The sequence below is a fragment of the Leucoraja erinacea genome, chromosome 4, assembly GCF_028641065.1.
Source record: "Leucoraja erinacea ecotype New England chromosome 4, Leri_hhj_1, whole genome shotgun sequence".
NCBI classification, from domain to species: Eukaryota; Metazoa; Chordata; class Chondrichthyes; order Rajiformes; family Rajidae; genus Leucoraja; species Leucoraja erinaceus.
The window spans coordinates 85781406-86056407 of NC_073380.1; the positions used below are offsets into that span (position 1 = coordinate 85781406).

A 275002-nucleotide genomic window follows, 5' to 3' on the forward strand; every position below is an offset into this window, starting at 1 on the left:
TGTCCTCCACATGGATTGAGCTGGTCCGTGCGTCACGGCCTTTGACCTGAGTACCTTACGTGCAACCCCCCTATTTTGTAAGTAAGATTCAATTGTAGAGTTGGAGGGAACAAAGAAACTACACTGTGTTTAAGAAGGAACTGCAGATGCTGGAAAATCGAAGGTACACAAAAATGCTGGAGAAACTCAGCGGGTGCAGCAGCATCTATGGAGCGAAGGAGATTGGCAACGTTTCGGGCCAAAACGTCTGAAGAAAGGGTTTCGGCCCGAAACGTTAACTATTTCCTTCGCTCCATAGATGCTGCTGCACCCGCTGAGTTCCTCCACCATTTCCACCACCTCCAACGTGACCCCACTACTCGCCACATCTTTCCATCTCCCCCCATGTCTGCCTTCTGCAAAGACCGCTCCCTCCGCAACTCCCTTGTCAATTCTTCTCTTCCCTCCCGTACCACCCCCTCCCCGGGCACTTTCCCTTGCAACCCCAAGAAATGCAACACCTGTCCCTTCACCCCACCCCTCGACTCCATTCAAGGACCCAAGCAGTCGTTCCAGGTGCGACAAAGGTTCACCTGTATCTCCTCCAACCTCATCTACTGCATCCGCTGCTCTAGATGTCAGCTGATTTACATCGGTGAGACTAAGCGGAGGTTGGGCGATCGTTTCGCCGAACACCTCCGCTCAGTCCGCAATAACCTACCTGAACTCCCGGTGGCTCAGCACTTCAACTCCCCCTCCCATTCCCAATCCGACCTCTCTGTCCTGGGTCTCCTCCATTGCCAGAGTGAGCAACACCGGAAATTGGAGGAACAGCACCTCATATTCCGCCTGGGTTGCTTGCGTCCGGATGGCATGAACATTGAATTCTCCCAATTTTGCTAGCCCTTGCTGTCTCCTCCCCTTCCTTAACCCTCGAGCTGTCTCCTCCCATCCCCCCGCCATCGGGCTTTTCCTTCCTTCTCCCCCCCATCAGTCTGAAGAAGGGTTTCGGCCCGAAACGTTGCCTATTTCCTTCGCTCCATAGATGCTGCTGCACCCGCTGAGTTTCTCCAGCATTTTTGTCCACCTAAGGAAACTACACTCCCCAGCAAGCTTTGCGTCGCCGCGCATGCGCACCCCTGGGAAGCGGCGTCGCCAGGGGCTGAAGTTTGTCCTGTTTCCAGGACGCTGCTGTTTCCGCGTTGCTTCCATTAAAACGGCGGAGGCGGGAAGCAGCGGGGTTTGAATTTGGCGGCCGGTAGGATGCAGCGGGCCACGGAGCTTGGACAGAAAGAACGCGGCAAGATCTGGCACCGCAAGCCCGGTTCCTCGGCTGGCGACGGGTAAAGCTGGGCTCTGGGCCCTCGCCTGGGGAGACACTGGTGGGGTGGGGGCACTCAGCCCGCAGGGACCATCCTACCCACCCCTCCAGCTCAAGAATCGCAGGGTCGTGCAGCATGGAAACAGGCCCTTCCACCCACCGTCACCATGCTGTATGCCGGCTCCTTGAAGTGTGTTTATTATAGGCGAGGATCTGACACTATCTACCATAGAATGACAATTAAATGTATCTTGTATCTTGTAGAAACAGGCCATTCCGACTAACCCCACTCACCTGCATTTGGTCCGTAGCCTTCCTTGCCTTGGCGATTCAAATGCATGATTAGGTTTTCCTGAATGTTGTCAGAGTCTCTGCCTCTACCACCCTCCCAGGCAGTGTGTAACCAGGCTCCCACCACTCTCTGTGGGGAAAGAATCACTAATTGGACACCCAATATAGCCTTCCACCTCTCACCTTAAACCTTTATCAGCTTGCCTTCAGCACCCTACCAGGGGAAAAAAGATTCTTACTATCTGTCGTCAATACTTTGGTACACCTCTACAAAGTTAATCTGTCCCTTTTACTTTACAGAAAACAGACCCAGTCTATTCAATTTCTAATGACAAGTGAATTCTAGCCAACAACCAGGCGAATCTCCTCGGCAGGACAATCATTTCCTATACTGTTGGAATCAGAACGGACACAGTACTCCATCCAGTGTTGCCTACCTGATGTTTTCTAAAGCCTGAGATGTTCAGCTTTTCGTCATGTCACTAAAGACATATGCTTTCTTTTCCACCTTTCTTGCCACATTCAGGATCTATTTGCTTGTCCATCTGTTTGTCAAAGTTCCATAGGACTCTATCATTTACTCTGTTTCTTTAAGGATCTATAAGGATCATACCCTCTCCTCCCCAAAATGTCTAGCGATCATTTCTCTCTTCTCCCCATAGTATTTAGGGAATTATCTTTTCTTTGTATCCCCTCTGCAAACTGAAGTTTTCTGAGATTATTTATAATTTCCTCATCTTGGTATTCCATGGGTCATTTAGTCTCCCTTACCATGTCCTCTTCAGAGATCATCCCATGATCGTTTGAGGTAATATACCTCTGAAGAGCACCACATGGTGTAATTTGGTTTGGGATGCCCTGTGTTTGTGAAAAATGTTATAGAAATGCAAGTCATATTGTTCTTGGCCTGGCCAATCCAGCAATTGGAAGTACACAAGACTGCAGATGCTGGACTGCAGCAAAAGAAGGAGATAAACTGGATCCGGCAGCATCTACAAAGGGAAATGGATAGTCGATTTTCTGAGTCGAGACCCTGTGATGTCAGTGTTCAAGGACTGGAATTATTTTAGACTGTTATTTTAGACTGCCAAGAGTGTTTTATTGTCATATGTCCCAGATAGAAAAATGAAATTCTTATGGGCCTGTCCTACTTAGGTGATTTTTCAGGCGACTGTCAAGTCATAGCAGGTCACTGAAAAACCAGTGACTGGAATGGCGACTGTTGGAGTGGAACACACACACATACACACATCGCTTCCTTCACCAGCCAATTATGCAGGCAGGGGACAGGGCAAGTGGGGGAACGCTGTCTGAGTGAAATTCACATGGTGCAAAGCCAATGTGATACAGACACACCATGATGAACAGGAAGGTTTGCGCTGCAATTAAAACGATGAAAGCACAGTGTACGGGAAGGGTCACATAAGTCCTTTAAAAGAGGGGGGGGGAGGAAAGGGGAGATGGGGTGAGGAAAAGGAGTGGAGCCAACTTTGAAGAAGCCATATATACACAGCTGTGAAGCTGGGCAGACATTAACATTACCATTCAACATTAAAGCACAAGGCATTGGGGGTTCAGTATGGATGTGGATAGAGAACTGGCTGGCAAACAGGAAGCAAAGAGTAGGAGTAAACGGGGTCCTTTTCACAATGGCAGGCAGTGACTAGTGGGGTACCCCAAGGTCAGTACTGGGACCCCAGCTATTTACAATATATATTAATGATCTGGATGAGGGAATTGAAGGCAATATCTCCAAGTTTGCGGATGACACTAAGCTGGGGGGCAGTGTTAGCTGTGAGGAGGATGCTAGGAGACTGCAGGGTGACTTGGATAGGCTGGGTGAGTGGGGGGAAATGTTTGGCAGATGCAGTATAACGTGGATAAATGTGAGGTTATCCATTTTGGTGGCAAAAAACAGGAAAGCAGACTATTATCTAAATGGTGGCCGATTGGGAAAGGGGGCGATGCAGCAAGACCTGGGTGTCATGGTACACCAGTCATTGAAAGTAGGCATGCAGGTGCAGCAGGCAGTGAAGAAAGCGAATGGTATGTTAGCTTTCATAGCAAAGGAATTTGAGTATAGGAGCAGAGAGGTTCTACTGCAGTTGTACAGGGTCTTGGTGAGACCACACCTGGAGTATTGCGTACAGTTTTTTTCTCCAAATCTGAGGAAAGAGAGTATTGCAATAGAGGGTTTGCAGAGACGGTTGACCAGACGTATTCCTGGGATGTAAGGACTGTCTTATGAAGAAAGACGGGATAGACTTGGTTTATACTCTCTTGAATTTACAAGATTGAGAGGGGATCTTATAGAAACTTACAAAATTCTTAAGGGGTTGGACAGGCTAGATGCAGGAAGATTGTTCCCGATGTTGGGGAAGTCCAGGACCAGGGGTCACAGCTTAAGGATAAAGGGGAAATCCTTTAAAACCGAGATGAGAAGAACTTTTATCACACAGAGAGTGGTGAATCTCTGGAACTCTCTGCCACAGAGGGTAGTTGAGGCCAGTTCATTGGCTATATTTAAGAGGGAGTTAGATGTGGTCCTTGTGGCTAAGGGGATCAGGGGGTATGGAGAGAAGGCAGGTACGGGATACTGAGTTGGATGATCAGCCATGATCATATTGAATGGCGGTGCAGGCTCGAAGGGCCGAATGGCCTACTCCTGCACCTAATTTCTATGTTTCTATGTTTCTACCAGTCGATTATCCTTGGTTCTGAGATCTACTGTTCATGTTTTTTTTCCCAATGAGCCAATGAAATTCACCGTCGACAACCTACGACTTCCTGGCGACCTACTACCACTGCACCCACTGCACGAGAATTCTCGCTACTCTCCATGACATTCTGGTCGTCACTAATTTTTCAACATGTTAAAAAATTAGCGGGGACCAGAATTAAGCCGCGACTAGTTCCGAGAATGTGGGAACTACTCACGACCATGAAGACGACCCCGGCAACCACTCGCGACCATGTGTCTCCTGTAGTCGCCTAACTGGGACAGGTCCATCACTTGCAGCGGCACAACAGAATATGTATACATAGTATACTGTAAACAATATAATAAATGAGAGAGGGGAAAAAACTGTGTGTATGTATATATATATATGCACATACTCATAAATACATACGTATGTGTATATATATACACGCACACATACGTACACACACAAAAAATAATAATAGAGCTATAATAACAATAATAGTCTATGTAGTTCAGAGCTTATTTGAGGTTGTAGTGTTTAATAGCCAAATGGCTGTAGGGAAGAAGCTATTCCTGAACCTGGACGTTACAGTTTTCAGGCTCCTATACCTTCTTCCAGATGGCAGGGGTGAAATGAATGTGTTGCCAGGGTGGTGTGGGTCTCTAATTATGCTGGCTGCTTTTTTCTGATGCAACGATTCCGGTTAATCCCTATAATGCTGCGCTGACAGTGCTATGAAAACGTGACAACAGTGACTCATGAGTAATGCTAGCATTTTCCAAGAGAGGAATACTTATACCTTACCTAATCAACTTGAATGCATGAGTGATGCATGTCACCAATCTCTGAGCAAGGAATGCAGACGAAATTAGTGTATTTTGTTGCACATTTATTTGATCAAGAATCAATTTTTCAAGGGCAAAGCACTACGGTGTTATTGAATAGAATGATTGTAGAATAAATGAAGATTATTCATCCTTCTTGCCACTGATGGCTCTTTAGATGGAATACATATTCTGCATCTGTAGCTGTTTTATCCATGTTCAAATTATATCTGGGTTTTATTTTTGTATTTCTGTTAAATTACACAGTTCCCATGCATGATTATTCTTCTGGAACTGTTCTAACTTGATCCTTTGTTTCTTTAATGATGAACTTTCATAAATTAGATCGGCAGCCAGTGGAAAAAATATTCTGCCCTCAAAACCGTTAGTAACACAACAAGGCACTGCAGCCAATAATAATACAATGACCAAAAGATTTGTATTTTGGATAACTATTTGCGTAATAATACTCCTAATGTTACATAGTTGTGAGTGTTTCTGTAGCTCAGAGACAGATATCTAAGCTCTTTTTGGATTTCCACAGTATGATCTAAATTTACAATGGTAATAAAGCATCTTTAATGAAATGTCTTTTAAACAGTAAATACTAATTAAATCTAGGTTTGACCAGATGATTACCAGTAGGTGCTTATTATGCCTATGATTACCAGCATTGGAATGTCATAGAATTTTATGACTTAACTTTATTAAATGTTCTTAATCCATGCCTTTTTGTTTTTCAACAGTATCATAGTAAATGTTGTTCATAACGTGGTGGGTTATCCCACGAAGATCATTCGATTCCTTCATGTTGCATTTGATACTGCAGGCGAAGCTTTTATTGCTGGTGACCACCAGGGCAATATCTACGTCTTTGACCTGAGTAGGAATAGGTACATTACTTTAAAGTATTTTCTTTATTTGAAGAAAAGCAATGTTCATTGATAGTAGTATATTCTGTCTTTTTCATGCAACCCTAAATGGAACTGTCCCTTCACAGACAGCTTTGCCTTCAGCTGTCTATCTCTTCTTCCTCTTTGTTTAAAATGATCTTTAAAACTTCTTTAACTAGTATCTCCATGTCATTGTCATTAGAAATTCTTGTTTCAATATATTCATGTCAACGAGCTTATTAGGAGATTATTTACAATGTTGGTTCTCTTTTATTATCGTTCCTCTAGCTTTAAACTGGTGCAACGAACTGGACAGGCATGTACAGCATTGGCTTTCAACCTCCGAAGGAAGACAGAATACTTGGTCGCTCTGGCAGATTATTCTGTGAAATGTTTCGACACAGGTACCATAATGTCTACAACCAGCAAATAACAGTTATTAAATAAAAGTAGTAAAGATGCAAATATTGGATGAGCTGAATGGTCGGGTAATTTGATAAATATATAAATAAAACATATAATTCAAAGTTTTAAAAGCCTTTTTGCATTGTATTGCGCATTGTATAATGAGCGACAGAGGCCAAACGGATTCTGGTCTGATCTTAGTTAGTTAAATCTCAGACGGCGATGGTGAAAACATTAATGATTTACCATGAGGGGGAAGTGCATGTGAGCAAGGCTCAGCTGGGATTCTTCCTGCATGGGTTTCATCATTCACTTTTGAGGCTTGCACATAAATAATGGATAAGTGGTTTAGGTTACAGAATACACTTCCCAAGCCTGAAATTGTATCCGCGTGAATGAAAACTTCTAACAATGAAAGATAATAATCTAAGGGATGGAGAGGGGCAGGGGACGCATGGACAAAAACATAGTTTACTTTTGTTGCATTTCCGTTGTTCCTCTTTCTCAGTAGAATTATATAGGGGACCAAAAATGATGGGAAATATGGAAATTAAATGCTGTTTGATAAAATTGTGGCACAATAATTTACAATCATGCACACTACAATTTGTTTTCTTGTTCACTAGCATTTCCCAGTAGTAGCATGAGTACCTCTTGTTTCCTCTTACCAACTGATAATTAGTGCTCTGTAAACTGTTGCTGCATTGAGCTATCATCTGTGCATGCTTCCATTTACAATTTGATATCTCCCATGAAAATAGCAAGTTGACCAGATGGGTCAGTGAATGTTCCAAGTTATATAAATAAATGATAACTATTAACTCCAGTAGTTTTACTCTAAATGTATAATGGTGCAGGACTTTTGAATAGTGTACAAGGAACACCTCACACAACACATTTTTGTTTTGCTTCCGGCAGAAACGAAAGAGCTGGTGAGCTGGATGAAGGGACACGAATCAACCGTTTCATCCATTTCAGTTGATGTATCTGGAAGACATGCTATCACTACTTCAGTGGATACAGCTCAACTCTGGGACCTGGACACATTCCAGCGAAAGAGGAAACTAAATGTAAACTTGTCCGTTGGCATTCAAAGGGTTAGTACAGGAGTTTAGTATGAAGTATAGTAGATTAATATCATTAGAATATTTTAGGGAGTGGCGTTCATCCAAACAAGTTTAATGACATTTATATTTCTCACCTGCATACACTAATTCATTATGTATGGAATTCAAGAACTTTCCTAGGAACTGTGAACAATCTTAAGTAAATTATTGCAGTGCATTCCGTGGTTAGTACACAGAACAGAGGTGGATAGCGTGCATGATTGTGTTGGAGTGCAATTGGATACCTATGTACCACTTTCCATTCAAACTAACTTAAAATTCAGTATAGTGCAAAATCTATTTTTTCACCATTCCATCTTAAGTGGGGTGAATTTACTTCAGATGCATCCATCACAAGAATGCGTTTATTGATTTCATTACGCAACACATGTCCGAATTATTCTTGCATCTTTCAATTGAGTCAATGGCAAGGTAATTCGTTATCAGCATCTACATTTTTGTTGTTCAATTTTCCAGAGAAGGAAACAATCTTGCATGATTTTGCTTGTTTCTCCATTTACTCCTCTGGGTTTGCTTGTGATTCCACAGAGTAGAAAAGGAAAACTGTCACGTACAGTGCATTCAGAAAGTATTCAGACCCCTTCACTTTTTCCACATTTTGTTACGTTACAGCCTTATTCTAAAATTGATCTTTTTTTTTAATCATCAATCTACACACAATACCCCATAATAAAAAAGCGAAAACAGGTGTTTAGAAATTTTTGCAAAATAATTATAAATAAATAACTGAAATATCATATTTACATAAGTATTCAGACCCATTACTCAGTTCTTTGTTGAGGCACCTTTGGCAGCGCTTACAGCCTCAAGTCTTCTTGGGTGTGACGCTACAAGCTTGACACACCTGTATTTTGGTAATTTCTGCCATTTTCTGCAGATCCTCTCAAGCTCTGTCAGGTTGGATGGGGAGTGTTGATGTACAGCTATTTTTAAGTCCCTCCAGCGATGTTCGATTGGGTTCAAGTACGGGCTCTGGCTGGACCACTCAAAGACATTCACAGACTTATCAAGAAGCCACTCCTGCGTTGTCTTGGCTGTGTGCTTATGGTCGTTGTCCTGTTGGAAGGTGAACTTCCTCCCCAGTCTGAGGTCCAGAACGCTGTGGAGCAGGCTTTCATCCAGGATCTCTTTGTACTTTGCTCCTTTCGTCGTTCCCTCGACCTTGACTAGTCTCCCAGTTCCTGCTGCTAAAAAACATCCCCACAGCATGATACTACCACCACCATGCTTCACCATAGGTAAAGTATTGGCAACATACCATATGAGTGGTGCCTGGTTTCCTCCAGATGTGTCGCTTGGCATTCAGGCCAAAGAGTTCAATCTTGGTTTCATCAGACCAGAGAATCTTGTTTCTCATGCCTTTTGGCAAACTCCAAGCGGGCTGTCATGGGCCTTTTACTGAGGAGGGTGGCTTCCGTCTGGCCACTCTACCATAAAGACCTGATTGGTAGAGTGTTGTAGATATAGTTGTCCTTCTGAAAGGTTCTCCTATCTCTACAGAGGAACTCTGGAGCTCTGTCAGAGTGACCATCGGGTTCTTGGTCACCTCCCTGACCAAGGCCTTTCTCCCCCGATTGCTCAGTTTGGCCTGCTGTACAGCTCTATGAAGAGTCCTGGTGGTTCCAAAGTTCTTCCATTTAAGAATGACAGAGGCCACTGTGCTCTTTGGGACCTGCAATGCGGCAGAAATTGTTTTATACCCTTCCCCAGATCTGTATCTTGACACAGTGCTGTCTCAATTTGAGTGTCACAGCAAAAGGTCTGAATACTTAGGTAAATGTGATATTTCATTTATCTATACAAAACAAAACTCTGTTCTTTTTATCTTCTGATTTGCGTGGCCTTTCTATTTGCGCCAAAACGGTACGCGACATCACTCCCCGGGACGTCCGTCCCTTCCTGCGCCATCGTGTCTTTATTGGAGTTGAGGATGGCCGGCGGAGGTCTCCAACCGGACACAATTTTTGGAGGAACCTGAAGCGACCCGAAGCAGCCCAGCCCAGTGTCGGAGACCCAGCCCAGCCCAGTGTCGGAGACCCAGCCCAGCCCAGTGTCGGAGACCCAGCCCAGCCCGAACCAGCCCAGCCCAGTGTCGGAGACCAGCCCAGCCCAGCGTCGGAGACCCAGCCCAGCCCAGCGTCAGAGACCCAGCCCAGCCCGAACCAGCCCAGCCCAGTGTCGGAGACCCAGCCCAGCCCAGTGCCCAGCCTAAACCAGCCCAGCCCAGCCCGAACCAGCCCAGCCTAAACCAGCCCAGCCTAAACCAGACCCAGCCCAGCCCGAACCAGCCCAGCCCAGCCCAGCGTCGGAGACCCAGCCCAGCCCAGCCCAGCCCAGAGACCCAGCCCAGCCCAAACCAGCCCAGCCCAAACAGCGGAGACCCAGCCAGCCCAGCCCAAACCAGCCCAGCCCAGCCCAAACCAGTCGGAGACCTAAACCCAGCCCAGCCCCCAGCGTCGGAGACCCAGCCCAGCCCCAGAACCAGCCCAGCCCAGCGTCGGAGACCCAGCCCAGCCCGAACCGCCCAGACCCAGCCCAGCCGGAGACCCAGCCCAGCCCAAACCAGACCCAGCCCAGCGTCGGAACCCCAGCCCAGCCCAGCGTCGGAGACCCAGCCCAGCCCGAACCAGCCCAGCCAAAACCCGCCCAGCCCAATGTCGGAGACCCAGCCCAGCATCAGAGATCCGACCCAGCCCAGCGTCGGAGACCCAGCCCAGCCCAGCGTCGGAGATGTCGCCCGAACCAGCCCAGCCCAGCCCAGCGTCGGAGACTCCAGATCCAGCCCAGCCCAGCGTCGCTGAGAGACCCAGCAGCCCAGCGTCGGAGACCCCTCCCCCAGCCCCCCGCGTCGGAGACCCTGCCCCCCACCCGCGGAGACCCAGCCCAGCCCAGCGTCGGAGGAGAGCCCAGCCCCCTCGTTCGGCTTGACCCAGCCCCCAGCGTCGGAGGCCAGCCCCAGCCCCAGCGTCGGAGACCCAGCCCAGCCCAGACCCAGCCCAGCCCAGCGTCGGAGACCCAGCCCAGCCCAGCGTCGGAGACCCAGCCCAGCCCAGCGTCGGAGACCCACCCAGCCCAGAACCCCCCAGCCACAGCCCAGCTCCCCCACAAGACCCCTGCCCAGCCCAGCCCCGCCCACATCGGAGCATTGGGGAAGCCCAGCGTCGGAGACCCAGCCCAGCCCAGCGTCGGAGACCCAGCCCAGCCCAGCGTCGGAGACCCAGCCCAGCCCAGTGTCGGAAACCCCTGCCCAGCCCGAACCAGCCCAGCCTAAACCATGATTAAAAAAGTGTCGGAGACCCAGCCCAGCCCGAACCAGCCCAGCCTAAAAAAGCCCAGGGGCGTCGGATGTACCCAGAATGCAGCCCAGCGTCGGAGACCCAGCCCAGCCCAGCGTCGGAGACCCAGCCCAGCCCAGTGTCGGAGACCCAGCCCAGCCCGATTACAGCCCAGCCTAAACCAGCCCAGCCCAGTGTCGGAGACCATTAGCCCAGCCCTAACCAGCCCCAGCCTAAACCAAGCCCAGCCCAGCCCAGCGTCGGAGACCCAGCCCAGCCCAGCGTCAGTTACAGTGACCCATGCCCAGCGTCGGATACCCAGCCCATTGCCCATGTGTCGCAGACCCAGCCCAGCCCGAACCATGCCCAGCCTAAACCAGTGTCTCCCAGTGTGCGGAGACCCAGCCCAGCCCGAACCAGCCCAGCCTAACAACCACAGCCTTCTAGCCCAGCGTCGGAGACCCAGCCCAGCCCTAAGAACACAATCCTCAGTGTCGGATGACCCAGCCCAGCCCGAACCAGTGATCAGCCTAAACCAAGTACCAATTACCAGTGTCGGAGACCCAGCCCAGCCCAGCATCGGAGACCCAGGTAGGAGTGTCGGAGACCCAGCCCATTTTAAGAACCAGCCCAGCCTAAACCAGGCAGGTAACAGGATTTATACTTGATTAGATAGATCTATTTTGTTCTTGTCGGAGACCCAGCCCAGCCCAGCATCGGAGACCCAGCCCAGCCCAGTGTCGGAGACCCAGCCCAGCCCGAACCAGCCCCAGCACTAAAGGTGCCCAGCCCAGTGTCGGAGACCCAGCCCAGACCAGTGTCGTAGACCCAGCCCAGCCCAGCTTCGGAGATGGCCCAGATTTTACCGCCCAGATTTAAACCAGCCCAGCCCAGTGTCGGAGACCCAGCCCAGCGTCGGAGACCCAGCCCAGCCCAGCGTCGGAGACCCAGCCCAGCTCAGTCGGAGATGTCGCCGATGTCGCCAAAAACGGAAAGCGGAGACTCTGATCCAGTCGGAGGAGAACGACCAGTGCCCGCTGTGAGTCTCCATTGCACTGCCAGCTCCAGCCCCTTCCCCTCTGGTCCCCCTCGCTGGCTACTGCCCCCCATTCCCCCCGTGATACTCCCCCCTCCCCCATGGCTCTCCGCTCCCCGTGGGCTTTTCTCCGAGCTCACTCCCCCCCTCCACCCCCCCGCCCACACACCCCCCTCCCCCCCACAAACCGCCCCCCTGGAGTTGGAGCCCCCTCCCCCCAGAAAACACCCACCCCGCCAACACATCCCCCTTGCCCACACAACTCTCTCCCCTACAACCCCCCCCGCGCACACACCTCTCCCCCACAAGCCCCTCCTGCTACCACACCCCACCCGCCCACATTTTTGCATTGGGGAATGGGTTGCGTTGGGGGACCAGGCCTCCCGTGTGACTGGGACCCAACGGGTCCCACTTAGTCTAGTTTATTTTTAACTACTTTGCAAGAATTTCGAAACACCTGTTTTCGCCTCTTGTTTCTGGGGTATTGTGTGTAAATTGATGATTAAAAAAAATGTAATCCATTTTAAAATAAGTTTGTAATGTAACAAAATGTGGAAAAAGTAAAGGGGCCTGAATACTTTCTGAATGCAATGTATATCCGCAGACACCTATAAACTAACAATACTGTACTGAAACACGTTGCAGATGACTGCTAGGTGTATCATAGTTCTTTTGATTACATCCAAGAATAGAATAACTTGAACTCTGTTGTGATTTACCATTAAATTACCGCGCTATGAAGTATAATTCCAGATGAAGGATTAAGATCTGATGATTCCTTTTATGTACTGACCTCTGCCTATGAAGTTCCGTTACAGTGACTTCATGCCTCGCTGTTTAATACTGTACATTACTGCATTGCTCATGATGTGCATACAACAGGATGAATTTTTAAACAATGAATTAAGTATAAGTGTGTCTCTGTGTGCTGTGGTCTTGCCATTGTGGTTCAGTTTCACAACCACAGACCTTCTAAATGGTTTGTAATTTGTTTTCTTTTGGAATCCAGGTTTATTTCCTTCCACTAAGTAACACAATCCTTAGTTGCTTTAAAGATGATTCTATCTTTGCCTGGGAAAGTGATACACTCCATTGCAAGTACCAATTACCAGTGCCAGATGAATCCCTGATACATTATAAATCTTTTGCTGTTACCAGGTAGGATTTATACTTGATTTTGATTAGATCTATTTTAAGTTGAGAAATTAATTCTAATTAGATTAATTAGATTAATTAATACCATTCCCCTGTTCTTTTTCCATTGCTCATATTTTTTCTTCTGTCTAATTATTTATCCAATTCTCTTCTGAAACTTCCCATTGAAATATGCTTCCCACTACTCTTTTAGGCACTGCATTCCAGATCTCAAATCACTGCATATGTTCTCTTTCATTCTGATTATTTTGCAAATATTTTAAACCCATGCCCTTCAGTTACTCACCTTGTTTAAGTGCTGTAGCCGTAGCGATTTCTCTTTCCTGGAGGAAGCTGCATTCAGTTTGCCTCTTGGCTATTGTAATTTAAGACAAATCATATTAAACTAAGTACATTTTATTATAGTTCTCTTACTAAATCGAAAAATGCTGTACTATATCAAACACTATTATTCACCAATGGCCGAAAGCTCAACTAGTTAACCTCTTTTGAAATAGATTTGTTTTAAAAAAAATGAATGGGAATAGTGAGTCAGGAATATAGAGAAGGAGAAATGGACTTGGCATTTTCAAGTTAATAAAATATTTTAATAAGCTTTAGTTTATTTTTTAAAAACATTTGACTCCTTGTTGGCGAATAGTTCGACATGATGTCCTTGAATACTTCATCTGAGTAATCACCATTGCAGAACAGCATGCTGGTAATACTGGCATTTATAATCCCTTCCTAATACCTCTTTAATGATTTTCTTTATCATATAAAAGCAAACCATATTAGTGATGGCGATTCACATTTAGACCAGGTAAAGATGGCAAATTTTCTCCGTGAAGAACTAGGTGGATTTTACAACAGTCTGGTAGTTTCACTGTCACTGTAATATAAGCTTTTTATTTCAGAGATATTTAATTTTGTAGTAGGATCCAAACATTGAAATAGATCAGGGCCCTGGATAGTGGAACGTTGATGATTCACCGTACCTGTCCATGATCTAAATCTATTTTCAATTCATATTCACCATCTTCACATATGCATTTCCAAGACATACTGGTTAGTTATTTAAATCACTACCCTCAGTCTAAAAGCTGAGGCAGAACAGAGAGCCATTGCATGCAACCTGATGTTGATCAATTAATTATGTAAAACTGGGATCAAACCTGAGACCACCTTATTCTGCAATTCTATCCTATGAGCTGCGAGAGAAAACTTGCACTTCCCATGCAGTAAATATGATTGCTGTACCATCTTCTCCTGCCTTCACACTGGTGCAGTCTGAGCCCTGTGATCAATTCACAAAGCATACATTTATATCAAAATGTTACTGCTTGCAGGGATGGTCGAGCTTTAATAGCAGGAGGGAAATCAAATTTTCTTCACCTCTGGTGCCTAAACGCCAGGCAGCTGCAGCGGATAATCCAGATGCCACCAAAGGTGCGAACAATTCGCCATCTTGAATTTCTCCCTGACAGTTTTGATGGCGGATCGAGCCAGGTAAACTACCAGTTGATGGAAGATTTGATGTGGGGAGGGGTGGGAGTGTGTAAATCCATGTCCAATTCTGTTCTGTTGAGGATACCACATTAAGATTTTCCTGCTAGTGCATTGTGCCTTGCCTGAATTAGAAAAGGAATGTAAAATCCAAGGAGTGTTGCAGAGAAAGACCTAATGGAGTTGTTTGCTATTGTGCGAGAACTAAGCAATGAATGAATGGGCTGTTCCTTTACAAAAAGTGGCAATTGAGAGCATCACCTAAAGGTGATCAGGATCTAAATGCTTTGTTCAATAACTATAGGTGGTCTCTGAGCAAAATATATAGGAAAACATTTGGAAAAAATAGAAACTGAGCAATAATACCAATCTGGGCTACTGGTGAAAGAGGTTTCAAAGAGAATAATTAAGATTAAAAATGATAATGTTATAAAAAAGCTGTTTGACTGAGGGGTGGAATTCTAGATTTTGAACATAATTATCAGAAAAATCTAAAATCTCTGGATTGGAGACATTTCGGGTTGCGACCCTTCTTAAGACATTATCGGGAGAGGTGGGGGGAGAAAGTTAGAAGAGATGAGGGCAGGGTAAAGCATGGCAAATAGTAGGTGAGCATAGGCAAGGGGGGGATTTTGATAGACAGTTGGTTAGACAAAGGTCAGAGGTAGAAATAAAAGGCACAAGATATAAGGTTTGAAAATGTGCGAATTGTGACGCCAGGGGAAGAAATGTACATGAAGGGGGAAAGGGGAAATAGGTCGAGTTGGAGTGGGGCACAGGGAAGTAGAGGGGGGGGCAGAGGGGGTGTGGGGAGACAGGGAAGGGGGGGGGAGTTTTAGAGCTTATCTAAAATTCGAGAATTCAGTGTTCATACCATTGGATTGTAAGCTACTCAAGCGGGATAATACATATATATATATATTTTTAAACTAACTATAGTCAACATTAATGTCCTTAATTAGAACAAATCCAGTAGTGAGTAGTAATTGACCACAAAATGGGATTATTTCATTATTGGTGTGTTCTGTATTTTTTGATGCATTATCACTGTTTGATTTTTTTTTTTTACTGCAAATAATTTGTTTGACCAATGTTGCAGGTTGTTGGAGCCCTGAGCCAAGATGGCATCATGAGATTTATCAACATCCAGACTTGCAAGCTCCTTTTTGACATTGGAAGCCTTGATAATGGAATCAGCACGGCAGCAGTCAGTCCAAATGGACATTACATTGCAGCTATCCTGGAGGATGGCAGTTTTACTATTTACAATGTCAGAGCTTTGTCACGGGAATTAAATAAGGTATCCAGAAGCACCTTAAGTTTTAAAAAGGCGGTAATTCTGTTTCCTTTATTATTGTTATTACCAAACTTTGGAAAGAGACCAATGCAAGCTAAATTTCATGTTAATTGCCTTTATTTTCTCAAGCCGCCTCCGCCACTGGTTAAAATTGTTGCAGACAGGGAGAAGACTGAGGATTTTAAAAATGTGAGCGTTCCATCTGGCCTGAAAATGCGAGTGACATCTGGAAAAGTCGAAAGATCTTGGAGGGGAAGGACAGCTGGGAAAGAAACCAAGGCTAGGATCCTCAAACCACCGGGCACAGTCTTGGAGGACAAAGAGGTAAGCGATCAGAGCGACTAATTGGGTTGGGCAAGAATGGTGCAGAACAGTGGTTTAATGTAATTGATTTTTTCTTCAACAAATCTTTGGGGAAAAGCTTAGTTTAGTTTAGAGATACAGCGCGGAAACAGGCCCTTCGGCCCTCCGGGTCCGCGCTGACCAGCGATCCCTCAAGAGAGTTCCAATAACTACTAAACTCTCTGGGAGTTTAGGGATATGGAGAGAAGGCAGGAACGGGGTACTGATTGTGGATGATCAGCCATGATCACACTGAATGGCGGTGCTGGCTCGAAGGGCTGAATGGCCTACTCTTACGCCTATTGTCTATTGCCTAATATTGATTGAAAAGAAACCTTTTATTTGTGTGAGTTAAATGTATAATCTTGAACCATAATTTTCTTCATAGTGAATAGTTAACAAATATTACCATTTTTCATTTTTGACAGATAATTAATAATTTTTCTCTCCACAATATTTTAGAACGAACTTCCAGCCGGTCTTAATAAAAAGCGGCTCCGGGCTCAGTTGAAGGAATTTGGAGAATATCCAGAAAAGTACAGGTGTGCTATTGAACTGATAGAAAATATCTACACCATAATTTAATATTTGCAGCTAGGTTTTCTGAAAATAGCCATGTGGTTATAATGATTGTACGTGGAAGGTAGACTGAAGGAATGTTAATGTTCTCTTTCGCTAGTTTTACATTTCCACTTTCACAGCATTCCCTACTGCCCCTTTTGTCAAGTGCAGTTTGTTCAGGATGTATAATCATAGTGAATGGTTAACAATATTACCATGGGGGATGGCTCAGTTTGCTATTGAACTGTAAGAAATTCCCAATTTTTTCCCTCTCATCTCAATATTGCAAAATAGCCATGTGGTTATAATGATTGTACGTGGAAGGTAGACTGAAGGAATGTTAATGTTCTCTTTCGCTAGTTTTACATTTCCACTTTCACAGCATTTCCCTGCCCCTTTCCCAAGTGCAGTTTGTTCAGGACACAATTAGGGGGAAGATGTAATCCTGCCCAAAATGGCAATATTTGCATGTTCATGGAAGTGTTGCCACCATCTCTACTCAATTCCTGTGCGTTTGTTGTACATAAGCGCAATTTCCACTAGAAATTGGAGATATAATGAGAGCACGTTGATTTTTTTCTTCTTTTGCCTGAGTAGTGATTCAGTGCTATTTGTAGTCTTTCTACTATAACCCCCATACTAGAGCTGGCAGCATGGGAATCAAGCCTGTCTCTTTGTTCTGTATGATTAGGTTTTAGCTTTTAAAAAAAAATAACATTTTCCTTGACCAATTAACCCATGACTGGGTAATATGGTACAATGTAATTTAAACTTATGAAATTTCATAAACACTTTATATTTACAGTGTGCATAAGAAATAACAACTAAGTATAATCAGAGACTGGTGAGATGGGGACACTGTGTAACAACGAGTCATTGAAGCACATAGAATAAATGTAGTTAAGCAGGAGCTGGATAAGCACATGAGAGGGTAATGTGTAGATGGTTTTGAAAAGAAAAACTGCAGATTCTGGAAATCTAAAATAAAAACAGAAAATGCTGATAATGCCTGCAGGTCCTGAAACGTTAACTCAGTGTTTTATTATTTTTTAGCTGTGTATATGTGGGGGGTGGAGGGGAGGGGGGGGGGGGGGGGGGGATGGGGAGGGGGGGGGAAACTGTTAGTCTCTTCCCTGTACGGGGACCCCGACTTTTTCCCTGTCGGGTCTCCGGTGTCGTTGGGCCTAACATCGCGGAGCCGGCGGCGGCCTCCAACCGGAACCAACCTGAGGGTTCCAGTCACGGAGCCTGCGGACCTGACATCACAGAGCTGGCCGTCTTCGGAGCGGGGAGAGCTGTGGTGGCGCTCGGCTGCGACCCGACTTTGGAGCTTCAGAAGCTCCGGCTGCAGGCCCGGTGGACGGGAGCTCCAGGTCCCTGGTGGGAGACCGCTTTTCGGAGCTCCCGCAACGGAAGCTTCTCCCAAAGGTATTGCGGGGTTGAAAGGACACGGAGCGTGGCCTAACATTGCCCGGTGCGGGTTAGTGGCCACGGGGACTTACCGTCGTCACCGTGGGCTCTATCATAGGAGCCTCAATTCGCCTAGACGCTGCAGTTGGACTGCTGGACCTCTGGTTGGTCTGCTTTAACCGCGGGGTTTAAAGGACATGGATCCGGGGCGTAACATTGCCCAGCGTGGCTAAATGTCCACAGGACTTACCATCGTCCGCCGGGGGCTTTAACATCGGAGCCCCAGTTTGCCTCGACGCTGCAGTTGGACCGCGGGTGAAGAATAAAGGAAAGAGATAAGACTTTGCCTTCCATCACAGTGAGGAGGTGTTGGAGACTCACTGTGATGTCTATGTAAACTGTGTTAAGTGTGGGTCTTGGGTTTTTATTGTAATGTAAAAAACTGTAGTAAATGTAATTTCGTTCAAACCTAGGTTTGAATGACAATAAATAGCATTCCATTCCATTCCCACAGATGCCATCTGACCTGCTGAACATTTTCTGTTTTTATATTGAAGATGGTTTTGTTAGTGGATGAAATAAAAAGCAGTGGCAGAGGTCTTGTGTTATAAGTTGTCGGGTTGTGCCGCGAGCGGCTGTATCGTCCGCAGTGTGTCAGTCATTTCGAGTTTAATGTTTTTTTAGTATGTCTAAATATAGGTGTTAATGTTTCTCGGTATGTTTTTATGTGGGGGGTTGTGGGGGGGGGAAACCGTTACCAGTCACTTACCTCGGCGGAGATGCGACTTTTCTCCAGTCGCATTTCGCCCTCCCTCGCAGCCTAACAACTTGGATTGGTGCGGCCTTTCAAGGAGATGGCTCGGAGCTTCAGCAGGCACGGAGCGGACTTCCATCGCGGAGCCAGAAGAAAGGCTCCAACCGCCGGCCTGCTGACTTTAATATCGTGAAACCGCGGTCTGCTGAGCTTCTAGCAGCAAGCATGGAGCGGACTTTACCATCCCGGGGCCAGGTATCCCTTGCCGGGGATCACCAGAGAAGAGATCCGACCGCTGGCCTGCCTGCGGCCTATAACATCGAGAAGCTTCAGTCTCTGGTAAGAAATGGCCGATTCGGGCACTCCAAGCACGTAGTGTGTTCCATTCGTCCCGACGTCGGACCTTCGGTCATCCCGACGAGAGGACCTGTACATCGGGCCATTCGTAGCGACGACTACGGAGGGTCAAGGCCCCAAACACGGGTGAACAAAAGGAGTTAGACTGACTGAACGTTATTGCCTTCCATCACTGTGGTGGATGTTTATTTTAAGTTCTTTCATTTTAATTGTGTTGTGTTCTTTTAATTATCTGGCTGCATGGTAACTCAAATATCACTGTACCTTAATTGGTACATGTGACAATAAATGTGAATTTGAATTTGAGTTGTTTTATATCTTTGACTTTACATTACAGGATGTTTATTTGGCGTTCTCTACTACAGCTGCCTGAGAACCATGCATCTTTCAGTAGCCTCACTGACAAGGGGACACATCCTGCCTATCTAGGCATACACGAAAAATATCCCATCAAAAGTCGAAAGCTTCTAAGAATTCTTCAAAGGTGTGTTTCAAAATTGCTTTTTTTTGTTTTAAGTATCTTGCTACAAATATACTAAAAAACATCACGCTTACTAACATTCAATGCCTCACAGCAATGTGCTTTTTGCACGCACTGCATGATTTTTTAAATAGTTACTTGATTTAAAGATTTATACTACAGGTAATCCCAAAAATAGTAGCTTTGTCAGTTCTAGGGAGAAATACATAGATACATAGAAAATAGGTGCAGGAGTAGGCCATTCGGCCCTTCGAGCCACACCGCCATTCAATATGATCATGGCTGATCATCCACAATCAGTACCCCGTTCCTGCCTTTTCCCCATATCCCTTGATTCCCTAGCCCTAAGAGCTCTATCTAGCTCCCATTTGAATGCATCCAGTGATTTGGCCTCCACTGCCTTCTGAAATCCACAAATTCACAACTCCCTGGGTGAAAAAGTTTCGCCTCATCTCAGTTCTAAATGACATACCCCTTATTCTTAAACTGTAGCCCCTGGTTCTGGACTCCCCCAACATCGGGAACATGTTTCCTGCATCTAGTGATCCCTGAATCATTTTACATGTTTCTATAAGATCCCCTCTCATCCTAAATTCCAGTGAATACAAGCCCAGTTGTTCCATTCTTTCATCATATGGCAGTCCTGCCACCCCGGGAATGAACCTCGTGAACACGCTGCACTCCCTCAATAGCAAGAATGTCCTTCCTCAAATTAGGAGACCAAAACTGCACACAGTACTCCAGGTGTGGTCTCACCAGGGCCTGTACAACTGCAGAAGGACCTCTTTGCTCATATACTCAAATTCTCTCGTTATGAAGGCCAACATGCCATTTGCTTTTTTCACTGCCTGCTGTTATCTGCATGCTTAATAGCATCAAATAGGATCAATAACATTTGAGTATTCACAAGGCATCCAGAAAGAAATTGCAATAAACACCATTTGCTCTAAGGGAGTCAAAGGCTCTTCATAGACTTCATTATGTGATCACCGTTGATTGAGTTATCTTAATCCTAAAGGCTACAACTGTCAGCTTGGCCTCTGAGGAAGTAATATGATACCTAGTTTTACAATAACAAAAAAATAATTACAGTGTTGAAGGTTCACCATAAAACATAACTGAGGCCATCCCCATGATGTTTGATTTAGAACATTAGTAAATGTTGGGTACCGGTTTGTATGTGTGCTGGTCTATATACAGAAGTAAAGAAAACTCAGGTGGAATGCATCAAAATATTGAGCAAATGAAGGAAGATATGTGGGATACTTTACACTTTACCAACGGTTGAGGAAGAAATTATTATCGTGTGTAGGTTCAGTTCAGATTCAGATTGAACTGATCGAATGGATATTTTGAAGGCCATACGTTTGGGTGAAAAATAGAACAGATGAATTTAAGAATCCAAATTTCCCTCCCATGGATTATAAATTGAGATGGGATGCAGTTCCCGAGGCAACCCACTATCAAGTTATGGATGGCAAAATTGCATATCAAGTGATAGATTCAAGGCCATTCACTGAAGTTGGGTATAACTGATTAATAATACTCAATCCTTTATCATGAGCCACTGGAGATACATTTCTATCTGCGCTCTATCTACCTTAACTTACCCATAAATTGAAAATAAACTTTACTTGTGCTGCAAGCAAATTTTATTTTTACTTTTACAATTAAAAAAATATCCTTTTCATGAAAAGTTTGAACTGTATTATATTAGTTGAATTGATTTCATCATTGTAATTGAGATAGGAGGAGCTTGGGCTAGGTGGAGGAGCTATTCCAAGGTGATGTAGATATGATTATGTTTCAGAGAACCACTTACATTGCAAAGCAAATCAATGTAAAGGAAAGAAAATATTTTTGTAACTTATTGAAACATTTTTGACTATCAGGGTGCTGTCAGCCATGGCTCATTGGTCAACCATCTTTAGTGAGGTGTCGTACCTTCCACTACTAGCGTTCCCATTTGTGAAACTCTTTCAGAACAACCAGTTGATTGGGTTTGAAGTTGTTGCTACAGTAGTAAGTAAGTAAAAGAGGAAGAACTTAATTAGTTACGTAAACTCTTATTTTATAGAAAAGTTTTGATATAAGTGTGTATAAACTGTTCTTTTTTTTAAAGTAAACTGGTGCCAGCATTGGTTTGAATATTTTCCAAACCCTCCAATAAATCTTCTGGGCATGATTGAGAACATTCTGGCTCACCATGACAAGGAACTGCTCCAGCATTTGGTCAACTACAACATTACTTCACAGGTAGCTAAGCAGCTAAATAATCTTGATTAAAAGTTACCTTTATATTGTGTTGTCTTTGTGATTTATTTCTAGTTCAGAAGCTGGGGTATAGGGCAATACCATGTCAGACATAGTAGCACAGAAATAAACCCCATTACCCTATAGGAATTTACCTAGATTCAAAGCCCAGATTAAATTGATATTTTTCAGAGTTACACATAACAACAGCTCTTCCCATGGTCGCAAGAGCAGAGCAGGGCAGAAATTTAGTGTTAAAACTGAGCACTTTCCCTTTTATTTTATGTGATTTGGTCTAAATCTTTTATGATATGCCCAGATTTATTTCTCTGAATGTTTACAGATGAAAGGTAGAAACTCTTCTTAGAATTTTCTTTTCCAATATACAAGTACAACTACCAATTTCAATGATACTCCATGATCCAGTACTAAGCAGAATGATCCAATTTTTAGTTCATTTTATACATTTACCCCAGAATGTACCCTTTTGTTTCAATACCAAATCAGTGTAAGTGCTTTAATTTTTAATGTATTGCGTTCATGTTGTTCAGGACTAAAGAGTTATGAAATATGAAATCTTAATGTAATAAAAACCTTTTCAGTTGTTGTGCATTTGAACAATGTTTTAAGATTGCTGATCTTGCTTTTGTTGACAGTCGTATGCCTGGCCACTTCTTGAGACATTGTTTTCGGAGGTGCTAACAAGAAGCGAATGGCTGATGTTATTTGATAATATTTTTTCCAATCACCCGTCCTTCCTGTTGATGGCAGTAGCAGCCTATTTAATTTGTTCTCGATCTCCACTGCTCCATTGCAATATAAAGGAAGACCTTGAGGTGAGTGAAAAAGGCATTTTAAACTCTTGATAGTTAAATAGAGAGCAATAAATATGCTTTGCTGTTAATGGTAAATATATTTTTAACTGGCTTTTGTTAAGAAGCATGACCCTTCAACAGATGCACGCACCCTCCCCTGTGCTCTTGTCATGGTGGCACAGCAGTAGAGTTGTTGCCTTACAGCGAATGTAGCGCCGGCAACCCGGGTTCGATCCCGACTACGGGTGCTCTCTGTACGGAGTTTGTACGTTCTCCCCGTGACCTGCGTGGGTTTTTTCTGAAATCTTTGGTTTCCTCCTACTCTCCAAAGACGTACAGGTTCGTAGATTAATTGGCTTGGTAAATGTAAAAATTGCCCCTAGTGGGTGTAGGATGGTGTTAATGTGCGGGGATCAGTAGTCAGCACGGACCCGGTGGGCCGAAGGGCCTGTTTCCGCGCTGTATCTCTAAACTAAATCTAACCATGACCTGCTATCTCCCCGCATCCTTATTCCCTTTTATGCCCATCAGCACTAGTTTTCAGAATAGTTATTTATAATCCTGTTCATTGAGCCAAGCAGGGAACAGTGGGTAACATTGAGTCTGAAAGTTGTGGGTTCAAGCCTTAATTCTAACATTGGACCACAGAAATCCAGACTGATACTCCAGTCTAGTATTGATGGAATAGGACATTGCCTGGGTGTCATCCTTGACGAATAAATTAAACTGACCCAACTGGCCTCTTGAATGGACATATGCGGTTACAACTGGTGCTTTAGCTAATATTTATCACTGATGTAACATTCCAAAAATGTATTCTCCCATATCACCCTTCTGTTTATTGGAAATGGTTGTTCCCTAATTAGCCACCACATTTGATAAAAATGAAAAGACTTCAAAAGTAATTTAAGATGTGTAGAAAGGATGTGAATGGTACTGCTAGAATGTAAGCATTTTTTAATATGATTACATATGCAAGGGCTTGAGAGTGAGAAAGAGATGTGGCGAATGTTTTAACTTGAACCAGAAAATTCAAACAATCTTCTATCCCATTTAGAATTTCTTCCATCACCGCAATAACTTGGACCTTGAGGCAGTGATCAAGGAAGCGTACCATCTTATGGATTCCACACCTGAGGATGTCCATCCCAAGCGAATGCTGGATGATTTTTTACCATTAACTAAGGGCCAGTATCCAATATTTAACAAATATCCAACATTTATCGTTAACTATCAGACTCAAGAAAGAGAAAGGATCTGGCAAGAAGAGTTGAACTATTTAAAAGAAAGGTAAACATGACAATAACATTTAAAAGAAGAAAGTTATCCATTTTTTTGTGCAGTTTAATTGCTGGTGCACAAGTTGGTTTATAATAGTCATCTGTTCGACATTAAATATTAGTGTAAAGATAATTTGACCTGGTTGTTAAATATGCATCGTTTGAATGTTACTGTCAAAGTAATGCCCCTGTCCCACTTAGGAAACTTGAACGGAAACCTCTGGAGACTTTGCGCCCCACCCAAGGTTTCCGTGCGGTTCCTGGAGGTTTTTGTCAGTCTCCCTACCTGCTTCCACTACCTGCAACGTCTGGCAACCACCTGCAACCTCCGGGAACCGCACGGAAACCTTGGGTGGGGCGCAAAGTCTCCAGAGGTTTCCGTTCAGGTTTCCTAAGTGGGACAGGGGCATTATACTAGTATGATTCCCCATCTTCAGATAACTGTAATTTAGTTTGTTTAGTTTAGTTTAGAGATACAGCGAGGATACAGGCCCTTCTGTAGCACCCATACCCTAGTTCTATCTTACACACTAGGGACAATTTATGGAAGCCAAACGAACGAGAAACCTGCATGTCTTTGGAATGTGGGAGGAGGAAGGAGACTGCAGCACCCAGAGAAAGCCCATACTATCAGGATCCATGGTCAGGATCAAACCCCAGTTTCTGGTGCTGTAAGGCTGCTACTCTACCGTTGCGCCACTGTGCTGCCCTGTGGTTTGGACCCTTTCCCTGTTTTGTAATATATCGCTACTGAATCTATACCATTAAAACAAACTGAAACTTTTGTTTGTGGCTGCAGTTGTAGTGAAGGCGCACCCACAAAATCATTCAGGTTAAATGTATTACTTTTTTTATTAAAGAAATAGTCAAAATTGAAGAGTATTTGCATATGAGAGGACTGTGATTAAGGCATGGTTTGTTTTGCCCTAATTTGGAACTAAGTTTAAAGTTACCAGTTCCTTCATGATCATGATCAGCCATGATCATATTGAATAGTGGTGCAGGCTCGAAGGGCCGAATGGCCTACACCTGCACCTATTTTCTATGTTTCTCTTGCTATCAAAAACTTGATTTTTGGTTCAAAAAGGTGTGATTATCAATTGCCAAAGCTGTAATTTATGACTTTGCTGGTAAATCAGTTGCTTCATTCATCGATATCTCGTTACGTTTATTAAAGAAAGATTCTTCCCATTTGTAATAAATATGTAGTTGCTCCAGTTGTGTGGTGTACACCTGGGATGACCATAGCATCTGTAATGAACAGCACTGGGGAGATCTGCCTTCTCATTGTTCTCATTGATTGCATTTTGGAGCATAATGTCGATGTATGGATTTCATTTAGCTTTGAGAGTGTCCGTAGAACATCAATAGTAAGCATTTTAGCTCAAGCTTTTATTTGCCATTCAGTTAAGTGACATCATCTATGATCTGTACTGTTATTCCATCTGCTCACCTTGCTTTCATAATCTTTAATACCCTTGCTTAATGAAAAACAATGGGAATGTTTTGAAGCATGATGCTGATTGCTGCTGTAAATCTAATGGCTGTTCGTGGGAGAGTTCCAGATTTTCATCCAAGTGTGATGAAGTGCTTCATGACATCCACATTTATTTCCATTTATCCTTCTGCCCTCGAAGGCCATTCAGCCCATTGCCAGTTCACAGGGTACTGTTATTTCCCATTTTTTCCTTCATGTAACCAATACTTAATAACTTCCTCAACATTCTACACTCACCTACACAGGGGCCAATTTGTACCATCCTATAACCATATAACAATTACAGCACGGAAACAGGCCATCTCGACCCTTCTAGTCCGTGCCGAACACATATTCTCCCCTAGTCCCATATACCTGCACTCAGACCATAACCCTCCATTCCCTTCCCGTCCATATAACTATCCAATTTATTTTTAAATGATAAAAACAAACCTGCCTCCACCACCTTCACTGGAAGCTCATTCCACACAGCCACCACTCTCTGAGTAAAGAAGTTCCCCCTCATGTTACCCCTAAACTTCAGTCCCTTAATTCTCAAGTCATGTCCCTTTGTTTGACTAGGCTTAGATTCCTTTGAGTTTTAAATTTTAATTTAATTAGGTTTACTCAGTCGGGAAAGTAAGTACATTTTAAAATGGAACTGATATCTTTGTGGTGGGTGAGTGTATTGTGGATTAGCGATACAGGTGAACAAAGAAAGGTAAGGTACACATCATCTATGATCCAGTCCAGTGGTGGTGCAGCTCAAGGGGTTTCGCTCCCCTATCCACAGATGAGAAGTTATTTTTGTACGTTCTTTTGATAATGGGCCTTTGTGGCAACCTCATGGACCTGTCCCACTTAGGCGACTTTTTAGGCAACTGCAGGAGACTATGCAGTCGCCACGTGGTTGCCGGGGAGTCGCCTTCATGGTCGTGAGGAGTTCCCACATTCTGGGAACTGGTCGCGGCCTCATTATGGTCACCGCAAATTTTCCAACATGTTGAAAAATTAGCGGCGACTAGGATGAAGCCGCCGTGGAGTGTAGCAAAAATTCCCGTGCGGTAGGTAGGTCGCCAGGAGGTCGAAGATTCTTGTAGGTTGTAGCTATTGCTGACCGGTGAATTTCATTGGCTCATTGGGGAAAAAAAGCGTAAGCAGTAATTTTCAGAACCGAGGATAACCGACCAGTAATGTTAATGTCCGCCGAGCTTCACGGCCGTGTATCTCTGGCTATTTACAAGTTGTCTCTACTCCTTCTCCCTCGTTCTACCCCCCTCTCTCCCCCCCCTCCCTCCTCTCCTCTTTTAAAGGACTTACCGTACACTGTGCTTTAGCCATCTTAATTACAGCACCAACCTTCCTGTTCATCGCGGTGTGTGCCTGTATCACCTTGGCTTTGCACCATGTGAATTTCACTCAGAGCTCCCCCTGCTTGCCCTGTCCCCCGCCTGCATAACGGGCTGGTGAAGGAAGCGATATGTGTGTGTGTTCCACTCTGACGGTCGCAGTTCCAGTTGCCGACAACTTGACAGTCGCCTGAAAAGTTGCCGAAGTGGGACAGGCCCATCACTCTATTGTGTTCATTTTTGCTGTCATGGTCTTCTAGGCAATTGGCACATGAACTTGAGGCGCAGAGTGTCAGGAGGCAGGCTGAGAACGCTGCCTGGTATCGGCAGCAGGAATTACTGCAGGAAGCTGAGGAGCAGAGGAGAAAGATCCTTCTTGAAGAGGAACAGAAGCTTGTGGATCAGAGAATGAGGTAATTTGCACTGGCATTTTCAGTTTGGAATAATCTCAAATGATCAAAACTTCAGCCAAGATATGTGCTAATTGCTTTAAGGGAAACTCTTCTAGATGTATATATTTAATGGTTGTTCCATTGCTATCCACCAAAATTTAAATGTGATCCCATTGATGCATTTACCCTAATTTTATCTCTACCACATAGCATTATGTTAAGTTTATTTCCTACCTTCTGTCCATTATATTCCACTGTGCTCACCACTGTTATACGCATGCTGTCACAGACTCAAATGACTGGCTGGAATTTTTTTGCAGTCAGAAGGTCAAGCTTTAGCATCCAGATAAATGACTTTCTGTAGAATGTTTCCTTTAACAGTGCTGAATTGAAGTTAGAACAGTACAGCACAGGAACAGTTCCTTTGACCCCCCAATGTCTGTGCCAAACATGATGCCAAGAGAAACTTATCTGCCTGCACATAATCCATATCCCCCCCCACCCCAATCCTTGTATCTCCATGTGCGTATCCAAAAGCCTCTTAACTGCCACTATTGTATCTGCCTCCACCACCGCATTGGAATATACATGAGGCAGCATTAAAAAAAGATGGCCTATAAAGCGTAACTTAGATGTGGTGGATTTATTTCCCATAATTTTCCTCCTTCCACGATCTGATCGATGCTGGCATGTGGCTTTGCTCTCGACACCTCACCTGAATGGACATTCTTTGCATGTAAGCCTTCAATGTGGATGGCAACGTTTTGAGCATGGAGTATTGCACAGACCACAACCCTATTCTCAAAACCATTATCGTTCACAGTCAGCAATTGCGCCGATTTCTATTCTACAATAATGTTTGTGATCCTTCTCGCAAATTACTTTTTTTCCCCAAATTTCTTGCTTGTCTCTTTATTTATTTCTTTACCAAAATTATTGTGTGGTTCTCATATCATATTTCCTCATCACATATGAGACTACATTTGTCACATTGAGTGAGTTATGGAACTTTCCCATTCCTCTGCATAATATCCTGCAACTCATTCTCTCGCTCTGATTTGCCTACCACGCACACACAGAGGGGTCACCTGCAGTAGGCAATTAACTAAACTACTTGCATGTCTTTGGGATGTGGGGGAAAACTGGACTGTGCAGGGGAAACTTATCTGACAAACTTTACACAGTCAAAACTAGAGGTCAATAGTGAACCCAGATCACTGGAGCACTACTGCTGCCCCACTGTGTCAACCTTTTGTGGTGTGTCGATCCTTTCCGCTCTGAATGCCAACTTTGGTTCAGAGCCTCCTGGTACAGGCACCTGTGTTTGTGTCCCATTCTGGACAGCAGAACCCATAAACTAGCCCAGCATTACAGTGACGCAGGTGGTGAGGAAGTTGTGGAGGTGAATGCTTTTGAATCCTATGCTGATGAAATCTTGATCTCCAAGGAGCTGGTATGCTTTAAACAATAGGTTTGACATAATGAATGTAACTAAGTTGTTCTTATTTCATTTATTTTGGAGAATCAGCTATAAAAGCAAACCAGTGAAAAGAACTTGTAGTTGTCCAACTTCAGCCTTTCTCATTCTGTGTGGGTTCCAATGTACTTCACAATTGAAAACACCTTTGACGTGAAATGGAAGAGATGTGACAGTGGATTTATGCACTGTAAAATCCGATAAACAGCAACAAACAACTAGATTATGTTTTGGAATAAAATGTTGGTCAGTTCTCCCTGTGACCTGCGTGGGTTTTCTCCGAGATCTTCGGTTTCCGCCCACACTCCCAAGACGTACAGGTTTGTAGGTTAATTGGCTTGGTGGTGTGTTGAATGGGACAGTGGAGGATGGAGTTAAAGGGAAAGGGTTTCTTAAATGTGTGAGCGTAGAGACCGAAGGGTGTAAAATGAGGGTAGAAGAAATAGGTAGCAAGGTGAAAAGTAAAAGTGGCAGGCAGACAAAACCAGGGCAAAAATCAAAAAGGGCCACTTTTCAACATAATTGTGTAAGGGGTAAGAGTGTTGTAAAAACAAGCCTGAAGGCTTTGTGTCTCAATGCAAGGAGCATTCGTAATAAGGTGGATGAGTTGAATGTGCAGATAGCTATTAATGACTATGATATAGTTGGGATCACGGAGACATGGCTCCAGGGTGACCAAGGCTGGGAGCTGAACATCCAGGGATATTCAATATTCAGGAGGGATAGACAGAAAGGAAAAGGAGGTGGGGTAGCGTTACTGATTAGAGAGGGGATTAATGCAATGGAAAGGAAGGACATTAGTTTGGAGGATGTGGAATCGGTATGGGTAGAGCTGCACAACACTAAGGGGCAGAAAACGCTGGTGGGTGTTGTGTACAGGCCACCTAACAGTAGTAGTGAAGTTGGAGATGGTATCAAACAGGAAATTAGAAATGCGTGCGACAAAGGCAAAACGGTTATAATGGGTGACTTCAATCTACATATAGATTGGGTGAATCAAATTGGCAGGGGTGCTGAGGAAGAGGATTTCTTGGAATGTATGCGGGATAGTTATCTAAATCAACATGTAGAGGAACCAACGAGAGAGCAGGTTATTTTAGACTGGGTATTGAGTAATGAGGAAGGGTTAGTTAGCAATCTTGTTGTACGTGCCCCCTTGGGCAAGAGTGACCATAATATGGTTGAGTTCTTCATTAGGATGGAGAGTGACATTGTTAATTCAGAAACAATGGTTCTGAACTTAAAGAAAGGTAACTTTGAAGGTATGAGACGTGAATTGGCCAAGATTGACTGGCAATTAATTCTAAAAGGGTTGACGGTGGATATGCAATGGAAGACATTTAAAGACTGCATGGATGAACTACAAAAATTGTTCATCCCAGTTTGGCAAAAGAATAAATCAGGGAAGGTAGTACATCCATGGATAACAAGGGAAATCAGGGATAGTATCAAAGCGAAGGATGATGCATACAAATTAGCCAGAAAAAGCAGCATACCGGAGGACTGGGAGAAATTCAAAGACCAGCAGAGGAGGACAAAGGGCTTAATTAGGAAAGGAAAAATAGATTATGAAAGAAAACTGGCAGGAACATAAAAACTGACTGCAAAAGTTTTTATAGATATGTGAAAAGAAAGAGATTAGTTAAAACAAATGTAGGTCCCTTGCAGTCAGAAACAGGGGAGTTGATCATGGGGAACAAGGATATGGCGGACCAATTGAATAACTACTTTGGTTCCGTCTTCACTAAGGAAGACATAAATAATTTGCCGGAAATAGCAGGGGACCGCGGGTCAAAGGAGTTGGAGGAATTGAGTGAAATCCAGGTTAGCCGGGAAGTGGTGTTGGGTAAATTGAATGGATTAAAGGCCGATAAATCCCCAGGGCCAGATAGGCTGCATCCCAGAGTACTTAAGGAAGTAGCTCCAGAAATAGTGGATGCATTAGTAATAATCTTTCAAAACTCTTTAGATTCTGGAGTAGTTCCTGAAGATTGGCGGGTAGCAAACGTAACCCCACTTTTTAAGAAGGGAGGGAGAGAGAAAATGGGGAATTACAGACCAGTTAGTCTAACATCGGTAGTGGGGAAACTGCTAGAGTCAGTTATTAAAGATGGGATAGCAGCACATTTGGAAAGTGGTGAAATTATTGGACAAAGTCAGCATGGATTTACGAAAGGTAAATCATGTCTGACGAATCTTATAGAATTTTTCGAGGATGTAACTAGTAGCGTGGATAGGGGAGAACCAGTGGATGTGGTGTATCTGGACTTCCAGAAGGCTTTCGACAAGGTCCCACATAAGAGATTAGTATACAAACTTAAAGCACAAGGCATTGGGGGTTCAGTATTGATGTGGATAGAGAACTGGCTGGCAAACAGGAAGCAAAGAGTAGGAGTAAACGGGTCCTTTTCACAATGGCAGGCAGTGACTAGTGGGGTACCCCAAGGCTCAGTACTGGGACCCCAGCTATTTACAATATATATTAATGATCTGGATGAGGGAATTGAAGGCAATATCTCCACGTTTGCGGATGACACTAAGCTGGGGGGCAGTGTTAGCTGTGAGGAGGATGCTAGGAGACTGCAGGGTGACTTGGATAGGCTGGGTGAGCGGGCAAATGTTTGGCAGATGCAGTATAATGTGGATAAATGTGAGGTTATCCATTTTGGTGGCAAAAACAGAAAAAGCAGACTATTATCTAAATGGTGGCCGATTGGGAAAGGGGGAGATGCAGCGAGACCTGGGTGTCATGGTACACCAGTCATTGAAGGTAGGCATGCAGGTGCAGCAGGCAGTAAAGAAAGCGAATGGTATGTTAGCTTTCATTGCAAAAGGATTTGAGTATAGGAGCAGAGAGGTTCTACTGCAGTTGTACAGGGTCTTGGTGAGACCACACCTGGAGTATTGCGTACAGTTTTGGTCTCCAAATCTGAGGAAGGACATTATTGCCATAGAGGGAGTGCAGAGACGGTTCACCAGACTGATTCCTGGGATGTCAGGACTGTCTTATGAAGAAAGACTGGATAGACTTGGTTTATACTCTCTAGAATTTAGAAGATTGAGAGGGGATCTTATAGAAACTTACAAAATTCTTAAGGGGTTGGACAGGCTAGATGCAGGAAGATTGTTCCCGATGTTAGGGAAGTCCAGGACTAGGGGTCACAGTTTAAGGATAAGGGGGAAATCCTTTAAAACCGAGATGAGAAGAACTTTTTTCACGCAGAGAGTGGTGAATCTCTGGAACTCTCTGCCACAGAGGGTAGTTGAGGCCAGTCCATTGGCTATATTTAAGAGGGAGTTAGATGTGGCCCTTGTGGCTAAGGGGATCAGGGGGTATGGAGAGAAGGCAGGTACGGGATACTGAGTTGGATGATCAGCCATGATCATATTGAATGGCGGTGCAGGCTCGAAGGGCCGAATGGCCTACTCCTGCACCTAATTTCTATGTTTCTATGTTTCTATGTATAAGTGTCAAGTGTCAAGAAGACCAAGGCGCTCATTGTGGACTACAGAAGGTCTAGGGGTGGCACGCACACCCCCATCCACATTAACGGGACGGAGGTGGAACGTGTTTCCAGCTTCAGGTTTCTGGGTGTCAACATCTCTGATGAACTCTCTTGGACCCACAATACCTCAACACTGGTCAAGAAGGCTCACCAGCGTCTCTTCTTCCTGAGGAGACTAAAGAAGGCCCATCTGTCTCCTCAGATTCTGGTGAACTTCTACCGCTGCACCATCGAGAGCATCCTTACCAACTGTATCACAGTATGGTATGGCAACTGCTCTGTCTCCGACCGGAAAGCATTGCAGAGGGTGGTGAAAATTGCCAAACGCATCACCGGTTCCTCACTCCCCTCCATTGAGTCTGTCCAGAGCAAGCGTTGTCTGCGAAGGGCGCTCAGCATCGTCAAGGACTGCTCTCACCCCAACCATGGACTGTTTACCCTCCTCCCATCCGGGAGGCGCTACAGGTCTCTCCGTTGCCGGACCAGCAGGTTCAGGAATAGCTTCTTCCCTGCGGCTGTTACCCTACTCAACTCTGCACCTTGGTGATTGCCAGTCACCCCGCCGCCCCGGACACTCCTTCCTCCAGTGACTGATCTCCCCTCCCCGAAATTTGCACTACTGCTACCGTATACACATATATATATTTTACTGTTCCATTATTCTGTGTTTGCACTTCTGGGTGAGATGCGAATTGCATTTCGTTGTCTCTGTACTTGTACACTGTACAATGACAATAACAATAACGTTTGAATCTGAATCTGAATCTGAATTGACCCTAGTGTGTGTAGGATAGTGTTAATATGTGGGGATCGCTGGTCGGTGCGGACTCGGTGGGCTGAAGGGCCTGTTTCCACACTGTTTCTCTAAACTAAAGGTCACTAAAGGAATCTCCCCACTCTCCCTCACACAGTCTCGTTCACACTGTCCTGTGGGGTGTTTTGCATGCAGTGAGAAAGTGGATGAAGCCTCAGGTCAATATCTCGCCCAAAAGCAATAGCTCTGAAAACGCAGCACACTTCAGCACTGCACCAAGAGTGAAGGTGTATGCTTGTGTTCAAATAGTCCCTGACTATCTTCTAAATGAGAGGTGAGAATTCCAAACACAGTGCAAAGTAGATTGTTTAGTTTTTAGATATGGCAAGTTCTGACTACTTGATGTTAATGAATGGATATACCTCTGTGAAAGACAAGTAACCAATCAAAGTGTATGTTCTACCTGGCTGCGAAGCTAGTGTTTCTCTTTATTTAATATGATATTTTTCCTTTTGAAGACTCGCTGCTGTGAACCGTGAAATGAAGATAAAAGAACTTCAAGTGTTGGATACAGCACAAAAGCGCTTCCTGAAATATCAACAAGAACAACAAAAAACTGAATTGCGACGGCTTGATGATGAGATTGACAGAAAGGTCTGTGTGATTCTCTGCTCTTTATTTGTGTGAAACCAATGAGTTAACAATGATTTGTACGGGGCCCTTGATCTGCAGCATCTGTTGGTGATCTCATTGTAAAGCCTTGCAAGACAACTGCAACCTTATGCATCCCAATTTGTGATGCCTGTATACAGACACTGCCTGGCAGTTTGCCATATTGTATTTGCTGCTCCATAACCAGCCATCAAGAGCTGTAAGAGCAATTTCCCACTCTTTTTATTTAGAGACTCAATGGATAGTTCTCGAGTATGCGTAAGCTGACTTTGCCGTTCCAAATCTGTGGCCAGCGGAGAAGCGGGAGTTTTAACCACAGAATCACATGGGGGCACAGTGGCACAGCTGTAGAGTAGTTGCCTCACAGCGCTAGAGACCTAGGTTCGATCCTGACCAGGGGTGCTGTCTGTACGTTTGCACATTCCAAAGATGTGCAGGTTTGTAGGTTCATTGGCATCTGTAAATTGTCCCTAGTGTGTAGGGTAGAACTAGTGTAAAGGGTAATTATTGGCCAGTGTAGACTCGCTGGGCCGAACAGCCTGCTTACATACTATATCTCCAAATCTAAACTAAAAACTAAAATCAAATGTGGGTTTATTTCTCTGCTGCCTTTGAGGGTACAATATTCAATAATGATGTGATATGGCACTTGAATGAACCTTTTTATTCCCCCAAGTATTATTGGTATTGTAGACTTCAAATAAATTTATGCCATGGTATTCACCAATGAAGAACATTGTAAATCAGTTGCAGGAGTAGGCCATTCGGCCCCTCAATCCCACTGTGCATGTAAATAAGCAGAAACCTAGACTCAGTCCCCATCCCACCCCACCAAGGGTTCTCATCAAACTTCTCTGTATCTTGCATGTTTGTGTACTTGTTCACTTTATGTTTATACATAAACCTGTCTATCATTTTGGTTTAAGATTTCTCTCCGGGACAAGGAAACTGCCGCATTAATTCAGGACATCAAAGTGAGAAATATGGAACTGGAAATGCAAAAACAAATATTTGAGCAAGTATGAATTGCCCTTTTTACTGCTATCATTCTATGGTGTGAGGGAAATGTCAGTGTGACAATTAAGCTTATGTGTAATATGTGTATTCATAATACCAATTGGATATAAAGCGATTGATGAACTAGTGAACCACTTTAAAGTTACTTTGGAAATTGACAAGCAGAAAAAGAGCTGTCTTGGATTTAAACAGTATGGGGAGAAAACAATTTCCATGTAATGTCTCCACAGTAATCGGACACAATTGTCTCCTAAGACACAGCTCCTATTTTAACTGGGTGGCCATTGAAATTGAGAAGCAATTGCTTCTATTGACACTTGTGCAACAATACTCTCTTAAACAATGTAACATGTAGCCTTTAGTATTTTTAGCTAGCAGTAAAAACAGCTTTATTTTTTAAAATCATGCAGAGAAAAAAACTTTGTTATTGTGAGTCCTAAACTCTCAGCCCCTAACCCCTTTCCCCTGTAAACACTATGGTCTTTATAATGCGATTCTATGACATGAGTTTTCTAAGGAACTCAACTATTGTTTTATAATGAACTGCCTGTGTTATTTCTCCATCTCTTTCTAATTTTTAAGTGTGGAAATAAAATTAGCATTGACTCTTCTCTGATTATCTCCATTGGAATAAATGTGCTTTTGCAATTCTTGTTAAATTAAAATTAGATCATATTTTTTGAGTGCATATAGTGTTTAAACATAAAATACAAAGTGCAGGAAGAACACCCTTTAAATGTTACTCTTCCTTTCTTATCTGACACTCTTTCACCTCCAACCTTTGTCGCATACAGCACACATCTGCCAATCATTGCCCCCTCTCCCCCCATCATTTGTATCCACCTATCTCTTGCCAGAATTAGACCCTTCGTGCCCATCCTTTTCAGCTCTCTCCCCCACTGCTCCAATCAGACTGAAAAAGGGGACCTGACCCGAAGTCAATTCCCTCCATAGATGCTGCCTGACCCCATAGATTTCCTCCCGAACTTTGTTTTTTGGTCAACGTTTCGGCATCTGCACTTTTTTTTGTGTCTCTCATGTTTAAGCATAGCTCAATTTAAGAAGAAAAACAAAACAGGAAATACAAACATTATAGACAATAGGTGCAGGAGTAGGCCATTTGGCCCTTCGAGCCAGCACCGCCATTCAATGTGATCATGGCTGATCATCCCTAATCAGTACCCCGTTCCTGCCTTCTCTCCATATCCCCTGACTCTGCTATTTTTAAGAGCCCTATCTAGCTCTTTCTTGAAAGCATCCAGAGAACCTGCCTCCACCGCCCTCTGAGGCAGTGAATTCCACAGACTCACCACTCTCTGTGAGAAAAAGTGTTTCTTCATCTCCGTTCTAAATGGCTTCCTCCTTATTGCTAAACTGTGGCCCCTGGTTCTGGAATTCTTGCTATCTCAGCATTTGGAAGGTATCCTGAATATTTAATAGCGTCATGTTCTATTTGACATGTTTGTATATACATTCAGTTGGGTCATGTTTAAATAATCAAGTTGAAATATAATGGATCATACGGATTTATGGATAATTAAAATACACTTGTATTTGAATAACGTTTAACTCCATGTTATACCACATTGCAGCAACTTGCCAAGAAGCAAGAAGCTGTGACACAGAAGGTGAAAGGACAGCTGGGCATTAACTGGATCAAAGCTGATATTGAAGATCAAGAGTTCAAGAACCAGTTGGAATTGGACCAATGTCCAGATGTTGAGGAATATAAGGTGAAGAACAGACATTGGGTGATGAGACTGTGGGATGTGGTTGTGTTCAGTTCCTTCCAAAGACTGATAGCTACAGTTCAGGATCTCCCTCTAGTTTTATTATTCATATTCAGGGCAAATGCCCTCTTCACAAAGAGGTGTATGATCGTCTCTAAGGTACACAAAAAAGCTGGAGAAACTCAGCGGGTGCAGCAGCATCTATGGAGCAAAGGAAATAGGCAACGTTTCGGGCCGAAACCCTTCTTCAGATCGCCTGTATGATCGTCTCTGTGCACTCAGCAGTATAAACATCTTTCACGAAAAGGGTGCTGCCACAATATGCAACTTCTTTCTTCAAAATCATTGCAATACTTTGCATCTTAAACCAGTGTAGATACAAAATAATATTTATTGTTATATGCATTTTATTGTGCCAATGGAATTGATAGTATAACAGGCAACTCAAATACAGGGTAGTTACATTTCAAACTATATTTTCTTTCCAAGACAAGCAATCAAGTAGGTTGTTGAAACTTTGAAAACCGCCCTCATTGTACAGGCATGACCTGTGCTCTGAATTCCAACACAGTTAGCCACATTCACTGGGGAAATGTTCATGCTGGGACCAGTCAGGCGACTAAATGTGTAGGAAGGGACTGCAGACGCTGGTTTACACCGAAGATAGACTCAAAATCCAATTAAATGATCTGGTGAACTCTTCTCTAATTTATCATTACAAAGATACAAAGAAATAAGTCAATATGAATTTTCTGTATATCAGAAATTGATTATTTTTTCATCTGGGCTACCATTATCAGATTTGTTGTTTGGGGGGGGGGGGGCAAGCTGTTCTTAATATTGTGCCTTATCCAGGTATCAATGTTTGGACTCTTTGTACTGTTATTGGGCTATTTGTTTTAATTCGGATAAATAGTGGATTAGGGACTATCAAACATGGTATTTCTGCAGTATCCATCAGAATTAGTGCTTTCCCTACAGTGTTTTAATCCACAGAAACTTTGTAAATATTTTGAAGTTCTGCACTGGTTTGTGAAACTCATAGAAAATGTGAACATTGATTGAACGTGTTACTTTCTTGATCAGAACATTGTAGAAGAGATGGCTGGAACTGATCAGCTCTCCAACAACAAGGATTGGCAGGCACAGATGCTGAGCAAGCAAAGGGACTATAGTTTGAAACAGCAGAAATCCCAAGCAGAATTGGAATGCCTTGCTAGAAAGAATAAGGAAAAAGAAGCCATGCTGTTTGATATGATGAAGGAATTTGAAAACCAGCAGGTAATCTCAACTGCAAAAGTGGAAGAAATTTGTAAAATGGTCTCCTATTCACCGATACTTTAAGTATATCCATTATTTATTTTTACCTCTACTCTACACTAAGAATGAGAAAAACTTTCTACTCAAAGGCAACGTGAGTATGTTGCTCAATTTCAAATGATTAAATATTTCTAGATTGAGTTGACAGAAGGCAGCCTGGATTTTCCAACTGCATTTGTAATGAGTAAAGATTTCTTCTTTTGCTTTATTCTTTAATACTTGGTATTTCCAAGCTATATCAGTATATATTCTAGAAAAAAAAAGCACACACTCCCCGACTTTCACAATACGCAATTACATATATAATTCTGTACTCTGTCCCTAGTTCAATTAAAGTAGTTTGTAATTTCTACAATATTGTATGATCACTCAAGTTTACATCAGAAACAAGCCAGCAATGGCAGCAGTGCTTACCCCGCAGTCAGTGCCCACAAAAAGTGCCTCAGACGCTGTTGAGACAGTTAATACCCACACTGGCTTATTTTGGGCAGGAGATTGGGATGGTAATTACAACTTGCGTAAAATCTGACATAAGTAAGAGTTCATGGAACGTAACCTTTGCATAGGTCGGGGAATGCCTGTACACAAATTCTTCAACTTAGGGGAGAAATTGTGTTATTTCTGCGTAGTGAGTTCTGAAACTATTCAGGGAGACAGTTGCTTTGATTTGAGGGGTGAATTGTCATAGCAGGGTGTTCAGTTTAATTTCACTCTCATAGAAACATAGAAATTAGGTGCAGGAGTAGGCCATTCGGCCCTTCGAGCCTGCACCGCCATTCAATATGATCATGGCTGATCATCCAACTCAGTATCCCGTACCTGCCTTCTCTCCATACCCCCTGATCCCCTTAGCCACGAGGGCCACATATAACTCCCTCTTAAATATAGCCAATGAACTGGCCTCAACTACCCTCTGTGGCAGAGAGTTCCAGAGATTCACCATTCTCTGTGTGAAAAATGTTCTTTTCATCTCGGTTTTAAAGGATTTCCCCCTTATCCTTAAGCTGTGACCCCTTGTCCTGGACTTCCCTAACATCGGGAACAATCTTCCTGCATCTAGCCTGTCCAACCCCTTAAGAATTTTGTACGTTTCTATAAGATCCCCTCTCAATCTCCTAAATTCTAGAGAGTACAAACCAAGTCTATCCAGTCTTTCTTCATAAGACAATCCTGACATCCCAGGAATCAGTCTGGTGAACCGTCTCTGCACTCCCTCTATGGCAATAATGTCCTTCCTCAGATTTGGAGACTCGCTCTGAAAGCCCATTCAAATGTTGTTTCTTTACACAGTGGACCAAGGTTGCTGCAAAGCCTGCTGAGTCAGAAGCATGGCAGCAAGGTGAAGGTGATGCTGCTTCCTGGAGGCGGCAGCTGTTGCCAGATGGAGCGAATGAAGACACGGAATCCGATGATCGCGCGTGCAGAAATCCCCACGATCCATCTGGTAAACGGCCAAACCATTTCACAATGTTGCTGATTTATGGCACCCTATAGTTAGAGTAAAGATACCGCACAGAACCAGACCCTGCCTAGTCCGCACCAACCAGCGTTCCCTGTATACTAATACTATCCTACACACTAGGAACAATTTATAATTTTCACTGAAGCCAATCAGCATACAAACCTGGACATCTTTGGAGTGTGGGAGGCAACTGGAGAAAACCAACGCAGTCACGGGGAGAACGTACAAACTCCGTACAGATGGCACCCATAGTCAGGATCAAACTTGGGTCTCTGGCGCTGTAAGGCAGCAACTCTACCACTGTGCCGCCCGATTCCTGGTTAATTACCGAGTTAATTACTGAATAATGCTCATGCTTCAATTATGATATTAACTTACTTTTAGAACATTTGTACATTGAAATCATTTACAATGATTTGCCATTCTTTTTCTCTTTTTCAGTGAGGCATTATGACTCAAGAACCATATGTCCAATGAAGCAAGAAAGGGATCTTTTACTGGGCAGTGGGGACCAAAATCCTACCAGTCTTTGTTTGAATGACATGACATTTGACTCATCGGTTCAATGTAAGCATGTAGTGGAAGTTGGTGTCAACCTGCTCACAAATATATATAATTTTTCCAAATCACTGTACTGCCGTGTATTTCGTTCAATTGGATTTTAGCCTCTATTCCTTTCCAAAATGATGCATTTGTGTGTGAACTGGAAGTTTGTTACAAGTGTGTTTCTACCTTGAAGCATCTTTGTGCTTCCAGTGACTCTCATCTCTTCTACAATGTTGATTTCTGCTGGTTTATTAATTAGGCGAAACCATTTATACAATACAAGTTTAATCAAATAGATATTGATGTCTTAAGTCAATACACACAAGGAGAGCTTTCTAGTTAGTCCTTCTGGGCAGAGAGGTAAACACTCCTACTGAAGTCCCACAGCCATGTGAAAACAGTGGCCACTAACGAATGCATTGCACATACACAAGCAAGTGAATTTGTGCCCTGACAAAAGCAAAAGTGTAAACATTGTATGGATTGGTACTAATGTGAAAATTCACTGTTTAGTTCCAAATATTCTGTCTCATGTAAAATATAATGAAGTGTGAGGAAAGAATTAATAAGCATATGATCAAATATCCCTATATTACAAACTTGTAGAATGTACAAATTCCATGAGCTAGCTTTGCTATGTTCATTGTCATCAAATTGAAAGCCACTTGATTGGAAAACAGACTCCATCCCTTGTACAACATACTCACCCAACATGAGACAGATGATAGACTATTTCAGTCTGTTTTACCAGTTCTTCGGCGTCATTTAGTTGCCTTTTTTGTGTCTGTTGCGGTCTCACTACAAATGTGTCTTCCTAAATTACATTTTAATATATTATATTTTGCAATTTTCTGGTATGAGTGATGCTAATTTTAATATATTATAACATCCATGTTAATGTACATTAAAGCATAGACAGGAAAAGCTGCTTTTCACATTATGATGTTCAAAAATACCTTGTAGTATTTTTGAAACGCAACTGGTGTAATGTAGGATCAAGGATATTTCTGTTCTTCCCTTTATCTAACTGGAACAAATATGCTTTTAAATTGCAAAACTTAAAAATAGTCAGCAAACTTCATTGTTTTATGAATGACCAAGGGACTTGCTATATGGCTTTCTTCATATGATCTCAGCCTTATGGATTACTCTCTATCCTATTCTGCCGCAAAAATATTCCTAAAATACGGTTAAATGGATGTAACCATCTGTTACTAGTACTATGAAGGCCCTTTGTTAATTGCTGACCAATGAACACGATATAGCCCTTTCTGATTGCAGTGTTTATTTTTCATTTACTGCAGTGTCTTTAGACAGAGGAAGAATGGATCATGAAAGAAAGGAGCGTGAACTAATGACTGGCGTACGAGAGCTAAGGCAAAAGCTGGCAACGCGGGCTCGTCTCAGATATTCAACCAACTCCCTCACAGACAGTGCAACATAGAGCAGTTCCATTGCTTATTAATAAAAGATCCAAAATCGTGGAAGATGGAGCAGGTCAGGCAGAATGTGTTCGAGAGAAACAAAGAGAAACATTTCATGTTGAAAACCCTCTGTCAGATTTACAGCATCTGCTGGGTTTTTTTTAAATTTTCATGTTATTTAATAATTTGAGGTACAATATAGTCTATTTATTGACATTTTCATTCCTGTATAGACTGTTCTTTCATCTCGATCTGATTAATACAAAATTAAGGTTTGATTTTGTAGTTACTGAATTGTTGAAATGTGCACATAATGTAATTCGTAGACAAAATCAGGGAATTTTTAATACTTGTTTATTTTGAAAATAGTTGTACTTTTATGCTTATAAATAAAGTCTTAATTCTTTTATCCCATTTGTCCCAAGAGAATGAATTTCAGGTCAGAGATCACAGTTCAGAGCTTGACTGGCTGATGTGGGCAGTGAAGATGTCGGACACCTAAGGATCCATTAGTTTCTGTCAGGCCTGGGGTGGAATCAGTATCATTAAGTTAATTGTTAAGACAATTTTAAATAAAGCAAATGACAATGGGGTTTCATTTCAGAAAACTGTGCCTATACTGAGCATCCCAGGGCCATTCCTTAAACGTGGGCCTCTGTAGTGGACGAAAGTATGTATCCTACCCACCTTCAGAGTATAACACAATGCCTACCTGATTCTTTCTGTCTCCTTTACTCCTCACTGAGGCCACCTCCATTCCTTTTCAATGCCACACCCAGAAACTATGTAGTTAACTTGTCAACTGTTTTTAGTTCTCTCTCCACTGCACAGAATAACTCTGAGAGCCAGCGGCAGATTAGAAACTGAATCTGGATATGCTAGTTTGCTAGTCCTCTTCGTCATCCATTTGGTTTTGAGGTCCTCTTATCTTGAAGGGATGCGATGGGAGAAGATGTTCCTGTAGCTTTTGGTCAACTTGAATTTTTGGAATTCCACTCTAAGAATAAACCATTTGTGAGCTGATAAAAATGTTCAATATTGTGTGATAGTTGATAAAGAGATAAACACCAAATTCTGCTCAATAAGCGTCTAACATCTTAAAAATCCAGCATTATCTTAAGGCATGGTCCTGAATTCCAGGCACCCACCTGTGGCACTTTACTTTACTGGAGGTAGGATATAAAAATACAGGTCATCATTGTTGGATCAACTAGGGAACAACTAACTGGGTGAGGAGCTTGGAAACGTGAAAGTAGGTTGAATAATTCAAATTGTGTTTGTGCAGGAGAGCCAAGTTGAAGGAGTGCACAAATCTCAGAGTCTTGTAGGGCTGGAAGAATTACAGAGCTGGTTTGGAATTAAGATTTGGAAAGAATTGAAAGCAAGGAAGATAATTTTAAGAGACACAAACTGCAGATGCTGGTTTACAAACATTATCACAGATTTAACATACAGCTAAAGATCTTGAGGGCAAACGAGGAGAAGTGCAACAGGTGAATGTGTGACTGACGAGTTGGTGCAGGGGTTGGGATTCATATTTTTGGACCATTGGCAGGGGTGAGCTGTCCAAGAGGGACGGGTTGCACTTGAACTGAAGGGGGACCAATATCCTGCCAGGCAGATTCACAAGTGCTACTCGGGAGGGTTTAAACTGGATTGGCAGGGTGACGGCTGGAGGTTTGTATAGACATCAGTGGCAACAACTTCAATGGGCAGGAACACAGCAGGGAGTAAGGAAAGTCAATTGGATTAAATTGCATTGATTTTGATGCTAGATGCCTGACAAGAAAGGCGGAATGAAGTCCAGGCGTGGATGGGATTTCCTGGCAGCTTAACGTTCCACGGTACAGGTGCTACCAGAGGGATATAGGTGAGGGTAAAGGGAGGCTTTACTGATTCTGGAGAATATCACAGCAGTAGTCCGTGATGATACTGAAGGATCTGCAGAAGGATAATCAAGTATTAGTATTTCTGTTTACTTAGACCATTTTGGACATTTTCATGTGACTGTAAAGCTGGTGCAAGTAAGGCTGTCATTGTTCCATTCCCATTGCACATGGCAATTACAATGCCCTCCATAATGTTTGGGACAAAGACCCATCATTTATTTATTTGCCTCTGAAATTTGTAATAGAAAAAAATCACATGTGGTTAAAGTGCACATTGTCATATTTTAATAAATGCCATTTTTATACATTTTGGTTTCACCATGTAGAAATTACAGCAGTGTTTATACATAATCCCCCCATTTCAGGGCACCATAATGTTTGGGACACAGCAGTGTCATGTAAATGAAAGTAGTCATGTTTAGTATATTGTTGCATATCCTTTGCATGCAATGACTGCTTGAAGTCTGCGATTCATGGACATCACCAGTTGCTGGGTGTCTTCTCTGGTGATGCTCTGCCAGGCCTGTATTGCAGCCACCTTTAGCTTATGCTTGTTTTGGGAGCTAGTCCCCTTCAGTTTTCTCTTCAGCATATAAAAGGCATGTCAATTGGGTTCAGATTGGGTGATTGACTTGGCCACTCAAGAATTGACCATTTTATAGCTTTGAAAAACTCCTTTGTTGCTTTAGCAGTATGTTTGGGATCATTGTCTTGCTGTAGAATGAACCGCTGGCCAATGAGTTTTGAGGCATTTGTTTGAACCTGAGCAGATAGGATGTGTCTGAAATACACTTCAGAATTAATTATGCTACTACCATCAGCAGTTGTATCATCAAAGAAGACAAGTGAGCCAGTACCTTCAGCAACCATACATGCCCAGGCCATAACACCCCCACCACTGTTAAACTGAGTTCTTTCAATCTAAAGTCAACTTGACTCAAACACTTGTTGCTGTTAAAATCAATTCTTTATTCAGCTGAGACTAGTCTCTTGAACCTTCCAACACAGAGCTGATGCTCTGGGGCGGGTCCAGAGAGGAGTAACTTTGATACAAACTCATGGCATTTATATAGGTATTACACATTTCAGATACAGAGGGTATGACAAGCTAGTAACCAATCATCTGAGTCCTTCTGGTGATTTACAACATCAGTCACATGATCCGCCTTCCCTGGCCTCATTACAGCCTTCGTTTGCCTGTGCTTTATAATTGTTTTAGAATTATTTTATTTCAACACAGCAAAACCCCAGTAGGCTCTTATGAAAGACCATTCCTCAAAATACAAGATACGTATATAACACAATGATCACACAAGTCATACACACTTTCTATACCAAGAGAAAATATATTTCTATAAATCTAAACAATTTCTATAAGTCTAAAGTGTACCTTTCTATTAAGCCAATACATTTCATAATTGGTGTTATTATAATTTTACACATTTTGAAATACCATTACCTATGTCTTTAAAACATTAATTATATAAGTTTGCTGAATTACAGTTTCTAAGTTCAAAACGCACATTTCCATCTCCCATCCAAAGATACATGGGTCGTAAATCTGTCAATTTACTTAATATGAGTTTGGTGCCTTTCCTGTTATCGGGAAGTAGGATTTCCAATCTCATGTACCAGGCAGAACACAAGAGACTACATCTCAGACCATTACGTCAGAATTCCATCTGCTTCAACCTTCTATAAACTACTCCCTCAATCTAATTATTTCTCAAAGCAACTATTCTTTCACTTACATCTTATTCCTTATCACACATTATAATTGTACACAGCCAAAGCTAACTGCAGTCTATCATCTCTCAGCCTTGAATTCTCTCAAACCTAGCAAAACAAGCCATAACTCTTCACCTTTATGTCACATTCAGAGCTCAAAAATGTACCATAGAGACAGAGCAGATGGCCTAAGAAGAGGCCCCTTATTCAGCTTCACAATCTTCAACACAAAGCCATATCAATTACAATTTCCTCCAGTGCTATAATTGCCCCAAACAATAACCTAAGCTAAGCAGGTTCTGGTTCAGGCCTCCATGTTTTGATTCATCTTTGCCTGTGTGTATGTGTCTGTTTGCACTTTATTTCGGTTCAGGAAAACTTTAAGCTTTTCTTTTGCAAATTACCTAGCTTATATAAAAGTCACTATCCAAGCGGTTCTATTTGTATAATATTTCCTCACCACCGTGTTTCACAGATGAGGTGGTATGCTTTGGATCTTGGGCAGTTCCTTCACTCTTCCATACTTTGCTCTTGCCATCACTCTGATATAAGTTAATCTTCATCTCGTCTGTCCACAAGACCTTTTTCCAGAACTGTGGTTGCTCTTTTAAGTACTTCTTGGCAAACTGTAACCTGGCCATCCTACTTTTGCGGCTAACCAGCGGTTTGCATCTTGCAGTGTAGCCTCTGTATTTCTGTTCATGAAGTTTTTTTGCGGACAGTGGTCATTGACAAATCCACACCCGACTCCTGAAGAGTGTTCCTCATCTGTCGGACAGGTGTTTGGGGATTTTTCTTTATTCTAGACAGAATTCTTCTGTCATCAGCTGTAGACATCTTCCTTGGCCTGCCAGTCCCTTTGCGATTAGTAAGCTCACCTGTGCTCTCTTTCTTCTTCATGATGTTCCAAACAGTTGATTTTGGTTAGCCTAAGGTTTGGCTGATGTCTCTAACAGTTTTATTCTTGTTTCTCAGTCTCATAATGGCTTCTTTGACTTTCACAACTTTGGTCCTCATGTTGATAAACAGTGGTAAAAGTTTCCAGAGGTGATGGAAAGACTGGAGGATAGACAAGGAGCTGAGAGCTCTCTTATGCCTGCATTAAGGAGGCAATTAAACACACCTGAGCAATTACAAACACCTGTGAAGCCATGTGTTCCAAACATTAGGGGGCGGGGGAAACTTTTAAAATCTATCCCCTGCACGGAGAACCCGACCTTTTCTCTGTCGGGTCTCCGTTGTCGTTGGGGCCTAGCACCGTGGAGCGGCCTGCAGCAGGAACGACCTGGGGCTCCAGTCGCGGAGCTGCGGACCTACTCACCATCATGGAGCTGGCCGAGTTTGGAGCGGGAGGAGCGGTGGTGGCGCGCTGCTGCGACCCGACCCCAGAGATTCGGAGGCTTACGGCAGGTCTGGTGGACAGTGACACCGGGAGCCCGCTGGTCCCTGCTGGGAGACCGCTTTTCGGGGCTTCCGCAACGGCGACTTCACCCGCCCGAGTTGCGGGGTTGAAGAGTACCTGGAGCGGGGCCTTACATCATCGCCCGGCGCGGCTTGGAATGGCTGCGGGACTTTGCTAGCGCCCGCCGGGGGCTCCAACACCAAGACCCGGAGCGTGGCCTTGCATCACCCGGCGCGGCGTTAATGGCCGCGGGACAATTATCATTGCCCGCCGGGGGCTTTGACTTTGACTCTGACATCGGGAGGGGAATGGGGAGTGCAGGGGAGAGATAAGTCTTTGCCTTCCATCACAGCGAGGAGGAGATGCGCTGTGATGGATGTTTGTGTAAATTGTGTTGTGTCTTGGTTCTTTCTTGTGTGTATGACTGCAGAAACAACATTTCGTTTGAATCTCAATGGGGTTCAAATGACAAATAAATTGTATTGCATTGTATTGTATTGTATTATGGTGCCCTGAAATGGGGGGACTATGTATAAACACTGCTGTAATTTATACATGGTGAAACTAAAATGTATAAAAATACCTTTTAATAAAATCTGACAATGTGCATTTTAACCACATGTGATTTTTTTCTATTTAAAATCTCAAATTGTGGAGTACAGAGGCAAATAAATAAATTATGGGTCTTTGTCCCAAACATTATGAAGGGCACTGTGAACACTCTGACTCGTTTACTAGAGGTAATTAACAGTTGGATGGTAGTTTTAGAAAGGAAAACATTGAGCTGATCTTAATTTGTTTGCATCAAGTTACATATATAGTCTTAAATGCACAAATAGATGCTGACAGGTTGCTGTTTGAACCAGCTTTGTGCCATCCATACAGCCTCAAATAACAAACCACTATATTTACTTTATGGCCTTAAGCAAGCTCAAATTGCTATGTAAATACTTCAGTCCTGTAAGTTCACACATCTGTCAGTTATGCAACTAATTGATTAGCAAAGGAGTGGCTGCAATGAATCAAAACCTGTGCAGACTTTGCACACTAGACATTGAGCACGAAAATTGTTGTATGCAAACTGACATCCAGCAAAACACGTGTAGCTGATTTATGGTATATCCACACCAAGCAGAATGTGGGCAGGGAAATGTGACCCATTAGTTTCATATGGAAGATGATTTAAACAGAAACCGCTTTCACCAAAGGACAAAAAGTGCTGGAGTAACTCAGCAGAAAGGCAGCATCTCTGGTGAACAAGGATAGGTGACGTTTCGGGACAGGACTTATTCGGACTGATTGAGGGGAAGGGGGAATGGAGAAGAAAGTTGGGAGAGAGGAGAGGCAGGCAAAGCGTGGCAGGTGGACATGGGCAGGGGGAGGGGGGGTTAATGGGCAGGTGGTTGGATCTAAAGCAAGAGATTAAAGCAGAAGCTGTGAGGATTGAACTGTAAATTGTGAAGCAGAGGAAAGAATGTTGGAGGAGGGGGAGGGGAGAAATAAGTGGGGGTCGAGGTGGGGCATACGGGAGGGGAGGGTGAAAAGGGGATGTGTGGCGAGAAGGGGGGGGGGGCACCCTGCTTGAAATGGAATTTCAAGGAATAGCCATGAGTCAACTGCTCACCCACCAGCCGTGAGTGAGCTGCCAGCACATCAGGCTTGAGTGACTGAGCTGTCTCCCCAATAATCCATTTGGCCCACAATGTCCATACTAGCCCTCTGGATGCCAGTCCCTTCAGCCCACAATACCCATACTAGCACTCCAGAAAGCCCCCCCACTGGCCACCAATATTGGAATTGGTGGAGAGGTGGAATATTGCATTGGGGGACCAGCCCTCCTGTGTGAACATGGGACCCAACGGGTCCCACTTAGTCTAGTATCAATCCAAACGTAGACGAGGATTGTGAAATTCTCAGCCTCAGAGGGCGGTGGAGGCAGGTTCTATGGACGCGTTCAAGAGAGAGCTAGATAGGGCTCTTAAAAAGCTGAGTCTGGGGATATGGGGAGGAGGCAGGAATAGGGTACTAATTGGGGGATGATCAGCCATGATCACATTGAATGGCAGTGCTGCCTCGAATGGTCGAATGGCCTACTCCTGCACCTGTTGTCTATTGTCTATTGTCTTTAAACTAATCCAATCTACCTGAACAAGATCTGTATATCTGTTTCCTATTGGTTTGCATGTCGGGGGGTTGAAGAGGTTACCTAAAATTGGAGTATTAATTTTTCACACCGTTGGGTGATAAGTTACCCAAGCAGAATATGAGGTGCTGTTCCTGAAGTTTGCATATGTTCTCACTCTGCCAATGGAGGAGGCCCAGAACAGCAAGGTCAGTATGGGAATGGGAAGGGGTGTTAAAGTGGTTAGGAACCGGGAGATCCGGTAGTCCCTGGCGGACCAAACACAAGTCAAAGGTTTAACCAGACTAGTGGTTACTTCAAACAATCACACAATTCCCATTGGAATCCACCACAGCTTTGTCTCAACCAGCTCTTCCTTTGCGATGTCATCTGAAGAACAGTAACAACATCTAGCTCTTCCTTGCCACCATTTCTCTTGTCACCTATGTTGCTTAAAATCAGAGAGTCGTAGAAACGATGGGAATGGGTGGCACAGTGACGCGGTGGTAGAGTTGCTGCCTTACTGCGCTAGAGACCCGGGTTCGTTCTTGACTATGTGTGCTGTCTGCAAGGAGTTTGCACATTCTCCCTGTGACCGTGTGGGTTTTCTCCGGGTGCTTCGATTTCCTCCCACACTCCAAAGACGTATAGGTTTGTAGGTTAATTGAGTTTTGATCAAATTATAAATTGTCCCTAGTGTGTAGGATAGTCCTGGTGTATGCGGTGATTGCTGTTCGGTGTGGACTTGGTGGGCCGAAGGACTTGTTTCCACACTGTATCTCTAAAATATAAAAGTCCAAATATTACAGCATGAAAGAAGGCCATTTGGCCCATTGAGTTTATGCTAGCTCATTGTAAAGCAATCCAATCAGTTCCATTCTCTCACTTTCCACAGGTAACCCTGCAAATTAGAGTATCCCATTCTCTTTCTAAGGCCCTGATAGGTCACTCTTATCATCAGTAACGTTGTGATCATCAGTGCTCACTCTGTAAACATAGGTTTTTTTCCCCTCATCCCCCCCCTCAGACATGCCCAAAATGTTGAACCTGCCACGTTGAACCATCCAATAATGGCAACTGCTTCCCTTTGTTTACCCTGCTAAACCTGCCATGATTGCCCATTGCTACTCTCCTCTCAGCTTACTTTGCTCCAGAAGACAGTGGAGGCCAATTCACTGGATGGTTTCAAGAGAGAGTTAGATATAGCTCTTATGGCTAACGGAATCAAGGGATATGGGGAGAAAGCAGGAATGGGGTACTGATTTTGGATTATCAGCCATGATCATATTGAATGGCGGTGATGGCTCCTGCACCTATTTTCTATAGTTTCTAAGATCAACCTCAGCTTCTCCAGTCTAGCCTTGCAGCTGAAGTCCCTCATACCTGGAACACTCCCAAGTTCTGAATGTGGTTATCTCCAGTTAAACAGTATGAAGATGGTAGCCTCTGATAAATTCCAATCGATATTGCCCTCATCAAGCGCTTGGCACAGCGGCCTAAAATGTGCATGCCTCTTCTCATGTCAGCTTGTCTCTGACGACTGTGCTTTGCAACATGGACATTGGAGAGCAGCTGGCGATCAGGTACAGCCACTCCACCAGTAGTACACTGTCCAGGGGCAGTGTTCAGACAGCCTGCAGCTTTGTGCACCCCTTGGCTGGCTGGCTGGTCCCATCCACTTTAGTACGTTCACCAACCTTATCTGGAAAGGGTAGGTGGTTATTTATTTATTCTTTATTTTACTTTGTTCTCGGATTATTTCTATGCTGGGATGTTTTTAAGTATGCTCACATAGTCAAAAAATCGTGGAAACAGGCCCTTCGGCCCAACTTGCCACACCGACCAAGATGTCCCATCTACACTAGTCTCACTGGCCTGTGTTTGGCCCTTCTCCCTCAACCTGTCCTATCCATGCACCTGTCTCTATGTTTCTTAAACATCACGATAATACCTGCAGTGTAAAAATTGTGTTTATTGTTTAAATTTTTGCAGTATTTGAAATGACTGCCATTGCCCTTTGACAGTAGGCAGCTATCAAAAGGCCATTCAACTAATCGAGTCCCACTGGTCGTATCCTTATATCCCTCTAGTTATCACATCTTCCTCAACCAACAATGGGCCATTATGGGCTCCACCCTTCCTGAGGTCATCTCTTTCAGCCCTGATTTTTTCTGGTCTTTTCTCACCTCCAGTTTATCTCCCCACCCCCCCCCCCCCCTTACTCCAGTATTTTGTGTCTATCTAAACCAGCATCTGCCATTACTTCCTACAGATCCAGAAGCAAGCCAGGCTTTCTCCTGGCCCATGGAAGGAACATCCATGGCAACCAAACCTTCAGCTCAGTTGGTTCTATGGAGACACTGGAGTGTGTAAGGGAAAGATGGTTGGCGAGCCCAGTCTAACCCACTTGTTGAAGGGTGACCCATACTGTAACTTTGGATTATTTTTGACTCCAGGATAAGCTTCATAATTGTTGAAACTTACGAAAGGGAGTGGTAGATTTACACACATCAAGCTTTCTGAAATTTGATAATAGGTTCTGAGCCGATATTCCAAGCCAGTGTGGTTGAATATGGTGTGCTATATTTAAGAGGGAGTTAGATGCGGCCCTTGTGGCTAAAGGGATCAGGGGGTATGGAGAGAAGGCAGGTACAGGATACTCATTAGGTTGATCAGCCATGATCATATTGAATGGCGGTGCAGGCTCGAAGGGCCGAATGGCCTACTCTTGCACCTATTTTCTATGTTTCTATGAATGACTGGGAGGATAAAGAACTAATAAAGACATGATGGTCCCACTACTCTTCTTCAAATCAGTGCCATTTGAGTCTGCCTGGGGGATCAAGATGTATTAGCATCAGATCAGGAAGATGGTGTCACCTCCTCAACAATGGTGCTTTCTGAGCCTTCAAACCAGACAGACACTCTGAAGGTTCAACAACAAACGAACATTGGTGATTGTCACTGCTGACATTTGGAGAAGTGTGAGTCCATTGCACAGGGTAACAACAGCATTCATTCAACGTGAGTGACAATGAGAGATGTTAAATTAGTGGCTCCTGTAGATGTATGCGATGTGACAGTCCCGTGGAAGGGTTTATAACACGTGATGGTTCTGATTCAGCACTTGCCTGGAGGAAGGGCAGCTCAGGTCTCTTAATAACAAGTCATTGCGTGACTTACCTCGCGTACCAATGCAGATGTAAGCACTCAGGAGGGTGTGTGTTGGTCTTGCAGATGAGTTGTTCACAGCCGTTAATGATGAACGTACAAAGTTATCTGAAAAGCACCTGGAATGGACTAAATGGTGGCAAAATGAAGAGGCGGGTGGAAGCGGCTAAAAGCCCCTGGACTCCACCGCTCACCTTCGACCTCAGTTACAACGAAAGCGTCAGGTTGGCCACGGACGCGCTGCTCGACTCCGGACCCGGGGCTTATGAGAACATCTTGAACTGGGAGCAGGAACTGAGCTTCTTATCTCCTTCAGAAATGCAGTACATTGTCACCAACGCCGAGGGTCCCCAGCTCCAGGAACCAGGTGTAGATGGAGAAGGGATGGATGCTGTCTCCCACGCTTCGGACACCTACTTCCCCCTGGAATCAGACAGCGGGGGCCCGGTGCTGGAGCAAGGCTGGCCCATGTTAAACAAACGCTACTACCTGAAGGGCCCATCCAATGTCAGCGTTTACTTCCAGACCCAGGGCTCCCGCAGCATCAAGGACGTTTTACGCTTCCAAATCAACCAGGCTGTTGAGGTAACGCTTTCAATTACAGAGCAATGTCATCTCAACCCGCTGGGAATCAAAACCCAGTCAAATCTCCTCTAGTATCTTTGCTCCGCACATAGTTCCGGGACAAATATCCAACACCCTGCGGTGGGGAGAGTGGAGTGGTGTCCAGAAACGCCAGCACTGGGATTGAAAGCTACAGTAACTTCCTCACTTCCTCGCCCTCTCCGACTCAGAAAGGAAACAATTACAACGGCAACGTTCTCATCCTACAGACAGTGGATTGTTTAGGAACATTTTTAAATTTTTTAATTAGTTAAATGAATACAGTGATGTGTTTCAGGCACCGCTACTCGTCTGAGGAATCCTAATCTGAGGAAAGACGTTGTTGCCATAGAGGGAGTACAGAGAAGGTTCACCAGACTGATTCCTGGGATGTCAGGACTTTCATGTGAAGAAAGACTGGATAGACTCGGCTTGTACTCGCTAGAATTTAGAAGATTGAGAGGGGATCTTATAGAAACTTACAAAATTCTTAAGGGGTTGGACAGGCTAGATGCAGGAAGATTGTTCCCGATGTTAGGGAAGTCCAGGACAAGGGGTCACAGCTTAAGGATAAAGGGGAAATCCTTTAAAACCGAGATGAGAAGAACTTTTTTCACACAGAGAGTGGTGAATCTCTGGAACTCTCTGCCACAGAGGGTAGTTGAGGCCAGTTCATTGGCTATATTTAAGATGGAGTTAGATGTGGCCCTTGTGGCTAAGGGGATCAGGGGGTATGGAGAGAAGGCAGGTACGGGATACTGAGTTGGATGATCAGCCATGATCATATTGAATGGCGGTGCAGGCTCGAAGGGCCGAATGGCCTACTCCTGCACCTAATTTCTATGTTTCTATGTCAGGACTTTCATATGAAGAAAGACTGGATAGACTCGGCTTGTATGCGCTAGAAATTAGAAGATTGAGGGGTGATCTTATAGAAACTTACAAAATTCTTAAAGGGTTGGACAGGCTAGATGCAGGAAGATTGTTCCTGATGTTGGGGAAGTCCAGAACAAGGGGTCACAGTTTAAGGATAAGGGGGAAGTCTTTTAGGACCGAGATGAGAAAATCATTTTTCACATAGAGAGTGGTGAATCTGTGGAATTCTCTGCCACAGAAGGTAGTTGAGGTCAGTTCATTGGCTATATTTAAGAGGGAGTTAGATGTGGCCCTTGTGGCTAACGGGATCAGGGGGTATGGAGAGAAGGCAGGTACAGGATACTGAGTTGGATGATCAGCCATGATCATATTGAATGGCGGTGCAGGCTCGAAGGGCCCTACTCCTGCACCTATTTTCTATGTTTCTATGTTACTCGTTGTTGAAAATAAACTTCCCCCTCTCACCTTAAACCTATGACCTCTAGTATTTGACATCTTCACCCTGGGAAAAAATCTTTGGAATGTATTTATGCCTCATAATTGTATATACCTCTCAGTTTGACCCTCAGCCTCCAGCTAGAAACTCAGGGGCTGAAGAAAGGTATCATCCCAAAATGTCATCTATCCATGCCCTCCAGAGTCTGCTTGACCCGCTGAGTTAATCCAGAATTTTGTGTCTCTCTTTCCTCCGCATAGCTTATTCTCTTTAATTCTCCACCTCTCCAAAGTCTCCACATCCCTCCTGCAATGCGGAGACCAGATCCTCCAGACGAAGTGGACCCAACATGCTGGAGTAACTCAGCGGGACAGGCAGCATCTCTGGAGAGCAGGAAAGCCTAAACAAAGTTTTATACAACTTCCCGTATTTAACACTAACAACCCGACCAATGAAGGCAGCGAGTGGTCACGAACTTGGGAGATATAGAATAGAGTTATAGATGAGACATGACAGCAGGCCCTTCAGCCCATCATGTCTTCTTTACCAGTAAATCTACTTGTGTTGTCACTTCCAGGCAGCTATGGATTTGCATCCCAATGTCCCCTCAATACGACAAACAATTTATTGTGTAAAACACTCTCCCCTCTCGCTCTTTTGCCGATCCCCTTCTCTGCTCGCTGACCTTCTTTACCACTGAAAGCTGCTTCTTATAACCATATAACCATATAACCATATAACAATTACAGCACGGAAACAGGCCATCTCGGCCCTACAAGTCCGTGCCGAACAAATTTTTTTCCCCCTTAGTCCCACCTGCCTGCACTCATACCATAACCCTCCATTCCCTTCTCATCCATATGCCTATCCAATTTATTTTTAAATGATACCAATGAACCTGCCTTCACCACTTCCACTGGAAGCTCATTCCACACCGCTACCACTATCTGAGTAAAGAAGTTCCCCCTCATATTACCCCTAAACTTTTGTCCCTTAATTCTGAAGTAATGTCCTCTTGTTTGAATCCTCCCTATTCTCAAAGGGAAAAGCTTGTCCACATCAACTCTGTCTATCCCTTTCATCATTTTAAAGATCTCTATCAAGTCCCCCCTCAACCTTCTGTGCCCCAGAGAATAAAGACCTAACTTATTCAACCTATCTCTGTAACTTAGTTGCTTGAAACCCAGGCAACATTCTAGTAAATCTCCTCTGTACTCTCTCTATTTTGTTGACATCCTTCCTATAATTGGGCGACCAAAATTGTACACCATACTCCAGATTTGGTCTCACCAATGCCTTGTACAATTTTAACATTACATCCCAGCTTCTATACTCTTATTTTGTCTGAACCGCTCATAAATTAGAATATGTCTGTTACCGAACCGTCTCTGCTCCAAGGTGAACAATGCCAGCTCCCCCAGATTTCCCACATGTCCGAAATCAAAGCAGAAAAGTTCAAACTTCTGACCATGCTGATTCCAGCCTTCTCACCCACAGTTGATCGCCGTTGTGATGGATGTATTCACTGACATCGACATATTTTGTGATGTGCTTGAAGCTGCCAACAAGCGCAGCGTCGCGGTTTATGTGTTGCTGAACCAGGGCTCGTTACAATACTTCACTGAAATGTGTGAAAAACTCCAGTTAACAAGCAGTCACTTAAAGGTGCGTGTGAGTTCAAATACTATTAAAGAATGACAAATATTAGTGCACAAACAAGGAACTGCAGATGCTGGAAAACCAAGGAAAGACATAACATGCTGGAGTAACTCAGGCAGGTCAGGCTGCATCCCTGGGGAACATGGATTGGTAATGTCTCGGGTTAGGACAGGAAACCTGGTTCCAGTGGGCTGGAACCCTCTGAGGAAGGTGCCCTGACCCGAAATAGTCTGAAGAAACGACCCAATCGGGTCTGAAGAAGAATTCCGACCCGAAACATCACCTATCCATGTTCCCCAAAGATGCTGTCTGACCCGCTGAATTACTCCAACATGTCTTTCTTATATATGAGCACAGCCACAGTTAGGAGATAGAAGAGAGACCAACCAATGTGAAACTCAGCCCGAAAAGTAGTGTTTATTCAGTTTGCAGGATCTGGGGGCCACTGAAGATATTAGCATTTATTTTCTTATCCTTACTTGCCCTGAAACTGAGTGGCTTGTTTTGGGTTAGTGCAGATTTGACAACCATAGTGGTTGTGGAGTCAAACATTAGCAAGAGCAAGGACGGTAGATCTCCTTCCTGAAGGAGGCTGGTGAACCTGATGGCTTTTGATTTTGATTTTGCACCTGATTTTGAATGATCAGCCATGATCATATTGAATAGTGGTGTTGGCTCGAAGGGAAGAATGGCCTTCTCCTGTACCTATTTTATATGTTTCTATGTTTATAATTCCAGTATTGTGAAGGCAACTAAATTTCCAAATTATAGAGCTAATTTTAAACTCGCTGGCTATTGTGAAATCTAGTATTTTGATGAAATGTGAACTCGTGACTCTAGATTACCAGAGACAAGACAGGCATTAAGTAGACAAGGCAGAGATGGGTTACAGTCCTACTGTGGGCAAATTGGTTTATTCATGTCAATTGTATTGCGATACAGCAAGGAAAAACTGCTTTATGTACTATCCAGGCAAATCCTACCATCATGAGTATTGGTTGTTGGGGAATTGGTTGTTGGGGACGACAGATGGCGCAATGGGCTAAGTGTTCGGCTGGCGACCGGAAGGTAGCCAGTTCGAATCCCGCTTGGAGTGCATACTGTCGTTGTGTCCTTGGGGCAAGACACTTCACCCACCTTTGCCTGTGTGTAAATGTAATGTAATTATGTCAACAAAATAGAGAGAGTACAGAGGAGATTTACTAGAATGTTGCCTGGGTTTCAACAACTAAGTTACAGAGATAGGTTGAATAAGTTTGGTCTTTATTCTCTGGAGTGCAGAAGGTTAAGGGGGGACTTGATAGAGGTAAAATGATGAGAGGGATAGACAGAGTTGATGTGGACAAACTTTTCCCTTTGAGAATAGGGAAGATTCAAACAAGAGGACATGATTTCAGAATTAAGGGACAGAAGTTTAGGGGTAATATGAGGGGGAACTTCTTTACTCAGAGAGTGGTGGCTGTGTGGAATGAGCTTCCAGTGGAAGTGGTGGAGGCAGGTTCATTGGTATCATTTAAAAATAAATTGGATAGGCATATGGATGAGAAGGGAATGGAGGGTTATGGTATGAGTGCAGGCAGGTGGGACTAAGGGGAAAAAAAGCTGTTCGGCATGGACTTGTAGGGCCGAGATGGCCTGTTTCGGTGCTGTAATTGTGATATGGTTATATGGTTATATGAGTACACTAGATAGTGCTAAATAGAAAAATAAACAGTCACAACTACAGAGAGAGTAATTAAAAAAGTACAATGGTTGCAATGAGGCCGATTGGAATATCAAGAATACATCCTTAGCATATGAGAGGTCCGTTCAGTAGTCTGATAATAATAGGGAAGCTGGTGAATATGTTATTTCAAGCTTTAGTATCTTCTGCCTGACAGGTGAGGGGAAAGAATGACCGGTTTTTAGCCGTCCCTGAAAATGGGATTAGTGGAGATGACAAAAAGGTCGGCATGGGCCGAAGGGCCTGTTTCTTATGTTGTAATTCAGCTGCTGTGAAAGATGAGATGTAGGTGCTGGCCCCACTGCTATTGTTACATGGAAACTCCCCAGAGGAAATTTCCTTTGGCAGTTCTGTCCTGGTTTCGATTAGTAGTTTAGATTAATCTACCCATGACTTGTGTTGTAATTCAGACTGTGTTCATAGTTTAGATTAAATCCTTAATTAACCTCCCCTGACCAGCTCTGCTTCTAGGCTCAAGGATAGCAACCCCATCCTCCCATTACTGATGTCTAAAAATACACCTAAATGTTATAGACAATAGACAATAGGTGCAGGAGTAGGCCATTCGGCCCTTCGAGCCAGCACCGCCATTCAATGTGCTCATGGCTGATTATCGCTAATCATGGCTGATCATGTTGGACTGCAACTGAATATTCCACTGATGATTCCTTGTTTTCTGACCCCTCTACTGCGCGGTAACGGCCTGCTGGCCCGCAGCCGCATTGAGACCTTACGCACCGCCTCGACACCGTATGCAGCGTCTTGACGCCGTACGTCACGCGTGAACTTCCCGTGGACTTCGCTCGAACTTCACGTCAACTCGTACGGGATCACTCGACCTCCGCGCGGTCCCCGCTTCCAGCTGGGTCGCGCTCGCCGCATGCAGGTCGCATGCTGGTGGGACCGGCCCTGTACGGGGATCACTCGACCTCCGCGCGGCCCCCGCTTCAGGTTTGGTCGCGCTTGCCGCATGCAGTCGCATGCTGGTGGGACCGGCCCTGTACGGGGATCACTCGACCTCCGCGCGGCCACTGCTTCCGGCTTGGTCGCGCTTGCCGCATGCAGTGTTGTGGAGGCAGATCCATTTGCAATGTTCAAAGTAGAGCTAGAAAAGGGAGTTGCAGGGATGTAGGGAATGGGCAGGAGAGAGCAGTTACTTGGATTGTTTTTGCGTAAAGCTAGTATCGACTCAATGAACAAAATGATTTTCTTCTGTAAAGATGTTGTGATTCTATGTTTTTAAAATAATGGTGAAGAGCTTATCAAGAATTTCTAATTTCTATGTTTCTATGTTTGCTATATTTAAGAGGGAGTTAGATGTGGCCCTTGTGGCTAAGGGGATCAGGGGGTATGGAGAGAAGGCAGGTACAGGATACTGAGTTGGATGATCAGCCATGATCATATTGAATGGCGGTGCAGGCTCGAAGGGCCAAATGGCCTACTCCTGCACCTAATTTCTATGTTTCTATGTTTCTAAGAACTTTAAAAGGGAGATAGGTGAATGGTGGGATAGATGTATGGAGAATTACATAGAATATTCAGCAAAGAAACAAGCCATCCAGCCTGTGCAGTTGGAGCCGTTCATCTTCTCACACCCCTCCCCACCCCTTTATTTTATTCCCTTGAATTTGTCGAACTTCCATTTAAATCCCTCTACCTTTTACTGTACCGTCACAGTCCCCCACTGGAAGTGAGTTTCTCCTGCATATGCTGGTAATTACCTTGTAATGGGGGAATGTCAGAGGACATTCCCTGCCATGGTGATGTGATGGAAACGGAAATGTGTAAGATGCCAGTCTTGGAAAGCAGATGTAGGGGTGCCAGTGATAACAAAATGAAAAAATATCCCAGCACGTAACTGATCTGGGAACATGTGATCGCAGTTAACAATTTCACATTGTTGAGACATTTCTCCCTTGTGTGACGATACAGAATATAAGTGTGCGGACGGTTTCTGGCGATCTCTACTGTGCAAAGTCAGGAATGAAATTCTCAGGACAAGTTCAAGAAAACTTCATCATCATAGACTGCCTGCATGTCTTAGCAGGATCTTACAGGTGAGTGAACTCCGCTCCTCCAATACTGTTCGCAAATCAATTTGGTTAAAGTCAATGTGAGCAGTGAGGAAGGAAACACTTTATATAATTTAAAAAAATTAATTTCAGAAATTCCGAAAGCAATTGACAGCTATTGGAATAATTTTGAAATGTAATTATTGTTGTAAAATAGTCAAATGCACAAGTATGGTGAGGTACAGATACAATGAAAAATCGTGCTTGCAGCAGCAACACAGATGGTCTCAAACAATTTTAAAAATACATATTCACATATATATGGTTGTATTTTATTTATACACTAGACCCAGTGCAGACCATTCCACCACTCACCCGTTCCCCCAATGCAAGCCGTTCCCACAACGTAATATTGCACCACTCATGCATAGCCCCCAACTGCGCAGACGCGGCTAATTTATCCTCATCCCCCAGTACTCCTTCCTCTTCCTCTTCACCCTCCCTCTACAATCCCTAGCGAGGGAGGGGTGGTAGATAGGAAGGGGGAGGGGGCACAGAGAGGGAGCGGGGGGGGGGGGGGGGTAAGAGGGAGGGGCGGGGCATAGAGAGGGGGAGGCTAGAGGGATGGGGGGCAGAGAGGGAGGGGGTAGAGGGAGAGGGGAGGGGGTTGAGGGAGAGAGGGGAGTAGAGTGGGGGGAGGAAGGGTGGAGGACGAGGGAGACGGAGGGGGATAGAGAGGGTTGATAGGGAGGGGGCATCTCCCCCCTCCACCCCTCGCCATCTCCCTCTATCACCGTACTCCCCACCCCATCTCCCTCCTACTCACTCATCCCCCTCACTCCCGTCCCCTGCCCCAGGACCTACCCAGGTCGTAGAGCAGCGCCAGGGCCTGGAACTCGGCCTGGTTCTCGTACTCGGCCCGGCCCTGGCCGTAGACTCCAGCCGTCAGCTCGGCCACTGCCTGGGCTGCAGTGCAGGCATCATCTCCGGGCTCGTCCCTGACCACGGACCCAGACTCGTCCTTGGTTCCAGCGGCGGCTTCTTTCTCGGCCCCGGTCACGGCCCCATCCCAAGCCCCTGGCTCGGCCCTCACTCCAGCTCCAGCACCACCTTCCCCACCAGGTGTCAGGCATTGGCAGCCGTAGTGCCCGTCCCTCCTGGAATGTCTCGGCCTGCCTTGTGACGTCACTCGGGTTTTTTTCCGAAATGGGTGCGTTTTCGGGCTGTTTTTAAATCTTTAAACGAGTAACAACTTCGGAAATATAGTTGGGAATGCGACGGGAAGATGTTTATCGCCTCGACGGGAAAAATGTTAGTAGAATGTATGAAAATGGGAAAGCTGTGGCCTAGCGTTTGGAAGAATATAGGAATTAACCAGATATTGACACACACACACAGCCACAAATAAGACAGAGATTTAGTATTATAAAGATATATATATATATTTTTTTATACATATACATATATACGATACAACATTACTTTATTGTCAGAACAAAGTTATATATATATATATATATATAAATATAAATATATATATATATATGAACACACACACACACACACACACACACACACACACACACTAATGCCCCCATTCAGAGCTAATTTGGAGGTTGTCGTTTCAAGCTCCTTTGCCTTCTTTGTGATGGCAGGAGTGAAATGAGTGTGGTCAGGGTGTTGTGGGTCTCTGAGGATGATGGCTGTTTTTTTTTTTGAGGCAGTGAACCCTGTTGATCCTTACAATGATTGGGAAGTCAGTACCCGTGATGGACCGGGCAGTGTTCACCACTTTTTGCAATCTTTTCCATTCTTGGGCATTTGAGTTGCTGAACCAGGCAGGATGCAACTGGTCAATAAGCTCTCTACCGTGCACCTGTAGAAGTTCAAGAGACTCTTTGTTGACAAACCAAATCTCCTTATTCTTCTAATGAAGTAGAGGTGTTCATGGACTCTCTTTATTCCATGTGGAATCAGTGGCATCAACCTCGAAGAATATACAGAATCCGTCATCGCATACATCAATAAATGTATTGAGGATGTAATGGTGGTAAAAACCATCAGGAGGCGTGCCAATCAGAAACCTTGGCTAACTGGGGAAGTGTGTTCCCTACTGAGAATCCGGAATGCGGCATTCAAATCTGGGGACAACGAAGCATACAAACTGGCAAGGGGTAACCTATCCCGGGGGATCAGGGAAGCGAAGAGGCTGTACGGACAAAAACTCAATAGCCACTTCGCAAATGACAAAGACACACGTCGCTTGTGGCAGGGATTTCAGACCATCACTGACTACAAGCCCCCCCGCTGCGGATAGGCCAAAACGACCCCTCTCTACCAGATGAACGGAACGAGTTCTACGCACGGTTTGAGGTTAAAAACAGCACCCAGACACGTGCACCACTGCCATCTCCCAGTGACCAGTCGCTCAGGCTGTCCGCAGCCAGAGTTAAAAAGGCCTTTGCCAGCGTCAATCCACGCAAAGCTGCAGGGCCGGACAACATTCCTGGATGCATTCTAAGAGACTGTGCCGAGCAACTGAAGGATGTCTTCACAGACATTTTTAACATCTCACTCAGCCAGGCAGTAGTGCCGGACTGTCTTAAGAGTGCCACCATCGTCCCTGTCCCGAAGAAACCAAACCCAGCCTGCCATAATGACTTTCGACCAGTGGCCCTAACACCCATTGTAATGAAGTGTTTTGAGCGACTAGTTATGCAGCACATCAAAAATAGTCTACCTGCCGACCTAGACCCACTACAGTTCGCCTACAGAGCCAACCGATCCACAGAGGACGCAGTCTCAACAACACTGAACCTCGTATTGTCACATCTCGATCGGAAAAATACCTATGCCAGGATCCTCTTCATAGACTTCAGCTCTGCTTTCAATACAATCATCCCGCAGCAGCTGGTGGAGAAGTTGGAGCTGTTGGGGGTTGATGCTGGCACATGTAGCTGGGTCCTGAACTTTCTGTCGCAACGGCAGCAGACAGTCAGGGTGGGCAGTAGGACATCAAAAACCATAGCCGTGAGCACTGGCTCACCCCAAGGCTGTGTCCTAAGCCCCCTTCTGTTTAGTCTGCTGACACACGACTGTACTGCCAGACTCAATAACAACTTCATCAACAAGTTCGCTGATGACACAACAGTAGTGGGTCTCATCAGTGACAATGATGAATCGGCGTACAGGATGGAGGTGGAGCTGCTCACAGGTTGGTGCAAATCCCACAACCTCATTCTTAACGTGGGAAAAACTAAGGAGATGGTGGTTGACTTCAGGAGGGCGGGGAAACAACACCATACACCTCTGCACATCGATGGAGCTGATGTGGAAAGGGTCAGCAGCATAAAGTTCTTAGGACTACATCTGTCTGATGACCTGACGTCCACGGCCAACACCACAGCTCTGGTCAAGAGAGCCCAGCAGCGACTTCACCCTCTCCGAAGACTATGTAAAGCAGGCCTCCCCACCACACACCTACGGACTTTTTATAGGGGGACTGTCGAGAGCACACTGACATACGGCATCACTTCCTGGTTCGGGAGCTGCAAGGCGTACGAACGGCACCAACTGGACAGGATTGTGAAGACCGCAAGCAGGATTATTGGGTGCTCCACTCCCCTTCCTGCTGGACATATACAAGAAGAGATGTATCAACAGAGCCATCTCCATCATCAAAGACCCCTTACCACCCATCGCATGACATTTTCTCCATCCTCCCATCTGGGAAGAGGTACAGGAGCATTAGCTGCAAAAACCAGCAGGATGCTCCTCAGCTTCTTCCCACAGGCTATAAGACTGTTAAATGGACTTTGCCCCCTGCCAAGTATCGCGCACAAACCCCCACACTGCAGCAGAGCCACTGTTGTGCCGCTGCCGGTTGGAACGGCTGTTGAATGTTTAGTAGAGTGTTAAATTTGTTCATGACATGTATTTTTTAATTTTAATTCCTATTTATTTTCTAATGCAAACTGAATGGACACTGGTTGAGCAACGTTTTTTTGTTTCCTCTGGGTATGCGAATACTCAGGAAATGACAATAAAGATTTACAATTACAATTACAATTACAATTATAGGTGTAAGAAAGTAGCTCTTCTTGAATAGGGACCACTGTCATCGATGTGTGCACGGCAAACCGCCTTCAAACAACAATGTTAGGGCCAGATAGTCTGCTTTAGTGATGTTAATGAAGGATAAATATTGGCCACTGCCCTGCTCTTCAAAATAACGTGTTTACCAGAGAGAACAGATTAGTTTCATTTACCACCTTCTCTAACACTGTTGCATTCCCTGAGTGGTGCATGGGGAGTGTCAGGCAGGAATCTGTGGAATGGTACTTGGTTCTAACCAGAAGGTTTAGATTCAAGGCACATGCCCACTGGACCACGGGTTATAAACAGACCATGCAAATAAATGATTTATTTTCTTCAGTTGGTGTGGTTATAGATTCTACTGATCATCCAGACTGGCTTTTCTCTCTGCAGTTTCACTTGGTTGTCGGCACAAGTCCACAAGAACTTCATCAGCTTCTATTCCGGGCACGTTGTGGAATGTTTTGATGAGGAGTTCCGCCGGCTCTACTCCCAGTCCAAGCAGGTGAAGGGGTTCAGCTCAGAAGAAGCTGAGCCGTGCTCCGCTGTGAACAGCCAGCCACGACCCGTCCTCACACCGACGGCAGTGTGGCCTGAAAGTCGCAACACTCACTCGGGCACCCTCAGCAGCCTGTCCAACCTCAGTGACCCACATGACCGTCTACAACTTCAGTCTCCGCCTGTAGTGAGCAAAGACCGGCGGCACAGTAGCGCTGTCCCTCAGTACAGAGTAGTGTACACTCCTCTAGTCCAGCACAGGAAGCAACCATTCCCACTGCCCCTTGCCCACAGACTATGCCCTGCTCCAGCGACCTGCCTCCTCAAGGAGATTCCGAAACCTGGGACTTGCTCCAAGGACATTAACGTTCTCAGGGCAGGGAAAGAGGAGTTGCAGAGTTCATTCCAACTGTTGTCCATTGGGCAACTTTACCCCCCACCAGATACCAAACAATGCTTCAGCCCAGAGCAAAACCGCAGAGGGAAACACACCACAGACGTTCTGTTCAGACCTAATAATCTGATGGGCCCCAAGCATTTCAACCACAGATATTAAAATATGAACGGAAATATGGGCGCAGTATTGTGGGGGGTCGGAATGTGGAATGTGTGTGGAAACTATGGGCATTCGAGAGCAGATATCCTCTCCTCATTTCATGATCTAGAGTCATCGCAACATGGAAACAGTCCCTTCAGCCCACCAAGTCTACGCCAATATGCCCAGTTACCTGAAGTTCACACAAACTCCGTTTTAAGCGGTTGTTAGGTTCTTAATTAATAATGGCATCAAAGGTTACGTGGAGTAAGGTTAAGGCAAGAGATTGGGGTTGAAAGGAAAAAAATAGATCAACTATGATCAAATGGTGGTGCAGACTCGATGACCCAAATGGCATTATTCTGCTCCTGTCTTATGATCGTGATCATTTTGTCGCACAACCCACCAGGGTTTCACCACTTTGTGTGTGAAAATATGGAATATTTATATTTGTCCCTCTGCTTCTATGACCTGCTCTGCCTTTCCGTGCACTGCTGTAAGTGATTGCCTTTCTCTGCCCGTACTTATTGAATAGAATCTCTTGCATTGTTTACTTATGATCCAAAATTATGATCTCCCCACTGATTCTTTTTGACTCTCTGCCCCAAATTTTGTTTATTCTCAAAATCTGCAAAGTCTTGGCCTTCATGGTTTGTTACGGTTATTCACTCTTTGATCAAGGGCAGTGCACAGTTTGTGAGAAAAAGGAAATAGTATCAGAAATAAAATACCATTGCCACAGAAGGCTGTGAAGGCCAAGTCAATGGATATTTTGAAAGCTGAGATAGATTCTTGATTAGTACGGATGTCAGGGGTTATGGAGAGAGGACAGGAGAATGGGGTTAGGAGGGAGAGATGAGGGATTGAATGGTGGAGTAGACTTGATGGTCCGAAGTCAATAATTGAGTGTTTAAATTCTACAGCTGAACGACTTGAGTTATTGGAAGAACCAATTTCACATATACTTCCCCTATGCTCTAATATATTGATGATGATTTATGTATAACACCTAGCAATCAAAAGCCAACCCTAATTATTATGGACACATGATCCTGGAACATTACTTGATGAGCCTGAGGCTCAATTCTTTAGCCTAAAGCAAGGATGTTGGTTTTAATCACATTTAAGCGTTACTTTCACTCAAAGGTCTCATAGTCAGTGGCGGACTGGCCAGGTTGTCAGCTTGCCCGATGGCAAGTGGGCCCCTGAGATGAAGTGGGCCCCCTTTGTCTCCTGGCAACTAATATTTTTAGACCCAGTCCGCTCCTGCTCATAGCAACTTCATTTTGAGCATGCAAGGATATATATGGACTTTTTCAAACTGTAATGACAAACTTTTCAAAAAGGTTTTAAAAAGTTAGGTTTCAAACCACACCAACTAGATTCTTAGACCACTGGGATCTGTTTTGGAGTAAGGGGGAACTGTACAAAAGGGACGGATTGCACCTTAACAGGTGGGGGTCTTCTGGAAGGCAGGTTTGCCACTGCTACACATGTGGTTTTAAACTAAATAAGGGGGGGGGGGGGGGGGGGGGGGGTAGTCAAATGGGATAGCCAAGGACAGAGTTAAAGGGAAAGGGATAGTTAATGACCCACAAATTAATGGGAAAGAAAGCTCACAAAGGGATAGGAGAGCATGGCCAAGTGTAATAGGGATCGATGTGAAAGGTGAATAAAATTGTATATGAATGCGCGAAGTATAAAAAGTAAAGTAGATGAGCTTGAGGCTTAATTAGAGGTTGGTAGATATGACATTGTGGGGATTACTGAGAGGTGGCTGCAGGAGAACTTAATATTCAGGGTTATACATCCTATAGAAAGGACAGGCAGGTGGGCAGAGGTAGCTCCGCTGGTGAGGGATGGAATTCAGTCCCTTGCGAGGGAAGACATAGGGACTGACGAGGTAGAGTCACTGTGGATGGAGTTGAGGAATTGTAAAGGCAAGGAGACACTAATTTGTGTTATCTACAGACCCCCAAATAGTAGCCCGGATGTAGGGTGTAAGTTGCAGCAGGATTTAAAGCTGGCATGTAACAAAGGTAATGCCACAGTGGTGATGGGGGATTTCAATATGCAGGTAGACTGGGAAAATCAGGTTGGTTCAGGACCCCAAGAAAGAGAGTTTGTAGAATGCCTCTGAGATGGATCCTTAGAGCAGCTTGTAATGGAGCCGACCAGAGAAAAGGCAATTCTACATTAAATGTTGTCCAATGAACCAGATTTGATAAGAGAACTAGAGGTAAAGGAACCGCTTGGAGGTAGTGATCATATTATGATTAGTTTTAATCTGCAATTTGAGAAAGAGAAGGTTAAATCGGAAGTGTCAGTGATGCAGTTGAACAGCGGGTGCTGACTATGAAGGCATGAGAGAGAAGCTGCCCAAGGTAGACTGGAAAGGGAAACTGGCAGGAATGATGGTGGAACAGCAGTGGCAGGAATTTCTGGGCATAATCCGGAAGACGCAGGATCATTTAATTCCAAAAAGGAAGAAAGATTCTAAGGGGAGTAGGAGGCAACCGTGGCTGACAAGAGAAGTTAGGGATAGAATAAAACTCAAAGAAAAGATGTATAACACAGCAAAGAGTAGCCGGAAGCCAGAGGATTGGGAAACTTTCATAGGACAACAGAAGGAAACAAAACGGGCAATACAGGCTGAAAAGATGAAGTACGATGGGAAGCTGGTCAGGAATATAAAGAAGGACAGTAAAAGCTTCTTTAGATATGTTAAGGGAAAAAGAGTAGCAAAGTCAAATGTGGGTCCCTTGAAGACAGACACGGGTGAAATTATAATGGGGAACAAGGAAATGGTAGAAGAGTTGAACAGGTACTTCAGATCTGTCTTCACTAAGGAAGACACAAACAATCTCCCACATGTACTGGAGGACAGAGGATCTAAGGGGGTCGAGGAACTGAAAGAAATTTTAATTAGGCGAGAAATAGTATTGTGTAGGCTAATGGGACTGAAGGATGATAAATCCCCTGGGCCTGATGGTCTGCATCCCAGGGTCCTCAGGGAGGTGGCTCTAGAAATAGTGGATGCATTGGTGATCATTTTCCAATGTTCAATAGATTCAGGATCAGTTCCCGTGGATTGGAGGATAGCTAATGTTATCCCACTTTTCAAGAAAGGAGTGAGAGGGAAAATGGGGAATTACAGACCAGTTAGCCTGACTTCGGTGGTGGGAAAGATGCTGGAGTCAATTATTAAAGAAGTAATAATGGGGCATTTGGATAACAGTAAAAGGATTAGTCCAAGTCAGCATGGATTTATGAAAGGAAAATCATGCTTGACTAATCTTCTGGAATTTTTTGAGGATGTGACAAGTAAAATGGATGAAGGGGAGCCAGTGGATGTAGTGTATCTAGACTTTCAGAAAGCCTTTGATAAGGTCCCGCACGGGAGACTGGTGACTAAAATTAGAGCACATGGTATTGGGGGTAGGGTGTTGACATGGATAGAAAATTGGTTGGCAGACAGGAAGCAAAGAGTAGGAGTGAACGGGTCCTTTTCAGAATGGCAGGCAGTGGTGAGTGGAGTGCCGCAAGGCTCGGTGTTGGGGGCCGCAACTGTTTACCATATATATTCATGATTTGGAAGAGGGAATTAGGAGCAACACTAACATATAACATATAACATATAACAATTACAGCACGGAAACAGGCCATCTCGGCCCTACAAGTCTGTGCCAAACAAATTTTTTTTCCCCCTTAGTCCCACCTGCCTGCACTCATACCATAACCCTCCATTCCCTTCTCATCCATATGCCTATCCAATTTATTTTTAAATTATACCAACGAACCTGCTTCCACCACTTCCACTGGAAGCTCATTCCACACCGCTACCACTCTCTGAGTAAAGAAGTTCCCCCTCATATTACCCCTAAACTTCTGTCCCTTAATTCTGAAGTCATGTCCTCTTGTTTGAATCTTCCCTATTCTCAAAGGGAAAAGCTTGTCCACATCAACTCTGTCTATCATTTTAAAGACCTCTATCAGGTCCCCCCTTAACTTTCTGCGCTCCAGAGATTAAAGACCTAACTTATTCAACCTATCTCTGTAACTTAGTTAAAGCAAGTTGTAACTAGCAAGTTTGCGGATGTCACAAAGCTGGGTGGCAGTGTGAACTGTGAAGTGGATGTTAGGAGGTTGCAGGGTGACCTGGACAAGTTGAGTGAGTGGGCAGATGAGTGGCAGATGCAGTATAATATAGACAAATGTGAGGTTATCCACTTTGGCGGCAAATACAAGGGGGCAGATTATTATCTCAATGGGGTTAGGTAAGGGGGAGGTACAGCGAGACCTGGGTGTCCTTGTACACCGGTCACTGAAGGTTGGCGTGCAGGTACAACAGGCAGTGAAGAAAGCTAATGGAATGTTGGCCTTCATAACAAGAGGATTTCAGTAAAGGAGTAGAGGTTCTTCTGCAGTTGTATAGGGCTCTGGTGAGACCACATCTGGAGTATTGTGTACAGTTTTGGTCTCCTAATTTGAGGAAGGACATCCTTGTGATTGAGGCAGTGCAGCGTAGGTTCATGAGAGTGATCCCTGGGATGGCGGGACTGTCATAGGAGGAAAGATTGAGAAGACTAGGCTTGTATTCACTGGAGTTTAGAAGGATGAGGGGGATCTTATAGAAATATATAAAATTATAAGAGAACTGGACAAGCTAGATGCAGGGATAATGTTCCCGATGTTGGGCGAGTCCAGAACCAGGGCCACAGTCTTAGAATAAAGTGGAGGTCATTTAAGACTGAGGTGAGAAAAAGCATTTTCACCCAGAGAGTTGTGAATTAGTGGAATTCCCTGCCACAGAGGGCAGTGGAGGCTAAATCACTGGATGGATTTAAGAGAGAGTTAGATAGAGCTCTAGTGGCTAGTGGAATCAAGGGGTATGTGGCGAAGGCAGGCACGGGCTACTGATTGGGGACGATCAGCCATGATCACAATGAATGGTGGTGCTGGCTCGAAGAGCCAAATGGCTCCTCCTGCACCTATTTTCTATGTTTCTATGACGGAGTTGTATATTACTGTTCCTTCATAGTTGAGTTCTTAGCAAAAGGATTTGAGTATAGGAGCAGGGAGGTTCTACTGCAGTTGTACAGGGTCTTGGTGAGACCACACCTGGAGTATTGCGTACAGTTTTGGTCTCCTAATCTGAGGAAAGACATTCTTGCCATAGAGGGAGTACAGAGAAGGTTCACCAGACTGATTCCTGGGATGTCAGGACTTTCATATGAAGAAAGACTGGATAGACTCGGCTTGTACTCGCTAGAATTTAGAAGATTGAGGGGGGGGGGGGGATCTTATAGAAACTTACAAAATTCTTAAGGGGTTGGACAGGCTAGATGCAGGAAGATTGTTCCCGATGTTGGGGAAGTCCAGAACAAGGGGTCATAGTTTAAGGATAAGGGGGAAATCTTTTAGGACCGAGATGAGGAAAACTTTTTTCACACAGAGAGTGGTGAATCTCTGGAATTCTCTGCCGCAGAAGGTAGTTGAGGCCAGTTCATTGGCTATATTTAAGAGGGAGTTAGATGTGGCCCTTGTGGCTAAAGGGATCAGGGGGTATGGAGAGAAGGCAGGAACAGGATACTGAGTTGGATGATCAGCCATGATCATATTGACTGGCGGTGCAGGCCCGAAGGGCCGAATGGCCTACTCCTGCACCTATTTTCTGTTTCTAAATCCTGGAACTCCCTCCCCAAGAGCCCTCTGGGTGATCTTCAACACACAGAACGTAGTTGCACAATTCAGCTACAAAAATATTTCTCAGTATATTGAATAATCACTCCTTTTTTTTTAACATTATTAACAATTTTCTCTCTGCATAGAAGAATTCTGTACATTTACGACTTGCTTTCCCAATTGCAAAGGACTGATAATGCAGGAGAAACATAACACGTTAGTCTAGTTGCCAAAGCTGGATTCATTTAACGGTCTTTGTGGGGTAACCGAGGATGAGGAATAACTGCTGACTTTGTCAACAACTGTAGCCAGAGATTTTTTTTGTTCTAAAAAACAGTATTATGTTTGTAAATCCTTTCATGAATTTTCAGTTCCTTGCTCCAATAAAAGCTCATAAATTCTGCTTTATGAAGTGACAAACCTGGAATTGGAGGACTTGTCTTTTTATTTAATTTGGTAGTGACTCTGTTCCCCACTTGAAAGGATTTGAAAGACAAAATAAATCCCCTTAGCATCTGGGTTGCAGTCAATATTCAGCAGAAACATAGTTTTGCCTTGTCACATTGACATGTTCTTTTCTTTGGAGAAAACATGAGGCTGCCAGATCTTGGCATCAATATTCCAAGCCTTCCCAATAAATCTCCCACACAGATGCCCAGGAGAGGCAGAGAGGTTTTGGGAGGGAGTTAGAGTTTGGGACTCGGGCAGCTGAAAGCATGGTTGCCAGGGGTACCGCAATTAAAATCAGAATTGGAGAATGCAGAAATAAATAGAACACAGAGCTATACCGCACACAAGCAGGCCCTTCAGCCACGATATCTGTGCCAATCATGATGCTAATTTAAACCAAATCCATCTGCCTGAACATGATGGATAATTCTCCATTCCATGCTTATTCATGTGCCTGTCTAAATGTCTCTTGAATGTTGCCTTTGTATCTGTTTCCACAACCTCTCCAGTAAGTTCCAAGTGGCTACCACCCTGTGCAAAAAAAGACTTGCCTCGTAAATCTCTTTTAAACATTCCGCTGCTCGCTTTAAAGCTATGCCTTCTAGTTTTTGACATGAGTACCTTGAGGGAAGGACTTTATTTTCCCTTTCACAATTTTAGATACTTCTATCAGATCACCCCCCAGCCACCAATACTCCAGAGAAAACAATCCAAGTTTGTCCAATTTTGGTACGCAAGGAGGCATGTTATTCATGACGTGTGAATTAGGAGCAGAAATGTCAACTCGTCCTTCATAAGGACAGACTGTGGCCCCTTACATTTTCATAAACCTTTCAACCTCGTGCTTAACAAGAATCTATCTACCTGTATCCTTCGAAATATTCAAAGACTCTGCGTCCACCAAGAAAGTTCCAAAAACTCACAACCCTCAGAGAAAGTATTGCCTGAAACGGGGAACGTTTAAAAAAAAAAGTGACTTCTTATTCGACATTTTCCCACAAAATATAGTATCTTAGAATGTAGAACATGGAGCACAGGAACAGGAACAGGCCCATTTGGCACACAACATCTGTGTTGAAACTAATCCCATCTATCTGCCCATGGTCTATATCCCTCTATTCCCAATCTGTTCAGGTGCCTATATAAATGCCTCTCAAACATATTTTCTACATCTACCCCGTTAAGACCCCGTCGAGATCTTATATATTCCAAGCACCTCTAACAGTGTGGCACTCCTTCTGTATCCACTGGAATTATCAGTCCCAAATGATGTGCTCATTCACTGGAGCAGTTTGTATTCACAACCTATGCCTATTGATAAAACACAATCTGCTGGAGGAACTCAGCAGATCAGGTAGCATCTGTGGAAGACAGACAATGTCTATCATTTTACTCAGGATTTTAATGGAAAATGTAAAAGGAATCTTTAATTATTCCTTCCTGCCTTTTCCACCACGGAAAGAAAAAAATGGGTATAACCACATTTAAAAAAAATTGGGCAGAAAATCAAGATTTCAGAGCATCTTAAATATAAAAGTTGAAATCACAGGACAAGAACATTGCTATTCACACTGTTGGCCACTGAGTTATATTAGTGATTACAGAATGTGGCAGCGGTATCACTGATGAGACACAAGTGAGCATAGTGTGTATATCAGTGTGCTCTGCTGAGGTAAAGTACAAATCAGTTTTTATCTTTCGCCTCGTCTACACGAGGCCGTTCTTCAGCAAGATTGTGAAGCACATGATCAATCCACCACAGGTGTGTGTTTCTGTTTTGTATTTTACTTTTCTGACTCTGCTGTTCACTCAACGTACTCTCGGCAACATAGTTCTTTAAATGTCCATGATAAACAGAGATTATTTTCCACTCTCTTTAGCAATGATGGGAGCCCATTTGCAATATCCAAAGATCTTTCTCCTCTCCGCCCTATGATGCCTGTGATATCGATCTGCAGTCGGGCTTCTTAAACCATTTCTTCTCAAAGTCCGAGCCTGACTCAATGGTAAAGTTGGCCAGAGCTGATGAATTGGGAAAAACTGCACACTTTTCAGTTTCAGCACCATTTTTGATTCTGTCTGACAAAAGGTCCTTCCCCATTGCCTAAAAGGGATAGAAAAAAATGAATGCTCACTGAAACAAAACATTTACAATATTATTATACAATCAAATAGTACATAAAGGGGTCAGTTATACTCCATTGAGTATTGTCGACACTTCTGAAGGAATGATCCAACTTTTCGATTCTTTCCCTGTAGCACGAAAAGTTTTCTCTTTGCAAGTAAATATACAATCCTTTCATGAAAGTCAGTACTAAATCCACTCCCACCACCCTTTCAGACAGTGTATTGTATTCAATATATTGTCATTATCTCATAAGAGACAACAAAATGGATTTTCCTTAGTCAGGTACCATAAAATAAATAATAAATAAATAAAACATATTTTTAAAAAACTCAAACAGAGAAGTCCACGACACAACATAACCCCACAGTGGCACCAAAGTTGAGGAAGGTACCATAGTCCAGCCAGCCTCCCCGCCGACTCTTTTGAAAACATCCAGTGAATTGGCCTCCACTGCTTTCTATGGTAGAGAATTCCACAGATTCACAACTCTCTGGGTGAAGACATTTTTCCTCTTCTCAGTCCTAAATGGCGTACCCCTTATTCTTAAACTGTGACCCCTGGTTCTGGACTCCCCCAACATCAGAAACATTTTACCTGCATGTAGCCTGTCCAATCCTTTAAGAATTGTATATGTTTCTATAAGATCTCCTCTCATCCTTCTAAATTCCAGTGAGTACAAGCCCAGTCACCCCATTCTTTCATCATATGTCAGTCCCACCATCCCGGGAATTAACCTGGTGCACTTACGCTGCACTCCCTCCATAGCAATAATGTCCTTCCTTAAATTAGGAGACCAAAATTGCACACAATGCTCACCATAGTGCGGTCTCACCAAGGCCCCGCACAACTGCATTTGGACCTCTTTGTTCCTAAACTCAAATCCTCTCGCAATGAAGGCCAACATGCCATTAGCTATTTTCACTGCCTGCTGTACCTGCATGCTTACTTTCAGTGACTAATGTACAAGCACACCCAGGTCTCATTGCATCTCCCCTTTTCCTAATCTGACATAATTCAGATAATAATCTGCCTTCCTATTCTTGCCACCAAAGTGGATAACCTCACATCTATCCACATTATACTGCCATCTGCCCACTCAACCTACCTTTCCAAGTCACCCTGCAGCCTCATAGCATCCTCATCGCAGCTCACACTGCCACCCAGCTTTGTGTCATCCGCAAACTTGGAGATGTCACATTTAATTCCCTCATCTAAATCGTTTATATTGTAAATAACTGGGGTCCCAGCACCAAGACTTGCGGCACCCCACTAGTCAGTGCCTGCCATTCTGAAAAGAACCTGTGAATTCATACTCTTTGCTTCCTGTCTGCCAACCAGTTCTCTATCCATGTCAATACCCCCAATACCATGTGCTCTAATTTTGAACACAAATGGCTTGTGTGGGACCTTGTCAAAGGCTTTTTGAAAGTCCAGATACTCCACATGCACTGGCTTTCCCTTATCCATTCTACTTGTTACATCCTCAACAAATTCCAGAAGATTAGTCAAGCATGATGTCCATGCTTCATAAATCCATGCTGACTTCGACCGATCCTGTCAGTTACTCAAAGATTCAAGGCAATTGTGAGGAAAGTTGTTGCTGAAGATTATTCTAGAGGAGCCACATAGATTTACCAGAGCAACCTCAGCACCTCAGGGGTGAAAGGGCAGAGGACAATTCAATTTCTCACATTCCGAACAATTACTTTTAATGCATTTCTAAACTCCGGATAATATGGACATATTCTTCTATAAAGCCTTTCTGCCAAGGAAACAATCCAGTAAACCTTCAATACACCTTCCCTGAGAACAAATATAAATAAGGTAAAGAGGTTGCAGTATTCCAAGTGTAGTTGCACCAAAGTCCTCACTACTCTGCTCTATGCTCCCTGCAATAAAGGCCAAGGCTCTGCATGTCTTTCTGATCAATCAGTACACCCACATTAACTGCCTCTTGACACAGTTCACATTGGGACACAGCTAAAAATTTGCTTGACATGTGGCAAAACTCCATTAGTGCCTGTCATTCTCCTCTTAAATATAGCCTCTTGTTGAAAAGTTTCTCCATGATGCATCAATGAGCAATGCTTGGAAGTCTCATTTACTAGAGCAGACTCCCCAGAGAATCCCATGTTGTCTCTTGATGTACACCTGGAAATAACTTGATGCAAACTGCCAAGCTAGCTGTCAGCGACAAGCATGAAATGATTCCAAAGACCCCTTCAAAATTAAGCTGATCATAGAAACATAGAAAATAGGAAAATAGGTGCAGGAGGAGGCCATTCGGCCCTTCGAGCCAGCACCACCATTCATTGTGATCATGGCTGATCATCCCCTATCAATAACCTGTGCCTGCCTTCTCCCCATATCCCTAGACTCCAGTAGCCCCTAGAGCTCTATCTAACTCTCTCTTAAATCCATCCAGTGACTTGGCCTCCACTGCCCTCTGTGGCAGGGAATTCCATAAATTCACAACTCTGAAAAAGTTTTTTCTCACCTCAGTCTTAAATTACCTCCCCTTTATTCTAAGACTATGGCCCCTGGTTCTGGACTCACCCAACATTGGGAGCATTTTTCCTGCATCTAGCTTGTCCAGTCCTTTTATAATTTTATGTTTCTATAAGATCCCCCTCATCCTTCTAAACTCCAGTGAATACAAGCCTAGTCTTTTCAATTGTTCCTCATATGACAGCCTCTAGGAGCACTGCACTGGCAGCAGCCTCTACCTACGGCCTGTCTGTTGTTTCAATCTTTTTTTAAAATTTTAGTTAGTCTAAAGTTTTGTGTTGGGGGAAACTTTAAGTTTTCTATGTGGGGGAGGGGGCAGGTTAAGGGGGAAACCGTTTCCCAGTCTCTTCCTGGCGGGGACGTGACTATTTCTCCGAGTCGCGTCCTCGCCCCCCACCTCGCGGCCTACCAGCTGGATCGGAGCGGCCTTTCCTGCCCGGGACCGGGAACCGGACCTGGGCTGCTACAGCGGCGGGCGATACCTACCTGGGTCGCCATTCGAAGATCCGGAGCGTTGGGCCGTTGCTCCAACATCGTGGAGCTCTGGTGCGGAGAGCTTACAACGCGGGCGGCGCTGACCGTCATCGTGGAGTCCTGGGGCGCCTTGCAGAGGGCCGCCAGCAGCGGTCTCCACCCGGCGCGGCCTGCGGACATTGGGAGCCGCCGACTCCGGTAGGAGGGGGCCGACTCTGTGTCCACGCCGCTGAGGACGTCCCGCAGCCCCGACGTCGGACTTGTATCACCTCGGTGAGCGGTCCTGGACATCGGGCCGCCCGTAGCTGCAACTGTAGAGGGCTTGGGGAGACCCTGACCACGGGGAACAGTGGAGGAAGAGACTGACTTTGGTGCCTTCCCACACAGTGGGAAACTATGATTCTGCTGTGTGGGGATGTTTTATGTCAAATGCTATAGTGTGTGTTCTTAATTTTTTTTATTGTATGGCTGTATGGGAATTTCATTTCCCTGTGCCATCTGGCACAGGCGACAATTAAATGTATCTTGTATCTTGAATCTCTTGAATCTTGAGTCCCGCCATCCCAGGGATCAATCTCGTGATCCTACACTGCACTGCCTCAATCACAAGGATGTCCTTCCTTAAATTAGGAGACCAAACCTGTACACAATACTCTAGATGTGGTCTCACCAGAGCCCTATACATTCACATTTAATACTATCACATTTAATGCAAGCTCGCAATTTATTTTATATCATCAAATATGTTAGAAAACGTCTTGCAAAGGGATCTTATGGCGTTGATGGTATCCGCCAGACAGGAAAATTGGAAGCATTCAATGCGCCTGATGAAATATCAAACAAAAGCTGCTGAGTGGCTTATGGAGAGGTGTGGTTCCTCACTCGTAGTGATGTCATTCATGTATGAAGCAGTAAAACGCCTTTCTGGAGACGTTTTGCATTACAACAAATTTCACATTTAAAACAAAACCTTTTGGGAAAGTTAAATATAATCCTCCCAGACCAAATGGGTGGCTCCATAGATAACGAAGGGATCAAATCAACTGGCATAGATGATACAATGAACTATTTTATATAGGAAATGATTTCCTGTTGCATGCCAATCGCAAGCAATCTCAGTTAAACAACCTTCACTGTTTGTTAACACACTAGGCTCACTTCCAGATGCTTTGGCTAATAACCGACCAAATTACATGCATGTGTTGCAGGCCCAACAATTCTGACATGGTCTAAACTAAACAGTACATTTTGTTCTGCCATCCGAGCTTTAAACTATCCAACCACAAACAAACTATTGCCAGATGGAATGGCAGACTTTTGAACATTATTCATATAGAATTATTAAAATGGATTCCAAAGGAAATCAAATTTAAAAAAAATTAAAACGGCTCCCAGAAAAATCGATTGTGATAGTTTACACAAAATCAAAAACGGATCTGCACTAACTGATCACTTCACAGACATTTAAAAATGTTATATGCACCAAGAATTACTTGCTGTTGCAGAAGGCTGTGGAGGCCAAGGCAATGTATTATGGGCAATGGCTGCCTCGCCAACAGTCTGTCTCGCACTTTTCCTTCTTTGTTGTTTTTTACTATGTGTTAAATGTATGTTTTAGTGTTCTTTAGTTTGTTTTATGTGGGGGGGGGGGGAAACTTATTTACTCTCTTACCTCAACGGAGATGCAATTTTTTTCCGTATTGCATCTCCGTCCGCAATGCGGCCTAACATCGTGGAGCTGGCGGCCTCTGCTGGGGACCGACCTTGGGAGCTCCAACCCGGGGAGCCTGCGGACTTTAACATCGTGGAGCTTGCGGCCCCTGGTTAGGGTCCGACTTCAGGAGTTCCAAGCTGCTGGAGCTTCGACCGCCCCGATCATCGGAGCTTCGATCGACCCGACGTGGGAGCTCATATCGCCAGCTGAGGGAGCTTCAATCGCCCAGACTGCGAATAGTTCGACTGCCCCAGCCGCGGGAGAATAAGGAGGGAAGAAGATTAGACTTCATTGCCTTCCATCGCAGTGAGGAATGTGGTGGATGTTTATGTTACCTTTTATGTAGTTGTGTGTCTTGTTGCTTTTTTTAGTATGGCTGTCTGGTAATTGAATTTCACTGTCCCTTAATTGGTACAAGTGACAATAAAAGACCTTTGAACCTTTGAAGGCAGGAGAATGGGGTTAAGAAGGAAAGATAAATCAGGCATGATTGAATAACATAGTAGACTTGATGGGCCGAATGACCTAATTCTCCTCCTTTTTCATCACTTATGGACTTGCTATCCATGCAGTACACTGCAAGGCTGCGCAAAAAGCAAAACTGATTGTTTGAAAGAGAAATGTTGACCGAGAGAATTCTCTGATCTTGTTTGAAATGACAGAATGGGTGTACATGTAGTGTTTAATATTCCATCAAATGAAGGCACTGTTGACAATGTAGCACTCTCTTCAGTAAAATACTTTCTGCTTTATCTTTGAATCAAACCCATAAACTTCCAACTCAGCGATGTGTATAATGAACTGTCAAGATGAAGTCTCAAAGCTGTGTAGAAATCTTTGACATAGCAGTCTTTCCAAAGGGCAGATAAATCACAGGTCACTAATTGTTTGGATGTTTCTAAAGAACCATCAATGAAGACTAAAGTTCCTGTACATGGCTACAGAGATCTGCACCAAATTTCACTTATTGGTCATTTGTGTGGCAAGCATTTCCAGTTGTAAGTACAAGTATAATATGGTGCAACACAACTCTGGAATTAAACCGATTCACGAACAGGGTGATGGGTGTGGTGAGAAATGAAGCAGGTATTTCAACACATAAGGATCTTTTTTTTCCTTTATTATTTTTGTTTTTTGTCTTCTTACTCTTCTAGAAGCTTTTACTTGTTCATTCCTGGACTGCACTATCTGCTAGTCTAGGGGTTTACACATCACTATTTCTTTCACTCTCTCTTTCTTGCTCTTTCTCTCTTGTTCTAATTTTCTCTTGTTAAATTTAAAATAGAAGATGTACATTAAATGTATTTTGTCATATGCCGCAGTCTAAACTACTGTACATTGCTTCTAATTTTTAAAAAAAGCATTTCCAGTTGCAGAGTCTTACAATCCCGTGTCATTTCAGAAAACAGGACAGAATCTATCATGTCCGAGACCGGACCATTATATTGACCAAAGTCAATGGTATCAATTTGTGAAAGCAGAATAAAATATACAGCCATGACCATATTGCACTTTTAAGATTGGTGATGGAGGACAATTATCTGCAACCTGGAATTTAAAAGAATAAAATATGTACGTGTTCTGGATATTAAAACACTGTGGCGGCATCTGGTGGTTCGGCCATTTGCTACACGAACCATCGGCAGTCGGGGGGAGAGTCACGTGACTGGGCAATGGCGGGAAGGAGTTGTCATGGGGTATAGGGGTGTGCCTTAGTATATAACGAACCCCTGGTCAACCTTCCCTCTCTGCCTTCCTCTTCCTCTCTCTTCGCATGAGTGTCCTGCCACCTCAGCAGGAGCTCAGCTCGAGCCCATGAGGCAACAGCCTCGCAACAGCAACAATGACTTTTGTGTTAGAGGACTAAACGTGCATGTATATCTAACCTATACTGCCTGAATTAAAAAAAACATTTATTCACAACGTTTGGTGCCTCTACAAAACATCAGTTTCTGATACACCCAAACGATGCTTCAAATGAGGACAATTTTTCAGATGAAATCAATCTGAAGAAGGGTCCCAACCCAAAATGTCATGTGTCCATTTTCTTCCACTGATGAAACATAGAAAATAGGTGCAGGAGGGGGCCATTCGGACCTTTGAGCCAGCACCACCATTCCTTGTGATCATGGCTGAGCGTTCCCTATCAATAACCCGTGCCTGCCTTCTCCCCATATCCCTTAACTCCACTAGCCCCTAGAGCACTATCTAACTCTCTCTTAAATCCATCCAGTGATTTGGCCTCCGCTGCCTTCTGTGGCAGGGAATTCCATAAATTCACAACTCTCTGGGTGAAAAAGTTTTTTCTTAAATGACCTCCCCTTTATTCTAAGACTGTGGCCCCTGGTTCTGGACTCGCCCAACATTGGGAACATTTTTCCTGCATCTAGCTTGTCCAGTCCTTTTATAATTTTATATGTTTCTATAAGATGCCCCCTCATCCTTCTAAACTCCAGTGAATGCTACTTGGTTCGCTGAGTTCCTCCAGCACTTTGCATTTTGCTGAAGTTTCTGGTGTTTGCAGTCTCTTATGTATCCATATAAAAATATACATTCAAGCAATCAAAGCTCACAGTACCTTGTTTAGAGCATCAAGCACCTCTTCATTTATATTTAGGCAGCTGAGTTGCTGACTGATCTCTTCTTGCATAGCCTGGTTCCTCTCCAGAGCAAATGACGACTGCTGAGACTTCATCACCTGCAATAGAAGCCTGAGCCCAGATGGTTTCACAAGTTAATCTCTAAAAATGCAAAGAAAGCTGCTTCAGATAGTAAAAGGCAAAGTCCACTCATTCCCAGTGCATCTTGCGTTGATGAGTTGAAACACATTTTAATTGCTCCACTCAAACTCAAGACAAATTGAATTTAGAAGCAGAAACTTTTCAAAAGGTTATTTTTAAGGCAACTATTTTAGAATATTTCTAGATTTGGGCAGTAAATGCACTCAGTACATTGTAGGGAACATGCTTGGCAACAACAGATAGCAATTTGCTGTGTCACACTCATAAGGAAGGGATTTTGGAATGCAGGAACCATTAAGACAGGCATCAATTAATATTTCTATCTCTATATTGGAATATTTTGAAAAATAGGTTCAAGCAGAACAATGAGATTACAAGGAGAATGTGGCAATGACAAAGAAAACCATTGTTTCAAAACAAAGTGTAATATTTCCAGAAGAATAAGGATGGGTCTAAGATGTTCAGCATCATTGATGCTCAAAGTAGCTGGTAACTCAGACGGTAGTGCAACATTCTGAGAAAAGCAAAGACCAGCCTTTTCAGCTTTTGGTGTTTAAATTTGGGTTCAAATCCCAGCAATGCAGCAGCTGGGATCAGGAATAAAAAGGCTGGCATCGACAACAGTGACCATGTGCTGTTGCTATTGCAAAAACTCATTTGGTTCACTAACGTCTTATTGAAAAGGATATCTGCCATCTAGCCTATGTATGACATAACAACTGTTCTCCATCAACACTGTTAAATTCAATTAGGGATGGACAATAAACGTTGCCCTTCTATTTTTCTTTTAATGAACACAAATCACCATCAGATCTTTAAAGTGTTCAGTTTGCAGATGACAGCATTTATAAATAACATGCAAAGAAAAATTTAGGAGGAGCAGAACGGAGAAAGTAGCCTTCTCATTCAAGCTGCACGATATCCTGTAATAGTAGAGAAATAATGCATAAGAGGAAAATGGTCTAGATGTTAACGTTCAGAACTTAAGAGTTAAAAAGAGATGGTGGAAATACTCAGCAGGTGAGTCTGTGCCTGTGGAAGAGAAACAGAAAGATGATTGATTTGAAATGTTTGTCTCTCCACAGATACTGCTTGACCTGCTGAGTATTTCCAACTTATGTCTGTTAAATGGCCGACGCAGACACGAGGAACTGCAGGTCTTGTGTAGAACAAAAGTGCTGGGGGAACTCAGCGGGTAGACAGCATCTCTGGAGAACATGGCTAGGCAACGTTTTGATTCTGAAGAAGAATCCCAACCTGAATGCCATCTATCCACATCCTCCAGATTTGCTGCCTGACTCACTGAGTCCTCCAGCACTTTGTGTTCTGATAAATGGCCAATGTAGTTCACACTCTAAAGGCATACCTTGTTCTGACAAAGGAGGAACATGCAAAATGCCCCAGGTCTCCTCCAGTTGTGGACTTGATTTCAATGTTATTCCCGACAGTTGAATAGGAAAATGGAACATTTCCTGATTCAAATGGTTGCTTTCGACAGCTTGTCAACGTCAGAACTGAAATCTTCTCTGTGGACTCACTTGCAGGACGGACTGACTCCTGTTCACAAACCACAGACATGGGAGATCTTTTGCTCACATCTTGATGCTGTGCATTGCCTTGTTCAATTTTACAGGTTTCCGTCTCTCTTGCTGACTGCTGTGATGTTTTGAAGCCGTGCCTGTCCTTGCAGTCTGGGACAGATGGTGCTGTTAAAGACGATAACGCTTGATTGAGACCTAGGTAAACTTCAGCTAGTTTCTTCCAGTTCCACGGGTTGAGGGGGTGCAAGGAAATTAACTGTTGTAAACAGCAAAGTTCCTGGGTCAGATTTCCAGCATTCCGATAAATTTGAACATTGAGATTAAGAACCGTGGTGAGGTGATCAGTGTTCGTTACCATCGATCTCTTGGAAAAAATAACACATGAACAGAATTAAAAAGGTATAAGATACGTTAGGACATGCATGGAGGGGCTCAGAGGTAATACATACTTAACTCTGCACTGTGATTAATGTTTATTGCATCTAGAATACAAAATTACAGAATGAGACAACACAGTGTCTGAAGAAGGGTCGCAACCTGAAACGTCACCCATTCCTTCGCTCCAGAGATTCTGCCTTACTGAGTCCCGCTGAGTCACAGCATTTTGTGTCTACCACAGTGTTGACTGTTGGTCAATCACACTTGTGCTGAAACTTGGAAAGATTTCTCCAATTCGTTGCATTCCCCTGCAGGTTTTGCCTTCCAAACAATTAAGAGGCACCTGGACAGGTGAGCTTAAATAAGCAAGGCAAGAAGGGCCCTGACAAAACATGACTATTTCCTGCAGATATGCTGCCTGATCTGCTGTGTTAATCTAGCACTTTAGATTTACTCAAGGCACAGAGGGATATGGAATTAATGCAGGCAGGTGGGATTAGTATAGATGGACACAATGATCAGCATAGACTCAATGGCTCCAAGGGCCTGCTTCTATGTTATATACAACTCTATAACTATGATTACCATACACTTCAATTACATATGTTTCTGCACATTATTATAAGCCAGTTATCAATTTGTTTATTTATAATTCTTATTCCTATTTTTCACTGGACAAAGCATCTTCAATTGACTGCTATTTTTTTTCTGGGTTTGGAGCGCTTGCCCAGTCTAACCTGCTGGACATGTCCTCATGCGCTGTATTTTGCAAATCCTATATCTTTGTGTCTATGCGTTCTCTCCCTCTCTCTTAACTGTGTCTATGTTATATTGATCAGATATCCCTAACCTATGGTTACTCCAGTTTTAAACCTTCAGAGACAGATACATCTCTCCCCTCCCCCCTACCCACCCCCACGCATTTGAGGCTTATTTTGTTTTCTTTCCAGTTCTGGCAAAGTGTCTTTGACCTGAAACGCTAGTTCTGCTTCCCTTCCACAGATACAGCCTGACCACTGAGTATTTACAGGCTTTTCTGATTTTGTTTGAGACTTCCAGCATTTGCAGTATTTTTAAATTGCACGGGCCTCTTTCAACATCACTTGGCTAACCTGCACAGTTGGTATGCCTTGAATCTGTGTCCCTGTCCAGCAGTTTCAGCTGGAGCTGGAACTTGGTGCATGCACGAGTAATGAAATGGGGTCCACTACTCCAACACTACACAGTACAGCAAATCCACGTCACTCATTGCAAACATTTCTCATCAGAAACTGAATTCATTAGATTTTAATTTTAGTTTTAGAGATACAGCATGAAAACAGGCCCATTCGATCGCCCATACATTAATTGTATGTTATCCTACATTTTTCACACAAGGGGCGATTTACAGAAACCAATTAACCTACGAACCTGCATGTCTTCTGAAATGGGAGGAAACCGGAGCACCCAGAGAAAAACCACATTCACAGGGAGAACATACAAACTCTGCACAGACAGCATCCATACTTAGGATTGAAGCCAGATTTCTGGCATTGCGAGGCAAAAAATGAAAAGGCACTTTCTAAGATCCTGTGGTTGCTGGGCTGATATCCATTCTTTAAAAGTGTCAGCTTAGAATAATATTTTACTTTCTAGAATTTACACATTGTGTTACATATTTCTAATACCTGTACTACCAATCAGCTACATTCATTTTTGAAGCAGTTTGAAACCTCCACTCAAGACGGTTTCTCACCCCGAGGTGCCACTTTCAGGACTGCATGAATAGTGATGGATTGGCCAATAATGATCAAGCCTCTAGCATTTGATCCTTCCAACTCACAGGTGATAATGCCATTCTAAGTCACTTTGTTATACCATATAACCATATAACAATTACAGCACGGAAACAGGCCATCTCGGCCCCACAAGACCGTGCCGAACAACATTTTTTCTCTTAGTCCCACCTGCCTGCACTCATACCATAACCCTCCATTCCCTTCTCATCCATATGCCTATCCAATTTATTTTTAAATGATACCAACGAACCAGCCTCCACCACTTCCACTGGAAGCTCATTCCACACCGCTACCACTCTCTGAGTAAAGGAGTTCCTGCTCATGTTACCCCTAAACTTCTGTCCCTTAATTCTGAAGTCATGTCCTCTTGTTTGAATCTTCCCTATTCTCAAAGGGAAAAGCTGATCCACATCAACTCTGTCTATCCCTCTCATCATTTTAAAGACCTCTGTCAAGTCCCACCTTAACCTTCTGCGCTCCAGAGAATAAAGAATAAAGACGTAACTTATTCAACTTATACACGACTGTACAATTCACAAATGTCAAATGTAATTTAATTCTGCACTGCCATGGTTGTGAGTATGACTAACCAATTTTTGTGCTATATCCAAGGCATCTTTTCCTCTGCCAAGATAACTTAGACAACGAGCTTGAGCCTCCTGCATGTCTCTTCTGAGAGCTATGTTTGTGTCTGGAACAAGAGCCAGGCTACTGGTGTATTCTCGTAATGCTTTCTGTAAAAACAAACGGTGTAGTACAATAATCACGAAACAGTCTTTATTACTCAAATGAACATTTTTAATATACTATTTAGACAATTACAAAAACATACTAAAGTTAAAGATAATAATGTTTGGTTTTATTCCAAATTGAAAACTTTATGCCGATGCAAAAACAAGATTACATGTGCTTTTTTTTCTGGCCACTCGACTGAAGGGACAAAGAAAATGATGCCAGTGTTAATCATTTAAGTATCTGAACAAAAATGCAAATGTCAGAAAATGCAAGAAATCTGATATGGATCGAAGGAGCACAGTTTCAGTTACCTGATAATCCTGACGCTTGAATGCCAGGTCTCCGCGGAACTTCAGTGCAGTCAGCTTCTCCGCCTCGTCAGCTGTTGAGAGTTCATCCACAAACCACTGGCAAGTATTGAAATAGAAGAAAGTCTTCATTTGATTTTAAACTTGCTGACGAGTTGGCTCATTTTGCCATTTTTTGAATAGTAAACAATTGGGGACATTTCACTTGGGCCAAGTTACTTTTAAAATAATTTAATTACTTTTTTTCAAAAGGTAGAGGCAAAACTGTAGATTAGCAACATTTACCTTTACGCAGTTAATAACAGACAGGAATTTATGTTAAACGATTATAAATTTCATAATAGATCACGGCTGGAACATTGCGAGCGCCACACTTTAAGAAAGGTATTAAGGGGCAGTGATTTGTCAGAATATTTTTGTTCATTTTTTTTTAGATTTGGGCTTGTCTAGCAAGCGCAGATTCATGATCCATCCTTCATTGCCCTTGAGAAGGTCGTGGTGACCTATTGAATCATTAGCGGTGGTGAAGGTGATCTTTTTGTATTTTTCGATACGGAATTCCAAAATTTAGACCCAGCAACAATAAAGGGACTAGTGGTATACTTCTAAACCAGGCTGGGTTGAGACCTACAGGGGAACTAGGTTGTTGGTGGTGTTCCCATCTGCTTTCTTCCTAGCAATAAAAGTCTAGGGTGCGGAAAATACTTTGTACAGCCAAGGTAAAGAGCGTTTTTTGCCCCCCCCCCCGGATTTTGATAGTGATGAGCATATTGGCAATAATGCCTCTTTCATCTCACCTCTGTTTTCAGCTTTTTAGTCCATGTTTGGACCAAGGCTGGTCCTGGTGGAACCCAAACTGGGCAGCAGTATGTTACAGATGAGTAAATGCAGCTTGAATACACTGTCAGCATCATGTGAATACGGTTGATAACTGACAGCAAGGTTATTGGGTGTCAACTAGCTCTGTTGGTTTTGTGAATCCACATTGTCGGGTAAACGTCTGTGCTGTAATTGTACTGGGGCAGCCTGGCTTGAGGCACGACTTGTTCTGGACTCCACATGAATTATTCAGTCTAGAGTCATCCATTTTGGTTGGACATGGTTATAAAAGCTTCAGCTTTCTTTTTGTTCCCTGTCTTGGTTCAAGCAATCGTATTATTACAGCAATTGAGCATGTTAATTGTGAGATCACTTAGTTCTGCCTTGTGCTTTATAACATGCAGCTGGTCCTATACACCTGCAGAAATTTCGATGTGCTTGGTGCCCTTCCAAAACCACTCTCTGCACTACTCATCAAACCTGGGTTAATTTTGGATTAGTTAAAGGCTTGATGTCATAGTACATTGAGTGATATGGTTGACGATGAGATTGTGGTGGTAGCCATTTCTGTTGCTGAGGATGCACACTTTTGAGATATGTTTTGAACCTATCCCATTTAGTATGAATTAATGCTGCACAGCATGATGGGGAGTGTCCTGGGTGTGAAGATTAAACTATTTTCACAAGTCAACAAGAACATAGTTATGTGGATAGACTAGAGAAGTTGTCCTGGTTTGCCTTTGCCTCAAGGCAAACTGTGCCAATTTCCTAAATCCTTACAAATTGCTTAAAATTAAGGATTATGACATTGTAAATTGGGTGACTCTTGGGTGTATGTATAAGGAATTAACTGACAAAAAAAGATTAATTTCGACAGAAACAGGGATAGGGAAGGTTGGGGGGCGGATACACGTTAAACAGAAGCAGATATCTTTAACATGTAGCTTGATCCACACGGATGAGTTGGCCAAAGGGTTTGTTCCCATGCTCTATGACTCTAATGTAATCCTACTAGTGAGAAGGAAGGAAGGTGAATTAAAGCGTACCAATCCATTTAGAACGGAGACAAGGAAACTTTTTCTCACATAGAGTGGTGAGTTTGTAGAATTCTCTGCCTCAGAGGGCGGTGGAGGCGGGTTCTATGGATGCTTTAAAGAGAGAGCTAGATAGGGCTCTTAAAAATAGCAGTCAGGGGATATTGTGTACAGTTTTGGTCTCCAAATCTGAGGAAGGACATTATTGCCATAGAGGGAGTACAGAGAAGGTTCACCAGACTGATTCCTGGGATATCAGGACTTTCATATGAAGAAAGACTGGATAGACTCGGCTTGTACTCGCAAGAATTTAGGAGATTGAGGGGGGATCTTATAGAAACGTACAAAAAGGGGTTGGACAGGCTAAATGCAGGAAGATTGTTCACGATGTTGGGGAAGTTCAGGACAAGGGGTCACAGCTTAAGGATAAGGGGGAAATACTTTTAGGACTGAGATGAGAAAAACTTTTTTCACACAGAGAGTGAATCTCTGGAACTCTCTGCCACAGAAGGTAGTTGAGGCCAGTTCATTGGCTATATTTAAGAGCGAGTTAGATGTGGCCCTTGTGGCTAAAGGGATCAGAGGGTATGGAGAGAAGGCAGGTACAGGATACTGAGTTGGATGATCAGCCATGATCATATTGAATGGCGGTGCAGGCTCGAAGGGCCGAATGGCCTACTCCTGCACCTATTGTCTGTTGTCTATTCTCTCATCCATGAAGTGCTTTTAAAATAGTCATTGTCGTAAAGTAGGGTGCAGCAGTAATTTGCTCACAGCTCCCACAGGCGATGATATGATTGATAATGGCCAGTTGACTTTAAAAGAACATTTCCAGTAATATCTCCCCCCACACGGTGACTTTCTTTTGACTGCCAGCAATACATCGCCAAGTTGGCGAGGATGAGGAATCCCGCAAGAGGGTACAGAGGCTGGAGGTTTTGCGGGGAGATCTAGTCGCCGCCTATTTATTACTCGTTGAGCAACATTTATTTGGCCAGATGTTGCCGCCCGGACCCTGTTTAGTGTTGGACCGCAGCACCGCCACCAACCCGCAGCTTTGTAATTGTAAACGACCCCCTTGCCTCCGGCTCGCAGAACTTGGCTTTGTAGCAGCCGGGCTCCCTCCCCCGCGCCGCCTTCCTCGCCCGAAACTCCTCGAAAACAGAGTCGTCAAACTCGCAGCCCACGTCCGCCATGTTGGCTCGGCATGTAGCAGCAGACAAATGGTTCCCCCGGAGCGCAGCGGAGCAGCACAAACGTTCCGGTCCCAGTCCCCATCCCCAGTCCCCATCCCACTGTCCCAGTTCCCATCCCCATTCCCAGTCCCCAGTCCACATCCCCAGTCCCATGCAAAGGTCCCATGTTCCCAGTCCTCAGTCCCAGGTCCATGCGCGGACCAACATCGACTAATTAAATAATAAACTGCTGGAGGAACTCAACGGGTTAGGCAGCATCTGTGGAGAAAAAATACAGACTCCGTTTTGAGCTGGGATCCTTCTTCGGACTAATCAGATTCACTGCATTGTAACTGACGACGACTGGTTTTGGGCGGAGGTGTTGAGTGAAACGATCGCCGAGCCTGCTCTTGCTTGGTCTCCACACCTGGAACAGCAGATGTGGTTGGAGGCGGTGCAAGTGAACATCTGCCTCACCTACAGGGTCCTTGGATGGAGTTGGGAGGAAGTATATGGACAGGTGGCTCTAACAAAACTACAGGTTTTGTTAGAAACATAGAAAATAGGTGCAGGAGTAGGCCATTCGGCCCTTCGAGCCTGCACCGCCATTCAATATGATCATGGTTGATCATCCAACTCAGTATCCTGTACCTGCCTTCTCTCCATACCCCCTGATCCCTTTAGCCACAAGGGCCACATCTAACTCCCTCTTAAATACAGCCAATGAACTGGCCTCAACTACCTTAGCTTTGGGTTACCTTCATATTTTCTGAGGCACAAGTCAGGAGGCTCCAATAGACCTTAATCTTATCATCTTGTCATTCATTATATAACACAGAAACAGGCCTATGACCCAGCTCATCAATGCCAATCAAGTCTCCCAACTGAGCTTGCACATTACCTAAATCTCTCCCAAACCTTTCCTCTTCGTGTACGTTTCCATCAAAGATCATAGAGCTCCGCTCTATAATCTTTGGTTTCCACGTGACACCAAAATTTAAAATGTACAAGAATCTACCGCTTTCTCTGGCAGCTCCTCCACCCTCCATACAGAACACCCTTTGTAAAAAAAGGCTGATGGGCTTGAATGTGTTGGCATTGTATAATAAGGAGAGTTGGATTTCAGTGTTTCATATTAGGTGTTTGGCTGAACCAGACTAGGGGGTAAGATTAGGACCGGAATTACATTGGGGACTCGTCCGGGATCTCAACGGATTGCCAAACATAAATTTACGTTCAGGGAATTGAGTCGTGTCGGATTGCGAGAGAAGAAATCGGCGCAACGGTGCGACATTCGCATCAGTTTTCCCCGCTCCGCTAAACGAAGACAAATCGGTCATTTGCGTGCTTGTGTTTGGATTCCCAACGAGATCGATAAGATTAGTAGTCCTGGCGAAGCACTGAGGGCGAGGGTTTGAGGCCCTAGAAGGTTTGAGTCCCCGCCAAGGGGGTTAGAGGCCCCAAGGGTCTTTTGTGGGTTCACAAGGCTCTTTTCCAGCGGGTTAAAAGTCCCACACCTTTGGCAGTCAACAGCTGTTGCAATTGCGATCCACTGGTTTGGCCCAAGGTTTGAGGGTTGGTAGACACTGGGGTTTGAGGCCCCACTCAGCCTGGGGGTAAGATATTCATCCAAACATCTTGTTGCTTAAGTACATTTTGATCTTCCTCGTAGTCAAACTCATGCATGGTGGAACCCGTGCACTTTGGAAAGCTGTGACCTCTCCCCCATGCTTCTTCTTCCAACCTAAAACTACTAGCGTCTGCTAGTGACAACGGGAAACCAAATTGAGATTGATACTGCAGAAGACTCTGAAAGCCCATTACAACTAGTTTGCAGTAAGTTCACTAAAGAGACAGAGAGCTTGAAACATTTCTCAGGAAATTTGAATAAATAATTATGAGATGAGATGTGGTCTGAAGGAGGGCTTGGAACCCTGGAGGGTGTGAGATATATTGAAAGGATCATATGGCAATGTAGTCAAAGTGAAATCACAAAGGAGCTTATTGGGCTGTGGAGACAATATTATGAAGGATTAAGAGAACGCAGAGAGGCTGCAATAATGGAGAATTGTCAGGAGGCAGCTTTGAAACTTGGAATAGAATTGAAAGATGATGAAGGAAACAAACCTCTAGATACCATAAAGAAGGAATGTGGATGTGCTTATAGAGAACATAAGGAACAGGAGACAAAGAGGACTCCTGAAGGGAAACTGACACTTGTAGAATTAGAGTTGAGGCTTTGGAAGGGTATTTAGAAGATTGGGAGAGTCTTGGTTATTTGGAAGATTAAGAGAAGTTTGCAGCCTCCACCAAATTCCCCTTGCACTCCCTTTCTGCCACCTCCACATCCAGCACCTCATGTGCCTCACAGACCAACTCCTGTGCCTGCAGCACCACTCACATTCCCTGCTGATCCTATAGTATCACCTGCTCCCAAGACAGCAGCACCAGCAGAGTTATTTTACCCCCAACAGCTCCAGCACTAACAGATATTCCAGTAACACTGTACAAGGAGCAAGACAAAGAAAATAGCTCCCGTGTTTAAAGACAAAGTGCGATCACCAGAACCTTTTTATGATCCTAAACCTAGGAGAATAAAATGACTACCTAGAGAGACAAGATATGCATTTTAAAAATATCGCCTTCCCCCTAGTGATGAGGATGATACACTGGAGGGTGAAGTAGTCTCTGGGGACACTGAGAGCGAGTCAGACATAGGAAAAATTATGAAGGAAGATCAACTATCCCGTCGTCAGTTCCCAATGGGGAGATGCCTAACCCAGCCTTTGATCCGGCTAATGCAGTTGGTGCAAACAATCCTCGAACCATTGATGTGTATTCCCCATGGAAACCAAATGAAATGATGGCAGTACTGAGTAAAATACCCGACAGAAAGAAATCATCTGCTTCCTTTGTGGACTATCTCCGGACCACTATGCATGTGTATCACGTGGACTAGAGATATTTGTGGGCTGTAATACAACAGATCATAACTCCTACAGAGCATACCAGGTTCCTAGCAACTTTAGGACACCCAACTCACGGGGTACTGGCCAAGGTAATTGCTGATTACAATGCAAGAGAAGATGCAGTTTTAACTGCGCATGCCACTACCCTCCAAAAGCCAATAGACATCGCTAGGATTCTGGATGTTAGACCAAAGAAAGGAGAGGGAGCAGATGAGTTTTTAGAAAGGTTCTCAGAACTATATATGGGTCAGTCAGGCGATTTAAATTTTCGGAATGGGGCAAGTTCTCCCCACTACTGCGCAATATTGTTAAACTGTCTGCCAACTAATGTAGCAGAAGCAATCAAGACAAACAACATGGATTGGTTGGAGAACAGTGCAAGTCAAATGGCTCGGACAGTTAGGTATCACTGGAAAGATATTAGAAAACAAGAGAACCAGCCAGTAGTTAAGGCAAAAACTGAATATGTAACGAAAAAGGTGGCGCCAAGATCTAATTTAGACTTATGGAATAGTCTTCAGACAAGAGCAAGGCATGATGCGCCAGATTGGACAAGGGCGCCAGAACCTGATTCTCCAGGTTACCCTGTAGAACCACCTCCCTTAGAACCAATTTCCCCAAGACTACACTGGAAAGGGGATAGTATATTGGGACCAGACCAATGTTATACTTGCGGTGGACGAGGTCACTGGAGTGGGGAGCGCCCGACACAAAAACGACAGGAAGGAGGGGGCCAACAGAGAGAGCAAAGAGGTAACTGGCAAAGAAAATCAGGGGCGGAGAAGACAATCATCCTTCTCTCAAAATAACCCATTGTCACGTTCCTGATTAGCTAACTTGGTGGTGAATGGATGCAAATCTGACGAAGAACCTATACTGTCATTACGAGTAGAAGGAAGGATATGCACCTTTTTGCTAGATACAGGGGCATCCATGGCATCTCTTCAATCCATTTATAACCTTCCCAAGTCTAGTGAAGTTCAGAGCCTGCCCGGATTTCAGGGACAAGTTTGCCAGCACCCTATCCCTGGGCCAATCGAAGTAGTGTACCAAGACAAAGCAGTAAAACATACATTCTTAAGGGCATATCCCACTTGCATTCGCACGCATGGTGCGTGATGACATAGGCAGTGACACGTGGACGCGCGCGGCGCCCCGGGATTTTGGGATTCACAAAATCTTTGCACGCCACCTGCGTGACGCGCAAATGACGCCCAAGTGAGACAGGTCCTTTAGTAACCACTGAAAATTTTGCAAGAAAAGAGTCACTGGAAAACACCCCAGAACTAAAATAACAGCCAACCCCATGTTTCCCTGAAAGCACATTTTAAAGTCAGCAAAGTGGTAAAATCAGATGCTTGCATTAACTGTGGTCAGCGAGGCTATTGGAGCAAGGAATGCCCGGCACGGAGACAAAAAGAAAAGAGACTATAGCAAGAGCAAAGGGAAGGCTGCAGAGAAACTAAGAGGGGAGACAAAATAACTGCTAAGATGACTCGTAAAGGAAAAAATTGGAATGTGAATGATTTGGCACGGATAAGAGGACAAGAAGGAACTGCAGAGTACGTTAAAATACTTCTAGACCTATGGAAACGAGCTTCAGAAGTTGCTCCACACATCACGAGAAAGGCGAATTTTCCAGCAAGTGCAAAAGACTTGGGAGCAATGGGAAAGAAAGCAATTGATCTGGCACATCCGAATATATCTGAAGAACAGAGCTTATCTAACCAATGTACTCCCAAGTTGAGTTTGATCAGACACCCGAGGACAGTTGTTGCCCAGCTATAACAGCATCTGGGGAGTGAGGTATGTGAGTATGTGGACCCGCAAGTGTGGGCAGAAGACGCAACTCAGGTAGGATGTGTTGCATTGATCCCATCCAGGTAGCTCTCCAGAAAGGGGTGACACTGCCTTCGATACAACAGTACCTATTGAAACAACAGGCAATTCCTAATATAGATAAGCTGATTCGGGGATTGCTGGAACAAGACATCTTAGTGAAGTGCCAGTCTATTTGCAACACACCTATCCTTGCTGTGCCCGAGGCAGGAAAAGAGGGCCAGTACAGACTGGTTTGAGAACTTAAGATCTGTCAATGCAGTGGCAGAACCGCTCCATGCCTAGGTGCTACTCGGAAGTGACTGCCAATTTCCGCCACCCCCCCCCCCCCCCCCGGACGACTTATTTGCATTTTTTTAATTCAAATCGTTTGCTATGTCGCTCTTCAAGGGAGATGCTAAATGCATTTCGTTGCCTCTGTACTGTACACTGACAATGACAATTAAAATTGAAATTGAATCTGAATCCATGCCTTGGTGCTAAACCCGGCTCATATTTTAGTGTTGATTCCAGCGGAAGCGAAGATTTTTTTGAAATGTAGACCTGCAGCATGTATTTATTTTTTTGAAATGTAGACCTGCAGCCAGTATGTATTTGCTTTTACTTACAGGGGGCAACAATATACGTGGGCAAGACTACCTCAGGGATTCATTAATTTGCCTACCTTTTGTTTTCGCGATTACTTCAAGAACAGTTAAGCACCTTAAATTTTAAAAGGAAATCCACTTTAGTTCAGGATGTAGACGACTTGTTAGTGGCTAGTGTAGATGAGCAGAGCCAATTGTGAGGACACTGGTCAATTATTGAACCATCTTGGCAACCTTAGAATATGTGGTCTCCCAGTCCAGAGTATTAATGGCTCAACAAAAAGTGAAGTTTTTGTGAGTGATAATTTCGGCCACGGAAAGAAGTCTAGAAAGCAGCAGACTTGAACCAATTTGCAAATTTCCTGTACCAAAAGAGGCAAAGCAGATGACAGTGGCGCGGTGTGGCGAACTACTGCCGACCCTGGATCCCTTACATTGCACTAGACATCAAGGAATAGACTCCTTATACTAACCTAGAGGGTGAATTTCAGTTGGCCAAAGAAGCTCAGAAAGCTTTTGAGAATTTAGAGATCTTTAATGCAGGCTCCAGCACTAGGAAGGCCACTTTACGATAGACCCTTCCAACTTTAATGTACCATCCTTTCCGAATGTTCAACTGCAGTTCTCACCCAAAAACATGGGGATTAGCACAGACCAGTGGCTTATTATTCTTCAAAGCTCGACCCAGTAATGAGAAGGCACCCAATATGCACCCAGATCTTAACAGCAATCTATAATAGTCTACAGTCTGCTGTAAACCTGATCTAATAGCAGGAGATAGTAGCGTGCAGTTCCCATTTAGTGGCAACCTTGTTGGGACAACTGCAAACTCAGCATCTGACAATGGCTCGTCAAAACAAATATGAAATGTATCCATTGAACAATCCAAAACTCCAATTCAGACACTGTACAACTTTTATTCAAGCATCTTTCCTCATTTCACCTCCGGAGGAAGTCAGTCAGGACATGACTGTTTGTTCATAACACAAGAAGAAATATCTGCAAGGGAATATCTAAAAGACGCTCCTATGAAGACCCTGATATGACACTGTATGTGGATGGGAGTGCATCGTTGGGCCCCAGGGAGAGAGACTTTCTGGGTAGGCTATTGTAGACCAGGATGGGAACAGTGTAGAGGCAGCTGCTTTTGAGTCACCCTATTCAGCAACACAGGTTGAGCTGTTCGCTTTAATCAGAATATGTATTATTGGAAAGTATCTCAAAGTAAACATATATACAGATTCTAGATATGCATTTGGAGTAGTACATGGCTTTGGACAGCGGTGGAGAAATAGAGGATTCCCAACTTTGTCAGGAACTCAAATATCCCATAAGTAGAGCCAGGATTTTGCCACTTTGACCCTGTAGGTCCCTTGCAGTCAGAAACAGGTGAGTTTATCATGGGGAACAAGGATATGGCAGACCAATTGAATAACTATTGGCTGAAGAAGGGTTTCGGCCCGAAACGTTGCCTATTTCCTTCGCTCCATAGATGCTGCTGCACCCGCTGAGTTTCTCCAGCTTTTTTGTGTAACCTCCAATTGAATAACTACTTTGGTTCCGTCTTCACTAAGGAAGACATAAATAATTTGCCGGAAATAGCAGGGGACCGCGGTTAGCCGGGAAGTGGTGTTGGGTAAATTGAATGGATTAAAGGCCGATAAATCCCCAGGGCCAGATAGGCTGCATCCCAGAGTACTTAAGGCCTACTCCTGCACCTAATTTCTATGTTTCTATGTTTCTAAATGCCATGTGCCTTTTCATGCCTTTTTTGATGATTTCAGGAATCCTTTTTCAGGATCGTGCTTAAATCAGTCTTTTTTGCCGTTTTAACATAATTTACAAGAACATTTACACCACCGGGGCAAAACCTGGGTGTAAGTGGGTGTTAAGTGGTGATTGAAGAGAGGTGCGTGGGAAAGGGTCCAGTCTTTGCAAATTGGAGTCCTGCTTTAAGTTGGTGTGAAGTGGTGATTGGGGAGGAGTAGGTGAAGGGTCCAGTCTTTTCAAACTGGAATCAAGCTGTGAGTAGGTGTGAAGTGTTGGTTGGGGTTACCAGCGTTAAGATTCTGTTTATCGAAACTGCAGTTGAATTTGTTCAGGTCGTTGGCTGGCTGACTATTGTCCAAGGAGCGGGGGGTTTTCCTCTTGTAGCTTGTGATTTCTTGCAAACACTTCCATAGTGAAGAAGAGTCATTTGCTGAGAACTTGTTCCTCAAATTCTCAGAGTACCTTTCCTTGGCAGCTCCTCTTCTTAGCTTGTACTTGGCCTGCCTGTAGAGGTCTGCATCCCCGCTCCTGTAGGATCTACCCTTGCAAGCGTCAAAAATGCCTAAAGTCAAGTCAACACCTTGTAAAAAAATGAACGATTTGGTGAGAGTGTATGGGAGTGATATATTCTCTACAGACAATTGTGTGCTGTTTTGCAATGCATGGGAGAAAACATCCTGGCAATACTCATAAGCAATTGGTGACTGATTTATTGAAGGCTCTGCTGCTACCTAGGCAAATTTTGGTAATGAAGTGTAGCACTCACACAAAGGGACAGACCCCGAAAGACATGGGGAATCGCTGTGCTGATCAAACAGCAAAGGAGGTATCCCTGGAACGCAAGGTGGTGGTGCCAAAGATGAGGCAATAAAAAGTTCAGGTAACAAATCTCACTCGAAAAAGCCAATGCCAACCATCTAGGAAATTATTCAGTTGCAAATAGAAGCTCCTGAAGGGGGAAACAGTGGCTTGCAAAAGTTTTCATACCACTTGAACTTTACCAAATTTTGTTATGTTACAACCACAAACGTAAATGTATTTTATTGGGATTTTATGTGATAGACCAACACAAAGTGGCGCATAATTGTGAAGAGGAAGGAAAATGATACATGGTTTTCACATTTTTTTACAAATAAAAAACTGAAAAGTGTGGTGTGCAAAAGTATTCAGCCCCCTTTACTCTGATACCCCTAAATAAAATCCAGTGCAACCAATTGCCTTCAGAAGTCACCTAATTAGTAAATAAAGTCCACTTGTGTGTAATCTAATCTCAGTATAAATACAGCTGTTCTGTGAAGGCATCAGTGGTTTGTTAGAGAACATTAGTGAACAAACAGCATCATGAAGCCCAAGGAACACACCAGACAGGTCAGGGATAAAGTTTTGGAGAAGTTCAAAGCAGGGTTAGGTTATAAAAAAAAATATCCAAAGCTTTTAACATCTCACGGACCACTGTTCAATCCATCATCCAAAAATGGAAAGAGTATGGCACAACTGCAAACCTACCAAGACATGGCCGTCCACCTAAACTGACAGGCCGGGCAAGGAGAGCATTGATCAGAGAAGCAGCCAAGAGGCCCATGATAACTCTGGAGGAGCTGCAGAGATCCACAGCTCAGGTGGGAGAATCTGTCCACAGGACAACTATTAGTCGTGCACTCCACAAATCGGGCCTTTATGGAAGAGTGGCAAGAAGAAAGCCATTGTTGAAAAAAAGCCACAAGAAGTCCCGTTTGCAGTTTGCCACAAGCCATGTGGGGGACACATCAAACATGTGGAGGAAGGTGCTCAGATGAGACCAAAATTGAAGTTTTTGGCCTAAATGCAAAACGCTATGTGTGGTGGAAAACTAACACTGCACATCACCCTGAACACACCATCCCCACTGTGAAACATGGTGGTGGCAGCATCATGCTGTGGGGATGCTTTTCTTCAGCAGGGACAGGGAAGCTGGTCAGAGTTGATGGGAAGATGGATGGTGCCAAATACAGGGCAATCTTGGAAGAAAACCTGTTAGAGTCTGCAAAAGACTTGAGACTGGGACGGAGGTTCACCTTCCAGCAGGACAACGACCCTAAACATACAGCCAGAGCTACAATGGAATGGTTTAGGTCAAAGCATATTCATGTATTAGAATGGCCCAGTCAAAGTCCAGACCTAAATCCAATTGAGAATCTCTGGCAAGACTTGAAAATTGCTGTTCAGACGCTCTCCATCCAAATCTGACTGAGCTTGAGCTATTTTGCAAAGAAGAATGGGCAAAAATTTCAGTCTCTAGATGTGCAAAGCTGGTAGAGACATACCCCAAAAGACTTGCAGCTGTAATTGCAGCGAAAGGTGGTTCTACAAAGTATTGACTCAGGGGGCTGAATACTTTTGCACGCCACACTTTTCAGTTTTTTATTTGTAAAAAAATTTGAAAACCATGGATCATTTTCCTTCCACTTCACAATTATAGAAACATAGAAATTAGGTGCAGGAGTAGGGCATTCGGCCCTTCGAGCCTGCACCGCCATTCAATATGATCATGGCTGATCATCCAACTCAGTATCCCGTACCTGCCTTATGCACCACTTTGTGTTGGTCTATCACATAAAATCCCAATAAAATACATTTACGTTTGTGGTTGTAACGTGACAAAATGTGGAAAAGTTCAAGGGGTATGAAAACTTTTGCAAGCCACTGTATAATATTATGGAAACAGCTTGGATGTACAATAGATTGTATGTCGGGATTGTGGGTTACTCCGGCAGGGCAGACTGGTATGACAGATCTTCTTGCAGATTGGGTTGTGGAGTGCATGTATTTTGCGACTCACTGTGGTGCAAGAGCAATTGGTGATGCCTTCAGCTACAAGGGTGGCATCCAAGATTACAAACTTTCGCCCAAAAAGTGAGTAGTTGCTGTATTATTTGTCAGAAATATAATCCTGGGAAACGAGTGGGTTGTGAGGATGGAAGAACACCTTTGCCCATGGGTCCTTTTGAAACTCTTCAAATGGATTATGTCGAGCTGGAGAAGTGCCAAGGATATTGATATATACTTGTGATTGTCGATGTATTCAGCAAATGGATTGAGGCCTGCCCAACACTTGATAACAAAGCGGCTACTGTTGTCAAGGTGCTCCTGCAAGAAATTATCCCTAGATTCTGTATCCCAAGTCGGCTTAGTTCTGACAATGGTCCTCATTTCATTGGGCAAATTAATAAAGAATTCTGTGAACAGCTGGGCATCCAACAGCAACTGCACTGTGCTTATCGACCACAGGCTGCTGGACCTGTCAAATGTGCAAATCAGACCCTGAAAACTAAATTCGCTAAATTGAAGGCGGAGACAGGAATTAGTTGGATCAAATTACTCCCTGTAGCTTTGTTTCAGATGCGTGTCACGCCTGCAGGGAAATCGAGACTGAGCCCAGCTGAAATTGTTTATGGATGTCCTTTAAGAATCCCGTCGAGCCAAAATGCCACAGAGGCCGTGTTTCCATCACATGACTACGGAGATGACCAACTACGTTCTGACCTTGTCTCAGGCACTAAGGGATTTGCATACTAGGGTGCGAGCAATATATAATGAATTACCTCCTTTGGTTTCTTCCATTAAGGTCAAGCCTGGTGATTATGTACTAGTGAAGAATTGGGTAAGGAAAGGTTTGGAGGCTCGGTGGGAGGGACCTTACCAGGGTCTCCTGACGATTCCAACCACTGTTAAGGTAGAAGGAAGGAATGCGTGGGTCCATCTTCACCATTGTAAGAGTATTAGTGGAAGAGCGAGCTGCTAACTTGTTTCATTCAAGGATTTTTTTTAGGTATAGGAACATCGTACCCATCGAGAGTCAAGAGTACATTAAGCTAACGTGATGGACAAAGAGGATTCATGCCCATGCAAACTCGGGAGATGGAGACTCGTCAGTCAGAAATCATGAAAAATCAGGAAGTTATTTAGTGTTTAAACAAAGTCTATATTTTACTCAGAAATAAAATGTGTGGTGTATGGATATTTCTTTACGGAAGTAATCTTGCAGCTCACGAAAGAAAACGAGAATTGATGATTCTCCATATTGGTTCTTTATCCAAAGGCTCCACTGAAGACTTTTACTTATTTGCTGTTCCAAAAAAATAAATGTAAATCTATCAGGAAATGTATAAGCAGTCTTTTAAAACTCTTTCATAGATACAATAGTTGCTCCTCACCGTAGCATTCTCCATTAGCTTCAAGATGTTTGCAGGACATAAATATTAATCGTCTTCTAAAGTAATATTCATATTTGTAGTTTCTAAGATATTTAATGAAAGATCATTCTGCCTTGCTATCAAAAATTCCTTCAATGGCCATATTTATTCTATTTCAACTAACCAACTCACGTACCTCTGGACGTTTTGCTTTTTCTATGTTGTTACCAACGTTTAATTAACCGAGGAAATGCAAGAGAAGACAGGAAGAGTGAGCTGTTAACTTGTTTTCATCAAGGATTTTTTTTTAGGTATAGGAACATCGTACCCATCGAGAGTCAACAGTACAATAAGCTGCCCATGCAAACTCGGGAGATGGAGACTCGTCAGTCAGAAACCATGAAAAATCGGGAAGTTATTTAGAGTTCTGATAAAGTAAATTGCCATCATTGTTAAATTGTAGAACAGAAACAGTATTGGTGTTGTATAATAAAGGGAGCTGGATTCCAGTGTTTTGTATTTTTGATGTTTGACTGAACCAGACTAGGGGGGTAAGATTAGGACCGGAATTACATAATCAGTACCTTGTCAAAGATTTTGCTAACTCCATGTACACGAGGTCTTCTGCACTTTCCCCGTCAATTTTTCTCGTCATCGCTTCAAAAAATAAAAACATTATGAGACAAACCTCCCATAAACAAAGCCATGCTGACAATCCTTTTTGCCCTTCCTTACTACCCTCTTAATGTAAAAAGGTGAAAGTTATTTAACCAGTATCCAGGGGTCTAGCAAATTTCATTCCTGCAAATGCTTCGAACTTAACTTGAAAGAAATTCAACTTTTAAATTTCACAGGTGATCATATGGCAGTAAAATATCATTAATTTATTCAACTACCAAGTTATTTGAAAAAAAAAATCATGTTTTTCAGGGAAGGAAACCTTCAATCCTTAATCAGTCTCCTCTCCACTACCACAGCCGGATCCCCTCCTGATGCCTCTGTGGTGCAGACTGAGGCCCCAACCACAGGGCTCCAGTTCCGACCCACGGAGGGGTCCCCCCTCCAGTTCAGGTAAAATCTGTCCCTCTTGTACAGGTCATCTCTGCCCCAGAAGAGATCCCAATGGCCCAAAAATATGAATCCCTATCTCCTGCACCAAATCAGCCATGACAGCACTGTCCCAAGTTCATATACTACCATCATTAACATGTGGCACAGGGAATAATCTGTAGATCACTGTCTTAGAAGTTGTGCGTTTTACCTTTGCCTAATGCCCCTGTCCCACTTAGGAAACCCGAACGGAAACCTCTGAAGCCTTTGTGCCCACCGTGCGGTTCCCGGAGGTTTTTGTCAGTCTCCCTACCTGCAACCTCCGGGAACCGCACGGAAACCTTGGGTGGGGCGCAAAGTCTCCAGAGGTTTCCGTTAAGGTTTCCTAAGTGGGACAGGGGCATAACTCCCTATATTCATTGTGCAGCACCTCAACCCTTTTTCTATTTATGCCAATGTGCACAACAACTTTTGGCTGCTCACTTTCCCCCTTGAGAATGTTCTGCAGCCGCTCTAAGACTTCCTGGATCGTGGCACCAGGGAAACTGCACACCATCCTGGAGTGTCATTTGCAGCCACACAATCTCCTGTTTGTCCCCTTAATGATAGTCTCCAGTCACTGTAGTCCTATCTGACTTCAGCCTATCGCACCGTGCCTCAGAGCCAGGTCTAGTGTACAGACCCTTTCTGCTGGTAACACAGCCTTATAACTAAAAAAACTAGACATTCCGGTGTTCAAGTTGTTGACTTTGTGTGTCAGTGTGACCAGACATGTTTAGCATAGCACTGATGGGGAAACAATGCAGAGCTTGTGTTCAGTTTCCATCGTATGAAGTGTTGCCCATGATCATGACAAGATGGAAGAACAGTTCAGTTCCCACATATCCAGATCAATATCAGTTCCACAAATCTACATTATTTAATAATCATTATCTAATTATTATCACATCACTGTTCTATGGAAGCCTACCATGGACATATTATCCACCAAGGACTATATTTCACAATGATTCAATACATTTTTCAAGGGCAGGTTTACTTTAGTTTAGAGACACAGCATGGAAACAGGCACTTTGGCCCCGAGTCCATGTCAACTATTGACCACCCATTCACATTGGTTCTGTGCTCTCCCACTTTTGTATCCACTCCCTACACACCAGGGACAATTTACAGAGGTCACTTACCTACAACTCTACAGGTCTTTGGAATGTGGGAGGAAACCAGAGCACCCGGAGGAAATCCACATGGTCACAGGGAGAACGTGCAAACTCTTGTTGAGAGATTAAATGTCAGCAGTTTGGTTTTTCACCACGTTTACTTTTTCATAATCTCACTGAGGTTCAAAGGTTTGAGACCCACAACAGTCTATGAGCATTGACATCAGGGGATCGTACATTACTTAATTTCAAGGTAAATAGATCACTTGGGATAAGGAAAGGTAATAGGTCAGAGAATGTGGACTCAGAAAAATGAATCACTGCTTTGGCTGTGATTCACCTAATCTCAGGTATTCACACTTTGTCTTACCCACTTTTCTGAATTTTCCCCGTTGCATTACTTCTCCCAGATCCTTGCCACATATTTGCAAGTTTAATCCATCTCTTTGTTCAACCCGACTTGATTTTCTTTTAAAAATAATATAATTGTTTCAAAACTAACAAAGATAATGCGGTACTCAGCCAGCAATAAATAAAAAGTTCAAACATTTTCCTTTTACGGCACGTTACGAAACAATCAATGAAAATGTACAAATGCAGAGTAATAAAAACGTCTGCTGCAGACATACAGAAAGTAACACAAAATCTAACTCAATAAATCACAGCATCGAGATTTATTTTGAAACATTATATTCACATATTACAATCATTGTATTGTAGTCAATGGAAAATGACATCAGATCTACAAACTCAACTTTCAAGACAGATCTGCAAAAAAGAACTAAACAGATCTGTTTTTAAAAAATCCATGGCAAAAAAGCAGATAAAATATTTCAAAAAATAACAATAAGCCTTTACAAAATCTCCACAAATCTTTATAATGTGCTGTTACCTTGAAACTGCTCAGAATGGTATATGTGCTGGCTGATTATATTGGATAGTCACAGATATTCTTAAAAGACATTAAACTTCTCTTTGAGCATGTTTTGCACACATGTTACAGAACCTACAGGGGCGATGGCTGAACAAACAAGATTGCAGCGCAAACCCAAAATAAGGGCAAGTATGAGGGTACTGTGAAGATTTATTGGACTTTTGAGTTGGGAGAGAGGACTATTTGTAAATGGCAAGAACAGTTCTGCAAGGCCTGTAACTAATGCCGTAGCCAAAAAGACTCAAGTCACTGGGTTACGTAACAATAAAATTATGATTCGATAACAAGGTATCTTGGGGGAAAAAAAAATCAACATGTGATGTATTAAGGCCTCTACAATTTTGATTAAATATGAACTCTGACACTTCAAAACTTCTTCATTTTATTTTCTACACAATTCTTCTTGAGGAGGGGTCTAAAAAAATGGAGAGGATACAATGAGCACTATTTCGAGTTCCATTTAGAAAAATGCATGGGCTGGTTATTTTCTCATCATTCATTACTGCAGTGATAATTATTAACATTTTTAAAACACGATGCTATATTTTTACGATGACTAGTTCTCCGTGCAAACTAAAACCTGCAGCACCAGCAAGCCAGAACAAGTATTAGATCCCACTAGCTAGTATTTCCCAAATGTGTTTGGAACAACAACAAATTGCATAGTAATGTGCAACAAAAGCTTTTGCCAAATTACCATTGGTATACTTTTTTAAACCTGAAGATCTGACCAAGCCCAATGTCCATATTATTATAAATTTACACTTCAAATTTCATCATGATCCAGATGAATATTAAAACTGTGAAGGAAAATAAAAAGTTTAACTATTTTTGAGAATTGCTAGTGCAGGCCCAAATATTATCATGACTTGCATGTGCCAGTAGAGGTTAGACAGCCAAAGTTACAATCTAATAATGATGAAACTTTGAAGAATCTAGTATACAGTACTTGTATAATAACCGTGCAAATACGTTTTGCATAATAAAATTGCGCATTCACCAGCCATGACTGTAGTCATGATTGAAATTTGTATAGAGATCAACATTTTCTATAGAAATAGGTATCTAAAACTAAATTTGACTGGTTTACCTCACCATTAGTGCTTCGTAGATTTTTTTTTTTAATTTTCAGAAAATAATCTAAACAATAAGTACTGAAAGGGATGAGCATGAATGGTCAATTCTTGAACAAGCAAAACATACTAACTAGATAGCTACAGTAGTGAATTGCTAACTACTAAAAGTAAAATAATCTCTTCAATGTTTATTCTCACAGTACACATAGAAGTACAATAAATAGTGTGGAAAAATTAGAACTGTTTTTTGTTTTTCAAACCACAGCTTGCAACCCCCTTAACGCATATAATATTTAAATACTATATATTATATAAATGTAGTACTGTATATATAGAAGCAACATTTTTCTAATTTCAGCATACAAAATGACTTGCAGAAGTTACCAAAAAATACTAGCAATTGGAATATGGCTTCTGATGAAAATAAGTAGAGGGAAACAACTCTGCTGGCTTTATCTACACCTACAATAAATGTCATTTCAAGTAGCTACTAAAGACTAAAGCATAGAATTGAGGAGATTGAGGAGGTGTTTTTCCAGCACATGTACAAAAAACACCATGCATAATTATGTCACAAATATAAGCGTTTACATTTCTTTACTGATAAGTGATTACCAGTATTTTAATCTAATGCGATCAGATAGCTCATATTTTACTCCAACTGCAGAATCAGGCGAGGGCAAACTATTACATCAGACTGAACCAAACTGCACAGTTGATGTTAAGAGCTTGCTAAAATCTAAAAAAAAAAAAAAAATTGTGCTCAAAGATATCTCCAAAATTAAACTTCAGTAAAAATGTAATAAAATCCCAAACTGTACAAATTTGACCCTTAACAATAGCTATATACAAAAGTTATTTTCAGTTGTATTAAAACTTTGGCAATGTGGAAATGTTTAAAAAAAAGCCTATATTTTACTCAGAAATAAAATGTGTGGTGTATGGATATTTCTTTATGGAAGTAATCTTGCAGCTCACAGAAGAAAACGAGAATTGATGATTCTCCATATTGGTTCTTTATCCAAAGGCTCCACTGAAGACTTTTACTTATTTGCTGTTCCTAAAGAATAAAAGTAAATCTATCAGGAAATGTATAAGCAGTCTTTTAAAACTCTTTCATAGATACAATAGTTGCTCCTCACCGTAGCATTTTCCATTAGCTTCAAGATGTTTGAAGGACATAAATATTAATCGTCTTCTAAAGTAATATTCATATTTGCAGTTTCTAAGATATTTAATGAAAGATCATTCTGCCTTGCTATCAAAAATTCCTTCAATGGCCATATTTATTCTATTTCATCTAACCAACCCACGTACCTCTGGACGTTTTGCTTTTTCTATGTTGTTACTCGGATTTAAATAACCGAGGAAATGCAAGAGAAGACAGGAATAAATTAATTCCATATGTCAATTGGGAATGATCTATACCGGGGTCTCCACATCTGGCATGCCACGAGATTTTACCTGGCCCGTAGCAACACGTTCTGCGCGGCGGGCTATTTAGTGGGTTTTGTGGTAGCGCGGGAATTTACACGTCAGTTTGCCATAGGCTATCAAGTTGAGGGTTTGTGTGTAGCTGCTAACAGGTTACCGTTAGTTGTATGTGACGGATACTCAGGGGTGCAGTGCTGTAAAAGAAAAGCCAAAATAAACAGCAGGACATTTTAATTAGGGGGTGTGTGGTCAGGGTAACCTGGTTGAAAGAGTGGGAAGGGGAAGTCCCATCACTACTGAGGTTCCCTGTAGGATGGGGGGGGGAGAGGGGGTGGAGAAAGAACACTAGAACGCAGCAGTGCCAGACCATGTGCTGTCTGCATAGTGGAAGTTGTGGGCCTGGTGCCGAGCTTGGAACTCTGGTGAGGTGACGCCTCCAGCCCGCTGGTGGCCAGTGGAGAGGCGAGGGTCGGCGGAGTCACTGGTGGAGGCCCGTGGTGGGCTGGAGTAGAGATATGGGTTGGTGCCAGCAACATCGATGGCCCCGGGGAGACAGTGAAGATCGGCGACAGCAGCGGCATTGCTGAGTTAGTGGGTGGGTGTGTGAGCGCGCGTGTGTATGTGTGTGTGAGCGCGTGTGTGTGTGAGCGCGTGTATGTGTGTGAGTGCGAGTGTGTGTGTGAGTGTGTTGCCCTAAAAAAATATGCCAAATATACAATATGGCCCTCAAGCTGAAATGTTGAGGTCCCTGATCTATACTATTAATGTACACAATCACAGTCCCTGTAGTGCAGTTTCCATGGAGCGTCTTTCAAATGGGAAGGAAAGGCAACGCTGAACCCATACATGTAACTAACACATGGATGGAAAATGTGGAAACTTGACAATGTCACGGAGAAGTCATAGGCCTCCCTAGTAAACTCATATCAAGAAATTATTTAGAAGATCAGAGCTCCCTCTCAGTGTTGTGGCACACTTAAGATCAGCACACACCCATCTTTCAAAGAAGAACTCAAGATGAGATTAGTTGTTCCCATTCCAGTGCAAACATTGATAATGAATACAAATTTACACTTGTGTGAATTCATGTTTAATACATTCTGTTTACATTAAGTTACACGCATGTGCACACACTAGGTTGCCACCAATCTGAAAAAATGGCCCAATTTTGGAGCAAAAAGCAAAGTGCTTGAGCAACTCAGCTGGTTGAGCAGCATCTGTAGAGATGATGGATAGTCAACGTTTTGGGTTAAACGATTTTGTATACATGCATTAGATAATTTGATCTTTTGAACATAGATGAAATGTTTACAAATCAAGGAATTCTCACCATTTATATGAAAATGCTTAAACTTGATTTCTTACAATTAAATTTAGATATGAACAGCTTTGATGATTAGTTGAGGCCCCATCATTTATTGTCTAAATCTTATGTTCACAACTATGTAAAAATATATAATAATATAAGAGTTACTGCATGAAATATACAAGTAATGAATTTATACTTGTTACAAACATATAAAATTCTTATAAAAACCCAGTGCCTAAGAATGCCTCTCCAGCCTGCTTGAATGACTATCGACCGGTGGCCTTCACCTCAGTGGTCATGAAATGCTTTGAGAGGCTGATCAAGAACTACATCTGCGCCGTCCTCCCTCACACCATGGACCCGCTGCAGTACCATCCGAACAGACCCACGGATGATGCGATCTCCCAGGTTCGGCACACCACTCTCTCTGACCTTGACAGCCAGAAGGGAGGGCTACATGAGGATGATTGATTTCAGTTCAGCTTTCAACACCATAGTCCCCACCAGACTGGCTGAGAAGCTGCTGGAACTGGGGGCTGAACACTCCCCTGTGTGCCTGGGTCCTGGACTTTCTCACCGCCAGGCCCCAGGTGGTCAAGATGAGGAGACATACCTCCAACCCCCTCACCCTGAACACAGAATCCTCCCAGGGTTGCGTCCTCAGCCCCCTACTGTATTCCCTGTACACACACGACCGTGTGGCCAGGTTCAGCTCCAACTCCATCATCAGGTTTGCTGATGACACTGTGGTGGTGGGCCTGATTTCCGATAAAGATGAGAAGGCCTACCTGGAGGAGGTGGCTGACAACAGCCTCCTCTTGAATGTCACTAAAACTAAGGAGACGATTGTGGACTTTAGAAGGGCTCAACAACCAAGGACGTACATGCCACTGAAGATAAATGGGACTACTGTGGATAGGGAGAGCAGCTTCAAATACCTGGGAATCCACATCACAGAGGATCTGACGTGGACAACACACACTACCGCACTGGTGAGGAAGGCAAGGCAGCGTCTTTACCACCTCAGGCAGCTGAGGAAATTCAGAGTCTCTCCGAGGATCCTTCAGTCCTTCTACTCTGGGGCTGTTGAAAGCATCATGTCAGGTAACATCACAATCTGGTTTGGGAACAGCTCTGCCCAGGACAGGAAGGCTCTGCAGAGAGTACTGCATAGCCCTGCAAGACCTATACACCAGGTGATGCAGATCCAGAACCAGCAAGATAATGAAGGACCCCTACCACCTCAGCAACGGACCGTTCCAGCTGCTACGGTCAGGCAAGGGCTTCCGCTGTCAGCTGCTGAAAACAGAGGTTAGAAACAAGCGCTTCAGGAGTAGGCCATTCGGCCCTTCGAGCCTGCACCGCCACACTGTGAAAACAGAGGATCCAACTCAGTACCCGTAGTTTCTCTTACCCTCTGATCCCCTTGGCCATAAGGGCCACATCTAACTCCCTCTTAAATATAGCCAATGAACTGGCCTCAACTACCCTCTGTGGCAGAGAGTTCCAGAGATTCACCCACTCTCTGTGTGAAAAAACTCCTCATCTGTTCTTTTAAAGGATTTCCCCCTACAGAGGGCATTGAACATCGATTTCACTGAGGAGGCCACATATGGTACCCCGACCTCGGGTGACTATGAAAGTTGACTTTTTAGTGCTTCCCTGACAGTGAATTCTGCTGTGGGGGGAAATTGTAGCATAACCTGAAAGTTAAAATTGTATTCCTGACAACTTTGTTGAAATTTTTTTTTTGTTTTGTACCATTGACATTCGTCAGTTCAGACTGAAAATCAATCACTGTTTAGCACTTTGGTTCAAATTCATAAGCTTTGTTGAAAAGTGCTATATAATAAAGATTATTATTTTTTGTTATTTCCTTAAGCTGTAACCAGTGATTTGGATTCCTAAACATCGGGAACAATCTTCCTGCATCTAGCCTGCAATCCAAAGTTAAAATTTTGTAAGTTTCAATGTCCCCTCTTTGGTCCATATTGGCAGAGAACAAGTGGTATATCCAGTGTGAAAACAAGCATGTCCAGATTCCCAGGGATCAGTTTGGTGAACCTTCTCTGTACTCCCTCTATCAGGCAAGAATGTCTTTCCTCAGATTAGGAGACCAAAACTGTACGCAATACTCCAGGTGTGGTCTCACCAAGATGAGACCAAGGGTGAGACGGAGTTTCTTCCCACTGGCCATTAGGACTGTAAACTCTAATCTCACCAGGAACTAATGCACTGTTGTGTTGTGTCTTTTTTATTTTTCTAAAATGTAAATACCGGTTCTGTTCTGTTGTTTTGGACCATCCGCAGGCATTGCCACTTTCATTTCACTGCAAATCTTGTATGTGTATGTGACAAATAAAGTTGACTTGACGACTTATGTTATAAAAATTGTAGCATAACCTGAAAGTTAAAATTGTATTCCTGACAACTTTGTTGAAATTTACCAGCGTTCCTCAGAAAGACTGAAACGGATGTTTAGGCTTTTCCAAAAGCCTTCAAAAGCTGCAATTGCACCTGGAATTGATAAATACATGTTTTTGTGAGTTCCCACTTGCAACCAGTGATTTATTTGTAATCATTTACTAGATTGCAATCAAAAGTGAAATACTGGTTCAATGTTCCCTTCTTTGGCCTATTGTCAAGAACATGGGTATAGAAATCCTAGCTGTCCAGATTCAGGGACAGTTTCTTCCCTGCTATCAGGCAGAACCATCCTCAAGTGCTAGGCAACCATAGCTTGTACATCATTGGAGACCCTCGGATTCTTTGATCTGAGCTAAACAACTTTATCTTGCCTAAAGCAGGGTGGGTGACTTTATCATGTACTGTGCACAAAATATGTCGATTTCCATCAGAGATTGTCTTTCTGCTGAGCCAGACAGCAAAAGATTTTCACTATACCTCGATACAAGTGACAATAAACTAAACTCAAACTAAAAACTAAAACTCTGTTGACTCAATAGGTTAATAAAGATAATTTGTGTTCTGAATTTAATCATAGAGTTGTGCAGCATGGAAACAGGTCCTTTGGCCTAATGTCCATGGAATAAAGTCCTAGCTGTCCAATCTCTCACTATAACTTAGGCCCTCAAGTGCTGGCAACATTCTTCCCAATCTTTTCTTCTGTACTCCAGCCAAACAATGACCTTCCTATAGCATGCGGGTGTACCAAAACATAGTACTTGACTACCCTTTTCAAGATACCCTTAGACGCCAAAGCTTTCAAGGAACTATGTACCTGCACAGGGGACGGATAGTGGATGTCAACCATGATCAGATTGACTCCCGGTGCTGGCTCAAAGGGTTATCAGGCACTGAATCATGTTTCCACCAACCTTGTAGAGCTGTAACATGACATACTATACTCACCTCTGACTGATGAATGCGAATGTACCAACTATCCTTGATCGGACTTTGCTGATTTTACCTTGCAACGGCACAGTGGTGTAACGGGACCTTATCATCCCAAGTATTACACTGCAAATGAATCGATAGTAAGAGCATTGCTGAACTGCTCTCTACCTCTTTGGTGACCCTCAGACTATCCTTGATCGGACTTTGCTGGTTTTACCTTGCAACGTTATTACCTTATCATGTAATATACACTGTAAATGGATCGATAGTAATCATTGACTTCTCTAATTTCAGGTAGTCCTTACTGTCTCCTCCCCTTCTCAGCTCTCCCTCTGGCTCCTCCTCTTCCTTTCTTCTTCCCGCTCCCCTCACCCTCACATCAGTCTGAAGAAGGGTTTCAGCCCGAAACGTTGCCTATTTCCTTCGCTCCATAGATGCTGCCTCGCCCGCTGACTTTCTCCAGCATTTTTGTCTACCTTCGATAGTAATCATGTTTTGTCTTTCTGCTGTCTAGTTGGCAGAAACAAAAGCTTTTCACATTCACGTGACAATAAACTAAACTGAAACAAGGTGATGACCCCCTTTTTATATACACACGCACACACATTTAAAAAAAGGCAATTGTAAATGAAATGCAGTGGAATTTTATTTTAAGTAGATTGAAGTACTTCAATAAAATATAGTCAACTGCAGAAACAGGCACACAATTTGTACATGGAAAAGGAGGGATGGGGAAGAAACACAATGCAGAGCAACTAAGTATGAGGACATGGTTTGTAATTTCAAATTAACACACTGAAGTATTTGCAACAATATGCAATTTGCCATAGGGATCAAATAATGTTGTTTTACACATTGATGGATATTGTGAATCAAACTTTTAATTGATAACTTACTTTATTTTTCAACAGCGAAGAAACCAATTTAAAAAAAAAAAGAGATTCTGACTTTAGTAATCAACTACTGGAATCAGATAAACCAAAACATTTTCAAGACATACCTTATGTTTCATAAACGTATTAATTACAACCATTTTTGACCACCTGGAGGTGAATATTTCATGAACAAATTAGGTCACTTTTTTTCCCCTGACATTAGGAATTCAATTAATAATGGCATTTTAGTGTAATTTCTTTTTAAAAAAAAATTACAAATTGCAAGCAATTAAATGACTGAGTTGACAAAATTTAAACCACTTTTTAAAATAGATATTGAAAAATATTTACTTATGAATATCACTATGTGTATGTGACAAATAAACTTGACTTGACATGACATGACATTGGTTCCCATTTGTCCCGGTCCTATTAAAAGTAGCATAGATCAAAATCTTGACATATAGCCCTGCAAGTACAAGAACAAACATATGTGCCATGGTATAATTAACCGTGTAAGCTTCCCATTACTTAAACAAAAGAAAGTATCTAACACATTTCTGGGACCACCTGATTTTAAAGTCAGATGGAACACAAAAAAAAAAATCATAAAAGCTGTAAAGTTAATTGAAATTATGAAGTATCACCTTGTACTAATGGGAATCATAAAATAGGCTAGAAAGGTCCTCTACACCAGCCATACTAAGTACAACGGTCACCATCAGAATACTTTCAAAATATTCTATATACAAATAAAAAATTTCCATTCTGCATGTAGATGTGCTAAATCAATATCTGGTGGAACACATCATGGGAATAATAGAGAATTCCAGATTCATTTGCTAACAGGAAAATGTTAACTTTTAGTATTGTGCTGTACTATTTCCCAATTGTGGTTTGAGATTTCTTAGTACAAAATGTAAAATATACTTATATTTACTTACATTTTTATGTTAGAATTCTCTACCTAGTGTTCATCATCTGGTTCAGTTACTTCATTTTCTTTTTGCGATGGAGGCTTCCACACATCACTGCTGCCACTTCCTTCAGAAGCATCATCTTCATTCTCTTCACCAGCCCAATCATCATCCTCGTCAAGTGGCTCGTTTTTCTCATCTTCACCAGGGTACTGTCCATTTGAATTGTTGCTCTCCGAAACAACAACTTCCGTTTGCCTTTGTACAAACCATTCCCTGATATTTTCATAACTCATGCCTGATTTTGCCACAAGATCATCAAGATCTTCTTCATTTAAATATTTGTGTTTCAAGTAATATGGTTCAAGAAAATTTCTCCCTGAAGCGAGTTCCGTAGATACTTTGCTTGACGTCATTCCGCTCCAGTTGCGAGACCTTCCATTCCCCCTTGCTCTTCCTCTTCCTCGTGGTCTGCCTCTCAATCTACCTCGACCTTTAGTCCTTCTGGAGGAAACCTGGGTTTGCCCATTTTGAGTGTCCATGTTACCACTTTGATAATAATAGTACCATTTCAAGTTGCCATTTTTCCAAGCATACCTGGTATCTCCGAACCAACTTACAATATCAGTTCTGGCCAGCCCAGTGTCTAGAGCTAATTGGTCATATACCTCTGGGGATGGCCAGTGCGTGCGAACAAATGCGCTTTTAAGCAGATGTAGCTGCTCTGGAGTTTTCTTATATAGTCTGCTAACTGCAGTTGCCATTACTCTTGGAATTGCTAAGCCACTGGCCAAAGATGTGGTATGAATTTGCCCATATTGTGATTTTGTGCTCCCTGCATCAGAGTCCTTATGTTTGACATCAACTTCGCCGTCTATCAATTTTCCGCTCTCATCATTTTTATCTTCTGAATTTTTAATTTTCCTCCTCTCACAAAACCAGACGTCAATCTCTCTTCTAGTGAGTTTTGTTTCAGTCCTTAGCTTGTTAATCTCATCATCAGTGGGAAATGGACTAAAATGAAAACTTTCTTGGAGAATCTGAAGCTGTTCTGCGCTTTTCTCTTTGAACTTCTGAGGAGTAAAATCTGGGAAAGCATGCCACCCATGTTTACGTTGCTGATTTACTGCAAGCGATTCAGAAATCATGTCATCTCCAGAATCCAAAATTATGGTGCTGCTGACTTCAGCAATATTGACATTTTGATTACATTTTGAATTTCTATGGTTGTACCGTGTATCACTGAACCACTTCTTTATGTCACCTCTTGTGAGGCCTGATATTTGTATGATTCTAGCAATTTCTGCATCACTGGGAAATGCATTCCTATTGAAGCTGGCTTTTAGTTCATTCAGTTGCTCTTTTGTCTTTTTGAGGCGGACGATGTATGGATCTGTACTCGAGACAGAATTAAGGGAACCTCCTTGTGAAGCAAATTGAGGAAGCTGAGAGTTGTTTAGCCGTTTTACTTCAGGCCCTGTCTCACCCTCCTGCATTCTGCGCTTTTGCCACTGCATTTGATTTGTAACTCCTGCAACGGTGACAGTGACCGGAGAATTCCCAGTGACCACGTTTTTACTGGTAACCTGTGCCAAGACAATACCTGGCTGACCAACTATCTGACAAGGTTGGAGGATCTGCTGCAATCCATTAGCAGATGTTGAAATCTGTGCAGGTATGACTGTAATTGTTTGCGGTATAGTGTGCACAGTGCCATTAAATTGTCTCTTTTTGGCATCTTCCACCTCCTCTGGGGTCCAGCTGATGCCATGCTTGAGCCGTTGAGCAGTGAACCAGATTTTAATCTGTTCCTCTGTATATTTTGTCTGAGTTTTTAACGTTACAACTTCTGACTGCGTAGGATAGGGAAATTTGTTGAATGAGTTCACTAGGTGAGTATTTACATCCATATTAGTGTTATAAGTTGGAATGCTGTTTAATGGAATCATAACTTTTGGAATACAATTAGAATTTGGAGACTGTATCAATTGGCTAATACCTACTGAATCAATTATAACACCATTTCCTTCTTGGTTAATACAAATTCCACTGGTACTAGTAGATCCCAAGACCGAGTTGGTGCCCATTGTCTCATCGTTGTTTTCTTGTCTAGCTGTGAATTCATCCACAAAACTTGGAGACAGAGAGATTCTTTTGGTCTCATTTTTATTTTTTATCTTCATGATTGGTGTTTTACTTATTGATATCCCTGTCGGAGTGGTGTCAATGTTTTCGGACTGATCTTCATTTGTAGGAACCCCATTACTATTGCATTCTTCAACAGTCTGTTCAAAGACAGTTTGATTGTTGTGTTTCACCATTTTAAGCTTAAAATTTATTTCACCCGAATGATATCTAGCATTGTGGTCATTAAGAGTATCATACCTTTTGGTCATAAAATTACATTCCATACAGAAATAGGATGGATTGAGAATAACATTTGGGTGCTTTGAGTCAACGTGCACTGTAAATTCATTTAAGTCTTGTGTTTCAAAAGTGCAATATTTACACTCATAGCCTCCTTCTAGTTTCTTGATTTGGTTATCTTGTACTTCCTTTTCTGCAATATTATCATCATCAACTACAGCACCATCTGCTGCCATACTCTCATCAGAAGTGTCTGGAGGAAGATCATCATCAACATCTGTAATCATATCCAGATCTTGGTTCTGATCCAGAGTTTCATTTGCAGGGACCATGCAAGGAATTTTAGACTTCCTTTTGCTGGCCATGGTCAGTGGTGAAAAGTGAAATGGTTTCAAAAAATGTTAATCCCGCTGCAGGTTGATCTACCTTCAGGCCTATATCTTAGGTTCCTCCCCACAGTGGATTCATCTGTAGATAAAAATTAAGAAAATGTTACTTCATGACTACAAAAAATGCTTACCACTTAAAAATTAGTCCATATTTTTGATACGTATCATTGGAGCATTGGCTAAATAAAGGATTGAAACATGGAAAATCGACCCTCTCATCTCAGCAGAGTTCAACAGCAAGATACCAAAAACTCACACATTTTAATTACATAAATTTAAACGGTGAAATAGGATTACACACAAAACCAATTGCAACTTTTCAGAAAAAGCAGCCCAAGCCTGCATATACTAAGACCAAAACTTTCACAGTGATTATAAGAAATGGTAAGTCGACCCACCGACCATTGATGTACAACAGGGTTATTATCATCAACATTCCGAGTGTCACCATTGATCAGAGATTTCGCTGAACAAACTACATAAATACTGAAAATTCTCCCTAAACTGCAGTAGTTGGAAATCTGAAATAAAACCAGAAAACAATGGAAACATTCAGTAGATCAGGCAGCAACCATTGAAGGAGAAACTGTTAATGTTTCAGGTCTTTCTGATGAAGAGTCCCAGAGCTGAAACATTAGCTTTTTTCTTCCCACAGATATTGCCTGGACTGTCGAATGTATTTCCCATGTTTCCTGTTTCTAAATACAATAGACAATAGGTGCTGAAGTAGGCCATTCCGCCCTTCGAGCCAACACCGCCATTCAATATGATCATGGCTGATCATCTCCAATCAGTACCCCATTCCTGCCTTCTCCCCATATCCCCTGACTCCGCTATTTTTAAGAGCCCTATCTAGCTCTCTTGAAAGCATCCAGAGAACCCGCCTCCACCACCCTCTGAGGCAGAGAATTCCACACTCTCCACTCTCTGAGAAAAAGTGTTTCCTCGTCTCAGTTCTAAATGGCTTATGAAGGTTTAAAAAAAATCGTGAGATCAGCAGATCTCCAAGACCCCCACAGCAGCCCCCCATCCCTCACACTACCACCGCCTCTCCCACACCATGGTGGAATATTGCATTGGGGAATGGGTTGCATTGGGGGATCAGGCCTCCTGTGTGACTGGGACCCAACGGGTCCCACTTAGTCTAGTAATGTGTAAAGCTACAATGGGGAGTAGGAAGGAATATTTGCCTAGATGACTGCATCTTCTACAATACTTGACTGAACAGACATCAGTCATGAGAAAGTAAGCTCATTTGCACAATCCACTACCCTTAACCTTCACAATCTCCATTTTGTAGATGGTATACCATCTGCAAAATGTATTGCAGTTTCTTGCGAAGCCTAGTCTGATTGAACCTCCCAAACACATGACCTCTACAAGAGGCAGTGGTAAATTGGAACACTACTACCTTAGATTTCAATCCATGATATTGACAAACCTGATTTGAAAATTTATCACTGATCCATCATGGTAGCTCTGCCTAAAACTTGAGACTCTCTACTCAATAGTTGTGTATTTAACCAATTTAAAAACAATAAAGAAACATTTAAAATGTGTGTGTGCTTTGGATGCACCAGCACCCACTGTATTGGAAACATTCTCATTTGACAGAGAAATGGGAGCAGTCACAACTGAAGCACAAATGCAGATGGACAGACTGAGTCAGCGCCCGTGACACACACACACACACACACACACACACACACAGTGCTGTTAGGTTACTGAATCAGCAGCTAGCTTTCTAGTTGACTGATCCGCAGAGGTTGAAATGCCATGCAGCAGCTGCAGAATTTAAATTCAACAAATTGAATAAATCTGAAATTTAAAAAGCTTCCCCCCCCCCAATAATCATAAGCAGCAAAAGTACTAGACTGTCATTAAAAATTCATATCACTCATCAATGTACCTCAGGGAAATAAATTTACCATCCTTATCTTGTCTGGTCGATGTATGTATATCGCAAGATCTACAGCAATGTGGTTGACTCATTGCTGCTTCCTGAGTTCTTGGGGTAATTAAGAATGAACAATAATTGCCAACAGTCCACATTCAGTGAATAAATAGGAATGCACAAGTAAATGCATCTAAAAAGGCTCACTTCAATTTACGGCACAATAATAAAATCAAATTATCAATGACTCAGAAAACCTGTCAGGCACAGAAAAAAATAGATCTGATGGACACAAGTGTATGGCATAAACATTAAGATAAACAAGCCTATAGTAAATCCCAAAAGGTGCATTCAAAAATGTTGCATTGAGACAGGCATGTACTTGTGAATATTGTATTTACATGCAAGTTAAGTACTCACACCAAGGTAAAGAATTTGTGTTGACAGAATAACCAAACAAATCTTCAGCTTGTCCTAAGGTGCCGAACTTCAGATTATTATTAGTGTAGAAAAAGTACTTTCCTGATTTTGTTTCTTCATGGCCTGGCTCTAATTTGATTACATACCTCAAGTTCTTTTATGTTACAAGACATCAGGCAAATGACACAGCTTGGTAATCTGTTTTTGTTATACGGATGAGGGATATTTATGGCCAAAAAAAAAGAAAAGCTTTCAACTCTGAGAATAGTCACTGTATATTTTGTTATAATGTGGCTGAATAAGCCTTGGTTTGACATCCGGTTTGAAAGCCGACACTTCCAATAGTAAGTAAGTGGAAAGTAACGAGCAAGAAGTCTTTAATAAATGTAACACCCACTCAACCATAATATCTAGAGCCAAAAGATTCATTTGCCCAAGTATATACCCAAATTTGGACTCAAACAAAATGTAACTATAATTTGATTAAGATTTCAATAAATAGGTTCTCATAAATAAATACATCAATCTCTGTACACATTTTGCACAGAACTGCAGAGTAAGGTTCACCAGCATCATCCCTGATACCACCAACAATACTATATACTTTGAATTTTATATTGCAGCTATAACATTCAAGTTTAGCCATGTAACTTGCCACATTTGGACAAAGAGTAGGGAGGGAGGAAATAATCTTTGAGAACAATAGGACATAGGTTTAAAGTGAAGGGGGAAAGATTTAATAGGAACCCGAGGGGTAACATTTTTTTTACACAAAGGGTGGTGGGTATGTGGAACAAGCTGCCGGAGGAGGTAGTTGAGGCAAGTATTATCATAATGTTTAAGAGACATTTGGACAAGTATATGGATAGGATAGGTTTATGTGCCAAGTGTGGGCAGGTAGGACGTGCATGTTGTTTAGCGTGAGCAAGTTGGACCAAAAGACATGTTTTCACGCTATACGACTATAACTTTAGATTGTCCCCAAACAATGTAATTTTATTTTACAATACCGGTTAGGTTCCACAACAGAAAATGAAAACATTTGTCTCTACTTTTAATCTGCTCTTTAAAATGTTCCTGTAAATTGAACAGTGTTTTTCTTTTAACTTCATCACTTCTCAATTTTTTTTAGTCCAGAACATAACAGTCCAATCAGTCATCATGAACCTAAAAAACAGATTAGTCACAAATTGTTAGATTCTTCCCCATCAATGGAATAAATTCTGTAGGCCCTAGTTCCCTATAGGGTGATTTCACCAAATGTCAAATGAGCGTAGATCCCCCCTCACGTGACCGAAAATTTTAACTGGAGGACATATGTCAGTTCGGTACGTTAGTGAATAGGGAAAACACGCACTTTCCCACCCGTTAAAAACATGGAAAACGGCCGATTTTTTAGCTGAAATTTTATGTGCTAGTCGGGGTGACCGTGAAGCACAGCGACCTAAATTTTCAGGCAAAAAAAAAAGATAGAAAGTAAGGTAATTACAAGAGGGAACTGAAGGTAGAAAACAGCGGAAGTGAACAGCCGACATTTGCCATGGAGATTTAAAGATCCGAAACATCGGGAATTATCGCGTTTGCTCGCTGAATTTCATCAAAAGTAAGTTAATAATGCCTTACTTTTGATGAAATGCAGCGAGCAAATGCGATAATGTTTATGTTAAATTTTATTTTATGTGGCTGAATTATGTATTGTTGTTTTTCTCACTTAGTATGGCAACTCAAATTTCACTGTACCTTAATTGATACATGTGACAATTAAATTGAATCTAGGTTGATGAGAGTTCATCATGTTGATAGTTCAGGCCTTCTCTGACCAAATGTTTTCTGACTAAATGGTACCTCAGAATTCTCTATCCAGCCACTTATCTGAGTGCAGCAACAACTGTGTCTACTCCCAGTGACAACGTGCTGCACATTGATGTTCTATTCCGAAGAAGTAGTAATGGAGTCTATGCAGATATAGCCCCCTCAAAGCTTTGTTGCCACCAGGAACTTAAAGAAAAAGGCATAGTTTCAATTCAATATCAAACTATTCTTGCATTTTACATAAATATTGTGAAAAATTGACCCTGCCAAAAGAAAAACATCTCAGAAAAACATCACTATGTTTACTGACACCCAAATCTTACTTAACATGCTCAATCTGTTGAGAATAACTGCCTTGCAGCAATGGTTCAAAACAGCCTCCATACTACAAAGTTTAAAAAACTCTTTAACTGGAACTTAATCAATCGCTTCCAGTATGCTTTGAGGGCACTGTCACATTTCATGTTCACTTCCTGGGAAGAGAATTTGTGTAAAGTGAAACGAACGGCTAACCAAACCATTAGACCGTGGCTATATTGAAAGTGACATGGTCACAATGCAGGCAAGTTGAAATGTAGCAGAGATCCCATGTCAGGTTTTGCACTACATTGGAGGTCAAGATTTGATTCACTGGAAAATGATTGAATCTTTTGTTCAAAGAAGAATGGGTGAAAAGGTGATTTTTCAATTCAAACCTAGAATTTCTTTGGACTACAAGACCATCATCAGCAGTGACTGGAAAACTTAGCTGGCGAAACAAAATGACCATGATTCACAGCTGTCACTGTGCCTCCAACCCTAGTTACCAATAACATTCATTACTAGCAGCTAAAATTGTGTACATTTAGTTCAATAAATTACAGAACAGAAAATAGGAGAGAAAGGATGAATAACAGGACTGCATTTTTAAAGGCTTTGAGCCACAGCAAGTTTCTTGGCAGCTCAGCGCAATGTTTAAGTAACAATATGAATGAACTATCTCTCTGGTTCTTTTGACAATTATACTGCATTGCCATTGTTTTGCAAAGAAGAACATTACACAGCATTAATTTTAAACAAAATATTTCAAATGATTCCTCAAAGAACAAGCTTGTTCAATTTCAGCCCTGGTGAATCTAATCTTTCTCATTCAAGATTAGATTGCAATCTGCAAGTTTCATTTGCATTTTGTTCTCGGTCAATTCAATCCTAATGTATACTCCCTCCTTAACAGGCACAACTGATCCTATTGCTATTTATCCCAGTTCCAATATACACTGCACCTTCTATCTCAACTCGACCCGAAACATCCCCCATTCCTTCTCTCCAGAGATGCTGCCTGTCCCGCTGAATTACTCCAGTCTTTTGTGTCTATCTTCGGTTTAAACCAGCATCTGCAATTCCTTCTTATACAAAACATTAAAACGTAATATACCTGATGTCTTAACCCATTTCTGTCCTTAATGAGTCTCATTCTTGACCTTAAAACTGTTAAAATAAAATTATATAAGGATGATATAAAACACAAAATGGCACAGAAAAAAACATAATTATGCATAAATGCCACAGAAGAAAGAATTGTCAAACTCTAAATGGAAACTGTGAAGTGCAAAACTGGAGTTATGTGGCTGGGAAAGAGAAAAATAAATTCATAGATCAACCAGCTTGTTTTGGCACTTCACCATTCAGGTGCAGTGTGTATTTCATGGATGATGTTGCATAAAACATTTATATTACTCTTCCCTATGTTTCCTGGTCTTCCATATTAGTTATTTTTAAATTTTTTAGAAGGCAATTGTTAAAAAAATCCTCATAACTCATAAGCTTGATGAATCACAAACATGAGAGCATAAAGTAATCATTTGTCCATATTAACATTTATGACTGGTTAGTGACTGCGTGGTGTTGATTTGAAAAGTTTGATCCTAAAATATCACTCACTCCTCCCTCTTTGAACAAAAGAGGTCGTCACAATCACAACATTCCTGGCTTTACAATTTTGAGAAATTTCCTAGTATACATCCAAGAGGTACAGATTCTTCAGTAGCAAGCTTCAATAACATTCAAAAACTGCCACAACCGCAAAGCAAATCAACTGTGCAAATTTATCGTAACGTGCCAAAAGATCATGTGCAAACATGACAACCACAGACAACGCAGTGATGAGCTTGAAGTCACTACTGTTAAACATAGAACAGGTGCACGAGTAGGCCATTCGGCCCTTCGAGCCACCACCACCATTCAATATGATCATGGCTGATCATCTAAAATCAGCACCCCATTCATGCTTTCTCTCCATATCCTTTAGCCCCAAGTGCTAAATCTAACTCTCTCTTGAAAATATCCAGTGAATTGGCCTCCACTAACTTCTGTGGCAGAGAATTCCACAGATTCACAACTTTCAGGGTGAAGCCATTTTCCCTCATCTCAGTCCTAAATGGCCTACCCCTTATTCTTAAACTGTGACCCCTTGTTCTGGACTCCACCAAAATCGGGAACATTTTTCCTGCATCTAGCCTGTCCAATCTTTTAAGAATTTTATGTTTTTTATGGAATTCTTTGAGGATGTGACAAATAAAATGGATGAAGGGGAGCCAGTGGATGTAGTGTATCTAGACTTTCAGAAAGCCTTTGACAAGGTCCCGCATGGGAGACTGGTGACTAAAATTAGAACACATGGTATTGGGGGTAGGGTGTTGACATGGATAGAAAATTGGTTGGCAGACAGGAAGCAAAGAGTAGTAGTGAACGGGTCCTTTTCAGAATGGCAGTCAGTGGTGAGTGGAGTGTCGCAAGGCTCGGTGTTGGGGCCGCAACTGTTTACCATATATATTAATGATTTGGAGGAGGGAATTAGGAGCAACACTAGCAAGTTTGCGGATGTCACAAAGCTGGGTGGCAGTGTGAACTGTGAAGTGGATGCTAGGAGGTTACAGGGTGACCTGGACAGGTTGAGTGAGTGGGCAGATGAGTATAATATAGACAAATGTGAGGTTATCCACTTTGGCGGCAAATACAAGGGGGCAGATTATTATCTCAATGGGGTTAGGTTAGGTTAGCGGGAGGTACAGCGAGACCTGGGCGTCCTTGTACACCATGCAGTGAAGAAAGCTAATGGAATGTTGGCCTTCATAACAAGAGGGTTTCAGTAAAGGAGTAAAGAGGTTCTTCTGCAGTCGTATAGGGCTCTGGTGAGACTCTCATCCTTCTAAATTCCAGTGAATACAAGCCAAGTCGACCCATTCTTTCATCATATGTCAGTCAGTCCTGCCATCCCAGGAATTAACCTGGTGAAGCTACTCTGTACGCTCTCAATAGCAATAATGTCCTTCCTCAAATTAGGAGACCAAAATTGCACTCGATACTCCTGGTGTAGTTTCACCAGGACCCTGTACAACTGCAGTAGGTCCTCCTTGCTCCTAAACTGAAATCCTCTCACAATGGAGGCCAACATGCCATTAGCTTTCTTCACTGCCTGCTGTACCTGCATGCTTACTTTCAGTGACTGGTGGACAAGCACACCCAGGTCTCATTGCACCTTCCCTTTTCCTAATCTGACACCATTTAGATAATAATATGCCTTCCTGTTCTTGCCACCAAAGTGGATAACCTCACATTTATCCACATTATTATACTGCATCTGCCAACTCACCCAACCTTTCCAAGTCACCCTGCAGCCTCATAGCATCCTCATCGCAGCTCACACTGCCACTCATTTGTGTCATCCTGCAAACTTGGAGATGTCACAGTTAATTCCCTTGTCTAAAACGTTAATATATATTGCAAATAACTGGAGTCCCAGCACCGAACCTTGCTGCACCCCACTAGTTACTGCCTGCCATTCTGAAAAAGACCCGTTAATTCTAACTCTTTGCTTCTTGTCTGCCAACCAGTTCTCTATCCATGTCAATACCCTCCCCCCAATATCAAGTGCTCCAATTTTGCACACTAATCTTGTGTGGGACCTTGTCAAAGACTTTTTGAAAGTCCATATACACCACGTGCACAGGCTTCCCCTTATCCATTCTACTTGTTACATCCTGAAAAAAATTCCAGAAGATTAGTCAAGCATGATTTCCCCTTCCTAAATCCATCCTGTCACAAGAGAACATTGGAAAATGATCACCAATGTATCCACGATTTCTAGGGCCACCTCCTTGAGTATCCTCGGATGCAGACCATCAGGCCCTGGGGATTTATCCGTCTTCAGTCCCAACAGTTTTCAGTCATTTATCGGTCTTCAGTCCCTAACACAATTTCCTGACTAAAGTGGAATCCCTTCAGTTCCTCCCTCCCACTAAATCCTCGGTCCCTAAAACTCGATACCAAGCAAGAATTGGGGAAAGTAGCAGACACATTAAGACGGGGAAGGCTTAGTTTAAGCAAAGAGCATGAATAGATTTGTTGCTTTGCCAAATTTATGACAGCAATGCCTTGCTCCGGTCCCATCCCTCGTTAGTGACACAACGTCGCTCAGCCCATCTTGCCTGCACCAAAGAGCCATCCGATTAACCCCCACCACACATGTGGCTTGGGAGAAAATGAAGCCCTCCACTGCACCCCTTCCTTTACCAGGGAGAAGAGATAAAGAAAAGATACTTCCCCCAGGGGCAGCGTCCGGCAGACACCATGCTGAGCGACATATGAAGCAGCAGTGAACACACACACACACACACACATGGCACCCGCTGGGAGAGGGGTGGGGGGTAGAGGAGGGCGAGTGGTCGAGCGCATTCCCGCCCCCATCCACCCGGCCCGGCCCGCCCACACCCAGGAGGCAGGAGGCGGCTCTGGTGTGAGGACGGGCGCGTGCCCGGCTCGGCGGCGGATGCGCGTGCACACGACGGGAGGTGTGGGGTGCGCGCATGGCGCTGATTGATGCGCGCGCACGGCCAACGGTCACGGCGGGGATGGTGATGGTGGGGGTGGGGGGGGGGGAAGGGATGGAGACGGCGGGGTTGGGGAAGTGGTTGCGGGCCCCGATCTCAGCGGTGAGCGGCGCCAATATCCCCCCCTCTACCCCGGTCCTCACCGCCTTCTCCTCAGCCTTTCTTCTCCGAGCTGCCCTTCGGGAGGGAGCCGGCCGGCCCGGTGGCCGGCGGAGCCCGCTCAGCAGCCGGCCTGCCCGCCCCTCAGCTGCCGGCCAACCATCCGGTCGTCGGTATTAACTCGGTTAATTAATCGGGAGGGACGCCGCCAACGCGTTGACGTCACCGGCCGCGACTGGCCTCGTTGGTCTGCCCTATCCTGCCGTAAAGCAAGCGCGGCCTTTTATTTCGCGACAGCTGCTGGCACTGAAGGCGAGTGAGTGAGTGAGTGAGTGAGAGTGATCGCGGGAGCAGTGACCGTGACGACCAACGACGAGCGCTCCGGTTAGCACTGACCGGGGGAGCTCGGATTCGGCTCCTCTTTGTAGCAGCAGCGAACTCAGAAATATACCCGCCTCCCCAAAAAAACAAACAGACGCACATACCAGCAGCTGGAGGAAAGAACAAGCGTTGACGCTAAATTAAGTGAAGAAGGGTCCCGACCCGAAACGTCGCCCATTCCTTCTGCCCACAGGGTTGGTGCCCGTCCCGCTGAGTTGCTGCAACTTTGAGTTAATCTACGTTAAATTGAGACCCGGCCTCAGAGACTTTAGGAAAAGATCCCACGCCAATTCTCCCCAACTGCAATGCATTATCAATAGTGACCACTCAACTAAGTACACGCCTCCCGTCTGACAAGGATCCATTGACTGTTTTCCAAATTATAAAGAACACTCAAGTAATTTAGAAGTTTAGTCATTAAATAGTGGCCAAGATCACACCCATCTTGATAGTGCACGAGGCTATTTTACAGTTGCGCTCGGTCCACCAGGTCCACATTCTATGCAGACCTGTGTCCTGGTTCTCCCTCGTCAGAATGAAGCTACACATGGGTTGAACAATAGGTACCAATGGGTTTTCATGTGTCAGTCATTTTGATAACAGCAAATTCTGCCTACTAGTCATTGATCACCAAAATCGCTTGCTTACGATTGCTAAGATTGCTTACACTGCTATTGCATAACCACTATGATTATGCAACCGGAAATTACAGCTTGTACAAACCTGCTTTGATTCCACATATTATTTAACATCTTAAATATATCCCATCAATCCAAATCCTGTAATGAAACTGACCTAATTGGAGATTCCATTGCCCAATAATCTGCAAGTGTCAACATATTTTTCACAGAGCAGTGCAAATTTCAATTAAAACATTTTTTAAAAGTTGTTTTCTTCAGTAAAAAAAAAAAATCAAAAGGAAATCAAATATGCCTTTGAAACAAAGCAGATTGATTTATTTTCAATTAAAAAAAATGAATATCATGGTCACACTCAAACCATCCAATTGTTTACCACAATTAGGCTGTGGGCCAAGCATCAAAAATGTGTCTAGAAATCAGTTTTCGTGACCCAAGTCACCAAACTACATGACATTTTCCACAGATTTAGATGAAATATAATTGAGAAGGATGTCATAACTCGTCATTGCCGAAAGTTGCACATTAATTAATTAAACCAATTAGAAAATGAGATCGGAAAAGCAAGCGCCATCGAGTGGTCAATGCCCATATTACACGATGAGCAGCCTATTTCCGTGTTGCAGTCCATTTAAACTATATCTCATTATACCTATATATTCCAGATAGTAGTATAGGTATAATATATTATTAATACGGAGGAATATATATATATATATATTATTATACACATATATATTCCAGATAGATATATTCCTCCTTTTTCCTGGAAACGGCCGCTACGGACAGCACTATGTACACCCCCCCCCGCCCGCGGAGAAGATCCGCGGCTCCACGTTCGCGAATCGGCCGCTTTTTAATTGAGACTGCAGTTTCACTATGTTAAATATGTTTCACTATGCACAACAAGCTGGCATTAGTGAAAATGTTTACCTTGTTATTGATACATATAGTTTAGGCCCTCAACTTCATGAGTGAATGAATGGAGTAAGTTAGTGAGTGAGTGAAGGAATGTACAGCAAATCTAATTTTTTCAAATTATAAAGGATGCAATTAAATTAATTAAAGTCCATACAGATTAATTTTCATAAATTTAGACTTTAGATCTTACCTTACCTACAGTTTGAGTTGATTCACAAAGTAGCAATGTTACAAAATTTTGAGATTTAAAAAATCAAGTCTGTAATTTATCCCATCAGATAAAGCATAAAATGAAGTTTAATTTGACACCTAATTCACTTTCATATCTCAAGTATTTTAAAAGTTATGGCCATTTTCATACACGAAAATAAGCATCTTGTTCCCTATTGATTTTCTATGGACATAACAAAAAAAGCTGTGATCGTGTGAAGTCAAAAGCCCATAACCTTCTTAAAAATTAAGAGAACTGAATGACATTTTCAGTTATCGTAGATTGAACCATTCTGAAACAAATATAAAATAATCTTACTTGGATGACCTGAAATGAAAGCATATAATTAGTTAGTTACCCAAGTGTAGCTAATTTCAAACTACAATTACTAGATCTAAACATCTATCCATTTCTTAATAAATGATTAACATTTTTAAATAGCCTAAGTGTCCAAATAATATTCATAAATAATTCAGAATAAAACATGATTTTTAAATCTCATTTACATTAATTTATAGGCCAAATGGAAGGAATTTAGTGTTCAATTGCTGTAAATTAAAGTCCATTTTAAATCAGCTTTCTAGTGGGATCCTGTAAACGCGCTGGTTTAGAACGTTCACATTGCGCTAGATTTGTGCCCTCAAATGCCCAGAAAAATACTGCGGGATATAATGGGCCCAAAATGAGCTACTCGCAATAAACTTTGTATAAAGGGATCTTAAGAAGCCCTTTTTAATGTAAAAATAAACAGCTTACCTTCTGTTGTCTGCTGTATGCGACCCTGACGGCTGCCGGTGGTCGCGGGTTTAGAGATTGATTTTTAAACTACTATAACTATTATACAAGGCCTTTAAAACTAATAATAGCTTTTGCGACGGGTCTTCCAGCGATTTTTCGTTAATAATTAACTAGGCTGAACATCTTCGATTGGAACAGCCTAGAGAAAATCGCGTTTTAAACCCGCCCCCCCTCTAAATGGCGCCAAAATCGCGCACACGGGCTGGGACAGATTTTCAGCAACGCTTCAGGTAGGCTTTGCAACATACCTACACAAAGCATCTCAGCAGGGACTTTGCTTTCAAGACTTTCTTCCACTTCTATCCACTTAGCAGCACATTTTTCATGCTTCTTACTGCTTTTCGCACTAAATTCAATTACCCTGCTGCAAGTTTCCACGACAAAGAACCTTCATCGGAATCTCCAGTAAAACAGGCAACAGTGAAGCCCTCTCAGCTATGTGTGCTAGCCTGAAACAAAGTAGGTATGTTACAAAACGTACCTGAATCGTGGCTGAGCATCTGCCCCTCCCCTTGTGTGTGATTTTAGAGCTGTTTGGAGGGGGCGGGTTTAAAACCCGATTTTTACTAGGCTGTTCCAATCGCAGATGTTCAGCCTAGTAAATCATTAACGGAGAATCGCTGCAAGACCCGGTCCCAAAAGCTATTATTAGTTTTATAGGCCTCGAAGAGTAGATATAATAAATTTAAAAGCTCTCGTTCAATTCGCAAGCTCTGGCAGCCCCAGGGTTTTATAAAGCAAACAATTAAAGGTATGTACCTTATTTTTACATTAAATGGGGCATGTATATTACCCTATAATTATAATTTTCTATAGCGAGTAGCTCATTTTGGGCTTTTTATATCCCCCAGTATTTTTCTCGGCATTTGAGGGCACTAATCCAGCGCGCTGTCAACATTCTAAACCTGCGCGTTCCACATGAACCCACTAGAAAACCGATTTAAATGGGCATTTATTTACAGCAACTGAACACTAAATTCCTTCCATTTGGCCTATAAATTAATGTAAATTAGATACAAAAATCATGTTATATTGTGAATTATTTGTGAATAATCTTTGGACACTTAGGCTATTTAAAAATGTTAATCTTTCCTTAAGAAATGTGCTTTTGATTATCTAAGATCACAGCTTTTTTGTAATGTCCATTGAAAATCAATAGGGAACAAGATGCTAATTTCCGAGTATGAAAATGGTCATAACTTTTTTAATACTTGAGATATGAAAGTGAATTTGGTGTCAAATTAAACTTATTGTTATGCTTTATCTGATGGGATAAATTGCAGACTTGATTTTTTAAATCTCAAAATTTTGTAACATTGCTAAACAAAGCGCGTGATTGGCCAACTGGCAGGCAACTCAATGTTAAACGTGCTTTGATTGGACTAAAAATACCCGAAATGTTTCATTTATTTCTCTAATTTAATAAAAAAATGTGCAAGTCTTGTTCATGACGAGCTTCAGGGGTGATTTATATATATTTTTTTACACAATATGTGAACGTTTCATGTAGTTCTGTGACTTGGGTCACAAAACACTGGAATAAAGCTCCTCGGCCCACAGCCTAAATCTAACAAAGCTATTGGATACTTATTTCTACAGAAATCTGAAACAAAATATTCAGTATTGTTATATAACTCCACAGGTCATGCATACTACAGAGGAAGTAAAACAAACTAAAGGACCAAGCTCTTGCCTCCTCACGTGGACTTAAAAGAGACTGAAACATTATTTATGTACAATTCCGAAAGGTTCATTTATTGTTTTTGAATATATAGTTTGGCTCCAAGTGTTTGTTGATGTTGTTAGGGGGCGCCGTCCTGTGTGGTATGGCTGCCCAGCCTGCAGCTGTCCGTTTTTCTTTTTAGTGAGTTTTAGTGTTTTGTTTTTGGATCTCTAGTCTTTTTTATGTGGGGGGGGTGGGGAAGGGGAAAGCTACTTTTCAGGGTCCCTACCTGGTCGGAGAGGCAGCTTTTCTCCGGGCTGCACTTTCGACCCGTATTCGTGGTCTACCAGCGGGCCTGGAGTGGTGTTTCCTTAGGGGACCGACCAGCATCTCAGCTTCGGTGGTGGCTGCACAGCACTGGAGCGCTATCACGGGGCGGGCGATGCCTTGCCTGGGTCGCAGCACTGGAGCTCCGGTGAGCTGAAGACCACCGATGAAACATCGCGGAGCTGCGGGATCTCTCGCTGAGATCCAGTGGTGGAGCTCCATCCGGCGCGGCCTTGTTGGCTTCGGAAGCCGCGGTCTCCAGTAAGGGAAGCGACCGTTCCAGGGTTCCCATGCTGCTGAGAGGATTCTCCCGACGCTGGAGCACCATCACCCGCCGAGAACGGCCTGGAACATCGGGCCTCCGTAAAGGCAACTGTGGAGGCCTCAATAGGCCCAACTATGGGTGGACATGGGATGAGGACTGGACATTGTGCCTTCCCTCATAATGGGAAACATTGTGGGGGGATGTTTTTATGTTTACATTTCTTTATGACTGTTATGTCTGTATTCTTTCTTTACGTGCTGCATTGGCAAGAAGCATTTCACTACACCTAGGTGTGTGTGACCAATAAAATAACCTTTGAACCTTTATAATCTACTTACCTGTACAACGTTCTTGCTGTTCAAAATGTTGTTCATTTGTTTTTGGTTCACCCCCCCCCCCATCTCGTTTTATTTTGTGTTGTTGGTATGATCTGCATTCATTTACAAGGTATCTTTGTTATTGACCAGTAAATGCACAAATTCTGTGCCAAAATTATTTTCCCAACGTGAATATCACTTTCAAAAGACAAATTACCTGGAAATCCTAAACCAAATGACCATAATTATGTAAACCTGGATGAGATTCCAAATGACTTTTTTTTTTTTTAAAGTTAAACCGGAAAAGAACGATGGCATATAATCTTCACTAGAGATGAGAAATCCTAGATGGTTGGTGCCATAATTTAAAACAAAAGGATCTAGGCATGAACTTTGAGTACCAGTGTAATGGACAGAGGCAATAAACATACGTCAAGTTAGCTCCTGTAAGCAAGTTAACATTGTAACTAGTAAATATACATGTAAGCACATGGAGCAACGTGTAAAATAACAGAATAAATGAGGCATCTGGAATTTGTGAGCAGTTCTGATCATCTCTCGAAAGGATGCGATTGCCCCGGAGAGAATGCTGAGGAGATGCATAAGGAAGTTGCCTGGAATTGTAGCTATCAGTTATGAGACTGGATCAGTCTCTTTCCTTGGAGTGGAGGCTGAAGAAACCCAATAGGTATTGGGTGAGGGAAGGAGGGAGGTTGTTCTCCACTGTACGTTGCTGTATACTTGTGCTGCTGCAAATATGCATCGGTTCCAAACATACTTTCCTAGTCAGTCAAATTTATCATGCTCATCCAATAACTTGACATCCCTCTACTGCCCTCTGACTTAAGCACCTGCACTCACATCCTCTGTGATAATGCTTCCTATTAGTCCGATTTCTCTTGCGTTGACTCCAATTTCTTCCCTAAATCAAGCTAAACAAGCAGAGGTAAGTTCACAATTTGTAAATTTTTTTTTAAAGTTCTAATATTGTTAGGTAGAGTACGATTTAAATACTTTCTACTGATCCCTTTTTTTTTTAAAATAAAGTCTTCTAGATGTAGTTAATGTTCTTCTGGTCCCCAACCTCCGCATATTTACAAATACTTATGGGTGAAAGTTTCCTACCCATGTCATTATTTCCATCTCCAATGTATAACAAGGACCAATACAAAAGTAGCATGGATGGATAGGATAGTGAGAAACATGTCTCCAGGACATCCAGAAGTCATGGGTTTAAGGTGAGCTGTTAAGAGTTAAAAGGGAAACAGACAAAGATTTTTTTCACCCAGAGGATGGTTGAAATCCTGGCACATTTCAGAAAGGCCGTTCACCAAGTACTGAAAATGTGATAAGTAATAGATACTTAACGGTCAGCATGGAAATTGTGAATCAAAGGGGCTAACTGTGCTTTAGGCATCTACAGCTCTAATATTGCAGCATTAATAGGAGGAACCACATTCTTTAATCAAAATTTATTTTACTCAAATTACAAAATATAGCAATTATAAACATAGCAAAAGCTTCAGTTCAACATAACACTTCATTTTTGCTGGAATATATTTACATTCAAGATATAACTTGCTTTGGTAAATAAATGTGAATAGCTTTAAATTGTTATAACCATTAACATTATATTAAAAAAACTGGAACCTGTCCAAAACAGGGACTAGAAACTCTATTCAAAATACATTCATATTCAGAGTGATCAAGACTGACTTATCTTCCTCACTTCATTTTCCATTTCCTACAGGAGAGAAGAAAAATAAAACAATCAGGCGATGATATTCACTTCCATTCATTCCAAAATGTAACTTCCAAATATTAACCAAGAACAAAATGGTCAGAATCAACATTTTCACATGAGCATAAAGTTAAATATCTGAAGGTGTAGTTCCACACGTAGGAACATTAGTCAGTCAATTCTTTCACATGCCTTCAATGCAAGTCTATTCTCAGCCAACTTTCATTCATATATTGGATAAACAAAATGCTGGAGTAACTTAGAGGGATGGGCATCATCTCTGGATAGAAGGAATGGGTGATGTTTTGACTTACTCCAGTATTCTATCTTCAGTGTAAACCAGCATCTGCAGTTCCTGCCAACATACTTCAATCATATCTTTCTTTCACCTACTGTCTAGGTTCTGCAGTGAAAATGACAGCCAAATTCTTCTCTGAACCCAGAAATGTTTTAGGCAATTTAATTTTGCACCAAACACCAGAGATCTAAACCAGTTATATAGAGAGTAAAACAGCATTTAAAAGCCATTTGGACATGTACATGCTTAGGGAAGGTTTAGAGGGATATGGGCTAAATGCAGGTAAATGGGACTCGCTTAGATGGGGCAACTTGTTTGACATGGACAAGTTGGGCCAGAAGTTGTTTCGGTACTCTAGTACTCCAAGGCTATGACTACAGTGAATTTCAGACCCATATATATCTCAAATTTAGGTAATGAAATGAGGGAGCTTTAGCTTTGTGACGGGCTATGAGATGGCCATGGATACAAGAAAAAGGGAAAGGATTTGCAAAGTAATTGTCAAGATATTTTTTTATACTACATTTACAGAAAAACACATTGCCATATTATCACTATCCTTCCGCCTTTCCTCCCCTCTTTCCATACTTCTGCATTTGCTTAAAACATTTTATTTATATTTCTTATTCCAACAAAAATTAAATTTGCTTGCTTTGTGAATGCTGCCGACCCGAGTATTTCCAATCTTTCTCAGAGATACTCTTTCCAATCCAAGTTTATTTCTAAAAACATTTTTGTCACCCACCAGCAATACAAAACATTTACTGATTTGAGTGTGTAATCTGTCAAAAGGAGATGAATTCATCCTACCATACACCCAAATTGTAGTAAAGTAAAGCTATTAAATACTAATTGTCTAGATGCAAATGGTGAGAGTGCATATCTGTTTTGAATTTATAGGACCCAGCAACTTACATTTATTAACACTGTCTTATCAAACTCTTTACGATGGCAATAGATGCATTGACTGAGTACTGCATACAACTTTTCAAGATGAGTTACAGTGAATCCTTCACTTTTCAGAGTAATCCATTTCCAGAGATTCTGCAGGTGAACCAGGTTAAAGAACACATTTAATTTTCAATGATGATTTAGCAATCAAAAAGATCATACTTGAATGGATTCTACAGATATCTTGAGTTAAATATGCAGTTTCCCCACATCTAGTTAAAGTTGTAGAATAATAAATCATAGGGTAAAAATAAAAGATAATGAACAATTGCCATTACAATCAATAGAGGTCATCCTCCATGCAAATGCCTTAGATAACACTAAAATCACGTGACTGTTAGGTGGATTACTTGACATTTCTCCAGGTTTTATTTAAATTTGCTTACTGGAAAATATCTGGTAAAATAAATTCTATTGTTGAACTTCAACTACAAAAATACAGAAAATTCACATTTTTTACATCGAAAACAATAAATAAATGTTCCTGCGAGTTTCAGGCTTTTACTTTTTGAGGGAATATATGGATAATGAAAACTCAAGGTTAATGTTGTTAACAAAATAAACAAATCATTAAAAAAGCTAATTTCAAATGCTGATAGCGATGGTTTGTTCCCCGTAACTTACCATTAGCCTTACATGATCTACTATTACGGGAGTAGTATGATCAGAAAGGACCATCATTGCCTTCTCAACATTAATGTGTTGCTGTTGTTCGACCTGGACTCGCTTGCTCCGTGTCATATGTGAAATAGAGCAATCATCTGGGAGATGAAATACAAACAGAAACTTTAGAATGGTATTCATCTTTCTCCCATCATCTTGATGATCATTATTAATTTAACTTCTAAAAAGCATTTATCACATCATTTACCAACCCCCTCATTCAAAGTTGCATATGTTGCCAAAAATGTGTGGCAAAGACACAAAACACAATAACTATTTCAACCCATTTCACATTGTTAGGAACATGCAATTAGCAGAAATCAGCAATTACATGACAGAAGAAATATTTAGAAGGACAACATAAAACATTAGTCCTAGGTCTAGTTCTATGCATTCATACAACAAAGCAGCACAAGATGATGTCAGAGGCTATGTCCAGCATTCCTTCCTAGCCGAGAGAAGAATGGATAACATGCAAATAAGGGCAAGCACTATTTGTATGGTACAGGAAAGTCTAATTTCAAAATTAACTATCTTGTGAAATAGCCTGGCAGGGCATGACAGCAGGCAGCTTACCACCACTTTCAAGGGCAATTAGAATAGGCAACAATTGATGGCCTTACCATGGGTGCCCACATCCTGTGAATAAAAATAATGCTGATACTTATTCTCAGCACGAGCCTAACAAGCAGTGAATGCTCGACATCTATTTTAGGTGGAATTGAAAAAGGACTAATGCAGAACTTGGACGTTCTTTATGATCAATGCAAGTGCAATGAAATAAAACTCAGATCATTATAAATAACCCAATTACTCTTTCTGACACTTATGAATACAGCACTGAGCAGCTAATTACTTAAATTCTTCAGTTGTTACCAAGGCAAATGCTGCAGTGAATTTTCACACAAACCCAATAGCAATGTGCTAATGCATTTTAATGCATTTCGTTGTCTCTGTACTGTACACTGACAATGACAATTAAATTGAATCTGAATCTAAGCTAACAAACTGTGAGGTAGAAATGGCACGGGCCACCAGAAATCTCCTGCACACTGTTTTTTGAACATTGCCGTATTTTTTATTTATACTAGTACCATGTTCACAAATACAAATTATTTACACACGATTCATGCAGTTTTATTATTTACAAGATTAAAAGTGCTTGCATATTATTGTTTTAGCAAGCCTTTTGATTTCTCAAAACAAACACAAATTAATTTGTGTTAGCAATAAGCAAAAGTACATTCAAATTTCACAAGTCTTCTTTCTCCCAAACCACTGAGGAATGCATAGCTCATCCCAAAAAAGAATGCCAAAATAATTACTCAATTGTAGTACTTCCAAATATAAATATACACAAACCTGGGGAATGATATGGTTTGTCTCCCTTCTTTTCCCTGTGCTCACTTGTTACAAGTTGCTGTTTTTTATGACAATCCCCATTACCCAGTTCATTTTCTTCCCATTTTGTTTCATTGGTACAAAGCTTTTTCTTCTTGCATAAACTTTCACCGGCAGATATAAGTGCGTCAGGCAGCTCATCAGTGATCTCCTCAGTTAATTTTACATGGCTATACCCATTATGGAGACGTTGCTTTTGAGTTTCCAGGAAGACATCTTTGTTGCAGTGCGTCTCATCTAGTCTTGAATCATGGTGATTTTCTGTACCCTCAATTACATCTTCACCGTCAGCGTCCTCAGAAATACTGTTTTGTGTAGATCTCTTGCGTTTATATTTATATATGCCACGATACCACCTACTTACTTCGATATCTCCTTTTTGAATGAGCTACATAAATAAAGTATTTTGTTACTGCATACCAGAATAATAAGCAATACAACTCTACTAATAATCAATAGACATTATGTAGTTATTTATAGATGGATTGTTATTTTAAAATGATCAAGTTACCATAAGGGTTGTATCAAAGTGTTTTGATATTGGAAGAAATGACTGATAAATTGAGACCAAGAGAGTATTTGAAAACAAGGATGAGAAATTAAAATCAAGGGAGCACTTAATCACATCTACCAGTTTAAACTCATACAATTTTAGTGCAAAAATGAGAATATTTCTAGTGTCCATTGATAGAAAAGCATTAAAAAAAATATTTATAAAATTTCAAGCAACACTCACATGAAGTTGAAGGTGTACTTGAAGATACCGGTGAGGATAACGCAATTCTTTGAGAGGAATACTCTGGATCTAACTTTTTATTCTCTGTGGTAAAATTCTTTGGTAGCACGTGATAAAATGTGGGTGCATATTTGGAAGAGTAACAACCTACAACAATAAATCACGTTTAAAGAATTGCACAACATATATTCATAATTCACATTTTCCCCTCTAATGGAGGATTTAGCACATCAAAACATTCAGTTAATGTTGGCAAGTATCTGGAAGTTTCAAACATATCCGTTTCCACTACAGATAATCAGAGAAGATTTTACTGCAGACTATGTTGGATTTCAATTTTAAACTGGTTAAAGAAAAGTATTGTACCTCTGTTTCTTCGGGATTCTTGAGTTTCTTCACAGAGTTTTTCAAATTCTTCATCAAGTTCGGATTTCATAATTGCATAGGCAGTGTCTTTCAAAGAACAGGCTCGGTGTCTGATCATACGATCTTAAAAGACAGTATTACATTATTCATTGTCTAGAAGCATTAGTTAGCTACATTTACATTCCACTTTTGCTACAAGGGAAAAATCATTAGAGTCCCATAAAGGCCTCATTGTTAAAATGACCGTTGGATTAATTTGAATAAATTCATCTACAATGTAATAATGTACTACTTAAAGAGCTCTACACTTAATTTACAACACAGAAGTCCAACAATTAATTGAATGTAACCAGAGTTCAAATACTTGTATCATCCTCGAAATCTCCAAGCCTGATGCTCTCCATATTTTACATAATACATGCAAGGAAGTCAAAATTAACTTAGACTTCCAAGAGAGATTTGATTCAAAATGCGGGAGAGTCAAAATGAAGACATGCAGTGTTATTGTATGCATGTGCTCCCCAGACAGACTGATAAACTGGCTTAAGGTGGCAAATCTAATCCACTTGAATTTTTTTTAGAGGCATGGGGAGATGGGGGCAGAATTTGATTGATTTGAATATGTTCAATATTCTGCCCCCATCTCCCCATGCCTCTAAACAAAATCTATGCCGTGGCCAATTCAAGTGGATTAGATTTGCCACCTTAAGCCAGTTTATCAGTCTGTCTGGGGAGCACATGCATACAATAACACTGCATAAACTAGCCTTCAAGGGAGTCCAGTGGCATAGGGATGGATGGAGTGCTGGAAAGTGACATTGAGGCTAAAATTGGGTTAACCATGGTCTTATTGAATATCACAGCATGCTTGAAGGGCTGACTGGCCAACTCCTGCTTCCATTTTTTATGTCACCTCTAATGATATAGAATTGAACCAATCGCTAAGAGAACAATCAATGTTCTTGCCAGCACAAAAACATAGCAGCTAATGTTCCCAGATCAAGCAGCATCTTTGTAGCTCATGGATAGGTGTCATTTTGGGTCCAGACCCTTCCTCAAACCCTTTGGTAGTATTCAATAAAACAGATTTTCTCATTTGTTCCTTACCAGCAGGATCTCTATCCGGATTATACTCCAGTGCATTATTGCAGATCAACTCTACGTCATGCAGATAGTCTTTTACAGTCATGTATTTATGCAGATCAATGTTTGACATTATGGTCGAGAGATCCATTGGCTGTTTTATAACTGTGCAATAGTCTGAAACCTAATAGAAAAAGTTAATTTTACGAGTTCTATAAAACGCAAAGAAACATTTACAGGCAAAATATCAAACTTTTCCTCAGCAAAGGAGATCTTATCAAATAAGCTAATGCCCAGGATTATACCACCCTTAATAAACAATAATAATCTTCATCTCCGTTGTTACCCAGGAAAGTAAATTCATATCAGTAATTGACTGCTTCCAAAAGCTGGCTCATTGAAGTTGACCAATGTCAGCAGTTGATCCTTAAGACTATGTCCCTCCACAAGGGATCTGTCACATCAGGGGCAAAGGGAGCATTGGTTCAGTTTCTCATTTGATAGTGGAGCACCCCATTGGACTTTGCAGTGGGATAATCACCTTTATCCATCCTGTGTCTGTGGTTGCCATCTGCAAACTCACATTCCTCAGCAGCATTTTTCATTCTCCCTCTACTCTCTCTAATCTCCAAGTTCCTTCAGGAGCGTCTTGTCATCATCCAAATTTCTCTTCCCTTCTGCATTTAAAACCACCCTTTCTATCATCAATCCAAAATTTTCTGGCTTTGAACATCAATACCAGCCCTGGTCCCTAGCCCAATCCCACCCCCCCCCCCCCCCAATGTTTTTTTTTTTTAATGCTTCTGAGCTCTGGGAATGTGCAAGGCACTTGATGAATATGTCTGCTTTACTTAAATTAAACTATAATAGTTCAGCTTGTCATGTGTCCACAAGATCCAATGGCATTTTCTCCACTATAAAATTTGAACATGCACATGGGATGACATGCTACACCAAGGTCAACAACAATTACCTCCTCTACATCGACGGGCTTGGTGAATGCTCTAAAACGTTTGTCGTTTGACAGTCTGTGCGTGACTTCTCGAAGGAAGAGCCTGAGCTCCCGTAAAGTGCCTTCCTCCTCCTCTTCTATCTGCTTCAGCTCCATCTCAGAGAGACGCTGGGGTTCTGGTGGTGGTGCAATTGGAAGGACTTCCAAAGCCTGAAGGACTAAGGTGATTTAAAATTTGATTAACATTCACACCAACGTCACTGCTGGAGGACAGTAGAGCAACTGCAAAACATTTGAAAATGTTATTTTTCAAAAAAAAAACAGATTTTACACGGAAACAAGTTTGGGAATGGGGCAGTAGTTTTCAAATGCATGAATTAGGAGTAGACTCTCTCAAGAAAGCAATGATAGGTAGGATAATTTAAGCAAACTGGTTTTATACCAGTGTTTCCAAGATCCTCTAGTTAAAACAAAAATGATTCCAAAATGGATTGAAAGGCTAGATGCCAATTGGATATTTCATCTAATTGGAATGATGGAACAGTCTTGATCTTGGGGTGGGGGGTGGAAGCAGTGGATAACAAGTCAAGCATTCAGGTCTGAGATGAACAATCTCTTTACACATGAAGGTTGGAAATATTCTGAATTCTCTACCTCAGAGACTTGTGGATGTTCAGTTACTGAAAATATTCAAGATAGTGATCAGTAAATTAGTGAAAGTTTAGGGAATATGTCAAAGTGGGAAAGCAAATAAGTCACAAGATCAACTGTGCAGACTTAAGGTCATAGTCCTCACTCTTTCTGTAAAAGTATAATACTGCAGATTCTGCAATATGAAGTAGAACAACTAAATCTGTGGAAAGGGTTAACATTCCTGAACCTCACGGCAATAACCTATGATGTTGCATTCCAGGGAGATGAGCTTAGCCAAGTGAGAGCAAGGCTCAACTGGTCTTGTGGTCCAGCAATGGTTAGCGGAACCAGATGTGCACCATATAGTTACCAAACCTTCAGCTCTTTAACTTAGCCATGTGGACAAGAGTTATATCAGGAAAGGACGAAAGATGGTGCTGGAACAGAACTAAAGGTGGTCAGTATGCGATTGATGAATTACTGCAGTAAATCTGTGTGAAGGAGTTTATTCTCAAAGATGCAGAAGAGAATTGGAAGGGTGAAGCAGGTGTCAAGAAATAAAAGTATGTGATGAAAGATAACCTTGGTGGTTGGAATGGAAGGGCTATCAGAAATGGTGCTGTGATAAAGGTAACGGCCAATTGTATGTGGAAGAAAAGAGTGGTGGGGTTGAGGCAGAGAAAATAGCTGGGCAGTAAGCTCACTAAATTGAAGTGGGTTTGAAATGACGGTGAATGGCCGGGCACTGATTGCGGCAACTGCAGAAAATGGCTGAAGGTAATTGTGTGAAGGTTACTCATTACATGGCCAAGTAGTCTTTATGACACACACCTTACCCATTTACTTGGGGTACATACCAACCTCCAATTCACTAGACACATTTACCTTGAAAGTTCAAAATCCTTAAAATTCCATTAATGCAACTGTTTAAAATATCAGTTAGTGAAAATCCCAAGATAAGCTTCAACTTACTAGCTTTCCTTTTGGATGAAGGGGGCTTTGCAGCCTGTTTCAGTATTAGGTCTTCAAAAAAACTCTTTCTTTCTTCAGAGTTAGGAAGTGGAACATTGAAAACCTCTCCAGAAAGGTGGGCAAACAGTTCTTTTACCTTAAAAGATAAAGGCTCAATTAAAAAGCAGATTAAAAGTAAAATGTTTGGTCATGTTTTAAATCAGTAATCAGAAGGACATTAAACTTCCAAGAATAATTATCTATTAAAATGACCTATACACCGATTCAATCACATCCTTCTGTACTTTGTTTTTATACATCATTTGTTCAATAATTCGAATCAAACCAATGCTGCAAAATTACTATTCTTTCCCTGCACTATTTCAATTACACGACAAGGTGAAGTGCAAAGTAAGCATTATATTGAAGGTATTCAACCACTGTGTTTAATTTAGAGAGCATAGGCGTAGTTAGAATATTGATTATTGGCAAGATAATTATATTTCTCCTTAAGGAACTAGATACCAGAAATCAGAATTAAAGATACACAAAATGCTGGAGTAACTCAGTGGGAACAATTACCAGAATTCAAGGCCCATTCAAATACCACAATCTAGAACAAAATAATCAAAAATAGACCACCGGGTGGCGCCAACAGTCACCGTCTTATCGTCTTTTTTGTTATTTTTTAGTGTGTTTCAAAAGTATGTGTTAATGTTTTCTGGCTTGTTTTATGTGGGGGGCGGGGGTCAGGGGAAACTTTTTTCAATCTCTTAAGGGCCTGTCCCACTTGCGTGTCCTTGGCATGCTAGTTACGCGACCTCGTGGTCGTGTTGAGCCGCGACAGTCGGGCGCAACTTCATTTGACCGCACAGCCGTCTGGAGCACGTGATGTCATTTGAAGATGGACACAAAATGCGGGAGTAACTCAGCGGGACCGGCAGCATCTCTGGAGAGAAGGAATGGATGATGTTTCGGGTCGAGACTCTTCTTCAGTCTGAAAGAAGGGTCTTGACCCGAAACATCACTCATTCCTTCTCTCGAGATGCTGTCGGTCCCGCTCAGTTACTCCCGCATTTTGTGTCTATCTTCAATTTTCTTCGCCTCACTCTGGGAGTAGAAGTGGGGGCGGATCTGGGCCGCAACGGCCGTGAGCCCCAGGCCAAGTTCGGCGTTCGTTTGTCTGCTTCTGCTGCTGTTGAAGGTGAAACGCGCCAGGGTCTTTGGCCTGTCCCACTTTGGCCATCAGTTCCGCGACAGGCTATTAGTGCGCGAAGATTTCGTTCGCTACAAAAATTTCAGAGCACACAACTACACACCCCTCTGCGCTTCTCAGTGGGACAGGCCCCGCGCGGCCATACGATGCCCGTGCGCCTCAACGCGACCATGAGGTCACGTAATTTGCGTGCCAAGGACACGTAAGTGGGACAGGCCCTTTACCTTGCAGGAGATGAGATTGTTTTCCGGATCGTATCGCCAATCGTTCTGCGGCCTAATATCATGGAGCTGGAGGCCTTGCTCAAGACTGACTTTGAGCCCCATCGCGGGGCTGTGGGCTTACCATCGGAGTCTGCGATCCCATGCCTGGGATCGACGCTCCAACGGCGGCATGGGGATTTCAACATTGAGGAGCTCGCAGTCGTGGGTAGAGACTGACGTCGGGAAGTTCCAAAGTCGCAGGAGGTTCGATCAGCCCCACCTGGGGTCCAATCGGCTGGTGCGGGGAACTGAGACCCCCCCCCGATGCGGGGGCTTGATCACCCTGATGCAGAGGGCCCAACGCTGGCAACAGGAGCCTAGATCGTCCCGTCAATGGAAGGTTCGAGTGCCCTGACCGCGGGGGAACAAAGAAAGGAAGATTGAACTTTTTTTGCCTTGCATTAGTGAGGAATGTGGGAGAGTCGCTGTTGTGGATGTTTATGTAAAAAATGTGGGTGTCTTGTTGCTCTTTATTAGTACGACTGTATGGCAAATCAAATTGCTCATATGTTGCAAAACATACTTGGCCAATAAAGTACTATTATGATTATGTTGATTAAATGAACATTTACCTCTTCTGCCAGTTCATTTTGTAGAACATCACATGTTGCAAGCAGCAAGATTGGGGTAAATGAGGGAATATCTTGAAGTAATGAAATGAAAGTTGCTCTTAAGGTTTCTCCAACCGATTCCCACCATTGATCGATGTGAGGAATGTACAGTATACTTGGTGCTGTCCTTCGAGCTTCTCGGAACAACTAAATGCATCAACATAATTGTGTAAAATTAAAGAGTGCATAATGATCATCCTGGATCTAAAATTACATTGCTAGTAACATAAAATTACATATCTGTTCACAACCTATCAGAATCTGACATCCTAACCACACCTCCAATCAAGGTTCTAACAGTTCCATATACCTGGATTTTTAAAGCACATACACATTACTTAAGTTTGATTTTATGAAGCCAATTGCTAAGACTAGATTTCACATATTGATGCTTTTACTACTGAGGTTTGCTGTTTGCAGCAACTTTGATAGCTGGATGAAGGGGAACCATAAACTTTATTGTGGCCTTTCCAATCACCATATCTAGAACATGCGTGGCAAAGTTTAAAGCAGATATATATATTTTAAATTGAGGGTGGTGTGTGCCTGTGGCTTTTAGAAGATTTCTATATAGGCACATCAATATGCAGAGAATGTCAGGAATTGATCATGTGCAGGCAGATGAGATTAGTTAATCTTTGGCATCATGCTCGGCCCAATTATTCTAGGCCGAAGAGCCTGTTCCTGTGCTGTACTGTTCTGTGTTCCATCTTTTATTATAGAGCAGAAGTGAAATTATCCTTGATTGACTGTTAGAAAGACCATATTCTGGATTCCAAGTAGAAATTGGAGGAACTCTGAATAAACCAGATCAGCAATGCAATTTCTTTCTTTCACAATGTAAAGCCATATATCCACAAGTCACATCAGTCAAGCCTGCAAGTTACCATTGTGTATAGAGGGTATTTACACTTGAATGCTGTTCCACGGCTAAGGTATAATGTTAGCCAAAGCCACCATTTTCTGGGTAAGGAACAAAGCTACGTGAAGGTGGACAGTTTTCTCATAAAAACCACAACGAATATATGCAAAGTGACTTTTTCTTATGGAACTTGCTTTTACATGAAGGTTGGAAGTTTCACTGCCCTTTTGTTTTTAAAGTATTACACTTCAGTATTCATAGGGAATTCAGATCTCAATGTTGTTGGGTTTCAAAAACCATTATTTTTGCACAGATCTTTTAACTGCTTTCATTTTCTTTCCCCAACTCTCCTAAATAAACCAGGGCACATTATAATTTAGAGGATGCAAACAGGGTAAACAGAACAAGAATGCAGATGCACTTCACAATGTTTAACTTTAAGTCATTATGTTTAAGTGACCGTAATTTAAATTATATATCCTTTATGCATCATTCTGCATCTTACTGGGAAAATATATTCTGTTGTTTACAAACCAAGTTAGACCACTGCAACAAAGTTAACCTACTGTATGGATGTGAATAACAGAAGTACAGTGCCCTCCATAATGTTTAGGACAAAGAACCATAATTTACTTATTTGCCTCTGTACTCCACAATTTGACATATGTATTACAAAAAAAAAAAAAATAAAAAATAAATCACAGTGGTTAAAGTGCACATTGTTAGATTTTAATAAAGGCCATTTTTATACATTTTGGTTTCGCTATGTAGAAAGTACAGCAGTGTTTATACATAGTCCCCCCCATTTCAGGGTACCATAATGTTTGATCCAATGTCATGTAAATGAAAGTATTCATGTTTAGTGTTTTGTTGCATATCCTTTGCATGCATGGACGGAAATCCTGGAGGGGGGGGGGGGCATGTTTTGAGAGGTAGGGGACAACCCCCACCACCTCCACCACATGTTTTGTAATCTGGATTTTGAAATTAGGTAAGAAAATCTATTAAAAATCTCCGCTTTCCACAAGACACCAATTGTGTTTTGACCTTCAAGTATTACTGAAGGTATTCACGGAGAATTTCTTAAAACTGTCTGATGCGGGTACAATTACCATTTGAACTAATTGGATGTATTGGTGGACGGGAAAGATTTAAACGGGTCAGGTCATTAAGGGCTCCGGTTGAACCGGTTTCCTGGCTGACTTGCAGGTAAGTCCCTCATTCATGTTATTTAGTATTTTTTCCCCATCTCTCTTTCTCCCCTCCAAGGTTGGTTCTTCTGTTTGCCTTTATTTGCATCAGTTTTATTTGTTTAAGTGTTATTTACCACATTGTAGCTTTTGAAAGATTCAAGCGGGTATCAGTCGCTTTAAGGGCTGAATTGACCTGTTCACGGGGCCTTTCATCGTCCGGCGTGGCTTAAAATCAGCCGCAGGATCTTCATCACCCTGCGGTCAGGCAGTCGAAGATGATGTTGAAGCCCCCGCCGGGCAATAGAAGATCCCGTGGCCGATTTTAAGCCGCGCCGGGCGATGAAAGGCCCCGGGACGATTTAAGCCTCACGATTTGGGGCGGACGAAGCTGCTGTTGCTGGAGTTCGGAGTCGCTCACCAAACAGTTCAGCTCCCGATGTTACCGTCCACAGGGCCCACGGCCGAAGCAGTGTGTGTGCGGCCACCAAGAAATTGTGTTCCATGTTTTGATAGCGATTTCCGCCCGTTTGCACGAAATGACTGCTTGAAGTCTGCGATTCATGAACATCACCTGTTGCTGGGTGTCTTCTCTGGTGATGCTCTGCCAGGTCTGTATTGCAGCCATTTTCAGCATGCTATTATTGGGAGCTAGTCCCCTTCAGTTTTTTCTACAGCATATAAAAGGCATGTCAATTGGGTTCAGATCGGGTGATTGACTTGGCCACTCAAGAATTTACAATTTTATTGCTTTGAAAAACTCCTTTGTTGCTTTAGCAGTATGTTTGGGCTCATTTTCTTGCTGTAGAATGAATCGCTGGCCAATGAGTTTTGCGGCATTTGTTTGAACTTGAGCAGATAGGATGTGTCTATACACCTCAGAATTCATTATGCTACTACCATCAGCAGTTGTATCATCAGCCAGTACCGTCAGCAGCCATAGATGCCCAGGCCATAACACCCCCACCACTGTGTTTCATAGATGAGGTGGTATGCTTTGGATCTTGGGCAGTTCCCTCTCTCCTCCATACTTTGCTCTTGCCATCACTCTGATACAAGTTAATCTTCATCTTATCAGTCCACAAGACCGTTTTCCAGAACTGTAGTTGCTCTTTTTAATTCTTCTTGGCAAACGGTAGCCTGGCCATCCTATTTTTGTGGCTATCCACTGGTTTGCATCTTGCATTGTAGCCTCTGTATTTCTGTTCATGATGTTTTCTGCGGACAGTGGTCATTGACAAATCCACACCTGACTCCTGAAGAGTGTTTCTGGTCTATCAGACAGGTGTTTGGGGATTTTTGTTTATTCTAGAGAGAATTCTTCTGTCATCAGCTGTGGAGGAGTTCCTTGGCCTGCCAAAATCTTTGTGATTAATAAGCTCACCAGTGCTCTCGTTCTTAATGATGTTCCAAACAGTTGATTTTGGTAAGCCTAAGATTTGCCTGATTTCTCTAACAGTTTTATTCTTGTTTCTCGGTTTCATAATGGCTTTGACTTTCATTGGCACAACTATGGTCCTCATGTTGATAAACAGCAATAAAAGTTTCCAAAGGTGATGGAAAGACGAGGTGCTGAGAGCTCTCTTATACCTGCATTAAGGAGGCAATTAAACACACCCGAGCAATTACAAACACCCGTGAAGCCATGTGTCCCAAACATTATGATGCCCTGAAATGGGGGCGGGGGGGGGACTATGTGTAAACACAGCTGTAATTTCTACATGCCGAAACCAAAATGTATAAAAAACACCTTTTTAATAAAATCTGATGATGTGCACTTTAACCACATGTGATTTTTTTTCTATTACAAATCTCAAATTGTGGAGTCAAATAATTAAATGATGGGTCTTTGTCCCAAACATTATGGAGGGCACTGGTTTTAAATATATAATTTTACACGTGACCCAGAGTAGAAACCCAGACAAAACCCCTCAAATAAAATCCTGTCCAGAAATCATACAAGCATACAGGTGTCAGATGTTATGGGGAGAAGACAGGAGAATGGGGTTAGGAGGGATAGATCAGCAATGATAGATTGACGGAGTAGACCTGATGGGCCAAATGGCCTAATTCTACTCCTATTCCGTATGACCTAATGATTGACTTATCAATGGACAAAGAAAACAAAAGTACAAGTTGAGTAACTGCAAGAATGACTTTTATAAGCTATCCCCAAATAATTGAATTTACATGCACCTTTAAAGGAATTATGTATGATCACCTCATTGAAAGAACCCAAACTAAAATGTTTAATTTGAACACCAAGAGTTTCCATTAAAATATATTTCCAGAGCATAAAAACTACACATAATCGTACCATTGCACAGGTTTCTTCGGGTGATGTGGTACTAACACCATATAACACTGCAAGATCTAGTGTATGTACTGCATATTTCTCCATATCATGAAGCAATGCAGGGGCAAGATGAGAACTCTGACCTGAACCCCGTACCCCGGTCAGCAGTAGCCTTGGTCTGTAAGATGTTGGCTGGTGATAGGCACACCTAATGATAGACAAGATATTCATGAGTATTTCTTCAAAAATCAGCAGTGTATGTTTAAGATATTTAAAGCAATAATTCAGCGAAGGCCAAAAACATTCCATAAGTCATTTACAAAATCTACAACTGCAGATATTAACAACACGGAAACAGCTCCATCTGTTGACACGTTTTACTCGGTGTCATAACATTTCACATTTATAAGTAAAATTGTTTGGGAATGGTGGATACAAAAAAGGCTACATTTTGTCCTGAAATTCATAATTCCTTTAAAATTTCTTAGAATGTGAAAACTGTCCATGTAAACCCATGCTGACCATGATGGCATGCACCCCATCTCCCAGATCTGTGCTCTGCAACATACTTGGGGCTTAACCATTTTCTGTGCAAGCCCTGCCCTCGCTTGACACACCGACGTGTAACAGCTCACACTTTTCAGAAATCCCACTTGCCTTTCCTTTGCGCACCTTCCCAAGGTCTAGATCTTGTTGTAAAGTTAGATATCCTTCCACACAGCCCACTGCACCTGCGTGTCATCTGCAAATGTACTAACAATGCTAACTACATTAACAATGTAGATGACAAACAGCATTGGACCCCCAGCACAGACCACTGCGGCATGCCACTGGTCATGTGCCTACAATCAGAAAAACAACAGACCCTTTGACTCTGCTTCAAGCCAATTTTGAATCCAATTAGCTAGCTCACCTTAATTCGCATGTGATCTAGCCTTCCAGACACTAGAAGGCTGGGATGTAGAACTTTAAAGGCCTTACTAAAGACCGTATAGATGACGACCACTGCCCTGCCCTCAATCCTTTGTTCTTAAGTGACAAGAGCAGAATTAAGCCATTCAGACCATCAAGTATACACCGTCATTCAATCATGGCTGACCCAACTCTTCCTCAACCCTATTCTCCTGCCTTCTCCCCATGACCCCTGACATCCGTGCTAATCTTGATGGCTTATTCAAAGATAAACCATCAGATATGTGAGAGATGCTTTCTCACACAGACATAGAGACTATTCCAAAATCAGTGCTTATCCACATGTTGGTATATCCCTTAGAGACCCCTCCAGCAACTTTCCCACCACTGACATCAAGCTTCGTTCCCTCACTTGTCCTTGCTCCCCCGCGAAATAATGGTACAACAGACACCCTAGTGTTTCAGAACTTCAACGTTTCCACACACTTTAGAGATTCAGCGCGGAAACAGGCCCTTCGGCCCAATGAGTCTGCACTGACCAACAATTACCCCGTACACTCGCATTATCCTACTCGAGGGACAATTTACAATTAATGAAGCCAATTAACCTGCAAACCAGTACATATTTGAAGTGCGGATGGAAACTGGAGCACCTGGAGAAAACCTACACGATCACAGGGAGAACGTACAAACTCCGTAGACGGCATCCAGGATCGAACCCAGTTCTCTGGCGTTGTAAGGCAGCAACTCTACTGCTGCGCCACTGTGCCGTCCCGATTCACATGATATCAATATGAATTTTGAAATATTTGCTTTATAAGGAAACAGGAAATGTGTGCACAAAATGTACCACACTCAAGAGGTAAGCACCCAGTTAATCTGTTCCCATTAATCCTGGGATAAATGCTAGCCAGAGCACAGAACATCAATTATCCTTGTATATAGCCATGGTACCTTTTACATTTACTTAAGCAGACACAGCTCTGTTTAATACTGCAACTCTGACAATGGCACACTGTATTAAGTTTTGGGACGATAGAAATGTACATGGGAATTTATAAATGGGAAAAGTTCACAAAAGGCATGATTAAGCACTTCATTTAATTAAAAAAAGACAAAATGAGAAAAATCACCTACAATAATGATTAGAGCATTTGAACCAATGGATTTCTCCTAATATTAACTTATTATTAGTGGAAAGTCACATGCCAAGAAAATCCACTTTGTAATATTCATCACTTGCATCTTGAATTCCTGTGGGCAAGCGCAGCTCTATATAATAGAATAAGTGTACCTACCGGCTGTAACTGAGGAAAGATCCACCATGTGTCTGCTTACTGGCTGTTTTTTGATGTAGTTCATTTTCAAAAGCAGATGGACTTTCGTCATCACTGTAGACACCATCATTAAGTATGTGGCTTAAACCATCTGTTTTAGGAGTAATAAAACAATTAGTTTTCCTCACATCAGTCCAACAAATCTGTGTCAAGAACAAAATGAGCAACCAAAACAGCACATTATATAGTCAACACCGTCAAGAAATGTTCTTGTTAAACAGATCCTTGAACGGGAGGCTTAGCTGATTAAATTATCAGCCGAAGTGACGCTGCCTAACCTACCAAGTTCCTCCAGCACTTTGTTTTTGGCACTACATTCACTACATCACAGTAGAAAAACATACCAAAATGCCTCAGAAAAACTTTATTAGATAAAATCTGACATGCAAAATATATGTTCAGGAGATCAAAATCACTGACCAAAGAAGAGGAAGCGTGGGCGTCAGCAATTGGCAACATGCAAGAAACCAGAGTCAGAGGAACACAAATATTTGATGACGGTAAGAGATAGAGGCCAAGACCAGGAGTTAATGTGCAAACAAAAAAAACTAGATACTTCAGTCTGAAGAAGGGACTTGATCCGAAATGTCACCTATTCCTTTTCTCCAGAGATGCAGTTCAACACTTTATGTTACTCTAGCTTTTGTATAAAAGACTGATTGGTACTATAAATATTTGAAACTAATAGAACATTGCTGCATTTAATTTTTTTTTTTTTTTTTAATTCTCAGAGGGAATAAAGAGATCTGAGGAATCTTTCTTCTCACAACTTTGATTATTAGAGTCCAACCTTTGAAATTCTGAACCTCCGTCTAATCAGGTGAAGCACACCTAGAAGAAAATCATTCTGGTAACATGACAGTAGGCCCAAAGCAGAAATACAACTCAGCAGAAGTACAATATTTTCATTCAAAGATATATAGATGAAGTCATGAGCAAAAAGACAACCCTGAAATTAAGCTACAGGCAAAATAATAGTGTATGATCACAAATATTTCCTTGCTATTTGTTAGTCTAGACTACTTGCTGTCAGGTGCCAAAAAATGGAAAACATGAACTAATATCCTTACCCGACAACTATAAAAGGTTGAAGACAGAATACAAGATAATACTTGCATGAGCATAGCACAGCTGTAATCTTTATGATCTCAGGACTTCAGTAATCTTACTGGTTTTATTTAATAAATGTGAAACGGGTATAATTTAATACAATGTAACTGGATTATGAAGCTCTGAATGAAATAAACAATTAAATTGATTCTTCTCTACTGAGTGGTTGAAATATGGAATTATGACGTCAAGGAACAATGAGCAGACTGGCAAGTATTTGTAAAGGATCTAGGAAAGCTAAAGGATGACAAGAGTAAGAGAATATAATTATACAGAAAAAAGGAGTTCTGGAAAGTGCTCATGCGTGCATTAATATCGGTATGGATCAATTAGTATTAATGGCTTGTCTCTGCAATGTACATTCCATACATTTAATTCTTACCGATCTCTTCATTCTTTTTCAAGTCTTGTCCTGCATGTGGGAAAATCTTTTCCAATACATTTAGAATTCTCTTGAAGGTGTTCTCCAGGAGCGGCCTGACAACAAACGACAGTGCCTGTGCAGGAGAGGTCACTGTTCGCTGAGAAGCAGGTGTGATCTTTTGCATGGCTTTCACAAAATCTCGTGCCATGATGTTTATAGAAGATACATCCAGCAGCAATTTCTCAGTGGTAACATAAATCTGGGGGTACCGGCGACGCAAGGCACACAGGGCAGCTTCAGCACAGACGGATTTAATATCAGCACCACAATAGCCTGTGGTAGAGAACACATTATTTAATTGATGTAAATGTTTCAGGAGGCAATGTAGTTTAAAGAGACACACACACGCACGACTTGCCGAGAGGACCCGCCTTGTAGGCCCGGCTCGCCCACCACGATCTATTGCAGGATCCGATCTCTTGCAGAACCAGGAATCCACCCAAAGACTCAAGAGCTCACCCAGTGGCTCGTGGTCGACAGGATCTCGCCCGAAGGGATCGGGAACCCACCCGAAGGCTTGGCAGACTGCGTAACCAGGAACGCGAGAAGTGGGATGCAAGGAGCAAGGGTTGGTTGAAGAGTGAACTGAGGTAATGTCTCCAGCACCTTCAGGTAGGCTGTAGAGGGGGGGCCCCGTGGCACAAAGATGGCCGGGTGAAGAACATCTGATCGCAGGACCTGTTCCAGTGTATAGACCAACCGAACTTGAAATAATGCGCCAAAAATTGCAGCACCCGCATGTGTAATATATGCAAAATGAATTTCACTGTGCAGTTGCATATGTGACAAATAAAGCACTATTGACCTTACCCACACACTTCTCTGCCAGTTCCTGGAGAAATGCATCTGATGGTTTTGGATTCCAGTCCCTGGTATGAATTTTCAGTATCTCTTTACGGGCCTTTTAGCAAATTGAAAGAAAGGAACATAAATATTTTTAAAGTAAATTTATTTGAGCACTTGAAAATGTATCACTTTTGAGTGAAAATTGCAGTGCCATACTTCTGCAAGCCTTTAATTACTCAAACTAAGTTATATTTGATCCAAAAAGTGGCGTTTGTAATTTAGCACCCTGGGCTAAGAAAATCAGGAATGCTGCCAAAATGACAAGAAAATTGGTGCCAAATTACTACAAAGTGAACAAAACTGATTAAGCAAATTGAACTTGAGGCCGAACAGAAACTGTCCGTCAATTTCTCAAAACAGAGCAAAGAAAAACTCTACCACAGCATGCTGTGAGAATCAAACTATCTGTGAAATTCTGCTCCAAGATGAGGTATGGAAAATGTAGATTAAATTAGTCAACATCTGGAACACCATCAAGCCGGTCAAAGTGCAGCTGCTCAAGCTCTGTGGACTGGAATCTACCACAGAAGCCAAATGGCACAGAAATCACAGAAGTACATTGTGCCAGAATAATCAACTCAAACATAATCCTTCCTTTCAGATGCCAGAAAGGAACTTTTTATTTTCATATTAATCAAGATAACTTGTTAATGCTTGAACACTTACATCTCTGTCTGGGAGACCAAAAAGAAATTCTCTATCAAATCGTCCAGGTCTTCTTAAAGCAGGATCAATTGAGTCCATTCTGTTTGTGGCCCCTATCACTACAATCTCTCCTCTACTGTCCAGTCCATCCATCAAAGCCAGCAAAGTAGAAACTATGGAACTGAAAACAACTGTGATGTTAACATTTAACAACATCTTTCCGACAAGTCATAAACACAGAATCATTGAGGTACAGACTTGCAAATAAAGTTTAAAAATAACTATCATAAAAACTGCAGGCTTATGAAGTTGACATCTCTGTAAACCAAAATAAATATGCTCAACAAGAAAAGTCCATAAATTAATTTAAATTGACTTTGTGCATAATTGCTTATCTATATTACTAAAAGTCTGATCTTGACCACTTCCTGTTTTTCTGTATATTGATTTTAGAAAAAACACTGCCATTTACGGCTGCGATTTTTGGCCATTTTACTTGGAGTCCCCCTCCACTGCGCAGGACAAAGCTAAAGCTGCGTTGCCTTTGGTTTGGAATTGCCAAAGCTGTGTGGCCCAATTAAAGCTGCCTTGCCCAATTAAAGCTGCCGTGCCTTCTATACAATTAAAAGTCTAATCTTGACCACTTCCTGTTTGTCCTCTCTATTGATTTTAGAATAAAACACTACGATGTACGGCTGTGATTTTTGGCCATCTTACTCAGTCCCCCTCCACTCATCAGGTGCCAAAGATTTTTCCCATCGATAAAAAAAAATGTTGAGATTCTTTCTCCTGTCAATCACGCCATGAAGGCCACACCCCTTCCTGTGGATAGGGGAGGAACAATAAAACCCAGAAGTGTGGGCGTGGTTCAGTCTCTGCTAAATGGAGGAGGGAGAGGTCACGACTCGCTGTCTTTAATGGCCTTGCACCCTGCGTGAAATGGTATGAAACTGCACTTCAATTTGTTGGTCTTGCACCCTGCTTGAAATGGAATTTCAAGGAATAGCCGTGAATCAACTGCCAGCCCACCAGCCGTGAGTGAGTGAGCGGTCAGCACAACAGGCTTGAGTAACTGAGCCGCCAGCCCAAGACTCCATTCGGCTCACAATGTCTATACTAGCCTTCTGGAAACCAGTCCCTGCAGCTCACAACACCCATATTAGCGCTCCAGAAAGACCCCCCCCCCCCCCCATCAATATTGGAATTGGTAGAGAGGTAGAATACTGCATTGGGGGACCAGCCCTCCCGTGTGATGCTGGGACCCAACTGGTCCCACTTAGTAGCAATGTTACAAAATTTTGAGATTTTAAAAATCAAGTCTGCAATTTATCCCATCAGATAAAGCATAACAATAAGTTTAATTTGACACCAAATTCACTTTCATATCTCAAGTATTAAAAAAGTTATGGCCATTTTCATACTCGGAAATTAGCATCTTGTTCCCCATTGATTTTCAATGGACATTACAAAAAAGCTGTGATCTTGGATAGTCAAAAGCCCATTTCTTAAGGAAAGATTAACATTTTTAAATAGCCTAAGTGTCCAAAGATTATTCACAAATAATTCACAATATAACATGATTTTTATATCTAATTTACATTAATTTATAGGCCAAATGGAAGGAATTTAGTGTTCAATTGCTGTAAATAAATGCCCATTTAAATCGGCTTTCTAGTGGGTTCATGTGGAACGCGCTGGTTTAGAACGTTGACATAGCGCTGGATTAGTGCCCTCAAATGCCGAGAAAAATACTGCGGGATATAAAAAGCCCAAAATGAACTACTCGCTATAGATAACTTGATATTCAGGGTTATATATATGCCCCATTTAATGTAAAAATAAGGTCCATACCTTTAATTGTTTGCTCTATAAAACCCTGGGGCTGCGAGAGGTTGCGGAATGAGACAGTAATTTTAAAACTATTATATCTATATTATCGAGGCCTATAAAACTAATAAAAGCTTTTGCGACCGGGTCTTGCAGCGATTCTCCGTTAATGATTTACTAGGCTGAACATCTGCGATTGGAACAGCCTAGTAAAAATCGCGTTTTAAACCCGCCCCCTCCAAACAGCGCCAAAATCACACACAAGGGGTGGGGCAGATGCTCAGCCACGATTCAGGTAGGTTTTGTAACATACCTACACTTAGTCTAGTAAATTAATAGATTTACAGCTCGTATCAACCTACATTCGTTGTCAAAACAGGTTTGTTCTTATAACCACAAGAACATTTTATGTATCAAAAATGGGGAAATAAATATCCAAATATAGTTTAATAAAAACATCTAACCATATTAAACATGTTTCTTGCAATGAAATTACTAACCAGCAGAAAGAATATGTTCCTTGATCCCGACTGGTCACTCAAGATAATATTTAATCTTTTACTCCATCTAGGGGCGGCAGTTTTGGATCAGGTCAGGTCAATGGTAAGGATGGGTTTGTGGATTTCCTATTTTATACCCACGCAGATGGCTGCACCATGTACAGCAGTTTCTGTTTCAATGTAATGAGACCGACCGCTCAAATATGGAACATGAATCACATCTCTTAACTGTGCAAATAATTTAGCCCCATTTAAAACCCTTTTTGTGCTTACCTATGTATCTGATCCTGTCTGCTAGAACGAACAGGAGCCAAGCCATCCACTTCATCAAAGAAAATAATTGAAGGACGCATAAGATAAGCCTGTAGAAAAAAAGTTGCGTTTGTAGAACTTTCTCAACAAGACTGAAGAAACAAAGTGAGAAATTATGTACCCCCTCAACTGTTTCTATATCAGAAATTGTACAACAAACCATTTGTAAGCAATTGCAATACAAAGGTTGGAACTGGAAATATTTGGTGCTCATTTCTGGTTCAACCATATGAGAATTAGTTTAGTTAATTGTCACGTGTACCGAGGTCCAGTAAACAGCTTTATTTTGAACTGGGCAATGGAAGCATAACTATTTGCTGGATACAGAAAACTGGATCAGCCGCAGTATGATTTCCAATAAAACCGTAAACACCAAATGCTGGTCAGGCAGCATCTCTGGAGAAATGGATAGCGACTTTTTGGTTTGGGACCCTTCTTCAGCCAACAGGTCCCGGCCCAAAAAGTCACCTGTGCGTTTTCTCCAGCAATGCTGCCCGACCTGAGTTACTGGAGCATTTTGTATATATTTGGTATAAACCAGAATCTGCAGTTCTTTTTTATTACATTTCAGATAAAGCCTTATTCAGTTAATGTGAAGTAATACATTCAGGAGCAACCCCCCCCCCCCCCCCCCCCCCCCCCAAAAAAAAAAACAGGGGATGGGAATGTAAAAACAAGGAACTGCAGATGCTGGTTTATAAAAAGGACAAAGTCCAGGAGTAACTCAGTGGATTAAGCAGCACCTCTGGAGAACATGGACATTTTTAGTCAGGACACTTGTTCAGAATGATTAGTCTAAAGGAGGATCCCGACCCACAATGTCACTGATCCATGTTCTCCAGAGATGCTGCTGTCCTCCCGAGTTACCCCAGTACACAATGCAATAATTACATTCATTTATTTATTTACTGGATTGGCACCAATGGCAGAGACGTGCAGCCCATTCCCAACTGTTTCCTCGGTTACAAAGAGCATGTAAGAGTCTACTACATTGTTGTGGACCAGGAGCCACAACATTTCTACAATACAAATTAACTTTGAGCTTTCATAACACTCTTGTGGCATCATAGCAAAAAATATAATTTACTTAATTTACTGAAGTTATATATTCCAGCTGTGGACGTGGGTAGAAAATGTGTAGCTCGCCACAGAATACTGCAGGTAGCAGTAACATACATACAAAATAGATGCAGGAGGAGGCCATTCGGCCCTTCGAGCCAGCACCGCCATTCATTGTGATCATGGCTGATCGTCCCCTATCAATAACCCGTGCCCGCCTTCTCCCCATATCCTTTGACTCCACTAGCCCTTAGAGCTCTATCTAACTCTCTCTTAAATCCATCCAGTGACTTGGCCTCCACTGCCCTCTGTGGCAGGGAATTCCATAAATTCACAACTCTCTGGGTGAAAAAGTTTTTCTCACCTCAGTCTTAAATGACCTCCCCTTTATTCTAAGACTGTGGCCCCTGGTTCTGGACTCACCCAACATTGGGAACATTTTTCCGGCATCTAGCTTGTCCAGTCCTTTTATAATTTTATGTTTCTATAAGATACCCCCTCATCCTTCTAAACTCCAGTGAATACAAGCCTAGTCTTTTCAATCTTTCCTCATATGACAGTCCGCCATCCCAGGGATCAATCTCGTGAACCTACGCTGCACTGCTTCAATCACAAGGATGTCCTTCCTCAAATTAGGAGACCAAAACTGTACACAATACTCCAGATGTGGTCTCACCAGAGCCCTATACAACTGCAGAAGAACCTCTTTACTCCTATGCTGAAATCCTCTTGTTATGAAGGCCAACATTCCATTAGCTTTCTTCACTGCCTGCTGTATCTGCACGCCAACTTTCAGTGACCGGTGTACAAGGACACCCAGGTCTCGCTGTACCCCCCCTTACCTAACCTAACCCCATTGAGATAATAATCTGCCCCCTTTTTTTTGCCGCCAAAGTGGATAACCTCACATTTATCTATATTATACTGCACCTGCCACGCATCTGCCCACCATCAGTAGATAGAAGGTAGAAAAGTGCAGCATGAAAACAAACCTTTGTGCTCACAATGTCTGTGCTGAACATGATGCAAAGATAATGTAATCTAATCTGCCTGCACAGGTTCCATATTCCTCCAATCCCTGAACAGTATTATTACAAAATAAAAATGAGCCTATTCAGCCTTTTAACTCCTCTGCCATTCAACAAGGTTGTGGTCAATCTTTAACGTCAATATAATTTTCGTGCACAAACACCAAATCCCTTAATATGCATGTATACTTCTGCTACCCTTCTTGATTCGTCTTCCAATCCAATTCCTTATTTTGAAATTGTAACCCCCCAAATCCCTGGTTCTGGTTCTAGGCATTAAAGATTTTAAAAAGTAATTTGATCGAGTGAATTAGTGAAGATGACGGGATCAGGACACAAGTCTCAGCTTTCAGGATGACAAATGACAATATTGTTTAAACCACAAGTCCGAAAACCAGATCCAAATAGATTTCACATAAATAATTCTTAATTGTGCATAAACAGTCCCCTATTCACCGCTTAATGAGCTAGTTAGTGAGTCAATTTCTGCATTTTCTTTTTGTACACTTGATGTTCAAAAATTAATGTGAAGAATCGAACATTCTAATTACCTGATCAAAAAGTAACCGAAGTTGTCGTTCAGATTCCCCAACCCATTTACTGAGGCAGTCTGCACCTTTTCGCATGAAGAAGGACACTCGTTGATCTCCTTGACTGCACTCATTAGCCAAGGCTCTGGCAACAAGGGTTTTCCCAGTCCCAGGAGGACCATAGAATAAGCAGCCTCTAAACACAGAAACAGAATATTTTGACAGTTTTTTCTTTAATGTGAATAACTCCAACTAGCCATACTAACCATTAGAAAGATGTAGTGAAAGATTAAAAAAAAATTCCATAGATTTTCTTCCAATATTACGATTGCTGCACTGGTTATTCTTTACGCCCATACATGTTTGTATACACAAATATCATATTAATTAATTTATAAATGTACGATTCTGACTAAGGAGGAAACAGTTGCATTCCAAAACAAAGACTTAAACAGTAACAAACCAAGGGCTTTTAATTTATGCTTCGTGGCTTAAAAGCAAGGCTCTCACTTAACTTTTTATCTCGGTTTCCAGCCAGGCAACCTAGGCAGCATTAAGTTGCCAAATGACGGTTTAGGTGGTCATTTAAGACGGCTTGCATGACGCGTGTGATAATGTGCTTGGACGAAGTGCGTAGTTACCAATCGGAATTATGCTCAATGAAGCATTCACATATTATTTCTGCTTCAAATAAAGTCACAAACTAAACATATTCACCAATCAAGACATGATATATACCATAATGACATGCAGCAAAATTATAATACAGTATATACAGTATCTCAATGCTTTTTACACATTACTATGAATGCAGTTTCTATTATTTCTTTCCATTGCCAAACAAAAATGTGGTTGGATTATTCAGCCTATGGTCAACCTCAGTGAGACCAAGCGCAGGCTTGGCGATCGCTTCGCACAACACCTACCCTCAGTTCGCAATAACCAACCTGATCTCCCGGTGGCTCAGCAATTCAACCCCCTCCCATTCCGAAACCGACCTGGGCCTCCTCCATGGCCAGAGTGAGGCCCACCGTAAATTGGAGGAGCAGCACCTCATATTTTGTTTGGACAGTTTACACCCCAGCTGTATGAACATCGACTTCTGCAATTTCAGGCAGTCCCTGCTTTCTCCTCTCCTCCCCAGCTCCCCCTGAGCCTCCCTCCATGGCCAGAGTGAGGCCCATCACAAATTGGAGGAACAGCACCTCATATTTCGCTTGGGTAGTTTACACCCCAGAGGTATGAACATTGGCTTCTCCAATTACAGGTAGTCCTTCCTTTCTCCCTCCTCTTCCTTTCTTTTCCCCTCCCCCTCCCCACCCCTCGCAGACATCAGTCTGAACAAGGGTCTCGACCCAAAACGTCGCCTGTTCCTTTGCTCCATAGATGCTGCCTCACCTGCTGATTTTCTCAAACTGTGTCTACCGACGGGATCCAACCACTGGCCACATCGTCCCATCTCCTCCCGTCAGATTTCAGCAGAGACCGTTCCCTCCGTAACTCCCTGGTCAATTTGTTTCTTCCCACCCAAACCACCCCCTCTTCTGGCACTTTCCCTTGCAACAGCAGGAAATGCTACACCTGTCGCTTTACCTCCCCCTTGACTCCATTCAAGGACCCAAGCAGTCTTTCCAGGTGCGGCAGAGGTTCACCTGCACCTCCTCCAACCTCATTTATTGCATCCGCTGTTCTGGGTGTCAGCTGATCTACATCGGTGAGACCAAGCGTAGGTTTGGCGATTGCCCAACACCTCCGCTCGGATCGCAATAACCAACCTGATCTCCCGGTGGCTCAGCACTTCAACTCCCCCTCCCATTCAGAATCTAACCGTTCTGTCCTGAGCCTCCTACATGGCCAGAGTGAAGCCCACCGTAAATTGGAGGAGCAGCACCTCATATTTCATTTGGGCAGTTTACACCCCAAGCTGTATGAACATTGACTTCTCCAATTTCAGGCAGTCCTGCTTTCTCCTCTCCATCCCAGCTCTCCCTCAGCCCACTGTCTCAGCACCCCCACCCCCCCCCAACATAATTCCGAAGAAGGGTCTCGACTCGAAACATCGCCTATTTCCTTCGCTCCAGAAATGCTGCCTCACCCGCTGAGTTTCTCCAGCAATTTTGTCTACCCATTCACACAAGTTCTGTTATCCCACTTTCCACACCCACTGCCTACACATTAGGGGCAATTTTACAGTATACAATTTAACCTACAAAGCCAATGCGTCTTTGGGATGTGGGAGGAAACCCACACGCTTGCAGGGACAATGTGCAAATTCAACAGACAGTGCCCGAGGCAGGATCGAACACAGATCTCTGGCGTGAGGCAGCAAGTCCACCAGCTGTGCCACTATATTTTGTTATCCAACACTAAAAAATTATACGTTGATAACTTTGGTTACTAAAAAAAAAAGAAACTATCCATTTTCAGTCTTAAATCTCTAAGTGACGCTATGTCCCCCTTTACAGCTACTGTATATTTTAATTCAGTTCAAGACTATGGGGCAGTACATTGGCCATAATGTTCCTGCCTAAAAGTGCCAGAGAACCGGAATTGATCCTGAATATGGGTGCTGTCTGTATGGAGTTTGCTCCTTTTCCCTTTGATCGTATTGGTTTGTTCGGAGTGCTCTTGTTTCCTTCCACATTCCAAAGGTGTGCAGGAACCTTTTACAGACCCAAACCAAAATGTAATATTTTCCTTTTGGCCAGAGATTATGTCTGACCTGTTCAGTTACTCCAGCTTTTTGTGTCTATCTTCAGTTTTTCTCGTTTACAACATTGTTTACAGAGTGCTATGTTTACATATTCTGTTGTGTTGCTGCAAGGATTTCATTGTTCTAACTGGGACATGAGAGAATAAAACACTCTTGACTCACTAATGAGGGGATTAGAACTAGTGTACGGTGATCAGTGGTCGGCATGAACTCAGTGGGCCGAAGGGCCTGTTTCCACGCTGTATCTTTAAATTAAACTAAAAACACTAAAACCAGAGGAAATCTAAAGAAGGGTCTCTACCCGAAACGTCATCCAATTTATTCAATCCAGAGATGCTGGCTGCTCCATGGAGTTCCCCCGCACAATTAAAGCATGGAATAGTCTTCACCCTAACTATGGAATAGTTACCCAACCAGACGCACCTAAATTTAAGGTAGCTCTTTTTTTCCCCCAAGAACCCTTTTTTGCTTAAGTCCAAGTCAAGAGTCCAGAGAGTTTTATTGTCACGTGTCCCAGATAGGACAATGAATTTCTTGCTTGCTGCAGCACAACAGAATGCATACATAATACAGAACAGGAGATAAAAGTTTAGTGTGTCTATATACCACAGACCATATATATAGACAATAAACAAACATATAAAGTGCAATAGGCTGTTATTTTTCAGAGTTTGGAGTTGGGAGGTGGAGGGTCCACTCCAGTTTAAATTCCATTTGGAATATTTTTGGAAGACCAGGAAACCAAGAAGCAAGAGCTACTCCAGCTCCAGGGAGTGATTCGGCGTTAGCTTTCAGCGGTCACGGCGAGGCGGCAACCAGACAGTCATGGCGGCCAGATCTCCCACAATGCAAAGGGAGGGAGAAAGTGCCCGGCGCTGACCAGTTGCCGTGGCAGTGCGCACGTGCAGGGGGAGGATGTGCAGGCCGTTGCTGTGCGCATGTGCAACGCTGCCGGCCGTGCCGGCAGATGAGGAGCGGGCGGAGAGCGGAGAACCGGCGGCCCGGACACGGATACAGATGGTGGGCGTGGGCGGGGGCGGAGACGGAGTGTGACAGAGAGAGGGGCCCGCTCAGAGTTGATCGGGAGGTGTCCCGGGTGCTTGCCAAGCCGGGCAAAATGGCAAGACTTTTAGGTTGCCCGGTGGGACTTTAGGTCGCCATTAGCACCCGGGCAACTGTTAATATCGAGCCCTGAAAAGGACCATACCCACAGAAGCACACACTTACTCAATAAACTTCAGTCCATCTAAAATTGACTCCATTACTTGAGCTGAATGATCTGCTTCATTATAAGTCTAAGAGCAGGTATCTCCTTCATGGTTCCTCATTTTTCTCTCCCCTTTTATTCTGTATCACATGCACCATCAACCCTTCCGATTCATTTTTATTATTAACCAATGCACAGGGGATAATTTATAGTAACCTATTAAACATCTTTAGTATATGGGAACAAACCAGAACACCTGGGAGAAACACTGCCTCAGAGATAACACTATACAAACAGCACCCGGGTCTGCCACAACATTACTAATTGCTGTGCTACCATATCACCTGCTAATCTCATTCACCTGTTGGCCCCATCTTTGCCACCCTACACTGACAAATTCAGATTTTAATTTCTTGTAACAAATTTCTCCATAGCTTAACAGCTCATTTCAAACCTTCCTCAGCTCTACAATTCTCTAAGATGTCTCAGTTCTTCCAATTATAGCATTTTGCACATTAAGTCTTGACCCATCAAGGACCTCTGCACTGGATCTCCATTTGTAAACCTCTCTCACTTTCCTTTAAAAAAAAGGCTGTTTACAACCCAACACATTGTCAAGATTTAGATTAACTATTCAAATATCAAACACAACTCAGTATAACATTTTGTTTTGGGATGCCTTTACAATCGAAGTGTACAAACGAGCTATAAAAGCACATTGTTATTAAAGTGCAATAGCTTAAGTATCAATGATACAGCACAGACTTCAGTAAATGACAAATCTTAATTGCAACACGCAGTGAAATCACATACAAGAGAAACTCTCGCAAGTCCAAAACAGAACGTGAAAATATAAAACTGGGGAAAATTTTCTATATTCACAACCAAATGAATCATCTCATTTCCAAAATGACAAGCACATTACAATGACAACTTACAGCAAATCCGTGACAATCCATAAACAGTACAAATGGGAAGATCGGGTTAGCGTTAAATAAGACACCTTATTAGATTTTAAATGCAGTAGAAACCCAGGTGTGCAGTTTACAGATTAGCAAAGATAGGCATGCACAGCAAGATCTCAGGCCAGATAATTAAAAAAAATATTTGCATTCTAACATATTTTAATCTGCAATGGAACCACAGAAAAAAAAATCAATAATTTAGATTGATTAGTGACTTTTCTCTACCTTGGAGGCTGAATCTTAAACCTCTCAAAGACTTCAGGATAAAGTAATGGAAAAACCACCATCTCCTTCAGTGCAGCAATATGGTTTGTAAGTCCACCCACACTATTGAAACGAACCTAAATGAGAAAAATGTTTTAAAAACAGTATGTTTCCAAGTTATATCTACATGCTTTTTCCCCACAAAAAATCACTTTGGCATCAAGGGCAAAGCCGCAATTTATTGCGCATGTCTGCCTTGAGCATGAAGCTGTTTTTGAACAATTTATAGGCTTTGGTGCAACAACCTTATGAATCTCATCACACTACATGCTTCAGGATTCATATACAAGCCTGAACAAACATGCTAGGTTTTTACCATCACATTGTTTAAAACAGACACTTCAATTCCATGTTTATTTCATGAACTAAACTTGAATTTGTAATCTTCAGAATAATCAGTAATGATTCCAAATCACTAGTTTAGGCATATAGATTAATAATTCACTATATTGCACTATCCAATCTCTCAAAAATCATTTTAAACAATAAACAAAATTCAGGGATGCTTATTTATTCATATTTCACACATTTATGTTCTACAGTTAGTAAATAGTATGCTTGTTTACTTTCAGCAGCTTTGCACTGCCAAATTAATAAGCAAATTTTACATAGATCTTTAGCAAGCTTTTCTAACTACATCATTCTGTGCATTGGATCTTTGTCTAACCTATGCATATTGATCCATCCATCACTTTTATTAGTCTAGTTAAACACTGATGTTTTTGATCTTATCCATTAAACCTCCCTTTACAGAACCAACTATACTTTAAATCAAAGGCCATTTTAAATGCAAAAATATGAAGGCCCCCCATTAGAGTGTTAACTAGAACTCATAACATACATTTACATTGCTTCAATTTTGTAAACATAGCTAACCTTGGTACAAATGTTCAAAAACTATTCACCATGAGAAAGGCAACTGTTTTTATTCTGAAAAACAAATCTTCTTTCATAGAGTGACACAGTGTGGAAACAGATGGCCCAACTTGCCCACATCGGCCAACATGTCCCAGCTGCACTAGTCCCACCTTGCCAGCATTTGGTCCATCTGCCTCCAAGCCCGTCCTAGCCATGTACCCATCTCACCGTTTCTTATATATAGGCTAGTCCCTGCCTCAACTACCTCCTCTGGCAGCTTGTTCCATACACCAACCACCCGTTGTGAGAAAAAGTTACCCCTCAGACTATTAAATATTTTCCCCTTCACCTTAAACCTATGTATTCTAGTCCTCGATTCCCCACTCTGGTCAAGGGACTGTGCATCTACCCGATCTGTTCCCCTCATGATCTTATCCACTTCTATAAGATCACCCCTCATCCTCATGCACTCCAAGGAATAGTCCCAGCCTACTCAATACCTCTGCCTATAGCTCAGACCCTCCAGTCCTGGCAACATCCTCGTAAATCCACTCAGGCATGACAAATTCAGGATTCGGCCATTTTGCAACCAAAACAAGTTCAAGATGAAGCAACCAGAGTTGCTGATGACTGTAAATTGCACAAAGACAACCTGAGCATCTCAGCTTTTAACTCAGCTCTATACAATGTCAATTCTCAGCCAGAGCACTGACAAAAGATTGCAATAAGCCTCGTTGTCAGATAGGGAGCCATTTGACGAAAGGACATGTGGGCAAAAGGCAAAACAAAGTCACCAAGGCAACTCTTCGAAAATTCTTCTGGAGAAGGAAAATATGTAGTTGTGGAGTAAATTGGAACATTTAAAATTTGACTAAACCTACTGCAAACTCTAAAGCAAAAAGTTGGATAGGCATATGGATGAGAAGGGAATGGAGGGTTATGGTATGAGTGCAGGCAGGTGGGACTAAGGGAAAAAAAGTTGTTCGGCACGGACTTGTAGGGCCGAGATGGCCTGTTTCCGTGCTGTAATTGTTATATGGTTATATGTTATATGGTTAAAAAGCACATGAGAAATCAATAGTGTAAAAAATGATATTTTATCCACATTATTGCTTTAAATATTTTTTTTTAATCCTGTTATCTAGGAGGAACGGTCCCACAAATGGACTAATCTACTGTGACAGTAAACCTTTTCTGGATTAGCAGGCAGGATGCTTAAAGTTATCCCTCAGCTCTGAAATTAGAAATCTTTTTCCTGCAACTCATACCTTGTTGTTTTGTTGGTGGCCAGTGAAAAGATAATTTGATGAAGTTTAACAACTCAACCTGGATTCATCCTGACTGAAAAAAAGTTTAAATTTAAAGCCCGTATCTTTCTAATCTACAATATCGGGCAAATGTCACCAAGGAAAATGCAGATTTATGTGAAATTCAAACAAATTTGAACTGAGATCACCATCTCGTCTGTTCAAGAGTGGACACTGGAGGCAAGTGATGAAAACCAGATAAAAATGAAGCACAGGCGAACAGCTTGCTTGAATGATTAGAGGATACATCTTCATCAACTAAGCTTGGAGGCAACTGTGAGAAACCTTGGCAAAAGTTTAACAATGCAAGTCTTTCCAAGACAAGATTAGTTATGCTTGTTGCTACAGCGCAAATCAAAGAGAACCAGAAAAAAGTAGATTAATAGTAAATGCAACGATAATATAGCAATTACAAATCCTTTAAATATTGCCAAATTAAATGCTTTAATGCTATCTACTCCATATCCTTGATATAACAGTTGATGGGGTAAACAATGAAAACCATAAACCCCAAACTCCCTTAACTTACAGAAGTGTCAATTTGCATTGGATCCACATCTGCCAGGCTAGCACCTATTTTCATCCGATCTTTGTGAATTCCTTTCATGTCATCTTTCCTAATGTTCAGTGGGAGACATCTAGAAATGTACAATGGTAGGATTGTAAAAAAAAAGCTTGTTTCCATATTTGTATGTGTGCAGGAAACAATTTAAACAGATTAACTTAAAAGGTGAAATTAGTCAAGTTTGCAAAATAGCGAATGATAAAATCGCCAAGAATCTGGAAAAGTAACAAAAGGAAGCTTGCCCAAAACATGCACTTAACCTTTCTAGTCAGCACAAATTATTCCTACATCAGTGACTAAATGGAATATTCCTTCTACTTTACATTTTGCAATAAAAGCCCTATCTGTATAAATATGAACAAATATTAGAAATATTCCATGAAGGTAGAAACTTCCAGAAATGATTAAGATTACAGTAAATTTATTCCTTGGTTCCTGTATATCTGATCTGTTTGAATAACTGCAAAATAAAGATTTTTACTGTACCTCAGTACATGTACAATAATAAATCTAAACCCAAGTTTCCAGATCTCATCTGGCATGCTGAGTGTTTTAGTAGCTCCTCTTGCCTCTTCATAATAGCCTTTCTCAATTTCATTTTCACGGCCCCCGCAAACTATTTTTAAATTATTTTTTCCCCCTCAACTACAACTTCATCTGTCCTTTGCTCTTTACTCCTCAATCCAGCTAGTTCTGGACAGATGTGCTTGGTTCTGTTCAGGAACATCATTCCCATCCACTATTTACAACAAATTTTCCTAAACAATTTAAAATGATGAGTAATGTTAACCCCTTGTCTTCAGTGACTGATAATCCAAATCCACACACCCATGCAGCTCCCACAGAAACTAATACCTTCTTCCAACTCAAGCATCTCCATTGGTTTCACACTAACGTTTAAATGGCTTCCTCTGCTGTAGATCTCTGAATATTGTCCCGGATTCTTTACTGCCAGCAAGACTGATTTATATTCAAAAACAATGCCCTACAGTTATGATGCAAATCTCTTCTGAAAATAATGCAAATGACATCATAAAGCTCAATACCTCACCTTTTGTTCTACTTTTTTCCAATATTAGCCCAAAACATTCTAACACAAAGAATGACATTACAGAATTAAAATATGGTCGCCATGAACAAAAGCAGACCACGTTCCATAGGTAATATCACATCACAATGGTAATGTTATTTTTTATTATTGCGCCTTAAACCTGTTACTGCAGAGGATTCATATATTAATAAAATGAAAGAGCCAGCAACATGGTTTGGTTAGTTGAGCTTAGTTGAACCATCCTTATTGATCAAACATTCGCACGCGTTCTATTTTATCTCACTTTATCATCCACTCTACACAAGAGGGGCAATTTTACCGAGGCCAATTAACATACAAATATAGATGAGAACGATTTCAGCAAAAGGTTTATTTTTCCTCCACAAAACCAACAAATGACATAGGTTATTAAAAAAATCTCTGTAAGACATGCCTTGAGATTTAAGAATAGTTACTTTAAATTAGTTTCATATACTTCCATAACAAATGACATACCTCAAAGGTGCTCTGTTCCTCGTATTGTTTCTTCGTCTCTCAAAGTGCCCCTCTTCCTCATCAGAAGATGAAGAGGAGGTTGAATCACTACTATGTATTGCATGTCTTCGTCTTCAAATAAAAACATATATAGTATTTGCTTGAAAGCTGCACATATCATCAACATATCACCCATAGCTACTCAAACAGCACCTCCAAAACCAACACCTATCACTTAGGTCAAAGGCAGCAGTTATATTGGAATGTCTTCCATCTTTACGTCTTATGCTATCAAACTTGGACTCTTTCTCGCACCCAAGTGTATGTATTTCCTAATGCCAAGTAGTGCAGCAAGATGAAGGCTGTGGCTCACACCTTTTCAAAGGCAATGAATGTTTGCCCTACCAACAATACTCCGAAAAAGTAACACTTAAATAAAGCTCATTTCCTTTTATCTTTTATTGATCAAGCCAGTTAAAAAACAATTTTATTAACAATCTTAAGAATAAGCCATTTAGAACAGAGATGAGGAAAAACGTTTTCACACAGTTGTGAATCTGTGGAATTCTCTGCCTCAGAAGGCAGTGAAGGCCAATTCTCTGGAGGCTTTCAAGAGTCTTAAAGATAGGGATATGGTCTGAAGGGATATGGGGAGAAAGCCGAAATGGGGTGCTAATTGTGGATAATCAGTCATGATCACAGTGAATGGCTGTGCTGGCTCGAAGGGTCAAATGGCCTACCCCTGCACCTATTGTCTATTTTCCTCTGAAACTACAGGACAAATCATAACTATATCTATGCCTCAGAATCATGCTGAAGCCAATACAGATTTCCCATTGCTAATAAACGAGTTAAATTTATTAAACAATTTTAATGCCAGATTCTTCATAGCAGGTTTAATGAACCCTTACATTTTACAGGGTGCTACCAGTTGCTGTGGATGAGACTGTCTCTCTCCCCAGTAAAGATGCAGTAAATTAACAGCAAAGTACACTTGTTTTAGTGAACAAACAAGCTCAAAGCTACGAGTCATTCATTACTGTTGCCAAATGACAGAATGTAGATACTCATGTTTTCCCTTAGTCATTTTTAATATCTTCCTCCAAAAATTTATCCTTGATAAACACTGAAAATGTTCACAGTTCTATATTTAAAACAGTGTCTAAACGTTTTCCAACCTTCGCTGCAGGGTATAAAGTGTTTGTTAAGCGACAAACTCCATTAATAAGAAAAGAAGTAATTCAGCGGGACAGGCAGCAACTCTGAAGAACATGAATTGGTGATGTTTCAAGATGCTGCCTAACCTGCTGAGTTACTTCAACACTGTCTTTTTTTTGGAAACCAGCATGAGCAGTTCCTCGTGTTTACATTTATAAGACCCCTCTTTGTTGCAACGACTCATTAAGCGAATGTTTTGTTAACTGCGAAGAACCATTATTAAAACTTTCCTACTTTATACAAAATAAGTCATTAGCATTTTTTGACAGTATGTATAGCATCAGAACACCACACAAAAAATATAATGGCAGGGTATTTGTTCAGAATGAAGCAAATTACAAGAAAAACATTTAGACAACGTTGATTACAAAGACATTAGCCACAGTTAAACTTTTATTCGCAACAAGATTACAAACAACAAACCTGATTATTTTTCTTTTGCAGTAAGGACTACGAGAGCCTGAAGCACCAAATCGATACCCTACAGGTGAAGATGGGCCATGATAAAAGATAGTTCGTTTTCTTTCAGGTTCTAGTACAAAGATCAGAAAAAAAAAACTTTTCAGTGATCTCTGCAAGTCCATAAAGGCATACATTATGCATTATGTTTCTAGATGAGAACTTGCATTGCCTAGGCTTGAAGTGCTGGGAGATTACATCAATATGGAAGGAGTGCCTACGAGCCCACACGGACAAGTAGGGCCGAATTTCACATTTCCTGCTAAACAATTCTATGGCTTTATGAGGGATTGATTTATACTGCCAAGTACATTGCAGTTGCCAACTCAGAAATACGATAACACAGAAACAAAGAAAATAGGTGCAGGAGTAGGCCATTCAGCCCTTCAAGCCAGCACCGCCATTCAATATGATAATGGCTGATCGTCGAAAATCAGTACCCCATTCCTGCTTTCCCCCCCATATCCCCTGATTCAGTTAGCCAAAAGAATTAAATCTAACTCACTCTTGAAAACATCCAGTGAATTGGTCTCCACTGCCTTCTGTGGCAGAGAATTCCACAGATTCACAATTCTCTGGAGGAAAATGTTTTTCCTCATATCAGGTCTAAATGGCCTACCCCATATTCTTATACTGTGACCCCCGGTTCTGGACTCCCCAACATGGGGAACATTTTTCCTGCATCTAGCCTGTCCAATCCCTTAAGAATTGTATATGTTCCTTTTAAGATACCCTCTCATCCTTCTAAATTCCAATGAATACAAGCCCAGTCGATACATTATTTCATCACATGTCAGTCCCGCCACGGGGGAACTAACCTGGTGAATTTACTCTGCACCCTCAATAGCAAGAATGTCTTTCCTCAATTTAGGAGACAAAAACTGCACACAATACTTCTGGTATGGTCCCACCAGGACCTCCTTGCTCCCATACTCAAATCCTCTCGCTATGAAGGCCAATATGCCATTTGCTTTCTCCATTGCCTACTGTACCTGAAGGCTTACTATCAGTGACTGATGTACAAGGACACCCAGGTCTCATTGCACCTCCCCCTTTACTAATTTGACACCATTCAAATAATAATCTGCCTTCTTGTTCTTGTCGCCAAAGTGACCACCTCACATTTATCCACATGATACTGCATCTGCCTACTCACCCAACCTATCCATGCGTCTGCCCACTCACCCAACCTATCCATGCGTCTGCCTCCATGCACTCTTATAGCACCCTCTTCGCAGATCACACTACCACCCAGCTTTATGTCACCCTCAAACTTGGAGATTTTACATTTAATTCCTTTGTCTAAATCGTTATATTGTAAATATTTGGGGTCCCAGCACTGAGCCTTGCGACACCTCATTAGTCACTGCCTCCATTCTGAAAAGGACCAATTAATTCCTTCTCTTTGCTTCCCGTCTGACAACCAGTTCTCTATCCATGTCAATACACTACCCCCAATACCATATGCTCTATTTTTGCACACTAATCTCATGTGGGACCTTGTCAAAGGTTTTTTTTAAGCCCAGATACACCACATCCACTGGCTCTCCCTTATCCATTCTACTTGTTAAGAATAAGGAGCAAGCCATTTAGAATGGAGACGAAGAAACACTTTCTCACAAAGAGTGGTGAGTCTGTGGAATTTGCTGCCTCAGAGGGCAGTGGAGGCAGGTTCTCTGGATGCTTTCAAGAGAGAGCTAGATAGGGCTCTTAGAAATAGCGGAGTCAGGGGATAAGGCAGGAACGGGGTACTGATTGGGGATGATCAGCCATGATCACATTGAATGGCAGCGCTGGCTCGAAGGGCCGAATGGCCTACCCCTGCACCTATTGTCACATCCTCAAGAAAAATCCAGATTAGTCAAGCATGATTTCCCCATCACAAATCCATGCTGACTTTGACCGATCCTGTCACTGCTTTCCAAATGAAATAAAGACCAGAAAGGAGGAAGCCAATACAAAACCGCTTATTGAAAGTGTGAATACATTCCCAAGGGATAGAAGAAAAAAAAAAGTTAAGCTTAAAAAAGAGACATGTATTGGATCACATCAGATGGAGAGCAGATATACCTGGAGTTTGGCATTTCACAACAGCTTTCCTTTGGCGCAAATAGTAACGCTTGGTAGTGTCCTCCTCACCATCCTCATCTTCTCTATCTTCAGCTTCCTCTTCAGTTAAATCTATGGTTAAAGATTGAGAAGTAACTTTTTTTTTTTTAAAGCAGGAATTTGCTAATACTTTCACAAACTTCTATTTGCATTGTGCATTTAATGCCATGGAATACTCATGGAAGACAGTTCAAAAGAGATAAACAAAGTTTAAACAAGCCAAGAAAGAGCACACAACCAGGCAGGTGACTGAAGATTTGGTTAACAAGTGTCACCAAAGAAAAACAAAGGCAGCCAGACTTGAATGAAAATTCCAAATCTTCGTATTCAGGCAACACAAGGAATAATTGCCAGCAGCTGGGAGATTAAATTTAATGATGAATTAAGGGAGCACATACTTAAAATTGTGGTAGAACTGGGAAAGAGGAAGCAGCATGTAGCAGATTGTAAAATAAGGATTAAATATTTTTATTTTCTTATTTTTTAAAGAAATGCATTGCTTAAACAAGAAGCAGTGTAGCTCAATAAACAAAGTGGCGATGGGGAAAGGGACATCACAAGTTGGGGCACAAAATATATGGAATACAAAGAGCATGCTCAACTGCAAAACACGAGTTAGACTACAAATAGTGAACAGCATTAAGTTCTAAACACAAAGATATTACGCAACCTGCAAACATGAAATTGTTTATGCATAATTAAACTAGAGTTCCTTACCACCGCTCGCATCTTCATGATCCTCAGTAGTTTCTTCATCTATTGTTTGCGTTGTTCTTTTCTTTTTCACACACGAAAACACGTCTAGATTTTCCTTTAGGAATGGAAAAGGACAGCATCAATACCGCACCACCTCTCCATACAAAAGAGCTTTACCCCATTTGATAACCTCAAGTGTTTTATCTTGGTGAGAACAGCTGTTTTGATAATAGTCAATGTAAAAGAAAAACATGCATTTCTCTAGTACTTTTCACAACACTTTTAGAACTGTCCAAAGTATTTTTGAGCCAATGAAATGCCTCCGAGTTGTAGGTCCCATTGTAGGTAATGATGCAACTAATTTGTGCATAGCAAGCTCTGAAAAACAGCAATGTGACCAAATGATCTGATTTATGATGTAGTTCACAGGATAATTATTGCCAGAGCACTGGGATGACACCCCGGCCATTCTCCAACACAGTTCTGCGTGAACCTGTACTCAGAAGATGGACAGCACACCATTTAAAGCTCATCAGCAGTAAAGCTTTGCCTCAGTGCCTCACAGGACTGAAATTATGCATTGCACAAGGTATTAACATACCACTTCTTCTGTATCATTGAGTACTCGCAAATTCTCCAATTTTCTCATTCTTTGACGTCGCAGCTTCTTCATGTCATCCATTTTCTGCAAAACTGCTTCAGCAGTGCTGGTCATCAAATGTTTGGAAAGAAGAGGAAAACAAAGTTTCTGGTAATGAATTGTTAATGGTTACAAATTAAGCAAAAGAAAAATTATTTGCTCTTACTTTGTGATCAGTTTATCAAAGAGCACAGATTGGTTTTTGTAGCGATTTCTTCGGAGCCGACAACTGCGTCGCACTTCCGTATCAGTGCCCCCTTCCTCTTGCACACCATCTACTTCCATTTCAGACCTGTTACACTTGACTGGTCGTGTGATGGGAGCCATGGTTATTGGAAAGAATACAATGCATGACCATTACGTTATAGTCAAACTCAACACATTTAATCTATACTCGATTTACAGGATCACCTTTGGTGCAAAGCACAAGCATAACAATGCACCAACAAAGTCAGCAGAAGGGTAACTGAAAAACAGTCACGGAGGAGGCCTAGGACAGAAAAGTCGGATTCGGAATAGGAGGGGGAGTTGAAGTGCTGAGCCACCGGGAGATCAGGTTGGTTATTGTGAACCGAGCGGAGGTGTTGGGCGAAGCGATCACCAAGCCTACGCTTGGTCTCACCGATGTAAAGCAGCTGGCATCCAGAGCAGCAGATGCAATAGTTGAGGTTGGAGGAGGTGCAGGTGAATGTTTGGGTCCTTGAATGGAGTCGGGGGGGGGGGGGGGGGAAAAAGGTAAAGTGACAAGTGTAGCATTCCCTGCAGTTGCAAGGGAAAGTGCCAGGAGAAGGGGTGGTTTGGGTGGGAAGGGACGAATTGACCAGGGAGTTACGGAGGGAGCAGTCTCTGCGGAAAGCAGACAGCGGAGGAGATGGGAAGATGTGGCCAGTGGTGGGATCCCGTTGGAGGTGCCGAAAACGTTGGAGGATTATTTGTTCTATGTGACGGCTGGTAGAGTAGAAGGCGAGGGCAAGGGGGGCTCTGCCCTTGTTACGAGTTTTGCATCCCAGCGGTATGAAAATTGACTTTTCTAATTTCATGAAAGAGATAAGCAAAAAAAGCATCAAAACATTTTCTCAAGGGAAATTCTCGTAAAACCATGGACGGAGGATGAGAAAAACAGTAACACTCTATGATATAGATATAGGGTTGTGTAGACTTGGAAGACAGGCTAAAATTAAAAATGGCAAGGAATGCATGTAAAAAAGACCAGCAACTAACAAAATGGGAATTATAGAATTAGAGAATAGGCTTATAAATAAAAAGTTAGAAAATGGAAGAATGGGACCTATTATGGACAAAATTGGGAACTTACCTTTATCGCTCCTTTTTGTTTTTAGTCTTACTGATTGCCTGCAAAAAAAGAGAGCTTGTAAGCACTCAAACACGTAAGAGAACGTATTTCAGAAGGGGCAAGACAAAGGACCAGATGATGTCTAGCCCAGCTCACCACTTGGAATCACCCGTGATTCCCATATTTGTACAGTCCAGGGATGAAGTGAGTTGACAAATTCAGTCCCTCCAAATCAAGCAAATACGATACAATAGAACTTCATTCATCCCAGTTGGGAAATTGGTCTCACAGTTGAATGGTCAACCACAATCAACAATAGCCAGCAGAATTTAAAAAAAAAACATTAGGGAGACACATGGAGCTGCAGATGCTGGAATCTTAAGAGTGATAAAATAGAGACCAATAAAAGAAAAGAAATAGATAATTTGAAGCAAGCAATCTAGTTATTTGAGCCCCGTTTCCTATTCAAGAAGATCATGAATGACCCTCTACCTCAACTCTAATTTCCCACAAGAAGCATATCCTTTTTGTTTTGAGGGAAGATGCCCAAAGCTATTGAGGTCTCTCCACAGTCCTATATAATTGCAGTAAGACATCTTTATTTCTGTACTCAAATCCTTTCAATGAAGAGTACATGCCATTTAACTTTCTAATTTATTCCTACACCTGCATGCAGAATTTCAGTGATGTGTACGAAAGCACATTCCCTTTCAACATCAGTATTTTCCAACCTCTCACCAAAAATATTCTGCCCATGTTTTGAGGATGACCTAATTTCTACAATATATTCTACCTCACCCACTCGCTTTTAATGTCTATTATTTTATCCTAATTTCAATCCCATTAGGTTTACATCATCGGCAAACAATGAAATATATTTGGGACACCCAAATCATTGAGACAAATTGCAAATAGATGGTGTCCAAGTAGCGATCCTTGTGGTACTCCACTACGGGAGTGACATAGTAAACATAAACATAGAAAATAGGTGCAGGAGACGACCATTCGGCCCTTCGAGCCAGCACCGCCGTTCACTGTGATCATGGCTGATCGTAACAACCCGATGAAGACATGTTCATTTCTACTCATTGCTTTAAACCCTGTTAACCAATTTCCAATGCATGCCAGTATATTATATCAACAATTTGGATGAGAATGTTTAAGGCATGATTAGCAAGTTTGCAGATGACACTAAAATATGTGGTAGAATAGACAGTGAAGATGGTTATCATGAATTACAGCAGGATGTTGATCAGCTGGACAAATGGGCTGAAGAATGGCGAATGGAGTTTCCAGACCATATGATAGAACTTTATTTATCCCAGGGTGGAAATTGATTTGCCAACAATCATAAAAGCACTAAATACATGAAACTAAAGTGACAAGTGGAAAGGAACGGGGTTGTGCAAAGAATGTGGGAGGGGGTGGGGGGTGGGGTGAAGGGAGTCAGTCTCAGTCTACCCCACGACAGAAGGAGAAGAGTTGTAGTTTGATAGCCACAGGGAAGAAGGATCTCCTGTGGCGTTCTGTCCTGCATCTTGGTGGAACAAGTCTGTTGCTAAAGGTATTCCACATTGAGGAGCATCCTCCCCGCCAAGCCAATCTCCCATAAATCCAACTCCGCCCACAAGGCGGTGCCTTCCTTCCCGATCTTACTGCAGACGTTGAAGGAGCGGTACCGTCTCAAAAAGTACAGCTGGCTTTGACCCTTCTTGTACAGGGCCTCAGCTCTGCCATTCAGATAAGTGTGAAATATTGTATTTTTGAAAGTCAAACTTGGGCAAGGCCTTCACAGTGAACAGTAGGATCCCGAGGAGTGTTGTAGAATGGAGAAATCTAGGAGTACAAGGACACAGTTCCCTAAATGTGGTGCCAGATGCATATGGTAATGAAGGCAGCTTTTGGCATGTTGACCTCAGTCAGGGAATTATGTATGCAAGGTGGTACATTATGTTACAGTTGCACAAGACTGTACTTGCAGTATTATCATCAGTTCTAGTCACCTCGCTATAGGAAAGCATTAGTAGAATAGATATGGATAATGCACCATTTTCTTCCCCCCAGGATAGGGGAATTAAGAATTTGAGTGCATAGATTTAAAATGGGGAAAAACATCTAATAGGAATCAGAGGGCCAACTTTATCACACAGGTGGTGTCTATAAGGAACGAGCTGCCAGAGGAATTGGCTGAAATAGATACAATCACAACATTTAAAAGACATTTGGACAGTTGGATCAGAAAGGTTTAGATCTAGCTTAGACGGGGCACCATGGTCGGAATGAACGAGTTGTACCAAAAGGCCCGTTGCTGTGCTGTACGTTTCGATTGCTCCCAATTTCACATTCTCCAAACATGTCTTCCCACATGACAGCCTATCAATAGGCTTGTAAAAATCGAAATACATCACATTAACTGGTTTATCCATTCTGGTTCAGTCAAAAGGTCAATAGTTCCTTATCTTCTCTTTGCCAGCCTTCAATCTCTTGTAACTGCTATTGAATCTATAGTTTGTTGAAAAGTAAATTGCACCAATACCCATTTACAAAAATGCAATGGTGCGCTCTAGTGGCAGAAAGAGCATTCAATGTAGACAATCCTATTTGAAACACACTGGTACCAAGCCTAGAGTCCCAATCATTTCAATGTTCTGAATTTTTCCAACTGAACAATCACGCATAATTTTTTGGTTGTTTAAAGCATCTCACAGGCTACACAATGCTCGATCAGAAACCTGGTGCAAACCCAGCAATGAATAGTTCTAGAGCTCAGTGTGGTTAGTCGAGTCAAGAATGTTTGATTGTCATATGCTCCAGGAAGAAACATTGATACATTTAAGAAACAAGAAACTTTGCAGCTATACAAATGCATTAACATAATACGACAAATGTACAATAAACAATAAAATATTAGCACTATTAGGTAACCAGACCATGATAGCACAATCTATCAAGGTCCATAGTAGATTGATGATTCAATTTAATTGGCATTGTCAGTGTTAGAGACAACGAAATGCATTCTTATCAGATGTCAGATCTGTGTCAGATTGCTGAGATAAGGCTGTGGTTAGGACTGTGCAGTGCAGGTCAAAAGCCTGATGGTTGATAGGAAGAAATTATTTATTGCACCAAGAGTCAATGATTCGCAGGCTCCTAAGCCTTCTTCCCGATAGTAGCAGTGAGATAAGAGCATGGCCAGGGTGGTATGCAGCTTTGATAATTGTAACTGCCTTCCCAAGGCAGAGCTTCCTGTAGATCCCTTCAAAGATGGGGAGATCAATACCCATGCCCACCACTTTCTGCAACCTTCTTTGGTCTTGGACATTACTGAATGCAAACAGGCATTAGGCTTTCTCCTGTGCATCTGCAGAAGTCCGAGAGAGTATTTGTCAACCTGCCGATTCTGCCTAAATTTCTGAAGTAGAGAAGTAGGCCTAAGGGCTGGTGTTGAACAGGCCAAGACAAGCGGTGCAGCCAGTCACTGAGAATTGAGGATCAAGGCAGCATTCTGGTTCTTCAGCTTATATAACTCTAGAAATCCCAAGACAGCAGCAGAGCCAAACAAGGAGAAGGGGAAAATGGTAGTTTCCATCACATCTAAGAGTGGTAATGCGAGGGCCAGGGCAGTCTTGTAACACATTGAGTGGGTGTTCCGATAATGGCCCACTCTGAAGACAAAGATCCAGCCTTCAGGCATACAACCTCAGTCTTGAGCAACTGTACCACTTGCCTTGGCCCCCTTTAACACCAGCCTTTCACAAGCAGCCTCTTCACCCCAAGTCATGATGCAATGCATTGCTATATATGCACGAGATACTTGGCATGGCAACTCGTAGCAAGTGAGAGAATAATAATTCCACACTGGTCAGTATTCCAGCACAGCAGGAAGGGCAAGAGTTGTATCAGGTACCGGCCATTGGAGTGATGTCTGTCTGTCTCTCCATTTATTATGGATAACTACTTTTTGCACTGATCCCACAAATGTCCACATTTCTGGGGTGCATATATTGTTTTAAGCAAGTACCAGAGTATACAAGAAGAAATGTGAAGCATACATTTCAGAGGGTGACCTGCAAGAATAGAGATTGCTCACTAAATAGGTTCAGTTCTAGACCATTTCCAAAAGATTTGGTCTCCATTTATCGACATTACAAGTATAGGGTGCAACATAACTTTGAAAATAAATGGTTTCAGGACCTGGTGAGGGGTGTGTAAAGATACCAAGTAGGTATATCCCTTTTATCTTATTTTACTTTCTTATATCTTCTGTTTTCTTTTTTTCTCTTTCTTTGATTTTCTTTTTAACTCTTTTTCGTGTTTTACGTTTCTACTGCTCTCTTGATCACTCTTTCACGCACTTACTATCCTATCTAACTCTCTCTACTTTCCTTCTTTTTAAAGTTAAAAACAAGAATTGGTACAGGAAATGTATTATGTTATTTTTGGCTTATAAAATAAAAATAAATGTGAAAAAAAAAAAGTTCAGTTCTTTACCTGGTAAATGGCTGTACTTCTACCCCATGGTCACATGATTCTTCCATGCTCTTCTCATTGTAACTTGAATCCAAGGAAGTGTCAGTTAAGTGCAACTGAATCTTCCTCTTCAAAGCAGGAAGCAGATCACCATTGCTGCTTTCCTTCACTTTCCTGAATAGGTATCTCTGTGCAAAGAGTAACAGTGCATTGTAAATTATCTGTTTTTTAAATATTTTGACACAAGTAAAGAAATATGTCAAAATAGCACTACTAGCACAAATGTTTAAACTGATCTGGAAAGAAGACAACATACAATGAATCTCGAGATGTCATAGTATTCAGGAAAGAAATAATAATTGAATTGGAAACACCAGGCAGAAAGCTATAAACATTCAGCAAGATGAATCCCCCCCCCCCTTTAAAAAACAAAACATTGACAGTCTAAGTGCTGCCTTCCAGCAGTCACATTGAGAATAAAGCAAGATTTCCCAAAAAAGGATACGACATTCATGCTTGGAATGGGAGACTCGAAAAGACATTTGAACCCTTACCATTTGTAAGGGATTCAATGTCTGTTTCAAGAACAGTGAAGTTAGAAAAGTTAATAACGGTGTCATAATGAAAATCCATATTACAGTGGTTCGAAAGTGCTGAATTAAGCTAGATTTATCTCCCAGGCCTGATCAGATATATCCATGGACACCGTTGTAACCTAGAAGTAATTGCAGGAGTACTGCTGTGATACATTAATCATTAGATGTGGTCTTCTTCTTCGTGCGTATGGCGTGCACAGCCTAAAGTTGTAGGACAACTTGTTCTATTTGATCTTGTTTGATTGTGCATGCCAGGTTGATTGCATTCGTCGAAACAGGGCGGACCACGTGAAGGTTGCAATCTCCCACCCCATTAGACGTGGGTGAGATGCCAGAAGACTGGATGATGCCTAACGTCATGTCTCTATTTGAATTGGGCTGCAAAGAAAAAATGCAGAACGATAGACCAATAACCAACATCTGTGGTGGGAAAGTTACTGAACATAATTCTGCAGGGTAAGATTTACATGCATTTGGAAAGACAGAGGTTGATTGGGTATTGTCAGTATGGTTTCAAGCATGGGGAATCGTGCCTCGTGAATTTCATGAGGGTGGTAGATATATAAACCAAGCTGCCAAAGTAGTTGAGGCAGGTACAATATAATTTGAAAGACAGATGGACAGGTACATGGATAAGAAATGTTATGGGGTACATGGGGCCCAATGCAACCAAATGCAGCATGGACAGGTTGGGCGGAAGGCCAATTTATGATCAACCTATTTGGCCCATCAAATCAATATAGGCGCTGCAAGAGTTCAGTTGGTTTCTCTCAGTGCTTCCACACATTAAAAATAAATAAATCCTTAAATAAATTCCCAAATTCCTTAAATAAAATCCCAAGTTACGTGCTATTTGTTATTGGGTTTTTTTCACTGGCACACATTAACACAAAAAGATCTATGTAATTACACCGTATCTGCCTGCTTCCGTTACTCGCTTGTACAGTGTTATGCAAGGCAGCTTTCATTGCCTCCAACAGCTTTCGTTGTTTTCATTTTTTCAACCTGCTCTTATGTGTCTCAGTCTCTGTTCTACCCCTCCCTCTCTTCGTCCCTCCCTCTCCCTTCTTCCCTTCCTCTTTTCACTTCCTCCCTCTCTCGCCCTCTCGGCCCCATGAGCCCACCCACCGTTCTGTAAGATCAAGCCAATCCCAATGTAACTGCAATCCCACTGGTAACTTTTCACCACTAGGCTTATCCAGAATTCTACCACTGCCTGAAAAATAATCAAAGGCTCAACTTCCACTGAGAAAGATAATTCCAAAGATTGTTATATGAGAATTTTCCCGAACAGTCTGGGATCCATAGCGCTGTTTAAAGCCCATGGCACTGCAGCCCGTAGCGCTATGTTTAGAACCCATAGCGCTGCAGCCGACAACTCTTTGTTTAAATTCCCACGCATAAATTGACAGCGATCTGTTTAAACCTTTGAGCGCCAAACCAGCAGTGCTGTGTGTATTACCTTTACACCTCTTCGTGGGCCGGATGCGCAAATTTCCCGAAATTAATCCATTTCCCTACAATTATCTGAAGACAACCAGAATTTCCCGAATTTCGGGTAATTTACTTCAAAGTGGAAACACTGGTTTCTCGCCCCACAGTTTTGTATATTGTTGCAATTTATCCAGCTTCCTTTTGAATTTACAACTGAAACCACTAATTATCTTGGCAGAACATTCCACTGCACGATTTTCCTCATTTCACTTTTGGTTATTTTGCCAATCACTTTCTCACAACCCTCATGCGAGATTATGATGCAACATTAAAACATATGGCTTGGGAAATAATGGTTAATATAATGTCCAGGAACACTGATTGATAAAAAAAAAAGACAAAATGAATAAACAGATCCTGTTTTGAGTGGCAGGCAGTGACTATTAACGCATCACAAGTTTAATAGTGACTATTAATGCACCACAAGTTTAAATGCTTTGAACAAAGTATTTATATGTATATAGTATCATAAGGAGAGGTGCAGCAAGAGTCATTAGCCCTCGTGCACTCGCTATTCAATAGACAATGGGTGCAGGAGTAGGCCATTCGGCCCTTCGAGCCAGCACCGCCATTCAATATGATCATGGCTGATCAACCCCAATCAGCGCCCCGTTCCTGCCTTCTCCCCATATCCCCTGACGCCACTATTTTGAAGAGCCCTATTTAGCTCTCTTGAAAGATTCCAGAGAACCCGCCTCCACCGCCCTCCGAGGCAGAAAATTCCACAGACTCGCCACTCTCTGTGAGAAAAAGTGTTTCCTCATCTCCGTTCTAAATGACTTACTCCTTATTTTTAAACTGTGGCCCCTGGTTCTGGACTTCCCCAACATCGGGAACATGTTTCCTGCCTCTAGCGTGTCCAAACCCTTAACAATCTTATATGTTTCAATGAGAACCCCCCTCATCCTTCTAAACTCCAGAGTGTAAAAGCCCAGCTTCTCCATTCCCTCAGCATATGACAGTCCCGCCATCCCGGGAATTAACCTTGTAAACCTACGCTGCACTCCCTCAATAGCAAGAATATTCGATTGAAGCATGCAAGTGATTGTGGCAAATGGCATTTTTGTCACAATAACCGAGTACAGGAACAGGGATATATTACTACAATTTATTGATGCAAGACCACAGTCCGAATAATGTGTAACATTTTTGTTTCCTTATCAGATGGAGGATGTCATTACTGCAGAGGAAAACAAAATCTCACCACTCCCAATTCCTGGGTGGGCAGGACAGATGTACAAATTGAAATTGGAATGATTGGTCTGAAGAAGGTTCTCGATCCGAAACATCCGTCACCTATCCCTTCCCTCCAGAGAAGCTGAGTTACTCCAGCATTTTGTGTCTGTCTTCGAGCTTATAACTTCCAGGACTCAGAAGAATGAGGTGGCACATGGAAGCAATGCAGTAACGTTCACAGTGGCAAGGAAACAAATAGGACCAGTCACAATCCATGGATACACAGTAGACAAGTTAGCACTAAGATAAGGAACATTTTCTTCACCCAGTGTGGTGAACCTATGGTAATTCCTATCAGAGCAGACAGTCAATGGGGCATTTGGATAGCAGTAAAATGATTAGTCCAAGTAAACATGAATTTATGAAAAGGAAATCATGCTTGACTAATCTTCTGGAATTTTTTGAGGATGTGACAAGTAAAATGGATGAAGGAGTGCCAGTCGATGTAGTGTATCTAGACTTTCAGAAAGCCTTTGATAAGGTCCTGCACGGGAGACTGGTGACTAAAATTAGAGCATATGGTATTGGGGGTAGGGTGTTGACATGGATAGAAAATTGGTTGGCAGACTGGAAGCAAAGAGTAGGAGTGAACAGGTCCTTTTCAGAATGGCAGGCAGTGGTGAGTGGAGTGTCGCAAGGCTCGGTGTTGGGGCCGCAACTGTTTACCATATATATTAATGATTTGGAAGAGGGAATTAGGAGCAACTCTAGCAAGTTTGCGGATGACACAAAGCTGGGTGACAGTGTGAACTGTGAAGAGGATGTTAGGAGGTTGCAGGGTGACCTGGACAGGTTGAGTGGGCAGATGGGCAGATGCAGTATAATATAGATAAATGTGAGGTTATCCACGTTGGCGGCAAAAACAAGGGGGCAGATTATTATCTCAATGGGGTTAGGTTAGGTAAGGAGGAGGTGCAGCGAGACCTGGGCGTCCTTGTGCACCGGTCACTGAAAGTTGTCTTACAGGCAGTGAAGAAAGCTAATGGAATGTTGGCCTTCATAACAAGAGGCATTCAGTATAGGAGTAAAGAGATTCTTCTGCAGTTGTATAGGGCTCTGGTGAGACCACATCTGGAGTATTGTGTACAGTTTTGGTCTCTTAATTTGAGGAAGGACATCCTTGTGATTGAGGCAGTGCAGCGTAGGTTCGCGAGATTGATCCCTGGGATGGCGGGACTGTCATATGAGGAAAGATTGAAAAGACTAGGCTTGTATTCACTGGAGTTTAGAAGGATGAGGGGGTTCTTACAGAAACATATAAAATTATAAAAGGACTGGATAAGCTAGATGCAGGAAAAATGTTCCCAATGTGGGGCGAGTCCAGAACCAGGGGCCACAGTCTTAGAATAAAGGGAGGTCATTTAAAACAGGTGAGAAAAAGCTTTTTCACCCAGAGAATTGTGAATTTATGGAATTCCCTGCCACAGAGGTCAGTGGAGACCAAATCACTGGATGGATTTAAGAGAGAGTTAGATAGAGCTCTAGGGGCTAGTGGAGTCAAGGGTTATGGGGAGAAGGCAGGCACGGGTTATTGATCGGGGACGATCAGCCATGATCACAATGAATGACGGTGCTGGCTCGAAGGGCCGAATGGCCATGGGAGAACACAAGAATGGGGTGCAAGATTTTGGCAATCGATCATGAATCCAGTATATGGCAGATTGTCCAATCCCCATTATTTTTTTCTATGCCCAGAGATGCCGCCTAACCCGCTGAGTTACTCCAGCATTCTGTGTGAACCAGTATTTGCAGTCCTTCCTACACATTATTTTCTATGATCCGGGATTCTTGACCCCGTCCCCAAGTGGCAGATGGAAGTTTCCATATTTTCAAAAATGTAAACAAATCGATCGGATCACCCGCCTAGCATCTCTTTTGCGGAGATCAGCCACATCTTTTACAATTTTTTTTTTAATGCGACAGAGTACTAAATAGATAAAGGGCGTGAACTGCTCTCTCCCATGATTGGAAAGTCTACCAGTCTGTTATAGAGGCAATGGCATAAATTTTGGAAGTTCTGCACTCGGGATAGAGGACTTTCACTGCAGCTACGAATGCTGGGACACGGCTTCTTACATGGCCGGCTGCAAAAGTTCGCATCAGCCACATTAATTATCCAACTCGACGCATGAAGAGAAGGGCGGAGGAAAGGGAAGAGATGGTGGGGATAACGGAAGAGCGAAAGTAACGAGCTCCGAATTGTGAGACACTTGGCACACTCTACAGCCATGCGACAGGTCAATTACGGGGCCGCGGGCAGCGCCCGGAGCATTAGAGGGGAGGGAGGGTCATGGAAAAACATGGGTTTCGTCCCACGGTGAAGGCAGGGCGGCAGGGAAGGGCGGAAAACTCAGCGGCTGCGGACACACCCCCTCCCCGAAAAGGCGCGACTCGGCTCGGCGACAGCACCACCCCCTTCCCTTTCCCGCCCAGCGAGGCTCAAATCAACGACAGGAGGGTGGGGGTCGGGGCAGCTTCAGGGGGAGAAACGGTCGGCGACAACTTTCAATCGACAGCCGGTGGACCCGAAACCGCGGGGGGGTATAGACACGGCCGATGCCCGGGTGACAGTCAACAGCCCCTTCCACCGCACCACATCCCCGGCTCCTGACTGCCAGGCAGGGAGGCTGCGGTCTCACCCAAACCATCCTGCCCCGGTCCCCCGAAGGCGGTGGGGGGGGGGGGGGGGGGGGGGGGGGTAGCTGGTTTTTGGGGGGGGGCTGGTTGGGGGGGGGGGGTTTGGGGGGGGGGGGTGGGGAGATACTCTCTCTCTCTCTCCCCTCTCTACCAAATTTGCTCTCTACCGCCGGCCGGCCGCTCGCTTACCGAAGAGCTGTGCTCTCGCTTGGCGAGATGCTGGCTGTTAGTGTCGGGCAGGGCCATGAACTCGGAGCTGGAGTCAAGGCAGATGGTCGCGCCGCTCCTCAGCATCACCATGGTGGAGCGGTGGCGGCGGCGGGGTCTGTCTACTCACTGCCCGCCCGCCCGCTCCTCCAGTCCAGTCCGGTCCGCCCGGCCTCGCCTCGCCGCTGCCCAACTGCCGCCGATTCCAGCGCCAGAACTTTCCAGAGCGCTCTCCGCCATCTACTTCCGCCACGAAATATAGTCCCCCCCTCCCTATCGTCAGCCTTGGGATTGACACCGCAAGCAGAAGCCGCACCACTGGATACGCCGCACCACTGAAGATTCCCCGCCCCACTGGGTGAAATAGGGTGACATGAAACTTTATTCCCATCTCCGTTGGCGCGGAGGGATTCCACTTCAAAGCTGCCGGCGAGCGGTAAGTTGCCCTGGTCTCTCATTGGTCGAGAGCCGGGAGAACACGTGGTCCGGCGCGTCGCTTCGTAGCGTCACAATAGACCAATCAGAACGGTGGCGCTTGACGCAGCGGACGGGGGCGCGGTCACAACAAAGCAACACGTGGGTTCTCTGGCGTGGAGGAGGAAGGAGCTGCAGAGGATTCTTGCTTTCTTGGTCCTCCAAAATATTCCAAATGGAATTTAAACTGGAGGTGGTGGAGGGAGGGCTTAAGCCAGAAAGGGTTATTGGGAAGAAAGTGCTACTTTAAATTTAGTTGCATCTGGTTGGATAACTATAGTTGGGTGGAGATTATTCCATGCTTTAATTGTGCGGGGGGAAGAACGAATTGCTGTACACATCTGAATTTGTAGCTGGGATCACAAATTGGATCGAATGCCCTCGTCTGCTCGTAATTGGTTTGGGTTTGGTGTAGGTCTTGTAGTCTATGTCGAGCTGACCATGTAACATTTTGTAAAAACAGGTCAAACGGTGAGCTTCACGTCTGTCTTGGAGAGGGTTCCACCCCAGAGAATTCAGAAGTTTGGTGACACTCGCTTCTCTCTCATAGGTGTTAGTAACAAATCGAGCTGCCTGTCTTTGGACTCGTTCGATGGAAGAAATGTTTTTATTTGTGTATGGGTCCCATGCTGCAACTGGTTTACACCTAACATAGATATAACATGCTGGAGTAACTCAGCCAGCAAAATACGATCGAAGATAGTCCGAGGGGCTCCACATAAGGCGGATAGTAGTTCTGGACTGCTGATCCCGTCAGCAGAAAGGCAATGCATGATTACATTCGAGCCATTTACTGTGTATAGATACATGATAATGGAATAACGTTTAGTGTACTGTAAGGTAAACCCAGCAAAGTCCAATCAAAGATAATCGAGGGTCACCAAAGAGGCGAATAGTAGTTCAGCACTGCTCTCTGGTAGGATGCCTGATAACAGCTGGGAAGAAACGGTCCCTGAATCTGGAGATGTGCATTTTCACACTACTATCCATTTTGCCTAATGGGAGAGGGGAGAAGGAGTGGCTGGGGTGCGACTCATCCTTGATTATGCTGCTGGCCTTGCTGAGGCAGCATGAGATGTAAATGGAAGGGAGGTTGGTCTGTGTGATGGTCTGGGTTATGTCCACAATTCCCTGCAATTTCTTCTGGTCTTTCTACAGAATGCTTTCTACGGCGCTTCTGTAGATGTTGCCGTAGAATCTTAGCAAGTGTGTAGAGCAATAGATACCAGTTCTTCTACATATTGGTTCAAAAAACCATCCCGTCTACATTCCAGGAAATCCTCCTCTGTGCTGCTACCAATTTGGTTGGCCCAATCTATATGTAAATTAAAGTCACCCATGATAACTGCTGTACCTTTGCTGCATGCATCCCTAATTTCCTGCTTGACGCTATCCTGAACCTCCATACTGCTGCTTGGTGGTCTATATATAACTCCAACAAGCGGTTTCTGCCTTTGGCTATTTTGCAGTTCTACCCATACCGATTCTACAACATCCACGACTCGATGAGTGTTTCCAACATTTTTCTCTTTTAGGATAACTGGCATGTGTGGTATTTTGCATTTAATTCAGTGTTTTATCCACACATTAACCGGCTCTGGTAAATAAGCTAAACTTTGTCAGATAATAGTCAACAATTTTAGAAAAAGCTGAGTATCACAAGGGGAACCTTCAAGTCAAGTGAAGCTGAAAAGATAAACAAATTGTTGCAATATGCTCTTGATCATCTCCTGAACATATTGTTTAGAGAAAATTAGGACCAGGAAACGCTTTGTGTAACTGCATTGATCAAATTTGCATTAAAAAAACTGATTTTTATAGCATCTTTCTCATTCTTTTCAGGTTGTCTCAAATGCTTTGCAATGAAATATTTCTGGTGTGTCATCTCTGTTGTATTATAGGAAATACAGGATGGGGGGACATCTCATGAAGGCAGAAAGATCCGTGAAACATTAAGGTTGTAATAATTTAATTTGTGTTTTAGAATTGTAAATAATGAATGGATCAGGCTATTCACACAATTATTGATAAATATTAATCCCTTGACTGAGAAAAACACCCCTAGTCTTCTTCCATGTTTTGCTTAGACAATTGAGCAGTACAGCCTTATTTTCTTTAATTGCAAGATTGAAAATTGCATCATGCAACTCCCTCCAAAATGCAGAGCCGAGCTTACTGTACTCCATATTATCTGGAGTAAGGCAACCCACAAGTTAATGATAGACTATGTCACCATTGAAATAAAAACAGAAACTGCTGGAGACATATGCAGTAGGTCGGGTAGCATCTGTGTGGAAAATCAGGAGTTGTTTGAGGTAATTAATTCTTCTTCAGCACACTTTAACAGCCTGAAGATCTGAAGAAAGGTCTCAATCTGGAAGTCACCTATCCATGTTCTCTAGAGATGCTGCCTGACCTGCTGAGCACATTGTGTCCGTTTGTGTATTAACATATTTTGTGTGTTTTTAAAATTATTTTGTGTATCAATAGTGTTGTCTCCACACCTTATCTGACACCGATTACAATTTACAGACACATTTCCAAAATGGTTCAGTGCACTGTGCTTTTATATGTCGATAAAGTGCAATTAAATTTGCAGATCTCCAAATCAAAAGAGATAATATACTGCAATAATTGCATAAACTGCAGCAAGGACGGGGCCGGCCAATAATTGCATAAACTGCAGCAAGGACGGGGATCCTAAAGCAGAAACTGCTAGCAAGATCTTTGGGGTAAAGCGCGCAGGCGGCTGCCCTGGGCCGACGTCATTTAGTGGGCGTGGAAATGAGTGCGTGCAACCACTTGTCCACTCCGCCACCGCCGGGCTTCTGTCGCAGGCTCCGGTCGATAGTTCCGGAAGGAATCACTGTTCTCCGATCTGTTGTGTTACAGCGAAGCGGGTCCGAAGAGAAAATAAATCAATATACGTGGTGGGATCAGGTCTTGTCTCCCAGATTGTTATGAACTTCCCAAACGCCGCCACGTTGGGCCCAGGCCAGCTCTCAGCCATTGTGAAGGAGGATTGTGTGTACACCAGCTGTTATTGGTAAGCTGCAGGCTTGACCTGTCCTTCTGGGGAGAGGGTCAATGGTGGTGGCTTCAATTACACCCAGGTGGTTGCAGCTTTACAAGCATCAAACCTAGCACTGTCACTTGTTGAATCGTGATCAGCCTGGTTTACTGCTTTTAATAATAATAATAATACATTTTATTTATGGGCGCCTTTCAAGAGTCTCAAGGACACCTTACAAAAATTTAGCAGGTAGAGGAAAAACATGTAAGGGGGATGAAATAAATAGTAGAGACATGACTAGTACACAAAGTAAATACATAATTCAATACAAAACACAGTATGAGGCAATTAATGCACAGATGAAAAGGGACGGCACGTGGGGCTAAGGATAGGCAGAGGTGAAGAGATGGGTCTTGAGGCGGGACTGGAAGATGGTGAGGGACACGGAATTGCGGATCAGTTGGGGGAGGGAATTCCAGAGCCTATGCTTTTAGCCTATGTCGTCTTCACTGCTCCCCCACTCTCCACCCATCAACCTTCCATCTCAGAGGAGACACAAAAAGCTGCAGATACTGGAATCTTGAATGAAGGGCAAAGTGCTGGAGGAGCTCAGCAGATCAGACAACGGTCAGATTGAAGAAGGGTCCCAATCAGAAAATGTGTCTTATCTAGTTCCCTCACTGACGCTGTCTGGCCCGCAGAGTTCATCCAACACTTTTGTTAAACTTCCCTATCACTTCATGTTTCCTATGTTAGTTTTCCACTTCCCTTACAATTGTCACAATCCGCCTGCATGATCACCCCCTCACCTTTTGCTTATCGTGCTGCTTCTATTAGCAATGTTACAAAATTTTGAGATTTAAAAAATCAAGTCTGCAATTTATCCCATCAGATAAAGCATAAAAACAAGTTTAATTTGACACCTAATTCACTTTCATATCTCAAGTATTAAAAAAGTTATGGCCATTTTCATACTCGGAAATTAGCATCTTGTTCCCTATTGATTTACTATGGACATAACAAAAAAGCTGTGATCGTGGACAGTCAAAAATTAAGAGAACTGAATAACATTTTCAGTTATAGATTGAAGCATTCTGAAACGAATATAAAATAATCTTACATGGATGACCTGAAATTAAAGCATATAATTAGTTAGTTACCCAATTGTAGCTAATTCCAAACTTCAATTACTAGATCTAAACATCTATCCATTTCTTAAGAAAATATTAACATTTTTAAATAGCCTAAGTGTCCAAATAATATTCACAAAGAATTCACAATAAAACATGATTTTTAAATCTCATTGACATTAATTTATAGGCCAAATGGAAGGAATTTAGTGTTCAATTGCTGTAAATTAATGGCCATTTAAATCAGCTTGCGAGTGGGATTCTGTGGAACGCGCTGGTTTGGAACGTTGCCATTGCGGTGGATTTGAAGCCCATATGGCATGAAAAACACTGCGGGATTGAATGGGCCCCCAAGTCAGCTATTCGCAACATAAAATTTTGTATAAAGGGATCTTAAGAAGCACTTTTTAATGTAAAAATAAACAACCTACCTTGCCTTGTCCCCGACATGAGATCTGTCCCGTTGTCGGCGTTCGCGGCTTTAGAGGATGATTTTTAATCTACTATAACAATTAAATAACCCAATTTAGTTTAAAAATAGCTGCAGCGAACGAACCTCGCAGCGATTTTTCATCAGCAACTAGGCAGGCTGAACAACCTCGATTTCAATACCCTGGAGAAAATCGCGTTTTAAACCCTCTCTCAAAGGCGCCAAAGTCGCGCACACGGGCAGCGACAGAACTGCAGCGCTGCTGAAGGTAAGTTTTGCTACATACCTACTTACAGCGAATGCAGTGCCAGAGACCCGGGTTCGATCCCGACTATGGGTGTTGTCTGCATGGAGTTTGTACGTTCTCCCCGTGACCTGCGTGGGCTTTCTCCGAGATCTTCGGGTTCCTCCCACACTCCAAAGACGTACAGGTTTGTAGGCTATGTGTGTATGTAAAAAATGTCTGTAGTGGGTGTAGGATAGAGTTAATGTGCAGGGATCACTGGTCAGCGCGGACCCGGTGGGCCGAAGGGCCAGTTTCCGCGCGCACCAGAGCATAATAAAGCTATAAAAACAACAAAATAATCTTCGCTTTTATCAAAGGAACAATAAATACAACTATTTCATAGTTTGAAAGCAGTATTTGATGCTAGTCTAACCTAGAAGAATCAAAGTTGATGCTAGTCTAACCTAGAAGATTTCGTTTGGACCTCAAGGGGTCCAAATGACAATTAAATGTATCTTGTATCAAAGCAGGAAATTTGGTTTACACTCTCTAGAATTTAGGAGATTGAGAGGGGATCTTATAGAAACTTACAAAATTCTTAAGGGGTTGGACAGGCTAGATGCAGGAAGATTGCTCCCGATGTTGGGGAGGTCCAGGACAAGGGGTCACAGCTTAAGGATAAGGGGGAAATCCTTTAAAACTGAGATGAGAAGAACTTTTTTCACACAGAGAGTGGTGAATCTCTGGAACTCTCTGCCACAGAGGGTAGTCGAGGCCAGTTCATTGGCTATATTTAAGAGGGAGTTAGATGTGGCCCTTGTGGCTAAGGGGATCAGAGTGTATGGAGAGAAGGCAGGTACGGGATACTGAGTTGGATGATCAGCCATGATCATATTGAATGGCGGTGCAGGCTCGAAGGGCCGAATGGCCTACTGCACCTAATTTCTATGTTTCTATGTTAAAAGACAGAAGAAAAACAGAAGGTCCATTGCTCCACTGCTTTCCAGCAATGTTATAAATAGTGACCTTTGACCTGGGCATTGAGTGGAGGGATACGGATGACATGTAGGCAAAGGAGATTAATTTAACTTGGTGTGTGCTCACACAGTCAGTCTGCTTGTCTCCTGTACTAAGTCACCCCCAAACCCCCCCCCCCCCTCCCCCCCCCCACCTTTCCCTCCCAACTCCAGTCCTGTCCCGACCCCCTGGGAAACTGAAGTGAGCGACAATCAACTGGGGAGGGTCAGGTTAAACAGCTGTGCATGGAACCCGCCACCGGAGTCCAGAGATGCTGCCTGCCCGCTGAGTTGTACCCTGTTCCTGCCTTCTCACCATATCCTCTGACTCCGCTATCTTTAAGGACTCTATCTGCTTTCAAGAGAGAGTTAAATAGAGCTCATAAAGATAGCAGAGTCAGGGGATATGGGGAGAAGGCAGGAAAGGGGTACTGAATGTGGATGAGAAGCCGTGTCGCCACTCTTCTAATTCTCAGATAGTCTAGTCTGGTCCCAAACTCGCCTACAGATAGTGCGACTCATTTGCGTCCATCTTATTGAATTTACGTTCAGCAATGTAAATACTTTTTAGACTGTATTAAAGGACTAAAGTGGACCATTGTGGGCTCCACCTTTCCTTGATCATCGTTGTTGACTTAGATTTGTTATTTTCATACTTTTCATTCATTTGTTCTTTGTACTTTTCATACCTCGCGTCTCCCTTTCCCCTGACTCTCAGTCTGAAGAAGGATCTCGACCTGAAATGTCGCCTATTCATTTTCTGTCCTGTCCCGCTGCCTGTCCCGCTGAGTGACTCCAACATTTTGTGTCTACCTTCGGTGTAAACCGGCACCTGCAGTTCCTTACTACCCGTTATATCTTCTATATTGTGCAGAACAATACTTGCCAACTCATCGTCGAATCCCCAAACTCACTAATTCTGAGACAGCACAGGAAATTGGGTCTTTGATTTTTTTTGATTTAAATAGAGTCCTATCTCGATAAGGTAGGTCGTAGACCAATAAGTTAATGGTATAGTTGCCAAAGTTTACACTGGAGGTCTGAAATTTATGCTGTGTGTCTGAACGGGAAGGTCATCTCAGATCTCAATTGCAGAACCCTTAACACGTTTGTACCAGAATATAAAAAGGCTTTTATGCCATTAAGCAAAGTAGCCAACAAATGGCACAACATTTTACTTAACAAAAGTTATTAGCAAGTTAAACTCTGCATAAAAAAGAAACAAGTTGGCCATTAAGATCTGTTTTGGAAATCTTGCGCGTAATTTTGCAGGACTTAAGAGTTCCCATGGTAGACTCACGAGACACTAAGGTAAACACATGGGCCACTACGTTCTTAAAACGAGTTCAAATGTTTCAATTTTTAACGTCAGCGGTACATTTTACTCGTGGAAAACATGGTTGAATTTTTCCAAGAGTTAACAAGTTTCACGGGTACCTGCCGTTAGCGCAACAAGTCTCTAAGTTGCATCCACGAGTTCCGACGTGACAGCTACGTTAATCGTACGTTATTACCACGAGTTTTAACTTGGGATACCTCGTGGGTCAACTCGCACCGTGAGACAGGGGTTTTACTTGCAGCAGCATAACTGGCCGAGAAAAACGCAATATGCACAGATATATAATAAACAAAAAAATCAATACATTAATATTCACAATACTAGTGTAAACAGTCCTTAGTGCAACTAAAAACAGTCTATATAAGTTCATAGTTGATATTAGTGTTGTATAGTGTTCAAGAGCCTGATGGTTGTTGGAAAGAAGCTATTCTTGAACTTGGAGGTCACGGTTTTCAAATTCCAGTACCCGCTGCCCAGTGGTAGATTTTCTGACAGAATCACACTCCTCAAAAAAACACAATTTACAGAACTCCTAATTCCTTGAAAGTTATCGTCCAATCTTCAAACTCTCTTTTCCAATGTTGCATCTTTTCCCCATATTTTGCACTGGGCATTTCAGTTTCAAAAGATAAACAATCTTGCACTTTAATCTTTGACCGATATGTCTTTACAGTGAAGAAAATGTGTGGAAGCTTTGTGAATATATAAAGAACAAAAGACAACATCCTTTAGAAGAATGGTATGCTGTTTTCATATCAAATGATCAAAAGATGGTAAGTGTAATTTGGAAATGTACTTTTAAAATGAGGTACAAGAATTTTAATAAATTTCACCCCACTATCCCAGTCCTAGCCGAAAAAATTGATCATTCCAAGCAAAGTTCTAAAGGCTCAGCTGACCCATATATTGTACAGATTCAAGCTTGTGTCTTTAGGGGTGAAACCCCAAATTCTTTTGATACCAAGCTCATGGGAACATCCAATCCCATATTCAATCTGGAGGTGTGCTTAGCTCATTACTACCAATGAAGTACTTTTTTTCCTAATATTACCACATTCAGCATGGCACAGTGGTGCCGCTGGTAGAGCTGCTGCCTCACAGTGCAGAGACCCAGGTTCAATCCCAAACTCAGGCGCTGTCTATGTGGTGTTTGTACATTCACTCTGACCGTGTGAGTTTCCTCCAGGTGCTTTGGTGTCCTCCCACATTCCAAAGATATGCTGTTTTGTAGTTTAATCGGTCTCTGCAAATTGCCTTTAGTGGGTAGGGAGTGGATGAGAAAGTGGGATAACATAGAACTAGTGTGATTGGGTGAACAATGGTCAGTGTTGACTCGAAGGGCCTGCTTCCATGTGTATCACTAAACTAAACTAAACATTGTTGTAATGTTTTTCAAAAATCCATAAAAAGCAATGTAATGACTAGGTAATCTATATTGCTAAAAGTAGGATCTTGACTACTTCCTGTTTTCTGTTTCATGATTTTTGAAAAAACGCTGCCACTTACGGCTGTGATTTTTGGCCATCTTACTCAGAGTCCCCCTCCGCTGCCCAGGACAAGAGGGTTTTTCCCATCGATGAAAAATAAGAGTTATTAATGTTTTAAAAATGTTGACATTATCTCTGCTGCCCCTGGTGGTGGGAGGGGGAGGGACTATAAACCCCGGAAGTGTTGTGCCTCACTCAGTTTCTGGAAGATGGAGGAAGCGAGAGGGTCACATCTCTGAGCTGTGAATAACACTGAACACATGTCTACTCAACTGTGAGTACCCTTAATGTGGTTTGAAAATAAAAATGTGGTTGCTTTGAAATGCTGCACTACAAATGATTGTTGTTGGTGGTGATAACTGCTTTGAAATGCTGCACTGCAAAAATGGTTGTTGTTGGAAACTTGACAACTTTCTGTTTGCAATGTATATTGATTTTAGATAAAACGCTACCACTTACGATTGTGATTTTTGGCCATCTTACTCAGTCCCCCGCCGCTCATCAGGTGCAGAGGGTTCTTCCCATCAATGAAAAATAAAAGTATTATTAGTGTTTAAAAAATGGTGAGAATCTCTCTCCTGTCAATCACGCCATGAAGGCCACGCCCCTTCTGGTTGGAGGGGGAGGGATTATAAAACCCGGAAGTGTGGGTGTGGCTCAGTCTCTACAAGATGGGGGAGGGAGAGGTCACAACTCTGTCTGAGCTGTGAATCAACTGAACACACTGAATGTCTACTGAACTGTGAGTGTGGTATTTATGTGGTGTTTTGTGTGGTTTTATGGTGGTTTCACCCTGCTTGAAATGGTATGAAACTACATTTGAATGTGGTGGCCTGGCACCCTGCATGAAATGGTATGAAACTGCATTTGAATTTGGTGGCCTGGCACCCTACATGAAATGATATGAAACTGCATTTGAATTTGGTGGCCCTGTACCCTGCATGAAATGGTATGAAACTGCACTTGAATTTGGTGGCCTTGCACCCTGCTTGAAATGGTATGAAACTGCATTTGAATTTGATGGCCTTGCACCCTGCCTGAAGTGGTAAGAAATTGCATTTGAATTTGGTTGCCTTGCACCCTGCTTGAAATGGAATTTCAAGGAATAGCCGTGATTCAACTGCTAGCCCACCCGCCGTGAATGAGCTGCCAGCACATCAGGCTTGAGTGACTGAGCTGTCACCCCAAGAATCCATTTGGCCCACAATGTCCATACTAGCCCTCTGGAAAACAGTCCCTTCAGCCCACAATACCTATACTAGCGCTCCAGAGAGCGCCACCCCCCCCCTCCCCCCTGGCCACCAATGTTGGAATTGGTGGAGAGGTGGAATATTGCGTTGGGGGACCAGCCCTCCCGTGTGAACATGGGACCCAACGGGTCCCACTTAGTCTAGTAATATAATATAAACTTTGAACAATGTGGGTAAGATTCAGATTCAATTTTAATTGTCATTGTCAGTGTACAGTACAGGGATAGATATTGGTTAGGGCTCTGGCAAACAGTCAAAGGGTCACAGAGTGATACAGTGTGGAAACAGGCCCTTCGGCCCAACTCGCCCACACGGGCTAACAATGTCCCAGCTACACTAGTCCCACTTGCCTGTGCTTGGTCCATATCCCTCCAAACCAGTCCTATCCATGTACCTGTCTAACTGTTTCTTAAACAATGGGATAGTCCCAGTCTCAACTACTTCCTCTGGCAGCTTGTTACATACACCCACCACCCTTTGTGTGAAAAAGCTACCCCTCGCATTCTGATTAAATCTTTTCCCCTTCATCCTGAACCTATGTCCTCTGGTCCTCGATTCCCCTACTCTGGGCAAAAGACTTTGTGCATCTACCTGATTTATTCCTCTCATGATTTTGTACACCTCTATAAGATCTCCCATCACCCTCCTGCACTCCATGGAATAGAGACCCAGTCTACTCAACCTCTCCCTATAGCTCACACCCTCTAGTCCTGGTAACAACCTTGTAAATCTTTTCTGAACCCTTTCAAGCTTGACAATATATTTCCTATAACTTTACAAGCATGACAATATTTTCCTAGTTCCTAGAACTGAACACAATATTCTAAATGCGGTCTCACCAACGTCTTATACAACTGCAACATGACCTCCCAACTTTTATACTCAATACTCTGTCTAATAGACAATAAACAATAGTTGAAGGAGTAGGCCATTTGGCCCTTCGAGCCAGCACCGCCATTCAATGTGAACATGGCAGATCATCCCCAATCAGTACCCCGTTCCTGCCTTCTCCCCATACTCCGCTATTTTTAAGAGCCCTACCTAGTTCTCTCTTGAAAGCATCCAGAGAACCTGCCTCCGCCGCCCTCTGAGGCAGAGAATTCCACAGACTCACTACTCACTGTGAGAAAAAGTGTTTCCTCATCTCCATTCTAAATGGCTTACTCCCTACTCTTAAACTGTGGCCCCTGGTTCTGGACTCCCCCAACATCGGGAACATGTTTCCTGCCTCTAGTGTATCCAAGCCCTTAACAATCTTATATGTTTCAATGAGATACCCTCTCATCCTTCTAAACTCCAGAGTGTACAAGCCCAGCTGCTCCATTCTCTCAGCACATGACAGTCCCGCCATCCCGGGAATTAACCGTGTAAACCTACGCTGCACTCACTCAACAGCAAGAATGTCCTTCCTCAAATTAGGGGACCAAAACTGCACACAATACTCCAGGAGTAGTCTCACTAGGGCTCTGTACAACTGCAGAAGGACCTCTTTGCTCATATATTTGATTTATCTTGTTATAAAGGCCAACATGCCATTCGCTTTCTTCACTGCCTGCTGTACCCGCATGCTTACTTTCATAGACTGATATACAGGGACCCCCCCCGATCCCGTTGTACTTCCCCTTTTCCCAACTTGAAGCCATTTAGATAGTAATCTGCCTTCCTGTTTTTGCTGCCAAAGTGGACAACCTCACATTCATCCGCATTAAACTTCATCTGCCTTCACCCTGCATTCGCATAGCATCCTCCTCACAGTTCTCACTGCCACCCAGCATTCTGTCATCTGCAATTTTGCTAATGTTACTTTGAATTCCTTCATTCAAATCATTGATGTATATTGTAAATAGCTGCGGTCCCAGCACCGAGCCTTGCAGTACCCCACTAGTCACTGCCTGCCATTCTGAAAGGAACCCATTAATCCCTACTCTTTGTTTCCTGTCTGCCAACCACTCTCTATCCATGTCAGCACTATACCCCCAATACAATGTGCCCTAATTTTGCACACTAATCTTCTATGTGGGACCTTATCAAATGCTTTCTGAAAGCCCAGGTACACTACATCCACTGGCTCTCCCTTGTCCATTATCCTAGTTACATCTTCAAAAAAATTCCAGAAGATTAGTCAAGCATGATTTCCCCTTCGTAATTTTTTCACACAGAGAGTGGTGAATCTCTGGAACTCTCTGCCACAGAGGGTAGTTGAGGCCAGTTCATTGGCTATATTTAAGAGGGAGTTAGATGTGGCCCTTGTGGCTAAGGGGATCAGGGGGTATGGAGAGAAGGCAGGTAGGGGATACTGAGTTGGATGATCAGCCATGATCATATTGAATGGCGGTGCAGGCTCGAAGGGCCGAATGGCCTACTCCTGCACCTAATTTCTATGTTTTCTATGTGTCTATGTAAATCCATGCTGACTCGGACCGATCCTGTTACTGCTATCCAAATGTGTGGCTATCTCATCTTTTATAATTAACTCCAGCATCTTCCCCACGACTAATGTCAGGCTAACTAGTCAATAATTCCCTGTTTTCTCTCTCCTGCCTTTCTTAAAAAGTGGGATAACATTAGCTACCCTCCAATCCACAGGAAATGATCCTGAGACTATAGAACATTGGAAAATTTATCACCAATGCATCACCAGTCTACCCAACCCAATTTCCTGCCTAATGCGGATTTCCTTCAGGTCCTCTGTCACCCCAGATCCTCTGGCCACTACTATATCAGGAAGATTGTTTGTGTCCTCCTTAGTGAAGACAGATCCAAAGTACCTGTTCAACTCATCTGCCATTTCCTTGTTCCCCATAATAAAGTCACCTTTTTCGGTCTTCAGGGGTCCAACTTTGGTCTTAACTAATTTTTTCCTCTTCCCATACCTAAAGAAGCTTTTACTATCCTGCTTTATATTTTTGGCTAGCTTACCTTCGTACATCAGCTTTTCTCCCCGTATTGTCTTTTTGGTTATCTTCTGTTGTTCTTTAAACATTACCCAATCCTCTTGCTTCCCGCTCATCTTTTCTACGTTGTACTTCTTCAGTTTAATTTTTTATACTGTCCCTGACATCCCTTGTCAGCCATGGTCGTCCCTTTCTCCCCTTGGAATCTTTCTTCCTCCGAGGAATGAACTGATCCTGTACCTTCTGTATTATTCCTAGAAGCACCTGGCATTTTTGTTCCACTGTCATCCCTGCTAGTGTATCTTTCCAGTCAACTTTGGCCAGTTCCTCCCTCATGGCCCCATAGTCCCCTTTATTCAACTGCAACACTGACACCTTCGATCTACTCTTCCCCCTCTCCAATTGTAGATTAAACCTGACCATGTTATGGTCACTGCCTCCTAATGGCTCATTAACCTTGAGGTCCTTCATCAAATCCGGTTCATTACATAACACTAAATCCAGAATTGCCTTCTCCCAGGTAGGCTCCAATACAAGCTGTTCAAAGAATCCATCACAAGGGCACTCTACAAAGTTCCTTTCTTGGGGTCCAGTACCAACCTGATTTTCCCAGTCTACCTGCATGTTGAAATTTCCCATAACAACCACAGCATGACTTTTACTACATGTCTCATATACATCAATGATCTGGATAATGGTGTGGTAAATTGGATTAGTAATGCCACTTGGAAATGCCACTTGGAAAACCTGAACGGAAACCTCTGGAGACTTTGCGCCCCACCCAAGGTTTCCGTGTGGTTCCCGGAGGTTTTTGTCAGTCTCCCTACCTGCTTCCACTACCTGCAACCTCCGGCAACCACCTGCAACCTCCGGGAATCGCACGGAAATCTTGGGTGGGGCGCAAAATCTCCAGAGGTTTCCGTTCAGGTTTCCTAAGTGGGACAGGGGCATAAATATGCAGATGATACTAAGATAGGTGGTGTTGTGGATAATGAAGTAGATTTTCAAAGTTTACAGAGAGATTTATGCCATTTGGAAGAGTGGGCTGAAATATGGCAGATGGAGTTTAATGCTGATATGTGTGAGGTGCTACATCTTGGCAGGACAAATCAAAATTGTACGTACATGGTAAGTGGTAGCGAATTGAGGAATGCAGCTGAACAGAGGGATCTAGGAATAACTGTGCATAGTTCCCTGAAGGTGGAATCTCATGTAGATAGGGTGGTAAAGAAAGCTTTTGGTGTGCTGGCCTTTATAAATCAGAACATTGAGTATAGAAGTTGGGATGTAATGTTAAAATTGTACAAGGCATTGGTGAGGCCAATTCTGGAATATGGTGTATAATTTTGGTTGCCAAATTATAGGAAAGATGTCAACAAATTAGAGAGAGTACAGTGGAGATTTACTGGGATGTTGCCTGGGTTTCAGCAACTAAGTTACAGAGAAAGGTTGAACAAGATAGGTCTTTATTCTTTGGAGTGCAGAAGGTTAAGGGGGGACTTGATAGAGGTCTTTTAAATTATGAGAGGGATAGACAGATAAGACGTGGATAAGCTTTTTCCATTGAGAGTAGGGAAGATTCAAACAAGGGGACATGATTTGAGAATTAAGGGACAAAAGTTTAGGGGTAACATGAAGGGGAACTTCTTTACTCAGAGAGTGGTAGCTGTGTGGAATGAGCTTCCAGTGAAGGTGGGGAGGCAGGTTCGATTTTATCATTTAAAAATACATTGGATATGGACGGGAAAGGAATGGAGGGTTATGGTCTGAGCGCAGGTAGATGGGACTTGGTGAGAGTAAGTGTTCGGCACGGACTAGAAGGGCTGAGATGGGCTGTTTCCGTGCTGTAATTGTTATATGGTTATATGAGAAATAGAAATCGGTTAGGACTCCAGCAAGCAACACTTTCTCTACACAATTCTCCAAGTTTACAAGATGGATAAGCGAACGAATGCCATTGGTGAATTGAGGGCCTTATTATACTTGGTCGGTTCTGATGGAAAGGCCTCGCTGCGTGCGAGGCTGAGAATGTGGGGAAAATACAATGGGATCATGTCGGATTGAAGGTCTGCCTGGACTCTGGGCTGAAGGGCCCGTTTCCACGCTGTATGTCTTTGTGATTCTAGAATACCAGACTTCTGAAATGTGCACAGTATTCATGCTCTGCCACATGAAGAGATTTCTAGATAAACAAAGAAACTTCAAAGCTGTTTTCACAGCCTTCCTGAAAAAATTGTAGCTCCCTCACCCACACGAGAATCCCTGGCCCGTGGCCGCTCAAACTGGAGAAGGACTCTTTGGGAAGGCGCTGGAAACCTTGGGTTTGTGTGACCGGTGCATGCAAAACCCAAAGTAAATGGCAGGTGGAGTACACCGCCTCTGACACAATCAGTCATGCAACCTCTGCCACACTGTGAAAGGGATGACAGGCTAGCCCAGGTTACGAACGCCCAACCTATGGACCCCTCTCAAGGGAGCTCCCATCCAAGGAGAAGTTGGAATGGTCGCTGTTTCAATCCTGTTTAACCTGACAATGTTTTCCAAGTAAATTTACTTTGTTTACTGTATAGAAAACAGTTTGCTGGAAGTCACACATGCTACCAAACCTTGAGCTCATTGCTATGCACAAAGTTGTCAATTAGCACTTCAATTTAATGCAGTGAGTTGCTGTGATCTGACAGCAAGGCTGGTGGTTGAATAAATACTCAAAGAGGAAACATTTGCAGGGCTGTTTGGAAAGAGTAGCTAATTAGAGAGCTTTACAAGCATGGCAGGTCAAATAACCTCCTGTGCTGTTATGATTTATGAACTTGTCTGTGAAATATAATCAGCTCAGTATGAATAGAATGCTAGCAACATCAATCACTGATAAGAATGGGATTGATTAAGAAACTCGTCAGCCATAACATTCAATATCAGAGCTCTATGTGCACCATTTGAGAGTGGCTAATTTGATATGGAGAAGGTGGCACAAAGGCTCAGGGGTAGAATTGCTACCTAACAGCGCCAGAGACCCAGGTTCGATCCTGACTAGGGGTGCAGCTTGTACGTACTTCCTGTGACTGTATGGGCTATTCACCGGGTGCTCTAGTTCCCTCCCACATTTCAAAGATGTACAGCTTTAAGGATAAGGGGGAAATCTTTTAGGACCGAGATGAGAAAAACATTTTTTACACAGAGAGTGATGAATCTCTAGAATTCTCTGCCACAGAAGGTAGTTGAGGCCAGTTCATTGTCTATATTTAAGAGGGAGTTAGATGTGGCCCTTGTGGCTAAAGGGATCAGGGGGTATGGAGAGAAGGCATGTACAGGATACTGAGTTGGATGATCAGCCATGATCATATTGAATGGTGGTGCAGGCTCGAAGGGTCGAATGGCCTACTCCTACACCTATTTGATATGTTTGTAGGTTAATTAGCTTTGGTAAAATTGTAAATTGTCCCGAGTGTATCTGAGAGTGCTAGTATATGGGGTGATCGCTGGCCGGCGCAGACTTAGTGGTTGAGGGCTTGTTCCGCACTTTATCACTAAAGTCTAAGTGATCTAGTGATGAGCATGCACAGAATAGCTGTTCCTCCCATGTTGCTGTATCATTTGGCACTGAGTCAGGAGAGAGGTCCCTGTCTTATCCACGTCTATTGGTTGCATTACTAGAATGCATCTCATCATATGTCTAAATATCATTCAGTAATTTAAGTGAAGGGGAACATTTACGATATAAGCGTATTACAGTATAGTTTATGAATCTGATTATTTTAATATGTTTTTCTGTAAAGGTGCCCATCTGGAGACAGAGATCGTGCCATGAAGATCAGCCTGTGATTTGGGTAAGTAGTGCTCTTGTTGAACCCAAGTTAAACTCAATTTCCCTTTGCTTATTCAAATATAGGAATTGAACAGAACCCAATGAGCAATCCAATAAGTCCTACATGACAACTGTAATGAAACTGCAATTGAAGTACATATCCAATTGCCTTTTGAAATACCCCATGGAATCCGACTCGTTTTAGATGAGATATCCTTGATCTTAATGACTGTTCACATGAAAAGATTCTGTTTTCATCCATTTGCCAACAGAGACAGCTTTAAACCACTTGGTTTATAAGAACCCTTCATGATTTTCAATCTCCCCATTAGTTTTCTTAACCTGCTCTGCTCTGAGGAGGTAGTTTGAACTCCCCCAGGCATTCCACATTATTGAATTCCTTCAATCTGTACAATTAAACCACCTCTAAAAGATCCTAACATTGTTCCATAAATGTTTGCAATTGTATACTATCTTCTACCCGAGTCCTTAAAAAAAGTATAGCATGATTTCTCTCCATAAATGTAACATGCTTTTTGCATAGAAATCAGTGAGGGGAATCAGATATTAATTTCTTGAATTTAAGATCCACAGCTGTCACAAGGAGATTTGAACTGAAGTCATTGGGTCAGTGGTCCAGGACTCTTGTTGTTAGTCCTGTAACATAACCACTGTGCTATGGAACTTCTGTAGCCAGACCAATGAGGCAGGGATTTGGTAGAATCTTACAGGTCTCTCCGCTGCCGGACCAGCAGGTCTAGGAACAGCTTGTTCCCTGCGGCTGTTACATTACTTAACTCTGCACCTCGGTGATTGCCAGTCACCCCCCCCCCCCCCCCTGGACACTCCTTTCCCCAGAAAAATTGCACTACTACGACTGTATGTACGTATATATATTTATTGCTCATTATTCTATGTTCGCTCTTCTGGGGAGATGCTAACTGCATTTCGTTGTCTCTGTACAGTACACTGCACAATGACAATAAAGATTGAATCTGAAATCAATAGGAAAAAGAGGTGAAAGGTTTTTTGGGAGGGAACGGTAGAGGCTGGAGAGTTGTAGGACTGGAGGGACAAAGCAAGGACGAGGCTTTGGAGAGATTTGAATGTCAGACTGGGAGCCTTTATTCTTTTATATAAGGATGACGAGATCAATGGGATTTGGTGCATTTATATAGGGGTGTCGGGATCAATGGGATTTGGTGCATTTATACAGGGGTGTCGGGATCAATGGGATTTGGTGCTTATACCACCATTTAAAGGCAAATTATCTTTTCAATCATTCAGTGGCCCGTGTTAATCTTTGAGATTAAATTGTCCTGCAATAGCTGTGCCGACACAATTTATTGTACAAACACTCAGACATTTTGATGGGGATAGACACAAAATGCTGGAGTAACTCAGCGGGCCAGGCAGCATCTCTGGAGAGAAGGAATGGGTGGCGTTTTGGGTCGATACCCTTCCTCAGATAAGGAATTCACTTAATAAAATTCAGTGGTGTAAACACAAATTATAGATGCATATAATATAGCAATTAAAATAATGTATTTTAAACCAGGATTACCACGTTATCCTGCTCCACGATTGTGGAGGGCAGCACTGTGAGGTTTATGATTTGGATTCAACACTACCGTTTCCATGTCCTATTGATATTTACATGAAAGAAGCCTTCCGATCTGAAGACCACATCAGACCAATTTTTAGAAGGTGAGGAAAGTATCTTTCTTAATTTATTGATTCACAAGATTTGGGCAGCATTGGAAAATTGCCCCCATCCCACCATTCTAGTGGCCCTGAACTGAGTGGCTTCCTAGACGGATTTAATATTCGTTTAGTTGCGAGATGCAGCATGGAAAAGGGCCATTCGGCCCACCAAGTGTGTGCTGACCAATGATCACCCATACACTAGTTCTATATTAGCCCAGATTTGCATCCTACACACTAGGGGCAATTTACAGAGCGCAATTAACCTACAAACGTACACGTCTTGTGGGACGAAACCGAGCCAAAGGTGGGTTGTAGGATATTTGGCCTCTGTAAAATTGCCTGTAGTGTGTTGAGAGTAGATGAGAAAGTGGGACAACAGACAACTATGTTCGTTGGTGGGTGTAAACTTGGTGAGCCGAAGAACCTGTTTTCTGCTGTACCTCCAAACTAAACTAAACTAAACTAAACTATGCCCTTTAGTAGTTGATATTACCGCCCTGAGAAGAATGCCTCTCATCATTTTATAAATCTCTTATCATATCAGTTTCGGACGCTCCAGAGAAAACAATACAAGTTTATCCAACCTCTCCTAACAACCAATACCCTTTAATCCAGGCAGAATCCTGCTTAACCCCTTCTGTACCTTCTCTGAAACTTCCACATCCTTTCTGTAATGCAAGGACCAGAAATATTCTCCAAGTAGGTTGATTCATCCAATTTTAGCTGAAATGCTGGACTGCAATTTACTAAACTGGCATTCCCCATATTTTCTTACAATATAAACGGAGGCCATTGAGTCCATGCCGGCTCTTGAAACATTCTCATCAACCCCATTCCCCATGTTTTTCTCCTAAGTGCCTATCAACTCTCTCCTGGTTCTACTTGCACTGAGAGGTGATTTACAGTGGCCAATTAACCTATTAACGTCTAAGGGATGTGGGAGGAAACCGGACCATCCACTGGGTCACGGCCAGGGAGAATATGCTAACGCTATATAGGGGGGTTGCATGTAAGGTCACTGGGTCATTGGGCTTGACGCACGGAGCCGCTCAATCCATCTGGAGGACATCCGTAACTTCCGGTATATGTTATTAATGCAAGAAACGCGTACTTTCCTACCTGTTAAAAACTGCCAAAATGTTGAATTTTTGCGCTGAAAAAAATTGTGGAAGTCGGGGTAAGTGTGAGAGACATGTACCCAAGTTTAGAATTCCAAAAGTGAAGCGAAATGAAGGTAAAGAGAAGCGAAAACTTAAGGGACAACAGCAGCTAAAGTGCTTGGTAAACATTGGCTGTGCAGATATCGGAATTAAAAATATTGGGAATTATCGCGTTTGCTCACTGCATTTCAAGTCTCAGAAGTGATAAATCTGGCTGTAAATTTTTCTTCAGATGCGGTTTCATTTTGTATGTAAAAACCCACTTGAGAACCATGGGCGATTTAAAAAAATTAGCCAGATTTATCACTTCTGAAACTTTTTAGATGTCAAAGGAATCAAGAAAAAACACAAATAATGCCTTACTTGATGAAAAGCAGTGAGCAAATGGCCAATGTTCGCTAAGCACTCTGGCTGTTGTTGTCCCTTCATCTCACACTTGTATCTACTGTCATTTCTCCTCACTTTTAGAATTCTGAAGTAGGCTAAATGTCTCACACGCTTATCCCGATTTCCATAATTATTTACAGCGCAAAAATTGCCAATTTCAGCGGGTTTTAACGGGCCCGCTACTCTGGAAACAATGGTAAGTGCCTACCTGCAGTACATCGCGTGTAATCCATTTGGAGTAGCGTAGCAACAGTACGGGCGTCATGGGTCACTACCCGACTGCCGTGAAACCTCCCTATAGACCTGAGGTGAGGGTTTATCCTGCAGCAGCTGTGCTACCTGCTGCACTACTGTCTTCTCTCCACAACCAAATCCTAGGATCCATTTTCAGGTCACTCCTGACTTACGAACACATGTATACCCCTTACATACAAAAAAACATTTGGAAGACTGGCAGAATGGATTTGTCGATTGTAACATGGCTGCAGGTGACTGTTCTGGACACTGGTTGAAATTTTAACAAATCAAACAGAAGAAAACTACATTCCAGTTAACACGTTGATGTCCATTTTGCAAATCCTATCAGGGTATGCACCGTCTTGGCCAGAAACAATGTGCTTTTTAATAGCATGCAAGACCTCATCTGCAGTGAAATATTTTAAAAGAATATCATTGATGGCCTGAAATGGGCTTGGGCTGAATTTTATTAGCGTTAATTTTATTATTAAGAACAACAAAGCAAGATTAAAAATGTCCTTCAGACTGTCCTTTCCAATGGGACAATGCACCTGTACTGATATCTTTTGCCGTGTAGGAATTCGGTTCACGTGCACATTTGAACTTGCAAACTGTTCGGATTACAAACAATTCTTGGGAACTGAACACAGACGGGACGTGTAGTTAGTTGACAAGATCTAACTTAATTCTGACAATCCACCGCTTCCTGCCACCCACACAGTTCATCAATTCAAAATAGCAGCTTGTTTCTTCTTGTGATCAGTTCTCTGGGACTGTAATGTAGAAAGCAATGATTACGGAGGGACTGAACGTTCTGTAACGTCAGCTATTGCGTGTGATTCATGTGCAGGAAGATGAGAGTTCTCAGAGCAGATCTCTACCTGAAGACATTTGCTTCAGATCGGTCCCATATGAAAGATGCTCATGGAATGTGGCGCATGGCTCCTCCACCATATCCATGCATTCAGACTACAGGTACGTGAAATTAAAAACATTCTGGATCTTTAAATCAATCTGTTCCAAAAACAGACAGTGCATCTTTTCTAATATAACTCAAAGTTTAGACAGGGCTTATGTGCTTAATGTGGTGTTCTGCAGTTGTGTGTAATATGTCCCTTTTTTATTTATTCTGGGATGTGTACATGGCTGTCAAAGCCAGTTTTATTGCCCTTAAACCACTGAAGCCTTGGTGGTAAATGTACTCTCACAGCATTGTTGACGTTTCCCAGGATTTAGACACTGGCAACGATGAAGGAACAGCAAAATATTTCCAACTCTAGATGATAGTGTGGAGGTAAGTACTTACATAAGCTGTTCCATGCACCACTGCCCTCTAAGTGGAAGACATTTTAAACTCAGGAGGTGCTTTTAGATGCCTAGATAAATTGTTTCAGTGCAAAGAGTGTTTAAGGAGGTGGGTGGGATGCGAGTCAAGCAGGATTGTTATCCTGAATGGTAGTGAACTTCTTGGGATTGCATCCCAGGCTTTTGCTGCGTGTCCATCACACAATGACTGATGTGTTTTCAAGGCTGAACAATACAAAGCAAACTTTGATGCTTATCTTAAGATTACATTTTAAAGAGGGGCTTAAAATTGTGAAGGATATTATGGAGTAAATAAGACAAAACTGCTTCCACTGAGAAGTGGCATTGATTCCTGGTTTAAAAAACTTCGATCTCCTAACCTCCTGTGATTTTTATTGCAATCTAGAAGCACAAATGAACCTGGATGACTTCATCAGTATGAATCTTGCTGTCGGATGGGGCGATGTTTATACCTTCACTGAATTTGTGCAACAGTTTGGAAGTACAAAGCAATGACATTTGGAACCAAAACATTCTCAGCCTTTGGTCTGCAAGATTTGAAGGAACTGCATGAGAGAGATATAAATCATCTGACAGGAAGTACTTTGCGTATTGAACAAAGGTGGGCTTTTTAAAAAACCTTTAGATAGAAGGAATGCAGCAGTTAAAGAAAGGTGAATGAAAATATCATTCAAACCATGGCCATTGGAATTGTGATTGACAATAAACCCTCAAATTGCAAGTATTGCTCAAGAATGAACTCTATATCAAATGAAGACACTGTAATGAACTGTTTCCTACAGTCTTATAGTATTTTTTCAGCACATGGAACCTTGTACAGATTGTCTGTTTTTGCAATGGTATCACAAAGAAAGGACCAACCCTATCTGTTTAGTATGTAAACCAAAGTTTTGTTATCCACATTGTAAAATAATCCAATAAAATGTAACCTTTTAACACTTTTTTTCCCTTTTTATTTCATGTTTAAATCGTCATGTATGTACTGGAAAATACGGGACCTTGTGTTGGAAAATAAGTCTGGCCATGGGACTGGTGTTACAGCGGAAGTGCATTTTGAGGATTGGGCCTTGTGGGAAGGTACTAAATTGGAGTCGGGTAAACTACAGCGTATTTAGGCAGGAGCTCAGGAGAGTACACTGGGAGCAATTGCTATTCAGTAAGTCCACGTTTGACATGAGAGTTGTTTAAAGGTCGGTTGATCGATATTCAGGACCGGCAAGTTCCAGTAAGGAGGAGGGATAAGGATGGCAATGTAAGGGAATAATGGATGACCAAAGAGGTTGTAAATTTGTCAAAATGAAAAGAGTCACATGCAAAGTTCAAGAGGATGGAATCAGACAGGGCCTTTAAGGATTGTAAAGAAAGGAGGAAAAAACTAAAGCGGGCAATTAGAAGGGCCAAAAGTGGCCACAAAATGGCTTTGGCAAGACAGAAAAAAGAAAATCAAGATCTTTTTATACCTATGTCAGAGCTGCCAACTCTCACACATTAAGCGTGAGACTCGCGCATTTAGCCAAATTCTCACGCTGATCACAGAATTTCCCACGCTCTGTCATGAGAAATTCTGTGATCAACGAGAATTCCAAAACTAATATCAACTGCATGTGTGCGCGTATGTTGACAAGACAGCAGCACTCTTATTCTCTGTTATTCTTACTTGACCGAACCGTCACACACCTCCAAACCATGTCCCCATGCAAATTTACATTGAAAGACACGGACCGTACTGTGAATGAGTGTCACCCAGCGCAGCAAGTAAGGCCATGTCCTGCTCCCGGCAGCAGTCGGAATTTAAGGATTTGCGGGAAGCGACTGACATAAGCGATGCCGGCGAGAGAGGTACATGGGCCGCGGAACTGGAGGGGGGGGAGGGCTGCAGCCCCTCCACTTTTTTGGCTAGACATGCTTCAATATCTCCGGCTTTGGACGAGGCTCTGCTGTGCTCTGAGCAACCTGATCGTGGGTGTTGGAGAGCCGGGGCAGAGGGAGGGATGGAAGCAGAAGCAGCGGCGGGGGCAGATGTGTACAGGGAGCCGGGGCAGTCGAGTGTATGCGTGGCTGGCGAGTCGCTCTCTGCATCTCCGGCCATGGAGCAGTCTCAGTGCAAGAATCCCGGGCCTTCGGAGGCGTCGGAAGCATTGCGCCGCGGTCGTGAGATGCTCTGTCCGAATTTGCCCAGGTGACCGGCATAAACCAGGCTGCAGCTCGGTGCATCCTGGAGGACAACCAGTGGCTGCTAGAAGTAGGTGCCAAGCACTGGGTAGAAGCGATGGAAGGTAGTGGCCTTCAAATGGGGGTGGTTGGAGAAAGCATCCTGCTTGCCTGCTAGATTTTCACTTACTGTAACTGCAGGAAAAATGTTCCTTTTCTCCAGAGATGCTGCCTGACCCACTAAGTTACTACAGCACTTTGTGTCTATCTTCACCATGACCGTTATTCTATCTTGTTTTCTACCATGACACATTTATCCTTTTGTTCTCCCCACCCTGCTCCTTGACTTCCAACTACTCTGGGTTCTGATGTAAAGCCACCAACCTGAAAGCATTAACCTTGCTTCTTGCTCCAGATGTGCTGCCTGACCTACTGTTCTGCTTGAACTCGGAAGCTTTGCAGGTAGATAGGTGAAGAAGGCTTTTGGCACATTGCCCCACATCAGTCAGAGAACTGAGTATAGAAGTTGGGATGTATGATACAGTTGTGCAAGACGTCGCTGAGGCCACACTTGGACTAATGTGTTCAATTTTGGTCATCGTCTATAGGAAAGATGTCATTAAGCTGGAAAGGGTGTACAGAAAATTTACAAGATGGTGGATATACAGAATAAGCAGATAGATAAAATAATAATAATAATAAACTTTATTACGGACTCGAGGTCCAGACAAGGGGCAACATTACATTAAAAAAATGCATTGCATATTAAATATCATAAATACATATAAAATCTTACTCTATCACTTATAAAAGCATCATAAATTATATTTTTTTTAAACACAATACATAAGTTAAAAATCCCAGATTAAAAGAATGATCAATGTCCTACAACGAGACAACGATAAGAGTGTCTCCACAGCTGGGATTCGTAGCGTGTAGTGCTAACCCTTATGTTTGACAAGGCCACAGTAATTACATTTTTAAGAGTCATTTATCCTGCAAATGAATTTATACATGTGATGTCTTAGGATAGCTTCTAAAGTACTGACTCCTGCAGCCACAAACATATTACTGGCACTCAGAGACGGAAACCGCTGTCAAAACATGGAGGGGACCAGGGGGGGGGACACAATTTCTTGGCGGCCGCGCGCGCACACACACACACACACACACGCGCGCGGGCTTCGGAGGCTCAATCCAGCGCTAAATGCAGCTCAACTCTGCCTGTCTCACCGGGTTAACCACAGCCCTGTCTGGACTGACGAGATACCAGCGCTGCTTCTCCACACTGGCCATATTTCCCGCAAGTCCAGGAAGGGTTGTAAGCTCACCTGGCGGGACAGGCAGAGTTAGCTGGGTTTAGTGCTGTTTCTCTGCGCTAGTCCGTCTGACTGCCGACCAAAGATATAGCGGAGGATCTTTGCTGCCGACCTCTCTGGCCACCCGCGGGGGGGGGGCACTCGGGATGGGACAGGACAGCGCCGGAGAGCCGGCCGGGATCATCCTGGCTGCGGATGAAGCGCAGATCTGTGCCACGTCTCCCTCCTCCAATCCACCCCCCCCTCACTCCTCCCTCCTCCAATCATCGTGCTGAATCATGTCCCGCCCCAATTGCCTGCTGACCGATGACTCTCTCCTCAAATCGGCGCCCTGATCATGTCCCACCCCCACTGTCTCGCGAAAAGCGGAGATTTCACCGGATTTTTAAATCAGGATTACAAAAACTTGGGGGGGGGGGGTGTTCCCCACCTCTCAAAACATGGAGGGGGCATGTCCCCTCTGTCCCCCCTCCCCCCCCCGGGTTTTCCGCCCCTGCTGGCACTACACCATCTAGGTTTCCTTAGCAATGTTCTCGTGGTATCGTTATAGTTGAGGCAGTACAATAATAATATTTAAAAGACTTTTGAACAAGTACATGGATAGGGAATGTTTAGAGGGATATGGGGCAATGCAGGTAAATGGCACTAGCTTAGATGGGGCATCTTGGTGGGATGGATAAGTCGGGCCAAAATTCTGTATTGTATGACTATGACTCTAAGCTCTGATTGAGAAATGGCATTGAAACCTACTAATCCAAAGTCAACCCAGTGCAGAAATAGAGAGGACTTGAAGAAAACAGGACAACCACAACCACAGACACCAATAAATGCAAATCCCCTTAACAATGTCAAATACGATATCAAATTTTAAAGGATGTTTAACCCGAGGCTTTTGAACTGAGGCTGATGTCCTTGGACTAGTTTATTCAAAGATGGAAAATTTACCTCTTGCATGTGGACAGAAGATTCACTGAAGGAGCCAGAGAGGCAGAGAAATTACTCACCCGTCCTGCTGAGGGCACTAGCGATCCCTAGGATGGCTCTCTTCTCATTCTCCCTCCCCAGCTTGAGTTGCTTCGACCACAAGTCTAACGTGGCAGATGAAAATGACGAGAACTGGACTTGGAGCCACTCTCTTGTTATCAGATAGCAGTAAAGAATGTTGGACCATGCAGCTGTCTCCTCTTTGGTTCTGTTCAACCTTCTAGAGCTTTCACTTGTTCCTCGCCAGACTGCAACACATTCCAGTAAACAGCTTATAAAAGCTGCACCCGGGACCACAAAAGCAGCCTGCTGCTGCGGTCTCCTGTTCCCTGTGAATACTCTGGAATAAGAATACAAGTGTGTGCATGTCCACGGTGCTTATTGGGCTTCAGTACTTAAAGGAAAGTCAATGCTTTTGAAGTATAACCAGTGTTGTCATAAGAGAAGGTTACACAAAAAAGCTGGAGAAACTCAGCGGGTGCAGCAGCATCTATGGAGCGAAGGAAATAGGCAACGTTTCGGGCCGAAACCCTTCTTCAACCCCTTTCAAACCCTTTGTCATAAGAGAATCTTTGTCACTGTTCCACCAGCAGTGGTAGGAACCTATACTTTTGTGTCGATAATTTGTAGCCAGGTTACAGCATCTGGTGTGGCAGTGTGAATGATGCTCACATACTCCATAACACAAACGCTGAATAGCGCAAGGGTTTTTAAGGGAAAGACGGACCATTTATAATAACAACATAAGAAAATAGGAGCAGGAATAGGCCACCATGTCCCTCAAGCTTGTCCTGCCATGTATTATGATCATGGTTGATCTATGCCGACCTCAACTCCTCTCGTGCCACTTCCCCATAGCCCTCAACTCCTCTTTCGTGACGGTTCCCCATGATTTTCAAGTACTATTTATCTATCTCCACCTTAAGATCCGGACTCCACCTTGAGATCAGGGGCAGAGAATCCCAGAAATTCTTGACCCTCCGAGAGAGGACACTGAAACCTCTCAGTTTTTAATAACTGGCTCCTATTTTCGGCACGGACTTGTAGGGCCGAGATGGCCTGTTTCCGTGCTGTAATTGTTATATGGTTATATGGTTATTTTGTGTCTTTTCCCCCTTTTGATGGCCTTTTCAGCATGTCTCAAAGTGCTTTACAAGCAAGAAGGTACCAAAATTTAATCTGCAGTTAATACCACAGTTCCTTTTAACAGATGTTTTCATGTGTTCACAACCAAGCCTGTGATAGTCACACTTCCTCAAGATATTATGCAGATATCCCAGTTCTGGCACAGATCCCTGGTTATGCTCTTACTATTGCAGCCAAACCTCATTTATGCTGCTGATCTCAGGCTCTTGGGCACAGCCCCAGGGAAGAGTAGAGTCTGCCTTCCTTTCTTTTATAAACAATCTTACACCATACTTGGCTCAAAGATTGTTCATTTTTCTTTCAGAAATGAAATGAATTTGTTAGTTTTGTTTCAAAATGGTTTTCTTTTCTTGATCATTCCTTCCCTCCATAACATACACAATAATGTACCGTTCTTTCGTTCTACAGCCTCCCACTCTGTGCATTTAATTCAGGTTTGAGATTTGCCAGGATGGCAGAGAAGGAGAGAGCCTTTCCAGTTACTTTCCAAGACAGACATGACAGAGATGGCTTTATAATTTTTCATAGAAATGTTTCTTACCAGTCTCATACCTACCACCCAAAATAGTTTTTTTTTTTAAACGTACAGGGCAAGATGAAGCAGATTTTTACTTTAATTTAGAGATACAGCATGGAAGCAGGCCCTTTGGCCCACCGAGTCTGTGCCGACCATACACTACACACTGGGGACAATTACATTTTTTGACCCAAGCCAATTAACCTACAAACCTGTACATCTTTGTAGATTAATGCACAAACTCGTACAGACAGAACCTGTAGTCAGGATCAAACCCGTATCTCTAGCACTGTAATGGAGCGACTCTACCACTGTGCCACCGTGTCGCCAGTGCATTAATGGCATTTGACCATCGGATAGGCATATAGATAGATATGCAGGGAATGGAGGAATATTGGTATTGAACAAGTAGATAAACGATGGTCCTGGCATCAGGTTTGGCACAGACATTGTGAGCCTGTTATGTGCTGAACTTCAAGAGTGTTTTATTGTCATGTGTGCCGGATGGGACAATGAAATTCTTACTTGCTGCAGCACGACAGAATATGTGAATGTGTAAACATTATATATAACGGGGAAAAAAAAGAAAAAGTTAAATAAATAACAAATATAGTGCAAATAACAAATAATAATAGTTTTTTTGCAGTTCAGAGCTCATAGCTTATTTGTTGTGTTTAATATGGCTGTGGGGAAGAAGCTGTTCCTAAACCTGGACGTTACAGTCTTCAGGCTTCTATACCTTCTTCCTGATGGCAGTGGTGAGATAAATGTGTGGGCCAGGATGGTGTGGGCCCTTGATGATTTTGGCTGCCGTTTTGAGGCAGCTACTACGATAGATCCCTTCGACGGTGGGGAGGTCAAAGCCGGTGATGGACTGGGCAGTGGTCACAACTTTTTGTAGTCTTTTTCGCTCCTGGACGTACAAGTTGCCGGACCAGGCCACGATGCAACCAGTCAGAATGTTCTCTACCGTGCACCTGTAGAAGTTTAGGAGAATCCTCTTCGACATGTAAAATCTCCGTTAGCATCTCAGGAAGTAGGCAATGTGGGCCGAAAAGCCTGTACTGTGCTGAACTTTCTACATTCTATAGTAGATGATCTTGAACCACTGTGAACCGTACATTGATATTTATGCAGCAGTTTCTTATAACTGCAGAACTCGATACAGAAATGTAGAGGACTTTTTTTTCTCTCAAAGGTCAGTGAATCTTTGAAATGTTCTATTTTGAAGAGCTGTGAAAGCAAAGTCATTACATATATTCAGGGCCAAAACAGACTGACATTTAAACAAAAAGGAGATGAGCATCATGAGGAATAAACAGGCAAATGGAGGTCCAGTTCAGATCATCCATGATCTTGTTTAATGACAGAGGCCATAAGGCCTGTTCTTGCTCTTGTATCTTGTGATCTTATGTACTTAAGGGCCTGTCCCACGAGCATGCGTCCTGCATGCGGCAAGCACGGCCAAACCGGAAGCGGGGGCCGCGCGGAGGTCGAGTGAGTGACGTGAAGTTCGAGCGAAGTCCGCGGTAAGTTCACGCGTGACGTACGCTGTCAAGATGCTGCGTAAGGCGTCGAGACGGTGCGCACGCCTGTCGAGGCGGTGCGTAAGGCGTCGAGGCAGCTGCGGGCCGGCAGGCCGTTGCCGCGCTGAATTTTTGAACACGTTCAGTTTTTCGGAGCCCCGCGCGATGTCGGTACCAGCTCCGCACAACTCCATACGGATCCGGCGATCGAAGTGGGACCGGCCCCGCGAGGCCGTACGGCTCAAGCGACCACGTTAGGTCGCGCTTGCCGCATGCAGTCACAAGCCCTTTAGAATCAGCCACGTTGCTGTGGTTGAGTCAGAGCAGTTAAGGAGAGCAGCTTCTCTCTCCAAAGGGCAGCACCGTGATGCAGCGGTAGAATTGCTGCCCTACAGCGAGAGAGAGAGAGACCTGGGTTCAATCCTGACTAAAGGTGCAGTCTGTGTGAAGTTTGCACGTTCTCTCTGTGACCACATGGGTATATTCCGAGTGCTCTGGTTTCCTTCCACACCAAAAAGACGTACAGGTTTGTTGGCTTTGGTAAATTTGTAAATCGTCCCTAGTTTGTAGGATATTGCTAGTGTATGAGGTGATGGCTGGTTGGCCAAAGGGCCTGTTTCCTTACTGTATCTTCAAAGTCATACGAGTGAAACTTTAGTTTTTATTACAATCCAGTAGTTTCATGGTGCCAACACTGTTAATTAGATCTTCAATTCGTATTTGAATTACCTGTATCCCATCCAAACTCCCATAGAATCATACAGCGTGGAACTTGCCCACACCAACCAGCATGTCCCATCTGCACTAACCCCTCCGACCTGCGTTTGGTCCATATCCCTCTAAACCTGTCCGATCCATGTACCTGTCTTACTGTTTCTCAAACGTTGCAATAGTCCCAGCCTCAACTACCTCCTCTGGCAGCTTGTGACTTACACCCACCACCCTTTGTGTGAAAAAGTTATACCTCAGATTCCTATTAAATCTTTCCCCCTTCACCTTAGACCTTGGTCCACTGGTTCTTGATTCTTCTACTCCAGGCACAAGACTCTGTGCATCTACCTGATCTATCCCTCTTATGATTTTATACACCTCAATAAGATTAACCCTCATCTTCCTGCATTCCAAGGAATAGAGTCCCAGCCTTCTCAACCTCTCCCTATAGTTCAGACCCCAGAGTCCTGGCAAATGCTCGTAAATCTTTTCTGTACCCTTTTCAACTTGACACACACACTGATCTGTTTTGTAGTAAATGCCTACTATGTTCTGTGTGCTGAAGCAAAGCAAGAATTGTATTGCCCTATCAGGGACACATGACAATAAACTCACTTGAACTTGAGAACTGAACACAATACTCTAAATCAAGGGTTCCCAACCTGGGGTAAATGTATCCCCAGGGGCTACAGTTCACCTACCCAGGGGGTAAATTTGTTGATTCTGGATTTGTACACATTTTTTCTCATTGACTGACTGCGTTTGGTTCTGGTATACCAGTATCTGTTCATCATTAGTTGTTCATAAATAAGTGAAAATAACATTGTTATGTGCTATTAAAGTTGCCAGGGATAAACGTGATGAAAAAGTTTGGGAACCCCTGCTCCAAATGCAGCCTCACCAACGTCTTATATAACTGTAACATGACTTCCCAACTTCTATACTCAATACTCTGACTGATGAAGGCCAATGTGCCAAAAGTTTTTTTGACAACCCTATCTACCTGTGATGCCATCTCCAAGGATCTATGAACCTGCACTCCTGGATCCCCCTGCTCTACCACACTCACCAGAACCCTTCTATTCACTGTGTTGGTCCTGCTTTCTAAAATGCAACACCCCACATTTCTATGTATTGAATTCTCCATTGTGGAATTAGAACTCATAGCTCTGAAACTTTAGTCTAAACTTCTCATGGTTCTTGGTTTCTGGGTCCTCCAAAATATTCCAAATGGAATTTAAACTGGAGGTGGTGAAGGGAGGCCTTAAGCCAGAAAGGGTTATTGGGAAGAAAGAGCTACTTTAAATTTAGTTGCATCTGGTTGGGTAATTATAGTTGGGTGGAGATTATTCCATGCTTTAATTGTGCGGGGGAAGAACAAATTGCTGTACACATCTGTCTTTGTAGCCGGGATCACAAACTGGATCGAATGCCCTCGTCTGCTCCTATTTGGTTTGGGTTTGGTGTAGGTCTTGTAATCTCGATCATTAGTAAAATAAAACTAAACTATGAAACTAATGAAGTGAACTCAAGAATGCTACAATAGTTAGGAGCTGTTCCCTCAATACACCAGATTCCCAGATTCAATCCTGACATTGTCAGAATGTGCAGAGTTTGCAGATTCTTTTCCATGATCATGCAGGGTTTTGACCACACCCCAAGGATGTGTAGGGTAGATTAATCAACAAGTGTAAATTTGGTCCCCACCAAAAATGTCACCTATCAATGTTCTCCAAAGACGCTGCCTGACCCGCTGAGTTACTCCGAAACCTTGGCTCCTTTACTGTAAATTAATCATTGTGTTGGCGAGTGGCAGGGGGATTTGAGTGACTTGATGGGACTAATAAAATACGGTGAGGGGGAAGAGGACTAGTGGGATTGTTCCGCATGCCAACATGGACTCGATGGATCAAATGGCACCCGACTGTGTAATAACATGCGGCGATACTTCATTTTATGAAGATAAGAAAGTAGTGTTTAATAGTTTGATGGTTATAGGGAAGTAGCTGCTCCTGAATCGGGCCACCCGGGGCGGCGACTGCGGGTGCTCGGAAGGCCCCGACCACGGATGAACACGGAGGGGAGGCTGACTGGACTATGGTGCCATCCTCACCTTGATGCCATTTATGTTATGTTGTGTCGTGGACTTTCTGTGTTTGTGCTTTTTTTAAAATTCAATTTCAATTTTATTTTTAATATGTTTTATTATTTATTTTATATATATATATATATTTTTTTATGATTTTTTTATTTTTATGATACTGCCTGTAAGGGAAATTCATTTCGTTGTCTCAAATTGAGAAAATGACAATAAATTTGAATACAATACAATTGAGACAGTTTTCAGGCTCATATACCTTCTGTAAATGATAAACTTGAGCCTTTTAGCTGCCAAAGCCCTTTAAACAGCTGAAGCAGGTTTGAAGTTTTCTGCTTCCTTCACAGGCAGCTTGGTATACAGGCAGGAACTCGGCATGATTGCCGCTGGCTTCACACCAGGTAACACTCATGGGATTGATCCTCAACACAAAATGGTGGGATCCACCCAGCACACAATTCCTAATGATGACCCTCACTCACAGCTGGGAATTTCTCGTGTCTTTTCAAGGGATTTCTGACTGCTTCACCTTTGGTTGTTAGAAATTCTCACTTACAGAGGAGGTGGCCATTCAGTCCATCATGCCTGTGCCTGCATCTATAAAGAACTCTCCAATCCAACTTTCCCCTATATAACTCTTACAGCACGGACCTTTCATCTTCCACATGGCTTATCCAGTTTTTTTTTTTCCCCCTTAGTACTGCATTTCTAAGACCAGGCCATTCATAAGTTCCATACTTTCTATCCAGCATTTTTAAATGCCATTGAACCGGCTCCACCACTCACTGGAGTCTACTCTGCCACCGCAATCATGGAAAGATCAATCTTTCCCCCTCAACCCCCTTATTCTGAAGTCATGCTTTCTCCCCATAATCCCTAACACTCTTACTAATCAAGAATCTGTCAATCTCCACCTTAAAAATACCCATTGACATCCTCTACATCCATCAGTGGCAATGAATTCCACAGATTCACTGCCGTCTGATTAAAGAAATTCCACCTCCTCATCTCCTCTCTAAAGGTACAATATTTTATTCTGAGGCTATAGCCTCTGGTCCTAGACTCTCCCACCAGTGGAAACATCCTCTCCACATTCACTCTATCCAGGCCTTTCACTATTTGGTAAGTTTCAATGAGAACCCCCCCCTTATTCTTCTAAACTCCAACAAGTATAGGCCCAGTGCCTTCAAACGCTGTTAACCCACTTATTCCTGGGATCATTCTTGTAAACCTCCTCTGGAACCTCTCCAATGCCAGCACATCCTTCCTCAGCTATGGGGCCAAACCTGCTGACCATACGCCAAATTCAGTTTGATCAGTGCTTTTTAAAGCCTCAGCATTACATCCCTGTTTTTGTATTCTAATCCTCTCGAAATAATTGCTAGCATTGCATTTGCCTACCTTACTACCGATTTGACTTGCAAATTAACATTTTGGGATTCCTGCACCATCACTCTCAAGTCCCTTTACACCTCCGATTTCTAAATTCTCACCCCATTTAGAAAATAGTCTACGCCTTTATTCCTACTACCAAAATGATTGACTCTGCACTTTGCTGTATTCCATCTGCCACTTCTCAGCCCACTCTCCTAACCTGTCCAGGTACTTCTGCAAAGTCCCTGCCTTTGCTACACTACCTGGCCCTGCACCTAGCTTCGTATCAGCTGCAAACCTGGCCACAAAGCCTTCAATTTCCTCATCCAAATCAATGATATACACTGTGAACAGAAATAGCCCCAGCACCGGCCCTTGCAGAATACCACTAGTCACTGGCAGCCACTCTTTGCCTTCTGCAAACTGGATTCACTTAGTATTGAGTTTGCATGTTCTCATTAAACCAGGTGGATGTATTTTGGGCTCTCCACTTTTCACTCACCCATCTTAAAGGAATGTAGGCTGGTAGATCGCAGCAAGTCTCCAATGACTCTTACACACTTTTGTATCAGATGCAAACCTGGCCACAAAGCCTCATTGTTGGGTCATCCTTCATATATTGACTTGGAACAGAAATGGCCAAGCACACTTGAATACCACTAGTCAAAGCCATCTTAAACCATATAACAATTACAGCACGGAAACAGGCCATCTCGGCCCTACAAGTCCATGCCGAACAACTTTTTTTCCCCTTAGTCCCACCTGCCTGCACTCATACCATAACTCTCCATTCCCTTCTCATCCATATGCCTATCCAATTTATTTTTAAATTATACCAATGAACCTGCCTCCACCACTTCCACTGGAAGCTCATTCCACACCGCTACCACTCTCTGAGTAAAGAAGTTCCCCCTCATATTACCCCTAAACTTCTGTCCCTTAATTCTGAAGTCATGTCCTCTTGTTTGAATCTTCCCTGTTCTCAAAGGGAAAAGCTTGTCCACATCAACTCTGTCTATCCCTCTCATCATTTTAAAGACCTCTATCAAGTCCCCCCCTTAACCTTCTGCGCTCCAGAGAATAAAGACCCAACTTATTCAACCTATGTCTGTAACTTAGTTGTTGAAACCCAGGCAACATTCTAGTAAATCTCCTCTGTACTCTCTCTATTTTGTTGACATCCTTCCTATAATTGGGCGACCAAAATTGTACACCATACTCCAGATTTGGTCTCACTAATGCCTTGTACAATTTTAACATTACATCCCAGCTTCTATACTCTATACTTTTTAAGATGGGCGAGTGAAAAGTGGAGAGCCCAAAATACATCCACCTGGTTTAATGAGAACATGCAAACTCAATACTAATTGAATCCAGTTTGCAGAAACTGAGGAGGGTTGTGGATGCAGCTCCTCAGTCCATCACACAGACCAGACTCCCCACCACTGACTCCATCTACGCTTCATGCTGCCTTGGAAAAGCAGCCAATACAAATCAAAGACTTGTCCCTCCCCAATTATTCCTTCTCCTCACTACTATTGGCCAGAAAATACAAAAGATTGAGAACACACACCACCAGACTGGAGAACAGCTTCTTCCCTTCTGTTATCAGGCTTCTGAACAGTCCTTTCGTAAGCATGACATCGGGTACCCACCGATTCTCCGCGACTCTATTCCAGACGTTGGACTTTTGTTTGGAACTGGTGCACTACAATGCTGAGAACTATATTCTGAACTCTTTCCCTTCAATCGACTTACTGTACTCTAGTGTGGCTTGATTGCATTTATACACAGGTTGACTCAGTGGGTCAAAGGGCCTGTTTCCCTGCTGCATTGCTTGTTAGGTTTGTGAGAGGCTTAAACAAAGGCATCCCAAAGGAGAATAGGTACAAAGTCTTAAGGAGGAGTTTTGAAAGCTTAAGTACAATTGCCAAGGGTGGAGTGAAATATAGAACATCCCAGAGGTAGGATTTGGAGGTGTTCAGAGATCTCTATGGGGGAAGTCCGCTACTATTTTCATCCAAGGCCAAAGAGAAAGTTTAGTATCACAAGGAGGAATTTTTGGACTGGGACCAAAATGGAAACATGTCATAGGTCAACTGTTGCAAGCTAGGATTCAATCAGCAATATTCACAACTAGTGAACTAGTTCACAATAGTCTCAGTGGGTTCAACAGCATCTGTGGCGAAGAAAGGAATGGTTGGCGTTTCGGGACAAAACCCTGCATTAGGACCAAGAGTGGAGAGGGGAGAGAGCTAGTATAAAGAGGGGGAATGGAGAGACAGGATGCAGAGGTGTTTGGTGGGCAGAGGAGTGTAAATAATAAGACAGATGAAGCCAAGTAGGAGAGGAAGAGCAGGTAGATGGATGATCGATGTTCAAGACCAGATGATCAAATTCTACACATCACTGAATGATGTTTCTTCATTCATCAGAAGGTATTCAAAAAGAACAAATGTCTTTTGTCAAGCCTCTGACAGGCAGACTGATACTCCAGTGAGAGTTCTCTTGGCAACCAGCTTTCCCCTAGTTAAATCAAGAAGTTTATTTTAGGCAGCAACTTCAGCAGCTATTGGATAATTGAACCTTATTGCATTTTACTGAAAGTTAGTTTTCCCCTTCAGGATAATGACTGGAGTTAAGTGCAGTGTTATTTATTTTCCAAGCCCTATTAAAATATGTTTAGAATACACTCATGAACACAAATGTTCTCCATCAAGTCAAAGTCAAGGTGGCAAAATGTCCTACCATGCAGTTTTACACTGCAGCCAAATGTTTGCAAACCATCACCACTAGTCCTTGAAGTTGTACACCATCACGAGAAAACTGTACTTTAAACAAGCAGAAGCATAAACACACGGGGACACTGCAGGAGGGGTGGGGAGGACGTGCAGGCATGTGCAAGGCGGAGAGAGAGAGGGAGAGAGTTAGAGAGGGGGGCCGCCCAGAGTTGAACGGTAGGTGTCCTGCTTTGGCCGGAGGCCCTCCTAGACCTCGAGGCCCTAAGCTTAAACTTGTCTAGCTTATAGGTAAATCCGGCACTGCCTGCATAGGGCATTTGATCCATCAGGTTCTTCCACTTCATACGAGCACCCTCATCTCGTGCAACTCATTGTGCTATTCCTTGTATTTATCCAGCTTCCCCTTCAATCTATATCTGGTGGTCCCTCCAACCACAGCCAGGGTTCCACTCTTTCTGGAGGCTTGAAAGAAGTTCCCTCTTGGGTTTCAGGTAATTGTTTAAATATAGATCTTCCTGGTTTTGCACCCTCCCAAAACAGAAACATTGTCTCTGTCACCTACGGATGTTGATTGACTTTGTGTTGTACTGAAGAAATCTCAGTACTCACTATTTCTGTTGTGTTGGAAGACCCAAGATGAGTTCCAGCCCACAAGACAACCCTTCAAAGATTGGACATAGAAATTGAAACCACTCAACAATTAAAGAGGATATCATTTATTAAAAAGCTATCAAAATTTACAAAGAAGTATTTTACATCAGAAGAGCACATTATGTCACATGTTCAGAAACTTAGTATGCAGATACAACAAAATGTTGGTCTGAATAACTAAAAGCTTAAAACAAGCGACACTTCAACTGCACAAGGGTTATGCAAGAAATTTGTAAAATTCAATGATACTAAAGAATAATATGCAGACATTTGGACAGTGCAATAATTGATGACAATTTCCAAGACCACCTAACATTTCTTCCCAGGTAGGCACAAAATGCTGGAGTAACTCAGCGGGCGAGGCAGCATCGCCGGAGAGAAGGAATGGGCGACGTTTCGGGTTGAGTCCCTTCTTCAGACTGATGTTAGGGGAGGGGGCGGGACAAATATAGAATGTAGTCAAAGACAGTAAGACTAGTGGGAGAACTGGGAAGGGGAAGGGGGTGCAGAGAGAAAGCAAGGGCTATCTGAAGTTAGATAACATTTCTTCCCACCCATTTAGAAACAAAGAAAATAGGTGCAGGAGTAGGCCATTCGGCCCTTCAAGCCACCACTGCCATTCAATGTGATCATGGCTGATCATCCACAATCAGTACCGCGTTCCCTCCTGCTCCCCATATCTCTTGATTCCTCTAGCCCTAAGACCTCTATCCAACTCTTTCTCCTCAAGCCAGTGGATGATGAATCACTACCATCCGATTTATGCTGATAAACAAAGTTAACCCAAAGTAAAAGCAAGAATTGATTTACCTTTACCTTGGTGGAAACAGCACAGTTGAGTTTTATGAAAATAACTGCCACGCTAAATATTTCCTTGCTGCAAGTTGCAATAGCCAAAATAAATCATGAGAAGGTAAAAAGATTTTATATACAAGAAAAAGTAGAAATTCTCAACTTTCCAGACTTGCCAATGTGATTGCAGTACCTGCCTATTTCATCCAAACACATTTTGGATAGACGCTGCAGTTTGTTGGGGTTACTTTGTGCAAGATCCATCGTCACCTTTGCCCCTAGTCAAATGCTGAAGGGTTTGTGGTGAATCAGAAGGTTTCAATGTCAGTTTATTGTCACATGCACCAATTAAGGTACAGTGAAATTTGAGTTACCACACAGCCATACTAAGTGAAAAGCACCAAGACACACGACCACATGAAACATCCACCACGGTGGTTTGCACATTCCTCACTGTGATGGAAGGCAATAAAGTTCAATCTACTTCCTCTTTGATCCAACATTGGCTTTTGAAACTAGTGCCAAGCTCAGGCTGCCAATTCTCAAAGGAACCAAAGATCCATTTAGGTATTAGCTCAGTGTTAGTGTAAAACAGACAGAGTTGACACACTGTTCATTATCTGTGTTTTCACTGTCAAAGCCTTCACTCTAACTTGACCCCCAACACCAACACCCCCTTTCCACGTTCAGTAGCGGACTGGGTGTAAAAATATTGGTTGCCAGGAGACAAAGGGGCCCCACTTGATACAGGGGGGCCCACTTGCCATTGGGCAAGCTGACACCCTGGCCAGTCCACCACTGTCCACGTTCGTGTTTAAATAATCAACACCCCCTTTTCCTACAGGGAGAGAAAAGTGAGCCCTCCAACAATCTACTCTTGCAATGAGAATCTTCCGTTAAAACATGTGACAACTGAAGAAAGGTCCTGACCCAAAACATCTACCCATGTTCTCCAGAGATGCTGTCGGACTCAGAGTTACTCCAATACTGCTTTATGTGACAACTAATGTCTGATTGCAGGAGTCTCACCCGGCAGCTATGAGAACTCGCTGAACAAGAATGTTTGGAATTGTGTGCAACTGCCCAATTGTTCTCATAAAATAATACCGACACTTTCAAACACATTCTTGCAGAACTAAAATTAACTTTGAAACAGATTGTATTAATTTTCTACTTTTCAGCCTGTAGCTTTGATTGCTCTCGAGATCGGTATCCCTTTTGAAAGCGACATGTATAATAATGCTTTAACATGACTTCAGGCAATATAACAATTGCTAGTTTGGGGAATTATGCAATGTGCGCAGAGTTATACATTATCAGGGGATAGCTACACACACACACACACACAGGACAAAGTATTTCAATAATACTGTTGGCAGTAACATTGTTACTTCTCTAAAGCTATCTGAATGCAGAGGCTTTGAACATTTTCCAATCACTTTCTTACACAGCCAGTGTCCACATGGTTCATTGTATAAGCTGGGACCATCTTGCTCAGAAACAGCCCAAACATTACTTTCAAAGTAATTTAAATTTCTAATGGGAATGGAATGAGCTTTCTCCATCTATTGCAAAATATAACCATATAACAATTACAGCACGGAAACAGGCCATCTCGACCCTTCTAGTCCGTGCCGAACACATAATCTCCCCTAGTCCCATATACCTGCGCTCAGACCATAACCCTCCATTCCCTTCCCATCCATATAACTATCCAATGTTGTTGCTTGCAAAAGATTACCGTGCTGCTCACACTCATAATCACGTCTTCTGAACACACCCTCTCGCATATCACCGCAGGTCACTTGCCAGTCCATCAACATAACCAATGATAAAACAAATTACTATTACCCAAATGGACAAATCTTGACAGTCAATCATATTTTATCCCCATGATCAAAGTGTTGAAAACACAAGTTCAGGAAACATTTACAAATACATTTTGAATTTTCTCCCAGAAAGGCTGGTGACTATGAACAGTAAAGGAGTCCTCAATTTCTGTGGAGGTGACAACTTGATTGAAAATGAACACCGATCTTTACATGAGGGCCATAAAAGGCTAGAGGAGCTAGTCTGTAGTCGCCCATCACCAGTCTGCTACAAGTGGAAACTGGAGCCACCAACACGATGGCCCAATATAATTTGGCTTTTCAATGGGTTGAACAATTCTAAAAGGTGGAAAAAAAAACAGTTGGCCTCAATTTGCAAAGATGGAGGTGGTCAGTTTGCTGTGCTGCCTGGTTGTTTGTGGTGTACACGAGAAATGTCTTTTGACCCCAATACTGAATGTAATATCTCCATTAATACTTCTCCCAACCAACACTTCAACTGTCCCTTCATTAACAGTTCCCCCTTGATGGAGAAGGCTGGGATTTTAAGCAATCCCTTTCCTCTCTCCTCTCAAGCCTCTATCACAACTGAAGATTTGCTCCATGTCAGATTATGGAAATCTCTGGAACCTCATTGTTGCTTTCACAATCAATCGACCCCTCCGTTCAAAGATGTGCCTCTTGCACAAAAAACATCAGATTTAAAATCGTAAGTCACTCATCCACAAACAAATACAATTAAATGCAAGGCCAGACACTATACTCTGCATTCAACATGTCAGCAATTTGTTTAAAATTAAAAAAAATAATAAAATAAATAAAAACAGAAGATAATGCTAACAGCAAATAAAATGACAGAACTGACCACAAATACAGAAAGATAAGAATCCATCTCCTGCACTCCATCACTCCTGTCACAATTTAATTAAGTGTCCTACGAAACCGCCATGTTACCATGAGTTGACCACAATGTGAGAGAATGGGACTATGCAATGTTCTGCAGAGAACTCGGCTTCCCACACACAGAATCAGCTATTTTATCAGGATAGCAAAATTGGGGTTTGAAAACTTGATTGCTCAAAGTTGGTTCCATTTTCAAAGGAGCACCCAGAAATTCAGAAGCCACTTCCATAACTCCATTTTACAGAAAATGATACTGACAGCCTGTTGATCTCAGGTGGGTGAAGTGACCAGCTCAAGGCAGTGCAGATCACTTTCACAATGTCTCAGCAACTAGGCAAGAAAGGGAAGGCAGGAACTACCCAAATCCATGCTCTGTAACACGTGCATCTTAATATTATAATCAACAAACCAGTGCAGAGAATGTTTCTGCCAACACCATTAGTCATTCGAACAATAGCCAGAAATGATAAACTGAACACTTTCAATGCATTACTATAGCAATGCAACCCCATTTAAGAGTAAATGCCTCCTGTTTGACATCTCAACTTGACTTTCCTTCAAGTCACCTTGAAATGTTGCCTCAGTAACCTTTTATTCCCCCAAATCATCCCAAGCAATATTTACACAGCATGAACTTTAATATATAAAATATAAACTTAAACCACTTCTATTTCAGCTTCAGTGTAAAAAGTATAAATATTATAAAATACATTATTTACATTGGTAAAAGCAAAAGATTTCTTCCAGACTGGGAGTCTGCTGGAATTTCCAAGTTCAGAACTTGAAGAGACTGATGAATTCAAGAGGTGAAATAGAAGTGTAAGAGCCATCAGGGTCATTTGCTGTGCAAGGATGATTAGTATCCTGAAAGCAAAAAAATGAAAGGAACTCATTAATTTGCAGTACTTTTTATAAACCGTTACAGACAATCATTGAAGTGTCATCAATTGTTAGATGTGGAGCACAACTACCAATTTTCACACAGCGCTCTCAGAAAAGCATAATAACAAATAGCTAAATTATTGTCTGTTATATTGATTGAATCAAGGGAGTAGTTGGATGCCTTGGCTAGATGTCTCATCAAAATGACAGCTCCTCTAACAATGTTGCATTCTCTGAATTAATATTGATACAATTTTTGTAATCAAGGTCTGGAATGGGATATCAACCCAATGCCTCAGAGGTAAAGTTCGATCAACAGCTATGGCTATAATTAGCTGTCCACAAAGAACCTTTTCGGTTAATCATTCATAGAATTTGGGCATCATTGGCAAGTCCAAAATGTATTGCCCCTTATCTATCCTTCAGTAGATGGCAGTGATTCACATTCTTGAAACCCTGCAGTCCTTCTGGTCAAGGTGTTGCAGAGGGAGTTATAAGATTTACAAGGAAGGAATATTATATATAGATATAGATACAGATACATATATATCCATGGTAGGATGGTATGGGACTTAGATAACAACCTGCAGGGGGTGGTGTTTCCATATACTTGCAGCCTTTGCCCAACTTTGTAGTTTGTCAATTTTGGGGGGGAGCTGTTGAAGAGTAGTCCGAGCAAGCAAATGCCTCGCACTTTGTAGACAGCCCACAATAGACAGTGGTGGAGGGAATTAATGTTTTTGGTAGTGGATAGAGTGCCAGTCAAGTGCCACCCTCCATTTCCTTATCCTAAATCTAGATCTGATAACACTGGATCCAAGAACAGATACGAGTTGAACCTATTGAGACAGACACATTTTAAAGTCCCAATTTTCTCTGGATCTTGTATTTTGGAATTCAAGATAACTGCAATAAATAATCCTTTTCAGACCAAGGATAACAAGGGGCAGCAGTGATCCAAGCCCATGTATTTGTCAAGCTCCACTGTACCTTCCAGAAGAGGATGTGACAGTGTCGGCAGAACTGCAGTGTGTCCACATACTGTTCTTTCTTTGGGTAGCACCTCCCAAGTTTAAAGTACATCTTTTTCCAGTCCAAATGACCCTTCTCAGATAAAATGAGACGTTTGCGAATCTGGGAATAAAGAGAACCATATCTGAACAGTGTCATAGAAACATAGAAATTAGGTGCAGGAGTAGGCCATTCGGCCCTTCAAGCCTGCACTGCCATTCAATATGATCATGGCTGATCATCCAACTCAGTATCCCGTACGTGCCTTCTCTCCATACCCCCTGATCCCCTTAGCCACAAGGGCCACATCTAACTCCCTCTTAAATATAGCCAATGAACTGGCCTCAACTACCCTCTGTGGCAGAGAGTTCCAGAGATTCACCACTCTCTGTGTGAAAAAAGTTCTTCTCATCTCGGTTTTAAAGGATTTCCCCCTTATCCTTAAGCTGTGACCCCTTATCCTGGACTTCCCTAACATCGGGAACAATCTTCCTGCATCTAGCCTGTCCAACCCCTTAAGAATTTTGTAAGTTTCTATAAGATCCCCTCTCAATCTCCTAAATTCTAGAGAGTATAAACCAAGTCTATCCAGTCTTTCTTCATAAGACAGCCCTGACATCCCAGGAATCAGTCTGGTGAACCGTCTCTGCACTCCCTCTATGGCAATAATGTCCTGTGTTCCTGTGTACTTACTGAAGCACAGTCAAATTGTGTATTTTAACCAGAAACTAGGTTGCAATGCGACCTTTCCATACCTGGCGCTCTGTGAAGTGGTAGCGACACAATTTTCTCCATAGAAGCTTGTCCTCACTCAGAACTTGCAGGGTAGGAGATACCTGTCCAAGGTTTACAATATCTCTCCCATCAGCCAACCTCTCTAAGATGTTCAACTGCAGGCACATTGGTAGGTCAGTCAGGGTCATTCCTGTAGATATAGGCTGTGAAACAAAAAAAAGTTTAAGATAATCAAGACCACGGGCCAAGGATTTTAAGCACTGCATCCTTACTCAAGTCCCATGCACTCTGTAGTTGCAGCTAGATAACTCCTGGATTGCACTTTCTTGATTTAAAATCCCATATCCTTGCGACTCATCGTCTCTAATCTACTGCAGATTTCCAAAACCAATCATGATCTCTGCATTTCAATTCCTCATCCCCCTGCACATATTGTCTATTGTTATTCAATAGTAATACATGGTGGCGTTACATTAGAACTGCTGCCTTGTAGCACCCAAGATTCCAGTTTGATCCTGACTGTGGGTGCTGTCTGTATGGAGTTTGTACATTCTCCCTGTGACCACATGGGTTCTCCCCAGATGCTCTGTAAATTGTCCCGAGTGTGTAAGATAGTTAGTGTACGGGGTGATCACTGGTCAGCACAGCCTCGATGGGAAGAAGGACCCGTTTTGACGTAAAAAAAATCCAAAGTCTTCAAAAGATTCTTTGAGATGCTGCCTGACCCGCTGAGTTACTCTTGATGCGAGGTCAACATGTTCCATCATCCAACTGGGCTTTGGTCAAGCCTAGGATCCAGGACCCCAAGTCATTGTATTGCCCCCTTGAAAGACCTATATCTATTTTCCTCTTTAATGCAGTTCTCAAAATCTACCTCATCATCTTTGGACATGTCATATTCTGCCCTGGTTAGGACAGGTTTGGAGGGATATGGACCAAACGCAGGCAGGTGGGACATGTTGCCCAATGTGGACAAGTTGGGCTGAAAGGCCCGTTTCCATTGTATCACTCTTTGACTCGGTGACTATGACATTCCCCCACATATTTCCCTGTAAGCTGCTCTCTCTCCTTTCTATTTAATCAAGTTTTTCCATCATCCAGCTTTTTCATGCATGTATAGAAACAACTAAGATTAGCTAGTTACTGTGTTCCTGTTTGCAGCACTGAGGTTATTATTCCTCTCCCACATTACCATGACAACTGCACCTGCCATAGTTGATGTTTGCTTATCACTTACCCTGATGATTTGCATATTATTCAGCTGCTGTTGCCAATGAAGAATGACCTCCATTCTGTAGACCCAGGTGTTAATGTTCCCCACAAGAACACACTTCCCCACGCCTTTGACTAGCGCACAAATGGTGGCATACAGACAGTTGAGCAGCTCCTTAATTAGCCGGATATCACACTGGTCTTCAAGCACTGAACAAAAAAAACAATATTCTTAACATAGAAATTAATGCACCAACACTTGGTGGCGATGTTTGAGATTTTGGGGCAATGGGTTGGGGTGGGGGGATGGAAAGAGGCAAAATGAAACTGCAAGTGGTTACTGTGGCAGGAAGGAGCAAGTAAGTAAAATTTAAAATTAGTTAATCAAAATGTCACCTTGTCAAAAAATGGGAAGTATCTCCTATACCATCAGCCATGATCATATTGAATGGCGGTGCAGGCTCGAAGGGCCGAATGGCCTACTCCTGCACCTAATTTCTATGTTTCTACCATGAATTCTACCAAAATGTTAAGAACGGTGCCATGACTACACTAAAACGCAGACACATCCACCCAGATGCTGGGTACTATGTTCCTTTAAGAATCATTGCGGTCTCTTCAGACGTCTAAATAATAGTTTCAAAAGGGCCATTAAGGAAAGAGAATAGTGTTTAAGAAGGAACTGCAGATGCTGGAAAATCGACGGTACACAAAAAAGCTGGAGAAACTCAGTGGGTGCAGCAGCATCTATGGAGCAAAGGAAATAGGCAACGTTTCGGGCCGAAACCCTTCTTCAGACAAATTCTTCAGGAAAGAGAATAAATTGAAAATGTCACAAATTTGAAATTCTCCAAAGCATAAAATATTCACACTCAAGGTTGGTAGATTCACTCAACGTCCAACAAACTACGAAATCGGGTCCTGACAAAACATTTGACATTGTCAGTCGTCGTCAGCCACAGTCTGATGAAGGGTCTTGACCTGAAACGTCACCCATGCAGTTTCTCCAGAGATGCTACCTGATTGCTGAGTTACTCCAGCATTTTGTCTCTATCCTCAGTGTAAACCAGCATCTGCAGTTCCTTCTTATACAAAACATTAACTCGGTTCCTCTTCCCACAGTGTTGCCCGAGCTGCATTCCCAGTACTTTCTATTTTATTCCCAAGGACAAACAGTAAAAGTAGATTCTGGGTTCTTATTACATGCCAAAAGAAGGCCTGTGGTTACATCACAAACTCCAATTCCTATTTGTTTAATAAAATAACTGTTGATTTTAATTCTATTATTTTCCTAATGGTTGGAGTTGCGACTGTAAAAAGCACTTTGCAGCTGCTAATGTTTCCCCCACTGGTCCTTGTCCATAGCTCCATATCAGTGGATTTCCACAGAAGTATTTACCAGAACTGCTCAGTGATTTTCTAATGCCTTCTTAACCTTTTTTAAAATTGTGCAAGAATGCAAGCAGTCACACAGTTCTTGATAGTTTTCCATTGTTACACTGATGGCAAACTTGGATCCTGAGAGACTGGCCCACACTTGGAGCTAAAATAAAGACGTGATCTGACCAAGGCACAAGATTTGAAAAGGAATTCATGGCAGATGGCGAGAATGCGATTCCTTCCACAAAAGAAACTCAGGGGTGGGGGGGTGGGGAAGAAGGGGGAAGGGAGGTGGGCTGGAGAGAAAAGGTTTCTCCCAACTGATTTGCTAAGTCTTCCGTGCATTCACAGGCTCTTGCTCCGCTTACATCCACATTCTCTCTACACCTAATCTTCCACTTTCACAATCTCAAGTCATCTACTGGGTCTACTCTCAGCCTTCTCCTTCACTATCTGTTCAGTCTTCCCCAAGCTTAAACTCATTTAGTGTTGTGTGAAGAAGGGTCCCAGCCCTCAGACGTCACCCATTCATGTTCTCCAGATGCTGCACAACCCGCTGAGTTACTCAGCACTTTGCTTTTGTTTTTGTAAACCAGCATCTGCAGTTCCTTGTATCCAAGTTTCAGTAGCACCCCAGTAAACACTCCATTTTACATTTGTTCCAGGCCCACTACGTGCTGTAGATAAAAGCCAGAGGTCAGAAGAATGACAGTAAATGCTCACCTTTCTGCACAACTCTCTCCAGAATATTCATGTAGTTTTTCTGAGCAATCCCACTGAGGGAAGTGAGCTGGGATTTTGCAATGAGCTCAAGCAACTGCAAACAGAAAATAAAGTGGTATCACTCTTGCATGTTTAAACCATGCAGCTGTTTCAACCTGGCCCCTTGGGCCACAGTAGCCAGTAGCTGCAGATATTCAGAACTTCCAAATATGAAGAACATCAATGCTGCCCACAAACAAGTTCAAGAACATGAAAGGAGAAATGGGGTTAAGTGAAGTTCAATATCATTACTTTTTGGCTGCTCATGAAGATCAAACTACCAGTACAGTGTGTACTGGTTCTTAACTGCTACTAAGCAATTGGAAATCGAGCAAAGCCAAACTTCTAAAGTTTGCCTTAATCATGCTGCTTCCCTGGGAATAGTGTCCCCTTTGGAAACAATTATGAAAATGATGGAAAACAAACATTACAATCTATTTTTTGTTTCACCCATTGAATGGTGGGAGGGGTAGTCAGGAAAACTGGTGAAGCCAAGCTTTCAAAATAAATGCACACTGCTTGTGGGTATCCCAGTGCAACCACTGGCTGCTGGTCACACTGTAAACTGACAGGTATGCAATGGGCTGTGCAATGCGCGTCACTTCTGAAGTCCCCGTCCATTCTGTGTCAGTGGATAGACAACTGTGTACACATGTTCAGACCACACTGCAGAAATCAAGTTTCCATCTTGCTATCCTCGGTGGGTCAGCACCGATAGCCAATGGTCAGACACAACCATCACCAAACTGCCTGCTGAAAATAATTTACTGGGGCATGGGTGAAGAAGAGGTGGCAGAACGAGAGAAAGACCAGAAAGATCATCCATTTTATAAGGTCTTGCATTACTAATGCACAGCATCAGTAATAATAATGAACTTCTGGTGCAGGCTGTGACAGGAGCTTTGTCTTCAAGGCCACACAACATGAACCACCCCCCGACAGGGTATAGAACTTACTATAGATCATAGTAAAAGGCTGTTAAACTTAGGACTGATGGTATCCAACATAGACAGTTCGCTCCAATTAATATGGACCTCAAACTCACTTCAAGTTATAAACAGGAAAAATCCAGGGCTACTCTCCAGTGAATGCAGCTCAGATCAAGAGCGGAACTCACTATCAAAACATGGAGGGGACGGGGGACACAATTTTTTGGCGGCCGCGCGCGCATGCGCACACGAGGCTCCGGAGGCTCAATCCAGCGCTAAATGCAGCTCAACTCTGCCCGTCTCACCGGGTTAACTACAGCCCCGTCTGGACTGACGGGACACCAGCACTGATTCTCTGCGCTGGCCATATTTCCAGCAAGTCCAGGCAGGTTAACCTGGCGGGGATGTCGCCCACCTCTCAAAACATGGAGGGGGGGACGTGTCCCCTCTGCCCCCCCCCCCCCCCCAGGTTTTCCGCCCCTGGCTCAGATGAAGGAGTGTGCTGTACTATCTTCTTTCAGAGAAAGCCAGCTGAGACCATGTCTGTATCATGGGTGAGTATTACAGATTTGGTGGCAATATTTCATTAGAGCAGAGTTCCTGATATCCCAGCCAATAATTACACCACCAACTAACATTACTACATCTGACCTTTATCCCTCGGATAGACGCAAAATACTGGAATAACTCAGCGGGTCAGGCAGGTTCCCGGGGAGGAAAGGAATACGTAGCATTTCAGGTCAAGCCCTTCTTCAGACCATCGGTCAGATCTGGAGAAGGGTCTCAATCCATCACATTACCTATTCAATTTCTCTCCAGAGATTCTCCCTGACCCGTTGAGTTACTCCAACACTTTGTGTCTATCTTCAGTGTAAACCAGTGTCTACAGTTCCTTCATACACATAACCTCCTAGAGGCAGGGGTAATTGGCTACTGCATTTCACCACAAAACAGGGTCTAGAAAATGAGGTACTTCACTGCCAGTGGAGCTCTTTTGGATACCTTGGGTCTGCAAAAACGGTTTGTCTTTCTTTAGACTCAATCACTTTCACGGTTCGAATGACCAGGGCTGCAACTCAGATGAGTGAACTTGTAAAGCTTGAAGCCAGAGTTAATTAGTCACAAGACACCAGCGAGCGATGGGGGTGGGATCATGACAGGAATTCAAAACAGTTCCTCTTCCATCGGCTCCTATCCTGCACAGCAGCAACACACTGGATAGTGTGTCAGCTGTTGGCTTTGTCACTGCGCATGCTGACTTGACTGGTGATGGATGGTCAGGGCTGGTGTGGTATGACTCAGGGTAACAGATCCCTTCATCAGTACAAGAGAAACCAGCACAAACATAATCAGTTTTTCACAGATTTGGGTACCATTAACATTGGCAAAAATAAAAACAGAGAAAAAAAAAAGATTCTTAAAGACACAGAGAGTGGTGAATCTGTGGAATTCTCTGCCACAGAATGTAGTTGAGGCCAGTTCATTGGCTATATTTAAGAGAGAGTTAGATGTGGCCCTTGTGGCTAAAGGGATCAGGGGTATGGAGAGAAGGCAGGTATGGGATACCGAGTTGGATGATCAGCCATGATCATATTGAATGGCGGTGCAGGCTCGAAGGGCCGAATGGCCTACTCCTGCACCTATTTTCTATGTTTCTATGACACATTTTTAAAATATTTGCTCAAGCCATCGAAGGAAGCCATTTTGACCACACCATTTCCTAGGTCATGTCCCCTTCCTCACTAATTTCCCCAAATCTGTTCTCCACACATTCCCATTAACACTTAATTGAATGAAAGAAACTTCAAAAAATGAGCAAATTTCATAGTATTGCAGACTGCTAGTCAGTGAAAAATCAGTTTAAAAAAAACCCAGAGATGCTCTGAGCTTACAATCCAGGCCTCATGATGCAACTATTGTGGTGTTTGTGTTTCCAGTTAAACTCCACCTCCTACCCACACTGTCAGTACAAGTTTCTATTCCCCCCCCCCTCACATGCCTCACACCATCCCTGTGGGATTGAGCTTCATATTTCCCCTTACTCCCAACCAACTCTCCAGAGAAAAACATTTCTTTCAATTTATCAATGACTTGTGCTTTCACGAGAATGGAAATGTCTACCATGCTGAAACCCTAACAAAACCCCTTTTTAAGATCTTAATCAGATAAGCTTTTAGTCTTCCAGTCACCCTGAGACCTCCATCCAATTTGATCATCTCAGATAAGTTAGACCTTGCCATGAGATTAGAAGTTGCATTGGAATAAATTATGTGCCAAAGGCCACACAGCATGTACAAAGCTGCTTTGCTTTATAGCAGGCAAGAAGATTCAGTTACGGAGCAATTCTATTCTCCTGCTTCAGATGGAATTACCACATCTACTGCCCATTTAATCAAGAATTAATTGTAATAATGAGTCGGTGCCATGACGTAAAGTGCCAAATAAATAATAAATGAGGTAAAGTGGCAGACAGAAATTCAAGGTTCACATACCCGAACAACATAATTGAATCTTCTGATGTCTCGTATCGCGCTGGAGAAGTCCAAGCGGTTAAAAGCCTCACCCAGGGTGCAGTATCCATGTCGCTGGGAGGAATGGAGAGACCGTTAGTACTGTTGGTGGGAGAGTAATGAAACAGCAACTGGTCACATTATACAACAGAATTACAGAATTACTCACTTCTTTCGTGCTTCCTTTGTGAACTGAGATCCAAGTATCATGGTGGAAATCTGATGGCAAAGACAAAAATCACAGACTTTATTAACTACATTCATAGCCTGAGGAAAAGATGTTTTCCCAAAATTTTTGTGAACCATTACTGGAGTGTGATTTTTTTTTCTCTACCCACAAAATAAAATGAGTTAGTGTGACGAGTGTAAACTCTAGTGCTTGATTAAGGGCCAGCTTCCATGCTGTCTCTCTCCATGATCCTCTTGCCCCAGTTAACTTGGGTGAACTAGTGTGATATTAACTGTAGCTCTGTACACATTCCACTCACGACTGAATAGTCTTTACGAAGATGTTGCCAGGACAAGAGGGTGTGAACTATAAGGAGAGGTTGAGTAGGCTGGGTCTCTATTTCTAAGAGCGCAGGAGGATGAGGGGCAATCTTATAGACGTGTACAAAATCATGAGAGAAATAGATCAGGTAGATGCCGAGTCTCTTGACCAGATTAGGGGAAATCAAGGACCATAGGGCGTGGGTTCAAGGTGAAGGGGAAAAGATTTAGTATGAATCGGAGGGGTATTTTTTCACAAAAAGGGTGGTAGGGTATGGAACAAACTGCCAGATGAGGTGGTTGAGGCTGAGACTATCCCAACATTTAAGAAACAGTTAGACAGGTTAATGGATAGGACAGGTTTAGAGGGAGGGCAGGCAGGTGAGACTAGTGTAGCAGGGACATGTTGGCCAGTATGGGCAAGTTGGGCCGAAGGGCCTGTTTCCACACTGTATCACTATGACGATGAATAGTACGGGTGTACATACAGGTCTCGATTAGTACGGGTGTCAGGGTTTATGGGGAGAAGGCAGGAGAATGGCATTAGGAGGGAGAGATTGATCAGCCATGATTGAATGGCGGAGTGCACTTGTTGAGCCGAATGGCCTAATTCTGCTCCAATAACTTATGACCTTACGAATGGTGTGGCCTTAATCTGTACACAAAGCCTGCCAGTCGTCCGATCAAGTTACAGGTGGTGGAGCAGCAGGTCAAGGAGCTTCCAGGCCAATGAACAAGGAAGCAATCAGAGACTAATGGGAAATAATTTAATATCCCCGATAACCACACATTTAACATCCCCTTGATCCGAACAGCAACTCTCAAATCAAAATGTCAATAACAGTGACGTAATCACATCAGGAGGTTTAAAAAAGTCTGAGACTAGGCCAATAAAAACAGAACTGCTTCTCCAGAAATGTTTCCAATGGCCACTCTGAGAGACCAAGGAAATTCTCCTGATGGGAATACAAAAATACTTGCTTTGCTATTCAGGGCAACACATAGTGCTCCGGAGAATTAAGTGCTTCGGATGTGCAGAAACGGGAGATGGAGTATTTTATGTCCTTGCACTGGGTACATCAAGAGGGAGCAGACCACCTCACAAACTACCCACCAGCTAGCACCTTCTTCCCCATCTCTGCGAAAGGCTACGGTTCCCTCAAGGGCCTCGGTCACCTTGGAGGCAACAGAATGGAGTGTAGCAAGTCATCTGCGATCCCAAGGGAGTGTATGGGAAGTGGATGGGAAACCCAGCAGCCAACATGAACAAGACAGTCCCACAAAAGCAATGTGATAACGACATACCCTGTTCAAGTGACACTGATCGAGGGGCAGCTATAGTCAAGCTGTAGGAGAACTCCATTCCTATCCTTCAACAGGACCAAGTGAATGTTTATGTCTACAGGAGAGGGGCCCCAAATGCAACACTTCTCCCCAAAAGCTGGCATCTCCGACAGTGGGTCATTTCTTCAGTCCTACAGTTTAGTTTAGAGATGCAGCCTTTCAGCCCACTGGGACTGCACTGACCAACGATCACCCGTACACTAGGTTATTCCATATTGGGAACATATGACAATTTCAATGCTCCAGGAATTGACACCAGAGACGAAAGTAACCATCTGAGTCGCACTCTAAAAGAACAAGTTTGCAGAGCAAAAAAAAATATATATATATATGCATTACACACACATATAATATATATATGAAATATATATTATATATATAGACAAATATTGCACACACATACACATCACATTATATATTTATATATGTTATACACACATATACACATATATAAATATATATACCTTCACATATATATACACACATATTTACATATGGTCATTTTAAGATTGTTGAAAAGTTTGGTCTAGACAAAGTTGCAAGACTCACATTGGATTTTTGTGTTGTTATTCAAAATATCCTTCTTTCTTTTCTTGGTCATGAAATCGTACCCAACATTGTTCAGAAAGTTCTCCTTATTAAACTCTTCATTGGAGTAACTATGCAAAGACAAAAAGGAACAGAAAGTATGAACAGGGTACAAAATCCAACATTACTTTGTATTTCTTTATATATAGAAGACCCTCAGCCCATCTCATTTATGTTGGCTCAGAACAATTCTATGCTCCCCATATTCCCATCAACTGCTGCCCATATTCTCCCGCTTACCTACATACTAGGGACAATTTACAGAGGCTATTTAGCCCACAAACCCATACACTTTGGGACATGGGAGAAACTGGAGCACTCAGAAGAAACCCATGCAGTGCAGGTAGAATGGCACCAGAGGTCAGGATTGAACCCAGCCACCTGAAGGTGCAAGTCAGCAGCACTAGCTGCTGATCCACTGGACTATCCCAGCAGTGAGAAATGCAGAATTAATATTTCAGCTTGAAGATCTTTCCTGTTTCTCTCTCTGCAGATGCAGATTGGAATATTGAGCATGTCCAGCACTCTCTCTTCTTTACGTTATCTCTACAAGACCATTCCAGGATCTGTTGGCACTCACTACTAACCCCAATACCGAGCCAACTTCTACCTGGTAGATTTTCCTCTCCTGCCCATTGTGCATTCCAATGAAAAAATCTTTACTGCCGCTAAATGTTGTTACATTAGAAACTAAACGAACAAGTCCCAGATTGTGCCGTGACACTGACATATTGGGACGGACAATTTGTTCTAGGAAACTATTAAAAATTTGCAGCAAAGAAGAGGGGTGCGCAATTGTGGGGAAATATGCAAGGGAAAATGGCATAAGATAGGCTGGTGGGGGCAGCTTCATGTCTGGCGCATACACACAAACACAATGATGGAAGTACTAATTACTTTAAGCAAAAAAACAAACAAAACTGTTGTCCAAAAAAATAAAAAGCTGCTGGAAGCAGTGTTCCTCCAGCAGTTAGTTTAGTCCAGAGGTTTCCAGCAGTCTGCAAATTTGTTTAATGTAGAAATTAGTCTCACTTCATGACCTCATCATTCAAATAAAAAAAGCAACAGGAACTGTTGTCCAAAAAATGTGTGTGTGTGTGTGTGTGTGTGTGTGTGTGTGTCAGTGTGTGTGTGTGTCAGTGTGCGTGTGTCAGTGTGCGTGTGCACACGGCTCAGAATATGCTTCATAGTCTTTGGCTGCACATTCTCTTCAAGAGGGGATTTTTTTATTTTTGACTGAACAGGCCTTTCACAAGCAGGTTATTTATAGCATTGGTGTACAGCTCTGCTTCAGACCACATCCTTACAGCAAACGTAAAAGGGTTACAAAAAGCAGAGTTTATTCTGCAGAGTAGAGAATGCAATAAGGCAGCACAAACAACATTTGCAAGTTCACGCTGTACTCCATCTATTCTTGTTTACAGTTGGGGCACAACTACTTGGAAGACGTTAACCTGCCGCCTGTAAACTGGCTGCTTTGGCAGATCGCCCTGCTGTTAGCAGTCATGGATTGTGGCAGGCAGCTTGACCTATGCAAGGGAGACAAACTGAAGCAAAACAGCTTCCTAGACAAACGACATATCAGAATTCTGCAATGTATTTGGACTGCATCACTCGGACTCTCACTCTTCCTTCACCTGGTCTTCCTTCCCTCCATCCATTGAGCCCTAAAGGCCAGGTTAATACTCAACATTTTTAACAACTTTGAAATTTGAAGTGCAAAATGGCACCGGAAATGTGGTGACTTGTGTACTGCCTCAGAGTAAACTATTATTCTTACATACACTCTTGTACTAGAATATAGTAAGATTTTTACTAAATTGTCTGCTAAAAGGGATTTCACTGCACCAAAGTACATGCGACAATAAAATACCATTAAGCCATTGATCTTGCCCCGCTATTCACGGATTGCAGCATAACGCCCATACCCCTTGTTGAAAAAAACAAAACAAAATTAAGCTACGTCTGAAGTTTTCAACTAACCAGATTCAAGTTCCGGCTGGCTGGTTTGTGGCTTCCTGACAGCAGCATATTAGAAGAACTCGGGCAGAATGAGTGCATCCACATCTCCTTAACCACACCCCCCACCTCCACAAGATCTGTATTCAAATAAGAGCTTTGCAAGACTTCCTGTTTTTGCAAGACTGCATTTTGTTGTAGCTTAAGAAGGCCAAAGAGAGTTAGTGAGGGATAGGAAAAAAAGCAACAATATTGATCACCTCTTGTCAGTTTTCTTTCCTCCCCTCCACAGAAGTGAACCACGTTGTGAATCATCACAGCCCTGCTGGTGAAGTTCTTCCACGATTTGACCCAGCAATGAAGGAACAGTGATACATTTATATGTCAGGGTGGTGTGCTATTTGGAGGGAACCTGCAGGTGATTGTGCTCCCAGAAGCCAGCTGCCCTTATCCATGATGCAGATATTGAGAGTTGGTAGACCCCATTCCCCAGTTGGTATAACATGTGCAGGGAACATTGAAATAGCTGCCATCATCCTTCCTGGCAATGGTTCAAGCGCTGTTTAGTTGCATTGGTGGTGCTTACCTTGAAGGTTGTTGCCCGAGCACACAACATCCTAACTATCCTCGTTGTGGGCAAGCCAATGGAACCCATGGATGCAGCAGGTAGTGTTGCTTCTTCTAGCCCTCATGTCATATGTGTGGAGTTTGTGCTTTCCCCCTCAGACCTGGGTTTCCCCCTTGATGCTCCAGGTTCTTCTTACATGGCCACTGTAAATTATCCCCAGCTTTGATAGATGTAGAACTGGGATGGGTGGTGGTAGAATCAATAGGCATCTGAGGTTCCAGAGAAATAGAACTGGTAGGATTGCTCTAAGCCAGATAACCTTGATGGATCAAATGATCTCCCATGTTAAAAGGAATTATGAGAAAGTACTGGTGACAATATAGGTTATTCACCTATACACCATATTAACCTCAACCTAATGCTGGTTCACATCAGAACCCTGGCTACCCTGCCTTCACATTCAACAGCCCACCACAATGATGAGGAGCATCACAGTATTGCCTCAAACAGGTGTGCAAACACATCCGGGATGGAATCCGAGTTTAGTTAGTCTTAACGGTTCAGCTGCTCAATTAATAAACTCACTTCAAGATCCAAGGCTATTTGAGACAAACACAGGACCATAGAAAGGAACGTGGCAACAGGAGGACAGTTAGAACTCAATCCTGTTGTTCCATGTAATAAGATCATGGCTAGTTAAAATTAAACCCAGTTACATAGAAACAGACAATAGGTGCAGGAGTAGGCCATTCGACCCTTCACCACCATTCGACATGATCATGGCTGATCATCCAACTCAATACCCCATCCCTGCCTTCTCTCCATACCCCCTGATCCCTTTAGCCACAAGGGCCACATCTAACTCCCTCTTAAATATAGCCAATGAACTGGCCTCAACTACCTTCTGTGGCAGAGAATTCCACAGATTCACCACTCTCTGTGTAAAAAATGATTTTCTCATCTCGGTCCTAAAATACACCCCTCTTATCCTTAAACTGTGACCCCTTGTTCTGGACTTCCCCAATATTGGGAATAATCTTCCTGCATCTAACCTGCCCAACCCCTTACCTTGCCCAACACCACAACTGGCCCCAAATACACCATGGTTAGAATAGTTGCACATTTCCACTGCCTTGTGCAAGAACACTAACAACACCCCTGATGAAGCCAATATTAATGAGATTCCTACACTCTCCCTCAACATATCTCAACATTCAATATTACATGCTGACACTTTTTTGAAATGCAAACCATGATTTGGCAGCTTGCCAAATTCCTCTGTCTTCACTGGTCTCCTTGTGAACCACCAAGACAGGAACGAGATCAGGCACAACCAAGCTTGTAGACAGCATATCCATGGGATGAATCTTAGCACGAGTATAAAAATTATATGAATACAGTAATCTTAGGAAAAGGCCAATTTTAACCAACCTTCAAGAAATACTAAAGATTTGCTCCTTGTGGCTTTATTATGGTGATAAACTACAGGGTAAGATCTAACATTAGGACTGCCCCTCCAAATCTGTTTGCTAAATTAAGTGCATTCTTAATGACAGTCACACAAGATCTGTGCTTGTCTAATTCTGTCCACCTGTACTTTCTCCAACCTCCAAATGTCTGCTGTTCAAACTCTAAAATCCCTTCATTTACCCCTCATCCTCCAAGACTATCAAAACCAGTCACCTTTTGGTCACCCACCCCAAAATCCCCTTACGTCCATCAACGTTAACACTTTAGATAGACACAAAGTGCTGGAGTAATACAGCAGGTCAGGCAGCAACTCTGGAGAAAAAGCATGGGTGACATTTCAGGTCAGGACCCTTCCTCAGACTTCTGACCCGGCCCAAAATGTCACCCCTACGTTTTCTCCAGAGATGCTGCCTGACCTGCTCAAAGTCAAAGTATCCTTTATTGTCATTCAGACCTTTCGGTCTGTACTAAATTCCGTTGCCTTGCAGTCATACATATAATAAAATAACAAAACACACAATAAACACAAATTTAACATCCGCCACAGTGAGTTCACCATGCTAAGTTACTCCACCACTTTGTGCCTTTGGTATAAACCAGCATCTGCAGTTCTTTGTTTCTACATAACATTAACACTTTGGTAGTGTATAATTATATTTCAGTGCCTATTATATATGAACTATTATATAAATACATACATACATACACACACACACACATACCTGTATATTATACGCACACCCACAACAGATATACAGACTGTTTTGTTGTTGTTGGGCAAACTTAGCTAGTTAAGACCCCTGACCTTTCTAACGCTGATGAAGATTATCTCATGACAACAGCTGGATGGGAAACAACCAGAAATGGACGGGGATTGGCCGCGATGCCATCCATCCATCACACAGCCCGCCTCCGCTCACACTCGAAGGTCAGTAAACCCCAGATGTAGTACAATCCCCTTTCGTCTCGATCAGGGAACTTGCTGCGACATTCATCCAAATCTGTTCTCCATGCCTGGTGGGGAAAGAGGCATACATTGCAACCGACAAGCAACGCATGATTCGTTTACCAGCGCATCAACAGCAACAATATTAGATCACGAGGGGAGAAGGGTTGAAAAGTAGGAGGTGCTTTCTGATGATCACATAATCACTGTGATACCACAGTACTGGGAGTGTGTATCTCACACACAGCGTCTTGCAGCGAGCTAGAGTTATATTCAGGCGTCGCGATTCCAAACAATGTGAAAAAGGTTCATTCAAGTTTTAAACATAAATAGGATTTCATCATGGTGTTTTACCACTGTGCTCAATATATTATCGTTTGGTTTTTAAAGCAGTTTGAATGTATTACTTGGAATCGCGAAGAGCTTGACAATACGTACATACAAGAAAATACATGTTGCCTGCAATGTTTGTTTTGCTTGGACAGTTACCAACTGAAACAGTTTACAGAAGTAATTCTCCCCCCCCACACAAAAAGAAACAAATATGTTCACGATTGTTTAAACATTGAATTCTGGACATGAAGCATCCTTTTGCCACTGTGAATTCTGACTTGATTCTACTTATTTACACAGGAATAGGGACTTTAATGATCCGTTTCCCCCAAAGGAGTTAGGACACATTTCCCCCCACGGGGGCTGCAATCTTTAAGATGCCGTCATTCTCCCCGAATGTGTTATTTACTGTTGCTTCTGACTAAACAACCAAGACCTGAAGCCTCTCTTCCTATCGTTGTTGCCCAACCTGCTGAATGTTTGCTGTTTTAACTCCAACGTCACCCGATTTCCGTTTGTTTACTCTTCCAAATATACTTTGTGGTTTTCACTTTGTTTTCCCACCCTCGGAACAATTCCCACGCTTGCCCACTGACCGTGGGACCGAGCTCACCCCGTCCCCAGTCCAGCCCTCCCGCAGGGGGCTGCGAAACGCTCCACAACTCACCAGCTCAGCGGCGCCACATTGTTGTTGGCTTCAACCTTCGACCTCTTCCAGCCGCTGTCCGTCTTGATCCAACTCTGACCGGGGGACCTCCAGTCCTGGCCCAAGAATGGCATCCTGGCCGAAAGTGCCGATTCGCTGCAAAATTGCTGCCCTGTCTCCTCGTTCAGGCTGCTGGAAGGGACTTCAGTACCAACGCTGCCTCGGTTCAAGCACGGATGTCCCTGTTCTAAGTTTTTACACAATCGCTAACTTACTTCCCCTTTTGCACTAAGCAAACCCTTCCTCTATACTTTATTGCCTGTGCACTTCTTCCAGTCCTGGCTGTGGTGTCCCCTTCTGTTTTGTTTTGCCTCCTGCCTTCTCACTCTGCGTTGAGGGTTTTGTGTTTATTATGGGGAGATTTGCACAGTGCCTCCTATTTATCCTCTCAAGCCTCTGTTGCCGGAAGCGAGTTTCGAGCTGGAAGCCCCGCCCGTCTGCACAGTGCGATCCCAGCGCCACTCAGCCGTTCACGTGGCACATTGTTTTTCTGCCTGAACAGCGTGACCCGGAGCGGTCTGTACAACTTCATCGTTTCAGGCTATCCGTTGCCCTGTATCTTGTGCAATCCACCAACATCTCATTTTACTGTTTCCGCGACTTGGCTCTGCAGTGCATATTTTTCCTTGAACTGCTCATGAAGTCCCTGTTAAAACCGATTAAGCAACGTACGACCTTCAAAATAACGCCAACCTTCAAAATATCTAGCCATTTTTAGGAAGTACTTGAAGTGTTGTAACCTGCAAGGTGTACAGGGCGATAGTATTTAACGTGAAGTCCCGTTTGCAATCAATCACATACATCCCTCACTGTTCATTTCTGGGATTCTATCGCTTCTGTCCGAATGCACAGTACAACCAATAAAGTATGCTCACAGAAATGAATGGCATAATTAGGGCCCATTTGGCCCTCTGCCTATGTGCTAGGCAAAATCAAGTTGCTATTTACTTGCCCCCACTGCCCCATGTGGCTCTTACTGAACTCATCAAAGCACACTTTAAATGTGACAAGTGCAGACTTTGAGAAGGATTTGATTAAAAACATGTACTTCAACACGACGAAATGAAATGAGGAGCGGATACTTAGAAAGAAAAGCGAAATCTCTACAGAAATGGAAAAGACGTCGGCGATCCTGCGTCCGGTTTCGGAGTTGCGGAGCGTCAAAGGAAGAAACGCGCGGCGGACGCCGTACGGCGGCAGGCGGACTGATTTGAGTTTTATATATATATAGATAGACTAGACCAAGTGCAGACCCGTTGGGTCTGCTCCCCCAATGGTGTGATCCCCCAACCCAATATTCCGCCATGCACCCGTCTCCTCCATTGGAACTGAGCCTGTTCCCAAATGTAAGATTGCAGCCCTCACCTGCCTGCTGCAGCAGTGAAAAGTTCAGTGTTCCTCTCTTGCAACTTTGTTTCGAAGTGTGTTGGAAGCTGACATGTAAATGGAGAAGCCTGTTTATTTTTGAAATACTTGGGGGTGGGTGGGGGGGGGGGGGGGGAAGGATTTGATTAAAAACATGTACTTCAACACGACGAAATGAAATGAGGAGCGGATACTTAGAAAGAAAAGCGAAATCTGTACCGAAATGGAAAATATCTCGGAGATTGAGCGTCTGGATTGGGCGTGGCAATGAATCAAAGGAAGAAACGCGGCGGACGCCTTACGGCGGCAGGCGGACTGATTTGAGTTTTATATATATACTAGACCAAGTGCAGACCCGTTGGGTCTGCTCCCCCAATGGTGTGATCCCCCAACCCAATATTCCGCCATGCACCCGTCTCCTCCATTGGAACTGAGCCCGTTCCCAAATGTAAGATTGCAGCCCTCCCCTGCCTGCTGCAGCAGTGAAAAGGTCAGTGTTCCTCTCTTGCAACTTTGTTTTGAAGTGTGTTGGAAGCTGACATGTAAATGGAGAAGCCTGTTTATTTTTGAAATACTTGGGGGGGGTGGGGGATAGGGGGGGGGGGGAAGGATTTTGATTAAAAACATGTACTTCACGACGACGAAATGAAATGAGGAGCGGATACTTAGAAAGAAAAGCGAAATCTGTACCGAAATGGAAAATATCTCGGAGATTGAGCGTCTGGATTGGGCGTGGCAATGAATCAAAGGAAGAAACGCGGCGGACGCCGTACGGCGGCAGGCGGACTGATTTGAGTTTTATATATATATAGAAGATAGATAGATAGATAGATAGATAGATAGATAGAAAGATAGATAGATAGATAGATAGATAGATAGATAGAATAGATAGATAGATTGATGGGGCTATCTGCCCCCAACACCCCTTCAGGCAGACACTCTGGACCCCCAATCCCTTGGAATGTTTTGCTTCCTCAATTCCGGGCGACTGGGAGCAAAGATACTGGAAGGATGGAGCCGGAGACGATGACGTATGTGACAGGTGAGGACATAGGCCAGTAGGAGAGGTGAGGGAACTGTGTTCTGGCCCACCGCACCCTCGAAGTCGGCTGCGAGAGGCTCCCCGGGGAACAAAGGTGGGAGGACGAGGAGAGGATGTCGGTTGTTAGAGGCCCTATTGGGATCTCTATTGGGGCAGAGTTGGCCTGCACATGAGTGAAGGGTTGCACCTGAGTTAGAGGGGCACCAATATCCTCGAGGGGACATTTGATAATGCTACTCAGAAGGGTTTAAACTAGTCTGGCAGGGGGGAGAAGGGCAGTGTCATAGAGTGAGTGATAGTGTGGAAACCGGCCATTAGACCCAACTTGCCCACACCGGCCAACATGTCTCAGCTACACTAGTCCCACCTGCCCAAGTTTGTTCCATATCCCTCCAAACCAGTCCTATCCATGTACCTGTCTAACTGTTTCTTAAACGTTGGGATAACTGTCAGATTCCTGTTGCATCTTTTCCCCATCACCTTAAACCTATGTCCTCTGGTCCTCAATTCACCTACTCTGGGCAAGAGACTCTGTGCATCTACCCGATCTATTCCTCTCATGATCTTATACACCTCACTCTCTTATCACCCTGCATCCTCCTGCTCACCAAGGAATACAGTCCCAGCCTACTCAACTTCTCCCAAAAGCTCAGACCCTCTAGTCCTGGCAACATCCTCACAAATCTTCTCTGGACCCTCTCTAGCTTGATAACATCTTTCCTATAATGTGGTGCCCAGAACTGAAAACAATACTCTAAATGTGGTCTCACCAATGTCCTATACAACTGCATCATGACCTCCTAACTTCTATACTCAATACTCTGATAAAGGCCAATGTGCCAAAAGTCTTTTTGACCATCTTATCTACCTGTGACTCCACCTTCGAACAAGGGGTCATCCAGAACAAGGGGTCACAGTTTAAGGTTAAGGGGGAAGTCTTTTAGGACCGAGATGAGAAAAACATTTTCCACAGAGAATGACACAGAAAGTGGTGAATCTGTGGAATTCTCTGCCACAAAAGGTAGTTCATTGGCTATATTTATGAGGGAGTTAGATGTGGCCCTTGTGGCTAAAGGGATCGGGGGGTATGGAGAGAAGGCAGGTACAGGATAATACTCAGTTGGATGATCAGCCATGATCATATTGAATGGCGGTGCAGGCTCGAAGGGCCGAATGGCCTACTCCTGCACCTATTTTCTATGTTTCAAATTGGAATATTATAACTATTGGACGAAAGCTAGTTGAGGGATTTATAGGACTGGCAGATCAATGATCTGGACTGCAGATGCTACAGATATGGGTGAGAGAGGAGGGACAGTTTCAGTTTTGATTAGGGAAAACATTGTGACAGGACTTTGAGGAGATATTACTGGGTATCATCCAGGGAGGCTATGGGTGCAATTCAGAGATAACAAATAATTACTTTAATGTTTCGCCAAACACCAGCATTCAGTCTGCCAAGGGTTACTAGATGTCCTGTTTGCTAATCATTTTAACTCCTCGTCACATTCCCACACTGACCTTTCTATTCTGGGCATCCTCCATTGCCAAAGTGAGGCCACATGCAAACTGAACGAACAGCATCTCAAGGTCTGCTTTTGTAGCTTACATCCCAATGGCAGGAATGTTGAATTCTCCTATTTTAGGGAAAGATTCCACCTCCACCCCTTCATCTCCCCCCCTCTCCCTTTGTGCCCCTCCTGGACTGACACCTATCATTCCTCTCCTCTCCTTCCTACATTCCTTCCTCTAACTTAAAAATCAGAAATTGAATCCTTTTGTCTCACACCTTCTGTCTTTTCATCTCTGGTATTTGTCCAACCATTTGCCTTTCAACCTCCCCCCCCTCACCAGTTTCCGCCTATTATCTACCAGGCTTTGCCCTGTCCCTCCTCTCTCACAGTTATTTTCGCTTCCCATACAATCAGTCTGAAGAAGGATCCCGAACCGAAACATCACTCACTCATGTTCTCCCGACCCGCTGAGTTACTCCAGGACATTGTGTCTCTTTAATGCGATTGTATCAGAGACCCCGATAGTCAATGGGACTTAGAAACATAGAAACATAGAAATTAGGTGCAGGAGTAGGCCATTCGGCCCTTCGAGCCTGCACCGCCATTCAATATGATCATGGCTGATCATCCAACTCAGTATCCCGTACCTGCCTTCTCTCCATACCCTCTGATCCCCTTGGCCACAAGGGCCACATCTAACTCCCTCTTAAATATAGCCAATGAACTGGCCTCAACTACCCTCTGTGGCAGAGAGTTCCAGAGATTCACCACTCTCTGTGTGAAAAAAGTTCTCCTCATCTCGGTTTTAAAGGATTTCCCCCTTATCCTTAAGCTGTGACCCCTTGTCCTGGACTTCCCCAACATCGGGAACAATCTTCCTGCATCTAGCCTGTCCAACCCCTTAAGAATTTTGTAAGCTTCTATAAGATCCCCTCTCAATCTCCTAAATTCTAGAGAGTATAAACCAAGTCTATCCAGTCTTTCTTCATAAGACAGTCCTGACATCCCAGGAATCAGTCTGGTGAACCTTCTCTGCACTCCCTCTATGGCAATAATGTCCTTCCTCAGATTTGGAGACCAAAACTGCACGCAATACTCCAGGTGTGGTCTCACCAAGACCCTGTAGAACTGCAGTAGAACCTCCCTGCTCCTATACTCAAATCCTCTTGCTATGAAAGCCAACATACCATTCGCTTTCTTTACTGCCTGCTGCACCTGCATGCCTACCTTCAATGACTGGTGTACCATGACACCCAGGTCTCGCTGCATCTCCCCCTTTCCCAATCGGCCACCATTTAGATAATAATTAGACTTAGAGGAGTAAATACGTAGAGAGCTCACAGATAGCTGTACAAAGAATAGGGTTGTATTAGTAGGCGACTTTAACTTGCCTAATATTAACTTGGGCTGCCATAGTGCAAAGGGTCTTGGATGGGATGGAATTTATTTGTTGTGTCCCAGAAAACGTTCTCAGTCAATGTGTAGATGGACTCCTAATAGAGAGATGACAATATGGACTTCCTGATGGAAAATGAGGGAGGGAAATTGAGGGAAAGTGTCTCTGCGGGAGCACTTCAGGCAGGCAGGTGCCATCAGGATAGGCAAGGAAGGCAGTGCCTACCCTGTCTAAAATTATAAAATGGTAATTATTAAATATAAATAGTAAAGGCACGGGAGAATTATGCCTACCTAAGAGATCGATCTCTTAAGTAGGCATAATTCTCCCGTGCCTTTCATCCACAGTACATGTAATATGCGGAAGTATGTGCTACTCACGTGCCGTCGACGCCGCTTCATGCCTTCAATGACAGCGGTCTATAAAGGCAGCTGAAATTCTGCCTTTGGACCATGGACTGTGTACTGTGCATGCGCAGGGCAAGTTTCTTGGCGGGTTTTTCAAACATGTATTGTCATTATCTTAAGAGTATCTTAAGAAACAAAGAGAGAAGTATGGAGTTTGTGTACAAATAATGTAGTAAGTAAATTTCTTTGAGCTATATGTTTTTAAATACTTTATTAAGAGATAGGCTTTGAAGACAAATTACCTTATAAAAATTGACTGACTGCTTACCGGAGAGAACAATCTGTGCATGCGCGGTTTTCAAGATTTTTAAAAAGCCGACTGTGCCTACACTGAGTAATCACTCACGGCACGTGCCTGACTTCAGGTCAAGTGACTGTAAGTTTATTAGTTTTAAAACTGTTGTAGAAAAAGACAGGGCTTTCCACAAATTTTAAGTCCTAAATTGGTTTAATGCTAATTTTGAGGGCATTAGACCCAAAAGTTGCAAAGGTTGAGTGGGAGAGGCTGTTTGCAGGTATTGGGATGTCCGTCAAGTGGGAGCCTTTTAAAATTGAGGTAGGACAATTTAGGGATAGTATGTGCCTGTTAGAGTGAAGGGCAAGGGCAGGCAGGATTAAGGAAACTGTAATTAAGAATTGCATTGTTCTGTTCAAGTGCACATGACAATTACACTCTTGACTTAGTTCAAAAGGATATTGAGACTGCTCTGGAAAAGAAAGATGCATATGCCAGGCATAAGTAGCTGGGATCAAGTGAACCTGGTGAGGGATTCCGGAGTGCTCCAGAGGGAATCAGGAAGGCAAAAAGAGGACATGGGATAGCTTCGGCAGATATAGTTAAGGAGAATTCTAAGATATTCTATAATTACAGTAAGAGCAAAAAATGTAACTAGGGCGAGAATAGGGCCTCTTAGGATCAAGGTGGTCATCTATGTGTGGAGTTACAGGGGGTGGGTGGGGTTTTAAATGCATCTCGACTTAAAACTCATCTTTACTCTCAAGCCTTTCTTGACATCCTCTGAGGGAGGGCTATATGTATGTATTTATGTATGTACTTAATCTATGAACCACTGTTGTATAACGTTCGTACCTCCACCAATGTAAAGCACTTTGGTCAACGAGAGTTGTTTTTTAAATGGGCTATAGAAATAAAAGTGACTTGACTTGATCTGTATTTATCATGGAGAAAGTTATGGGAGCCAGGAGGGGAATGTCTTAAAATATAAATATATCACAAAAGAAGATGTGTGGGAGGTCTTAAAGCACATATGGAAAATAAATCCCCAGGGCCTGACCGAGTGTGTCCAGATCATGGTGGGAAGCTAGGAGTTAAATTGCAAGAGACCTGGCGGAGATGCTTGTAGCATTGTTAGCCATGGATTATGTATCTGATTGGAGATTGGATAATGACTAAAGTAGGGCCTTTATTTAAAAAGGGCTGCAAGGGTAAGTTAAAGATCTACAGGCCATTAAGTCTAACATCACGGGTAGGAAAATTACTGCAGGGGATTCTGAGAGACAGGATTCATCTGTATTAGGAAAGGGAATGTTTATCAACATGGCTTTGTGTGTGAGAAATCATTACTCACAAATCTGATTGATTTTTTGAAGAGGTGACCAAAAGTATATCAGCGCAGGATAGTAGATTTTATCTGCATGGACTTTAACAAAGTCTTTGACAAAGGTCTGCATTGTAAGCTGGACCAGAAGATTAGGTCACATGGGATCCAGGTTAAACTAGCTAATTCGACACAAAATTGATAGTAGTAGGAATTCAGTGAATGGCAGTGGAGGGTTGGTTTTTAGATTGGAGGCCTCAGACCATTGATGTGCCATTGGAATCATTGTTGTCACCTGTTGTATGCCATCTGTATTAACAATTTGGATGAGAATTAGTTGAGATGGTTAGTTTTTGAATGACACTAATGTTGGGGGTATCGTGGACAGTGACAAAAGTTATGATTACAACAGGAACGAGATCAAATGGGAAAGTGGGCCAAGGATCGGCAGATAGAATTTAACAAAGACAATGCAATGTATTGCGTTTTATTAGGTTAAAACAGGGCAGGACTTGTGGTAATTGGCAGGGCCTCGGAGAGTTTTGTAGATCAGAGACATAGTTAGACAGGGTGGTGAAAAAGGTGTTAGGCACACTTACTTTCATCAGTCAGGGCACCGAGTACAAGAGTTGTGGGGTCAGTTTACAACTGTACAAGAAACATATCTGAAGTATTGTTTTTGTTGCCCAGCTAAAAGGATGGCGGAAAGTGTGTAGAAAAAGGATATTACCACAGCTGGAAGGTGTGAGTTGTAAGAAGAGACTGGAAAGGCTGAGGTTTATATTCCTGGATGGTCGGAGGCTGAGGACAGGTATATAAATTCATAAGGTGCATGGACAACCTGGATTGTCACAGTCTTTTCCCAGGGTAAGGGAGTCTAAAACTAGAGGGCATAGATTTAAAATGAGAGGGGGAAATGTAAAGGGGAACAAAGGGACAAATTCTCCACACACACTGTTGTGGCTTTGTAGTATGAGTTGGCAGTAGAAGTGACAGAGGTGGGTACAATTACAATGTTCAACAGACATTTAGATAGGCAGGTAAATAGGATATGCTCAGGTAGGCAGCTTATAGAGTATGGACTTGGTGGGCCGAAGGATTTGTTTCTGTGCCCCATGGCTCTTTGACTCTATTTCTCATTCGGGCAAGAGTATAACCAGCCAACATTTAATTAGCATCTAATGAGCACTTGAATCTTTACAGAGTTGACGTGGAAAAGCTTTTCCCACTGAGAGTAGGGAAGATTCAAACAAGGGGACATGACATGAGAATTAAGGGACTGAAGTTTAGGGGTAACATGAGGGGGAACTTCTTTACTCAGAGAGTGGTGGCTGTGTGGAATGAGCTTCCAGTGAAGGTGGTGGAGGCAGGTTCGTTTTTATCATTTAAAAATAAATTGGATAGTTATATGGATGGGAAGGGAATGGAGGGTTATGGTCTGAGCGCAGGTATATGGGACTAGGGGAGATTATGTGTTCGGCACGGACTAGAAGGGTCGAGATGGCCTGTTTCCGTGCTGTAATTGTTATATGGTTATATGGTTATATGGTTATATGGAATCGCTAGTGCACAATAGGATAGGGACCAAGTGTTGGTAAATAGATTAATGTATGTAGGTGCTTGGTGGTGGGCATAGACATGGTGGGCCAAAGGGCCTGTTTCTGTGCTGTGTGACTTCACGACTGCATCACATCCTGCATTATGGTGGAGGAAGCCAAGGAGTTTAGGGGAGATTCTAAAATAATAGATGAAGGGGGAAAAAGCAAGTCCCCAACTATGAATGTCAAGAAGAAGGAACACCAATTTAGAATGCTGCCCAAGATGGCGAGGAGAGAGTCAAGGGGAACATGTGCTTTGTAAAGATTTGCTTGGTTTGGCTCTATTACCATGGAAACTGCACCAGGTTGGAAAACTGTGGAAATGTGATGTCAAAACCTGCATTTAACATTGTAAAACATGTCAAGATGTTCCACAAGTGTGACACTGGACAACATTCAACACAGAAATTTCTGTCAGAAAATCCCCCATCTCTCATTTCCTGAATTTAGAGGTTTGCTATTAATCTGTGATAAAAGCAGGAAATGCTGGAAAAAAAACACTCAGTAGATCAGGGGACATCTGGGGAGAGAGAAACTGAGTCAATGTTGCAGGTAATTTTAGTTACAAGATAAGGAGGCAGATAAGAAGAGATGGGGAGAAGGCAGGCACGGGTTATTGATTGGGGACGATCAGCCATGATCACAATGAATGGCGGTGCTGGCTCAAAGGGCTGAATGGCCTCCTCCTGAACCTATTTTCTATGTTTCTCTGTTTCTATAATCAAAACTGATGTGCATTGGAATTTCTTCCCAGAGATGTTGGTGAATCTCTGGAATTCCCGACTGGATGGTTGTGGAGCCTGGATCAATGAGTGTATTTATAAGCGAGGGAATTAAATGGAATTGGGAACTGGCAGAGAACATTAGGGAATTAAGGGTCATAGGGAATATATATATATATTTTTAAAAAATGTTGCTCATCCTATGCCCTGTTTGTAATTCCAAATAATTCAATCTTGGGTATGTATATGAACTTACATAAAATAAAAATATGTTTAAAATGTTTAACAAAAGGAATTGAGTCAAACTTCAAGTTTGAACTTCAGCTTCTGTATAGATAATCAAACATTGAAAAAAATCATGTGGAAATGGACTCCATATAATAAACACCTAAACCTCTTACAGAAGATTTTGATTCTGGGAATTTGCAGGCTGTGACAATACAACTTCATAATGTTATACAGACCTTGCATATAATATTTTATTTAATAAAATGCTGCTATTTTATCACGTGTAGGCTGCTCTCTTTGGAGGAAACAAAACTGTTGAGGATTACTAACTGCTTCAACATGGCCAGCAAAAAGTTGATAGCTTTCCTCTTTTGAGAAAAGCTACATTTAATGCCGAGCCCATCTCTTAATTCACCAAGCGGTTCATCATAAAGAACATTAGACTATTTGATTATCAAATCGTACGGAGTATGGGGAACTCACAGAGAAGAGGAGTGGAAGCCAGTTTAGATCAGCCATGATCATGTTGAATGGCAGGGCATGGTGTTAGAAACATAGAAACATAGAAAATAGGTGCAGGAGTAGGCCATTCGGCCCTTCGAGCCTGCACCGCCATTCAATATGATCATGGCTGATCATCCAACTCAGTATCCTGTACCTGCCTTCGCTCCATACCCCCTGATACCTTTAGCCACAAGGGCCACATCTAACTCCCTCTTAAATATAGCCAATGAACTGGCCTCAACTACCTTCTGTGGCAGAGAATTCCACAGATTCACCACTCTCTGTGTGAAAAATGTTTTTCTCATCTCGGTCCTAAATGATTTCCCCCTTATCCTTAAACTGTGACCCCTTGTTCTGGACTTCCCCAACATCGGGAACAATCTTCCTGCATCTAGCCTGTCCAACCCCTTAAGAATTTTGTACGTTTGTATAAGATCCCCCCTCAATCTTCTAAATTCTAGCGAGTACGAGCCGAGTCTATCCAGTCTTTCTTCATATGAAAGTCCTGACATCCCAGGAATCAATCTGGTGAACCTTCTCTGTACCCCCTCTATGGCAAGAATGTCTTTCCTCGGATTAGGAGACCAAAACTGTACGCAATGTTAATGTACGATTCATGTTGGTGGGTGGTTGATGGTGTGAGAAAGGGCCTGTTTCCTCACTGTATGTCTCAGTGACTCTCTATCACTAATATTGCTATTTGTTGAAACTTGCTGTGTGCAATTTGGCTGCTGCATTTCAAACTTCAGAGTACCGATTAACCCTTCAGAGTAAAGTGTACTGAGTCTCTGAAAGGTGCTATAAAAATGCAGGTTGTCGTTGCAGCATAGATACCTTGAACCTCAGGAGGCAGAAATACGAATTTATTTATACGATAAAGGCCAAGCAATTATCACTCTTGCAATAGACCAGAATTGAAGACCTCAGCAGCAATCAATGTAATTAATGTTGATCCAGTTGTCATCCAGTTAAACCCAGCTTGTTGTTGGAACTTGTTTGAAAACCATGGAAATATTTTTTCAGGGGGATTTTGTTGAGAGGTGAGGCAATAGGTTGCAACGGGCAGCTGTGAAAACAGTCAAAGTGTTTTTGGCTTTGCCACCTGCTCGTGTAGCTCTTCCTTATTTCATCATCACTCTGCCTGAGAAGTCAGGTCAAAATCAGCTCCTGTAACTTGGCAGCTGGAACACAAGTTCACTTATGCCCACACATATTAAGATAAGAAACCTTCATATCAAGACGAGAGAAGGAAAATGGAATTGCGCATCCCCAAAACCCATACACACCCCCCCCCCTTCCCCCCCCCCCCCCCCCCCCCCCCGACCTCTCCCGCTGCAGAATCAATAATCTCTCTTCCTGAGATCAAATTCCCACCAGCTATCACAAGACAAACTCACAGTCCCATCCTGTGAGTCACTCTGGTCGAACTATTCCTCCCGCACCTGCTCTGTTGATGCTATTTAAAACAGAAAACACTTGACTGTCCTAATAAATAAATACATATCCAACATTCTTTGTTACCCAACTCAGCACTTTCGCATTAAATGCACTTGACATCCTTCCCTTTCACCTCCAGTTCACTGTTGATGTGGCCACTGGCCAACAGGAGGCACTGCAGTTGCCCACTGTGATGACCTCCCAGCCATTCCCTGGGAACAGGAAGCTCGTGGTTTATACCAGCCTCGTCTTCAAGGGACCAGGAAAACCGCTTTTGAGTTCAATTCCCAACATAGTATCTTGGAATTTAAATTCAGTTGATTAAGTCAATCTGAAGTAAACAGATAACGTTGGTAATAGTGTCAGTAAAGCTACCAGATGGTTGTAAAAATCCATCTGTTTCACTGATGACCTTCAGGAAAGAAACTTGCCAGCCTTACCCAGTCTGTCCTGAATGTGACTCTAGACTCAACAATGTGGTTGACTTCTAAGTGCCCTCTGTTATCTTCCAGCAAAGACACTTACAATGGGAAATAAATACTGGCCTGGTCAGCAATGCCCATGTCCTATAGAATAGTTAAAATGAAAACATCAAATTGGACAAGTAGCTTCAAGTTAGTGAGCAGCCTGCCAGAGGCACACTATGACAGGTAGTGCTGTTCCATTTTCATCACTGGATGGATATCCTGGACCACATTACTTACCACTAAATCATCACAAGGGCAGGTAGAGGTCATTAACACATTCTTCAACTTTGACAATGAAAGCAGCTCAATCTTCATTGCCAATTTTGCAGGAACGAAGACGTTTGTTCGGCACGGACTTGTAGGGCCGAGATGGCCTGTTTCCGTGCTGTAATTGTTATATGGTTATATGGTTAAGACTTCTCAATAGTCTCTGGTTTGACAAGTTCCAGGAATTCTTCAGACTAAGATCAATACTAGCATTAATTGCCCATCTCCAATTGTATTTGGAATTCTTGTCGTGAGCAGCCACAGTAATTGGGAGATTGGTCTGGTGAAATGTTTTTCTATATTTTAATTTAGTTTAAGTGAAATAGTGTGGAAACAGGCTTTTCGGCCCACCGAGTCGATGCCAACCATCAATCACCCATTTATACTCGTTTAATATTATTCCACTTTCTCATCCATTCCTTACACACTAGTGGCAATTTACAGAAGGCCAATTAACTTAGAAACTTGCAGACCGTTGGGAAATGGGAGGAAACCCATGTGGCCACAGGTGGATCATGCAAACTCAGCACAGCCAATACCCGAGGTCAGGATCGAACCTGGGCCTCTGTCTCCGTGAGCCAGCAGCTCTACCAGCGGCACCGCTGTGCCACCCTAAATTATGAGAAGTAGTCTCTTGCCATCGGTCCACCAATAGCTCACATCTTTATATTACCCCCAATACAAAAGGAACAGTGAGTAGAGATTGGCAGTAGCAACCCAAACCCCATGATGGCTGGGTTTTTAGCAGCTTCTTAAAGGTGGGGGTGGGGCATATATTGAACAGATTCTAGGAAATGGGACATGGATAGCACAGTATCAGATATGTCTTGTATTGCATTGTGGAATATTACGTAATGTGCTTTGACTGGCAGATTCAAGTGAAAGATTTGTTTTTGTACGTTGTTATGGTCAACTGGGCCAAAGAGTGATAAATAGTGTTGCAATAACTGACCGTATGACTCAGTTTCTTAAGGAAATAGCAACTCGCAAATCTTAAAGCAACATTTCATTGCAATATACACGCACCATTGCTAACAAGTATAATAATCACTCCTAAGGTAATGTGAAATGTCAAGGCAAGAGTCAAGAGAGTTTTATTGCCATGTGTCCCAGATAGGACAATGACATTCTTACTTGCTGCAGCACAACAGAATATGTAAACATAATACAGAACGGGGGATAAAGTTCAGTGCATCTATAGACCATAGACTATATATACACAATAAATGAACAGTCAAGTTTTTTGTCATATGTATAAGTACAGTGAGCTACTTGCTTGCAGCTGATCACAGGCATGTTGAATCAAACCACACACCAAACCCATAAATGATGCATAAATTCTGCAAGATAGTAAAAAGAAAAAGACTGTGCAAAAAACAAGACATTAGTGCAAATGAAACAATTTTATAAAAAGTTCATGGTAGAGCAAGAGCTGGCCCGTAGTGTTTCCTTTGCCGAGGCAGGATTCGTGTGGTGCAGGTCGGATCAAGGACCTGATGTTTGTCGGGAAGTATGGAAGTGGCGAGATGAGGGCATGGCCCATATGATGGGAATCTTCGATGATAGATGCTGCCTTCTTGAGGCAGCAATTTATGGAGATGATTTTGATGCTGGGGAAGGCTGTGCCTCCGATGGACCAGGCTAAGAACACCGATCTCTGCAGCATCTTGCATTCTTGTGTGTTGGAATTTTTGTAGCAGGCCATAATGCAAGCAGTCAGGACACTTTCTATAGTAAAAGACAGAAAGCTCTGGAGTTGCTCAGGGGGTCAAGCAGCATCTCTGGAGAAAAGAGTGGCGTTTCGGTTTGGGATCCCTCTTCAGACCTGACCTGAAACATCCCCTATCCATGTTCTTCAGCAATGCTGCTTGACCTGCTGAGTTACTCCAGCACATGTATCCATATTTGGTATAAACCAGCACCTGCAGTTCCTTGTTTCTACTTTCTACAGTACATCAGTAGACGCTTGTTCAGTATGGAAACAGGCTGGTGTGTAGAAAGGAATTGCAGATCCAGGTTTATACCAAAGACAGACACAAAGTACTGGAGTAACTCAGCAGGTCAGGCAGCATCTCTGCAGAAAAAGATGGATGAAGTTTCAGGTCACAAACCTTCATCAGACTCAGACTCACTCTGACGAAGGTTCCCGACCTGAAACGTCACACAACCTTTTTCTCCAGAGATACTGCCTGATCCGTTGAGTTACTCCAGCACCTTGTGTCTTATTTTCAACATCCTGATGTATTTTTTTCTGCACCCTTTCCAGCTTAATAGTTGGAACTGCGTGGTGGCTAGGTGGTTGGAACTGCGTGGTCAGAACAGCAGGGCAGATCTGATGAATGAACTCTGATTGTCTCTCCTTCAATACTGTCTGAGTATTTCTACGATTTTCCGTTAGAAGAGAAGATAGTTCTGCTCCTCATTACAGAACAGACAGAACCAACTCTTCAAACAGAAAATCCTGGCATTGCTCAGGCAGTATCTAGTGAGAGAGAATCAGGTTAATTTGGGGATTTTTCAGATCCCCAGAAATTATAGGTCAAATTTACAGTTCAGGGGTGTCAGCAAGGCCAGGGAGGGAAAATATTTTTCTATTCTCTGTGAACATTTTCATTTATTAGTTATAAAAATATTGAGAAAGGAAATTCTGAGTCACCGTGAGGAAGTTTGCGTTGACTCTGGGAAAGGAGGCACCATGATGATAGATTTGCAAGCAGTCAATGGCTGGAAGGGCTGGAGGTCATGCAATGAAACATCCATGTCTGTATCCAATCAGACTTGACAATTTCACTCATGCTCAGGAGCTGCAGCATACAATACCCAAACCCTGCTGCAGCGAGACTGGAGTTGCAACGGGGGACTGTATTTCATAATGGACTAACTTTACTGAACCTTTTTCCTTCCGCCCACAATATTTAACATGTAAAAGAATATGTGATTCTGTTTGTAGTTTGTTTGGTTGTTTGTTTGTTTGTTTGTTTGTCTTTTTGCACAAAGTCCGCGAGCATTGCCACTTTTCATTTCACTGCACATCTCGTATGTGTATGTGACGAATAAACTTGACTTGACTTGACTTGGAAGAGGATTTAGCACAAGAAATGCAGTACTTTTCACGTGTTATTGAATGCATGAAAAAAAAGGTTATATTGCCGATGCTGAGTTTTCTTTTGGCATCAAAACCTCTTTAATCTCAATTACATCTCCCGTGAGAATACCTTTAAAGAGAAATCGATAGTAATCTTGTTACCCCAGCAACATGAAGAGCGAGTCAGCTGTAAACAATAGTGATCTGTTGTGTAGATCAAAATGTGCCAGGCATTATCACATCAAAGACTTATTCCAAGCCTGCTTGTTGTTTAATGGTGGCCTAACTTTCAATGTCTTACATAGAAACATAGAAACATAGAAATTAGGTGCAGGAGTAGGCCATTTGGCCCTTCGAGCCTGCACCGCCATTCAATATGATCGTGGCTGATCATCCAACTCAGTATCCTGTACCTGCCTTCTCTCCATACCTCCTGATCCCTTTAGCCACGAGGGCCACATCTAACTCCCTCTTAAATATAGCCAATGAACTGGCCTCAACTACCTTCTGTGGCAGAGAATTCCACAGATTCACCACTCTCTGTGTGAAAAATGTTTTTCTCATCTCGGTCCTAAAAGAGTTCCCCCTTATCCTTAAACTGTGACCCCTTGTTCTGGACTTCCCCAACATCGGGAACAATCTTCCTGCATCTAGCCTGTCCAACCCCTTGAGAATTTTGTAAGTTTCTATAAGATCCCCCCTCAATCTTCTAAATTCTAGCGAGTACAAGCCGAGTCTATCCAGTCTTTCTTCATATGAAAGTCCTGACATCCCAGGAATCAGTCTGGTGAACCTTCTCTGTACTCCCTCTATGGCAAGAATGTCTTTTCTCAGATTAGGAGACCAAAACTGTACGCAATACTCCAGGTGTGGTCTCACCAAAACCCTGTACAACTGCAGTAGAACCTCCCTGCTCCTATACTCAAATCCTTTTGCTATGAATGCTAACATATCATTCGCTTTCTTCACTGCCTGCTGCAGCTGCATGCCTACTTTCAATGACTGGACTACCATGCCACCCAGGTCTCGCTGCATCTCCCCTTTTCCTAATGGGAGATTACACGTCATTTTTTTCGGAGAGCATACTGATTGGTTTCATCACGGCCTGGTTCAGGAACTCAAATGCCGAAGATTGAAGGGGGCTGCAGAAAGTAGTGGACAAGGCCCAGTCCTTTACAAATATTGACTTTCCCACCATCGAAGAGTCCTCCGGGAAGTGCTGTCTCAAAGTGGTAGCTAATAACATCACCCTGACCACGCATTTGTCTTGCATTTACCATTGGGAAGAAAATTCAGGAGCCTGAGAACTATCCCCTCCAGTTTCAAGAACAGCTTCTTCCTTTCAACCGCCAGGTTTTTGCACCGCCCTGCACAACCCGAACACAACCCTACCTTAGAGACAAATTAAAATGGAAGAGGGGAGGTGAAGCTAGCAATTGAGAGACGGATGGAGCAGGCATGGAAGGGTGGAGTGGGATGAGGAGAGTTGATGGGAAGTAGGGTGGATGAAGGAACACCAGGAAGAGGGAAAAAGAGGCAGCAGAAGGATGAAGATGAAGGTGGATACAAAGGAGGAAGAGGCTGAATATGGGTGGAAGGAGATGAAACGCGGAGGAGATTGGGAGAGGCAGCACCCTAGTTTTGTTTGTTGAATTTTTGATTGTAGTGGTCGTATTGAGTCATATACATTTGCAAATGGTAGTAATTAATGAGAATGCTTAACTGGAGAAAGAAATAACATGGCTACCACACATGCAACAAAAATGTGGTTGAAGAACATTGTTATGGATCTTTGGATTTCCAAGTAATGAATAATGTTTTTATTTTATTTTACTTGCACCTTGTTGCCATGTGGCGTGGGTCCAATAACTTCCTTCCCATGCTTCACCCAGACAGCCAGCTCTCGAGTTAACTCTCAGGCTCCCGCCTACGACAAGGTTTTTACATGTGAGGCATTGCAGATTACAGAAAGGAGATGTGCGAAATGTCCAGTCCCATTGTGTAATCGCACTACATTTGCCGAGGTTGTTTCGGCATATTATGCAGCATTCATGTTTTATTGTAATCAAGCACACTTCAACCTTTGGAATCAAAGGTTTGTCTCATCTTTAAGGGGGGCCAAGAAGGACAATGGGGGAGGGGAGGAGGGTGGAGAGGGGGAGGGGTGGGAAGGTTTATTTTAAGACTCAGAGCTAGCTTGACATCATCTGGAACATGAACCTGGAAGTCTCTCACAGCTAAAAAAATAGAGGCAGACAGACGGGGGAAAAATGCCAACTGCAAATTCCAAAACTAAGAATCAAAGCTTATTTCGTTCTGATCCATTTGAGAAGAATGTGAGTAACAGAAGAAGGAAGAGGCTGCTTTCATGCAGTTTTCATGCACTGCCACTGCATCCCACAAAATAAAGGCCTTTGGCCCAGCAAACCTGAGGCAGGGCTTTGAAAGGGCTCTTCTCTTTACCCTGCTCTCCCCAGAATCCCGGATGATTCAGCAAGATTATGAAGGAACCAAAGAAAGACAGCAAATGCTTGAGCAACTCAGATCAGGCAGCATCCCTGGAGAACATGGATAGGTGATGTTTTGGGTCGGGACCTTTCTTCAGAAAAGAACAAAAGTTGGCGGATAGGGTTAAGGTGCAGATTAGCCAAAACAAAATGGAACAATATAAAAGGCTGTGACCAGCATTTGCGACACAAGAGGCCATTTAGTCAACCATGTCCATGCCAGCCAGAAACAAGGCTACTTAGTCAATTCCAAGCTCTCTGTACTGTATGCCAAGCCCACATTTGGGAAATGGGTGAGGGGGGGAAGGGGGGGGGGGGAGTGAGGAGGAATTATCTTCCTTACCCTTTCAGGCAATGTTCCAGACCCCCCTACCCCCACCATCATTCTTTGGGTAAAAAGTACTGCTCAACTCCCTACCTAAATTCTGGGTACTGAGTTACTGATCCCTCTGAGAAGGGACATCAAGTCCATCTACACTTCACTCGACCTCGAGAGTGCAGCCAACATAATCAAGGATCACTTTCACCCCAATCATTCTCTATTCTCCTGTCAGACAGGGGATGCTGGAAAGCACATACACTAGATTTAAGGACAACTCCTTCCTCACTGTTATCATACACTTGCATGGATCTCTCATATGCAAAGAATGTATCTCCCAATCCACCTCGTTGTGGCCCTTGCACTTTTTTAAAATCTGCATTTTCTCTGTAGCTGTAATGCAATATTCTGCACTCTATTTCCTTTCTCTTTTGCACAACCTGTAGTACTCGTGTATGGTTTGACTGTACTCGGGTATAGTACGATTTGCCTGGATAATGCACAAACATATGTTTTTCAATGTTTCTTGGTACACATGATAATAATAAACCAATATCAATTATTTTGCTCTTTTACAAAACTCTGGCTCCCAATCCCCACCCTTTCTACTTTTCAGTTTAGTATTATTTCCCTTCAGTAGTAGTTCCATTCTTAACTTTGTTTTTGCCTATGTTTGGAATGCATTTCCTTTCTTTGGTGATAGAAAGAAACATGGTAACTGTTGTCATTGAATATAATAGAATGGTACAGCACAATGGTACAGCACAGACTAGGCAGTTCTGCCTACTGTGTCTCTGCTAACTATTAAAAACCTGTTTATATTACTCCTACATTAATCCCCTTTTTTTTAAAATCTTCCCATCTTCCCATCAACTCCCCCTAGATTCTACCACTCACCAGGAAGATTGTTCCCGATGTTGGGGAAGTCCAGAACAAGATGGCCACTGTTTAAGGATAAGGGGGAAATCCTTTAGGACCGAGATGAGAAAAACATTTTTCACACAGAGAGTGGTGAATCTGTGGAATTCTCTGCCACAGATTCACTACGGTGCAGGCTCGAAGGGCCGAATGGCCTACTCCTGCACCTATTTTCTATGTTTCTATATACCTACACAACAGAGGCCATTAAATGTCCATTTAACCTACCAAACCACCTGTCTTTGGGATGTGGATTGAAAGCAGAACCACCCTGGGGAAACCCACATGGTCAAAGGGAGAATGTGCAAACTCCACACAGACAGCATCTCGGATGTCAGGAATGAAGCTGGATCATTGGTGCTTTGAGGCAGCCACCTTTTTAGCTGTACCATGCTGACACCCATATGGGATATTCTTGGCTATTCATTTGCGAGCCTTGATCACTGCAGCATCACTCCATAATGGCAATTGTATAATATTCTGTGACAGATGTCGGTGCTGTTAATTCATCCAGTATCTAATTGTAACACATCTACACATACGCATACTCATACATTGGGATTGATGAGACCTAAACACCAGGCTCCATTTATATAGGAACTGTAACAGCAAAATCACCCCAAGGTATTGCACAGGAGTGTTATTAAATAGAAGCAAATAATGAAGAGTCACACAAGGATATATTCAGACAGAAGCTTTGTCAAAGAGGTAGGCTTAGAAAAAAATGGTATAGAGAGACAGCAACAATTAGAGAGAGAATTGAGTCAAGTCAAGTCAAGTTTATTTGTCACATACACATACAAGATGTAGGGTGAAATGAAAGTGGCAATGCCTGCAGATTGTGCAAGTATCGGTATTTACATGTTAGAATTTTTTTTAAAAGACACAACACAACAGTAAATTAGTCCCTGGTGAGATAAGAGTTTACAGCCCTGATGGCCTGTGGGAAGAATCTCCGATTCATCTCCTCTGTTTTCACAGCGTGACAGCGGAGGCGTTTGCCTGATCTTAGCAGCTGGAACAGTCTGTTGCTGGGGTGGTAGGGGCCCCCCATAATGTTGCTGACTCTGGATCTGTACCTCCTGGTGTATAGGTCCTGCAGGGGGGGCGGGTGTAATTCCCATAGTGCGTTCGGCCAAACGCACTACTCTCTGCAGAGCCTTCTTGTCGTGGGCAGAGCAGTTCCCAAACCAGATTGTGATGTTGTCAGACAAGATTGGTTCTACAGCCCCTGAGTAGAAGCACTGGAGGATCCTCAGAGAGATTCTGAATTTCCTCAGCTGCCTGAGGTGGCAAAGGCGCTGCCTTGCCTTATTCACCAGTGTGGCAGTGTGTGTTGTCCATGTCAGATCCTCTATGATGTGGATTCCCAGGTATTTAAAGCAGCTCACCCTGTCCACAGTGGTCCCATTTATCTCCAGTGGTGTGTACGTCCTTCTAAAGTCCACAATCAGCTCCTTAGTTTTTGTGACATTCAAGAGGAGGCTGTTGTCCTGACACCAGAGTGCCAGATCAGCCACCTCCTCCCGGTAGGCATCAGTGCTGAGTTTAATTGCTGAACATGTTTACCTGGGAGACCAGAAACTTGGGTTATCTTGCCCTGGGTTAAACATATCACAGAATGGGGCTGATGTGATTCAATTTGATTAGCATCAATGGGCAGTGGGACTCATGAACTTCAGAGAGTCACTTTAGAAAATCTAATGAAAAGAGAAATTCATTCTCTTAAGGTGAGTGGCACAAATAGTGGTGATGCCTCACAGCTCCAGGGACCCAGGTGTGTTCCTAACCTTCGAGACTGTCTGTGTGGAGCTTGTCCTAGTGGCTGCCTATGCTTCTCCCATGTGCTTCAGTTTCCTCCCTTCATCCCAAAAATGTACTGTATATTATCCCGAGTGCATGTGGCAGGAAAATTGGGGGGAGATGACGAACATGTGAGGAAGAATAGATTTCAGGGCAATAATTGTGCGAATTGATGAGAATGCTCTGGGAGCCGGCATAGGCTCGATGGGCCAAATGGCCTCCATCACCATTATGGGAAGTATGAAATGGTTTGAGCAGGTTATTTGTCATCCGTTTAATGGCTTTGTTGTATTGTAACAATAACATTATTGAAAAAGACAATTGGACATTTACATGGATAGGAAAGATTTAAAGGGAATGCAGGCAAATGGGTCTAGCCAAGAGCTCACCAAGAGCTACTTCAAAGCATTCACATGGGACGAATTGGGCCAAAGGGCCTGTTTCCGTGCAGTATAACTCAATGACTAATGGATAACCTATTGAAGGGGAAGCTTCTGATTGGCTTGTGAACACTCATTTATGTTTGTGTTCCAAATTGGATGAAAATAGAAATAACTAATTTAATGAAGCGGTTTGGGGGAAGACAAAGAGAGGTGGAATATGACGAGAGAAAGCCTTATACACATCAAGCACAGGGAGGCACTGGGGAAATAAAGACAACAGCAAGAGTAAAATGTGCCCCATAGGTTGATTTCAATTGTATGCTGGTTGAATCTATTATCTGCTTTGCTTATTTGTCACCCAACTTTGCACCGTTCCCATCTAATCATAGTTTGTATCATCTCTGGCAACCCTCAGCCCAACACACCCAGCCTTCCCTTCCTCTTATGTCTGTTGTGCTTAAATTGTGGTAGATTAGACCTCGTCCCAAACTATTACAGCACCTCACATGGTGCCCAACTGTTGCAGCCCATAGAACAGATCATGCTGTTACTTGTCAGCGTGAGGTGATGGCCGGAAATAGAGATGGAAATAACTCCCAGAGGCCGGGTGCTTGACTTGATTGTAGGGGAATAAGAGAATGGGCAAGCAATGATTTGCACTTTAAGAATTGTTAACAGAGATTACAGGCTGGTTTGTTACAAAAAAAATCCTGACACTAATAAAAGTGGACTCAGTAAACAACAATGGAATAGAAATACCTCTTTGGACAAAATGCTTCTGAAGAGAATGTCTTTGTGTACATTCGGTTACTATTGAAACGGGATATGTACTAATTTGGAGAAACAAGTATTCCTACCATCACACCTATTCAGATCAGATTCTTTTGTTCTTCATTATTCACAAGAACACAAGAGAACGAGAGGAGGTAAATTAAAATATATTGATGTTTATCAGGCAGCAGCCAATTTTTTCAGTATTTCCACCACTAAGATGCAAGTTTAAAAAGTCACTGAATGCTACAATTCAACCCAGTAAGATTGGCAACTCTATCTGCCATTGTTTGAACAAAACCTATAGGCCTTGGGCATCAAAATAACATGTAGCATGACAAAATGAACAGCAATTAGCACAGGAATGTGTGGCATGTTTTCCTTCGCTTGGCTTCCTAACTCAATGATTAGTTCTATTTTGCAGAAAGTTCTGCTTCAATGAAAATAATATTCAGTTCTTGACCTGTTTGAAAATAGTTGGGTTCAGAACAATTTTAATCACACTTCCAACTTCAATGAAAATGGCTCCTAGAGGAATTTTTGATATCATACAGCCAATCTGTGGAATGGAGCGCAACGTGATGCAGCAGGTAGAGCTGCTACCTCACAGCGCCAGAGACCTAGGTTCGATTCTGACTTCTGGGATTGTCTGTGTAGAGTTTGCACGTTCTCCCTGTGATGCCATGGATTTCTTCCAGATGCTCCGGTTTCCTCCCACATCCCAAAGACGTATTTGTTTGTAGGTAATTTGGCCTCTGTAAATTGCCCTTAGTGTGCAGGGAATGGATGAGAGACTGGGATAAAATAGAACTTGTGTGAACGAGTGACTGATGGTCGGTGTGAACCGGATGGGCTGAAGGGCCTATTTCCATGCTGACGTCTAAATACAAAAAAAAATTCTAAATTGCACCATCTCCTTCAATCCCTTCAATTGACAAAAATCTAAGAATCTCAGAATTAGCGTAAAACACGTGAGCAGATTAGGCCATTTAGCCCATCGAGTCTGCTCCGCCATTCGATCATGGCTGATCTATTTTTCCCCTCTAAGCCCCCGTCTTCCTGCCTTCTCCCCATAACCTATGAGATCCTTGCTAATCAAGAACATATCAATCTCCACTGTAAAAATACCCTGTGACATGGCCTTCACTGCTGTCTGTGGCAATTAATTCCACAGATTTACCACCCCCTGGCTAAATAAATTCCTCCTCATCTCCATTCAGTAGTGGGGAGAGTCTAGGGCCAGCGGACACAGCCTCAGAATAAAAGGTCTTAGACTGTCTTTTTGCAGCAATACATAGAGGTACCTACTAGAGGAGGGGCAGTGCAGGACCTCCTGTTAGGAAATGAGACGGGATTGGTGGCGGAGGTATGCGTTGGGGAGCACTTGGGGTCCAGTGATCACAATACCATTAGTTTCAATATAATTATGGAGAGGGTCAGAACTGGACCTAGGGTTGAGATTTTTGATTGGAGAAAGACTAACTTTGATGAGATGCGAAATGATTTAAAAGGAGTGAACTGGGACATTTTGTTTTATGGGAAGGATGTAGAAGAGAAATGGAGGACATTTAAAGGTGAGATTTTAAGAGTACAGAATCTTTATGTTCCTGTTCGGTTGAAAGGAAACAGTAAAAATTGGAAAGAGCCCTCGTTTTCAAGGGAAATTGGACATCTTGTTCGGAAAAAGAGGGAGATCTACAATAATTATAGGCAGCATGAAGTAAATGAGGTGCTTGAGGAGTATAAGGAATGTAAAAAGAATCTTAAGAAAGAAATTAGAAAAGCTAAAAGAAGACATGAGGTTGCTTTGGCAAGTAAGGTGAAAGTAAATCCAAAGGGTTTCTACAGCTATATTAATAGCAAAAGGATAACGAGGGATAAAATTGGTCCATTGGAGAGACAGAGTGGACAGCTATCTGCAGAGCCAAAAGAGATGGGGGAGATATATTGAACAATTTCCTTTCTTCGACATTCACCAAGGAGAAGGATATTGAATTATGTGAGGTAAGGGAAACTAGTAGAGTAGCTATGGATACTATGAGTTTCAAAGTAAACGAAGTACTGACACTTTTGAAAAATATAAAAGTGGATAAGTCTCCAGGTCCTGACAGGATATTCCCTAGGACATTGAGCGAAGTTAGTGTAGAAATAGCCGGGGCTATGACAGAAATATTTCAAATGTCATTAGAAATGGGAATAGTCCCCGTGGATTGGCGTACTGCGCATGTTGTTCCATTGTTTAAAAAGGGTTATAAGAGTAAACCTAGCAATTATAGACCTGTTAGTTTGACTTCAGTGGTGGGCAAATTAATGGAAAAGATACTTAGAGATAATATATATAAGCACTGGATAAACAGGGTCTGATTAGGAACAGTCAGCATGGATTTGTGCCTGGAAGGTCATGTTTGACTAATCTTCTTGAATTTTTTGAAGAGGTTACTAGGGAAATTAACGAGGGTAAAGCAGTGGATGTTGTCTATATGGACTTTAGTAAGGCCTTTGACAAGGTTCCTCATGGAAGGTTGGTTAAGAAGGTTCAACTGTTGGGTATAAATGCCGGAATAGCAAGATGGATTCAACAGTGGCTGAATGGGAGAAGCCACAGGGTAATGGTGGATGGTTGTTTGTCGGGTTGGAGGCAGGTGACTAGTGGGGTGCCTCAGGGATCGGTGTTGGGTCCTTTGTTGTTTGTCATGTACATCAATGATCTGGTAAATGGTAGGGAATTGAAGAATGTAGGTGAACAGAGGGATCTGGGAATAACTGTGCACAGTTCCCTGAAAGTGGAATCTCATGTAGATAGGGTGGTAAAGAAAGCTTTTGGTGTGCTGGCCTTTATAAATCAGAGCATTGAGTATAGAAGTTGGGATGTAATGTTAAAATTGTATAAGGCATTGGTGAGGCCAATTCTGGAGTATGGTGTACAATTTTGGTCACCTAATTATAGGAAGGATGTCAACAAAATAGAGAGAGTACAGAGGAGATTTACTAGAATGTTGCCTGGGTTTCAGCAACTAAGTTACAGAGAAAGGTTGAACAAGTTAGGGCTTTATTCTTTGGAGCGCAGAAGGTTAAGGGGGGACTTGATAGAGGTTTTTAAAATGATGAGAGGGATAGACAGAGTTGACGTGGAAAAGCTTTTCCCACTGAGAGTAGGGAAGATTCAAACAAGGGGACATGACATGAGAATTAAGGGACTGAAGTTTAGGGGTAACATGAGGGGGAACCTCTTTACTCTTTACTCAGAGAGTGGTAGCTGTGTGGAATGAGCTTCCAGTGAAGGTGGTGGAGGCAGGTTCGTTTTTATCATTTAAAAATAAATTGGATAGTTATATGGATGGGAAGGGAATGGAGGGTTATGGTCTGAGCGCAGGTATATGGGACTAGGGGAGATTATGTGTTCGGCACGGACTAGAAGGGTCGAGATGGCCTGTTTCCGTGCTGTAATTGTTATATGGTTATTATATGGTTATATCTGGATGAAGGTGTGGTAAATTGGATTAGTAAGTATGCAGATGATACCAAGATAGGGGGTGTTGTGGATAATGAAGAGGATTTCCAAAGTCTACAGAGTGATTTAGGCCATTTGGAAGAATGGGCTGAAAGATGGCAGATGGAGTTTAATGCTGATAAATGTGAGGTGCTACACCTTGGCAGGACAAATCAAAATAGGACGTACATGGTAAATGGTAGGGAATTGAAGAATACAGTTGAACAGAGGGATCTGGGAATAACCGTGCATAGTTCCTTGAAGGTGGAATCGCATATAGATAGGGTGGTAAAGAAAGCTTTTGGTATGCTAGCCTTTATAAATCAGAGCATTGAGTATAGAAGCTGGGATGTAATGTTAAAATTGTACAAGGCATTGGTGAGACCAAATCTGGAGTATGGTGTACAATTTTGGTCGCCCAATTATAGGAAGGATGTCAACAAAATAGAGAGAGTGCAGAGGAGATTTACTAGAATGTTGCCTGGGTTTAAACAACTAAGTTACAGCGAAAGGTTGAATAAGTTAGGTCTTTATTCTCTGGAGCGCAGAAGGTTAAGGGGGGACTTGATAGAGGTCTTTAAAATGATGAGAGGGATAGACAGTTGATGTGGATCAGCTTTTCCCTTTGAGAATAGGGAAGATTCAAACAAGAGGACATGACTTCAGAATTAAGGGACAGAAGTTTAGGGGTAACATGAGGGGGAACTTCTTTACTCAGAGAGTGGTAGTTGTGTGGAATGAGCTTCCAGTGGAAGTGGTGGAGGCAGGTTCGTTGGTATCATTTAAAAATAAATTGGATAGGCATATGGATGAGAAGGGAATGGAGGGTTATGGTATGAGTGCAGGCAGGTGGGACTAAGGGAAAAAAGTTGTTCGGCACGGACTTGTAGGGCCGAGGGCCTGTTTCCGTGCTGTAATTGTTATATGGTTATATGGTTAATGCAATTCCAATCATTTTTGTTTGTTTGTAAAAGAAAACTTATGGGGAGAACTCGAGGCGAGTGAGACAAAGCAGAGGCCACTATCTATGGGGCTGTCTGTTTCCAGGCACACATTGGTGAGAGTGTATTGAAGATGCACCAGGATACTGCCCGTATTGGAAGATATTAGTTATGGGGTGAGATTGAATAGACTGGGCTTGTTTTCTGTGGGTGAAAGAGGCTGAGGGGTGATCAGTTGAAGTATATATAAAATTATAAGAGACATAGAGAGAGGAGATAGTCAGAAATTATAATCTGTGGTAGAGGTACCAAAATCAAGAGGGTATAGGCTTAAGGTGAGAGGTTTTAAAGGGGATTTGAGGGGAATGTTCCTTACACTGAGAGTAATTGATATTTGGAATTCACTGCCAGATGGAGTGGTGGAATCGGATACAAAAACACTATGTTTAAGAGATATTGAGACAAGTACTTAAATGGTCATTGCATAGAAGTCAAGGATCTAATGTGGACAAATGGGATATGTCCTCCCGCCTAGATTACTGCAACTCCCTCTACACTGGCATCAGCCAATCTTCCCTGTCCCACCTGCAACTGGTCCAAAATGCCGCAGCGAGACTCCTGACGGGCACCCGAAAAAGGGACCACATCACCCCGATCCTGGCCTCTCTCCACTGGCTCCCTGTGCAGTTCCGTATACATTTCAAGACCCTCCTCTATGTCTACAAAGCCCTCAATGGGCTTGCCCCCTCCTACATTAAAAGTCTTCTCACCCACCACTCCACCTCCAGGTCCCTCAGATCGGCCGACTTGGGGCTGCTGAATATCCCGCTGTCTAGGCATAAGCTCAGGGGCGACCGTGCCTTTGCGGTTGCAGCTCCTAGACTGTGGAACAACATCCCCCTTCCCATCAGAACTGCCCCCTCCATCAACTCCTTTAAGTCAAGACTAAAAACTTATCTATACTCCCAAGCCTTTCCTGACGTCCACTGAGCGAGGGCTATATGTATGTAGTTTGTTTGTTTATACTATTCTTATAACAAATGTAAAGCACTTTGGCCAACGAGAGTTTAACAAAAAAAAGTGCTGTATAAATAAATGTGACTTGACTTGTGACATGTATAGGAGGACAAAAAAATCCACAAGGATGAGATGTGTTGAAGGGTCCAGTTCTGTGCTGCATAATTCTATGACCCTTTCAAAGAGCCAGCACAGGTGTCGTGGGCCAAATGGTCTCCCATTCTGTAACGTGCATCAACTCTTGTTTGTCTTGTCACATGACGTTGTTGTGCCCCTTGCTAAAAATAATCAGCTTTCTAAACTGAGAGATGTCAGCAAGTTGGTCAACTGTCCCAGCCTCTGCCTTAGTCTGATTGATATAAATACACCAATGGTTATGAAATGAACACGTAGATCTCTTTAATCAACAGCAGGTTCCCTTCACATGTTTTTGGTATTTAAATATTTACCCTCCCTTTGAGATTTGACTTTGAAAGTTATGTTTTGAAAATCTGGAACTGGAGCCAAAAGATTAATTTTGAATTGATGTCCAATCCATGTTGCCAGATGTAAATGCATTTTTTTTAAATTCTCTTCTTTTCTTTACTTTTCTTCTTTCTTCTTTTTCCATTCCATTCCAAGGACATTGTTCAACATTTGCATATTACAGTGTACCAAAAGTACATAAACGTTCAATGGTCACAATACATCAAGCAGTCATTATAGTACAAAGGTGGAATCTTTATCGACATTGCTCTCAAGCCCCCCCCGCGATGACCAGCATTCATGGAAGGCCTCTAGAGTCCTCGTGGACACCGTGTGTTCCCTCTCCAGGGACATGCAAGCACGGACGTAGGCCCGACTCTGCTGTGATCGCCTGCTGTCTGGACCTGCGAAGGGCCATCTTGGCCAGGTCCATGAGCAAACCGACAGGGAGATCCCACCTTCCCAAACGGCCTCTCTCCACTCCCTGCCCTGTGCCCGTGGGACTAAATGCAACCAAATCTTGAGGAGCAGCCCCTTCAGATATTCGTACAGGGACAGCAACCTATCACACTCCATATACACGTGGAACACGGTCTCTTCCTCCCCGCAGTAGTGACGGGCGGCTGGCGAGTCCGTGATCCGGCTCAAACGTTTATTACACACCACGGCTCTGTGTAACACTCTCCACCCCAGGTCCCCAATGTAAAGGGGGACGACTCCCTTGTAGAGAGCCCTCCACTGTGTCACCGTCCCCACCATGGAGTGTCCGGATGGAAGTCGAAGGCGAGGAGGTGTAGAGTGTGCAGGAGCATCCTGTCTCTCCGCGTCATGGGCATCTCGGAAAGGCGGCATGTTGTGTAGGGCCGGCCCCCCTGGGGGGGAGATATTCCGGAGCCTGGGCCTGATTAATATTTTCGGCGGAGCGGGGGTAAGCTCAGTCAGAATCACTCCGACCACATGCCTCTCCTTGACACCCACCGTGACACGATCGGCTCCCCTCGCAGTTACAACATCCCCCTCCCCCTGAGGAGCAACGCACTGGCTGAAGATGACTAGATTCCTCACTCTTAACACATCGCGGTAGAAGCTAGGCAGACCCCGTGTAGTGGGTCGACTGATGCTCATCACTACAAAATCCGGACCCGGGCCACTAAATGCGGTCCAAATCTGAAATCTCTCTCTCTCTCTCTCTCTCTCCACCCCCTCTCCCCCTCTCTCTCCCTTTCCCTCTCTCTCTCCCCTCTCTCTCTCACCCTCCTTCCCTCTCTCTTCCCCCTCTCTCTCTTTTACCCCTCTCTCTCTCTCTCTCTCTCTCTCTCTCTCTCTCTCTCTCTCTCTCTCTCTCTCTCCCCTCTCTCTTTCCCCCCTCTCTCTCTCTCTCCTCTCTCTCCTCTCTCTCTCCTCTCTCTTTCTCTCTCTCTCTGTCTTTCCCCCTCTCTCTCTCTCTCTCTCTCTCTCTCTCTCCCAATCTTCTCTCCCCCCCTCTCTCTCTCTCTCTCTATATATATATCTATATTACTAATAGTAAGATGCGGGCGGTGGCGCTGAACTTTACACCGGGAGCCTGGGATCTCGCGCCGAGATCGCCAGTTGTGGAGCTCCAACTGGCGCGGCCTTGTCAGCTTCGGAAGCCGCGGCCTCCAGTGCGGAGGCGGCCGTTCCAGGGTTCCCAGGCCGCTGGGAGGACTCTCCCGACGCCGGAGCAACATCACCCGGCGGGAACGGCCAGGAACATTGGGCCTCCGTACTGGCAACTGTGGAGGCCTCAATGGGCCCGACTATGGGTGAACTGGGGTTGGGGACTGGACTTTGTGCCTTCCCTCATGGTGGGAGCCATTGTGGGGGGATGTTCTACGTGTTTAAGACTCTCATTGGTGTTATGTCTGTATTCTTTTTTTGTGTACTGTAAAATGGCAAAAAGCATTTCACTTCACTACACCTAGGTGTATGTGAATGTGACTAATAAAATACATTTGACCTTTGACCTTTGATCATGACCGCTTTTGACACTGCGATGTGATTTCCGAGAGAACGCCGCCACTAACGGCCGTCATTTTTGGTCACCTCGCTCAGAGCCCCCCTCTGCCAGACTGGACTGGAGAATTTTTCCCATCGATGAAACATCAGAGAGATATTAATGTTTTTTTTAAATTCGCCATTCTCTCTGCTGGCAGCAAGGGGGAGGGACTATAAAACCCGAAAGTGTGGTGGCTCACTCAGAGGGTGACGTCAAGATGGTGCTGAGTGTATGTGCCGTTGAATAATTCAGGAGAGCTGCTCTGTCTATGGTGAGTGTGTTTGTTGGATGTTATTCAAAGCATGTTTTTGCTTCAGCACCAGCAGCCTCTACAGGAAACTTTAAACATTTGTTTTACACACTGTATATTCAACACGTTCTGAAGTTACTTGGCATTTTAGTATTGGGTGAGTGTGTGTGAGTGAATGAGTCTGTGTGTGTGTATGCGTGTGTGTGTTTGAATGAGTGTGTGTGTGTGTGTGTATGTGTGCGAATGAGTCTGTGTGTGTGTGTGTGTGAATGCGTGTGTGTGTGTGCGAGTTTGTGTGTGTGTGTATGTGTGCGAATGAGTCTGTGTGTGTGTGTGTGTGTGTGTGTATGTGTGTGCGTGAATGAGTCTTGTACCAAGGGTGGGGAGATGCCAATCTCCCCTCCCCACATCTCTCTGCTCCCCTCACTACCCTCTGCAGAGCCTTCCTGTCTGAGCAGTTACAGTTGAAGTACCACATGTTCATGCAATACGTGAGTACAGACTCCACTGTGCCCCTGTAATTTAAAGGGAAATTGAAGGAAGAAACAAAAAGGATGAAAGAAATAAAAGGAGGTGACAAGTGAAGAGGGGTGAGAGTAGATGTGTATGGATAGCACTAGTTGGCCAACTACTAAATTTATGTGCATGAAAGAAGCAACATTATAAATGACATTAGCAAATTAACTCTTTCCCAGTTTGAATAATCCTTGGAACTATGGTGCCATTCTGTATCATTTTAATCATAGCATTGGTGATGAAAATGAGAATTCAACGAACATTCTTCAGCATTATCAGAGTTCTTAAAGTAAGATACATTTGTATACACTGACATCTATTTTCATCATTCTTATAATGTTAAAGCTCACTTTGTGTACATGACAAAAAAAATGTTGAAATCATGTAGAATGAAATAAAAAGAATATAAAGAGTAACAATTGATAATTAAAAGTTTCAAAGGGTTTCAAAGGTTTTTTATTGTCACATGTACCAATTAAGGTACAGTGATATGCGAATTACCATACAACCATACGAAAAAAAAGCAGCAAGATACGCAACTACATAAAAGTTAACATAAACATCCACCACAGTGAATTCCCCACATTCCTCACTGTGATGGAAGGCAAAAGAAGTCAAATCTTCTTCCTCTTTATTTTCTCATGGTCGGGGCAGTCGAACCATCTGTCGGGGCGATCAAAGCTCCCACAGCTGGCAGTCGAAGCTCCTGCATCGGGGCGCTCAAAACCCCCGCGTCGGGGCGATCAAAGCTCTTGTGGCTTGGAGTTCCCGAATTTGGTCTCTGACCAGAGACTGTGAGCTCCATGATGTTACGTCTGCAAACACCCACGGTTGGAGCTCCGTGGTGGCTCCCTGGCAAAGGGATCGCAGGCTCCACAATGTTAAGTCCCATAGGATTCTTGCGATGGAGCTCTCAAAGACCGCCAACTCCTCGATGTTAGGCCGCAGTGCGGTCAGAGATACAATACGGAAATGTCAAATGTTCCTCACACGGACAATTAATAACACAGTCAAGTGAAATGGACGGATCTACTTCAGAAAAATAAACCAAACAGTACATCTCGTTGACACCTATGACAGCTCACAGGTACTTGGTTTATTGTTTCATTCTGGAGATGGGCCCCTCCAGAATGCAGCATTCACTCAATACTGTGGTGGGTGGCTCAGCACTGTTGTTTAGGTCAAATGTGTGGCATGGGACTCAAACTCCCAACATTTGGACCAGACCTAGAGCCACCCACTGAGGCAGGGCTGCATTGGAACCAACGGAGAAGAAAGGAAAGGGGTTGACCCCCCCCATTTTAAAGTACCAACAATATATATATATTAATCGATCAGACTGAAGAAGGGTTTTGGCCCAAAACGTTGCCTATTTCCTTCACTCCATAGATGCTGCTGCGCCCGCTGAGTTTCTCCAGCACTTTTGTCTACCTTCGATTTTCCAGCATCTGCAGTTCCTTCTTAAACACATATATATATATATTAATCTCAGGTTGGAAATCAGAAATAATGTCAGTCAATGGTGGAATAGCTCAGCAATTGCTGCAGCATCTGTGGAGAGAGAAGTAGCTAATGTTAAGTCGATGTCCTTTCCTCAGAAGGTCTGGAGAAAGGTCACCGACCCTAGCTGCCTGACATGACCAGCATAGTCAGTGATCATTTAAGGGCCTGTCCCACCAGCATGCGACTGCATGCGGCGAGCGCGACCTAACGTGGTCGCTTGAGCCGTACGGCCTCGCGGGGCCGGTCCCACTTCAATCGCTGGAGCCGTATGGAGTTGTGCGGGGCTGGTCCGGACATCGCGCGGGGCTCCGAAAAACTGACACTGTCCAAAAATCCACGTGGCTACGGCCTGCCGGCCCGCAGCCACATTGAGGCCGTACGCAGCGTCTCGATGCCGTACGCCTAGTGAGTGGCGTTGCGCGATGACGTCACCGCCTGGCGTGCCGTTGCATGATGACGTAAACGCCCAATGCCGTGCGACGTCCAAATTCAGTCAGCCCTCCTCCTGCCCAGCTGATTGGTGAGTATGATGCCGGGACCAGCCCCGCACAACTCCATGCGCCTCCGCGGTTGGAAGTGGGACCGGCCCCGCGAGGCCGTACATAGAAACATAGAAACATAGAAACATAGAAATTAGGTGCAGGAGTAGGCCATTCGGCCCTTCGAGCCTGCACCGCCATTCAATATGATCATGGCTGATCATCCAACTCAGTATCCCGTACCTGCCTTCTCTCCATACCCCCTGATCCCCTTAGCCACAAGGGCCACATCTATCTCCCTCTTAAATATAGCCAATGAACTGGCCTCAACTACCCTCTGTGGCAGAGAGTTCCAGAGATTCACCACTCTCTGTGTGAAAAAAGTTCTTCTCATCTCGGTTTTAAAGGATTTCCCCCTTATCCTTAAGCTGTGACCCCTTGTCCTGGACTTCCCCAACATCAGGAACAATCTTCCTGCATCTAGCCTGTCCAACCCCTTAAGAATTTTGTAAGTTTCTATAAGATCCCCTCTCAATCTCCTAAATTCTAGAGAGTGTAGACCAAGTCTATCCAGTCTTTCTTCATAAGACAGTCCTGACATCCCAGGAATCCCAGGAGTACGCCTCAAGCCACCACGTTTGGTCGCGCTAGACGCATGCAGTCGCATGCTGGTGGGACAGGCCCTTTAGCTCTATTTGTTCTATCTCATTGGCATAAGCAAAGTTTGCATTATGCTGATTAGTTTAACAGTGGCTTCCACCCTTTTCTTCTTCTCTGGTTGCAATGCAACCAGTTATCAGCTGTGGCTCAATGGAAAGCCCTCTGAGTCTGAGTCAGGAGATTATTCATTCATTAACCAGCTCCAGAGAAATGAGCATAACATTGGAGCAGACTAACCCGACCACAGTAGACTGGGGCTGCACTACTGGAAGTGCCATCTTTTCAACAAAACCTTGAAACTTAAGCCCTCTTCGGTAAATCTAACGTTGTTGGCGCCATTTTAAAGAAACGAAGGGTGTTCTCTCTGCATCGTAGCATATTCACATCCCTGTACCTTCTACATTTAGTACAGATTACCGTTGATCGTGGGAATGATCAGTGTACAACTCAGCTGCCAGGTTTCCCACAGTACAACAAACATTGCATGTCAAAAGTTAATTGAGGATGACAATGATGTTCTTAAGTTGTGAAAGGAGCAATAATAAATTCTCCCCCTTCCTTCTCTTTGAAAGTCAAGTTTGCAGGAATTCTCTGCGTAACTTGCGTCAGTGTCCGTAAATATCAGGAAACCTCCCGAAGCCTTGTCGGTCTTCGATACCAGGAGCCCGTCCAAAGGTTCGTTGGACGGTGGGACCGGGAGGGAGCAGGAGACGTCGGACATGAGGAGCATGGACTGGATGGAGGGTGAGCAGGGATAATGCCTCCATCTCCTTCAAGGCCAGCTACAGGAGATGCCCCCCAGGACACAAAGATGGCCGGGCAAGGAGAGGAGAGGGACATCGGTTCGAGGGAACTGCTCCAGCGCATCTAACATATCGGCCAACCAGACTTTGGACTTTGAATAATAACATCAAAAATGGCGGCGCCTACATTTCACTGCGCAGTTGCAGATGTGACAATAAAGCACGATTGATCTATTGAAACTTTGGAAGGTAGTTTTCCAATCCTCACAGATGGAAGCATTCTATACTCAAGGATGAAATGTTTTACGGTCTCTCGTGGTCCATTCTGGCTTTTACAGAGACGGTACCTGTGGAGATATATACTGGTAGCACAAGCTTCTTCCCACTGCATTTTACAAGCAACTGCTTGCTCTGAAACTGATTGCAGAGATGCTTTAGACTCTTGCTTGGATATTTCCAAGTTCCCTGCCTCTTTCCCAGTGGCTGTGGATATTTCCCCAGCAGAAGATCCATATTCAGCTCAACCATTGAAATAATCAACTGGGAAGAGATAAACAGTGAAATAATATTGTTATGAATTTCTCAATATAACGTCTTTACCATGTTAAACCCCAATGCTGCTTGCACAAGTCAAAGTACAAAACTATTTATGTTAACACCAAGTGAAGTCTTGTTGGTAGTGTGAGATACTGCATGACGGAACAGCTGGTTTAAACCGAAGATGGACACAAATAAAGGGTCTGTCCCACTTAGGAGACCTAAACAGCAACCTCT

General features: G+C 42.9%; 7 protein-coding genes across 13 annotated transcripts; 3 read left to right on the forward strand and 4 right to left on the reverse strand.

The window, feature by feature from the left end:
- Positions 1 to 1101: 1101 nt before the first annotated feature.
- tbc1d31 (TBC1 domain family, member 31) lies at positions 1102 to 41578 on the forward strand. Its single transcript, XM_055634726.1, has 22 exons — positions 1102 to 1322; positions 5867 to 6013; positions 6302 to 6417; positions 7337 to 7515; positions 12866 to 13014; positions 14340 to 14499; positions 15596 to 15796; positions 15923 to 16117; positions 16598 to 16677; positions 19555 to 19701; positions 21591 to 21724; positions 21821 to 21954; positions 22608 to 22787; positions 23824 to 24056; positions 27133 to 27285; positions 33520 to 33655; positions 34600 to 34692; positions 36283 to 36423; positions 37507 to 37701; positions 39031 to 39184; positions 39644 to 39769; positions 41053 to 41578. The coding sequence occupies exons 1-22, from the start codon at positions 1243 to 1245 to the stop codon at positions 41190 to 41192; spliced, it is 3273 nt and encodes a 1090-aa protein (XP_055490701.1). The 5' UTR covers positions 1102 to 1242; the 3' UTR covers positions 41193 to 41578.
- An 8856-nt stretch (positions 41579 to 50434) lies between these two features.
- Positions 50435 to 64730, forward strand: LOC129696645 (protein FAM83A). The gene is made up of 4 exons (XM_055634727.1): positions 50435 to 52069; positions 54897 to 55064; positions 58714 to 58838; positions 63282 to 64730. The coding sequence occupies exons 1-4, from the start codon at positions 51383 to 51385 to the stop codon at positions 63940 to 63942; spliced, it is 1641 nt and encodes a 546-aa protein (XP_055490702.1). The 5' UTR covers positions 50435 to 51382; the 3' UTR covers positions 63943 to 64730.
- A 6838-nt stretch (positions 64731 to 71568) lies between these two features.
- On the reverse strand, positions 71569 to 87440 carry zgc:101716 (uncharacterized protein LOC492784 homolog). 3 transcript variants are annotated; one of them, XM_055634731.1, is made up of 6 exons: positions 87297 to 87440; positions 84365 to 84460; positions 83909 to 84052; positions 80988 to 81526; positions 79459 to 79591; positions 71569 to 72160 (listed from the first exon to the last, which is right to left on the reverse strand). In XM_055634731.1, exons 1-6 carry the CDS (start codon positions 87408 to 87410, stop codon positions 71987 to 71989), a joined length of 1200 nt encoding a protein of 399 aa, XP_055490706.1. In that variant the 5' UTR covers positions 87411 to 87440; the 3' UTR covers positions 71569 to 71986. The 3 variants fall into 3 exon arrangements, with proteins under 3 accessions (XP_055490706.1, XP_055490703.1, XP_055490704.1); XM_055634728.1 differs by having other exon boundaries at positions 87264 to 87440; XM_055634729.1 differs by lacking the exon at positions 87297 to 87440 and adding an exon at positions 85159 to 86688.
- A 14152-nt stretch (positions 87441 to 101592) lies between these two features.
- LOC129696647 (zinc fingers and homeoboxes protein 1-like) lies at positions 101593 to 123635 on the reverse strand. Of its 4 annotated transcripts, none has more exons than XM_055634733.1 (3): positions 122729 to 122910; positions 110863 to 113670; positions 101593 to 104003 (listed from the first exon to the last, which is right to left on the reverse strand). In XM_055634733.1, exon 2 carries the CDS (start codon positions 113565 to 113567, stop codon positions 110886 to 110888), a length of 2682 nt encoding a protein of 893 aa, XP_055490708.1. In that variant the 5' UTR covers positions 113568 to 113670; positions 122729 to 122910; the 3' UTR covers positions 101593 to 104003; positions 110863 to 110885. The 4 variants fall into 4 exon arrangements, with proteins under 4 accessions (XP_055490708.1, XP_055490709.1, XP_055490710.1 ...); XM_055634734.1 differs by lacking the exon at positions 101593 to 104003 and adding an exon at positions 110188 to 110387; XM_055634735.1 differs by lacking the exons at positions 101593 to 104003; positions 122729 to 122910 and adding an exon at positions 123170 to 123635 and having other exon boundaries at positions 110188 to 113670.
- A 6027-nt stretch (positions 123636 to 129662) lies between these two features.
- On the reverse strand, positions 129663 to 181605 carry LOC129696648 (ATPase family AAA domain-containing protein 2-like). Its single transcript, XM_055634736.1, is given in 29 exon segments — positions 129663 to 129949; positions 131160 to 131288; positions 131820 to 131956; positions 133221 to 133620; positions 133622 to 133647; positions 133996 to 134142; positions 134362 to 134484; positions 135469 to 135628; positions 136418 to 136614; positions 138002 to 138137; positions 140032 to 140217; positions 144440 to 144626; positions 146629 to 146758; positions 148160 to 148474; positions 149012 to 149102; positions 149714 to 149873; positions 152293 to 152381; positions 154970 to 155144; positions 160059 to 160174; positions 162792 to 162900; positions 164374 to 164484; positions 165994 to 166102; positions 168100 to 168210; positions 168856 to 168949; positions 169436 to 169541; positions 169641 to 169779; positions 170790 to 170827; positions 175260 to 175426; positions 181391 to 181605. Coding segments are annotated over 29 exon segments (4038 nt in total). The 5' UTR covers positions 181502 to 181605; the 3' UTR covers positions 129663 to 129910.
- A 3053-nt stretch (positions 181606 to 184658) lies between these two features.
- On the forward strand, positions 184659 to 204230 carry ntaq1 (N-terminal glutamine amidase 1). The gene is made up of 6 exons (XM_055634737.1): positions 184659 to 184928; positions 189710 to 189809; positions 198444 to 198494; positions 200031 to 200179; positions 202814 to 202938; positions 203675 to 204230. The coding sequence occupies exons 1-6, from the start codon at positions 184843 to 184845 to the stop codon at positions 203782 to 203784; spliced, it is 621 nt and encodes a 206-aa protein (XP_055490712.1). The 5' UTR covers positions 184659 to 184842; the 3' UTR covers positions 203785 to 204230.
- Positions 204231 to 218087: 13857 nt separating this feature from the next.
- Positions 218088 to 240806, reverse strand: fbxo32 (F-box protein 32). Of its 2 annotated transcripts, none has more exons than XM_055634739.1 (9): positions 239817 to 240806; positions 233835 to 233944; positions 231622 to 231671; positions 231435 to 231527; positions 227975 to 228068; positions 225897 to 226081; positions 224680 to 224862; positions 223904 to 224047; positions 218088 to 222895 (listed from the first exon to the last, which is right to left on the reverse strand). In XM_055634739.1, the coding sequence occupies exons 1-9, from the start codon at positions 239927 to 239929 to the stop codon at positions 222806 to 222808; spliced, it is 1062 nt and encodes a 353-aa protein (XP_055490714.1). In that variant the 5' UTR covers positions 239930 to 240806; the 3' UTR covers positions 218088 to 222805. The 2 variants fall into 2 exon arrangements, with proteins under 2 accessions (XP_055490714.1, XP_055490715.1); XM_055634740.1 differs by lacking the exon at positions 239817 to 240806 and adding an exon at positions 238676 to 239787.
- Positions 240807 to 275002: the final 34196 nt, after the last annotated feature.

Bases quoted from the DNA above. Each gene is read 5' to 3' on its own strand.
- tbc1d31 (XM_055634726.1), top strand. From the start codon at position 1,243: ATGCAGCGGGCCACGGAGCTTGGACAGAAAGAACGCGGCAAGATCTGG. The intron at 13,015-14,339 runs GTAGGATTTATA...TACTGCTTGCAG, and splicing joins AAATCTTTTGCTGTTACCAG to GGATGGTCGAGCTTTAATAG. The intron at 22,788-23,823 runs GTGAGTGAAAAA...TATCCCATTTAG, and splicing joins ATATAAAGGAAGACCTTGAG to AATTTCTTCCATCACCGCAA.
- zgc:101716 (XM_055634728.1), bottom strand. From the start codon at position 87,410: ATGGCGGACGTGGGCTGCGAGTTTGACGACTCTGTTTTCGAGGAGTTT. The intron at 84,053-84,364 runs GTAACTGAAACT...TTGTTTTTACAG, and splicing joins TCAAGCGTCAGGATTATCAG to AAAGCATTACGAGAATACAC. The intron at 81,527-83,908 runs GTTAGTCATACT...ATTTTTTCCAAG, and splicing joins TGGATATAGCACAAAAATTG to AGATCGATGGTAACGAACAC.
- ntaq1 (XM_055634737.1), top strand. From the start codon at position 184,843: ATGAACTTCCCAAACGCCGCCACGTTGGGCCCAGGCCAGCTCTCAGCC. The intron at 184,929-189,709 runs GTAAGCTGCAGG...ATGTCTTTACAG, and splicing joins GTGTACACCAGCTGTTATTG to TGAAGAAAATGTGTGGAAGC. The intron at 202,939-203,674 runs GTACGTGAAATT...ATTGCAATCTAG, and splicing joins TCCATGCATTCAGACTACAG to AAGCACAAATGAACCTGGAT.
- LOC129696645 (XM_055634727.1), top strand. From the start codon at position 51,383: ATGCGATGTGACAGTCCCGTGGAAGGGTTTATAACACGTGATGGTTCT. The intron at 55,065-58,713 runs GTGCGTGTGAGT...GTGACGATACAG, and splicing joins TAACAAGCAGTCACTTAAAG to AATATAAGTGTGCGGACGGT. The intron at 58,839-63,281 runs GTGAGTGAACTC...TTCTCTCTGCAG, and splicing joins GTCTTAGCAGGATCTTACAG to TTTCACTTGGTTGTCGGCAC.
- fbxo32 (XM_055634739.1), bottom strand. From the start codon at position 239,929: ATGCCATTCTTGGGCCAGGACTGGAGGTCCCCCGGTCAGAGTTGGATC. The intron at 228,069-231,434 runs GTATGTGAACCT...TTCTGTTTGCAG, and splicing joins GATTCAATTATGTTGTTCGG to TTGCTTGAGCTCATTGCAAA. The intron at 222,896-223,903 runs GTACAGTGGAGC...TTTTGCTTTCAG, and splicing joins GTCACATCCTCTTCTGGAAG to GATACTAATCATCCTTGCAC.
- LOC129696647 (XM_055634733.1), bottom strand. From the start codon at position 113,567: ATGGCCAGCAAAAGGAAGTCTAAAATTCCTTGCATGGTCCCTGCAAAT.